Genomic DNA, 271,263 nt, shown 5'->3' on the forward strand with positions numbered 1-271,263 from the left:
AGAGGACAGGGGGCAGGGCGGGCGCCACAGCAGGACACTGAAGCTGTGGGCAGTGGGCTCTGGGGCTTGCTCACCAGGTGGCCTGGTGCCCTTACCGGGCCCCTCGGTGCCTCAGTCTACCCACTTTAAAATGGGAATGATGGCAGCTGTCTGCTACTCGGGCCTCAGGCACACTTGGCCCGTGGAGGTGCAGAGCCCGGCATGAAATGCAACTCAGGACAGGGTGGTGGTGTGGCTCAGGGGTGGCCTGCTCACCTGGCACGTGGAGGACCCTGAGTTCCATTCCTTGCACTGAAGGAGGAAAAACCTCAAGACGAGAGAAAAACAGGGATGGTGGGATTGCCATGGGCCCTGAGGAGCTGCCTGTTGGCACTGGCCTAAATGCCACCTTCCCTGACTGACCCCCGGTCCTCTCCACACCTGCCCACCCGCCAGCAAACAGCAGGGCCTCTCCTTTTTAAAAAAGTTTTCACTTTTTTTTAAAAAAAACAAAGGAGCCAAGCCCCATGTCCAGTGCCCTCCCATCCCTTTCTCTTTCTTCTGCAGCGCGCTCTCTAGTGACCGCGCTGGCCTTGGAGCACCAGGCACAACGGAGGTGGCGGGGTGTTCCAGAGGCACTCCCTTGGGTTGTGCCCTCCACAGTGACTTCACTGAGTACCCACCATGTGTCGGGATTGCTCGTGGCCTCTGCGCCTGCTCCAGGGTTTTGACGGAACTTTCCCCAGTGAACACAGAGTCCCCTGTGGACGGCCAGCCCTCCGTGACCACAGCCACCACCCAAGACTGTTGACTTACAAGGAGAAATTTTGGAGGATGGCCCTATTTCCTCAGGACAATAGTGAGGCAGCACGTGACGTTGGGGGCACGTGGCAGACCAAAGTCACTGCCCTTATCACAAGGAGGCAAAAAAGAGAGAAAGAGATCAGGATCCCCTGATCCTCCTTGGGGCCACACCCTCATGGACACAAGACATCCAGTGTCACCTCTTAAAGCTTCACCATCTTCACATGGGGCTGCCCCAGAGACGGGCCTCTGACCCTGGATCTTTGGAGGACATTTACCAAGCCATGGCCACGTGGTCTGGGCATCTTTGATGCCAGGTGCTGGGTGGCTTGTTTGAAGCCTCAGGCTCCATGAGTCATCCACGGGGCCTCATTTGGGGGCTCAATTCCATGAAATAAGCGTCCCATTTGGGAGAATTTTAGACTGGGGAGGGCACAAGCAAGACAGGAATCCCTCTATGTCACACACAAAGACATTTGAGTATAGTTCCCTTTTCACATCTTTCCCCTCCCTAAAGATAAGGTGCTGGCTGAGCCCACGTGGGCCCCTGTGCCTGCTGCGATGGGGGGTGCCGAGCGCGAATGCACGGATGTCCCACAAAACCACAGCTGCCACAGTAACAGAGCAGCAGGTCCAGCCAGGTCATGCCCACTGTCCTGGAGCCTAAAAGAAAGGAAAAAGCAAGAAGGAGACTCTGTGTTGAAAAAATTTGATATTCTGCTTACCACGTTTTTTTTTTCATGAACCTGGGTTTCTTAAAACGTGATTTATCATGGTTACTCAGTGCTTCGGTGTCCCCTTAAGTTTTGCACCCAAGGTGGTGCCTCCCGGGTTAGCCTTCGCCCTGCCCAGGCTCTGTGCACATGGAGTCCACACCGGGGAGCTAGTTTCCCAGCACAATGTCCCCAGAAGGTCTTACTGATCCGACCACGTTCACAGTTGAGTACACTGAGATAAAAAGAGGCTCAACTGTGCCACCCCAAAGAGAAAACTCTGCCTTCCCCACCCCCTGGAGTGCTGGATGGGGCCCAGAGCCTCCCCTGGCACCCTTGGGACAAGCACCAGGCCACTGAGTCGCAACCCAGCCCAGAAACCCTGGATCTGTCCCTCTGGTCTGCTTGCTGCCTCGGTGGCTGCCCAGCAGAGCTCCACAGCGCTAGGCTTTGCCTTGAGTTCTGAGACAAAGAGCAGAGATGGGTTCCAGGCCCCGCTCGGCCTCGGCTCCTCTGAGCCGCATCCTGCAGACCGCGGGTTCCCCACGCGGAACTGGACTGCAGTATTCTCAACGGCTCCAGTTTGCGCCCACATAGTTTACCAGTTGGCTCTTTCCTGATCCAGCAATGGCACACCTGGGAGGTCACTGAGCCCCTGGAAGCTCAGAGACACGGGTGGGGGTTGAACTGAGTGTGGGAACGCCGCACGGCACAAGGCACGCTCCTTCCCGATCCAGGAAAGAAAAAAAAAAAAAAAAAAAAAACAGTTTTGGGCAGATGCCAGACTTTTATTCTGAAGCCGAGGCCGCAACCTATGAGGTAATCCTTGGAGCTTCATTCGAGGCGGAGACCCATTGGTTAGCCGCCGAAGCCCCCGCCCAGGGTCCCCGAGGCCCCTCCTCCCCCCAAGCGCTTAAAAGCGCGCGTCCCCCCGCCTCGGCAGCAGCCGGACAGCCACATCTGCCAGCGAGACTGGAAGCAGGTGAGGCTCGCGGGGACTGCGGGGGAGGGATCCCGGGGACCTGGCTGGTTTGCAGGTCAGCGGGACGGGCTGCTTCGGCCAGCACGTGCACCTCCTGGACCTCTTCCCGGAGACGGCGGACGTGGAGGGCTGGCACCTGGGAGGTGAGTGCAGCAGGTAGGAGTCCTCCCGAGCCTCCCCTTGCCCCCCGGAAACTCCCCGAGGAGAGGGCTGGTGGGGGGAGCATGGAGGGGTCCCTAAGAGCCAGAGGAACGCACCCAAGCGGGTGGGGTCGGCGGGGGAGCAAGACACGTTCCTCCGGCCTCGCCGAGGTATCCATGGCTTCAGCACCGGGCTGCGGACAGCGCCTCGCGGTTTCAGCACCGGGCTCCGGACAGCTCCCAGCGGGGCCCGAGCTGATGGCCCCCGAGGGGACAGCCCTGTCGCCTGGTGTGGGGGAGGGGTGCGGGGGGGAAAGGGCGTTCCCAGATGACTGACGTTTCTGTAGACTTTAAAAAACGGATCCCCCCCCCCAGATAAGCAGGTGACAGAGAAGCAGACACAGAAGCCGCAATTCCCAACAGGTGAGACGGCCACCTGCGGAAACCAGCGCCTGCCTAGTGGACCCGAGCCTTTTCCAGACGTCCGTGGGGAGCACCGTGTCACACACTGCACTTACACCACATCATGCCATTTCCAGCCCTAGAACACGGGTGTCATTACACCCAGGTTACACTTGAAGGAAAGGCAGTCCCAAAGGGGCAGGAAAATCGCCCCAGGGCTCTCCCAAGCTGCAAATGACCCCACACCCATCCACCTCCAAGCCCCTGGCTCTGGTGTGCCCGGGCTGAGTGCGAAGAGCGTGGTCTGGTGCTGTGTGGAAGACTAGTGATTTTGTTGTTCTATGTACTATGACAACAAGTCACAGCCGGCCTCACAGCGCAGACTCCTGTCGGCCTTCGCCAGAAACGGAGAAGCACACGGAGCCGGGGAGGGCCAGAAGGGTCGCTGCCACCCCAGGAGGGCACTCCATGGGCGGGTGGGAGCTGGACACTGGCACACACTTCTGAGCACACAGCTCTGAGCCCCACACCGTGTCCCCCGCCACCGACAAAAACTCCTGCCTTCACACCCAGGGCCCTCGGCCACGTCCCGACACATTCCAGGGGAATCGGGGCCGGAGGGCGTGGCCTCCCGCGGGCTTTCCAGCCCAAGTCGCAGCAAGCATTCTCCTCCTCCATGCCCCGCCCATCAGTGTCGCCCCGCCCATCAGTGTCACGGACCAATCACAGGACGAGCCTAAACCGAAGCCTGGGCGAGTCCCCAGGGCCCGCCCCACCCTCTGCGACAACCCAATCACGTCACTGACACCACAGTCTGCAAGCCTACGCTTTGCTGCCCCCTCCGCTTGGAATGCACTGTCCCCCTCCAACAGAGCTCCCCTGAGGACGCGCCCTGTCCAAGCTTCGTGTCCTCCAGGGAGACGCCCTGTGGCCCCGGCACCGGCGCCAGGTCTACCTAGACCTGGGACAGGGGGCCTCTGGCGCGCGCACGGTAGTCCAGTTCACAGCGGTTACCCTGCTCCCTCCCAGGCACCAGCCCAAGGCTGGGCATGCAGCAGGCACTCAATAAATGTTTCTTGAATCAATAAAGGCATCGAAGAACAAACCAATACACCAATCAATAAATGATTCGATGGCTCTGCGACACACATGAAGACCCCCCACGGGGAGAGTGCGGGGTGATGGTGGTGGCAGGTGTTTATTGAGGGACTGTAATTAAATTTGTGGACACTCAGGGGCCGGCGGGACCACTAATAGCCCCAGGAGAGGACCAGGCTCGTTTAATTAGCAATTAGGAGGCATTGATTCTTCATTAGCTCGGGCAACCCCCCAGTTCCCTTCTCAGCCCCAGAAAAATGAAATCTCTCTCTCTCCCAGGAGGGCTGCCTCAGTGGGTCCATTAACAAGCGGGAAGAAATGGGATTACAGGACACTAAATGCCGGCGGTGACCGGGACGGGCGAGCGGGCGGGCTAGTGCGGGGGAGCCTCACCGCGAGGCGTCCCGGCGGGTCTGGAAGCGTCCGCTGGCGGGGGGGGGGGGAAGGGGTCCCGCGGGAGGGGAGAGGCCGCGCGGTGAGGGGCCATCACCCCAAATCAGTCACCGCCCACCCCCAGCCTTCCCGCCGGCCTCCGTCCTCCACTGCCCTCCGCACTCGCTGCGGGTCCACCGCACCCGCCCGCCCTCGGCCGCCCGCGCCCCCTCCCCAGGCTCCCGCCCCGCGGTTCCTTCTAGAACACCAGCCCCGCCCTTTCCTTAAGGCTCCGGAGACCCCCGCTGACTGCGGTGGAATTCAAATACCCCCAAGCCCCCGCCCCCGCCAGTCCCCGCCCCCCAGACGCCTGCGGCTGCCTCCCGCTGCCCGCGCAGCCTCCCGCCCGCACCTGTGGCTGGCTCCCCTCCTCCCTGCGGGACGGTTCCCGCCCAGAGGCCAGGACCCTCGGGCTCCCGCGGAAGGAGCCGGGTGACCCCGACGCCGCGTTTTGCAAATGCTGGATTCTGTTAAAGCGCCGCTGGGGCAGGGGGCTCAGCTCGCCCCATCTCGAACCTCCATGTTGGCTTAGTGTGGCATCCAGTGGACATTCCCTAGGGACATGAAAGCACCCTCCTCAGACAGTCGTGCAGGTCACACACACCCGTGCAGACCTGCCCACCCCTCAGGCCGGCCAGCCTGCCGCCCCCCTGGCCACCCCCAAGAGCCCCCTGGCAGCTGCAGGGGCGGCGGTAACTGATGCGACTTCCCCGTGCCCTCCTGGCTTTGCTGCTATGGCTCCTGGGGAACTAGTTACACCGTTTCCTGCGGACATGTTGGGAAGGAGCAGAGCAGTCCCCTCCTGCCCACCCACAGTGCCCAAGAGTCAGCCCGGAGTCAGTGTGCATCCCCACAGGCCAAAGGCACGGCCTGCAACAGCCTGCCCTCGCTTCAAACCCACTGGCAAGTTCTGGGGTCCTCAGGCCACCCAACTTCTGGTCAACTGGCCATAAATTCAAGGGTTCCCACAGCTTCCTCAGGCTTGATAACCTCCTAGGAATGATGCTAAGGACTCAGGAAACTGCTGTACTTACAATCAGTTTTATTATAAGATACAAATCAGGACGAGTCAACTGAAGGGATGTACAAGACAACATTTAGGAGGGTATTAAATGTAAACTACCTCTGTCCTCGCCCCGTGGAGTTGGGGCACACCTATTAGTTTATTCTGTTACTATAACAAAGTAACTGAGGTTGGATAACTTCATTAAGACAAGAGGTTTATTTTGGTTCATGGTTCTGGAGGGTCAAGGTTGAGGGCCTCAATGGTGGACTTCTGGCTGGCAGAGTCCTATGGCATGCATGAGTGTATGTGTTAGTTCCCTGTTGCTGTGACAGAGTACCTGAGAAAATCACCTATGAGGAGGAAAGATCCATTTTATTCCATGGTTTCAGAGGTTTTTAGTCCGTGGACACTGTGGGCCTGTGGTGAGGAGGGAGATCATGGCTGGACCCCATGGCAGAGGACAGCTGCTCACTTCCTATAGCCCATTAAATTAGGAGTCCATCAGTGGACGCGTCCCTGGTGAGGTCAAAGCCTTGTGACCCTTCCCTTCCCCAGGCATGTGACAAGTCCAGGGCCAGCGTGGCCAGTGTGAGGGACCTTGGGCGGTGTCCCCATCACCCTGTCAACCATGCTGGCTGAAGGGGGGTCTAGTGGTGAGAGGGACGGGGGAGCAGCCACTGGACACCGACTCGCACAGAGACCCTCGGGAGCTGTCCCCAGCTGGACATTTCAAAATGACGATGTGAGGTCCCAAAGAGTGGGGAGAGTAGATGGAGGCAGGTGGAGGGGAGCTGCCCTCGCAGGGACGTGGACCTGGTCCCCTGGTTCCCCTCTCTTGCCTGGCTGTGACATGAGCAGTGTGCCCCACCCTGAGCCAGAAGAACCTTTTGTCTTCACAAGCTGACTGGCTCCGAGGTCTGTTACAGTAATGGAAAGCTGACTCACACGACCAGTGTCCTTGGGCTGCTTTAAGGTCCTAGAGAGAGTGACAAGGACAAAGGAAATGGAGGCTGGAAGGAAGATGCTGGTCACACTATGGGGTGCCACGGGGACTCACCCAGAGTGGAGATCCCGTTCCTAAGAACCAGGTGGGGCGGAAGTTAAAACTGGCCAGGCTGGTGCCCGGCTGCAAGCTGCTGAGGTAACCAGAGCCAGAGACTGGGGTGCCCCCTGCCAGAGCCGCAGAGAAAGCAGGGAGACAGGAGGCACTGAAGACCATCACCATCATCCTGATGTGTTCTGGACCTGCCCTGAAGCCAGGATCATCACCCACGTCTTACGATGGGGACACGGGGTTGATAGCCCTTCCCACGGGCACATGGGGCCCAAGAGTGAGGACGGGCTGGCTCCAGAGTCATGCAGACAGTGCCCGGTGGACGCGGCAGCTGCAGCCCTGTGACGTCTCCTGTGTCCACCAGACCACGGGCGGGAGAGGAAACTCCTGCCTTAGCGGCACCACTGTGCCGGGAATCCTGGCAGGGACAGCTGGACTCCCAAGTCCCCTGCTTCCTCCCAGAAGAGGGGAGGCAAATAATTCTTGAAAGAATGTAAGGAATTGAGAGCAGGTGCTGGGCACAGTGGTGCACGCCCTGATCCTAGCAGCTCAGGAGGCTGACGCAGGAGGATCATGATTTCAAAGCCAGCCTCAGCAATTTAGTCTCCAAATAAAATATTTAAAAATGGGGGCTGGGAATGTAGCTCAGTGGTTAGGTGCCCTGGGTTCAATCCCTGGTATCAAAAGAGAGAGAGAGAGAGAGAGAGAGAGAGAGAGAGAGAAAGAAAGAGAAAGCTGGGAATACAACACTTTGCTAATGTCTGTTGAACCCTTGCTCTCTGCCAGACCCTGGTTTTTATTGTTTGGTTTAACTTGTTTTTATTCTCTTATTGTGACAAAATTCAATGGTTCCACCTTGTCCACAGTTTGGTTCCTCTTTGGTTTCTGTTGCCTGTGGTCTAGCATGTTCTGAAAATGTTAAATGAAGTATCCAGAAATAAATAATTTATAAGTGTTGATTTGTGCTGTTTCCTCCTTCATCCTGCTCCAAACAGAAATCATTCCTTTGTCCAGGGGGTCCACGCTGTATGTGCTACCCTCCCATTAGTGACTCAGTTATCAGATTGACTGTTGATGCAGGAAATACTTATGTTCAGGTGATTCTTATTTTACTTTTAATGTCCCAAAGCGTAAGAGAGTGGTGCTGACAGTTCATATAAGCCAGAGAGAAGCTGTGAAGTGCTGACTTTAATTGAAAAGGTGGAAGTCTTCAACTAATGAGGGAAAAAAATTGTATGCTGAGGTTGCTAAAATCAGCAACTAAGATCTCGACTAAGGTACGGATGAGGTTGTGAAAAAGGAAAAAGAAATGTATGCTAGTTTTGCAGGTGTACCTTGCCCAGCAGGTGTGGGCACTGGGTCTGGTTCTCAGCACCATGTGAAAATAAATAAATACATACATAAATAAATTAAAGGTATTGCATCCATCTACAACTAAAAATAATAATAATAATAATTTAAAAACAGATGGCGGGGTACTGTACTACAGCCTGCAGTCTGGGACACACAGCAGGGGCCCTGGGGACTTCTGCAGGGGTGGGGGTTAGCAGGCTGTAATACAATCTTTGGGCTTTTTTTTTTTTTTTTTTTTTTTTGTACCAAGGATTGAGCTCAGGGGCCCTCGGCCACTGACACACACCCTATTTTGTGTTTTATTTAGAGACAGGGTCTCACTGAGTTGCTTAGCGCCTCGCCACTGCTGAGGCTGGCTTTGAACCTGCGATCCTGCTCTCTCAGCCTCTGGAACCACGGGCGCCGGCCGGGCTTATTCTTGAAGCTGCCGTGGTCCATGCTGGATCGGCAGGTGACTAGTTCCACACAGGGTCACCACCCCTGTGGGCTGTCGCTCTGACCCTGTGCACTCGCCCTGGTGACTCTGGGGTCAGCTCCCAGGCACTACAGACAGACCTTGTCCCCCGGGGGGCCGGACGCCACTCCAGGTAGGGGCTGGCGCTTGGGGATCGGCCCTGCACTGGGGCATTCTCCTGTGCCAGGCCCAGGACAGGGGGTTCCCCTCCCACCTCCCCAGAACGGCTCTTTTGTGTTCTCCAAACTCCTTAAATCCTCAAACTGTGCGGATCATAAAGCCGGCCATCCCAGGCGTCTGAAGGTGACTGAGCACATTCAGTGTTCTGCAGCCCTCCACGGGGTGTGTTTCTAGAATATTCCACCCCTCTAAAAAGAAGCCTGTCCCTCTGGGCAGGCCCCTTCCCTCCCAGCCCTGCACCTGCGGATCCATTCCCTGTCCCTCTGTGGCCTTTGTGTCTGGTTCTCCCCGGGCAGGGTGCCCTCCAGGCCCGTCCACGCTGCGCTAGGTGGAGGCCCACGCCTGCTCAAGGCTGCGGCACACAGATGCACCCTGTGTTCTCTACTCAGCGTCTTAAGACAAGCTATGTCCTCTGAGGTGGGTGCCACATAGACCCCTATTTACCGAAGAGGGAGCCGAGGCCCAGCAAGGGAAAGCAGGGAGCTCAAGGTGGCACCGCTGGTGGGTGGCAGAGCCAGGATTAGAAGCCGGCAGCGTGGGCCGGGGTCTGCACGTCACACCAGCTCTGCACCCTGCACCCCTCCACGGGTTTGGTGCTCCAGGGCCTCATGACATGACCCTGTGTCCCTCTGTTATTTTCCCAAGCGAAGACGTCAGGGCTGAGCCGTGGGCTGGCGGTCGTCACCCTGGGCCCCATCCCCAGCTGGGGCTGACCCCAGGGGGCAGTGAGGACAGCAGCAGGAGCCCCAGCCCCCAGCCTCAGGGCCCCCGTGAGGCCGCCTCCCCGCAGCCTCAGCGTGACTCAGACGGCCGTGTCTGGGCGGAGGCGGGGACGACGTGGTCCCTGCATCTCTCCAGGCTGCGCCCTCCTCCCCGCCTCCCACCAGGGAGGGCGGGGGTCGCCAGAGCCTTGATGATTTCCTGCCCCTCCGTGGGCCCTTCCTGAGAGAGTGGCCGGGCTTCCATGGCAACAGCAGCCGAGGCTCCTCCCACGCCCACACCTGGCTCGGGAGCCCCCCTCTGTCTGCAGATCCGGAACTGGGCGGCCACGTCCAGAGGCCCCTGGGGTGGAAGGGAGAAGTGGAGACCACAGAGGCCCACAGCAGGCACAAGGGATGGCTGCGAGGGTCCTGGGGCCGCCACCCCACCCCAAGCTCCCCCAGCCCCTCTACCCAGCCAAGGCGGGGGTGGGGGAGGTGCTGAGGCCAGCAGCCAAGCTGACCTGACCGGCTGGGGGCAGGGTCCCCTCCTGAGGCAGAGAAGGAGCGTGGACCTCCAGGGTGGGGCCAACCGGCTCAGAGGCAGAGCTTGGTGGTGGCCGACGGCGTCCAGGGTCAGGGGCTGCAGGGGTCACCAGCTGGACTGACCACTGAGCCAGACAGCAGGTCAGGGACAGTGCAGGTCAGGGACAGTGCGGCTCAGAGCTGAAGCTTCTGTAACCCATGCTCTTTGCTCTTGGTCCCGGGTCCAGGAGCCGAGCTCGGTACCCCATGGACTGGCCGCTGTCCTGCCACAGGGTCGAGTGCCAGTCACCAGGAACACCACCTCTACATGGCCACACAGTCATAGCCATCATGTTTTATATGAACTAATAGAACGACCTTCTGTGTGCTGCATCTATTTTTTTTTTTTTTGTACATGGGCTTGAACCCTGTTGCTTAACCACTGAGCCACATCCCAGCCCTTTTTTAAAGTTTATTTAGAGACAGAGTCTCTCACTGAGTTGCTGAGCACCTCGCTAAATTGCTGAGGCTGGCCTTGAACTTGCGGTCCTCCTGCCTCAGCCTCTGGAGCCGCTGGTGTGGCCACCGTGCCCGCCTGTGGGGTGCCTATTATTTGACACGTGAGACACGTGTCCTGTGGCCTTATGGACATGGTTGTATCTCAGCATAAGTCATGACATACAATGCGCTGTTACGTGGACATCCTGCCTGCTCTGTCTACGTACCTCTGTGCTCCACACAGGCACACAGGCGGGTGTGCTGCCCACGTGTGCACCGTGTGTACCGTGGGCATCTGTATTCCCTCTTTTCTTGTTTTCCTTTTGTGGTGCTGCGGACGGAGTCCAGGGCCTTGCCCTGGAAAGCGGGCGAGCGCCACCGAGCCATTGCACAGCCCTGTTATGGCTCAGGTGTCGCCAAAGGCTGGGGAAAGGCTTAGAGGTGAGGTAATGGGTCCAGAGAGCCTTAACCCAGTCGGTGCACTAACCCCTGATGGGATTAGCGGGTGGGCTGCAGGCGCTGGGTGTGGCTCAGGGGCGTCCCCTGGCCACGCCTCCAGGTGATATTTGGTGTCTCCGCATCCTGGTGTCCCGAGCCACTTATACCCTGACGTCTGCCTCACCTCCAGCCTCGAGGATGGAGCCTGCTGTCCGGGGACCGAGGCCTCTGAAACTGTGAGCCCTAAAATAAACATTTCTTTCCCTAAAATTGTTCTTGTCAGGTCTTTCAGTCCCTGCAGCAGACAAGCTGGGAACAACAGCCCCGTGTCCACCACTCGCACAGGCACAGGCACAGGCGCACACGCAGTCAAGACTGGGCACACCCAGCGGCTCCAGAATCTGAGCAGGGACAGGCAGGGATCCTTCTCCCCGTCTCTGGCAGCGTTTCTAGGAGCGTGAAATTCTGTTGGAGTGAAAAGGTTTTTAGAAAACTCCGTGCAAAGCCGGTTGAGTATTTGATAATCAATCAGCACAGTTCCTCGTGGTTCCATTCAGCGTGGTGGCCACGCCTGTCTTCCCAGCGAACTGGGAGGCCGAGGCAGGAGGATGGCAAGTTTGAGGCCAACGCGGGCAACTTAGCCAAGCCCTATCTCAAATTATAAAATCTAACGGGGGCTGGGGATGTGGCTCAGTGGTAAAAGTGCCGTGGATTCGTTTTCCAGTATCGGGGAAAAAAAGAGAGAGAAAAGAAAAAAAAAAAAAAGAAAGAAAGAAAAGACAGATCAGATCAGTACCGTCTCAGAAAACTGAAGGGCATCTTCTCCCCCCAGTACAGGGACCTGGAAAAGTGCGCTGATGACAGACAGCCCGGTTCGGGAGGCGGCCTTCGCTGTAGCGGGGGAGCGACCCGAGCGTCCATTCCCACCGTGAGTCCTCGCACAGAAAGAAGAAAAACCGCCACGGATTCCCGGGTGGCGTGGCGTCCATCTGAGAACCTCAGGAAGTCTGCAAAAGGTCACCAGAACTAACCCAGCTGCAGGATCCGGGATCAGCGCAGATGATATTTCCATACCAGCCACAAAGTGCCGGAAAACGAAATTAGAAAAATAACATTAAAAAGTGTGTGTGTGGGGGGGGGCGCTGGCGCGGGGGCTGGGGCTTAGTGGGTCCAGTGCTGGCCACGCACGCCCTAGCCCACGGGTCAGCCCCCACGCCGCCCAAAGAGAAAGTGTGTCGGGGGCTGGCCTGGGGCTCAGTGGCAGAGCCTCGCTTGGCACGTGTGAAGCGTGGACTCCGATCCTGAAAACAAATAAATGAAATAAAGGTACGTGTCCATCTACAAATAGATATAATTTTTAAAAAAGGTGTGAGGAGGGGCTGGGGATGTGGCTCAAGCGGTAGCGCGCTCGCCTGGCATGCGTGCGGCCCGGGTTCGATCCTCAGCACCACATACCAACAAGGATGTTGTGTCCGCCGAGAACTAAAAAATAAATATTAAAAATTCCCTCTCTCTCTCTCTAAAAAAAAAAAAAAAAAAAGGTGTGGGTGGGCCACACCTGTCATCCCAGCGGCTTGGAGGCTGAGGCAGGAGGAGCTCAAAGCCAGCCTCAGCCACAGCGAGGCACTGGGCAACTCAGTGAGACCCTGTCTCTAAATAAAATACTAAAATAGGGCTGGGGTGTGGCTCAGTGGTCGAGTGCCCCTGGGTTTAATCCGCAACCAAAAAATACAAATAAATAAATGTGTTTTGAAAGCTTAAGGAGAAACCCCACGAAAAATGCGCGAGATCCGCAAACTCTGCCCTGAGCAGCCCTGGGCTTTCCTTAGAGAAGTTAAAGAACCAAGTCAATGAAGGGGCCGTCCGTGGGCTGGCAGGCTCAGTCGGAGCGAGGTGTCGGTTCGCCCCCATCCGTCTGTCTCTCCGGGGTCCTTCCACCCTCACCAGCTGGTGCGGAAGCAGCGCCACGCAGAGCAGCCACGATCCGCTGGGAAAGAACAACGTGGGGAGCAGGAAGAGCGCGGCCCCAGGAGCCCGGGCACCCTGACAGGCCACCGGAAACCCCCGGAGCGCCCTGGAGGCCCACACGGGACACCGGCGGCCCAGCAAGGGTGGCCCATGGATCTGAACTGACACCCACCGGGGGACATCGCCCGCAAGCCGGCGGCACAACGGGGTGAAAATCCCCAACACCCAGGCACCAGATCCCGCGAGGTGTGGAGCCCAGGACCGCTGGTCGTTGCCGGCAGGAGGTGAGCGGGGGCCGCCCAGGAGGACAGGTGGGCACTGCCACAAAACCCAATGTGCCCTTGACGGTGGCCAGCAGCGGCCCTCCTTGGCGTGGCCTGTGGCGGCTGCACACAACCAGGACGCCTCCAGGGAGTGAGCCACGCCGCGCACTGTGGTCCACCAAGGCCATGGCACCCACAGGAAACCTAATGGAAGACGCTCACCGCGAAAGGCAGGACTCAGCTGCTCACCCCCTGAACGCGGAGCCACGGAGGCCACGGTGGGACCGGTCTTTCAGGGACTTTAGGACAGTGACATGCGCCTGCGACGCTGCGTGGTGGAGACGTGTCCCTGTACCTCTGTCCGACTGCCGTGGGCAGGTCGCGGACCCTGCGGGTGTGGCTGGCTGAAAGCGGGTGCAGGTTTCCACTGGGGACCGTCTGAGATGCTGCCTAGGTGAGCTGTGACGGCGCCCCAACACGGTGACTTTGGTGCCGTGTGAATTGCACTTCAGTCTCCAACACCAAAACACGCACGCAGCAGCGGGCGCAGTGGCCACGCCGGTCATCGCAGGGCTGAGGCAGGAGGAGGGCAGGTGCAGGGCCAGCCTCAGCCACTCAGCGAGGGCCTGAGCCACCGCGAGACTCGGACTCAAAATGAAATTCAGTCCGGGTCTGGGGTGTGGCTCTGTGGTCAGCACCCAGAGCTCAATCCCTGGTGCCCAAACAAACCAAAAAAAGAAAAAGAAAGAAAGAAATACAACAAAAAGCACATGCAAAGAAGTTCCCTCCCTCCAAGAGAGCCCTGGCCCTGTGGCGGGAGGAGGGTCCCCGTGAAGGGAGACAGAAAACATCGCCGGGGGCCACGGCTGCGGGAGCGTGTCAAGGCCGCCACGTCGCTCTGCCACGGAGACCCGTCCTGTTCCCTGAACATCGCTGCGTGGTCCGCACTGTCCACATCGGCCCACTGACTGCGGGCAGCCGAGGGGCCGGGGTCGTTTCCCCTTAGCTGTGCCTTGTCCTCGATCTCGCTGAAAGGTCCCCTCACAGCGCTGTGCGAGGGGCCATCCCGCCATGGATCTGGGACCTCCAAAGGGAAGGGAGTGTCCCCCGTTCTGATGGAGCAGTGGACACCATCTTACAGATGGGGGCGAGTCGGTGCGAGTCGGTGACCCGTGGAAGGACCATTCCTGCCAGCGTGTTTGTCCTGAGCATCTGTGGCCCTCCCACCCGGTGACGGTGACGGTGACAGCTCTGGAACCCGCCCTAAGCCCCTGTGCCCTGCCTTGAGAGCGGCCCACTCTCCCCCGGCCTCAGTTGGACCCAGCGGCTTCCCTCCAGCCTGCAGGAGGCCACGGCAGGGCAGGGCTGCCACCTGAGCTCCAGAGCTGCGTGCCAGGAGGCCACGTCGCTGCCCTCTGTCCCCCCAGGACCCGTGTCCGCCCCAGGAACCCCGAGCCTGCTGTGAGGACACCCTAGGACTCCCCTCAGGACAACTCCAGCCCCTGCTCCCTCAGACAGGAGCCACGCAGGGAGGACCGCCCAGCGGAGTCCACGCTCAGACCACGGCAGGTGACAGCAATGGCCACTGTCCACGTGGACGCGAGAGGAGCGCACCCCACACACAGCAACCTGGAGCACTCCCACCGCGCCCCCAAAAGCTCGGGCCTCGCCCCAGGGGCTGGGTGCACCTTCCTCCTCCCCCCACCCGGGGCCATTTCAGTCCTGAGCCTTGGCCATGACCATGGTCTCCCCGGGCTGCCCCCCCGCCCTCCAGCCCCGGTTCCGGGAAGCGCGTCCGCCCCGTGCTCAACAGCAGCCCGCACCACCCGGCTCGCTGCGGGCGCTGCGGGTACCAGGAACGTGGCCGGACAGATAATTAACAGAGATGCGGCCCCTCGTCCCCGGTCCCCTGGCCCCTCGGGCTGCGGACATCAGCTCCATCCGGCCCGGGGGAGGGGCGCCGTGTTCAGACGTTTCTTAGAAACTGAGCCGAGGCTTGTTTTCCAGCGAACAGGCAGTTCCCGGGAGAGGACGGGAGAGGACGGGAGAGGACGCGGTCAGTAAACAGAGCGGGGGCCGCGGGCGGCTTGGTGATGGGGGCACCTCGGACCAGCCTGCGCCGGCAGGGCCCCACCGCCACAGAGGCCCCGTGGCCCCGTGGGACAGACCGGCCACCCCTCCACGATGCCCTGGGCCAGGAAAGGGGGCCGAGCTCCCCGGGGCTTCTCCTGTTGGTGGACGGCCAGTCTGCAAGGTCCAGGGTGGCCTCTAGGTCTTCCGAAGCCCCAAGGGGACGCCAGCAAAAGAGGCCCGCCGTGGCCCCTCAGCTCGGTGGCTGGGTTGGCGGCGCAGCTCCTCCCACGGTGGCAGGTGTCCCTCGACAGGAGAATGTCCAGACCTCTGAGAGGTGGCGGTGCCTCCTGGCCGCCCGGCCTCGGCGCTGGTCCCTCTCCCTGCCTCCCCGCGAGTCTCCCGGCTCTGCCCAGCCACGCAGGCTCCTCGAGGCCTGCAGATGCCAGGCCCGTCCTGCCCCAGGGCCGTGGCAGGGACGGCGCCTCTTTCCCGTCACCACAGGATTCTCCCCTTTTTGTCAAGAGACTCCTCCGGGCTGGGGTGTGGCTGGGGCTGGCGCGCGCCGGGCCTGGGAAGGGCCAGCAAGGACTCGCCGTTCCCAGCTCCCTTTCCCAGGTAATGCCCTCCCCCCGGCACTTCCTGGGCCCGGGGACTTGACCCTTTCCCAGCTCGGTGACGGTGACGGCCTGAGCTCCCCTCCTCATGCAGTCGCTGTGCCCTCAACGGTGCCCCCACCTGCACCCGAGACCGCGACGGGCGCTGGGCCCCGGTGTCTGGGAGGCTCTGGCTCGGGATCCCTGCGGAGGCCAAGACCCTTGGTGCCCGCGTCCCCGTGCACAGTGGCCCGTGGTTGCAGACTGAACCCGCGTCCTCCGAACACTGAGGACCTCTCAACGACTCAGTGGCCCCCGGGACGCGAGTGTCCTGGGAACACCCGGCCTCGTTGGAGACGGCCACGAGGCGAAGGCCGCCCACGTCCAGCGCCCACGTCCAGCGCGCACGTCCAGCGCCGGCGCAGGTTCAACAGGTGGGCGTCCTCTGGGGTCGGCCCGGCTCTCCGTATCTGGCGAGGAGTCTTGCCCGCGGCAGTTCGGGCAGCACAGGCCACGTGGCCTGGGTCCCAGGGGACCGAGGTCTTCACCGGAAGAGCCAGAGCCAGGGACGCGTGTCCTCAGGAGAAGCCACGTGAGGACGTGGGTACAGGGAGGCGGCCACGTCCACGAGGAGGACGGAGGCCTCGGGAGAAGCCAGCAGGGCCTCGCCCTCATCCTCGCCCGCAGCCTCGGGTCTGCCAAAGCCCGCCCGCGGCCCCCCAGGCTGTGGGACATGTGAGGGACCCAGCGGCCAGGGCTCTGGGCTCCCGGCCTCCCTTGCAGCCCAGGGTCCAGCGTGGGCGTGGAGTCTGCGGCGTCTGCGGGGCTCCTGCCTCCTCCATCTAAGCTGAGGGCAGCGATCGCGGGACGTGACCACGGAGGGGCCGCTCCGTCCGTGGCGAGGCTGGGCCGGCCGGAGCCCCCTTTCCTCGTGCCCTCCACGGTGCCCCCACCTGCAGCCAAGACCGCGACGGGCGCTGGGCCCCGGGGGGCATCTTGGGCTCTATTCTAACCATTTCTCTATTCTTGGAAGATTTCAAATACTTTTTCATTTAAAAAAAACAAACATCATAGGGGGCGGGGACAGTGGCTCAGTGACGGACGCTCGCCCAGCACGACGGGCGGGAGGGGTTCCATCCTCAGCACCACACGAAAATGAAGGGATTGCGTGTGTCCACCTACACCCAAAGTTAAATAAATAGATAAAATAAAAACAAAACCAAAAAACCATCATAAGACCCGGTAGGACCTGGCATCTCCCCAGCTGTCCCTGTGGCCTCCCTGAGGCACGCCGATGGCCCTGGCACAGCTCTGCGTGGCTGCAGTGTTGAGGAGCACGGGAGGCTGGCTGTGCCTGTACTGGCGACACCCAAGGCTGGCGGTGGCTGGCGTGTGCCTGCGCAAGGCGGGTGAGCCTGGTGGGGGGACTTTCGTGGCCTGGGAGCCACAGAATAGCACCCAGGCGGCCGAGAGCCTGGGATGGGGACAGTCACCCGGCACAGCCCAAGGTCATGGCCAAATAGCGGCCCCCAACGTGTGTCCCCGCGGCTGCCTCCCCGGAGGCCTGGGGCTGCAGAAAGGAATCGGAATGAAGGAAGAGCCGGTGGAGAGACCCGGGGAGCTGGGGCCCTTCCATTAGAAAGTGTCCCCGGGGCAGGACGCGAGCGCAGACGCCTGTGAGCCCAGCAGCTCAGGAGGCTGAGGCAGGAGGATGAGGAATCCAAAGCCAGCCTCAGCACTGAGCAAGACCCTGCGGTGTGGCTCCGTGGGCAAGCACCTGGCTCCATCCCCAGGGCCAAAAGGAGAAAAAGAGAAAACCCGGGGTTGTGGTCACTCAGCGGGGGACAGTGGTCGCTCAGCGGGGGACTGTGCTCAGCCCTGGGAGGCTCTGGGCACAACCTGGACCCGGAGGAAGGGAGGGAGGACCAGCGGCCAGTTGGAACCGGTCCATCTGTGCCCCAGGGGCACAGACCCCACCTCTGCCCTCTTAGAGCTGCATGGTAGGGGGCCAGACAAGGACGTCCTACACAAGGCCCCAGCAGGTGTGGCTGGAGAGGGGCCCAAGCTGTGGGAAAATTGGGCGGGGTGCAGTGTGGACGGCGTGGCCGAGGCAGCGCGTGGCCACTGCCCTGGTGGACAGGTTCCTGCCAGGCACCACGCGCCTGCAGCCAGGAGCGGCCACGGGATTGGGAGGGAGGCAGGACCTTCCCCTACAGGCTGGGGGAACACAAAACACACCACCGTGGTCCCCAGAGACCAAAATGGAGCTGGAAGTCCCTCCTGACCTGGGTTTGTGCGGGGCCCTCGCTGTGTTCCCGTGTGGGGTACACAGCTCTCCTCCCTGGTACGGTCAGTCGCCCACGCGGGCAGGACAGGCAGGACTGTAGGTGCCTCAGGGTCCTGCCTGCAGCCCGGGCTCCGCGTCCATCCTGCCCAGGCAGTGCCAGAACTGGCTGCTGCTGCCCGGTTCAGATCTGAAACCCAGGTCTGGCTACAGGGGACAGCAGCGCCTGTCCCCAACTGGCACACGCAAGGGATATAAATAGTTTAATGGTGAGTCCTAGTAAAAATTCCCGCACGCCTGTCACCCCAGCAGCTCTGGAGGCTGAGGCAGGAGGGTCGCGAGTTCAAAGCCAACCTCAGCCATGGTGCGGCCCTCAGCAGCTCAGGGAGACCCTGTCTCTATACAAAGTATTTTAAAAGGGCTGGGGGTGGCTGGACCGCACACCCAGGCCGAGGTGACCCCTTCCTGCTCATGGCAGTTCTGCTGGGGACTGTGGCCCGGCTTCCAGTCCGGCCAAGATGAACGAGGTGGTGAGAGCCTGGAATTTTAAGAGGTGGCTGTTGTCCGCGGAAGCCGCTGGCTCCGCCGGGAGGGGACAATCTGAGGAAGGTCAGGCCCTCGGCAGGCGGCACGGAGACCAGGGGAACCGCAGCTGTCACCACGCAGGCGCGCGCTGCGGCAGCACTGCGGAGGGGACCGGCTGGCGGTCCCCAGACCGCCTCCCCCCGCCCTCCTGGCGGCTGTCTCCTCTGCAGGGTGTGGGAGTCCAGGGCCAGCCGGCCATTTTGCAGACCTGTGCAGACGCCCATCTGCCTGCCCAGTGACCGCCACCGCGGCAAGCCCAGCCCCCTCCCTCCCCGAGCCCCTCCCGGGTCGCAGCAGGAGCACCCAGGTCCGGAAGCCCTGGGGAGGCGAGGCCCGCACAGGGGGCAAAGACTCCACCAGGGAGGGGACCCAGGAGAGGGGCTGCTGGGCTGGGGACAGGATGACCCAGGACTGGGCAAGGTGGCTGCCGCTCTGTGAATAGATCAAAAGTCGCCAAACTGCGCTCTTTCCCCTGATTTACATGGTGACTGTTAATCTGACTTAAATCTAAAAGAAAAAAGATTAGAGCTGGGTGCGGTGACGCCTGCCTGTCATCCCAGCGGCTGGGGAGGCTGAGGCCGGAGGATCGTGAGTTCAAAGCCAGCCTCCGCAAAAGGCGAGGAGGTGCCGAGCAAACCAGTGAGACCCTGTCTCTAAATAAAACACAAACTAGTTTAGGGCTGGGGATGTGCTCAGTGGCCGAGTGCCCCTGGGTTCAATCCCCAAGACCCCCTCAAAAAATTTATAAAAATGAGAGGAGGCTGCGCTGGGGCTCAGCGGCAGAGCGCTTCTCTTGCCCACGTGGGGCCCTGGGATCCATCCTCAGCGCCACATAAATCAATAAAATGAAATAAAATGAAGATGTTGAGACTATCTACAACTATATATATTTAAAGGCAGCAGCTGACTTCACTGTGGTAAAGTTGACACTCATCCAAGACTCGTGACCTGCCCTCCCGGCCGCCCTGGACTACCCCACCCGTGGCCACGAATCTCCCGCTGTGCCCACGTGGCCACCGCGACCCTGCTGCCCCTGGCTGGGCGCTGGCTCGGCCCCTGGGGGCCACGGAACGGCTGCTCACTGCTTTGGAACCAGGGATGGAACCCAGGGGCGCTTAACTGCGAGCCCCGTCCCCAGCTATTTAGAACATTTAGCTGCTGAGGCTGGCTTTGAACTTGCGATCCTCCGGCCCCAATCTCTGGGGCTGCTGGAATTGCAGGCGTGGCCACCGCTGGGCGGCGGCTCACCTCTCATTGGCTGGGCTCTGTCAGGTCACCTCCAGCTGAGGCGGGAAGCTGAGAGTGGCCATTTTACTCTGAGCAGCCCCGCGACCCAGCCGATAGGAGGCAGGGAGATGGCGATGACAGGCAGCAGCACACGTGCCCCATCCCGACGTGGATCTGCCACCCCTGGCCCCCACGCCCCCACCCCTCCCTAGCCGAGGCCTCCACCGGGAGGCTGCCCCTCTGCCTCCCCTGAGGCCCCGCCCCTCCCTGCTCGGCCTCCGGCCGCTCTCTCGACCCCTGGACCAGCCCTGGTCTTCAGTCTCCATCCTCCACGCATGACCCTCGGGGCCCGTTGCGTCCTAGTGTCCAGCCTGTTTCTGAGTCTCCCCAGCAACCCCCTCAGGTGTCCAGCACATGTCCCCACCCTGGTCCTCAGGCCAAAGCCACTGCCACCAGAAACAGGGACACGTTTCCGGTTGAGCACGGAGTGAGACGGAGAGGACAGTTTGTTATTAAGACTTTGCTCCGTCCTCCTGGGGGCTGCCCGGTGTGCTCTGGGGAACGCATCACTGGGGGGCTTTGTGACCACGCGGGATGAACAGCGCACAGCGCCACACCGGGCAGCCCCAGGTGCCTGACCGCTGTGCCGCGCTCCTACCTATGGTGAGGGATATAGGATCATGGTGGTGATGGCGGCGCTGAGGGGGTGGTGATGATAATGATGGTGGCGACGTGGTGGGATGTGGGTGGTGTTGTGCTGGCTCAGACTGCACCAGGTGGTCACCAGGAGGAACAGGTCTCCTTCCAGATCCTTGGCTGAGGCCCTACCTCCCCCTGTGCATGTGTGGCAGGCTTAGATGGTCACCTGCCAGCCAAGGAGAGGGCCCAGGAGAAACCAAGCCCGCCCACATCCTGACCTTGGGCCAGTTAATCTCCGTGGTGGTGGAAGTGGCCCCTGCAGGTGATGGGGCGCTGGTGGAGAGGCCCAGGGCGCCAGGGGCCCCTCCCAGGCTCACCTACCTGCCCGACACCCTGCACACCTGCTCTACAGAGCCCTCCCAGACCCGGCTCCCCCCTCAAGCCACACAGATGAGAAAGCCAGGTTCACTGTGGTCAGCAGCTTGTGCAGACCACGCAGCTGCTTGGCCCCGGGAATGACCTCAAACCCTGGAATCTGGGGTCCAGAATTAATCTCTTGGCTCCGGCTACGTTGAGAAGCCAATGGTCAGTGAAGCACTGGAACTCTGAACAGACTTCCTCCATGCAGAATGCTACAGGAGGCACCAAGAAATGGCCTAGGGGTTGACCACTGGCCACCCGGCTGGAACCTACCATGTCCCCAGAAGTCTTTTGAGGCTCCACACTCAGCCTGGAAACTGCTGTCCTACCCAGGACCTACTCCACCTGCTACATTAATTAATTACAGACTAATTAGTGCTGCAGACTGAACCTAAGGGCACCTTGCCACTGAGCCACAGCCCAGCCCTTTCATTTTTAACTTTGAGACGGGGTCTCAGGACGTTGCCCAGGCTGGTCTTGAATTTGGGATTCTCCTGCCTCGGCCTCCGCAGTGGTGCTATTAGTGAATTAACTTTTAAAACAGATCCTGTAACTGCCTGGTTGAGGGCACAGTTCACTGCAGGGTGCTGCCATCTGCCGAGGGGCATTTAAAACTTAATGAAGCCTTTGTTTGGTAAACACCCATGGGACCTTCAAACCCCGGTTCAGGATTCTGTGTTAGAAGTTTCAGAGTCTTCATTTCACTGTGGAAATTTTCAGCTCCATCAAAAACAAAACAACAACAAAATGTTTCTATGCTTTCTGTGTGAAGAAAATCAATAACCTCGGGATGTATTTGTGATTTAAATGGTTAAACCTGTTAATGAGGAAGATTTAGAATATGCCACAAAATCCTACGTGGCAGCATCTCCCCAAGTTGTCATGTACAGGAAGCTAGGGACAAACACAAGCCACCAGGGGCTTGGGCCTTCTCAACTCCAGAGGGGTGGCCCAGCTTCCTAGACCAAGGGGCAGCAGGGAAATCCTGAGAAGTCTACAGCATCTCACCGGGCCAAGCGGCGAAGGCCTGGGAGGCTGAGGCCGGAGGACCGCGAGTTTAAGGCCAGCCTCAGCAACTCAGCGAGCCCAGCGCTGCAAGAAGGTCACGCAAGAGGCTGCCAGCAGCAGGCTTTCCTATTATATTATTCAAGAGGCAGAACTACAGGGACAGAACAGATCAGCTGTGGCTATGGCGAGAGGGGAGGTTTGACCAAAAAGAGATCTAAGAACTTTCTGGATTGTTCTGGTATTGGGTGAATGAATGGATGAATGAATGAATGAGAAGTACGCGAGTGATGAAGATTAACCCTGATCGCCACCCGTCCTCGGGCTACGCCAAGCTCCTCGCCCCCACTCAACTTTTCACAGCCTCTCCCGCGCGCCCCCTGCCGGTTAGCGGCTCCGGCACATTAAGACTAACTCGGACCCGCCTGGCCAGCTAAGCCTTCTGGGGAATGTAGTCTTTGGGAGGCTTAGCCTGCCTGCCCTTCCGGTCGACCCGGCCAAAGTGACAGCAAAAGGAAAAACGTCACTGAGTTTTCCCGGCGTCGCACCAGACAAAGTATGTCGCATGGCATGCCGGGAGTCGAGGTCCTTCGATCGCTTTTTTTTGCCCGGCAATCCGCTGATGGGAACGGCAATTCCCATCATGCACCGTACTGACAGGTTTCAGAGGCTGCCCCGCGGCCTTCTGGGAAATGTAGTCTTGAGCCTTCAACGTCCCTCAGCGTCTTACGGAGCTGTCCCGCGCAGAAGACTGCATTTCCCGGCATGCCCCCAAAGGCCGAAGGCGCAAGGTCGCCGCAGCCATTTTGTTCCGCCCGCCGAGGCCCTGAGATGGCGGCGGGGGAGACGGTGAAGGTTGCCGCCTGCCCATCAGGGCTGTAGCCGCCGTCTCCCTGTCCCCCGCGGCCGTCCCATGGGCTGACGGAGGCCGAGACCATGGACCTCCACACCGCCGTGTACAATGCCGCCCACGACGGCAAGCTGCAGCTACTGCAGAAGCTGCTCAGCGGCCGGAGCCGGGAGGAGCTGGATGAGCTGATGGGCGAGGTGGCCTGCGGAGGGACGCCGCTGCTCATCGCCGCCCGCTACGGCCACCTGGACGTGGTGGAGTACCTGGTGGACCGGTGCGGCGCCAGCGTGGAGGCCGGCGGCTCGGTGCACTTCGACGGCGAGACCATCGAGGGCGCGCCGCCGCTGTGGGCCGCCTCGGCCGCCGGGCACCTGGACGTGGTGCGCAGCCTGCTGCGCCGCGGCGCCTCGGTGAACCGCACCACGCGCACCAACTCCACGCCGCTGCGCGCCGCCTGCTTCGACGGCCACCTGGAGGTGGTGCGCTACCTGGTGGGCGAGCACCAGGCCGACCTGGAGGTGGCCAACCGGCACGGGCACACGTGCCTCATGATCTCCTGCTACAAGGGCCACCGCGAGATCGCGCGCTACCTGCTGGAGCAGGGCGCCCAGGTGAACCGGCGCAGCGCCAAAGGCAACACGGCGCTGCACGACTGCGCCGAGTCCGGCAGCCTGGAGATCCTGCAGCTGCTGCTGGGCTGCAACGCGCGCATGGAGCGCGACGGCTACGGCATGACCCCGCTGCTGGCGGCCAGCGTGACGGGCCACACCAACATCGTGGAGTACCTCATCCAGAAGCAGCCGGGCCAGCCGCAGGCGGCCGGCGCAGGGCCGCCCCAGGAGGGCTCCGCCCCAGAGGAGCCCCTCACCTACGAGAGCTGCTGCCCCACCAGCCGGGAAGCTGCCATAGAAGCCCTGGAGCTGCTGGGAGCCACGTATGTGGATAAGAAGCGAGATCTGCTGGGGGCCCTTAAGCACTGGAGACGCGCCATGGAGCTGCGGCACCAGGGAGGCGAGTATTTGCCCAAACCCGAGCCCCAGCAGCCGGTCTTGGCCTACGACTATTCCAGGGAGGTGAACAGCGCCCAGGAACTGGAAGCGCTGATCACGGACCCGGATGAGATGCGCATGCAGGCGCTGTTGATCCGGGAGCGCATCCTGGGCCCCTCACACCCCGACACCTCCTACTACATCCGGTACCGGGGCGCCGTGTACGCCGACTCAGGCAACTTCGAGCGCTGCATCCGCCTCTGGAAGTATGCCCTGGACATGCAGCAGAGCAACCTGGAGCCCCTGAGCCCCATGACGGCCAGCAGCTTCCTCTCCTTTGCCGAACTCTTCTCCTATGTGCTGCAGGACCGCGCCGCCAAGGGCAGCCTGGGCACGCAGATCGGCTTCACAGACCTCATGGGCGTGCTCAGCAAAGGCGTCCGGGAAGTGGAGCGGGCCCTGCAGCAGCCCAGGGAGCCCGGGGACTCAGCGCAGTTCACCAAGGCGCTGGCCATCATCCTGCACCTGCTCTACCTGATGGGCAAGGTGGAGACCAGCCCCAGCCAGGAGCACCTGAAGCACCAGACGGTCTACCGGCTGCTCCGGTGCGCTCCCCGCGGCAGGAACGGCTTCACGCCCCTGCACATGGCCGCCGACAAGGACACCACCAACGTGGGCCGCTACCGCGTGGGCACCTTCCCCTCCCTGCACGTGGTCAAAGTGCTGCTGGACTGTGGGGCCGACCCGGACAGCAGGGACTTTGACAACAACACCCCGCTGCACATCGCGGCCCAGAACAACTGCCCGGCCATCATGAACGCCCTGGTGGAAGCCGGGGCCCACATGGACGCCACCAACGCCTTCAAGAAAACCGCCTGCGAGCTGCTGGACGAGGGGCTGCTGGCCAAGAGCACCATGCAGCCCTTCAACTACGTGACCCTGCAGTGCCTCGCCGCCCGCGCCCTGGACAAGAACAAGATCCCCTACAAGGGCTTCATCCCCGAGGAGCTGGAGGCCTTCATCCAGCTGCACTGAGCCGGGGAGGCCACGGCCTCGCCAGCACCCAAGGGCCCTCTGCCTCCGGCCCCTCCCCTGGACCAGGGAGCAGTTAGTGCGCCTGCGCGCTGGCGGCTTGCAGGGTCACAAGCTGGGAGGGACTGGGGGCCTCCTGCACCCCGAGGTCCTGGTGCCCGGTCACCCACAGTGTTAGGAGCGGCTCCCAGTGGGGCGTTGGCGAGTGCAGAAGCAGGATTCCCGGCTACCCCGCGGCCCTGCGCAGCTGCGGGCTTGGTGGGTGTAGGGGTGGACCCAGCTGTGCCCAGGGTCTGACATTTTGCTGCAGTTCTTTATTTTATTTTATTTAGGCTTTTTGTTTGCTGGACCCCGCGAGCTGCCTCCAGGCGGTCAGGGGTTTGGTGCCTGTGGCCACCCATCCCAGTGAGCTGTGCTGGGGAGCGAGCCCCAGGCCCTGTGTCCGCCCCGAGGTGGCCCTAGGTGTGTATGGGACCCCTCTCGGCCTTGCACAGGCCTCCCAGCCTCCCATTCTCCTTAGAGAACCGTGTCCCCTGACTTTGACCGAAGATCAGGTCAAGCACCAAAGAAGCCACACGATTGCCTCCCAGGGCAGCGGGTGTGGGTCCGGCGCCACTGTTTACGGATTAAAAGGACAGGCAGACCACTTCAGCCTAGGGACGCCTGTGCGGCCTTCCCCGTCAGGGGCATGCCCACAGCAGCCCGGGCCTTGACCTGCTGCAGGACCTGAGTCCAGGCCTCCCCCGGGAGGGCCCAGCTCTGCAGTAACGCAGGTCTGCCCAGGTCTGCCATCTCCATGGAGCAGGTCGCCAGCACTTGCCCCGCCCCCTGGGCCCTGGGTCCCCGCACAGTTGCCAGCAGGTTAGCAGAAGGCATCCTTCTGCCCAGGTGACACTGCAGCCCTGCAGGAGCAGATCCCAGCTCCATCGCAGCGGGTAGCACCACCGCTGGCCGCCTGGCCCTTGAGGCGGGTTTGGGTTTGCAGTGTTAGGTAGGAAGTTTATTTATTTACAAGACAAGCTTTGACTTAACTCAGGAGGACAGTCCTGGCCCTCCCGAAGCACAGCAGGAGCAGGTGTTTCTGTTGCAGCCCGAGGGCATTAAAAAGCAGGTGTTTGAAGAGAATTGTGCTTCCTTGGGTGGCTGCATGGCATGACGGAGGGAGGGCCTGGCCGGGCTGGGGCAGGGCTGCTCGCTGGGCACCAAACACAGGCCCTGCTTCCACCTCTGCCCTCCGACAGAATCCGCTGAGTCCAGGGCCTGCTCTGGGGTTGGGCTGCCGCACAAAATGGGCACAGAAGAGGGAGGGCACGCCCCCCCCTGCCTCCCAGAGCAGGGAGGGGCTCTCCTGCCCACAGGCCTTGAACCTGCATTCGGGGGTGCCCAGTCCCAGCCCTCGGGGTGTCTGGATATAGAGGCCACGCTGTGGGGCTGCCCAGGGGTCCGTGGAGTGCCCTCCTCCCCACCTCCTGCTTCGCCGCAGCTGCCGCCCAGCCCGTTTCCTCTGGGGTGATGTCTGTCCAGCTCTGACCACGTCCCTGCTCTAGAAGGTCTGGGCACAGTGGCTGCCGCCCAGCAGCTGGGAGGCCAGGCAAGAGGGGCAAGTTCAAGGCCAGCCTCCGCAGTGTCCTGAAGAAAAGGCGGGATGTGGCTGGGGACAGTGCTCCTGGTGGGAGGGGCCCTCACAGCAGCCTCCTGAGGACAGGAGGTGGCCGCGTTGGCCTCTGTGTGCTGGCACTGCGGGTTGTGCGTAAGCGGGCCGACGGGACCAGGGCAGCTGTGGAGAAGCGCAGGGCCCACACCACGCAGCCTGGGCACCTGCAGGGCGTCCACCCCACAGTGCTCGGCCCTGGCCTCTCCTTGAGGGTCAGCGCCGCTGGCACCTGACCTGTGCTGGACTTGGTGGGGGAATGGTGACCAATGCTCCCAAAAACCTCAGGCTCCAGGTTGGGGGTTGAGCCCCGGTTTTGGTGCCCAAGCTCATCCCAAAGGCCAGGCAGGTTTCAGGTGGGGTGGACTGGGCAGACACAGACTGACCCTGTCCCCGGGCTGGATCCTGGCGTGGGACACACAGCAGCCCTCGCGGCAGGTCAGTGGCCCTCCAGAGCCCGCACAGCACCCAGGCTGGAGAGCGGAGGGCAGGGCTGGGGCAGCCCCTCCCCTGGTCCCAAGTTAAAGATAGCTCTGCGCAGAGCGACAGGGACTGCTGGCACCCGGGCACAGGACATCAGTTCCCGTCCAGGAGAAAGGCTGGGGGCAGGGCGGCACCCCAACAGGTGCTGCGGGCAGTGTCCTCGCTCCACAGTCCGCACTGCCGCCTCTGGCTGCAGGAATGGGCTTGAGCTTTGGCCCTGAGCTGGACACTTGAGATCCCCAGTGCCACCCACTCACCCTCCTCCTTCAAATGGACTGGATGAAGCGGCCTCCTCCAGGAGGCCCTCCAGGATCATCTACCACCCAGCCTCACCGGGTCATTTCTCCCTTGACCCTTGAACCCTGACCTTGAGTTTTTATTCTTTGTTCCTGTGTGTCTAGTCCTTTGTCCCTACCCCTGTGGCATCAGTGACAGGCTCAGGCACCTGAAGAGGACCTAGATTGCTCCCAGGGCTTCTGCCAAGGCGTCCCGCCTTAGCCAGCAAGAGGACTGGGCGCTGACCCCGTGCTGTGGCACAGGGAAGGGTGGGAGGAAAGAGGGACAGGGTGTGCAGATGGCCGGCCAGTGCTGGAGGGGGCCGCTGAGGGAGCCGGGCGGCGCCTGTGCTGGGCAGCGGCCGTGGTCAAGGTTGCTCCTGCCGCCTGCCTGCCTCTCCTGCCCTGCCAGAGCAGCACCCTCCGTTGGCCCTGAGCTCAGCTGGACCTGCTGTCCAGCTTCGCATGTCCTGGGCAGCCTGCCCTCTGCCAGCGTCCTGGGGCCGAGCACAGGCAGACCCTGGCTCCCCCGCCCCAAGATGAGGGACCGGCGCTGAGCCTCTTAGGGTGAGGGCCACTTCAGCCTGCCCACATTAGGGCCCTGTGGGGTCATGAGGCCGCACATGGTGAACGGCCCTCAGTTTTTGTTTTTTATTTTTAAAGAGAGAATTTTAATATTTATTTTTAGTTCTCGGCAGACACAACATCTTTGTTGGTATGTGGTGCTGAGGATCGAACCCGGGCCGCACGCATGCCAGGCGAGCGCGCTACCGCTTGAGCCACACCCCAGCCCGGCCCTCAGTTTTTAAAAGGGTTGATTTTTTAAACCTAAAGAAAAACATCCAGTGCCTCAAGTAGGAGGGATAAATGGAGCTTCCAAGAGCGCAGCCCAGGGAGAGGGCACGGGGGCCCAGCAAGGGGGCCCCAGGAGCCCGGGCAAGAGGGCAGCAGGGCTCCCTGGCAGCCCTCTGGGAGAGATGAGGACTTCAGCCTTGGCGGCCTCCCAGAGCTATAATAAGGCTGCGATGGCCACAGAAGAGGTTAAAAATAGGATCCCCCAGGGCCACCTGGGGTCAGCCTCTGAGCCAGGAAGCCCAGGTCTTGGGTCGGAGGTGACCTGGGCAGGGCTGGGAGGGCAAGCTCAGCCTCCGTGGGCGCTGCCCTGCCGTCTGGCCTGGCCACCTGCAAACCAATGCCCCCGCCCGCTTCGGTGTCCCCATCTGCAGTGTGGCAGGGAGCACTGGGGTGGCCTAAGGTGAGAACACCACCTGGCTGAGTGCATGGCTGCTTCCGCGCCCTGCTGTCATACGGCGCCATCTAGTGGCCCTGTCTGGCTCCCCAAGGTAAGCTGTGTCCCTAAGTCGTCCCTTTCCAGGCTGGACAGACAGTCCGTGCCCGGGTTCACATGGCCATGCTTCTCCCCCCCCACCAGAGGACCCTCCCTTCCTTCAGCACCCCTCCCGGATGGCCTGGCAGTGCCCTCTGTGTCCCCTTCACACCCAGGCACACTCTGTGCAGGTGCTCAGTCCCGGGAAGTGGAGGGAAGGACCAGGCTGTGGTGGAGAGGAGAAGCAGGGCCGGGTGTGTTCATCAAAGCCAAACACTTATTGAGCACCTGCTGTGTGCTGGGCCCTGGGGTCCAGCAGCGGAGTGGACAGAAGGCCCGTCCTGATGGAGAAGGCAGGTGGCCTGGATGAGCGCAGCCTGTTGGTTCAGAATCGCCCAGTGCGGGCGTGGCGCTGCCTGGGGATGGGGGGGGGGGCCCAGAGAAGCCCCTGAGGAGGGCCAGCGGGGAGCCAGGGCGAGATGGAGCAGCACCTGCCTGGCAGGTGGGAGGCAGAGGGTGAGGAGCGTGGAGGAGTGGCCACTGGACTTGGCAGGGCAAGGTCACTGACCCCAGGGGACATCCTGGATGCCTTCCCTAAATTCCATTTGGGGAAAACACTGCAGGGAACCCCACTTGCCCCTTGGCCGGCCCCGCCTCCAGACAGCCCAGGCAGGAGGCCTGGTCTCCACCTGACTTTCACTTCCCCAGGTGGGGCCAGCTGGAGGCTGGTCACACCAACCTCTGGCTCCAGGGTCAGGGTGACCCAGAACAGGCAGGGCCCTTTCCTCCTCCACCCAGCTGGGGGCAGCTCCGCCCTTGGCCAGCCCGGCGCTGCTGCAGCCCCCGCGTACGGCCAGGGCCGCCCAAGGAGCGTCATCAAGAAGGAAAGTGGGTGCCGCGGTCACAGCTCAGGGGCAGAGCCCTCGCCGAACTGCGCCAGGCCGGGTTCGCCCCAAAACAGAGGCAGGGAGTCGAACACGTCGCGCACGCGCACACTCGCCTTCCCGCTCCCGGCAGGGCCGGGCCGCCCCCGGGCAGCGCTAACACGTGCCTCCAGGAGAGGGAGCCAGCGGGACTTCCCGGCGCACGGGGTGGGCCCTGCAGAACCCGGGGCTGAGGCAGGACAGGAAGCCAGGTGCAGGCCCCGTGTGCCTCCGTAGGCAGGAAGTGTCCGGAACAGCCAGTCCCCAGACGGGACGTGGCTGCGGGGCGGGGATCCCGCGGAGCTCACTGCCAAGGGCTGCTGCCCCCTTCTCTCTCGTGCTGCTGGGCTTGGAGCCCGGGCCTCGCGGGTGCCACACGGAGCCCTGCCACCGAGCCGCACCCAGCCCTTTTAAACTTTTTATTTGAGACAGTCTCACTGGGTTGCCCATCGGACCTCAGGCTTGAATCCTCCTGTCGTTGCTGGGACGAGAAGTTTGGCCGCTGGTCCCAGCAAAAACGACGAGACACGCCTGTCCCTGTGAGCAGGGCCACACTGTCACATGTTCCAGTCACGAGACAACCGAGCCGTGAAGTGCCAAGCCCAGGCCACCAAGGGCTGTTTCCCAAAGGCCCTCTGGGAAACCCTAACAGGGCCAGGAGAGTTTCCCAAGCAGGGACACAGCTGCAGGCCACCCTGGGCATACTGACCTCAAAAAGAGTCACACAGGCTTTAAAGAAGGAGACTTTAAAGTTTGTTTCTTCCTCTTTTTGTTGTTTCTTCCTATTTTTCTTCAAGGCTGCGTGACTCACAGGGGACTTCCCCTGGAACAACCCAGCCTGAAGGCAGGCCCCAGCCTTGGGTGCAGGAGTGGACAGAGCCCTGGCTGGGGACTGTCCCATCTCCACTTAGTCAAGGCTCACCCTCTGCTCTCAGCCACTTCCTCCTTCCAGCAGCTCCCTTCGATCCCCCAGTGCCTGTCTCCTGTACACAGCAGGTGCTCAATAAATGTTGGCTGGATAAAGGGAACCATGACTCAATAGCTCCCCACTCACTGTCCAGTGAACTAGCCAAGACGGGTCAGCTCAGCATCCCCAGTGCCCAGAACAGGCCTGCACACAGCAAGTGCTCAATAATGGTTCGTCAAGTGAATTCACTTACTGAACACTGTGTGCCCTGTGTTCTGGAAAAAGCCTCCGCGATGGGCTGGGGATACAGCGCAGTTGCTGGGGAGCTTGCCTTGCATGCACAAGGCCCTGGGTTCAGTCCCCAGCACCACCACCAAAAAAAGCCTCCAGGACCAAGACAGGTCCATGACCCCGGTTCCGGAGGCTGAGGAAGGAGGACCGTGAGTTCAAGACCTCAGCAACTTAGCAAGACCCTATCCCAAAATAAAATATAAAAAAGTCTGGGGAAAAGAAACGGGGTGGGGGTGGGGGTGGGGTGTCCCACCCGCCCTGGGGCAGCCTGGGAGTCACTAGGATCAACCATCAAGGAGCAGACAGGAAGAGGCTGCGTAGGCTCATTGGGGGAGCGCGGGCCCAGGTGGCCTGGGCTACAGCCCTCCTGCAAAAATCAGAAAAGGGCGATGGATGCGTGGGAAAGCTGACGCAGGAGATGCACTGGCGGCTTGCGGTCTCTGGGCCTCTCTCTTGCCCAAGTGGCTGTGTGCTCTTGGACAAGTGACTTCACCTTTCTGGGCCTCCGTTTCCCACCTGTAAACCGGGCACAGTGATGCCGTCTCTGGGCAGGCCCTCAGGTCCTTGCCACGGGTCCTCCGTGTGCTGGGGTTCTGAGGGGACAGGCAGGAGCGAGCATCCTGAGGTCGCTGGGTCCATTTTATGGCCAGGGAAGAGGAAGCGCCCAAGCAGACCACGACTGCTGTGGATGCCACAGTACCTCGGAGGCGGAGTGGGGTCGGGAGCCATGGGCTGATCTGTGATGGTGACGCTGCCCAGGCAGGATTCTTGTCCAGCGGCCTTAGGAATGGGAAAGGGCTCCCCACTTCCTCTGCTGCCATCTGGACCACAGCAGGTCCCCAGCTCCTGCCCTGGACACCCCTAGCCTGTCCTCTCCGAAGCAGCCACCAGAGGGCGCCCGCGAGCACCAGGGTCGGACCCCGCCCTCCGCTCGTGGTTCCCGCCCCCTCGGGGTCCAGACCCGAGTCCTCCCGCAGCGCAGAGGCCCTGCCCAGCTGTCCCAGCCCTGACGACCCCTGCCCCAGCCGCTCCGGCTCTTCTCTGCCTTCAGCCTCCACCACGCCCTGCTGGGTCCTGCCCCAGGGCCTTTACTCGGCTGTGCCCTCTGCCAGGACCTCTGTTTTTCCCCCCCAGCTCTGGGCCCCACGCCACCTCCTGGGCCCCTTAAGGCCCTCCCTCTTGGACACCCGATGTCACCTCACCCTGCTTCCTCCTCCTCCAGTCCCTTCCGGTGTCTGACATTCTCCTGCTTATCGTTCCCTCCCAGGACCCCTTCTGTTCTCACCCCGCCACGCCCTGGGGCCTGCGCAGGAGGTCTCCCCCGTTGGCCATGCCCCAGCCGGTGGACAGAGCAGTTTCCAGGAGCCCCCTGCCCGGCTCCAGAATCGGCTCCTGGGTGTCACTCCAGGCCACCGTGGGGAGCCGGCTGTGACGAAGCCTGAGTCAGCAACGAAAATAGCAGGGGTGCGTGGCTGGGGGGTGACTCAGCCAGCCCCACCTGGCCTGGCCCCAACCCTGCCTCGGCCTACGCTGCTGGGGAGGGGGCCTCCGCTGTCCGGTCCCGGGACCTGGCTTCTGCCGTGGTGGCGACCTCTCCCTAACCGGGCCATGTTTGGGGCCACAGTTCGCTCCCTGGGCCTGTTTCCCCACCTGTTAAATGGGCCTTCAGAACCACTCCCGTCGGGGTCCCCTGGAGGTCCCTCAGTGTGCTGGCCACCCTGTAATCCCAGTTGATTGGGAGGCTGCGGCAGGAGGGTGGCAAGTTCCAAACCAGCCTCAGCACTTTAGTGAGACTCCAAGCAACTCAGTGAGACCCGGCCTCCAAAGGTCTGTCAGTGTGAAGACTTCAGCCGGGGTCTGGCCTTTCTTATTTTCCAGGGGTGGGGGTGGGGGGACTCCGGGGCACGCGTTAAAGAGCACTGTGAAGCCTGAAGTGGGTGGTCCCAGAAGTTCTCCCAAGTAACAGCGCAGTGTACCGAGGACCGAGCTCAGGACGCGGGACCACGGAGCCCCATCCCCAGCCCTGTTTGATATTTTATTCTTAGAGACAGGGTCTCACTGAGTTGCTAAGTGCCTCGCTGGTGCTGAGGCTGGCTTTGAACCCTCGATGCTCCTGCCTCAGGCTCACAGAGCTGGGATTACAGGCGCAGGCCACCAAGCCCGGCTTCCAACATCTTTTGTCTCCACCTTCTTTGCTATTAGAGCCCAGCCTTTCTGAAAGGCACGTGGCCGCCCCCCCAGGACTACACTTCCCAGGGTCCTTTGCAACCGTGACAGAAGTCATGTGACCCATCCATGACCAATGGGGGGAGAGCAGGTGACGCAACGTCCTGCTCTACCCTCGGAGACGCCCGCGTGGTCGCGGCTTCCGCCTCCCGTCGTTGGGGCGCGTGGCCGCGTGCTCTCAGCGGGTCGCCGGGCAGACGGCGGCTCCGAGGAACCTTCAATAAATATTTATTACCGTCAAACGCCCCATCTCCCGTGTCCCTCCTCGACCCCAGGCCCACGAAGCCCTCTGCCCGCGTGGGGACGGCTCCTGGGCAGCGACCCGAAGGGAGCGCGCCGGTGGGGTCCACGGGCCCTGCCCGGCCGAGCTGGGGTCCTGGGCGGCCCCGTGGCCCGGCTGGTCACCGCCCTTCTTCCTGCGTCTTGTCCTCGGGCGCCTGGGCCCCTCTCTGGTTCCACATGTGGTTGCTGAGCCCCAGCTGCACCATCTGCGCGTGGTGGATGATGAGGGGCTGCAACCCCGGGGCCGGCGCGGCCACGGGCGGCGGCGGGAAGGCGGGTGCGGGGCTGCCCGCTGGCCACGGCGGCGGCTGGGGGTATCCCGGCCAGGTGGGGAGGGGGGACGGCCCCCCCCAGGGCACCTGGCCCCCCAGGGGCACCTGAGACGGGTGAGGCACCTGAGTCCCGAAGGACAAGTGGCTGCCGAAGGCTGCCTGGAGCCTGTCCACCTGCGACTGCCAGGCCTGGTAGCTCTGCAGGCTGTCCCAGTACGCGGCGCCCATGGCGGCCGCCTGCCTCCGCTCGCCCTCCAGGCGCTGGCTGTGCTCCCGCAGGGCGCGGACGTCCTGCTCCTTCCTCCAGTGGGCCTTGCGCGCCCGCAGCTTCTGCGGCTTGAAGGTGTTGGCCACCTTCCTGGTGAAGACCTTGGAGTTCTCGTCCAGCCACACGAGGCCCGTGAGCAGGCTGGCCGTGTCGGGGCCAAGCTGCTCCAGGGAGCTCTCCAGGGGCAGGAAGGGCACGACGCAGTCCTCCCTCCCGTGCTGCGTGAAGCTGCTCATGAGGGCCTGGCTGACCTGATGCAGGCTCAGGCGGCAGTTGAAGTTGGAGGTGAGCAGCAGGATGGTGAAGCCCGAATGGTCAATGGCGTCCTGCAAGCAGCGCAGCTCCCCGCGCCCCGGCACCTGGAAGTCCTCGCAGAAGGTGGCCCCATCTGGCACCCCCAGGGCCTCCAGCTTCTCCCGCACTCGCAGGGCCACCTGCTCGTCAGCCCTGGCGTGGAGGACCACAAAGTTATAGAACTTCTGCTCTGATGACACTGACTCAAAGGAGGAGGGACAGGGGGACACAGAGGCTGGGGTCGGAGGCAGGGGAGAAGACAGGGAGGCCGTGGGGGCCGGGGCTGAGGCCGTGGGTGGGCTTGGCTTGCTCTTCTGGGGTGCGGTCTCTTCCCCCGAGAGTTGGGGTGGTGTCCTCTCCTTGACGAGGCCAGGACTCTCAGTGGCCTCCACAGTAGGCAGGGGCAGAGGTCCGGGGCCCGCAGACCCCTCTGTGCACTCCACTGGGCCTTGGCTGCTGGTCTCTGGAGCCTCCGGGGGCTCAGGGGGGTGGGCAGGGGCAGGGGCCGCCGCAGGAAGCCTGGGGACCGGGCCGTCTGTCAGCTCCAGGGAGCAGGCCGCGTCCACAGAGGGGGGCCAGCTCATCTCCTCTGGCTCTTGGCAGCCCGTGGGGACAGGCTCAGGCCCCGGGCTGGCCTGGGGCTCCTGGGAGAGCTTGCTGGGCCCCGGGGCGCTGCGCTGCGGGCTCGCGAGGGGCATGGTGGGGGACTGGCTGATGGCCAAGCTGCGGGCCAGGGAGACGGGGCTGCTGGTGGACCGCAGGGAGCGCCCCTGGCTCCAGTCCCGCTGGCTGTCAGTGGGGCGCGGGAGGCTCCTGGCCCCAGAGGGTGACGCCGAGGACGCTGGGAGGCCACCCAGATCGGAACAGAGGGGCTGGAAGCCACTCAGGTCCCGGACGACGTCCCACCCGCACCGGTCCCGGGCCTCGTCCTGCAGCTCGGCCAGCCGGCGGTCGCCCCGGGACCCGTGGGCGCGGAGGGCGGCCTGGTAGGCCGAGTCCCGCAGCGAGGCTGGGCACAGCTGCTCCTGGGCCAGCAGGTGGTAGACACGGGCCACGGCCCAGGACACGTCGGGGGGCTCCTCGAGGGCCTCGGCGCTGTCCACGCCGGCCCACTGGCGGGCCACCAGCCGGGCCACCGCGTCCTCCTTCTGGGCCTCCAGGGAGATCCTGGCCTCGGTTTCCTGGCCCAGCGTGAGGAGCACCATGGCGTGCAGCAGGCCGGCCCCCCGGCAGCCCGGGCGCAGTGTCTTGAGCTTGTGCTTCAGGTAGAGCAGCTTGTCCTGGCCAGCCGCGCCCAGGAGGTCGAAGGCGCCGGGCAGTGACGGGCCCGGGCAGGCCATGGGCACGGGTGGGTGCGGCTGCAGGCAGGAGAAGCTGGGGAGCGGGGAGGCATGTTCCGGATGCCGGCGAGCCTTCCCCGTGCCTCGGGCCAGGTTCCTGGAGGGCTGCTGGGGCGGAGCTGGGGGCGACGGGAGAGGGCCAGGGTCACCACCCGGGAGCAGCAGCTCAGGGAGGCCACCCGGTGCCTCACCTCCCTCCCCTGGGGTGCCACCATGCTGGGGCAGCCAACCTGGGTCACCTCCCTCTGACATCCACTTTCTCCTGTGCAAGACACAGCAGGTGAGTTACGTGGCGGCGCAGACGGACGTGGCTCTTGCCAAGGACAAGACGTGAAGCACAGAGAGGCCAAATTAGTTGCCCAAAGCCACACAGCTGGGGAGTGAACGCAGGCTTAGAACCGGGCCGCTGGGGGCTTGTTCCGGGAACCAGGTGGCCTTAACATATGGCAGGTTCTGACCACAGCCTGGACCAGCAGGTGTTTGGGTCGCCTGCCGCTGTGTCCGTGGGGCTGCCAGGCCTCCTGGGAGCCGTGCCCTGCGCTCCGATTGGCTGAGAGGCCAGCTGGGGTCCCGCCCAGCTCTGTGCACCGCGGGCTCGGCCTGGCGCCTGTTCTTTCCCTGTCACCTGCCGGGTCTCCTCACCCAGGTCTCAGCCTCCGCGGGGGCTCTGCAGCCACCGGGCCGTTCCCTCCCTGTCCCCCCTCCTGCGTGGACGGGGCCTGCAGGGAGCAGCTTGTGCCCCGACCCCCCTCCACACTGGCGGGCGTGGAGGCGCTCAGGCTGTGGGTGAGGAGAGCCAGGCCAGCGCCTGCCCCGGGCACACACCCTGGGGACGGCATCCCAAGCCCGGCACTAGGCCACCAGGTCCCCGTCCAGGCCTGGGGAACAGCCTTGGCGCCATCCCGGGCCTGGGAACACTTCCCCTGGGCCGCGAGGGACCTCCTGCCACCCTCGTGGGAGGCGCAGCTGACCCCCGCAGCCCGGAGCCTGCCTCTCAACCCAGGCTGCCCGGGGCCAGGCTGGTGGCTGGACGCCCACACCAGAGAGTGACCGGCCCCGGCCCACAGTGCCCGGGGGCCTGGCGTCCATCAGCTTCCGCTCCGGTGGCCCAGTGGAGCCCAGGTCATGATGCAGGGTTTCAGAAAGGTCACCCTGAGCAGGTCCACGGGCCCCGGGGCAGGAGTCCAGGAAGGACCGAGGGAAGCCGAGGGGGCGGAGAATGGCTCCGGGGGGGACCCGGGAAGAATGGGAGCTGACTGCCCAGTGGGGCCCAAACAGATGGCCCCCTTCCCAGAGCCTGCCGGGGAGCAGGGCAGACAGTGCCCGGCGTGGAGCTGGGGCTCGAGTCGCACAGTGTGGCCCAGGGTGGCCTCGAAGGGAGCAGGAGCCTAACGAGACGTGACACGGGGTCCCTGGGCGGCGGGCACAGCAGTGCAAAGGCCCTGGGGCAGGAGGAGCCTGGCCCGTGGAGGCACCCAGAAGCAGCCAGGGGACGGGGAGAGGAGACTGCGGCAGGGAGGACAGGGCCTGGGGGTCACAGGGAGGATGGGGACTTTGACCCCAAGGGAGGTGGGAGTCAGGGGGGGCTGTGGGGGGCAGAGGAGAAAGGGACTTGAAAACGGGGAGCCACTTAGACCTCAGGTCGGTCAGTGGCTGCGACTCACCTCAGGCCAGTTCACCAAGAGGACGCTGCCCGGCACATCTGTGAGTTCCCAGGAGCCAGAGCCGTCCCTGTCCTTTGTGTGTGGCCATAAGGAGCGCGGCCCGCTGGGTCGTGAGGAGCAGAGCGAGTGTTCTGGGAGGTCTGAGGTCCCGGACTGTGGCCCCTGGGACAGGGCCTTCTTCCTGTGGCGGAAGGTTGAGGGCAAAAGGAGCCGGGGTCACACCTCGGGCCCCCTATTCAGGGGACGGAACCCGGGGCCCCGCGGGAGCTGCAGCACCGAGCCACCCCAGCCAGCCCTTCTTGACTTAGTCTGAGATGGGCTCTTGCTAAGTTGATGAGGCTGGCCTCACCCTGGCCATCCTCCTGCCTCGGCCTCCACCGCCCCTGGGATGGCAGGCGTGGGCAGCGGCGCCCGGTTTGAATCTCTGCTTGGAGCTCAGCTGCCCCAGGCCTCCCCACGACACGGCCCCGCCCTCCTCCAGGCCACCTGATCACATCGCATTGATGGGCAACGCAGTCCCCAGTGTGTCCTGTCGATGGAGCCACGCTCCCGCCCACACGTGGCCAAGGCTGCCTCCTCACTGCACTGCAGCAGGCGCCATCTGGCCCTGGACAGAGGACGCTTGCCACACTGGGGTGGGGGCCGGCAGGCCGTGTCTTTCCACGGCAGGCAGCCACCCGGTGCCCATGTCTGTGACCACAGGCCGAGCGCCTCTGTCTGCCACGCGTCATCATTGCCATGAGGTCGCACCGTGTCGTCCCCAAGTCGTGTGCTAAAGGCCGGGCCCTCGGCACCTTACAGGGGACCTCACTGAGGTCAGCCTTATGGGGCAGTTGAGTGGAAGTGGGGCCTTCGGGGACCCTGACCCACAGGACAGGTCCTCCTGAGAAGCACCCGACACAGCGGCCACACTGTTGTCCCAGGAGGATGGAGGCTGTGGCGGGAGGATGGCAAGTTTGAGGCCACCCTGGGCTGCTTAGCGAGACCTGATTCAAAATACAAAACACAGAGGGCTGGGGTGCGGCCCCCCGAGAGAAGTGGAGGGTGGAAGATGTTTCTCCCCAGGAACCGCAGAGTGCCGAGGAGGCAGGACCCGCGCTCCCCCTCCCTGACCTCAACTCAGCACTCAGGAGAGAAACGACAAGGATCTTATACTCAGGTGGGACCACAAGCTAGTCTAAAGTTTCTGAAATGACCCAGATGACGACTTAAGCCAGGGACGGATATGTCCCTCCAGAGCTTGGTCCTCAGGTCAAGGGTTCCTGCCACTCCCTGAAGGCTCCCGGAAAGACGGTGCCATAATCAAGACAAACACTGGTGCCACACCCGCCCCAGCAACTCAGGAGGCTGAGGCAGGAGGATGACAAGGTCAAGGCCAGCCTCGGGCAACTTAGTGAGACCCGGTCTCAACATAAAAGTGGCTGGGTCTGGGGTTGTGGCTCAGGGGTGGAGCACCCTGGGTCAACCTCCAGGACAGAAACAAACACCGTGGTGGCCGACTGGCTGACGGTGGTGTGCGGTGCCTGGTGTCCCCACAGCCTCCGCGGGGGAACCCGGGTGACCTCCATGAAATGTGAAAATGTGGAAACAGGTCGGAGCTTCCTGCGGCCGCCCTCGGGCCGCCGGGAAGCAGGTTGGTGACCAAGGCGGTTTGTGTGGAGGCTGGCTCTGGGTCCCGCGGAAGCCCGTCGGCTGACCCGCCCTGGGCGGCCATTCCCGTGGGACGCAGGCGCCAAGGTCCCCAGGGCTGAGGGCTTCCGTTCACCAGGCGCCACCTGAGGAGTCGCCTGAGCGCTGAGCAGAGGGCACAGCAGGCTTGGGGCTGAGCCCCTGGACAGCGCAGTGGCCCACGCGGTCACGGCAGCACTGGGTGGAGGAGGGAGGACGGCGAGTCCAGCCGCCTAACCCACGCGAGGCCCTGTCCGCGGTGCACACGCAGGAGCCTCCGTGCAGCCGGGCGGGTGGCGCCGGCCTGTGATCCGGGGACTTGGAGGCTGAGGCAGGAGGACGGCAAGTTCAGGGCCAGCCTCAGCCACTCAGTGAGGCCCTGACGCTGACAAGGTATCCTAAAAAGGGCTGCAGGTGGCTCAGGGGTTGAGGCCCTGGGTTCAATCCCCGGTCCCCCCAAAAGCCTCAGCCTTCCTGTCTGTGGAAAGGGTCCACAGTCCCGCTGTCCCTGCGGGGGACAGCGCAGGGGCCCCAGGCCGCGGTGGGAGTCAGCACAGCTGCTCCTGAGGCACCGGACCTGGGGACCCCTGACCCCAGAGGCCCGGAGCCCACAAGCTCAGCTGCAGTCCCTGGAGCTGACCCCGTGTCCTGCCCGCTGAGCGCGGGTCATCTGCTGAACCTCCCACGGCCTGGGGACAGAGTCCACCCCCCCAGGGTGGGCACAGACCTCGGGGCGTCTCGGCCTCAGTCCCCGCGACTGGGACCTCACGTCACAGTGGCCCTCAGGGAGGGTGCAGCTTGCAGAGCGCCCCATGCAGGGTCCCTGGGTCCACCCCGCAGGGGACGCTGGCCTGGCCATGCGGCACCGGGGCCAGCGTCACCCTCGGCGCTGGAGGATCTGTTCCCTGTGTCTAGGACGCACTTCCTGGTCCCTGGGTCCCCCGCGTGCCCCACGTGTCCTCCACAGAAGGAGCATTTGCTGAGCACCTACTGTGCGCACGCGGCTCAGTGCTCTGCAGGCAGGGACGGGCACCTCCTCCGCCCCGTGTGGCACACTTCACTCCAGGGAGACCAACAGGAAATGAGAAAAGAGCCAGATCATCTCAGAATGGAAAGCGCCTGCAGGAAGCCAGCGGGTGCCGCGCAGAGTGGGGGCGGGGGGCGGGAGGGGGCCTGAAGGAAGGGGGGGGCGAGTCAGATGGAGACCAGGCCCAGGGGCTCAGGCAGAGGCACCGCTGTGCACAGGCCCTGGGGCAGGTTGGGCCTGGCCTGTGGGGGCCGCGGCTGAAGCAGAGGAGGGGGCAGGGGGCCGTCGGGTGGCGCAGGGATTGGGCTCTGACCAGGAGGCAGGTGGGAGCGGCGGAGGGCCGTGGGCACTGGGAGGAGGGATCCGCTCACAGCACTCTCTGGCCACTGCAGGGCCGACAGGCTGTGGGGCACGGGCAGAAGCTGGGACCAGGTGCAGGCTGGTGGCAGTGGGGGTCATTGCCCACAGGACAAGCGGATGGACGGGATGGAGGGTGTGAGGAGCTGGCTTGGGGCCGGAAGGAGACTCGGGCAGTTGGGTTAGGCACGACTGCTCCTCCGAGACAACCCCGCGTCTTCCCTGAGGACAAGCGTCTCCTGCTCCTTGCTCTCTGTTCTGGTGCACTGTCCCAGGCTTGGCTCTGCCTCAGGACCTTTGCACAGGCCATGCCTCAGCACTTTCCCTAGTACCCACTTGACCAGCACCACCCCACCCCTCCCTGCCTCATTTTCCTCATGTCCACTTCTCACCAGGGGACACTACAGACTTCGCTTATTTACGCTGGGGAGAGCCTTTCCTACTGGAGACAGCCTCCCCAGGCAGCCTCCAGGCACAGGCTAGGGATGTTGCTGGGCCTTGTTCCTGCTGTATCCAGAGTGCTGTATTGGCGCTCAGTAGATGCTGGCCAGATAATCAGTGGAAGAACCACACAGTGCCTGGTACACAGTAGGTGCTTACTAAACGCTGAGTGAATGAATCAATACTGACGGAGTACTCAATGATCCAATCAGCTGACTGGGCAGAGGGCGTCCGGTATACAGTAAGCACTCCATGCGTGCTTCCTGCCTCTGGATCCTCTCTCCCTAACAAGATGGTGAGTCTCACCTGCTCCCTCAGGACTGGCCCACAGTGGTGCCGTCCCTCCTGGCTAATAAAACAATGTCCAGGAGGCCAGGTGTGTGGGCAGGGCCCGCCCCTGGGGGGGGGCGGAGACAGGAGCTTCTTGAGCCCAGGTTCCTGGCAGCCTGGGTGACACAGTGAGACCCCATCTCAGAAATTTAAAAATAAATACAAGTGTCGCTGAAAAACTCTGTTATGAGGAGCCGGGCTGAAGGACAAGGCCCGGTCACTGGGCTGCGTCGACGGCTGCGTCTGTCCAACAGGAGTTCACTGAGCACCTACTACACGCCAGGCCCTGTGCCAGCAAGCGACACTGGAGCTGGGCTCTTTGAATGGCCCCTTACGGAGGGGAACGGAGGACGAGGGGCGAAGCCGGTGGCCAGCCTCTGCCAGGAGCAAGGTGGCTGGGCGGCTGCTCCAGGGCCTGCATTTCTTGCCTGTGCCAAGCTTGGGTGTCCCCCGTGCTGCGTCCAGGCCTCCTCAGGCCCGGCCCGCGGGGAGGCTGGGGACACCCACCCCTCAGAGGTGGCCTGGACACCTTCGCTGTCTTAACCATGGTCCCCTGCGGGCACATGACCGTCCCTACGGTGTGTGGTGTGCCCAGTGTCCCCGCTGGCGTCGCGGCTCCTCCTCCAGGTGGGGCAGGGACAGGTCCCCGCTCCCCCTGGGCTCCCACCGCGGTGGCCTCCTCAAGTCCCGCTTTAGCCACCACCAGGAAAAGCCATGACGCGGCCTCTGCTGGGCTGGGCGCCTAGAGCCACCGTGCTGGGGCAGGCGCTGCAGGTGGGCGGGTCCTCGGGGTCCTGGGGGAAGTGGCAGCCGGGCGCGGTGCAGGCGGCCACCAGACCTGTGTCCCAGGAGGGGTCAAGAGGGACACAGGTGGCGCCCAGGGACAGGAGGAGTCACTCCCAGCCGCGCGCCCACCCGTCCCGTCCCCACCTACCCGGGCCGCGGCGCTGGCGCTGGTCCTTGGTCCACGGGGTGGCGACGGTGGTGGCCCTAGGTCCTGGGGGTGGCCGCGGTGGCCTCTCGGGAGAGGCGCCGCCCCTTCTGCGTCTGGGCAGGGTGCGCTCCGCCTCCGCGCCCTCGGGGGAAAGTCCCCGGCGCGCACCGCCACGTGGTCCCGCCCCGCGGGGGACGGAGGGCAGGGGACGAGGACAGGAGGACAGGGGGCCGAGGAGACCTGCTCCCCCTGCGACCCTGGACCCAGGGCCGCCCCGCGGGCACCGACCTCCCCGGCGCCCGGCCGGGAGCCACCCCAGGTCCCCGCCGCGGCCTCCAGGGAGGAAGCAGCAGGGCCGCCAGGGCGGGGCGGGGCGGGGCTCCTGGGTTTCGTTTGGGCGGGAACAGTTCTGGAGGTGGCCGGCGGGACGGGACGCTGCGCAGAGGCGCTGGGGCGTCGCTCAGTGGCGGGACCCCAGAAGTTAGGGGGGTGGTGTCCCAGCCGCCAGGGCAAAGGGAGCGCGGTCACCCTAACCCCCGCTGGGCCACCGCCTCTTGGTCTGGGTGTCTTCTTGCCGTCCTGGGGGTGGCGCCCGGGCCTGCGTGCCTGCCCTGGTCACCAGGCCACCCGGCCAGCCCCAACACAGCGTGACACAGTTGAACCTAAGATGCCTCGGGTGTACTTTGCATCTACCCCGTGAAATGACCAGCTCCCGCAGCCACTCGACCTGCATAATGAGGAGTGACGCGTATGTGCCTTGGCCTGTGGTGACGAGGTCTGTGGCAAGACACTGGACGATCCTTGGGGACTGTGCCAGATCTCAGCCACCTCGTTGGTGGCTGAGGGGGTGGCGGGTCAGCTGGAGTGACCACACCCCGACTCCATCAGGATCCCTGGGGGCCCTGGGGCAGGTGTGGGGAAGCAGGGCCGCTCTCCAGGGGGAGAGACCGACCTGGGCACCTACTGTGTGCCGGGCGCTCTGGCCTCCCAGGCGGTGGGTGGGAGACAGATGTCCTCCTGCCACTGTGAGCAGGCGCAGGTCCACCCCAGGACGGAGACGCGGAGCCCTGATCCGGCTCTGGAGAGGGGGCTCATCGTGGAGGGACGTGGGGTGCCATCAGCCACCGCCCGAGCAGAGCAGGAGGCAGAGGCCAGAGCTCGGCCTGGGGACCCTTTGCCAGAGAAGTGACACCCTGCAGGTGTGGGAGAGGGGCGTGGGCCTTGGGGTCCTGCCACACCAGTGCCCCCAAGGCACCTGCTCCACCCCAGGGGGACGGGGAGCTGACCCCAGCTGACCCCAGTGTGTGGGGCGGGCGGCCACCCTGGCCTGCTCAGCCGCCAGAGACACGGCGGACAGCACCAGGGAGCAGGGCCAGTGTCGGGACCCACCACCCCACGGAGAGGCCCAAGGGGCAGCGGTTCCAGGAAGCCCTGAGGTCAGGGGGCCTCTTCTCATGGCCAGGACCTTACTGCAGCTGGACCCAGCAAGAGGACTCAGCAGGAGCCTCCCGCGGGCCACCCCAGCACTCGGGAGGCTGAGGAGGCAGGTGGCTAGTTCAAGGCCAGCCTCGGCGACTCGCAAGGCCTCAAGCCACAGAGGGGACCCCGATCTCAAACGAAAGCCAAAAAGGGCTGGGGACGTGGCTGGGGTGGGGCACCCGGGTTCAATCCCTGGAGCCAAAAACGAAACAGACCGACCCCAAACCAGCAGGAAGGCCTCCCCAGGAGACCGGCCTCCAGGAGCAGGAGCGGGCCCAGCCGGGGCGGGAGTGGAGGCTCAGCGGGCAGCGCTCGCCTGGCACGTGTGGGTGCCCCTCACCAACGTGAAACAGATAAAGGCGCGTGTCCCCCGAGGACGGAGGGCAGACCAAAGGGCTGGGGACAGCTCGGGCAGAGCAGCTGCCCAGCACGGGCCCCGGGCTCCATCCCAGCTGCGCAGAGATGACAGACAGACAGCAGAGGAGCAGGGAAGGCACGTGGCCCCAGGCCTTCGCGGGGCAGAGGAACACGCGTTTATTAAGGCCACGGCGCAGCTGCCTCAGCCCCTCCTGGCCCACAGCAGGCGGGGGCCGGGGGCCAGCTCTCAGACCAAGCCCAAGGCCACTTAGGAGCGCCCGGGACGGGGCCTCGGTGGAGGAAAGGACGACCCGTGACAGCTAAGGTGACGATCGATTCTTACTGAAGGAAAAAGAAATTTTTTGGAAATTTCTAGAAATTTTTTTGGCTGGAAACGTCACCTGTGGCGTGAGGCCTGAGCAGGCCTCAGTGGCCAGGGGCCGGCTCCTCGCTGCGGGGCCCCTCGGGTGGGGGGGCAGCGCCAGCCTCGCTCCCTCCCGGGCCGCCCTCCGGGGCCTTCTCCGTGATCCCGGGGGCGAAGGGCCCCACCAGCCACGTGACGGGGGTGCTCCGGGCCACGAACTCCACCGTGCGGTCCAGGGCCTCTCGGGCCTTCGCCACCTGCTCACGGCTCTGCATCAGGATGCTGCTGGACAGGTCCTGGAAGGAGTGGATGCTGGCAAAGGTGGACTGGAGGTCCTCCACCTGGCGGCGGGCCTGCTGCACCTGGTCCTTCACCTGGGAGGGCAGCCCCTGGATGCTGGACGCCAGGGAGGCACAGGTGGTCTGCAACTGCTGGGTGATGCCCCGGAGCATGGTGAGCGCCTGCAACTCCACCTGCTGCGGGGACAGCGAGGACCATCAGGAACGTTCGCTGGCTGGGTACGGTGGCACACACCTGATCCCAGAAACTGGGGAGGCTGGGACAGGAGGATCTTAGGGTGGAGGCCAGCCTCAGCAAGACCTTATCTCAAAATAAAACATTAAAAGTGGGGGGAGGGCTGGAGACGGGTGCCTCGGTGGTTAAGCAGACCTGGGCTTGACTCTTGGTACCAATAAATAAATAAGTAAATAAAAAGGGCTGAGCGTGCAGAGTGCAGGATCACGGCTGGACCCGCCCCAGTGCCAACACAGCACTGGTGCTCTGGGAAGGTGGGCGGCGCTGGGAGCAGAGGACAAGGGCGCTGAGTGGCCGGGCTCGTGGGGGCTGCCAGCGAACCCCAGCCCTGGCCAGCGGAGGTGCTGCATTTCCTGGGGCCACAGCCAGCCTCGAGGGGGCACCCCACCCACAAGAGGTGGGGGCAGGGCCGGAGGGGCCCTCCTGCGGCAGCACTGGCCTGCCACACGCAAGGCCCTGGTCCACCCCAGCCCAAAATAAAAACAGAAAAGAAAAAGGTGACCCAGGAGTCGCCCAGGACGGGCAGCCCGCCTGCACACGCTCGGATGGTACCCGTGAGTTCCACGGCTGCGCATCCGGCCACCTGCAGGACACAACAGCGTCCCAACAGATTTCCTGCACGTGGACAGGCTGTTTACTCTTGTTATCTCCCCCAAATGACACCGTGGTGGCAATCCCTTGTCCAGCAATGACACTGGCCCATCTACCATGAGCCACCTAAAGCCGCCGTGAGCGCGAGGTGGTGGGTGTCTTCTACCAAACACCGCGCCATCCCAGAAGTGCCAGGACCAGCCCCTGGAGACTGAGGGATGACCGTGAGTGACCAGGGAAGTGCCAGAGGGCATCCACACAAGGACACCGCCCACCGCCCACCTCCCACCAGCTGCGGGAGTGGTGGGCACACTTGGCCCCCGCACACCTGGAGCGTCCTCGGCCATGAGCAGGGGCCAGGTGACAGCTCAGTGTGGGGGACGCGAGGACCTGGTGCTCAGCGAGAGCCAGACCAGCAGGCCACAGGGTGGGACTTGTGACTCCACTGGTCGGAGAGTCCAGAGACAGGATGTGGGCTCAGGGGTACAGGGCTGGGCAGGAGGGTCACTGCTCACGGGGACAGGGCTACCTTATGGGGGGATGGAATGTGTAAGAGCAGACAGTGACGGTGGCTGCGGGCTGGGTCACCCGGCAGACACGCGTGCGCTCTGGACGCACATTCAGTGCGCGGCTCAGCCTCAGGCTGCTCGTTACAGACGCCGGGCAGAGTCCTGGGAGGACCTCTGGGCAGGAGCCACCAGGAGAGTCAACCAGGTCACTGAGAACCCATCCAGCAGGGGATAAGAGTGGCCAGGGGGACTGTGCCTGTGGCCTCGGCAGCTAGGGCTCTGGGCCTGGACCTGGGGACGGTGTGACCTTGGGACGGTGTGACCTTGGGACGGTGTGACCTGGGGACAGTGTGACCTGGGAGACAAGATCTGCTTTGCTCGTCGGAGAAACTGTTTTCTGGTTGCCGCGTCCGGCACTGGGGCATGGGGACTGTCCTAGGCAGTCCAGGTCTGGGGCATGGGGACAGTCCTGGGCAGTCCAGGTCTGGGGCATGGGGACAGTCCTGGGCAGTCCAGGTCTGGGGCATGGGGACAGTCCTGGGCGGTCCAGGCCTGCATGACGTGTGCTCTGATCACAAAGCTCGTGGCATCTCAACATGTTCAGTCTTCTCTTTGGTGTCTAAGGACGTCCACCACGTCTCTCCGTCAGGGGGCCACACGCTGCCCTTTAGTCTGTTTGCATGAGGCGCGACCACGGCCTCTAATTCCAGAATATTCTACCTCTCCAAAAGGAAGGCCGTCCCCATGACAGCCCTGTCCCTGCCGGGGTGCTGCCTCTGCACTCTCCTGTCACTGCGGTCACTCTGTGTGGCCTTGTGTATCTCATCCTGAGCACCAGGTCCTCAGGTCCAACCACACTGCAGCATGTCACCTGGCTCCTGCTGGTGGCCGAGGGACAGCTGACAGTGTGGATGGGGCATGTCCCATGGATCTGCCCACGGGCACGGGGCCGGCTCTGCTCCTTGGCACTGTGAGCTGGGCAGGTGTGACCACGCACGCCCGAGCTCAAGCCCGCGACCTGGTCCTACGGAAGGCCCCACGTGCTGGGCCCTGGCACCCAGGCCGCCCGGGTACCTCTGGCTTGGCTGGGTCCCTCTCGGTGCCCTGTGGTCCCTGCTCCTTCTGGCTCCAGCTGAGCCACATCTGGTGCAGCCTCTCCTGGCCCTCCACGAGCTTCTGGTCCACACCCTGCTTCACGGTCTCCATCTGCAGGAGAGAGCCGGTGAGGGGAGGACCTCCGCGCCCCCGCACCGCCCAGCATGGGGGACAAGAGGGTGCCCGGGACCCTCTGCTCCCATCTGACCTATGAGATGGTCTGGAGGCCACAGGGCCTCTGGGGACTTCAAAAACATCAAGCCCCTTGTGTCCCGTGTGGCCAGGGGCAGCAGAGAAAGTGGCCTCACGTGCTCAGTGGTGACTCCAACCCATCTACTCTGTCCCTTGCAGCCAGACATGGCCTTGGCCGCGGACTGGCTTTGGTGGCTGGGGGTGACAGCACGGGAAGCACTGCGTGCAATGCTACTCCGTCGGGAGAAGGGACAGAATGACAGCTGGCCCGAGGTAGAGGGATCTGGAGGACATGATGCTAAAACTACCCACAAAAGGACACACGGGGTCCACCCCCAGGAGGTCCCTGCAGTCCAGAGCCAGAAGCCGCGTGGTGACAGCTGGGCTGGGAGGGACAGGAGCTTTACTGGGGACTGAGAGCCGGGCACCCAGTGGATGGCCAGGCTGCTGGACTGTGCGCCCTGACATGGGGACGGTGGGCTGGGCTGCGGCTCAGGGGTGGCGCTTAGCGTGTGTGTGGCCTCCCATGATTTTGTCCCTCTGTGCTGGGGGTGGCCCCAGGACCGCCCACGTGCTGGGGAAGTGGGGCCCAGCTGGGCTCCACCTGCCGTCGGCCTGACAGCACCTAAAGGCCAGGTCCACTGCGCGTTGCGTCTGGGACCCCAGGCTGGTGCCATGGAAAGCACCTGGGCCACGGGCTGGAGGAGGGTGCGCTGAGGCCCAGAGCCAGCCACCCGGTCAGGCTGCACTGTCCCCCCAAATTCACACGTTGAAGCCCAGAGCCCCAGAACCCACGAAGGGGCTGGGCTTGGAGGTGGGTCTTTACAGAGGGGGTGACGGGAGACAGACATCTGGCGGCCTGGACGCAACAGAACCTCCTAAGAGGGGACTGGGACAGATGCCCACGGAGGGGCAATGAGAGAGGACAGAGAAGATGGCCCTGCCAGCCCTGCGCACCCAGCCCCGCCCGGCCCCGCCCGCAGCCCCGCGCGCTCACCAGGCTGAGCGCCTGCGCCAGCTGCTGCAGCCCGTCCTGAGCCCGCTGCCGGGTGCTGCGCAGCTTGCCCAGGGAGTGCTCGTAGGCGCGTTGCCGCAGCCGCTCCGACAGCGAGCCCAGGCGCACGAAGTAGCTCTGCTCCTGCCGCTGCTGCTGCACCGAGGCCACGTCGAAGCCCTCCAGGGACGTGGCGATGCGCGCTGCGGGCAGAGGGGCCTTGGTGAGGCGGAGGACAACCACCCAGTGCCACAGACCCAGCGCCGGCGCTGGCCAGGCCCTGGGATGCAGGCCTCCGCCTCCACTGCCCCACCGCGCAGGGGAGGAAGGGGCCCCCACACCCGGCCCTCGGGCAGGTCTGCCCGCCTCTGGCTTCATGGACTCGCTAACGCGCGGAGGAGTTCGCCGAAGTACACGGGTCCCCAGGACCCCGGGTATCCAATCCCCGGATGCTCCAGTCCCCTCCTAGTGTGGCGCAGCGTCTGCACAGCCATCTGCACAGCCTCCGCAGAGGTACTCAGGCCGCCTCCGTGGTGCCGACAGGCCGTGTCGTTGGGGCAACAAGGACAAGAATACCTATGCCTGTTGGGCACAGACACAAAGGTGCGCTGCGGTTGGTTCAGTGCACGCACAGGAAAGGAGGGCTGCAGCCGTGCCCTGCGGCTGACACTAGAACGTCCCCCACGCAGCGGCCTCTCCAGCACAGAGGGGACCGGGCTGCAGGAGGGTCATGGCGGCCGCCCCCAGGAGCGGCCAGGGCTTTGCCCCTGACATTTTAACAACCCGGATGGGCTGGAGCCCTCGCTTAGCACGTGAGAGGCCCTGGGGTCGATCCTCAGCACCACATAAAAACACATAAATAAAGGTATTACGTCCACCTACAACTAAAAAATTAATATTTAAAAAACTCAAGGCAGGCCGTCCAACTATTCAAAAAGGGTGGGGGACTTGGGTGCAGCTTGGGGGTACAGGGCCCCTGGGTTTGATCCCGAGTTCTGGAAAAAGAAAGCAATACACCCCCCACATATATGTGGACCTGTGTGGGTATGAAAAACTGAAAACAAGTATGAAACAGAAACAAAGGCGACCAGCACGTGGGCCACCCTGTGTCCCGAGGGAGGGCGGCCCCACCGTGCCACCAAGGCAGGCTGCACACACAAACTCCCCAGTTGTGGCCGGGAGCCCCGCCAGGAGCTGTGCCCTCTGGTGAAAGCAGCTTTGTTTCCTGGGCCTGTGTGCCAGGGAAAGGCAGTGGCCCTGGCACCAGGAGGTGCCCTGGGCTGGGGGGAGGAGATGCAGCTCTCACTGCCACAGCTCAGGCCTTCCCGAGCCATGAGATGGCCTCTGAGCCCCTGAGCAGGACTCAGGAGCCCCCAGGAGAAGAGCCACCCCCTGCTGATTCAGGGGTGGACCTTCCTCCCTCCTGCCCAGGCCACCAGGCAGGGCCTCTGAGCCCCTGCGCTCGCCCCACCCGGCACCCAGGCAGCCGCTCCCTCCTGCCCCCAGGGGCAACCGAGGCCCCTCCCCGCCAGGCCTCTGCTCTGAGCTGACCCCCACTGCGCCCAGCTCCTCCACACCCTGTCCCTCCTCTGCTGCAGAGGTGGGCACTGCATGTCCCCAAGCCCAGATGGGGCCTGGCTCCAGGTGCGGAGACCCGTGAATGAAATCACCCACAGAAGGTGCAGCCCAGGTGGAGGCCTGCCCAAGCCCTGGCCTCCAGCCCCAGCTCCACAGAGAAACAGATCCTGAGAACGTCCCTCCTGTGGCCACACCTGTCCTCCCCGCAGCTCAGGAGGCCGAGGATCCCAAGTCTGAGGCCAGCCTGGGCAATTAATGAGGCTCTCAGCAAGTTAGCGAGACCCTGTCTCAAAAGAGTGCAGAGGGCTGGGATGTGGCTCCTGTGAGCCCCCTGGGCTCAGTCCCTGGTTCCAAACCCCAGACAAACACAACCCCGCTCCGTGGCACTCTGCCCCTCCCGCAGGCGTCCATCCAGGGCTGGGGAGGCCCTGGCTCCGTCCTCAGCACCACGACTGGACCCCAGGCTCTGGGCACCCAGCAGTGTATACAGCAGTGGTCAGAATTCTGCCCGCCCAGAGGGCACGGTCTGGGTCAAAGTTGAAGAGGAAAGATGGGGCGGGGCCGGGCAGGCACACCGGGGGTGGACTTCAGCTGGGGCCAGAGGGACGCAGGGAGCGGCCTGTCAGGGCCACAGAAGCAGGGAACAGCCTGGAGCCAGGCAGGGAGCTCCTGTGGCTGCAGCAGATGGGGCAGGGGCCAGGGAGGGGATGGGAGGCGTCATGCAGGTGCCACAGGGAGGACTTGAGCTTTGACCCCAAGGGAAGTGGGAGCCACAGAGGGCTGTGGGCAGGGGGAGGGCCTGACTCAGGTGCTCACGCTGCCCTCTGGTGGCTGCTTCAGGGAAGGCAGAGGTGAGCCCAGGTGGCAGCAGGTGACAGACTCCAGGAGACGGAGAGGCAGTGCTGAGGGGCCCGGCCACACTCACCCAGCTCCTCATCCGTCATGGGCAGGTGGTTGTCCATCCACTCTTCCGACCTGCAGAGCACCGTGTCCACCCCACTCATTACCATCTGTCCCACGCGGGAGCCCATGACCGAGTGGACACCACTGGTCACCATGGACTTGGTCATGTCCACACCACTCTGCACAGCCCCACGGGTCACGTCCACTGCCCCCGACACTCGGGTGGCCACAGCATCCTTGGCGCTGGACACGGTGTCAGACACCATTTCCCGGGCCCCAGACACCCTGGATTGCACGAGCTCCTTGGTTTCCGCCAGGACCTAGGAGACAGGCCAACATCAGCGTCCCTCCGCCCACACGGCGGTCAAGCGTCTCCACTCCCCGGAGGGCGGGGGACAGGGCACCCAGGGCTCGGAACCCTGTGCTAAGACCCAGCGCCCACAGGAGCCAGGCCACCCAGCCAAGCGGACAGCACAAGGTGCAGGTGGCCCTCCTGCAGGAGCAGAGGCCAGGAGTGGCCAGGCTGCCTGTGCCCAGGGCAGAACTTGGCTGGACCCTGGCGGGGCTCGATAGGCTCAAGGGACAGTAAGGTCAGCCACTCTCCACAGAGGGCTCAGATGGTGCTGCAGGGCCAGGGGTGGCTCTGTCCCCCGGGCAGAGAAAGCAGCTATGGGTGAGTGATGGCTGTGGCCACGTGCCAATAAAACTTTATTGTCCACAGCAGGCCAAGGGCCATGTGGCGCCCAGGGCTCACCTCTGACTAGACACGGGGATGGGGGGACTGCTTCTCAGGGCCTGTTATCACCCTGGGTGCTGGGCGGAACCCAGGGCTGCCACCTGCTAGGCACGTGCTCCACCATGGAGCTGCACGCGGCCCCGTGCCCGCCTCTGGTCACTGCCCCTCACCTGGCCTCCTGGCCTCTGAGAGTCAGGCATTCAGCAGGGACGGCGGATGGAGAGGCCCAGCCTCGGCCGTGCTAACTGAACGCACAGTTCTCAGGGGAGTTCTGTGCCCAGTTCACATGCCAGCACTGGCCACACGCCTGCCCAGGGACCTGGGGAAAGTGACCGCTCCCCAGAGGAAAATCCATCTCAGGGGGCCCACAGCAGGGAGAGGGCCGTCCTCTGGGAGCGGGAGCAGCTGCTCTGTTGAGTGACCTTGGAGAACATGACCCTGTGCTCGTCCCTTCTATAAACAGAAGGAGCACTGTCCCTGAGGAATGGCCAGAGGAATGCTGCTATCAGTGGGAGGGACAGTGCCAGCATCCGCCTGGGACAGGCCCCCAGGCCTGCCACGGTGCTGGGCCTTGGCAGCTCCCACGCTCCCCAAGCCAGGCCTCGCAGGGGCATAAGGTCTGTATACAGCAGGTGCTCAGCAGGGAGCGGACAGATACACTGCATGTATCCACAGGTAGTCACAGTGGAGGGTCTCAGGAAGCTGGGTGGAGGGCTGGCCCCAGGGAGGACGCAGGCCAGGCACGCCAAGGGTGCAAGGGACGGGGACGAGGGCAGCGCCAGGTTTCACGCCATACGAAGTGTTTGGAGTTTTTTTGGCACCGGGTTGAACCCAGAGGCGCCGAACCACTGAGCCACGACCCCAGGGCCTCACCGGGTTGCTTAGCGCCTCGCCCTTGCTGAGGCTGGCCTCGAACTCACGATCCTCCTGCCTCAGCCTCCTGAGCTGCTGGGATTATGAATGTGACTGTACCAAATGTTCACGTGTGTCTAAGAGCCAAGAGGTGACACCCAGGGCTGTCCACAGAAGGATGGCGTCAGCCACAAAGGACACGCTGTCTGACGATGCGGCACTGTGTCCAGTGGGGGGGTCAAGTGGCCTCATCTAGTTGCATCTCAGAAAAGCGGCTGAGCATGAAAAGTCCACAGTGTCGCTGATTGAACCGGGCCACCCTGGGGCCACCAGTAGCCACACGTCACGGAACAGGCAGTTAAAATCAGGAACTGGGGCTGGGGCGGTGGCTCCGTGGCCGAGCGCTTGCCCGGCATGTGTGAGGCCCTGGCTGAGCCTCAGCACCACACGATAAGTCAGGCACTGTGTCCGCCTGCAACTAAACCCGTGACTTAAAAATCAGGAAAGTCACATTCTCAGGGCTCAATGGGCGTGCGGCTGGCGGTTTCCGCGATGGACGGCAGCGGCAGAATGGACGCACCAAGTCTGCTGGCCGCTGGTGACGGGGAGGAGCTCCTCTAAGTGGAAGAGAAGGCCTCTGGGGACCTGAGGCTTGGAAATGTGCCCAGGGGAGCCGGGCGCAGCGGCCGCACCTGTCATCCCTGCAGCTCAGGAGGCTGAGGCAGCAGGATCGCGAGTGGAAGGCCAGCCTCAGCAGAACGCCCCAGGTTCAGTCCTGGTACCCCTCACCACGCAAAAGAAAGAAGACGTGCAAAGATCCCGGGGTAGGGCGCGGGCGGGCGAGTTCGTTCTCTCTGCCTCCCCCATCAAGCTCCCCTCCCCGAGGCCAAGGCTCCGTTTCCATCACTGCGTCCCCCAGTCTCAACTGTGCCCTGTTCCCCCAGGTGTGACAGTCCCGAAGAAGGACAGAGGCCGACGTGGCCGGGGCAAAGCCAGTGACCTGGGTGGCTTTTGCTCTGGGCAAAGTGGGGGCCGTGGGGTCTTGACTCCCGTCTCTGCGAGTGAGGCTGGACCCCGAGGCAGGCCCAGGGCGCGCGCCGCACACACAGCCTCACCTTCTCCGTGGGCTGCTGCAGGACGGGCAGACTGTCCTCCAGCCTGTCCAGGCCCCTGTGTGCGTACTCGCTGGCCGACGCAACTGGAGAAGGACAAAACAGAGTGGGACTGTCACTGCTGCTGGGGGCCTGGTGGTTTGGGGGGACAGGGCCCAGCATGGACAGGAGTGGACATTCTCGGGTGTCACTCACTCTGGGGCTCCAGCTTGGACAGGATGGGCTGGGCCCCGCTGACCGCGGCCGCGGTGAGGGTCTTGATGCCTTTTTCTGCCGCGTCACAGACGGTCTTGACGTGGGGGTGGCTCTCCTTGGTGGAGGCGTAGGCGGCGGACACCAAGTCACAGGTGGAGCTGATGAGGGGCATGCTGGCCACCCGGCCCACCACGCTGGGCTGTGGGGTGAGGGGCCGCTCAGGGCTTGGCGGAGGGAGGCAGGGACAGGACCCAGGACCAGAAGCTGGCCCCGCCCTCCTGCACCCAGCACCCCTCAGCCAGGACCCGGGAGCTTCCGCCAGCTCCTCCTGTGGATTCCTTTAGCGTGACTTCGCCCCCAGCCATGCCCAGGAAGTGACAAGGCAGGAGACCCACTGTCCCTGTCCTGGAGTGGATGCCAACCAGGTGTTCACCCCTGGCGGCCCACCCGTCTCTGTCCCTGAACTTGCTCCTGGGGTGGCTGAAGGCCGAGCACTAAGACGGGTGGCCTTCGTGCGTCGCCCTAGGTGGCCTTACTTGTGGTACAGAGACTGAACGCAGGGCGCCCGCGCGAGGGCCCCGGCCCTTTGGGGTTTTTATTTCGAGACCCAGGCTGGTCCTGCCAGAGCCCCCCAAGAGCTGGGATACAGACGTGGGCCGCTGGGCCCGGCTATTCGTCCTGTCAAGTGCCCAGTCCAGGGACAATAAGCATGGTTACCGTGTGTGCAGCTGTCCCCACTGTCCACCTCCAGGACCTCTGTCTCCCCAAGCGGAGGGTCTGCCCACTCAAGCGGCCTCCCCACTCCCAGCGCGCGCCCCATCCCGCAGCTTCCTATTTCTGGATCTGAGAGTCTGGGGAGCCCTGGGTGGGTGCCGCAGCATGTCCTCGTGTCTGGGGCATGTCCCTGCACCCCGTCCTCAGCCCCATCGAGCAGCACGTGCAGAGCTTCAGGCCCTGAGAGCCCAGTGGCGCCCGGCGGCCTGGCTTCATGGAGTCTCCTTGGCCCACCACCGTGCCGCCCCACCCCAAGGCGCTGCGCTGCGCTGCTCTGGCTACCAGAACAGGGGACCGTGGGGACAATCGCCCAACTCACAGAGCTGTGTTTACTACCTGTCCCTCGACAGAGGGCAGCTGACCTCGGACCAAGCCCTCTTGGGGTGGGCAGGCGACCCGCAGGGGCTTCCTGGGAAGGGGACCTTTAGGCTAGGGCCTGAGCAAGGAAGGTGTCGGGGAAGAATGTCCCACAGCTGCGCTCCAGCAGGGCGGCCACTTGCCACCTGGCTCTGAAACAATCAGGGCCGGGGACAGTGCTTGCTGGCACCTGCGGGGGACCCCATCCTAGAGGGGTGGCGGCAGATCAGGGATCCACTCTCAAGGGAACCCTCCAGGAGGGGGCAGTGTGGCTGGGGGAGGGGCAGAGAGCCTCAAATGGTGCCCCCGGGGTCCCCCCCCCCCCGCCCCGAGTCCCAGGTTCCCTACGGCCCAGGACCCGGGACAGCCCAGCACCCAGAGAGGCAGCACTGACCTCAGGAGCCTGCCCTCGGGGCCCTGCTCACCTGTGGTTCCGGTCCTTCTGCAGGCACCTGGGTGTCAGAGTCCGCCTCTGTCCCCGAGCCCTGGGTAGACATGCTGTCTGCAGCAGGCCCTGTGGTCAGAGCAGACGGTCAGGGACAGCCCCAGCCTCGCCTGCGCCCAGTCCTCATCACTCAGAGCAGGAGGTGGCCTGTGGGCCTCGGTCAGCAGCAGCGGGTCCAAGGTGCCCACCTGACCCTGAATCCCTTTTTTTACTGGGGTGAACCCAGGGCCTCCACATGGGGCAAATGCTGACCACTGAGCCGCACCCCTGACACGTCTGGCAGCTTCCAGGGCCACCTTGAAAAGCAGCCCCTTTGAGGATTGCTGTGTCACCTGTTGTCCAGGGGGGTGGGTCTGGTCCAGAGCCCGTGGCGAGGGCAAACTGCCCGCAGCTGCCAGTCTCCCCTGGACCCAGAAAGCTCACTTGAGGGACGGTCCCGCCCCTGCTCTGCCACTCGGCCGGAGCGTGTGTGCCTGTGCACCTACCCCAGGCAGAGGCTCACGGGTACTGTTAATAGGCTTTGAATAGTGCAAAATGCCCTGCTTGCTTCACAGACGCTAGAGACAGGAAAATCAACCGTGGCTACTTTTCAGGGAAGAGGGAGGATCAGGTGGCTGGGCCGGGTGGAGGTGCCTTCTGATTTGGGGGCCAGACAAATAGTAGCACCTCCAATTAAGGGCTGGGGATGCAGCCCACGGTAGACACTTCGTCCATGCTCAAAGCCCTGGGCTCCATCCCCAGCACCCCCCAAAAAAAACAGATAAGTTTTTTAAAAGTGAAAGGCCATTCCTGGCCCTACTGCAGACCAATCAGGTTGGGGCAGGAGAGGACAGGGTCCCCAGGTGGGTCCAAGCTCACTGTACGGGTGGCACCTGAGCCACAAGTGTCCTTGGTTTTTATGGCCCAGAACCAACCAGATGGCCTCCCCCGGGTGGGCAGGCTCTCAGAGGGCCAGCAAGTAACACCCCGAGGAGACTGGAGACGGCGGGCGGGGGATGTCACAACCTGAATCCCCTGTTCTCCCTCCAAGTCCTGCTGAGGCCTGGGCTGCTTCCTCGCCCCTCTTCCTTCCAGCCCTCCGGGAACTAGTTCCGGCAAGGGTGGCCACCACCCACCGTCCTTGGGGGTCAGTGTCCTGCCCGCCCGGGAGAGAGAGCTGGCTAGAGCTGTTGCAACCCTCAACTCCAAACCCCACTTCCTCATCTTGGAAACTGCCTGAGGTCCACGGCAGAGGAGCTCCTGACCCAGACACAGGGCCGCTGCCTGGGCAGGCTCAAGAGTGGACTAACGAAATTCCAAAGGACCGCGGTGGTCCCAGCCCAGCAGGGTCGCAGCCCCGGGCAGACAAGGCCTGCAGCACCCCGGGACCTCGGCCCGCTCCAGGGGGTCCGGCCGCAGGGGGCAGCACCCTTTGCAAAGCAGGGGTCCTCGCGAGGCCGGGGATGGCCTCCCGGTGCCCGGGCGTCCTGAAGACCCGGGAGGAGGGCGGCGCCCCGCGGTGCCCGCGGCCCGGGCGACTCCGAGACTGGCCCGCACTCCGCGTGGCAAAGTCCGTCCTTCGGAGTCTGAGGGACGGGGGCGGGCGCGGCCTGGCCCCCGCGGCCCCGGGAGCTCTTTCGCCCTCGGGGGTCCGGCGGGGAGAAGCGCTGGGGTCTCAGCCCCGGAGCGAGCGGGTGCTGCCCCCGGCCGCAGCCCCCTCCCGGCCCCGGCAGCTGCTCACCTCGTCCGCGGGGCGTCGGCGCGGCGGCCAGCACTCACTCGGCGGCTCCCTGCTGGACGGCGGGCGGGGCGCGGCTCCACCCACCCGCGGGCGGGCCCCGGGGCCGCGGGGGCCAATCAGGGCGAGGCAGCCGCCCCGCCCCTGTCCCCGCCCCGCCCCCGCGGGGCTCGGCGGCGGCCACTCGTGAGGTCCCCCAGGACCCCGCGCTGCTCCTGGGGCGGGGTGGTGCGCTGGTGCCACGCCGGACCCCGAAAAGGGGCACCCCCCCTCGCCTGGGTCTCGACGAACTCAGCCCAGGAAGGTGCGTGCGACCCACGGCGCCCGCTGGGGTCCCGAGTCCCCAATTTCCCCGGAGGTCCCCAGCGATGGTTTTGTGAGGTCCTCAGCTCGTTGGTGGCCACGCCCTCCTCCTGGGCGCCAGGGTGATGGCCGAGCGCAACTCGGCCGCTGAGCAACTTGAACTTCCGCGGTGAAGAGGCGCCGAGTTTCCTGCCTGCTCAGCCCCAGTGGAGCCTCCCAGTTCTCCCAACGCTGTGTCCTCCCCTCGTCATCCCCGTTTTACAGATAAGGGAGGACCGGAGGCTGTCAGCCGCGGGCAGTGCAGGTCCAGGCCCCAGCCTCTCTGGCTCCTGGATCAACCACTTCCTGAAGCTGTGTCACTTGGATTCCCCCTCCCCCAGCTATTCCCTATCCTCACAGCTAGGCCCCGTGGTGCTCCGCTGAGGCTGGAGCATCTCCCGCCCCCTCCCCCTCCCCCTTCCCCCCCCCCAGCTTCAGCAACCTCACCAGACACTCCACAACTTAGTGACATCCTGTCACAAAATGAAAATTTTTAAAAAGATCTGGGGACGTAGCTCAGTGGCAAAGCAGCTTCACTGGGTCCAGTCCCCTTTACTCTGAACCAAGTCTGTGAACCAGGGCCGGTGGGGGGTCAGCACCCCTGCTGAGGGGAAGGCCCCTGGGGGGTCCGAAGGTCTCTGGGATTTGAGAATGGAGAGGGTCCTGCTCCCTAGAGAAGGACGTGGCGGTGCCAGCTCCTCGTCCAGGCCCTCAGCTGGCCACTCTGCTGCTTTGTGTGGGTCACACGGGGCTTCTGGAGCGTCCAGAAAGAGCAGGGGAAGTGGGGGTGGGAGGCCGAGTGCCTTGTCGGACGGGTCTGTGCAGCATTGTGCAACAGAACGTTCTGGGATGTTGGGTGGAACCTGCTAGGGCTCTGCACCTTGTGACTGCTGCGTTTTCCTGCTTGCTCTGCAGTGCTGGGATGGCACGGCACCCTGGCCTTGAGCACCCCGGGCCAGGGCCACCCCTGAGCCGCACCCAGCCTAGAACCAGAACTTTTCAGTGTAAGTGACCGCCTGCAGCTAGTCCAGGCCAGAGCCTGCGCGCGCGCAGGCCCAGATCCCGGCTCCTTCATTCCTCCAGCCACATTCCTGGGTCGGGGGCACAGTGGGGAAAACAGATTAAGAGCCCAGCCCTGGTGACACTCAGCGCCTCGTGGGAGACAGGACAATAAACCAGATAAGCCTGTGACCTAATCAGGAGTCAGGTGATAGTGAGTCCTATCTGGAAGGCAGGTGCAGGCGTGGGACGGCAGGGGTGGTCAGGGGTGGTCAGGGGTGGTCAGGGGTGGTCAGGGGTGGTCAGGGGAGGCCTTTCCAGTCAAGGAAGTGAGGGGGAACCCTGGAGAGACCCCGGGGAAGAAAGGTGTGCCTGGGAGAGGGCAGTGCAAAGGCCCTGGGGCAGGTGGGGAGCTGAGGGGCAGGAGGAGGGGAGGCAGGGAGGGCTTGTAGAGGTGGAATGGCACCTTGTAGGTCTGGAGGCTCAAAGGTCACTGAGAGGCAGGCCTGGTAGCCTGGGGCTTTCCAGGGACTGAAGACCTCTGGTCTAGGGGACTGTGACCCGTGAAGACTTGGAAAATACAGCCTGGCGATCTTACCCCATCTTAGGATAGCGGCTGGGCCTCGCATGATGGGAAAGGGGTGCAGCAGTGAGCCCCGCGTGGGGCCGATGGTGCAGGGCCAAGGGTGGGCTGGCCCTGGCCAGCAGCCTGGCCCACCTCCTGGTGCTCACACCCCAGCCTCCCCACCAGCTCCTGCCCCCAGGGACTGGTCCAGGGCACCTGCCCCTGGCTTGTTCCAGAGTGGGGAGGGCAGGTCCCTGTCCCCCTCCTGACCCGAGGCCCTGTAGCCCTGCTGCACCTGGGGGCGCGGGAGGCCCACTGCCTCTGAATTCCAGGCGGAGATCAGCGTATTCCGAGGCCTGAGTGTATCCCACAAAATATCGGGGATCTACTGACACTCATTTTCCATCTGAAATTCAGATGTCGCTGGTCACTGTTGTCACGTCTTTTGTTTTTCTTAGTGCCACGTGCGACAGTCCCCCCCCCGTCCTTTCCTCTGCTCAGGCCTACTCTTCTAGGAGGCTCCCTAAGGACACCTCCCATCCTGGAGGCTCCGGCCTCTGCAGTCCCGGTAAGAAACGACCGCTGCGACTTGACGGCACTGTTCTGCAGCTTGATCCTCTAGGATTTTTTGAAGGAGGAAACAGGATCAGAGAGGCAGGTCACTTATGCAGCATCACACAGCGGAGCTCCACAGCCTAGGACTGAACCCGAGTTGTCTGACGGCGAGGTTCTGAGGTCCTCTCCTCTTGTCTCCTCCCCCACCCAACCCATTTCCAAAAGGCGGGCTTTAAGCCCCTCCCAGCTCTCCCCTGGGACTGAGAAGGGACAGGCAGGGGACGCTGTGCCACAAGGTGGCGCCTCTGTCCTGGAGGGTCCCTCCCAGGCCCAGGTGTCCTGTCTGCCCTCTGACCCTGCCATCTGTCCTTCCCAGCACTTCAGGCCCATCCTGAGACCTGCAGGGCAGGCTGTGACTTGCTGGCCAGTCCCTCGCAGTCCTCGGCTCCCAGGAGCCATGACCACACCTGCAGCTCTGGTGGGCCGCTCCGCAGAGGTGCCCGGGTGAAGCTGCCTTCACCAGGACGCGAATCAAATCCATTCTTCCTTCCGAGTTTCCGAGAGGTGGGGAGGCACGCTGTGTGCGGTGGATTGGCCCTGGTGACCAGGGGATCACACAGGGCACCAGACAGGAGGCCCAGGGAGGGCCGGGCAGTGCAGGGCTGGATCCAGAGGCTTCCAGGAGGGGCCACGGCTAGGCTGCGCCTAGGAAGGAGCAGGGCTGGGGCGAGGAGGGGCCCACAGCTCCTGTGAAGGCCCTGAGGCAGGGCTGAGCCTGTGTGGGGAGCAGAGGGGGAGGGGGAGGCCTGCAGGGCCTGGGGCATAAGGAGGACTTGACCTTGGCCTCCAGGGAGGTGGGAGCCCTGGGGAGCTCTGGGCAGAGGAGACCTGACTTGCCTTCAGGTCACTGCGGGCAGGGCCGGGCAGGGAACCTGGAGTCCCTGGGAGTAGTGGGCAGAGCACAGAGGGGCCTCCAGGTTTGGGGCCAGGAGGGGCAGCGGGAGGTGACACCAGGCCTGGTCTGCAGGGGAGGGCCCTTGCAGGGAGCGTGGACAGGCAGGCCGGGGCAGGCAGCAGGGCCGCCCGGGCAGTGACCCCACAGCAGAGCGCGTGTGGAGAGCCAGGTCTGAGCCTGCTTCCTGGGGACGCACTGGGTGACCCGGTGCCGTACCCCTGAGCCACACCCGGCCCGTTTTATTTTGAATGTTGAGACTTAGTCTCCATAGGTCGCAGAGGCCGCCTTGAACCCCTGATCCCCCTGCCTCGGCCTCTGGGGAGCTGGGGTACAGGTGGCCAGGCCTGGCGCACAGTGAGGGCTTTTTACACCAGTAGGTCCTGAGGACTCTGGAACCGCTGTCCTCCTGTCTGGCTGCTTCATCCGGCCGCCCGGCTGGCCCTGGCCCGGACTCTCCACCAGGTGGCTGCAGCTGCAGGGGGCACTTGCCCACTGTGGCCACCTCCGGGCTCCCTGCAGGAAGCCGGGGTCTTTTAACATGCAGGCCCTGGCCCCGCCCGCCTCCGGGCCTCTTGGCGCCAGCTGCCCGCTGCCCTCTGAGAGGCCTCTGTTGGCGGCTTGGGGGATGGGAGCAGCTCTGGGGCTTACTGGCCCCTGCTCCGCCTCTTCCAGGGCAAGAGGGTCGCACTGGCCGGTCTCTGGGCAGCGCTCAGGTCACCCCAGGCTCGGGGAGAGGCCTGGGCAGCAGGAGGGCCTCCCCTGGCCGCTGCCTCCCTCTCCCAGCTCTGAGAGCGTCGCAGGCTCCTGGCCCTCTCTGGTGGCCTGGCCCTCTAGCAGTGGGCACACTTCCTTGAGAGAAGGCGCTGGAAGCTCAGAGGCAGTGACCGGGAAGGAAGCCCCTAGGGCCGCGGCCACCCCCAGCACCCTGGCACCGAGGAGCCTCGTCCACGGTGGCCTGGCCAGCGGCTCGGGGCAGGGCCCTCTAAGTGCCAGCGGCCAGTATGTGCCTGTCACGTTGGCGGGGAGGGAACAGGCCGTTCTTGGCTCACCAGCTGCCCCTTTGTCCCCAGGTGGAGGTGGGGACTGTTGACCGGCAGCCGGCCTCTCCCCGTTATTGAGGTGGAGATGGGGAGATCAGGGGCACCTTGGCCCAGGGGTCTGGCCCCCTCTTGGCAGCCTCCTGGCCTCCTGGGAAGGGCTATTTCTGGACTGTGGGGAGGCGGTCACCCCTTGGGACTGGAATGCCGGAGGTGGCTGTGGCGGGTGGGGGGGACATTCCCAGGGGGCGGGTCCTGTGGTGGCAGCTGCTGGCCCCTGCCTGTCCTGGTCCCTGGGGAGCGGAGGTGCAGCTGCTGCGGGTGGTGTGTGCCCCCAGGGAGGTTATCCTGGGGCGGGGCCAGGGGCCAGCGGCCCTCCTGGGGCAGGAAGTGGGGTGCCCAGCTGCGCTCTCCGTTGGCCCACCTGGTGTGGCGGCCCCCTGCTGCCGCACAGGAAGTGTCCCCAACGCCTAACCCTGCCTGCCCTCCTGGGCCACCGAGTCTCAGGCCTGGAGAGGTGGCCGCGTGGGAAGGGGCAGGGCCTGCTGCTGGGCTGCAGAGCTGGTCAGGACCTTCCAGAAGCCTCTGCCTGGGGCAGCAGCCATTTGTGTGCCTCGGCCATTTCTAGTCAGAGGCTTCCGGAGGCGGCCACTGCTGCCTGGCCTCAGGGACAGGAACTGGCCCAGTCGCCCGGCAGAACCAGGTCCCCTCAGACGCAGGAGCCCCACCAAGGCCTCCGAGCTGGGCCACCCTGCCCCCACCCCCCGGGGACACCTGGCCAGGCCTGGGGACCTCAGGACAGGTGGGAGCCCCTGCCTGGAGTGGGTGGAGGCCAGGAATAGGACCCCAGAGAAGGACCCGCGGGGGTCCAGCCTGAGCCTTGCTCAGGCCAAGACAGTCACTGTCAAACACAGATGGGCGGTGCCAGCCGGGTCCAGCCTCGGCCCAGCAGGCGTCAGCACCCTGTTCCCACTGAGAGCCAGGGACTGTGACTGATGCTCCGCACCATCGCCGTGAGCGTAAGAAGCAAATCTAAAAAGTAAAAATAGAGAGAGATAGAGAGAGAGAGAGAGATGGAATGAGATAATGAGATAAAGGTGCTGTGTCCGTCCACAACCCAAAACAAACAAAAGCCTTGCGTGGCCACCAGGCAGCCTCAGCAACTTTAGTGAGACCCCGTCTTAAAATAGAACAAAGGACCAGGGATGTGGCTCAGTGACAGGGCACCCGGGCTCCAGCCCAGTAGCGTCTTTTTAGACAGTGACCGCATTCGGTGGGACACTGGGTGGGGACGCCCAGGCTGTCTTAGGGTCAGTCTGCGTTGCCCCTCTGCTTGGTACCGTGGTTTATTCACCTGGTGGAGCCGGGGCAGGGCCGGCCTGCTAGGCTGGTGCCCACCACCGGGTGACCCAGCCCCGTGTCATTGTGGGGGGTCGAGCGACCGCCATCTCCCTCTCCTGCCAGCAGCAGGATCAGCTGAGGGGCCGCGGCTGGTCACCACCCATCACGCCAGTGGGGGTGGCTTGCACAGGGGCATGGTGACTGGGCTCTGTGATATTCATGCGGTGACACCTCTCAGGGACACATCCCTCTTGTGCAGGGACATGCCACCACCCTAGTATCATGCCTGGTTTACCTGTGGGCACAGGAGTCAGAGACCCCCAGTGTGGCCCTGGGATTCCTGGGTCCTGTGGCCCTTGGTGGCCTTCCCAGCCGCCCGGTGAGCCCCCAGCAGGGGAAGCGTGGCCCAGGGAGGTGGAAACAGGCTCCCCCACCCCCTGGCTGGCCCCTGAGGGCCTCACCCTAGGAAGGCCACAGCCTGGAGCTGCCGGGTCACCCGCACCCTCAGGCCATGGGAAGGGTTAGGTAAATATTTGGGGGGGCTGGGGCTCAGTGGCAGTGCTCTCCTAGCGCCTCATTAAAAAAGGAAGCAGATAAGATACAGGGCACTGCGTGCTGTCCACCTGCTGTCCACCTGCTGACCAAACGAACCCCAGACAGCGAAAAAGTAAACAAAAGCATTTAGAAACCAACCCAGAGGCCAGGAGGGCGCAGCCTGCGCTGTGGGGAGGGGGACGGCCGGGGGCGCGGGGCAGGGCTGGCAGAGGCTCCCTGAGTGCTGTCCCTGTAGTGACCAGGCCTTCATGAAGGAAGCTACCTACAGGCTCAGGGTGGACGGGTGGCTCTCCGGGAGGCAGTTCTGCCAGCCAGGGGACACGTGGCACTGTCGGGGGACATTCCTGGTGGTCACTGCTGCTGCGTCTAGTGGCTACACACCAGGGGGCTGCTCAACACCCTCCCGTGCCCAGCACTGGCCCCCACCAAGGAGGTGCCCGCTGCTCAAAGGAGGCCGTCCACAGCTGCCTCAGAGCCGGCCCGGGAGGAGGCCCTGGAGTCCTGCTGGAGGACCTCAAAGGTCAATAGTGCTGGGCTGGGGACGCCCTGGGTGGACTGAGGGCCCCAGGAGGGGGTCCCAGGAAGCAGTCCCCTGCCACTGGCTTTGTCATTCATGGAGCTGCATTTGTTTGTGTCTGGGACAGTCCAGTGCAGGCCGGAGTGTGGCCCTAGTGGCTCTCCTCCAAACAGTGACTCAGGGATTGTCTGTCCCCCCTCCCCTCCCCCCTCCCCCTCCTCCCCCTCCCCCTCCTCTGTCTCTCTTTTTTTTTTTTTGGTGCTGAACCCAGGGGCACTTTACCCCTAAACTATATCCCCAGCCATTTTTACTTTTTATTCTGGGACAGGGTCTTCCTAAATCGCCCGGCTGACCTCACACTTCAGATCCTCCTGCCTTGGCCTCCCAATCACTGGCATTCCAGGTGTGTACGGCTGAGGCGGGCCACGCTGACCTCTGGAGTCCTCTCAGAGGCCGGTTTTAATGGACAGGGCAGGGCTGGGCACTGGGGCGCACGCCTGTCATCCCAGCAGCACAGGAGGCCGAGGCAGGAGGATCACAAAGCCAGCCTCAGCAACTCGGAGAGACCCTGTCTCAAAGTAGCAAGAGCCGGCCCAGTGCTTAGCGTCCCTGGGGTCAACCCCCGGTTCCAAAAAAAGAAAGAAACTGCAAACATTTCCACGAACCCTCGGGTCACGTCCAACACGCCTGGCCCCGGTCAAAAGTGGGCAGTGGGCTCTGGGTGTCTGGGAAGTGACCCTGAGGATCGTCCCCAGTTCAGCCCCCACAGCTGGAGGGATTCCCAGAGGGGGACCTTGGCCTTAAGAAAGCACAAGCCCAGATCCAGCACAGGCCGGAGCCTCGGCCGGACCGTGAAGGGAGCAGCCTCCAGGGAGGCCAAGCGCCAGCCTGGGCCGGGCGGGGGGCATCGGAAGCTGGAAGGGGTGGAGGGGTGGGTCCTCCTCCCGCAGGACCCAGAGGGTGGCCCCCACCGAGGGAGTGCTGCATGGGGTTCCGCGAGAAGCGTCTGTGGCTGACACCAAGAGTGGCGATGAGGCGGGCCCCACCTGCCATCCCAGGGAGGCAGGAGGACCCCAAGTTCAAGGCCAGCCGCAGCCACTTGGCCAGAACCTGTGTCAAAATGATCAAAGGCCTGGGTCCTAGCTGGGCGTCCCTGGGTGTGGTCCCCACGGTCCCCCCTTCCCCACAGAAAGAATGACCGTCTGCTGATGACTCCCGATGCCCAGCACCCAGAAACGAGGAGGAAGAGGGGTGCGTGCGGGGAGAAGGGGACAGGCCCAGCCCTCTCCTCCCTCCATCCCTGCGGTACCTGGCCCTCGCAGGCCCAGGCGGCTGTGGGGACCCGCTGGAGACTCTGAGGGCAGGAATGAGGTGGCCGGGCTCGCGCTCTAGGAGGACACTCCAGGTGCCCGGTGAAATCTGGACTTCAAGTTTTAAAGACTCTGCTTTTTCCCCTTTTCTTTTCACTGCTGGGGAAGAAGGCGGAGCCCGCGCTCCCTGGGCTGGGGCCTGAGGATCTTCCTGTTTTCTTTGCGGTGCTGGGGTTGGACCCAGGGTGCCCGTGTGGCCTGCGAGCACGTCACCACCGTCACCACCGAGCACGCCAGCCCTGAGCCAGCCCTGAGCGGCTTCCTTCACTCGTTCTGTTTAGTTATAGGGGACAGCGGGGTGCGTGTGGACAGGTCCCGACAGCGGGGTGCGTCTGGTCCCGACAGCGGGGTGCGTCTGGACAGATCCCGACAGCGGGGTGCGTCTGGTCCCAGGGGCGGGTGCCTCTGGACCACCCTACAGACAGGAGCTTGCGGTTGTACATGGTGTGGAATCTCACTGGTCCTGTGTTCATATAAGAACCCTGGAAAGTGACCTCGTCCCCTGCACGTCTCTGTCAGTGTTATTCCCACCCCAGAACTTCCCCCTCCCCTCCCAGGCTTGCTTCAGCATCTGCATATCAGGGACTACATCCGGCCTTCCCTTCCCGGCCTCCCTTCCCAGCCTCCATAGCCTCAGGCCACTCCTTTACCTGGGAAGTCCTAAACTCATTCTGTTTTTTATGTTTATTTACTTGCTTTTCTAGGTGGTGCTGAGAATCAAACCCACTGCCTCCCGCAGTGCTCCCTATTCCTCCACCCGTTGAAGGTCACCTGGTTCCCTAGGCTCAGCTGCTGTGAGTTGAGCGGCTGTAGAGGCTGACGTGGCCTCACTGTAGAGGCTGAGTTGAAGACCTCGGGGTAGAAGCCCAGCAGTGGGAGAGCTGGTCCGGTGGAGGCTCCGCCCCTGGTTCTGAGGAATCCCCGCCCTGCTTTCCACAGCGGTGGCACCTTGGCAGTCCCACCAGCGGTGTATGAATGTGACCTTGGGGCTGGGGCGGTGGCCCAGGGGTAGAGCCCTTGCCTAGCATGCGCGGGGCCCTGCGTTGGAATCTCAGCACCACGTGAAGATTGTGTCCCTTTACAACTAAAAAATTGTTTTTAAAAAGTGGACCTTTCCCGCACGTCTCGCCACCATTCAATTCACCGTTCCTTGTGTTCTCGATAACTGCCATTCTCACTGGGCCCAGGTGGAATCTGGAGGTGGTTTTAATTTGCATTTTTAATTGCTACAGACGTTCCCAGGATCTTTCTTGAGAGGTGCACGTTCAAACTGCAGGAAGGCAGGCCAAAGGTCGCGTCCCGCCAGGACCCATCAAGGAGTCACCCTGCAGGACAAAGGGCTACTGGTGGCGGCTGGGTGGCCACACCTGTCCTCCCAGGGGCCCGGAGGCTGAGGCTGGAGGATCACGAGTTCAAAGCCAGCCTCAGCAATTCAGTGAGACCTGTTTCTAAATAAAATATGTAAGAAAGGAGGGACTATGGCGCAGAGGTGAGGTGACCCTGGGCTCCGTCCCCAGTACGAAGACAAGGCCAAGGCCTGGTCGAGTCAGAGAAGCTTTAATATCTAGAAGTCTGGGCACCTAATCCGGCGGATCCCGGCTCTCCGCCGAGCGAGAGCTGGCAGCTGGAGGACTTGGCGGGCATGCTGGTGATGACGATGGGCACCTTGGCCTTGACGCTGGCCAGAGACCAGGGCAGGTGCACGGTGACCACCAGCTCGTAGCTGGTCCGCATGATCTGGTCGTCTAGCAGGGCGCTGCTCACGGACAGCACGAGGGGCAGGCTGAAGGTGCTGACCACCGTGGTGCTGCTGAAGGCGGCGATCTGGGTGTTGGCCTCCTGCCGCAGCAGCTCGTGGCTGTCCCCGCGCCACCGCCGCTCGGCCATGGGCGTGAAGCCCTCGTACTGCATGTGGGCGTAGAGGGCCAAGACCACCGTCCGGAGGCACTTGCTGGTCTGGTTGTGGATCTCCGAGGTGAACACCACCTTCTCCCCCGGCATGAAGGTGTTCCTGTCCATGCGAACCTGCAGGCACACCCTGCCCCGCCGGCAGCAGTGGTAGGACACCTTCTTCTCGGCCTGCACAAACAGGGGGTCCTGCAGGGGGAGGGGAACGACAGTGAGGGGCTGTGGCTGGGAGACCCACGGCCTGACCCACATCCGTCCCAAGAGCTCCTTGGTACTTCGGGGCTTTTGCACCCCCAACCCTGCAGTTGTCTCCCAGCTTCCTGACTGATCTGAATATCAATGGCCTTATCTGCAAAACAGTCTTAGGAAATCCACAGAATCCCCCTCCCATGATTCTCTGGCTGTGCGACCTTGGATAAGTGGCTTGACTTCTCTGAGCATTGTTTTTTTTTTTTGGAAGACCGTGTAATAGCTTACAGTCTAAGAGCAAGACCCTGGGCTTAGGCAAATATTTCAATGATATGCATTCACTAGGAACTCCATTTTGAATTTTAAATACGGATCCCGCCCGCCCCCCACCCAAGCAAACATATTTTCTTGTGAGTGAGCTGCAGCTCCCAGGTGAACCCCACAGTTGTGAAGGGGAGCAGCCAACGTTGTGCAGCGTGCCGTGTTGCTAACACGAGGTGCCTGGGTCAGCTGCATCATATGCATTTTACAGTTAAGGATATTTTCACCTGATGACCGGTTTATGGGGACAGGACCCTATCGCAAATGGAAGAACCAAGAACCGTCCATCTTGTCCATTTCCACGACAGCAACTGAGAACCCTGCAAAATGACCTGTCCCTCCATCCCCGACCCCCCTGCATCCCACAGGAGGGCTGTGTGGGCCCCTGCGGGCGCTCGCTGGCTCTGTGGCAGGGGCTGCTGGGAACCTCGCGGGCGCCGCACAGCGCACGCACACGCATGCAGGGTTCACTGTTCATCTTTTCCTTTTCTTTGCTGGGATGGACCTGGTCCTCACTGTCCTGGGCCAGCACTCCGCCGCGGCGCGCACCTGCTGTCTGTGACAGGTCCAAGGGCCTCCCGGGAAAAGCCTGGGACCAGACCTGGCTCCCGTCTGGGAGTGGGGGGATATTTGTATTGAATTTACTTATTGAGTGTCTCTGATCTGAAATGCTCCAAACATCCAAGACTTTTCGAGCACAGACACGGCCTTCTGTTCCGGGTGTTCCAATTCCATTCATCTGCAAAACGTTGGTGGCCATTCTCTGAACTCATTTTCCTGTTATTTTCTATTCTACTTATTCGATGCTATCATTCATTTTCTTTGATTTTTTGGTACCAGGGATTGAACTCAGGGGCGCTTGACCACTGAGCGTCACACCCCAGACCCTTTTATTTTTTTATTTTGAGACAGGGGTCTCCCTAAGTTGCCGAGGCTGGCTCTGAACTCACGACCCTCCTGTCTCAATCGAACCCAGTGCCTCATCCTGTAGGCCAGGGCTCCACCACTGACCCACAGCCCAGCCCTGGATTTCTTAATCATGTTGGTCGCAACCCACCACATTTATATATTCTGACATTTTATTTTATTTTTTATTTTTCAGTTTTCGGCGGACACAACATCTTTGTTGGTATGTGGTGCTGAGGATCGAACCCGGGCCGCACGCATGCCAGGCGAGTGCGCTACCGCCTGAGCCACATCCCCAGCCCATATTCTGACATTTTCTATTATTTTCTTTCATTAGAAAACAGTTAGGGGCTGGGGCTGGGGCTCATGGCAGAGCACTTGTGAGGCCCTGGGTTTGATCCTCAGCACCACATAAAAATAAACAAATAAAAGAAAGGCATGTTGTCCATCCATCCATCCATCCAACAACCACCCACCCATGGGTGGCAGGACTCTGGGTGACTCCCTGGGAGAGCGCCTGCCCAGGCTGCCCAGGCCCCGGCTTCCTGGGGGCTGAGATTCTGGGGGAGATCCATTGCAACACACCAGACTGATTTTTTTTTTTTGTACTGGGGATTGACCTCGGGGCCCTGGGCCACTGAGCCTCACCCCAGCCCTAGTCTCAGTTTTTATTTAGGGACAGGTCTCACGGAGCGCCTCACCCTAGCTGAGGCTGGCTTGGAACTCGCCATCCTCCTGCCTCAGACTCCTGACCCTGGATGACAGGCGTGTGCTACGCGCCCGGGCCTGCCTCAGCCTCTCAAGGACCTGGGAGGACAGGCGTGTGCCACCACCACACTGTCGTGTTCTTTTATTTTATAAAACATGGAGTTGGGGACCCACCCAGTCTCTCTCTGATCTGTCCTGAGTCCAGGCCCAGGTGCCTGCGTGTCACTACAGTGAGACGGCAAAGCGCAACCTCCCGGGGTCCTTCCACGGTTTGAAAAGTGCCGCTCTGGGTCCACTGCTGACCCCTGACCCCTCTGACCTCCCTTCCACCCGGGCCTCAGACCCCTGCCCTGGCCTCCTAAACCCCAGTCTCAGGGAGAGTTTGCGCATGTGCATGCGCCAGGCCCCTGCAGAGCTTAGGAACCCAGGCCCCAGGGGGAGCCTGCAGTACTGACCAGGGCCTGCAGGGGCCTCCTTTCAGTGCCCAGCACCAGAAAAATACAAAATAAAAAACAAAAAAGAAGAAAAAGTAGGAAGGAAGGCCCCGAGGGGAGGAGGGGAGGAGCAGTGCTCAGAGGGGGGCAGCGCAGCGGCCTCCTGCCCCCAGCCCTCCCTGGGTGATGACTTAGCTCTTGGTCTGCTGGCCTCCTCCTGGGCCTGACCCCAAGCCTGCTGCCAGGAGTCCCCGTGGTGGAGGGGGGTGTTTCCGTGGAACTGGGCACTTCCAGCTCCTGGGCGTGCTGTTGCCCTGGGCCTTGTGGCTAATGGAGGGTCCACTGGTCGTGAGGCCCAACTTGTGTCCTCTTAGTTCCCACGGGCACCCAGAGAGGGGGCAAGGCCTGCAGAAGGTCACCCAGGAGCAGGGGCCACACCTGAGCCCAGGCTGCTGGCCCCAGGGCCCTTCCACACCCCTAACACTGGCCCTCCTGGAGGCCCGCCTCCCTGTGGGCTGCTCAGAGGTCGCTTTGTCACTGAGATAATCACACCATCAGGAGGTCCAGTCATCGCCCTTGGATGACCTTGGAGGCAGCAGGGCCAGCCTGTTTTACCCGGAGTGCCCGCAGGGCCGGGCAGCAGGAGGGGCCTGCCACCCACCCCCTCAGAGAATCTCCAGGGCCCAATGCCCTTGATGCTCTGATGACAGGGAAGTCCCTGCGGAGGTACGTGACCTTCACCAATGTCATTCCACTGCCCCAGCTTCCCCTCTGGACCAGGCCTCAAAATGGGATTTGGGACAGCCTGGCGCTCAGGTGACCACAGCTGCACTGTCCTTCCTTGTCCGGGGACTGAAGCGCCTGCATTTGCCTTTTAGGGACACCAGCTCTGTGTCTGAGGACTCAGATGACGGGGGCCACTGAGGGTCCGGCCTCTCTCCCACCCAGAGGGGCTCTGGGGCTTCTGCTTGGTTGAGTCCCCGAGGGTCCCAGCCGCTGTGGCTCTCTCTGGGTGGTGTCCTGGGCACTGCAGGAGGCTGGGCAGCGCCCCTGGCCTCCCCGGGCTCCGTGCTGGGACTCCCCTCACGACACCCACCAGTGGCCCCCAAAGCCCACTGTCCCCTGGCCGGCCACACTGCCCTCTCTCCTCCTTTCCCTTTTTGTAGACGGACGCAACACCTTTATAGGTTTTTACGTGGTGCTGAGGGTCGAACCCAGGGCCTCGCACGTGCCAGGCCAGCACACCACCACTGAGCCACCACGTCCCCGTGAGCCACCACGCCACATGCCACTGCTGAGCCACCACGCCACCGTGAGCCACCACGCCCCCGTGAGCCACCACGCCACACGCCACTGCTGAGCCACCATGCCACCACTGAGCCACCATGCCACATGCCACCGCTGAGCCACCACGCCACCGCTGAGCCACCACGCCACTGCTGAGCCACCACGCCACATGCCACCGCTGAGCCACCTCACCACCGCGAGCCGCCACGCCACTGCTGAGCCACCATGCCACCACTGAGCCACCATGCCACATGCCACCGCTGAGCCACCATGCCAGCCCCTCCTCTCTTCCTTTAAAGGCCACTGTTGACTTCTGGGGTTCGGGGGCCATCCCTGGCCTCTTGTCCCCTGTACTGCCGTGACAGCCCAGTGTGTCTCCGACACCCTCAGTGTCCCGGGGAGGAGAATCACCCTGGCTTAGTCCCTGGCCTGGTTGGTGGCCACCTTTAGTGAGTCCTCTGGGCCGGGCAGCTGCTGGCACCCTGGCAGCCCCCGTGGGCCTGGCTCCCCGCCCCAACGCCCCCTGGGCACCTGGAAGGACTGCTCCGGGTGGAAGTCCGAGGTCCCTTGAATCAACAGGTAGGTCCTCTTCTGGGCCAGCACGCGCTCGCGGCCCAGGCAGGAGGCTTGGATGAAGTAGGAGACGTGGCCGGTTTTGCTGGAGAAGGTGGAGGGGAGCCTGGGAGGTAAGTTGAAATGGAAGTCAAAGGTGTGGCTGCCTGCACTTAACCAATTATCTGAAAGCAAAACACACCGAGGCCATCAGAAGGTTCTAGAATCTTTTTCTTCTCCTTTTCTTCATGTTTCCCCCATTATTTATAGTGTTTGGACAGGGAGGTGCAGGTTCTGGGGCTGGCTCCTCTGTCCTCTCTCTATACCTTCAAGGACCTCCTCTGTGGGCCCGTAAACCGTCGTCCCTGACTGGACTGGAGAGGGACATGGCTGGCATGGTCACCCCAAAGTATTGATGTGGACTTGCGCACCCCAGCTCTGGGCTCCAGAGAGCGGAGGCTGGGCCTGGACGTGGTGCTGAGTGCCTGACATCCCAGCAACTCGGGAGGCTGAGGCAGGAGGACACAAGGGAGGCCGGCCTTAGCAATTTAGGAAGGACTTGTCTCAGAAATAAAAAGAGCTGGGGGTGTAGCTCGGTGGGAGAGGGCTTGGCTAGGTAGGACCCTGGATTCCATCGATACCGAAAAAAAAAGAAAGTAAGTGAAGTTCGGACCCTCAGGATTCAGCCAGGACGAGCTGAGCACCTACTGTGTGCCAGAGACGGTTTTAGGCAGTGTGTGTATGGCAGGGGGCAGGACAGATAAAACTCCTGTGAGCTTCACCTGCAGTGCCTGGTATACAGTAGGAGCTTGAAGTTTGATTTTGTGTTCTGGAGCTGAGAGTGGAACCCAGGCCTCATGTGGCCACGCACATGGTCTGAGCACCAAGCTCTGCCCTGCGCCCCTGGTCTGCTGATGAGGCCCTCTCCTCCGTTTCTGGGAACTTCCTGCTTCTTCCTCCCCCGTCTCTCCCCAGCCTGCTTTTCATGGCCGGTCCCCACAGCAGACACAGAGGCCTGAAGTTCCCAGAGACCTATCTGCTGCATCCGATGCAGGCTCCCTGCTCTGGTGCTTGGCACAGATGGGCTTCAGGTCGGTGCTCGGAGGGGCGTCCAGGGGCTTGGAAACGTGGAGAGGTGGCGCGGGACGCTGGGGTCTTCCAGAAGCGCTTCTGTCCTGACTGAACACAGTCCCGTTCTGTACGCCTGGCACTTTTTATTTTTTAATTGATGACTGAGCCCAGGGAGCTCTCCTGCCGAGCTACACCTCCAGCCCTTTTTATTTTGAGACAGGGGTCTCATTCGGTTGCCCGGCCTCTAATTTGCAATCCTTCTGCCTCAGCCTCTGAGTCGCTGGGCTAGGTGTCCCCACTGCTCCTGGCCTGGTGGTGTCTCTTGTGCCCGGCTGGCTCCTAGGGTGGAAACTGCTTGTCCCCAGTCCCGCTAGGGGTGGTTGGTGTTGACCTTCAGCCCCGGGTCCCACAGGGCTCTGGGCTCGCAGCATCTCCTTACCCTGCACCGGGAACGTCTTGGTCTTGTGCACGTAGTCGGCCTTATTGTTGCAGATGACCTCCCTGCTGTAGTCACGGGAGGCCCCGACCTCCTCGTTCCACTCGACGTAGCCCCTCCCCACTAGCTCCACCTTCACCACGGGGTCCACCAGGGTGCTGTTCAGGGTGAGGGTCACCTGCCCCTTTAGGCTGGAGCCAGCCAGGTACACTGCATCCTTGGGCAGCACTAACTCGATGGACCTCACCATGGACATGGGGGTTGGGGTGGCGGCGAAACAGCTTTCCCCTCCCCCAGGCCACCAAGGTTCCGGGTTCCTTGGCTATAGTGACATCGTTGGTCTATGACATCCCTGGGCTCCCAGCTCCAGGGAGGGAGAGCCAGAGGCCAGGAGGGAAGGCCGGGCTGTGCGTCCCGGGTGAGCAGCGGCTCGGGAACTGGGTGACCCTCGTGGGTAGCCCCACCGTTTTCCCTCCGGAATAACCAAGACCCAAACCCTCAAAGTCAAGAGGCCACCGTCCCTGCTGCATAGAGAGTGCCTGTCGTCCACCCGGAAGTCGGGGCTCGTGGGGAGGGATCCTCCCCGCCGCCCTGGGGCGGAAGACGTCCTGGGCTGCCTTCACAGGAGACGGAGAGGCCCAGAGAGGCCTGAAGCATCTGCCGTCCTACCAGGTGCCCCAGGTTCGGTGCCACGTTTGATCATTTTCCTGTTGAAGGCCCTTCATTATCTGGTCTGTATTGGAAAAAACGTTGTAGATGGGGACAGGACACGGCGTCTGATGGGTCTGATGGGTCCCCTGGACTCACCCTGGACACCCAGACGACCTGGAACCGTCCTCTTGCAGACTGACATTTCTCCTTAAACCTGCTCACCCGCCCTGGGTAAGTCCCTTCAGAGGGAGATGTGTCAGGGAGGTTCGTGCCCACCAACGTGTGCCCGACCCAGACCAGCAAGGCTAATGGTGGTGTCAATAAAAGTTTGTTGAGTGACCCAATAGCCTCCGAGAGTCTGTTTGCACGTGGGCTGGTGCCTCAGCAGGGAGGGGCGTTGAAGCAGAATGCTAGCCTGTACCCACTGTCCAGACCGACAGGCCTCGCTCTCTTTGCTATAGTTTGCTTTATTTTATGTGACAGCTTTTGGGGACACTGACACCTGCCTATTAGTTTGTGATTTTTTTTTTTTTTTTGGTACCAGGGATTGAACTCAGGGGCACTAGACCACGGAGCCACATCCCCAGCCTTATTTTGAATTTTATTAGGGACAGGGTCTCACTGAGTTGCTCAGTGCCACGCTTTTGCTGAGGCTGGCTTTGAACTTGTGATACTCATGTCTCAGCCTCTTGAGCCACTGGGATTACAGACAGGTGTGTGCCACCGCACACCGCCTGGTTTGTGAACTTCTTTTTGAGATGCCTGGAGTAGTTGTTTGGTGTTTCTGAGTTATTAAACTCAGCAGTGATGCACTTGAGCTAATATGATGGATTTTGACATTCTCAAAATGATTATGGAATTCGAGTCCTGTGTGACCATGCAGAGAAAGCTGGATGCCTGGCCCATCCCCTGCACCGAGTGTCCATCAGGAATACTGCCCCTTCCAGGTGTTTCTGCAAGGGCAGGTACACTTGGAGGCCAGGTCTCATGGGATAGACCAGGATCTTTTGGAAGATCCCTTGTGCCTCACAAACCACATCTGTGGTGTGATCAACATATGGTTGATGGCCAAGGATCCAAAATTGGGTTCAGTGGCAGTGAGCGAGTCTCGAAGTTAGAGACAGTGAACAGCAACCTCTGGACTATACATATTAGATTGTATGAGTTTCCTATAGCTGCTGTAACAAAAGGTCAATAATGCAGTGGCTTGAAACCACATAGTTTATTTTCTAACAGTTCTGGAGGTCAGAGGTCCAAAATGAGTCTTAGTCTAGAATCCAGGTATTGCTGGGGCTGTGTTCTAGCAAAGAACTCTTGCCCTTTGCAGCTTCTGAAACACCCCGTGCCTGGCCTCTAGTCCTCCTGATTCTCACCTGCTTCTAGTATTCTATCTTCTCTGACTTGGGCTTTGCGGCCTCCCTCTCCCATACATTAGGACCCTTACGATGGTATGGCATTCAGCTGGATCATCCCAGGTAACCTCCCCATCTCAAAATCCTTATGTGGCTAGGACCCTTTTGCTGCCGGAGGCACCACATTCACAGATTCTCAGGGGAGGATGTGGACCTCTTCGGGGCCACGGCTCTGTCTAACAGTGGAAGTAGCTCTGGCAGAATGGAAGTTCTGCACTGCTACAAAAATCGTATACAAATGGAAGATGAAACTCCACTTCTTTCTGCTCCTCTGCGGTAAAAGAAAGACTGAATGCCTCCAGGGGCCTTGGAGGTCTTCCCTGCCACTCCTCTGACCTCATCCAGGATCCCCTCCCTGCCGCAGCCTGTTGGGTGCTCCTAGAGGGCCTCCTTCCTGCTCCCCAAACCACTGTGGTGGTTCCATCTGCCCTTGGATCTCACCCGCTCAGAGACCACAGCCTTTACCCTGAACCCAGGTCCTTCTCCCTGGCCCCCTCGTGGCTGCTGGTGGCTCCCATCTTCCATGGACTCTCCTCGCTTCACGGCCCTTGGTGCAAACCCAGATTCACTACTTTATGCAGGTCTTGCAGGAATGTTCTGCCCCCCAGACCTGAGACCACCAACCTGGGAGTATGCCTTGCCCAGCATGGAGCACCCTGTCCAGTTCCTGGGTGGGTGCCCAGCACAGGTCACTTCTGTGTCTGCTATCAGTGGCCAGAATGGAGCAGGCCAGGCGGAGGGGGCAGGGCAGCCCTGCCCGCCTGGACAGCCAAGAGAAGGCGGGAAAACCAAGCGGGAAGAACCAGTGAACAAGCCCTGCGGGTGGTTAGGGTGGGGAGCGGCGGCAGGTCCTGACGCCAGGCAGTGGGGCTGTCATGGGGTGCAGCCATGGGGTACAGGCTGTCTCCTGGGGATCCAAACATTCTTCTGCAGTGTAGATATTGATTCCGGCCTTCTTAGCTCTACTGCAAAGTGTGTCCAGGGGAAGGGGGCTATGGCAAGGCAGTGGGCTTAGTAGATCAGCGGGTCTCTATCCCTGAGAGGGATATCCTGAGAGGGAGACCCCCTAGGGCTCCTGCCGACAGGACACACGTGGCGGGGAAGCCTGGGTCCCGCCACAGGGCCCCCCTGGCGCACTGGGCGCGCCCTTAAGAGAGCGAAGGGCAGGGCGGGGCCGTGGCCAGCTGGGCGGAGTTAAGGAGGGCGGATCAAGGCAAAGGGGGGCGCCCCCCACCCCCTTTCTTGCTTCCCGCCACTGTGGCGGCCAATCAGGAGGCAGGCACCCGCCCCCCAGCACAGCCTCCGGCAACTCCCAAACGCCAGTTTTCGCGGGAAAAAAATCAGAGCAGCTGGCAGCGCGGCGGGCAGCATTGGCCGAGTGGGCACTCCGGGTACCACGTAGGTCCGCGCGGGACCCCAGCCACGCACGCAGCTCCATCGCCATCCCCAGCCGGGTCAAGCGCGCAGGCGGGAGAGTGGATCACGGCAGCCAGAGAGGTGAGCTGCAGGGCGGATCCGGGTGCCAGCCCGGGCCAGGCGCACTGGGTGCTCCGGGCTCGGGGACTTTGCAGAACTTTCCTGCGTGGACCGGGACGCGCGGCCAGCATGGGCGCACTCATGCCCGCACAGGGGCTGCCCTGCACCCGGTCCCGCGATCCAAACGCTTTACCCACGCCTCACCCGGTACACTGGCTTGGGCGGGGGCGAGCAGTAAGTCGCGGAGCTGGGCGGGGGTCGCGCGGGCAGGGTGGGGGAGGGCCCGGTGAGCCGCCCGGGAGGATGTCAGTCTCCGCGCCTGCGCGCGGGGCGCCCCGCGATTCAATTGTCGCGCCCGAGCCTGATTTCGCGCGCCCTGAGTTCCCCGGGTGCGTTAGGACCAATAGGGAGCGAGCGGGGCGGGGCGACCGGGTGCGGCGGAGCCAATAAGAGGCAGCTCAAGTGAAGGGGGGAGGGACTTGGCGAGAGGGGCCCCTCGGTCCGTCCGGGCGGCGGGGGTGGGCGTGGGTTTGCTGGCGCGACCCGCGCGGCGCGGGCAGAGTGCCAGAGGGTCGCTGAGGCAGCGCTTCGGGAGTCCGGGGGGCGCAGGCCGCCGCGGGGCCAAGGTGAGTCGCCCCGCGCGCGCGGGGGCGGCCGGGACGGGGCGGCCGGTTGCCATGGCCACGGCGGGGCTGGCCGCGCACGCGCGCGGGGGGCACCCAGGGGTCCCGGGACTCGGGGGTCGCGGGTGGGGTCCTGCCTCCTCGGTCCCACTGAGTGGAGTTGTCCCGGGACTTCACAACTTGCGACCCACTCCGGACTTTGGGAAGTCCCTCTTGTGTAGACACGAATCCCGGGAATGAATGAACGAGGCGGCGCAGCCACTCGGGGTGGCTGCGCGCCCTAGGCCCGGGCCCCCCCAGCCCCGGACCTGGTTTTGCTGTGAACGGATGGTGGGCTGCGCTGGGTGGCCCGAGATCTCGTTTCCCTCCCTGCTCAATCCTCAACACTTGCTGGTCATTAAGACATTAAGTCCTTAATTTACTTTGCCTGGCCCTGGTTGAGACTTGGCAGTCCCCCGGGACCAGGAGGTCTGGAGGACATTCTGGGAGTTTCATACTGTCCACCAACTGGACAGAAGTAACCATGATCCCAGTATAGCCAGAGATGGCCTGGTGGCACGACTGACCCCCGTCCTGCTTTCTTTTCCTCCATCAGCGCTGACACCATGTGGGTCCAGGTGCGCACCATGGACGGGAAGGAGACCCACACCGTGAACTCGTTGTCCAGGCTGACCAAGGTGGAGGAGCTGAGGCGGAAGATTCAAGAGGTGTTTCACGTGGAGCCAGGCCTGCAGAGGCTGTTTTACAGGGGCAAGCAGGTAAGCCAGCGGGCAGGCTGCCTGCTGGCCCACCTTTGTTCTTGCTGGTCTAGGCACCCAGGCTCTGCCGCCACCAGCAGATACAGTCCCCCCCCCCTGGTCCCGCTTCACGGCCCCCGGAAGAAGTCTTACAGAAACCTCAGATGCCTGTGAGGGGAAGGAACAAAGGCTGGACTCGCACGTTGACACACTAGGCAGGCAGCTGGCACTTGAATTTATAGCATCTGGGCTTTCAAACTCTTCTTTTTTTTTTTTTTAAGGCTCCCTTCAAGATATTTTCTAGAGCAAGAAGTTGGAGGTGACCCACAGCTTTGGAATTTTGAAGAAGGGCCTAGATGCAGGAGGCAGTTAGGACAAAAGGGACCAGGTTTTTCTTCTAAAACATCCTGATGGCCCACAGCTTGCGCCCGGGTCATTAATTGGCAGACCCCGAGACTGTTTTCTAGAAATCTGGATGAGCTTATTCAAAGTCCAGAGATGGTGCTTTCTAATCAGGAATTTCCACCCCTCAGGCTGACCGGGTGGTCTCTGCGGGGGTCTCCTTGCCTCATTTCCGGGGGCTCTCTTCCCAGTCCCTTGGAGCATTTAAAGTGGCCATCGTCCTGCAAGCAGCGGCCCTCATCTGGGAAGGCTTTCTGTGGCACCTGGGGGTTTCTGCTTTGATTGGTGTCTTGGGGCACAACGGGCAGGCCACGAGTGAGGTGGCAGGTGGGATGCAAAGGTATGCTAGGAGGTACAGGTCTATCTGCTGGGCTGCCTGCAGTTGCTGGACTGAGGGGACGAGGCTGCGAGGCCACTGAAGTGGGTGGGAGCCAGTGGGCGCTGTGGGCCCTGCGTGTGGGAGTTTGGCTGGAGGCTGCTGCCATCTGCTGTCTAGATTGGAAACTCGCTGTGGCAGGCCAGGCGCCCCGGGCCCAGGAGGGAGGCGTGCTTATGGGATGTGGTGATGTTCCTGGGCTTTTGGCGCCCTAGGAGGCCCAGGTTGGCCTCCTTCCTGCTGGAGGCTGGGTGGAGACGTGAGTGTTCTAGGAGTCATGTTAACAGTCCCACCCAGGGAGGAGTGCAGACCCCGAGGACTCTGGTTGACGGCTGCCATGTGCGCGGGAGGCCATGTGCGCGGAGGTCCCTTCCCAGGCGAGCCCCTGGCTCTCCCTCTGCCCCTTCTCTTCCCGGTGGCTGCTTTTGGTGGCAGGACTGTGTGGTTTGAGCACGAGGTCTCTGATTTCACAAGACTCTCTGGAGACCTGTGCGTGCCTCCGCGTGTGGCAGCTGGACCGTGAGTGTGGGGCGCGGAGGCAGAGGGAGAGCGCCTGCTCTTTGTCAGGCTCCAAGCTCAGAGGAGATGGAGGAGCCGGGACTCCAAGAACCGCCACGTGGGCTTCCCTGTGGCAGTCCCTCCATCCCTCGGCTCTCTGGGTCCCTGCCTCCTGGCTCAGCTTGTTGTTGGGACCTATTTCAAAGTCACTTGCAGCCTCCTGCCCGTCACCGCAACTTCACACCGGCAGCCACTAGAGTCCAGTGTTTGTGCTGTTGTCCTCTCCTTTCCCTGTTGGGCTGCATTTGTCGGCAGCGGGATCCGGTGCAGCCAGACGGTTGACATCCCAAACCCGCCAGGCAGAGCCATCTCCCTCCATTTGAAATGTGAAACCTGATCCGCGCCGCTGTGGCGCTGTGTGGTCACACACCCCTGGCTGCTCCCAGGACGCCTGGCCCAGCAGCCTGGCCGTGGCCACCCCAGCCTGGTGGGGGCCGGACCCTCCTGGAACCTCGAGGTTGTGGCCTGGGCTGCTTCTCAGGGCCGCTCTGCTGGTTGGGGAAGGTCCCTGTGCCTGTGCAGCCCCAGCAGCCACTCCTGTCCCTGCCGGGGCTCGTCCCCTACGGTGGTGGCTTTGTTTTCGCAGCAGGGAGGTCAAGCCTCAGCAGTGACGCAGTTTCCCAGGTCACGCAGCTAGGAAGTGGCCAGGCGCAGGGCGGGTGCCCGGGGCACGAGGTGGGACAGAGGTCCAGGGAAGAAGTGAGCGAGGCCGGCCCTTCTCGCAGTTGCAGGCGGCTTCTCGGCCTCACACCCTTCCTTTGGGGCTGAGGCCAGGGCCTGGCACATGCCAGCTCCACGCTGCCAGGCTACGCCCCGCCCTTTTCCACTTTCTCCTTTTTTTTTTCTTAAAGAGACATGGCATGGCAGCAGGAGGCCCGCTGTGAGGGTGAGGGACTGGAGCAGAGCCCACCAGCAGCGGGGATGGCCTGGTGGTCCCCTCTGGGCCGGAGGGCAGTCGTAAGGTCGCTTCATTGGCAAAAACCTAGGACCCGCTGCCCGCTGTCTCTCGGGGACTTTGGGGGAGGCCAGCTTGGGCCTGGGAGAGGCATCTGGCCATGTGGGTTTTTTTTTTCAGTGTCCATAAAAATAACCATAGCGGTCACCAGTGGCGCTCAGGCCTGCTCGGGTAGCGCCTGCGTTCCACCTCATCTTCTCAGGCCCCGGCCACTCCTCACTTTCCATGTTCCCTTTTACAACGTGGCTGCGGTGGCCCTCCGCGTGGCCGCCTGTGGACATTCCATGTGGTGGCCGCTTGACCGAGCCTGGCTCGCGGGAGTAGCCCTGAGAGCCTTTAGCTCGGGCTCCACCGCACAAGGACATCGGAGCATTTCCGGCGGCTTGGGCACAATGTCGCTCTCTGGGGGGCGGCTTGGGCACTGCAGGTGCTGAGCCTGTCCCGGCCTCCACTGCTCCAGGGCTGGGAACGCCCCCAATTGTGACGGCCACACTCCTCTCCAGTGTCATCCCAGGGCTCCGGGGGCAGAATGGCCCAGCTGAAAACTGCTGATTTAGTACATGATCTGCTTTAGGGAAAGAGCCATTTCTGTCACCAGGCAGCCTTCAAGGCCACATGGAGTCAATGTGACAGGTCACTCAAGATGGTGTGGGGAGGTGTGCAGGGGACAGGAGGTGGGGACAGAGGTCCGTGGCAGTGACCCAGCGGAACCCTAGTGAGAAGCCAGCCCTCCTGGCCGGGGTGGAGCGCCAGCATGTGCCGGGCCCTGGCTCTGGCACTCGGAAGGCGGACTTGAGGGACTGTCACAGTGCTGCTGCAGCCGGCCTGGGAAGGCTCAGGTGGCAAATGAGACAGGCCCGTCCCTGAGGCTGAGCCTCTCTGGGGCTTGTCCCCTCAGCCAGGCCAGCGGGGCCTGTGGAGTGTGGGAGTGTAAGTGGGGTGACCTGTGGGCGGCCTCTGCTGACCCTGCACCGCATGCAGAAGCTGCCCTGGACCGTCCGCCATGAGAGGGCACGGGTGCGTCCAGCCCCGAGCAGCCCACTGCCCCGCGCCCGCCGCCCGTGGTGGAGGCGAGAGGGCTGCGGGAGCCTAGCAGTTCAAGGCCAGTCTGGGCAGCACGGTGAGACCCTGTCCCCAAAACCCAAGGACCAGCTTCATTCACAGTGTGTCCAGATGGGCCCTGCGGGCCTCCCGGCACCGCCCCCAGGCCTCTGCGCTGTGGCCCCCGGGAGGAGCCGGCCGGAGCGGGGTCCCAGGCGTGCTGTGCGGAGGAGCTTGCCAGGTCGGGGCTCTTGGGCACCTGGCCTGGTCCCCTGAGGCTCCCGGCTGACCGAGGGGCCCCAAGTGTGTCTGCGGGTTCTGTCGGTGCCGAGGAATGCCAGGGCTGGACGCACACGGGCGTGTCCTCGCACTGTCCCTCATGCCTCCTGACGAGCTGGACGTTCCTTGGTCCTTAGGAGGCCATCCCATGCGTGGCAGTCACTGGCATCTGGACACCTCTGTGCTAGTCCTCTGGCCTCGTCCCCGCGGTGACCTCCAGGGCATGGCCTCTGCATGCCTGCCTCATGAGGGGCTGAGTTCCTTGTCATCAGGGGCCATCCTTGTGTCCAGCATGTGCCTGTCCCTGAGGTGTGTGCTGTCCCCTCTGCCCTGCAGGACCTTCCTGTTGGCGTCTCCTGCCTCCCGTCCAGCTGTCTGTCCGTGGCTCAGGCTGCTACAGCACCTGCAGCCCCTCCTGGCCAGGCTGGTGGGACACTGGGGGCCAGAGCAGCCCCTGCTGGTTCTTACCCCTAAGGTCCAGCCTCTTGGCCCTTTCAGATGCTTCTTTCTCAGATGCAAGGTCCCCCTTGGCCCAAAACTCATGGTTTCTGTCCCCTCTACTCCTCCCCGAATCCCCGTGTCTGGGCCCCTGGAGGATGGCCACTTAGTCTATTCCTGGCCTGTAGGGCAGCATCTGCAGTCGCAGGTGGGAGTGGGCAGCAGCACACAGGCCTTTGACCCTGCTTCTTCTCTTTAGTTACAACTTTAAAGTCACCTCTGCTGACACAGATGAACCCGGGGACCGCGCCTTAGGGTCGCCAGGTGGTGCGTGTGCATGGGCGTTGGCATCGGGTGGACGTGTTTGCCTCCTCCACGTGACTTCTTCATGGAGGTGACTCCCTTCTCCTAAGGAGCCGGCAGCCGTGGACAGTCTTGTGCTGGTGACGAGTCCTCTGACAACAGGTCCCTGAGGTAGCGCAGTGGGGTCTGCCGTGGCACGCATCTGTCTCAGTCCTGGAGCACACAAGTGTCCTTCACGGTCACAGGGCCCAGGGAGCAGACGCTGTCTGGGACCATGACCCCCGGCTGTGCCTGGCCCTCCTGGAGCTGTGGGGCGTCTGCAGGGAGGCCGCCTGGTGGCACCTGGTCACCGATTCTCCTGTCCGCTGGTCTGCATGTGCACCAGCCCTGCCCTGGTGGCCTCGTGGGTGTACCATGCGTTTCTTACTCTATGTGACGCTCCTGGGCTTCTTGATTGTTCCATTCCTTTCTTTTTTTGGTCCCTAAGTGCAGGGTTGCCCTGGCTGCACCGGGCAGGTGTGATACCTGACTGAGCAGAGTGGCAGGCTGAGGGCCTTAGGACAAAAGTCAGGGCACAGCTGCTTTTTATTTTTATTTTTTAAAGTTTTCGGTGCTAGGGGTTAAGCCCAGGGTCACTCCACCACTGAGCTCCATCCCCAGCTCCCTTTTAAAACAGTTTTTATTTTGAGACAGGGTCTCAGTAAGTTGCAGAGGCTGGCCTTGACCTTGCAGTCCTCCTGCCTCAGCCTCCTGAGCCACAGGATGACAAGCGTGGTGAGGGCACCCACATTTAACTTTGCTGCACTTGATGATGAGGGATTAGGAAGGTTACCTTTATGGAAACTCGCCTCATGGGTCACAAACTGAGAATAAAGCCTGTGCCAGGGTGGCCCTGTGCCCGGTCCCCTGCCACAGTGCTTAGTGGTGAGGTAGAGTTTCCCTCCCGCTCTGGTTATCTCGGGGACCGTGCAAACAGCGGAACCATCACAGATGCAACTAAGGGGGTTTGAGCCTATTTCCCAGGGGATCATAGGTCAGGCAGCCAGGACTTGGGGGACATAGAAGTTCTGGATGACACAGGACTTCCTCCTGTGGCCCCGTCGGAACCTGAAGCTAACAGCAGAGAAAGCAGAGTCCCCTTGGGCTTCCAGAGTGCAGACCACAGGAAGGCCAGGTGCAACACGAGGTGCTGACCCTGCCCAGCCCCAAGGGACAGCAGTGCCCAGCCCGCCTACAGAGCCCAAGGGAACCATAGCCAGAGGCCACCAAGCCCCTTATGTGTTTGGAAATGACAATCCGGGAGCCTAAATAACCTAATGAGTTGGGGAAATGTGACCAACTGAGAAAACACAGGGTCTACAGGGGCAGCTGAGGGCGCTCTGAGAGGGGCTCTCTGGTCCCAGGGTTGGACCCAGCGTTGCTCTACCACTGAGCCACCGCTCCAGCCCATTTTGTGTTCTGAGACAGGGTCTTGCTACGTTGCTAAGGCCGACTTGCCATCCTCTGGCCTCAGCCTCCTGGGCTTGCAGGTGTGGGCCATGGCACCCAGCTCTGAGAGAAGCTTCTAGCATCATCGAGTTTGTATTTGAAAAGAAGAAAAGCTTAGAATTGATGCGATATCTGAAGAAGTGAGAGAAGACCAGAAAAGTAATTGCAAAGCATTTAAGAGAGAGAGGAAGTAAAGATGAGAACAGACACTAATGCAATAAGAACAGAGTGAGCTTGGCGAAGGTCGAGGCCGGCTTCTTGGAAAGATTAGCGGATGGGTGCTGGCGGGCCTGGTGGCCGTCCTGCAGTCCCTGCTGAGGCAGGAGGGTCGCAGGTTGGTGGCTAGCCTGGGCAACTAGAGGGAGACCATGCCTCCAGATGGCTAGGGGTGTGGCTCAATGGTGGAGCCCCTGGGTTCAGTGCCCAGTATTGCAGTCAAGACCCAAGACGGGCCCCTGGTGGGAGTTAGGATGTGGGTCAGGAGGACAGGAGGGAGGCTCAGAGGGTGGGGTGCAGCACATCCTGAGCTCAGTTGGTCTCCGTGACCCCACAGCAGCAGCGCCGTCTCAGACGGCAGGGGCATCGGTTCCAACCGATCTGTCCACTGAACGTGGAAAAATTGTGCTAGTAGTTAAAAACCAACTTGCGCTGTCCACTGTGTGTCGCCCGCGTGATGGACGCAGCAGGACGGTTTCCCCTCAGGCCCAGCGTGCTGCCGAAGCTGTGGCCGGGGCTCCCTGTGGGTTCATTCGGGCCGCGGAAGGTCACTGTGGAAGGTCGCAGGATCTGTGGTGCTGGGGGTGGAACCCGGCCTGGCGCAGGGGACAGGCCCCCGGTGAGCCACACCATTGGCCTCGCTTAATTTTAACATTGGGAGTGACTGACGCGAGGTGGGCCTTTCCTGGGCTCGGCTTTTATAGCTTCTGTTGATGTCATTGGCCTTGAGTTGGAATTTCAGGCTCCCCATTGCCACCCAGGCTGGGGCGCCCTGTAGGCTGGGGTGCCCTGTCTGTCACCCCGCAGCCGGAGGAGCCAGGGCCTGGGGTCGCCGCCGGCTTCTCTGCCACAAGCTGTGGTGGGGGCTGGGCACGCGCTGGCCGCTCTGCGGCTTCTCCAGGGGCGTGAGTCTGAGTGGCGGTGGCCTGTCTCCCCCACCTGCTCTTTGTGCCCAGAGAGCGCCCTCGAGGCCATGACCGAGCCGTGAAGGGCAGGGGCTCTGCAGGGTGTCCCTAACAACTTGAAGAAGAGGGACAGGGTGGGGACTGGGGTGCAGGCTGGATCCTCAGCTGGTCTCCTGGTCCGCCCTGCCCTGCGTCGGGATCCCCTGGTACTCCCAGCATGGTGTCCCCATCGGAGCGGCTCCTCTCCCTGGTCTCTCTCCTCTTATGCCATCTGTGTGAATGGGACAAAGGGGGAGTGTGCCTGTGGCTGCTCCTGGCTGCATTCCGAGCTCTCCTGCCATCTTGTCCACTTGGCTGGGTTGGCACGGTGCCTCCATCTGGGCCTCCACCCTGCTGGCTCCAGTGGGCAGTGGTTTCAGTGCCCCCTGTGGTCCTGTTGCCCTGGGTGCGGGAGCCGGTGTCTCTGGGCATAGCTGCTGGCCTCGGCATGTGTGGGTGCAGAAGCCCCAGCTGTCCTGCTGCTGCTCTGGTGGACAGCGAGCATCGTGGACATGTGAGGGCCTGTGTTCTCCTGGGGACGGCAGGCGATGCGGGGACATTGTGGTCATGACTGGAGGGCAGCTCCTGTCTCAGAGTGGGCGGAGGCCAGGAACATTGCTCTGCCCAGGACGTCCACCCAGAAAATGGCCCTCTCGATGTGGCAGCAGTGAGGGACCAGTGCCTGCCTGGCCGTGGGGTGTGGCCCTGGGGTGCACTGTCTGGCCTCCTCTCCAGGCTCGCCCTCTGTTGGTTGGGAGTGGAACTTCTCGGCCCCACCTGCGCAGCAGCCCAGCTGTGGCCTGCCTGGAGGCCTCTTCCCTGGAGGCCAGTCCTCCTCTGGGCTCACCTGGGTGTGGGACATTGTGTGGGTTGGACAGGGGCAGTGACATGTGTCTCCCATGACAGTGTCACATCATTAGCCCTGATGCTCTTGTGCTCACGGCGGGGGGCTGGGTTGCTGAGTGGTCAGCACTGCTGGTTCTGTTGGGGGCAGGGCAGGGGCTCCCCTCCAGGAGCTGTACCCATTGCTGCCCCAACATCTGGCCTCTGCCCTCCTGGACACCGCCCGCCCGCTGGAGTTGTACGCTGCCAGACATTTCTGTCTGGCTCTCGCTGAGCACCAGGTCCTCAGGTCATTCCAGGGTGCAGTGTGTCACCTGCTTGTGGCTGAGGATGCTCCAGGTGTGGATGGTCTTGTGTGTGTCCCTCCCATCTCTGGTGTTGCTGGCCGTGTGGACCATGCTGCGTGACTTTCTGTTGACCCATCCCCTCCATCTGTGCCAGCTGCTCCTGTGTCCAGGGCTGGTGTGTGCCTTGCGTGGACAGGTGGGACAGGGGTGTGGGCCACAAGGCCCTCCTGCTGTGGGCCCCTGTCCTCGGGTTCTCCCTACCTTGTGTCTCCCGCAGGACCAGGCCTTCCCTGGCCCCAGTGTGCTCCCCCTTCAGGAGCCACCAGCTGCTATGTGCAGAGGAGGGAGGCTGGCTCCTCCCCCCTCCCCTCCCTCCTCCCCCTCCCCCTCCCCTCCCCCACCTCCTCCCCCTCCCCTCCCTCCTCCCTCCTCCCTCCTTCCTTCTTCCCTCTCCCTCCTCCTGTCCTCCCCTCTTTCCCTCCCCCCTTTCTCTCTCCTCTCCTCCCTCCTCCCTCCCCTCCTCCCTCCTCCCAGGGCTCTGGCTCTGAACCCAGGCGATCTGCAAGCAGGGCCACAAGCCCTGTCTGGGGGCATCGGTGGTGGTTGTGATGGGGCGCCCCTGGCATGGAGTAGGTGCGGGCTCAGCACTCTCAGTGCCCTGGACGCCACTGACCCGACAGCAGCCACAGGGAGCCATCAGGTTTGGGCGGGGTGTCTGGGTGGTCCTGTGGCCCGCAGGGTGGCGCTGTGGCAAGCTCCAGCTGTCCCCAGAACGGCTCCCAGGGACCTGCAGAAGAAGGTCCAGGGGTGTTCAGGGGGATGTGTCGTGGATTCCTAGGCTGCATCGTGGCCCTGCAGGATGCTGGGCAGCAGCCCTAGCCTCCATCACTGTGGTCAGCGTACCCAGACGCCACGTGTCCCTGGTTGTGGCCAGGTGTGTCCTGGGAGTCCCGTGTGAGCTGTGGCAGAGGGGACCGTGTTCTCTGTGAAGTGCTAGGTGTCCAGCGGCCACTGTGCTGTGTCCCAGGCACCAGGAGTGCGCCCTAGAGGAGGACGGCCCCACCCCACCCCAGGGGCCTTCTCTGCTGCCTCTGGTGTGGACCTGTCCTGGGCCCGTGGTGGACGCCTGTCCTGGTGTGTCTGCAGATGGAGGATGGCCACACGCTCTTCGACTATGACGTGCGCTTGAATGACACCATCCAGCTGCTGGTCCGCCAGAGCCTTGCGCCGCCGCCCGGCCTCAGGGAGAAGGACGCGGAGCTCTCAGACACCGACTCCGGCTGCGGCCTGGGCCAGAGCGAGTCGGACAAGTCCTCCACCCACGGGGAGGCGGCCACCGAGGCGGAAGGCAATGCCGAGCAGCAGGAGGAGAGCACGTGGGAGGAGACGGAGCTGGGGCTGTACAAGGTGAGGCTGCGGGGCCCCTAGGGGGCCAGCCCTGCCCTCCCCGCGCCCCCCTCCCCCGCTGCCCTCTCTGCTGGTCACTTCGCTCCTGCCCTAGAAGTGGCCAGGGCAGTCCTCGTGCTCCTGCAGGTGACCATGGTCCTCTGGGATTCCTTGGTGGCCCTCTAAGGGTGGAGCCTAGCATTGGGGCAGTAGATGTCCCCTGGGGCCAGTGTGGTGGCTGTGCCGTTTCTGGATTTGCTGCCCTCGTGGGTCAGGAAGTGCCTCCCAGGAAGACCTTACTCTAGAGCTTCCTGACAAGCAGGTGGCTCTGCTCCAGGCCACCGGCAGCCAGGCCTGGAACCAGGAGGTGACCGTCTGCTGCTGTGGCTCCAGGAGCTGGGACCCTGGGCAGTGTCTGGATACTCGTGGGTGTCCTGACGTGGGGCGGAAGAGGCCAGGCTCCCTGCCCCCAGGGCAGCCCAGCCCCAGTGTCCCTCCCACGTGGCTGTGGCAAGTCAGTGTCCTTGTCCCCAGGTCAACGACTACGTGGACGCCCGCGACACCGGCATGGGCGCGTGGTTCGAGGCTCAGGTGGTCAGGGTGTTGAAGAGACCGCCATCTGGGGACGAGCCCAGCAGCTCCACCGCCGGCTCGAGTCCCGAAGAGGACATCGTTTACCGTGTGAAGTACGACGAGTGAGTCTCCGGCTGGCCCTCGCGCCCTAGGCTGCCCGCGCCTCTGGGTCTAGCCACGCTCCACGCCGTGGGGGACGCCGACTGGCATCTCGTCTCTTCCCCCAGCGGAAGTCTGTGCCGTGTGGTCTTTCTCTGAGCGCCTGCTGTGTACCCGGGTCTGAGCAGGTGCAGGTGTGGTCCCTGCGTGGGCGCTAGGCCGTCTGGGCCACCTAACGGGACACTGTCTTTCTGGAGGCTTAACTTCCGGATCTCCCCCGTCCCAGGCCTGGAGCCTGGAGTCCAGGGCAGGGAGCAAGGCGGGTCTGTGGCCCGGCACCTGCGGACAGTCTTCTCACCTGGACCACACATGGCCCTGCCCCTCCCTTGAGGTGCCCCCGGCCACTGGGTGAGGGCCTTGCCTTCCTGGGAGTGAGCTGACCTGCACCGTGGCGCCAAGGCTCCTCCTGCCGGTGGCACCGTGGCCCGTCCTTTCCGGGACAGCGTCTGGCCTCCTGAGCTCAGGTCTGTAGTTAGGGGAGAAGGAATCGAGGCGCGCCTGCCGGACCAGAGCCATGTCCTCTTGTTGGGGTCTATAAACTGACCGAGGGCCGACTCTGGCCACCTTCTGTTTTTTGAGCGAAGCTTTGAGACGCATTGGCACCCGTGGCTCACGCATTGGCACCCGTGGCTCACGGGTGGTGGCCGGGAGAGAGCCCTGCTATGGGCTCGGCAGGAGCAGGCTGCTGGGCGTGGTGTGGCCCTGGGCTGCCTGGGGCCCAGTCTCTGCCGCCACAGGCTTCCTTGAGCTGCGCTGTCGGGTGCTTTCCACGTGGCTAGGGAGGTAGCCCTTAGGGAGTGGAGGCTCCCTGTGACATGCAGAGCCAAGGCGCCAAGGTCCCCGTGTGGGAGAGGCTGGGCCCCGCCCCGGGATTCCTCTGTATTGGCCTCTCCTGGCCACAGTGATGGTGGCACCACCTGCTGCACGGCAGTGACGGCCTCTGGAGGTGGGAGTGAGGTCAAGGTGTGGGCAAGGCGGGCCCCTGAAGGGTCTGGAGGAAACCCTGCCCCCGCCTGTCCCCGTGCCCAGCAGCCCTTGTCCTAGGCTGTCACCTCCTCGCGTGTCCCCGTCTCCTGCTCCAGTGTGACCTCACCTTGGTGTGATGCCATCTGCGCACTATTTCCAGAACAGGCCCAGAGACCTGTCAGGGTCCGGCCTCCGGGAGGACCGCCGCCTGCCCAGTGCGCCCGCATCTCCAGCGTGGCCCTCGCGGCCAGCTGGTGATGCAGTGCAGCCTGTTCTGCACCAGCCTTGGTGGCGGCCGAGGGCCCAGCCTGACACCCTGTGGCTCCGGGTCCCACAGGATGTCAGGCTTGCGCTCTTCTCGCAGCTACCCCGAGAACGGCGTGGTCACCATGAGGCCCAGGGACGTCCGCGCGCGCGCCCGCACCATCCTCAAGTGGCAGGAGCTGGAGGTGGGCCAGGTGGTCATGCTCAACTACAACCCCGACTACCCCAAGGAGCGCGGCTTCTGGTATGACGCCGAGATCACCAGGAAGCGGGAGACGCGCACCGCGCGGGAGCTGTACGCCAACGTCAAGATCGGGTGAGCCACCGCCCCGGGCCAGCTCGGGCCTCAGCGGGGATTCCAGGCTCCCCTGACCGTCCTCCGAGGGCAGGGTGAGGCCCAGGGCCTGGCCGAGGCAGGTCCCTGACCGCCAGCCCTGAGGGGGCTGCTGGGGGGGAGCCTGAGCCCCCGCCTGGGCTGGCCCCCTGTTCCTGCGGGTAGGGACGAGGTCTCATCCCTCCCTCGGGCCGCTCAGACTCCCAGGCCTGAGGTCCTCCTGCCTCTGCGTTGCTGGGACCACAGGGCCTGTGTGGCACCTGGCCTGTCACCCTCTCGTGGCCCCCCAGCCAGCAGCAGTGTCCTCTGGGTGCCAGGAACGTCCCGTCGGTGGGGGGTGTGGTGGCAGGTGGTCTCTGCGGTCAGCTTCCCCTTCTGCATGACTTCCTGGGGACACATGCTCCTGTTGCTTATATCAGCTGCTGACCAGCGTCCCCTGGCAGGAGGACCACTGTCCCAGCCGTCCACTCGGCTGGGGCACGTGGGTGTCTTGAGGTTTGTTTTCTGTGGTGCTGGGCCGGAGCCAGGGCCCCATGCCCGTCTCCCAGCTGGCAGGTTCACGAGGAGCAGGGGTCAGTGTGCGAGCCTGGTGTGGCTGTCGCTGGTCTGCTCAGCACTGGCCTCAGGACATGAGCAGGAAGCGCTCGCTCCCCTGCTCCTGCTAAAGCTGGGCAGCTCGATGCCCATCCTCTTTAGGCTCTGGGGTGACCGTGGGGGTCTGGATACTTTTGAGGAGATTGTGTTTATGAATCCGGTTTCTTGAATGGTCCAGAGGCTGTCCGGCCTGGGCTGCTGCGGTCCAGTCGGGGTGCCTGGAGCTTTGAAGGAGTTGCCCCTTTCCTGTGAGCAGAAGGGCCGCGCTCCTCCTTCGGCCCTCTCGGGCCACCCTCCCCGTCTGTGGGACCGGCTGTCGTGTCCCGTGGTTCTGTCTGTCTCTCCTGGGTCTTCTGGGCAGCCTGCTCTGGCCTGTTGCGGGCGGCCCTGCTCTCTAGGGCTGGACATAGGACTGTAGACCATGGCGTTGATCAGTGCTTTCCTTTATTTTATTTTTTATTTTTGCGTGGTGCTGGGGATCCAACCGAGGGCCTCACGCGTGCTAGGCAAGCACCCTACCACTGAGCCACGACCCCGCCCACAACTGGTTTTCTTAATTGCATTTTAAATTTTTTGAGACTTTCTCTGACTTGCGGCTGATTTTGAAGATTGTTGCTTAGAGGTTTTCCCATTGTCTTTTTTTTTTTTTTTTCTTTTTGGTGCCTGGGATTGAAGCCAGGGGCACCTAACCACAGAGCCACATCCCAGCCCTGTTTTGGTTTTTATTTTGAGGCAGGGTCTTAGAGTCTTGATAAGTTGCTGAGGCTGGCTTTGAACTCGTGATCCGGCCTCAGCCTCCCGAGCCTCCGGGGTTACCTGCTTGGCTTCCCATTGTCTTTTGATTAGTGATTCTTGTTTGACTTCCTTACGGTCAAAGAACGTCTTCTGTGTGGTTTTAAGTCTTGAAGTATGTTTTTTGGCCCAGGATGTGACCTCTCTTGACGCCCTCCTCTTGCAGGCTGGCTCTCTTGGCGGGTGCTCGGGTCGTGTTCTCGCTGTGCCTTCTATCGGGGGCAGGGGAGGGGAGTGCTTGGCTGTGGGGGGTCTTCCTGCTCTCCTGGCACCTCCCGCCGAGGCTGGCTGTTCAGTGTGTCCGCGTTACGATCAGACGTCTTCCTGGCAGCTGGTCACCTGTCCTGCTGCATCTGTCTCCAAGGGTGGGTGTGCGCGCTGGGTGCCTGGGCGGAAGCAGAGCACTGGGCCCCGGGGCTGCTCGGCCCGTCCCCTGCCCTCGCTCCCTGGCCCGTCCTCTGTCCTCACTCCGTGCTGGGGACGTGTGTGTGGGACGTGCACTTCTGCCTGCGTTTCCTTCTAAACATGGACTCTGGAAACGTCAGCCTCACACGTTGTCCCCCCTGGGTGTGGCTGATGGCTGTGTCGATCCTGCGTCGTTTACTGGACACAAGGGGCTCTTGGGTCAGACTCTGTGGTGGCTCTGGTGGAGAGCCCAAGTCGGGCTCGAGCTCCCGCAGTGCTCACCACCTGCCAGGTGCGTCAGAGGACGACACTGGCTTGCCATGTCCTCGTGCAGTTCAGTAGGGATTGGAGGGCCAGGAGGTGCGCCAGGCCCTGGGCACCTCCTGGCCCTCGTAGCGGCAGCCGTGAGCCGGCGGTGACGGAACCTGGTGGAATGTTCTCATGTTCCCCTGTCATCCCCCAGAGGTGACGCTCTCCACAACTGTCGGATCGCCTTTGTGGACGAAGTCTTCAAGATCGAGTGCCCTGGCCGCGGAAGCCCTGTGGCCGACAACCTCACGAGACGTGAGTCTGGGCCTGGGCGCGCGCAGCCTGGGGGCTCGGGCCGTGGGCCGGCCGCCCCCGCGCCCTGACCCCGCCTCACTGTGCAGGGAAGAGCGGCCCCTCCTGTAAGCACTGCAAGGACGACCCCAACAAGCTGTGCCGCATCTGCGCCTGCCACCGCTGCGGGGGGCGCGAGCACCCCGACAGGCAGCTCATCTGTGACGAGTGTGACATGGCCTTCCACCTGGACTGCCTCAACCCGCCCCTCAGCAGCGTGCCCATCGAACCCGAGTGGTGAGTGGGCCGCAGCCCGAGGTGTGGCTGGTGGCCGCGGGGGCTCTCTGCAGCCCCCCGTGGGTCTGGGACTCGGCAGGGACACAGGGCTCACTGCTCTGGTGTGTGCCAAAGCAGCCTCTTGGCCATGGTGTTCCGGGGGGCAGGCGGCCATCCTGCTGGGCCATGGGCCCCCTTTCCTGCCCGCAGGGGCCCTGCTGTCCTGCCCCCACTCAGTGGGGTGGGGAAACCCGCCCTGGGGGACAGAGGCACTTGCTGGGTCTTGCCTCGTCCCATCTGGCTTCTGATTCACTGTCCCTGTGGGGAGGGACCCTCAGCAGCAGGGGCCAGAGCCTGCTGTGGACAGGACTTCTTCCCCTGGGGGGGTCCATCCTGTTGCATGTGGCTGTTGAGATCCCCGAGGTGACCCAGAGTGGGGTCCTGGGCTGCATGTCCCCATTTGGGGCGGCGCAGAAGGATGGGGGCGGGAGGGCAGCGTCTGCTCCCACAGTCATCCGCCAGCTGACACCCAGGTGGTCACAGGTACTGCCCCGGCTGTCGGAATGACGCCAGCGAGGTGGTGCTGGCCGGCGAGAAGCTGAAGGAGAGCAAGAAGAAGGCCAAGATGGCCTCGGCCACGTCGTCCTCACAGCGGGATTGGGGCAAGGTAGGCCGCTGCCGCCCCGCGCTCGCCGCCCCGCGGCCCCGCGCCCCTCCAGCGGGCGCTCACACGCAGTTCCCTTGTTTCCCTGCCGGACAGGGCATGGCGTGTGTGGGACGCACAAAGGAGTGCACCATCGTCCCCTCCAACCACTACGGACCCATCCCTGGCGTCCCTGTGGGCACCATGTGGCGGTTCCGAGTCCAGGTACCCGAGGTCCCCGCGCGGGCTCCCCCCACGTGCTGGCCTCCAAGCCCCTCAGGGCTGCCGGGCCCATCTGCAGGTCGGGCAGTTCTCGTGGCAGTGACAGGCGGAGCTGGGCCAGGCCCCGAGGGCACCTTGGCTGGCGGGCGGGCGGGGTGGGGGTGGGGGGGCGGCTCCTGCGCTGCCGTGGCCAGGGGCGGCTTGAGTGTGTGTCGGGGCCTGCTCTGGACCAGGCCACAGTCTGTGGTGACAGCACTGCACCTGGTTGACTGGACAGCTAGGATCTGTCCCCCTCAGACGTGTGCCAGGTGGAGGGACAGCTGCTTTGGCACCGCTGACCAGGGCTGGGGGGTCTGGGCTGTGGTCTTGGCCTCCACCCACTCTGTGTCCTCCCCGGTTTCCTGGCATGGAATTGGCCAGGATGAGCCCCACTCAAGTGGCAGAGGGAGGTGTCCCTGGGGCCAGGAGCGCAGGGCAGTGTCCCCCGCCCCCGCAGCCAGCCAGGCCTGACAGTGAGTGGCTGCCTGAACCCCGAGTCTGCCCAGCAGAGGTGGCCGTTGGCCAGTGTCCTCCGAGGCGCAGCCTCTCCTATGTGCCCACTGCCGGGCTGGAGGGGTGCCCTCTGGGGCTGGGCTAGGCCGGGCCGGGAGCTGCTGCAGGTGGTGGGGTCCAGGGGCCTCGGGGTCTCTCCCGCAGTTGGGGCCAGAGGCGCCTTTTTTTAAAGACAGTTTTTCAATGTTTATCTGTTAGTTTTTGTTTGTTTATTTGTATGTGGTGCTGAGGACCGAACCCAGCGCCCCGCCCCGCGCATGCCAGGCGAGCGCGTGACCGCCGGAGCCACATCCCCAGCCCCCATTTGTTTGTTGCTGGGTTTGCAGGTCAGCGAGTCGGGTGTCCATAGGCCTCATGTGGCGGGCATCCACGGCCGGAGCAATGACGGGGCCTACTCGCTGGTGCTGGCCGGGGGCTACGAGGACGACGTGGTGAGTGGGGTGTTCTGGTGAAGCCGGGCAGCCCTCCCTGGAGCACACTCCAGCCCTTCCCCTTTTGAGAAAGGGCCCTGCTGTGTGGCTGAGGCTGGCCTCAATCTTTGAAGATCCTCCTGCTTCAGCCTCCCGAGCCGCAGGATGGCGTGCACACGGCTCGGCCTGCTGTTTCCCTTTCTCCTTTCCCTTTGTGGTGCTGGGGGCGAAGGCAGGCAGGGCCTGGGCTTGTGAGTGGCCACTCTACCCACTGAGCTGTGCCCCAGCCCTTGCTTTAAGTTGTGAATACATAGTCTCAGCTGGTGTGCCCGTCCCAGTGGGCTCCCCCACCCGTGGCCTTGGTCACCTGGGGTCCACTGTGGTCCAGAAACATCACGTTGAGTCTCAGAGCCCCGGGTCCATTGTACTTTCTGATATTTTTTGTTGTTGAGGGGCCTTGACTTTCTCATTTGTTTGTTTGTGGTGCTGATAGTCAGACCCAGGGCCTCCCGCGGGCGGGCGTCCCCCCACTGGACCCCCCCAGCCCCCAGACTCACGGTGAACAGTGCACACTGGGAGGCAGGAGGGCCAGTGCCTTGCCGTGGCCGTCCCCTGTCCAGGCTTTGCGTGGACGTGCTTCCTCCTGCCACCCCCCGGTGGCTGTCTGTGGTCCCCTGACCATCCCAGACGGGAGGCTTGTGCTGGGGTCGCCCTCTCCCGCCCTCTCAGGCCCTCAAGTGCCCGGGGCCTCGTGCCCTGAGCAGAGGAGATGTCGCCCTCAGGTGGCTGTGAGCTGGGGCATTGGGAGGCTGGGACAGTTGTGGTCGCATCTTAGCTGTAGAAGTCCCGGCCAGGGAGGGACTGGACCAGCGCGAGGAGACGCCTCGGGCAGTGTTTGGCCCCGTCTGAGGCTCTGCGTGGCCACTGGAGGTCTTGGGACATGTCTCGGTCAGGTTTTGTGTCCCTCTGACCTAAATACCTGACAAGAACAACTTGGAGGATTTGGGCTTTCGGGGTCAGAGGTCATAGTCCACAGGGAGCCAAGTCCACTGCTCTGGGCCCAAGGGGAGGCAGCCATCATGGTGGAAGGGCCCCATGGAGAACCTCTCAGCCCGAGGCGGCCAGGGAGCAAGAGAGGGAGCAGGGCCGTGGGGCGGAGTCGCCCTGCCAGAGCCTGCCCCGCCCCGCCCCTGCCCACCTGCTCGCCCTGCAGTTGTCCCTCAGGTGGGCAGGGACTGTGGAGGCCACAGCTCCCCCAGCCCAGGCACCTGGCCTCGGGATGTTCCTGGACGCAGGAGCTCTCGGGACCCTCCTACCCAGACTGTCACAAGATCTCAGCCTGAGCACACACATGGCCGTGCCATGGCCGTCCCCTCCCGCGGGCTCCATTGCTCTCCTTCCTGCCTTTGAGGCTGAGCCCTCGGGGCTCCTGGGAGTGGGTTCTGCGGTGTGGCCGGTTGGCTCTGCCGCTGGCCGGGGCCTCTGGAGGGAGTGCTTCCCTGCTCCTGGTTCCTGACCAGCCGTGGCGCCGCTGGGTCCCCTGGGTCCCCTGGGCACTGTTCAGATCAGCCCGGCTGTTTGGCACTTTGGTGGTCCTAGGACCTGAACCCAGGGCTGCTGCCCCGCTGAGCCACACCCATCCTTCTGCTAGCTGTGAGATGGGTCTTGCCTGGAGCTCGGGACCCCTGCCTCAGCCTCCGAAGGCTGGTCTGCTCACAGCCACGCGCCCCAGCAGGGTTCCAGGTTCCGGCCTCCACACCCCGGCTCCTCTCCTCTCTGGGCCGGGCCGGGCTGGGCATGTGGCTGGGCTGCAGGCCACCTGCCCTGTGCAGGGGCTCACCGCCCTTCCCGTCTGTTGCAGGACCATGGGAATTTTTTCACGTACACAGGTAGCGGTGGCCGCGACCTCTCTGGCAATAAGCGGACTGCAGAGCAGTCCTGTGACCAGAAGCTCACCAACACCAACAGGTGCGTGCCAGGGGCCTGTCTTGTCTCCCCTTTTCTTGATTCTGGTCTGGGCCTGGCGGCAGGTGCAGGAGGCCTGCGGGGCGTGTGGGGGGGCCAGGAGCCCCCGCCAGTGTTGGCTGGGACGTGGGGGTCGATCAGAGGGACGGAGTGGCCACTCTCCACGAAGGCCAGATGGCCATCGTCTCCAGGTGCCAGATGGCCATCGTCTCCAGGTGCTGACCACAGGACAGCGGGGCTTTTCGGCATGAAGCTTAAAGGAAAGATAGAGAGATCTTATGACCTAAACCGCGTAGAGTGCCTCGGTAGCACCTGTACACAGGGCTGATGACCGTTGAGGAAAGTTGGGCACCTTCTTTATGAGGATTGTTTTTTCTATGTAAAGGGCCTTTAAAATTTCTTTTAAATGTATATTTTCATATATATATTTTTATTCTCCCGTGGACCTTTATTTTATCTATATGCAGCACTGAGAATCACACCCAGGGCCTCCGTGTGCTAGGCACGCGCTCGTCCCCTGAGCCCGGCCTCTTGTCATTTCTTATGGAACAGGCTCGCCTAGCCTGTGTTCGATCCTCAGCACCGCATAAAAATAAACGAAATAAAGGTGTTGTGTCCATTTACAACCGAGAAAATATTTTAAGAAATCCAAAAACCTGAAAGAAGCTGGGCGCGGGGGCCGCGTGCGTAATCCCAGTGGCTCAGGAGGAGGATCTCGAGTTCAAAGCCAGCCTCAGCAACTTAGTGAGGCGCTAAGCAACTCAGACTCTGTCTGTAGGTAAAATACAAGACGGGCCTGGGGCTCCGAGGTGGCGGGCCCTGGGCTCAACCCCTGGTGCCCTCCACCAAGGAAAACCACCACTGGGAAGAAACCCAGGTCAGGGATGGTGGCTGTCACCTCTAACCCCAAGTCCTCAGGAGGCTGAGGCAGGAGGATTGCAAGTTTGAGACGCCTGGGTGACTTATGTGACCCTGATTCAAAACAAAATCAAAGGACTTGGAAATAACTCAAAAAAGAAATGCCCAGTGCCCACGAAGAACTGTGCCCAGCAGCGGCCAGAGCCTTGTGGGTGGAAGCAGGGCGGGACCCCAGGCACTTCCCTGTGAAATCGGCCTCCAAGTCAAACGCTCTCAAAGCTCACAGTATTGAGAAGTGCTGAGGCAGGGACTGGAATTCCGTTTTTGTAGAAATACAAATTGGTACCAAATGTCTGAAAAGCTCTCTGTACGAAGAGCCTTGTAAATGTCCCTCTGACCTTCTGGTGCTACTCTAAGAGACTGAAGAGTGAAGGGGGACGTGGTCTCCCCAAGCAGCCAGTGCCGGTTACCGAGTAGCCAAAGGGGGGGGGTGCTCTGACCCCAGGGACGGTTAAACATGTTTTCAGAAACCAAGGGAGCAGCGCAGACACCGCACGTGGGGTGACATCTGGGCACAAGCCTCTTGAGTCCTGTCTCTAGAGACTGGTGGCTTTTTTCTCTCCAACCTCATGAGGTGGCCTCCTGGCAGTGCCCAGCCCCACCCTGTGTCACCAGGAAGCCTCCTGTGTCTGCACCTCCTGGCCACATGGTGTGTTGGGCTCCCGCGGCTGCAGGAGCTGTCCACTGGAGGCCAGAGGCGGGAGGCCCAGGTGGACAGGGCCACGCTTGCTCTGTGGGATCCAAGGCGGATCTCTGTGGAGACCTGTCTAGATCCATTCCGATATGTGGTGGCGGCGGCATGTCGCTCTGCCCGCTGTCGCCGTAGCAGAGGCCTCGGGATGGGTGCTGGCCCGGGTTCTGGGGGTGCCTGTCCCTGGTTGGGTGGGCCTGTTGTTTGGGACTCTGGGGGGGGCAGTGGGAGGTGGGACAGAACCGTTTCCCTCATGGCAGGAGGGAATGGGCTGCCTGCACCTTGAGCCTTCAAGGCCTGGGCCTCTGGGGACCCGACAGGTCCAAGCTGTGCAGCTGCGGTCCCTGGTGTACTTGGTCTCTGCGCCCATCTTCCTCTGGAGCCGAGCCCAGGGCCTCGCTGTGCTGGGCAAGCTGTCAACCGCGGAGCCTCGCCCTGGCCCTCCGTATTTTGTGACGGCCTCCAGGTTGCCCAGGCTGGCCTTGAACTTGAGACCCTCCTGCGGTCTCCCAGCTGCGCTGGCTGTGATCACGAAGGCCCCCAGGTTCAGCAGGCTCAGCCCAGTAGTCCCACCTGCAGGGACGGGTTTGCAGCACCAGTCCCGGCTCGGGCTCCTGCCCCTCCTGGGGTGCGCTCCAGTCTCCATGTGGCCCCACTGTCCCCGCAGGGCGCTGGCTCTCAACTGCAGTGCCCCCATCAACGACCGAGTCGGGGCCGAGGCCAAGGACTGGCGGTCGGGGAAGCCGGTCAGAGTGGTGCGGAACATGAAGGGCGGCAAGCACAGCAAGTACGCGCCCGCCGAGGGCAACCGCTACGACGGCATCTACAAGGTGAGCCACCGTGGGCGGCCAGCCAACGCGCCCAGGCCCCGAGGGCCTCCCACGTCCTGGCCTGGCCCAGCCTGATGGCTGCCCTCCGCAGGTCGTGAAGTACTGGCCTGAGAAGGGCAAGTCGGGCTTCCTGGTGTGGCGCTACCTCCTGCGGAGGGACGACGACGAGCCTGGGCCCTGGACCAAGGAGGGGAAGGACCGCATCAAGAGACTGGGGCTCACCATGCAGGTGCGTCCTGGCTGGGCCACTGAGGGCTGGCGCTGTGCAGGCCTGCCTGCCGCTTGGTGCAGTGGGGACCTGGCTGGGGACCCTTGTGGCTGAGACTCGCACCTCGACCCCCGAGGTCCTGCCTTGAGTCTGTCTTGGGGCTCTCTGTGGCCTGGGGGGCCCAGCTCTGGGCCTGAGCTCGTGCTGCATGTAGGCCCCCTGCGGCCCACGGGGCTCCCGGCCGGGCTTCCCTGCCGGCCGCGGCCCTCAGTGCTCTGAGCACTGGTGTCAAAGGTGCAGGTGACACTTGGGTGCTCATGCGTGAGTCCTGGGGCAGCGCAGACTGGCTGTGCTGTGGGGAGGGCAGCCCTGGGAGCTCCCTGCCCCGCCGCTGTGAGGGGGTCCTGCTCCTCCCCTCGGCTGCCGCTGAAGGCCGAGGACTATCTAAGGGATCTTCATTGCCAGTGGGAATCTGATAGCACCTACGCCTGGGGGTCACAAGGGGTGGCATTTGGACATGTCTGTGCAGCAGGGGAATTTCAGAAGCCCCGGCGCTAGGAATGGCAGATGCAGGGAGGGGGACTTCAGCTCCTGCTCCTCAGCTCCTGCAGGAGCAGGAGCCTTGTGACTGGTCTTGCTGCGCCTCGAGCACGTCAGAGAGGCTGCAGCTGCTGTGCTTGTCCAGACAGGTGTCCTGCACCTCCTGGGCTCCAGCCCTGTGTCCCTGCGTTGAAGTGTTCCCAGGACTGAAAACTGGGGACTTCAGGGTCAGAGTCTAGGGTTTCTTGATAAACAACACTGGAGAGTGGGACGGGAGTGGGTGGCCTTGGAACCAGGGTGACAACCAATCCGTGAGGTCGGAGTGAGGAGCCCACTCCACCCGGCGCCAGCTGGTGGGCTGCGGTGCGTGGGCCAGGCTTCTGTGGCACCAGGTCACGGGAGGGCCAGGGCCGAGTGGGGCCTGGAGTGAGGTGCCTGCCTGGGCTGGGGCGCAGGTGAGTGGTCCTACCTTGCGGGGCAGTCCCGGGTGGGGCCAGGTGCCTAGGCAGCGGGCGCTCCTCCACGTCCTGCTGCAGTCTTCCAGGGGTGGCACTGGGCTGGGCGGAGCCGTCCCCGTCCCCCCGAGTTGCTCCGGGGGTGGCATCCGGTGCCTGTGGAGGCAGGGCCGGGGTGCACTGAGCGGCGCACGTGGGCCCGTCTCTGGTTGGCCGGTGACCACTCTGAAACCGCGCCCTGCCCTTCCCCCTCCAGTACCCCGAGGGCTACCTGCAAGCCCTGGCCAACAGGGAGAGGGAGAAGGAGAACCGCAAGAGGGCAGCCGCGGGCTGCGCGTCCACCCCGCAGGGCAAGGGCAAGTGGAAGCGGAAGTCCACAGGTGGGTACCGCCGAGCTCCGCGGCCCTGCAGGGGTGCCTGCCGCTCCTGACCCCTCTCTCCCCCAGGCCAAGGGGGTCCCGCGACCCGCGCCGCCAAGAAGACGAGGCTGGAGCCCTACAGCCTGACGGCCCAGCAGCGCAGCCTCATCGGCGAGGACAAGGCCAACGCCAAGCTGTGGGGTGAGGTCCTCCGCTCCCTCAAGGACGGCCCGGTGAGTAGGAGGTGTCACCCACAGCTGTCACCTAGCGTGTGTGAGCACAGAGTTCAGAGACATTGGGGTGGGACGTGGCCCCCCACCTCCCCCCGGAACCTTGCCCCCACCATCAGGCTGGCTCTGGCTGAGACTCTGGACGTCCTAGGGGTGACCTGCAGTACGTCCTGCCGTGTCTGGCACACCGGCTGCAGTGTCCCTGTGTTGTGGCCCGTGCGGTGTGCCCTTCCCTGTGGGGAGCAGCAGGCGCCCTGGCTGGGCCCCGCCGGGCGCTTTCCCTCCGGCACACACCTGGGCGTCCCTTCCCTGCGGCGTGGCTGTGTCCCCACAGGCAGGCCGCGAGCTGCAGGTCCAGCTCAGCTCCCTTAGGGCCGTCCTGGGGACTCTGTGGTGGTGGCTGGTTCTTCCTTTGGCTTCCTGAGGAGCCACCCAGACAAGGACATCCCTTTTGCTCCCTCTGCCCTCAGCGGGGCTAGTGACCTTGAGGGTCACTGTGAGTGACCGTCAGGGCATCTTTGGCCTCTGCCCTGTCCTGGCGGGAGCTGGCTGTCCTCGGGTCACCTTCAGCATCACCCCAAGCGTGAGACCTGCCCTGGGGGTGCCCTGGGGGTGCCTGCGGGAGTCCGCCCTCGTCCTCCGGGCTCGGCTCTGCCGGGGGCTGCTGTGAGTGGCCCAGGGGCCTGAAGGCGGGGCCTCTGCTGCCAGGTACCAAGGCCCAGAGGCCACCGAGGCCACGGGGCCAAGGTCAAGGTGCCAGGACTGGTTCTTTTTTATCCCGATGGATGCGACTCCTTTATTTTTATTTATTTATTTTTTAAGTGGTGCCGAGGCTCGAACCCAGGTCGAGCCCGGGGTCACAGTGCCAGGCCAGTGCCCTGCAGCGGAGCCCCGCCCCCGAGGACTGGTTCTTTTGGTGGTTCTGGGGAGAACCCCGAGCCCCTCTTTCCGTTCTTGAAGGTGCCTGTGTGGTCACAGGGCCTCTGCCCTCCTGGGGCACCTTGGGCTGCAGCCTGTCTGGCCCCCTTCCCAGCACCGCGAGGCACCCTGTGGGGTGGGTGTCTCCTGGACCCATCTGCACCCTCCCTTGGGCCTTGTAAGGCGACATATTTGCAGACCCCAGGGCAGGGCTGGGGACCCTGGAGGTCCCCCTGTCTTCCCACTTGCTCTGGCCCCGTGGACCGCGGAGCTGGCCTGCTCTGTGGACCTCCCCGTGGCCTCCCTGAGCCTGGCCCGGCTCCACGGTGCCTGCTGTGCTGTGCTGGTGGCCCAGCTGGCCGGCCCTGCCACCCTGGTGCAGGGACCCGGGTGAGGCTTCCTCTCTGGGCCTGTCCTCCGAATGACGGAGGTCTGGCCTCGGCCCCTGGGCAGCGTGGTGCCTCTGGTTCCCGAGAGCCGCGGAGGGTGGCTGCCGGCCAGGCCTGCGGCTCACACCCCCTGGTTTCAGGTGTTCCTGAGCAAGGTGGAGGAGACTTTCCAGTGCATCTGCTGCCAGGAGCTGGTGTTCCGGCCCGTCACCACCGTGTGCCAGCACAACGTGTGCAAGGTGAGGGCGGGAGGAGCCACCCCTGCCCACAGCTTGTCTGCCCAGTGTCCCTTTCCAGGTCCTGCTTTTGGCTCTGGCCTCGCTGGGTCCTCCCGTCCTGGTGCTCCCCTGCTCTGTGCCCCGTAGTGCTCTGCTGGAGCACAGCTCCCAGGCTCTGGCTGTCCCAGCCTCACCGCCAGCCTCTGGAGCTGCCTTTCTCCTCCATTGGCCTTTTACTGGCTGGGGGCCCAGGGCAGGGCAAGGTGGCTGCAGCTGCCTGAGGTCTGGGGAGGGAGTGCTGAGGGCAGAAGGAGGCCTTTCTGGAGGAGGTGGCTTTAGCCTGACGGGAAGTGGCTGTGGTGGGGAGCAGCGTCCCAGGTCCTTAGAGCAGTGAGGCTGAGGGGCAGGGAGGTCAGGAGGCTGGAGTGGGCCCTCAGAGGGCCTCAGCAGGCCTCTCCTCCCCTGGTGTGTGCTGCAGCACCGCTGAGGGCCAGGACTGTGTGTGTGTTGAGGGTTCGTGGGTCGCTGCCCTGGTCCCCAGGCTCCTCTGCCTGTTCCACATGAGCGCAGCCTGGGCAGGATGGCTGCAGGGGAGGCAGGTGTGCTGTGAGGGCAGACTGGGCAGCTGGTAGGTCTGGCCCGGTGGGGCATCTGGGAAGGCCTCAGAGGCAGTGATAAGCCTGGCAGGTGGTATGACCACAGTGCCAAGGCTTGTCCACACCCTGGGACACTGGGCTGGGGTGGGTAGCAGATGCTGAAGAGCAAGCCTGGGGTCAGGGGGGACCTCTGCCTCGGGAGAAGGCGGCTACTGCTATTGGCCGTGGGGAGATACTCCCTCCAGCCAGGGGAGCGGGACACACAGAGCTTCTCCCTGCTGTGTGTCTTGCAGGACTGCCTGGACAGGTCCTTCCGCGCCCAGGTGTTCAGCTGCCCGGCCTGCCGCTACGACCTGGGCCGGGGCTATGCCATGCAGGTGAACCAGCCGCTGCAGACCGTCCTGCACCAGCTCTTCCCCGGCTACGGCAACGGCCGGTGATGCCCAAGCACTTCCTGGTGGCCCCTCCCTGTGGGGCTCTCCCCCCGGTTCTGTTTTAGTGGCTTAACTTAACGTGTAGTCTCCCTAAAAGGCTTGTCTTCTTTTTTTTTTTTTTTTTTCTTTAAACAAACCATGCATTTTCAGGAATTTCATGTTCTGGCTGGAAGTTGGATTTCTCAGTGTTGGGTTCAGCTTTTGATATATAAAGCCTGCAATGTATCTGCAAAACGGGAAAAAAACAACCCCAATGTTTGAGGATGGACTTGGCAACCACGTGGCCTGGGAGCTGCGTCGGTTACTGCTGTGAAGTCCTCCGAGGTTCCCGCCACCGACCAGCAAGGTCCCAGCTGCCTAGAACAATCTCTGCAAGGTTCATGGCTCTGGCCCCCAGTCAAAGCCAGCGCCTCTTCCTGCGGCCAGCAAGGTGGTCTTAGCGGTGGTGGCTCTGGCCCTGGGCTCGGTGGCCCAGCTGACTGCCAAGAAGTCCTAAAAGAGGACGGCCTGCGGGCCACGGGCACACCCTCAGCGTTCCCCTGGTGCCTGCGACCCGCCTTTGGAGCCCCTGTCCCGGGAGCTACCTCAGCTGGACTCGCTCCCCGGAGCTGGGGAGGCCGCCCCCAGCCGCGTCCAAGTGCCTTGGCTCCCGCTTTCCAGAGACGGGGCTCTTTGCCTTCAGCACTGAACTGTTGGAAAGTGAACCGGGTTCTGCACACTGGCCGTCCAGTTCTTCCCAGCGCTGGGTGGGTATCGGATGGTCTGGGTCTAGCCATCCTTTAAATTCAGTTTGTGATGGAGAGTTAGGGAGGGATTTTCTTTTTCTTTTTTTTTTTTTTTAAAGAACACATTTTTAAATGAATTTTTTTGTAGTTACTGTATATGTACCAAGAAAGATATAATTTAGGGTTGGTTTGTGTTGGCTTTTTGTTTTATTTTGTATTTTTTTTTTTGAATGGTTTGTTAATTTTTCTAACTTTACCAAAGTTTGCAGCTAATACCTCAATGGAACTGGGATGTTTTCAATCAGAACTGCAGACAGACTGGAGCAGGAGGGTTTTTAAAAGGGCTTTTTTTCCTTGCTAGATTGTTGACGAGTTAGGGAAGAAGCACCGAGACCTGTGTAGGCTTTTTCTGAAGTTCAATGTTCTTTGTCCAGACTGTAGATTCTCAGAATAAACCTTCTCCACAGATGGATCTGACCGTGCGTCCTCTTTGCCACTTGGCACCAATGATCTCATTTCTCTCTTCACAAACCCCAGGAGAGAAAGCCAGGCAGGAGCGTCACCCGCACTGTGCAGGTGACAGCAGACCTGGGAGGCGGCCTCTGCGCGGGTCCCGGCTGCAGCTCAGGGTGTCAGGGTGCCGGGCTGTCCGCCCACCGTTCTCAGTGGAGCTGGCTGCAGGGTTTTTTGGGATATTTTTTAGTTGTTGACGGGCTTATTTATCTGTGTGTGGTGCTGAGGATCGAGGCCAGTGCCTCACATGCCAGGCAAGCGCTCTGCCACCGAGCCCAGCCCCTATAGATAAAGTGACCCGAGCACACCCAGTGAGGCCCGCCTGTGGCATGTGGCGATGTCCATGCTGCAACCAGAATCCATGGGGTCCACAAGCCAAGTGTCTACTCCTGGACCCTCCCAGGCAGCTTGCCGGGCTCAGTCCTAGAATGTTCTAGTCCAGTCGGACATTCTGCAGTGTGAGGGCCGCCCGGAGGAGCCACACCCCGACTTCCTCTACTGGGCCAGAGACGATCAGTGCAGACTCTCCAGTCAAGCCTGGTCACGCCAGGGCCCAGGACTGCCCTCCGCCACTCTGCCCCTGGGCCCCAGGCCTGCCTGACTCCACGCTGGGCAGGAGGTCCCACTGGAAGGGGTGTGGTCTCCCAGAAAGCTGTGGGGGCCCTGCTCCTTCCTGCAGCAGCCCCGTCCTCACCTAGGTTTCTGCGGACAGAACAGGATGCGAGGGGACAGCTCTGCCTGAAGTAGGTGTCACCAGATCCGTCGACTAGGGAATCAGCCTGGCAGGGGCTTCTCCCACTGGACTCCCAGAAATGCATTTGTGATTTTATTTTCTGGCACCACACTGGGGAGCTGGGGGTTTAACCCTAGGGGTTCTCTCTCACTGGGCTGTTTCCTCAGACCTGTCTTGTGACAGGGTATCTTGCTGAGGCTGGCCTTGAACTTGGGATTCTCATCCGGCAGCCTCTTGAGTAGCTGGGATTATAGGCATATAGCACCATGCTCTCCTTGGTATGTATATATATATATATATTTTTTTTTTTTTTTTTTTAAAGAGTGAGAGAATTTTAATATTTATTGTTTATCGGCAGACACAACATCTTTGTTTGTATGTGGTGCTGAGAATCGAACCTGGGCCGCACGCATGCCAGGCGAGCGCGCTACTGCTTGAGCCACATCCTCAGCCCTCCTTGGTATATATTTTTAAAAATATTTATTTCTTAGTTGTAGTTGGACACAATAACTTTTATTTATTTTTATGTGGTGCTGAAGATCAAATCCAGGGCCTCACATGCTAGGTTAGGGTTCTCCTGCTGAGCCGCAACCCTAGGCCTCCTCAGTATATTTTTAAAATTTATATTTTATTTTATTTTATTTTCTAAAGACAGAGAGGGAGAGAGAGAGAGAGGGAGAGAGAATTTTTAATATTTTTTAGTTCTCGGCAGACACAACATCTTTGTTGGTATGTGGTGCTGAGGATCGAACCCGGGCCGCACGCATGCCAGACAAGCGTGCTACCACTTGAGCCACATCCCCAGCCCCATAAAATTTATATTTTAGATGTGGGATCCAAATGTCCTTTTTGTGTGTGTGTGTGGGGTGGTGGGTACCAGGGATTGAACAGGACACTGAGCCGCATCCCCAGCCCTATTTTGTATTCTATTTAGAGGCAGGGTCTCGCTGAGTTGCTTAGTGCCTTGCTCTTGCTGAGGCTGGCTTTGAACTCATGATCCTCCTGCCTCAGCCTCCTGAGCCACCGGGATTATAGGCATGTGCCACTGCATCTGGCCATGCTTTTTTTTTTTTTTTCCATAGGGGCCATTTCTTGGCTCTGCACCTCAGGAAATGAAGGATGGAGACAATTGGAACTTGAGCACTAGTTCTGCTGACTATGATATCTCAGGACCAGGGCCAAGAGGGTCTCATGCCATTTTTGGGGAGAGATCCCCAAGCATGATGCCCGGCCCCAGGCTGCCATGAGATCTGCAAAGAATGGAAAACAGACAAATCTTATCCTAACATGAAAACTTTTTTTAAAATCTTTGTTTTATTTATTTTCATCTGGTGCTGAAGATCGTACCCAGTGCCTCACCTTTGCCAGGCAAGCGCTCTGCCTCTGAGCCACAACCCCAGCCCGCTAACGTGAAAACTTTCTAACAAAAAAATTGAATTACTTAGTAATCCCTCAAATGTACCCAATCTCTAGATTCAACAGTTGTTAATGCTAGCTTTTTTTCACATAAGAGATGCTATTTAAAAGTTAAGCAATCTACTAAGTTCTAAGAAATAAAAATTTCAGTCTGAATTCCAAAACATTTAGAGGGTACACCTGGAATTAGGAGAAGGGCTGCCTGGGATGCCGTCCCATCCCACACCTGTGTTTCCCACTGGTTTGGGAGCTTCTTGAAGGCATTTACTATTTGCTATTTTTAAAATTAAATTTAAATTCCACAAGGACTACATGAATGTGGTCCCATAGGAATTTTAAACACCCAGAACAGACTCAAATCTCCTTTTGACTTTACTAAGCATGAAACTGTCTTCTCCTTCCCCAAAGATTTAGCCTTCTCAGCTTGGGGGTGCATTTTCTGGGCACCTGACACTATGGTGCCCAGAAACTCCATGGTCCTGGTTCCCAGGTTTCCATGATGTCTTGTTGAACACAGAGCCATTCTACAGCTGCTCAGCAACAGTGCGGGAGATGGGCCAGGACAATGCTGTGAGACGCAGATCTGCCCCATCCCCATCCCCCACCCTCCAGCTGCTACACAGTACCCCAGAGTACCAGGTGCCCCAAGTTACTTACCCAATCCCCTACAGATGGATATTTAGAGCACAATATTAGCAGCTGTAGTGTGCAAATAGTTCAGAGTGGCACCACTTTCAGGGAGAACTGCTTGCTGTGTTTTAGAAAAAGTCAATGGGCTGGGGTTGCAGTTCAGTAGTAGAGTGCTTGCCTCAAGCCAGAGGTACTGCGTTCAATCAGCACCACGTTAAAAAAAAATAAGAGATAATGTGTCCATCTACAACTGGAAAAAGTCAAATTGCCCCATTTACACCCCTGTCCTTACCAGCAAAATGGGAGCATGCCCACACCCCTGCCTGCTCCAGAACGCAATGATGATGATGATGTCAAGCCTCTATTAAATGCTGGCTATATAAGAAGCCAACAAAATCACACTCTGGCCCAGAATGCGCAGGGAGGGCGATTCTAGGCTTATCGCTGGAATTGGGTACTGAGTTTCCAAACTGCAGGGCTAAGCTTGACAGAAACCAAGGCAACTCATTTTGCAAAGGAGGACAACTGAGAACATGAGAAATGCGTGCCTCGCTCCACTTAATTCCTACAACATCCCCAGAAGGGGAGCCGGCAGTATGTGGATGATGTCAAGTCCATTTCACAGGGGAAACCGAGGCTCAGCGAGCTGACTTCGCTGGAGGCCACCCCAGGGAGGTGTGGGGTCCGGCTAAGCTTCCACCCAAATAAAGAAGGACCAAACTCGTCTCCTTCCCTACACCTTAGGAAACTTGTTGTTTCGGAAGGCCTGGCCCTTTTTTGCAAAGGTTTGCTGACCTGCTTTGGGGGTGTGAATGCTTGTTGGTGGACCCTATATTTTGCCAGTCCTCAGTCCTTCTCTTTTGCAAAATACGTTGCTTTTGGTGCTCTGTTTCCGCGTTGGGCACGTCTCAGGTTTATGGAACTCGGCGCCCAAATTCCGGCGCCGGTTCTCGAACCCCCTCTGAAGAGCTCGGGGCCCGGTGCTGATGTTGTGCTGGTTCTCACGTACTCAGCCGCCGCCTGATAACCAGGGCGGGATCCGGAGCCATCGGCCAGTGATTGGCACCCACCCCAGCCAGTCGGCGCCTGGGGCCGATCCTGCAAGCCAATACTTGCTTCCCTCCGTGAGGGTCGTGGGGCGGTCCCTGAGGCGCCCTTGTCAATCCGAGGCACAGTCACCATTCGGTTGGTCTCGGCCGCTTTGGCTGGCGTGCGTTGTATCCAATGAAAGCGGAGCCGGTCAGTGGGCACGTGAGTGGGCGCCGGCGTGTCCCTGCAGTACGGCCAATGAGGAGGCAAGGCTGGTGCCTGCTCCTTCCCAATCGCAGCGCGCGGTGGGCGGGCCGTGCGGTGTTGATGGGCCCGGTTGAGGGGAGGGGCGGAGCTGTCAGCCGCAGCCAATGGGCGCGCGGGCGTGGGCTCTGCGGCCAATGGCAGCCGGGGCGGAGCTGGCGCGCCGCCTCATAAGCCCCCCCCGGGGCGCTCGCGGAGGGCTCGGCCGCCAGCGACCGAGCGGGGCTCGGCCCGAGCGGGGCCTGGGGGTGCGACGCCGAGGGCGGGGGAGCGCGCGCCGCTGCTCCGGACCGGGCCGCGCGCGCCACCTCAGGTGAGCCCGCGGGGAGGCCGGCAGCCGGCCGCGTACGAGCGCGGGCCCCGCCGCCGCCATGCCGCCCCCGCGCCGCGGCTCGGAGCTGCGGGCGCGCCGGGGACTCGAGGCCCAGGCCTCGGGCGCGGCCTGCTCGGCCGGGCCGCCGCGCTTTGTCCCGGCCGGCGAGGCAGTTGGGGGCGTTAACCGCCCGGTCCTGGGCGCCCGCGGGGCTGCGGCCGGGGCGGCGGGCCGGACAAAGGCGGGGCGCGCCTAGGGCGGAGGCGGGGGCGCCCCTTCCCGGGCCCGGGGCGCGCGGGGCCGAGCCCAGGCGGCCGGGCCGGGCGGCACAAAAGGTGACAGCGTGGGTGGCCCGGCCGCGGGCCCTCCTTCTCTATTATTCGAAGTGATCCTAATGATAATTACCGTAGGAAAAAGAGAGGGAGGGAGCGGGAGAGAGGAAGGCAGGAAGGAAGGAAGGGAAAGGGGGAAAAGACCCCGGGCCCTCGGCTGCGCCCCCGGCGTTTCCGGCCCCGGGGCTCCCGAGAGGCTGAGGGGAAGCGCCCGGCGCGGACACTCGGCGGCCCCTGGTGCCCGTCACCGCTCCCACCCCCTCCGCGAGTCAACCTGCTGTGCCGTCGCGGCTTCCAAACACGCCCCCCCTGCGCCCCGCATCCCCCCAATAAGCGTGCAATCTGGGCTCTTTTTTTTTTTTTTTTGGATTAAAAAAAGGAATCTACTTGTTATGCGCTCGCAGCTCGAGACGCGTGCCCCCGTCCCTCCCCCTGCAGCCCGATCGCCATCTCGAGGAAGCCCCTTCTCTAGAGATAATCGTGCTGTTGCTCCCGCAGCCACCCTAGTGTGGTCCCTTGTGGACATCCCTCTGGCAGCTGGGGACGGATTCGTTCTGAAATGTGCCCGTCCTGGGGTTTGCCAGGGCCTGGGTCTGCTCAGTGGGTGCGGTGACATCGGGCCAAGTGGGGGTCTGTGTCCACTTAGGCACCGGGAAAAGGTGGTTCAGTTCAGCGGAGCTCAGCGATCTTGCAATATGGAAAGAGTATCTTTTCCCATGTGACTGTGTCAGCGGCAATTATTGAGCGTGCCCCTTTGGGTCCTCTCGCGTGCCAGCGCTGTTTAGGGTCTGAGGATGGTGGGATGCAAAGGGCTTGGTGTCCTACCCCACCCCTTTGTCCCAACAGCCAGGTATCCCTGTCTCCAGGTTGGCGAATATAAAACAGCACCTGCTCTAAAGTGGGCTCATTAGATGACTCCTGTGGGCTTTTATCAGAGCTTTGCCAGGGCTAATGACTCCCCTAATTCTCAAATAATAGCTGCCTCCTGAGCCTCCAGGATGGCCCCACAGCCTCTCCCTGCCCTCTACAAAAGCTCTAGGCAGCCCTTCTGCCTTTTATTTTTTGAAATCCTCGAAGGACGGAGTATAAACTGGTAGAGTCAACTTTTGATGCTCCTTGTTGAGCAAGGATTTCTAAAACTTGCCGGCCCTCTTTCCGCGTCTCTGATTGGACACTGTGCAAGTCTTGCTGCTGCTTCCCCCCACCAGGTGCGGGGGACACTGGGAGGGTCAGACCGTCCTGGCCTGATGGAGGTCACCGTGGGGGAGGGAAGGAAGTGGTGGAGGTTCCATTGCACAAAGGCTGCAGGGTGCTTGGTGTTATGTGTGGAAATGTGTGCTGTGTCAGGCCCCGTGTGAGTGCGTGCACAGGTGCGTGATCACTGAGAGTTGACACTGAGAGTCTTGATTGTCTGTGTCTCCTAATCCTTTTCTCTACGGGGAGTGGGCTGCTAAGCTGACCTTAAGTCCTAGAGCTTAAGGTGTGGCAGGCGTCCTCCTTTGTCATACTTTACTGTCTCTTCTTAGCAAAGACCTGTCCTCAGTCCCTGTGGCTTCCTGCAGGAGCCCAGACTCTGTGGACCCCTTGTGCCCACCCTGCCTCCCTGCAGGTGCTCAGCCCCCGCCCCTTCCCCTGGAAGGCAGGGAGTCTCAGCGCTGGGGGACCATCTATCCTTGGCTCCTACCAAGGAGGAGGGCTCATTTGGCCCTGGGAGGTTGGGTGTGGAGCCCCGAAGATTGGGAGGAGGGACCTTAACCCATGGGGACCTGAGTTTTAGTGGGGGGAATGCATTGAAGGTCATCCACTTTAGAGTGTAGTGGGCTAGGAGGTGAGCTGCCCTAGGCTCAGCCCTGGGACTGAGGAGTGGACAAGAGAACATTTCTGACTGGGTGCAGTGGCATGTGCCTGTGATTCTAGGGACTCTAGAGGCTGAGGCAGGAGGATGGCAAGTTTGGGGCCAGTCTCAGCAATTTAGCAAGATCCTGTCTTAAAATAAAAAATAAAATGGGCTGGACCTGGGTGTAGTGATGCATGCCTATAATCCCAGTAATCCCAGTGGCTCAGGAGGCTGAGGCAGGGAGAGTTGCAAGTTCAAAGCCAGCCTCAGCAAAAGCGAGGCGCTAAGCAACTCAGTGAGACCCTGTCTCTAAATAAATACAAAATAGGGCTGGGCATGTGCTCAATGGTTAGTGGTTCAATCCTGGCACATCCATAGCCCCCACCCCAATAGGAAAAGAACGTTTCTGGGTGGCTCTTCCTGGGAGATCTGAATGTGTGGTTACAAACTCAAAGCTGTGTGACCTTGGGCCAGTCACTGCTCAGAGGCCAAAGTGAGGAGCATCAAACCCTTCCCAAGGCCCCTGGGAAGAGAGCAGTGGACAGCTGGAGAACTGTGGAGAGGATGCCTGTGCTGGGCAGCCTGACAGATGGCCAGCCCTCACCCCCCCACCTCCACAGACCTGCCACATGGCTGCCTGATGGGGCCCTCAGACCTGTCCTTCCCCAGAGGCTCTGCTTCTGTCAGTGTCGTAGGACACTGGACAGTGGAGGAGGGACTGCATGTGGTCGGTTGGCCCTGGCAGCGGAGTTTCTGGCTCTGTTCTATGCCCTGCAGTCTGTGGGATCTGAGACCTGGGTGCAGCTGCCTCCTCTGGGCAGGTCACTTCACCTGTCTGAGCACTGGAGGCACAAGGCGCACCGCACTGCTACGCTGGGGGGGGGGGACTCGCTCGGGAAGGGGGTGCTCCCCGGGGCTCCGGCTGCCTGCCCTGCCTGCCAGGCCTCTCACCTGCCCTGCCTGCAGGCTGGCCCGGTGTCCTGGGCATGGCAGGGTGGTGAGCAGTGTTCCTGGCTTCCAGCCACTCTGTCAGGAGCATCTCCAGTTGTGACAGTTGCACATGTCCAGACCTTGCCCAGTGTTCCCTGGGGTTATCGTTGCCCCATATTAGGACTCGAGGACCCCATCTGCCTGGGTCCCCAGTTCCCTCTGCTCCCACCCCCACCCTCTGACAGCAGTGGCTGTGGATTCTAAACTGCGTCCTGTCCACACCCTGTTTCCACCCCAGGGAGGAGACACGCCCACCCCTTGCTGCAGCCCAGGAAGAGCTCTGGGCGGCTCTGGGCTCCTACAGGTCTTGTGGAGGTGGACTGCCTAGCCCTTCTACTCTGTCCCCCTCCTGTCAGCTTGATTAGAGCTGTTCTTTAAGTCACTTTAGGCTGACTCACTCCTTTCTTGTTGGCCTAGTCCTGATCCCTGAGGCTCTGGAGTTGTGGGAGGCCATGTGCCTGTTGCTGTGCTTTTATTAACATGCTCAGATGCACTGGCCGTGTTGAGGGTTGGTGTCTGGGAGACACTTGCCCAGCACTGGGGGGCCCTGTGGAGACACTTGTCCAGCACGTGGGGGGACCTGGGTTCCCTCCCCAGCACCACCGCCAAAAAAAAAAAAAAAAAAAAAGATTGTCACTTTGTTGAATTGAGTTTTAATTTTGGGTGAATTGGGTTTTGGGTTTGTGCTACTTGGCTTGTGCTGGCACCTCTTCTTGGCTAGGAAAGGGGTCTCAGCTGGCTTCCAGTTTTCCCTCCTGCTCCCCCAAGGGGCTCTTAAAAACACCCTTCCCCGTGGGGTGGGGAATATGTGGAAGTCTCTTCCTTCTGCTCAGTTTTGCTGGAACCTAAAATTGCTTAAAAAATAGTCTATTTTTAAAAAATAAGAGAAACAAAAACAAAAATGATCTTACCCTGGTCAGGACCTTCCAGTAGTTTCCTGTTGCCCTTGGAAAAATTCTGGGCCCCTCCTGCGGCCTCCTTGCTGTGCTGGCTGCCTGGTGGTGGGGAAGACCCCGCTGGCCTGCCCTGCCCTCCTGGCTGCCCTCTTCAGGTGTGGCCACCTGCCTGCCTCTGCCCCTTTGCACCTGCTGCTTCTCTGCAGCGAGCCTTTCCCTCCTGCCACCTGCAGGGGCTCCTCGCAGTCAGGCCTGGCCAGCGGGGTCTTCCCCACCACCTGTCTGAAGCCGCCCCCCCCCCCAGTGCCCTGTGTGCCCCTCCTCCGCCTTTTTCTGCTGGAGCCCACAGGCCAGCAGTGCGTATTAATCTCTTCTTGTGCTGTGTCTGTCTGCTCCACTCCGGCAGGGGCACTTTCAGTAAAAGACCAGAAAGTAAATATTTTCATGTTTGTAAGCCAGACAGTCTGTCCTGGCCGCCCCACTCTGCCATCATGGCCAGAAAGCCACTGTGGACTGCATCCCAGCAAGCGAGTCTCCGGCGACCCAGTAAAACTTCATGCACGCGCAGGCCTGGCCGTGGCGGACACTTGGCAGGTCATGGAGTCCTTCTCTTCTTTGCGCCACCACCACCATTAAAGTGTCCAGACCATTCACTCTTAGTCTGCGGGCTGCACAAAGACCCTGAGCTGGAGTTGGCAGACGCCTGGGCCATGGTGAGGGCCACACAGTAGATGCACGACATCCGAGTGTGTAGCACAGCAGGGCAGCCCCTGGTGCCACGTGGGTCTCTCCCTCCTGCTGGCTTCAGTCAGTCACACTAGACTTTCAGAAGTGGGTCCCAGACTGTTTAGAGGAACTCAAACTTCGGAGATGTAAGGACGGGTCTTGAGGACCCCGCAGGAAGCGCGGGGGAGCACAGGCAGAGACAGAAGAGGGCCTCCCTCGGGCTGGGTGGCCAGACCGGGACCTGTCCTCACCTGGGATTCTCACCAGCCCCAGCTCAGAAGAGCCGAGTGCGAGGTCCCCAGGGAGCTGTGTGTGACCCTGCAGGTCCTGGGAGTTAAAGGAAAGAGCGCCTGGCCCTCCTCTCACCCCCAGCAGAGCCATCAGAGAGTGCTGTGGGCCCGGGAGGGGCCTTTTCTGCAGGAGAGGTGGCTTTCATGGGTATGAAACAGCTTTGTGGGCACCGGTGACCAGCTCCCTCAGGAGGTCGGGTGGTGGCGGGGGGTGGTGCCCAGCACATCCCGTGTCTTGTTCCTCCAGGTTTATGGCATGAGTTTCCTGAGCAGGTGTGGGTGGGGCACAGGGATGCTCCGACTTGTCAAGAAGGGTCCTCAGGGCTGTGCTGGCTCTGGGAACGCTCACTCTCCAGGAGGCTGCCTGAGCCCCTCCACCTTTGCCCGTGCGTTCCGCTGTCTCTGTCCCTTCCCTCCCCACTCCGGCCACCTTGGCAGGCACCAGGAGACTGGTGAGGAGGTGCCCAGCTCCACCCTCTGTGTTTGCATTTGGACCCAAGCTGGGCAGCTCCTGGGGGGGGTGGGCCCCTTTTGTTTTCGTGGCTGCCTTGTCTCCCGGGAGAGGGAGAGGTGGTGGAGAGAGATGACTCCCGAGCTGGCAGAAGATGGAGCTGGGCTCGTGTGAGAAGAAGTGTGGAAATGGGTCCCAGCTCCCCTCTGACCGCAGAGCCAGCTGAAGTGGCCAGTGGGGGCAGTGACGTGTCAAGGACCCTCTGACCACAGTGGGGTGCACACCTAAGCAGCAGAGCAAGCGCCTGCACCTTGCCCTCCAGACAGTGCTGTCACCACATCAGGGAAGCAGTGACAGCACTGAGACGCCCAAGCCAGAATTGGGGGCCGGGGTTGGAGGCTGGGGGCTGTGGCTTCAAAGCCCACCTGGCTGTCGGGCTCACCCTGCCCACTCTCCTGCAGCTGTCTTCCCTGGGGGACCTTAAGGTGTGTAACTGGGAGTGTCCGGTGACCCGGGGTGTCCCAAGGGTGCCCTGGAGCTGCCATCTGCACTAGGGAAGAGGGCTAGGTGTGCTCATGAGCACTAGTTCGGGTCAGGCCGGGGCGGGGTCCTCCTCCACTCTGTAGACCCAAGGCCCCAGTGGAGCATGAGACCATAAATCCCTTGAGAGCGAACTTGGAAACGGGAAGATCAGTGCAAGCGCTTGTGTGGAGTGAAGTGTCTAGGAGTCACATTAGAAGGTAAAAGCCATAGGTGAGCGGGGCACTGTGGTCACCCCTGTAATCCCCCTCGCTTGGGAGGCTGAGGCAGGAGGATCGTGAGTTCAAATCGAGCCTCAGCAACTTAGTGAGAGCCTGTCTCAAAAAGGGCTGGGGATGGGGCTCAGAGGCTAAGTGCCCCTGGTTCAGTCCCCAGTATCTGCCCCCTAAAAAAGGTGGATGAAGTCAACTAAAAATATTTTTTAGTTGTAGATGGACACGTGGACCCTTATTCTATTTTTATGTGGTGCCGAGTATCGAACCCAGTGCCTCACAGTGCTAGGCAGGACTCTACCTCAGAGCTGTAACTGCAGCCCAGGTGAAAGTAATTTTAATAAGATTTTTTTCTTCCACATTTCTTATTGGTGCCTTAGAGTTGTACGTGACGATGGAATTTGTTGTTACTTGCCCGAAATATAACAATATAATTTGGCCAGTGTCACTCCCCAGTCTTCCCACCTCAGTCCCCTGGTGCAGTTCCTCAACAGATCTCCCTTTGATTTTCATGAGATTTGTCCCTACCTTTCTTTTCCTTTCTCCTCTCTAGCTTCCACATATGGAAAAAAAAAAAAAGACCCTTGACCTTCTGAGTTTTTCCTACCAATGCCAGGATTTTATTATTCTTCCTGGCTGCATAAAACTCCACTGTGTCCACGCCACGTTCTCTTCACCCGTTCATCCGTCGACGGACACCTTGGCTGTTCCACGGTTTGGCTGCTGTAAACATGGGTGTGCGTGTCACCGTCATGTGAGGACTTAGGTTCTTCAGGGTCAATGCCACGGAGAGGCACACTGGGTCCCAGGGTGGTTCTGGCCTCGTCTTTTGACAACCTCCATGCTGATTTCCACAGAGGTGGCACTAAGTGACAGTCCCACCGAGAGCGTCCAGGTTCCTTGGTGCCCGCATCCTCCCCAGCGTTTCTTAATCTCTGTGTTCTCGATGGCGGCCATCTGACTGAGACGGAATCAGGGCACTTTGGGTCTGCGTGTCCCCGATTGGTCAGGGGGACATTTCTTTCCGGTATTTGTTGGCCATTTGTATTTCTTATCTTGGGAAGTGGCTGTTTATTAATTTGCCCCTTTACTAGTTGGTTATCTGAGTTCTGGTTGGAGTTTTTGAGTTAGTTCTTCATATGTTCTAGACACCCATCCTCCGGCAGAAGAGCAGCAGAGACGCAGACGCGTCTCCCACCCTCAGCTTCTCTCTGCCGCTCCTCGCGTCTCCTTGCTGACTGCTGGCAGAGCTTTCGGATGGGGTCCCCTCATCAGCTCTTGGCATTACTTCCCGAGCGTGAGCAGGTCTGTGCCGGGCTGTGCGCTGGGGGTGGGCCGTGAGTCTCCCCCTAGGAGTCGCAGTTCTGGTCTGATCCACCTGGAGCTGACTTTTGTGCAGGGTGATCGATAAGGTCTAGTCTCATTCTTCTAGAGACGAGTACCAGTTGTCCCAGCACCATCTGTTAGAAAGGCTGCCTTTTCCTGGGGTATGTTTCTAGCACCTTGGTTGAGGATCTGATGACTGTATCTGTGTGGGCTTGTTTCTGTGTCTTCTGGTCTGTACATTGGTCTGTGTTATCTGTTTTTATGCCAGCACCATGCAGTTTTTGTTACTGTAGCTCTGCAGGATAATTTGAAGTCAGGTATTGTGAGGCCTTCAGCATTGCGTTTTTGACTTAGAATTGCCCTGCTTTCAAATGAATTTTAGCACTGTTTTTTTTTTTTTTTCCTGTGAAGAATGTCATTGGTATTGCATTGAGTCTGCGTGTTGCTTTTCGTAGTATGGCCTTTTTAATAAAATTAATTCTACCTATCCATGACATGGGGGGGTCTTTCCCTTTTCTGAGGCCTTTGATTTCTTTTTTCAATATTATCTAGTTTAGTTTGTAGAGGTCTTTCATCTCTTTGGTTAGATTCATTCCTAAATATTTTATTTTTCTGAGGCTATTGTGAATGGAATTGTTTTCCTGATTTCTTTCTCAGAAGATTCATTATAGGAAAGCAATTGATTTGATTTTTTAAATTTTTTTATTTTTATTTTTATTTTTTAGAGAGAGAGAGAATTGAGAGACAGAGTGAGAATTTTTTAATATTTATTTTTTAGTTCTCGGCGGACACAACATCTTTGTTGGTATGTGGTGCTGAGGATCGAACCTGGGCCGCACGCATGCCAGGTGAGCGCGCTACCACTTGAGACACATCCCCAGCCCCTGATTTTTTTTTAAATGTTGACTTTGTAAACTGCTACTATGCTAAATTTTTTTATTAGCTCTTTTTTTTTTTTTTTTTTTGGTACCAGGGATTGAACTCAGGGGCTCTCAACTACTGAGACACGCCCCAGCCCTGTTTTGTATTTTATTTAGAGACAGGGTCTCACTGAGTTGCTTAGCGCCTCACCTTTGCTGAGGCTGGCTTTGAACTTGCGATCCTCCTGCCTCAGCCTCCCGAGCCACTGGGATTACAGGTATATGGCACCACGCCTGGCTTCTTGTAGTCTTTTGGTGGAGTTTTTAAATCTTCTAGGTATAGGTAATTTTATTTTTTTATTTTTAAAATTTTTAAAAAATATCTATTTTTTAGCTTTAGGTGGACACAATATCTTTATTTTATATTTATATGGTGCTGAGGATCGAACCCAGTGCCTCAGCATGCCAAGCGAGCCCGCTACTACTTGAGCCATATCCCCAGCCCCGCTATAGGTAATTTTAAGAGGATTTTTATTTGTTGACTTGGTGCTGGGGTTGGAAACCAGGGTTCATGTGTGCTGGGTAAGTGCTCTGCACTGAGCTGTAGCCCAGCCCACTAATAAGGTCTTTTTATTGAACGCGTACGCCCAAGTTTTCTTGTCCCATATGTCATTGTTGGGAGAACCCAGGAGATGTTTTACACCCTTCTTTCTTGGCACTCCGTCTTGGACAGTTGATGTGTGTCTCACGGTGCCAGCTGTCCCTCTGTGGCCGACCATGTGGCTCTCTAGGTGAACTGAGCATGAGGGTCCAGGTCGTAATGGATGAGGTGCTCCTGAGGGGCTCAGTGGATCTGGGTCCATAGCCCCTTCCTCCCACCTTCCCAGTCCTGCCCCTTCCCCCCAGACACCACTCCTGGCTCTGGTGGCCTCTAGCTGGGGAGATGACATGAACCTGACTCAAACCAACTCTGGGGAGGTGGAGTCCAGCTGGGAGAGCCCCAGGGGCCGAGGCGTGCCCAGTCCTGAGCTGTGGGAGGGGCCCCGTTTCGCAGTCCTTCACGGGAGCACTAGGCCCGTGTCAGCCCTTGGTCAGTGCCAGTCCTGACTTTTCTCTGGGCTTCTGACTTTCCTTGACTGTGAGTGCAGTGATGTGGGAGAAGTTGCTGGACTCGGCCTCCCTCCTAGGGCAGCCAGCAGCCTTTAAGCTGCCCTTCCGCATTTGTGCCCAGGGCAGGAAAGAAGATGCAGGGCCGGGGCATGGTGCAGGGTGCCTGGGAAGAGGCTTGTCCCTCCGCCTCTGGAGCAGGTTTCAGGGGGCAGGTAGAGGTGGACTGGGCCAGGGTGGGCTTTTGGGGGAGGGGCGTGGACTGGCAAGAGGCAGCACTGGCCCGTGGTCAGGCCTGAGTCTTGCTCCTGTTCCCTGTGCTGCCCGGCGTCCTGCCCTGCCCCTCCATCAACTGTGGTGGTGAGGTGAGGGCTCAGCGTGAGGCAGGGGCTCCTGTGGACTGTCCCCTTGGGAAGATGATTTGGTTAGGGGTGCTGGCAGTCGGACCAGGGCTGGCACCTGCTGGGTGTACATTGTGCCACTGCCCCACACGCAGCCCTGTCTCTAGAGACGTCTTTTTTTTCTTTGGGGGCACTGGGGATTGAACTCAGGGGCCCTTGGCCACTGAGCCCACCCCCACCCTGTGTTGTATTTTATTAGAGACAGGGTTTCACTGAGTTGCTTAGCACCTTGCTAAATTGCTGAGGCTGGCTTTGAACTCCATCCTCCTGTCTCAGCCTCCCGAGCCGCTGGGACCACGGGCGTGTGTCGCCATGCCTGGCCTCTGGAGACTTGTTGGGGTTAAAGTCTGCCCTGGGCAGTGCTGGGGCAGCCCTCCAGCTTTCTCCTGGCTGCTGTAGGAGCGCCTGCTTTCCATTCTTTATCTCAGCCTGATTCTGTCTGAGTCTGGAGAAGGGTCTCTGTGGGTTTGCTGTCGTTCTGCAGGTCAGTGCCGTGGGGCCGTCTCTGCTGCTGTGGTCTTCCTCTTCCTCCTTTGCCCGCCACTGTTTTTATTTGCACTCCGTGGATATCTTCTAATTATCGCTTTAATTCCTTTAATGATTTTTTTATACATGGGCACAATGTCTTTATTTTGTTTATTTATTTTTATGAGGATCGAACATGTGAGAGGCGAGTGCTCTACTGCTGAGCCACGACCCCAGCCCCCTTTAATGATTTTTTCATGATATTTTTGGAGGGATTTCTAAGTGGTGGCTCTGGGCCTTATACACATCTCAGAGTCCCCATTTTCTTTGGAGCACCCCTATGCCGATGCCCTTTGAACAGGGCTCAGTCTGGATTTCACTGTGCCTGGATTCCTGGGGCGGCCTCCCTTGCTGGTCCTCCTCACAGGTGGCGGAGAGCGTGTGGAAGCCCTCTCAGGATCCGTGCTCATCAGAACTATTTGGGAGGCTCCAGATTAGGGAATGGGGGTGCCACCCCCTCCCTGTTCCTGGTTCGTGGTCCTAATCCTGGTGCGTGTGCCAGGAGCACTCAGAAGAAAGCCCCCGACGGGTCTAGAGGTCAGCTCTCGAAGGCACCGGGGCAGTGGGGTTTTGGCAGTGGCATCGGGATTTGCTTGGTGATGGTCACACTCTTGGTGAGAGCCGAGGACCGAGATCTGAATGTGGAGGTCAGCAGGCCAAGGACCCTGCGGCCGTGGTTGCCTGGACACTTTTTCCCCTGCAGTATGGGATGGAACCGAGGGGAGCTCTACCACTGACCACACACAGCCCCTTTTATTTTTCGAGACAGGGTCTGCTCTGGCCTTGACCATGCCGTCCTCCTGCGTTGGCCTCCAAGGTACAAGGAACCTGGATAGCTTCAGTAGACGCTGTCGAGCAGGAGTGCAGCGGTGATCAGAACGTGCACCCGACAGTGATTTCCTGGCCTGAGTTTGTTTTTACATAATGGCTTGGTTAGTACAGCTTTCTTGCCATTCATAATCCACTCTTTAAAAGTGAACAGCGTCGTGGTTATGTGCAGCTGCCGTCACGGAGATTCACTCCAGAATATTCTCCTCATCCCCCAAAATGCCTTCCGCTTCCGCCTCCTCAGTAGTGATGACAGGTGTCACTGCTGTGCCTGCAGGCTTTACGGACACAGTCACAGGAGCGCACCATGGCCCATGGCCGTAGGTGGTCCCTTGAGGTGGTCAAGAGCTGCGCTGGCCCACGTCTGCGTTTTTTGGCTGGTGTGAAGGTGGCGCCGTGACGGTGCTGGCCCAGGTTGTGTGCCGCTTGTGTTTGTGTCATGGGCAAGTATCTAGGAGCAGAGTGGCTACAGTAGCTCCATGTTGAACGCTTCAGGAGACCACCACATCCTTTGGGAAGAGTGGCTGCACTGTTTACAGTTCCATTCACCACTTGCCAGCATTCCCATGAGGTTTGGCACTTTTAATCTAAATTATGCGGAGGGCTGGGGGCGTGGCTTAGTGGTGGAGCACCCGCATGGCCAGGCCTGTCCAGGCCTGCCCGAGGCCCTGGGTTACATCCCCCGCACCACCACCACCACAGCCCGCTTTTGATGGCGTGGCAAAAGTCCCCTGGTCATCTGGCTGTTGCCTGATGTCTGTTCTAGGTCTTTACATCTCTCTTTTTTTTTTTTTTTTGAATTTTTAATATTTGTTTTTTAGTTCTCGGCAGACAACATCTTTGTTGGTATGTGGTGCTGAGGATCGAACCCGGGCCGCACGCATGCCAGGCGAGCGCGCTACCGCTTGAGCCACATCCTCAGCCCTTTATATCTCTTTTCCTATTTAGAATTCTTTTTGGTTGTAGGTGGACATACCTTGATTTTACTTGTCTATTTTTATGTGGTGCCGAGGATTGAACCCAGCGCCTCGCGCACAGGCTAGGCGAGTGCTCTACCCCTGAGCCCAAGTCCCAGTCCCCCAACCCTTTTTTAAAATCAAAAAGAAAAAGTTTGGGACAGAGTCTCGCTAAGTTGCTGAGCCGGTCTCAACTTGGGACCCCCGCCTCGGCCCTGAGCAGGTGGAAGGTGTGCGCCGCGCGCCTGGTCTCGGCACCTTCCTGTCTGGAAGCACACTGCTCGCCGCCTGGGGGAGGTGGTCTGCGCTGACACCCTCCTGGGTTGTGCGTCTTCACTGAACCGGCATCAGCCACAGTTTCTGTTCCATTTTTTTTTTTTTTTTTTGGTACTGAGAATTGAACCTGGGGGCGTTCCACCATTGCGCCCCATCCCAGCCTTTGTTATTTTTTTATTTTGAGACAGGGCCTCACTATGCAGCCAAGACTGGCCTTGAACTGGTGATCCTCCTGCCTCAGCCTGCCCCTCCTTTGTACCTGTCCTTTCCTACTTCTGTATTGAATTTCTGGCCCATAGCCTCCCCACTTGTTGAATGGGGGGTTCATGGTTTTTCTGACTTAAAACAGCGTGTCTCCCCTTTGGTAATGCGGACATTTGGGGCCAGGTCCTCCTTTGCCTAGGGTGTCCAGGGCACTACAGGGTGCTGAGCAGCATCCGTGGCCTCCACCCACTCCAGGCCATTAGCTCGCCTGTCCCTACAAACACTACAGATGCCTCAGACATTGCCAGGCGCCCCTAGGGCAGACTCACCCTGAGAACCACTGATTTATAATAACCTCTATGTCGGGTTATTGTGGTTTTTTTCCTCAGTTCCTTGTATATCTTCAGTTTTATTTTTGATATGTTGTTACGTCGAAGGTTTTAAGATTTATTGCCAAATTTGTCCTTTCCTGCAAGGCTTCAGGTTTCTGACCTGTTTAGAGAGGTGCTTCCTCCCCAAGATTCTGGAAACACTGGCTGCTTCCTCCTCTTTGGACTTCAGTGGGTTTTATGAGGAGTTCTTTCTAGAAGCAGTGACATGCCTTTGTGTGCTCCGCCTCCTCCCTGCTGGCGTGGCTGTGGGCCTTCCTGTGCGTGGACCTCTGTCCCGTGGGTTCCTGGGCAGGTCGCTGCACTGCCCGGTGCCTTGCTTTCCCATCTGGGAAATGGTATGATCATAGCAGTTTCCCGGGCCGTTGGGCTGGCCGGGCACACCAGTCCCCTGCGGCTGGCCTGTGCGAGGGTCAGCTGTGTCCGGTGGAAGCGCTCTTTGGATTTGGAGGAGTGTTGAAGGAATTGGGGACCTTGTCTGGTCTCAGGGGTCTAAAGGGAGATCCTTCCCTCTGTGCCCTTGGCCTGCCAGACTTCCAAGCTCTCACCCGAATTCCAAGGCAAATTTGCAGATTAAATGGAAAGATTAGCTTGTTAATGACTGTGGTTTCACGTAGTTGATTTTGGACCCGTCTCTGTAGAGCTGGGCTGCGTGGTGCCCCTGGCTGTGGAGCTTCCTTACCTCACCACCCCAGCCTGCTGCCCTACTTAGACAGGTGGCCTCCAGCCTGTTGAAGATGCAGGCAGCTGGCAGGCCCCGACCCCCACCCTGGCTTGGGTGTGAGGTTCCAGAAGTGAGTGCTGGCGGCCAGGCCCATGCCCCTTGGGTACCCTGGCTCTCTGCCCAAGAACTCCCTTTTTATTTTATTTTTTCGTCGTGCTAGGGGTAGGACCTGTGCCTCATGTGCTAGATACGTGTCCTACCATTGAGTTAAATCCCCCACCCGGCACTTATTTTTTATTTTATTTTAGTTTGGACACAGTTGAGCAGAAAGTTATCAGAACAGTGGGAACTGCCTGGCACCTTGGGTCCAGGCCTCCCAGGTGGCAGCAGTGCGCTGTGCTGGCTTTGTTCTTACTCTTTCTGTCTGTTCTTCCTGAGCCTCGTGGGTCAGGCACAGGCAGAGGCCCCTTCACCACTAATACGGGGGTGGGGGTGGGGGTGGGGTGGCAGGTGAAGAATCCTCTTATTGAGTGTCAAATCAGGACGTGGATGTGGGTGCAGCGCCACCATGTGACCTGTGACCTGTGATCCTGTTCTAGCTCTGCAGCAGCCTCCTCGTTGGAAAAGATCCAGGCTCCAGCTGCCTCAAGCTGCCATTACTGTCCCTCTGTTTCGTCTGGATCGTGCCTGAGCTGTCCTTGATTCTGTGGCTGACTTCTTGAGGAATACAATCCCGCATTGGGGCGGCTCGACTCCTCCTGAGCAGGTTTGGCAGGAAATCCCAGAGCCCATGCTCACCTCTCTGCCTGGGGCCAGCAGGGGCCGCGGTGGCAGGGGGCCGCATTCTGTGACAGGCACCCGGAGTCCTCGTGGTGCCTGAGCTTGTGTGCCGGGCCGTGCAGTTTTGCCATTGCTGCCCACCCAGTGTCCTGTGGGCACGTGCAGGCTCCCGGCTCCTCGGCCACTGCTCGCCCTTCCTTCCCCGTTCCTCCTCCTTCCTGTGGAGTCGCCCGGTGGCCCCACCTGAGCTGCAGCCCCCGTGTTTTTCTTCCCCTTTTAGTTCTGCGGCAGGGTCTTGCCCCGTGGCCCAGGCCGGCCTTGAATCGCGGCCTACTTGGCCTGGGCTTGCGGGCCTGCCCTGGGCGTCCTGCTCGGACGATGTTCACCTCCCTGTGCCATGGCTTTATTTGTTGGGCTCTCCTGCTAGGAGTGTGCCCCCCTTGGCGTGGACTCGTGGACTCTGTTGAGCAGGTTGTCATCCACTGGTGTCATTAATCTGCTGCTGATTTGGCCCCAGATTTGTCCAGAGGGAGCCCCTGTGGCTGGATTGGGTGCCATGGCTAGCACCCGCCCATCTCAGCACCTCTTGACCCCGCACGGAGCCCGCTCTTCCTGCAGTCCCCCTCCTGGGGCTGGCCTTTCCCCGCAGGGGGCGGGTTCTGTTGAGAGCCTGAGATGTGGTGCGGCCTGCGCTTCGTGGCTGGCTCCTGTCTTTCCCTCCAGGCTTGGGCTCGGAGGTGGTGTGTGTGTGCTCCCGGACCCAGTGTCCATTCGGCACCCTCCTGTCGCACGTAGATCTCTGTCCATTTGTACTTCAGCTGTCTGTCCACCCACCTGCCCCCGGCCAGCTGCCCCCAAGTGCCCATGAGTTAGTGCTTCGGACCTCATGGCCACAGCCAGGCGCCTGCTGCCCTTCGCACCAGAGCAGCCTGCAGAGTGGAGCAGCGTTTCTCTTTTCCATTCTTGAAGACAGTGGCTCTAACATGGCATGAGGAGTGATCTGGGTGGCACTGCCCACTCTCCCCTGCTGTGGCTGCGCTGTCCCTTGGACTCAGGTTGGGTCACTCGATCCGTTTGTATTTGGCACTCGCACTGCCCCCGTTGATTCACTGGGAACACAGAACGTTCATGTCCTGGAGGGTAGGGAGAGTTCAGAGGGCCTGTGTGCACAAGTGTCGCCAGCCCCCGTGTCCCTCGGTGCTGGCTCCCGTCGGGCTCCCAGGGCCACGGGACTTGCAGCTCCTGCCACGCTGTGTTCGCCAGCCTTGCTCCTCTGGGGCGTGAAGTTTGTGTCAGGGGTTTTGCAGCTGCAGACTGCGGCCGCCTATGGCCTGCTGCCCTGGGTTCTCAGGGCCTGGGGGAGTCTGCGGGGCAGAGTTCTGCAGATGGGCGAGGGCCAGGGCTGCGGAGCCCCGTCCCCACCTCACCAGCAGGGTGTGCTGTTCCCATGTAGAGTGCCTGCTGCCCGGGTGCCAGCCGGGAAGCAGGCCCTGGGGTCTCACCAGCACTGCTGTAATTATGCGAGGGATTGAGCCCTGCCGTGGGAGGAAGGTCGTCCTCACTCTTAGCTTTGAATTGCCTCTTTTTTGCTGTCTGCCCATTTTTCTGTGGGATTTTTGACCCCCCCCCACTGAAGCTCTACCATATCTTGGGGAGATGCACCCTGCGCCGCATGCACTCTCTCTTGGTCTCTGTTATCACGGCGCTTTTAACTGCCTACAGAGAGGTTTCTTTCCGTCCCCCTTTCTTCCCTCCTTCCTGATCTATGCACGTTTATGACTGTTGTCTCTCCTTGTCTCTGGGATTGAGTCATAGTGCCTTAGTTCACAGCATGTTGCCGTAACAAAATACCTGAGACCTGGTAATTTATGAAGAATAGAGGTTCATTTGGATTTTGGTTCCAGAGACTCCAAGTCTCACAGTGTAATGCGCGCCCTGCGCGTCTCTGGTTGCCTTGCAGCGTGGTGGAGGAGTCACAGGGTGAGACAGCACAGCTGGTGGCAGGGCCTCTCTTCCTCTTTCTTCCTAGGAAGCCACTGATGCCATCATGGCTCCTTGAACTTTCCTCATTAGACTTCACCTGGTCCTGGTCACCTCCCAAAGGGTCCGCCCCAGTGCTACCAGTGCAGGACCTGGCGGTTACATTTCCAGCAGTGAGGAGCTGGGTTGGGCTGAAGCACAGCAGCTGGGAACGTTGAGCGGTGTTCTCCCGACGCCTGTGTGGTCTCCTGGGTGGCCCAGATCCCTGATCTTCCGCATGGTGTGAGGTGGGGACCTAGTTGTCCACATGGCCACCCAGGTGTCCTAGCACCAAGGACCTGTTCTTACCCTGGTGCTTCGAGATGCCCCCTGGGTCACCCACCGAAGCTCTGAATGTGTTCTAGACTTGGTTTCTCTCCTGGCGCCTGCTTCTCGGCTCTGCGGCTGCTGCTCCCCACCTCCTCGGGCGCCCGCTCCGGGGCCTGTTTGGGTCCCGTGTGCTTCTAAAGATGAGGAATCCAGCAGGGCTCAGGTGACAGACCGCTGTGTCCTGGAGGGCAGCCATGCTGGCAGAGACCTGGGGACTTGGTTGTGAATTCTTCCAGATCCTTTTCTGTGGTGACAGTGGAGAGACTCTCGGGGCCTCCTCCAGTGCCGGGCCTTGGTCTTTCAACAAACCCGTGGTCTGGCCCTTCCTGCCATCTATGGCTGCCCCGTGGCTCCCACAGCCGCCTGCCTGCCTAACACAGGGCCTCAGGATTGTGGCCCAGGGAGCCTGTCCTGGTTGCCTGCCCATCATCTCCTGCCCGTCGCGGCCTCTGTTCCTGCCCGCTGCCTCTGCACACCCGGCCTGCAGTGTCAGGCCCCAGGTGCTGCAGCTGGCCCCCTCAGCCTCCTGAGCAGGGCGTGGCCGTAGCTGAGGTGGGCTGGGTCATCATGACCCAGGCACCTGGGACTTCAGGCGCCTGCTCTAGACCCAAGTTATCCAGGGGAGGATGGGTCACATTCTCAGAGTGAAGGACAGTGCAGGGATTGGGTGACCAGCAGGGTCCAGGACAGCCTGGTGGCGTCGGCCTGGTCCTCTCTCCTGTGTGCTGCTACCCTGGGCTAGGCCACCCCCTCCTGCGGCCTCCCCTTGCCCCTCGGTCCTGCCAACCTTGGTCCTCCTGAGGCATACAGTCCAGCCTGCTCGTCCCCCTGCTCTGACACGTCTCTGCAGTGCCGTAGTCAGCGGCTCCCCTCAGAGCAGACTCGCTGTCCCCAGAGGAGCGCAAGCCTAGCTGCCCACGTCTCCTGCTGCCCACACTTCCTGGCCTTGCTCCTGCTTGGGCAGCGGTAGGGTAGCAGTGCCCTGCAGGGGCGCCAAGAACGTGAACCAGTGACCCATGTAAAGCAGTGAGGGACAGCAAGGCAGAGTGGGCCTGCCCAGCTTCCACCAGAGCAGTCACGGGCTCTGGAAGAGGTGGGACTAGGACCTGGGCCGGGCAGGGTTGGCGTGGGAGTGGAACCTTCTGGAAGAAACTTGGACGGGGATTCTGTGCCCTCCCCCATGAGCAGCCTCCACTGACCACTGGCTTCTAGCCAAGACTCCGTCAGGGAGGACCTCTGTTCCCACTTGACCTGTCCCCCTGGTCACCTCACTGTCCTGAGGTAGGGATCCTAAAAGATGCAGGTGCCGCGAGAGGGGCTGTGTGTGCCGGCCACACTGAGTGCCCCAGGGGATGCTTGAGCCCCTCAGGCCAGGCCTGAGTGAGCTTGCAGCTGGCAGCCCCATGGTCAGCCCTGAGCCTATGGCCCTGCAGCCTGCAGTCCAGCTCAGTCTACCCAGAGGCACCGGGGAGGGGGGGTGTCCTGGGCACTGGGGACTCCTCCCTGGTCCTAGACCTGATGTCCTGGCTCGCTGGCCTCTGGGAGGGCTGCTTGTCCACTTGCTTGCCCCGTCTCTGGTGATGTGGGAGCTCTGGGGAGGGTGTGGCGCTGTGGGCAGGTGGGGTCAGGCAGCTGTTGGTGGCGGCTCTGGCTTCCAGGTGGCTCCACGGTCTTGTGGACTTGGCTGTCCCGGAGCCTGCTCGAGGCCTCTCCCCAGGGAAGGGAGGCTCAGAGGCCTCCTTGGCTTCCTTGCCGTGTGCTCTGCTCCCCCCGGGGGCAGCGGCCTGTTCTGAGGTTGGTGTGCGCCCCACTTCTCCTGACACTCCAGACTGATGTGGGGGGGCTCTGCGCTCCGGGGAGGCGTCCGGGAGGCCCGAGGCGCCCTCCGTGTGGCTCTGGCTCCTTCTGCTCCTCGGCTCCAGTGCCGTGGTGTTAGTGCTGTTTCTGTTTTTGGAACTGGGAATCGCTTCAGTGCCCAGCGACATCCCCAGGCCTGTTGTTTATTTATTTATTTTATATGGAGACAGGGCCTCACTAGTTGGCTGAGGCTGGCTTTGAACTTGGATCCTCCTGCCTCAGCCTCCAGGCCGCCGGGAACATAGGTGTGCGTCAGCGTGCCCAGCTTGGTTTTCACATCTGCTGTGAGCAGGGCTCTGGGCTCTCCTGTGTGGCCCCCGCTTGTCCCCGGGCCTTCTGCTGGAAAGGCTGTTCTCTTCCCCCTGAGTGGCCCTGGCCCCCGCTGGAGGCCAGCTGACCTCAGCGTCGTCCGGGTGTGTGTCTGGACTCGGTTCTCACCCATTGGTCTCTGTCCTCTGCCAACGCCACACCCTTTATCACTCAGGTTTGTCCCCTGAGTTAGCTTATATCTCGTCTTGGCGGGACGCTGAGGAAGAATGGTGTGATGTTTGCCTTTTTTGCACTGGCATGCGAGCCGGCTGCTGGGGCGGGTCTTTCTGCTGAGCCCCGCAGCTCCCTCAGGTGGGCTTTGGGGTCTCGGTGTGAAAGATGTGGCCAAATAAATAAGAGGCTCCTCCCCAGCACGCAGACGTGGATGAGAAGTGTGGGGTTTGGGCCTTGCCTGTGGGGGCTGCGGCCCCGCAGGGCACGTGGGCACGTGGCGGGCCGTGCGTGTCACCCTCTCCACGTCTGGGCACTCACAGCAGCCCCTCTCCCGCTGGGTCCTGCCCTTTCTGGGCTTCAGACAGTGGACCGAGCGGCATTTATTCTTTTAAGTTCTTATTTTGAAGTAATTTTAGACTTAAAGAAATGACACACAGACAGTGCAGAGAGTTCCCCTGCGCTCTCATTCCGTGCCCCCTGTCAGCACCTGACGTAAGCACAGAGACGTCTCCAAACCAGCCAGTTCCAGGATGACACCAGGGTTCAACCGTTGCCTCCCGCCGTCCCTTTCCTGGTCCAGGTCCCACGTGGGCCTTGGGCCGCCCTGTCTCCTTAGGGTCCTGGGATGGGCCAGCGCCTTCCCTTTCTTTCATGACCTTGACACTTTGCTTTTGGTGCTGGGGATGGGGCTCAGGGTCTCGTGCTCTGCAACTGGCCATGCGCTGGCCCCCGCCTTGGCATTCTGGAAGGGCACTGGTCAGAGCTTCGATGGACCACCTGTCCTGGCCGAGGTGCATTCCCCTGACCAGCTTGCGCTAGGGACGTGGGGGAGGAAGGCAGAGGTGACGTGCAGATGTCAGGAGGCACATGGTGCCCATGCTGCTTGTCACTGGGCATGTTGGCCTTGACCCTTGGCTTAGGGGGCATCCCCTGGGTTTCCCAGTGGACAGTTGCTCTTTGTGCGTTGAAAGCCGTGCAGATACCCGACTCCTGAGGTGTCGACCCTGACTTCCTGCATTCCGTGTCACGTGCCCTTGCTGATTTCACGTCCCCTCCCTCCTGGCACCGGGTAGCAGGGGTCTTTGGGAGGAGAGCTGCCCTTCCCTCGTCGTTGAGTCTCTGAGTGTCTTGTAAGTAAAGACGTGTGTGTCTACTCTGTCGTCTGAGTCCACGCTGCCACTCTTGGTTGTGCAGTGGTCCCACGGGACCTGCTTCTCGTCCCTTCTGCATGCCCGCCGTCCTGCGCACATCCCTCCTCTCTGGCTGCACAGACGCCCCGGACTCACCTTGCCTCTTCCCAGGGCTCCGGGTGAGCCTCGGAGACCATGACCTGGGGCTGGGTGTCACTGCTCAGGCCGTGTCAGCGAGCGGAGTTTGGACTAGGGACGCGGCCTGCACAGTGGCACTGACTCACCTGTGGTCTGGGCGTGAGCTCCTGTAACAGAGTGCAGAGCCTGGGCGCCATCAGGCCCTTCTGAAGCCCCACCTGGCTGGCACCCTGAGCGGGTCCACAGAGTACCCTGCAGAAGGGTCACCTTCCTGCTGGGTGGAGGCAGGAAATGGCTCATCCTTTTTGAGGGTGTCTTTAGGCTGGTGGCCCTGGAGGGAGTGGGCTGGGTTGGGCGCTGAGCATCCTGGTCAGGTGGCTGAGGCTACAGATGAGGGCCGTCTCTGGCCCAAGGTGCCCAGTTAGCTCTCTGCCTCTCAGGACTGCACGAGGTCTGGCGCGAGAGGCGGACGTTTGGTCTGATGTGGACGCAGTCACACACACAGGGTCAGCCCTGGGCCGCTGGGATGAGTGGCAGTCGGATAGCTGAGACCACCTCTGCTTGGATTGGGCGTGGGTCCTTGGGGTCCCCAGGGATGGCCTCTGTGGTGGCAGGCCCCAGCATGGTGGTGCTACTGGCTCTTTACCTGTTTCCTGCTGCATGTTTCTCGCTGGCCACCAGCTGGCCCTGCAGAGGGCCAGAGGAGCGAGACAGGAGCCAGCACGGGCCTTGCCTGCCCAGGGCCTGTCCTGGCGGCACGTGCGGATAGCCCGGCTATGCAGTGGTGGGTCTCGCCCTGCTGGGGCGTCGGCTCCTGGGCCTGGCTCCCTGCAGGCTCTGCAGCGCTGCGGCGGCTCCCCTTTCCAGTTCTATTCTTAGTGCCCCAGATTTGCCCAGAACTCACAGTGAGGTCAGCAGGCCCGCGGGCAGCAGGATGCAGCAGCCGACCTGGGCCTTTCTGTGGTAGCAGGCTTGACTTCTGGAACGGGGACACTGGGCAGAGAGCCCCGGGTTCCTGTCCCCGCCTCCCCGCTGTCCATCAGGCTTCGTGCGCCACGTGTGTCTGGTGGTCAGTGAAGCGAGGCTGCGCCCGGTTCCGGTTCCTGCTGGTTCCTGCTTGTTCCTGTGTCCTCTTCCTGTCCCACACCCACCCAGGGTCCCACGGCATCAGCTGTCCCGTCTCCGCAGACTGGGCTGTCGCATCTCCAGGCTCTACTCCTGGCCATCTGCGGAGGGCTGTGATGGGTGGCGGGGAGCCCTTGCTGGGCTCTGTCTGAAGTTTTCCTCGTGGCCGGGTCGGGGAGGAGAGGCAGAGGTGAAGGGCCTCTGTGTAACGGGCTGTCCAGGCCATGTGCCACCCCATGGCGGGTGCTGACCCTCATTACTTGGCTGAAGTGGTCCTGGTCAGAGTCTGCACTGTGAGGCAGCTTCTCCCTGTGTCCCATGAAGGGGCACCTGTGCACAGCCCACGTTAGGGAGTGGGTGCTGTGTGGGCCACCTGGCCCCCGCCTTGACCTTGTCTGAGCAGAGCCCGGGGCGGAGTTTGGGGCCAAGCCTCAGTACCCCAGAGTGGCCACTGACCAGCTGTGGGGACCTGACTTCTGCTCCCTGAGGGGGCCATGGGGGTTGCTGGCCTGGCCCTTCACCCACTGTGGACAGGAACGATGGACAGTGCCTAGGCTTGGGCTAGGCCCTGAGAACTGGGCTTCCCCCCAGCCCTGGAGCCACCAGCCCCCCACTTTGGAGTTGGCATTGTTGCCCCCAGAGAGCAAGAGCGGGGCTGCTGTGCTCTTGGCAGCGGGCCCTCTGTGCCCGCTCGGATGCTCGGATGCTCTGTCCTGGTGGCCTCTGTCTTTCAGAACACGTGCTGGTGGCTGGTGTTGTCAGGGTATTTGTCAGACTTCGTCATTTGAAATTCCTGGTGAATCACAGAATCCAGGCCCCCGGGACGAGCGTCGCTGCCTGAAGCTCAGGCCCACTGAGGGGACCCTGGAGTTGCATGTTGGGCAGGAGTTGGCACTGGTGAGGCAACAGGAAGAGAAGGACACTGGAGCCTGGGCCACCTGTGTGCTGCAGGGGCCTGCGCTTCGGCCACTCTGTGAGGCGCTGGGTGTCACAGCAAGGCTGAAGGTCCTGTCCTGCTTGCAGTTGGCCCATGGGCGGGGCTTGAGCTCTGCGGGGAGCTGGGGCCCGTGGTGGAGTCCCCTGCTACCCTGCCCTGCCCTTCCTGTGCTCTGCTGGGAAGGAGGTGGCGGGTGGCTTTCCCTCTGACTTGGCCCGGCAGAGCGACAGCGGAGCCTCATGGAGGCTGTCTGGCTCGAGGCTCTCGGAAGCTCCTGGCTTTCGCTGGAGTGGCGCAGGCCGCTCTCCCGGGCTTAGGAGCTGAGCTCTGTGGGGTCAGGGGCTGTGCGCACGCGTCTCGTGTTCTTGACCGTCCGCTGGTCCAGCTGAGCCCCAGCAAGGCCGCCTGCACCTGACCCACCCGGGAGCGGAAGGCCAGCCCCGCGGGTCAGGTGGTCCTGGTGTTTGTGCCTTCTAGGAGCTGCGGCTCACTCCAGCTGCCCGACAGGAAGAGGTTCTGCCGGTTCCTGGAGCTCCTGTCACCCCGCAGCCTGCGCCCCCTGGAGCTCGCCAGGAAGCTGGAGTGGGTAAGTGGGCCTGGCTGCCTCCTGGCTGTACGAGGCCGACACCATGCCTGCTCTGGACACCATGCCTGCTCTGGGCGGTGGCTCTGGGCTGCACCCTGGAAGGGGCCTGTGACGTCTGGGGTCAAGTCATCCTAGACATGGGAGGCTCCACCTTGGGGCAGAGGTGGCTCTTGGATATTTCTTTGGTTAGTCCACGGTGTGTCCTCCTCCTGGGCACGCTGCCTCTGGTGCTGTGGTGGGGGGAGCGCTCAGGATGTGCTGGCTTATCTTGTGTTGTGGACACAGAGTGGGGACCAGCAGTGAGGGGCTACAGCAGGGGTTCATTGAGACACACTGCATAGCACTCAGCGTCGCCCAGGGTCCAGTGCCACGCAGGCACCTATCCATGGCACGTAGGTGGCCACTCCTAAATGGGCTAGGCCTGGGCCTTTGTGTCCACGTGGAGGCCTGCTCTGTCCAGACACATTTGGGAACTGAATCCATGTGGGGAGCCACCCAGCTGTGGCCCATGAGCCAAGCCTGGCTCATTCTCTGATTTTGTAAATAAAGCTTTATTGGCACAGCTGCGCTTGTTCCTTTACGTAAATAATGGTGATGGTGGCAGGATGAGGTCATTGTGCCGGAACTCTGGCTCTGCAGATCTGAAACTATTTCCCGCGAGGTCCTGTAGAGAAAGCCCGTGGACCCCTCCTGGTGGGCACCGTGCTGGCTGCCCAGGGACCGCTGACTCCAGGCAGCCGCCTCTCAGCCGCCTGGTCCCCTCCACTCTGGCCCTTAGTAGAGCCCCGAGATTGCTCCGTGGCACCCGTTTCTTCCCCTAAACAGGTCCGTGTTTTCTGGGTCTCAGGGCTTTCTCCTGCACGGCCGAAAATCACACCTCGAGCTCCAGCTTTGCGCCCACGAGCCTGGGCAGAGTCGCGGCTCTGTGTGGTGCCATGCTGCAGCTGGGGGCGCTTCTGCGACTTCGTGGGCTGTGGGCACTTCCTGTAGGTCAGGACAGGCCTGCACTTGTTAAAAAATCAAAGCCAGTGCCCAGGACAGGCTGGAGCACCTGCTGCCGTCGGGGGCAGGGCCGTCGGTCTCGCCTGCCTCCTCGGTTTTCAGCAAGGGCCAAGCAGTGGTCACATGGTGGATTTCTCTTCTGTAGTTTGGGGTGCTTGGGTAGGAAGATGGGGTGTGAGCAAGGCCAGCCCCTCATTGGGTAGAGACCAGAGTCCCCGAGAACGCTCCAGCCAGCTCTCCGCCATGCTCCTCCTCCCATGGGGGGCTGGTTCCTCGGGCCAGGCCTGGGAGTCTTGGACACCTTCTAGGGGGTGGCCCTAGAGGTCCTGGGGCCACACTCCTGGGGACTAGCGACAGGCCGGCCAGGGAGCGCCAAGCCCTGCCTGCTCTCTCCCACGCTGTGCTCTCGCCTGTCGTCAGCGCAGCCGTGCTCCTGATGCCTTGGCCTCACCCCCGGGGGCGGGGGGAACCCAGGGCCTGGCCTCTAGGGATGCCACCAGCATGAAGATGCAGGCCAGGACGCACGTGGAGCAGACGGGGACCAGCGTCCCTCTGCTGCACTTTGAGGCCACTGTCCCTGTACGTTCACCCTGTGGCCACGACAATTTGGAGGGTGGGCTTGCGGTCACCTCGTGCCCTGTCTCTTGCAGAGGCTGTTTGTGCCTGAGCGTCTTTCCTGGAGGCCCAGGCGGAGCAGGCTCCCGTCAGGGAGGTGAGGGTACCGAGTGGCCATCTGCAGGGTCTGTGTGTTCTTTGGGAACTGTGCTAGTCCGGTGGTGACTGTGACAGACTGAACGGTATTCCCAAGCGACACCCTGATCCCTGGAGCCTGTGGCTGTGTCACCTCACGTGACTCTTCAGATGGGATCAGTAAAGGGCCCTGAGCTGGGGTCACCCTGGTCATTGGGGCCCAGGGTCACCACAGGGTCCTCGTGGGAGGAGGCAGGAGGGCCAGAGTCGGGGAGAAGCTGGACGACACTGCGCTGCTGGCCCAGGAGCTGGACGGGGGCTGGAGCCCAGGGCTGTGGGGAAACGCAAGGAGAGCCCCGAAGGATCAGGCCCAGGAGAGGTGCTCCTGGCCTCTGGCCTCAGACTGCGAGAGGAGGCAGTCGTGGGGTTACAGTGGCCAGGCGCTCGTGCCTAGGCATGTGGGCGGCCCTTCCTGCCTTCTGGGCCTTGCTCTTCCATGTCACCATGTCCCAGTCAGCCAGGGCCCAGGCCGCAGCCCAGCCCGTACTCGTGCTCTGAGTCCCTGTCGCTGGCGCACCTCCCAGACCTCTGGAGCCGCGGTTCTCCTAGCTGTGCCCTGGGCCGCCTGTATTCCTGTTTGTTCCTCTGGCCTCTGCAACTCTGACCATCCGGCCAGTCCTGCAGCGTCCAGTGTGTGGCCTCTGAGCCATCCTGTCCGGCACCCCCTGGGCTTCCTCTGGCCACCTCTGCTCAGCGCTCATCCTTGTATCTCTGAGCTGCTGTTCCTGCTGCCGGCCCTGCCTCTGGGACAGGCTGAGAGGAGCGCAGGAGCTGGCACAGTGGGCAGGGCGGGGACACGGGGGCCAGGCCGTGATGGTTGGGCAGCAGGCAGGAGTATCTGGCCCGTGGAGGAGCTGGCCCACCGCGTGCTCAGTGGGTGGGGTGAGCAATGGTGTTCTGGCACCTGACCTGTCTCCTCCCTGCACGGGGCTCCCCACGCAGATGGGACCACAGATGAGGGCTCCCCTGGCTCTTATTAGGGCAGCTTTGGGGGCTGCTGGTGGCCACCTGCAAGAGTTGTGCCTGGAGGTGCTCCTGCGTCCTGGCTGCCGGTGGGAGGTGCTTCAGTGGGGAGCCTCTACACGGTGGGGGCCCCGTGGGCCTGCGCTGGCTGGGGTGCACTGGGTGTTGGGGTCTCACTCCCGGGACAGGGACCTGTGGGAGCAGGTGGAGGGGAGAGCCTGGGGAGAGATGGCCCTTGGGTCCCCAGGGCGCTCTGACCCTCCATGCTCAGACAGCCCCTCCCACTTTCCAAGGACCCGTCCTTGGTTTCTGGGCTTCCGAGGAGGATGCGGGCCGAGCGCCGTTCTGGTCCCAGCCCGAGGCTGCTGCCTCTGCCGGGTCTGAGCACCTGCCCGATCAGACCGTCCCCGGCACCAGCCGCAGTGCGCGCTGACTGAGGGCTGGGGCAGCGTCCCGGGCTTCTCAGTGCTCACTGGACACAGAGTGGGGCCACCACAGGGTGGCCCTGACTCTTCTCAGCCTGCCTCCTGGTGGCCCATCCTGCTGCTGGGCACTTTGTCCCAGGGCCGGCATCCAGAGGGAGAACTGTGTGGTCGTGGGCCCCTGTGGGGTGGGTGAGGTGGACAGGACGCTGCCTGGCCACGACAGTTCTGCTGTAGGTGGGGTGGGGGCCTCACGCGCTCAGTGGTCTGTCCCTGCCTGTGGCTCGTGGGGTCAGCCCATGGGTGAGGAGCTGTATGGGGCAGGATCTTGGAAGGGTGCCCCCGGCTGCTGTGGCTGTGACCAAGAGAGTTTTTGCCTGCCACAGGTGGCTCTCAGCCTGGCTGATGTGTCCCTTCTTGTCACACTTCTCTGGCCGTCCCTGCTGGTTCCTCTCCCAGGTTGTGGAGGGGCTGGCTGGGCAGCCTGGGACAGCGCTTGTAAGAGGTGGTCGTGTGTGGCAGGACAGCAGGCTGCTGGGGCCTCGGGAGCCAGGCCCTGAGGCGTGTGGGGTCCCGAGCAGATGGCTGTGTGTGCGCGCGCGCGCGTGCTTAACAGGAGCTGTATTATAGAGACCCGGCACACGCACACACCACCCCCGCCTTGGCATGTGAGGGCCAGTGGCCTGCAGTCCACAGGGCGCTGCTCTCAGCCCTCCGGGGGCAGGGGAGGGTGGCGTTCCCACGGGACGGTGCGGGTGCTCCTGCGGCACACGGGAGCCAGGAGCCCTCTAAGTGCTTGGTTAATCCTGTCTTCAGAGTCCCTTTTTCCCTGTGAGGTGACATCCCACAGATTCCAGGGCTGAGGACATGGCCATTTTGGGGGACCATCATCCTGCCCAGCCAGCTGGCAGCAGAACAGGAGCTGGCGTCCCCTGTGGGTGTGTCTGTGTGTCTGTGGGGTGTGTGTCTGTGGGGTGTGTCTGTGGGGTAGGTGTGTGTGTCTGTGGGGTGTGTCTGTGGGGTGGGTGTGTGTGTCTGTGGGGTGTGTCTGTGGGGTGTGTCTGTGGGGTGGGTGGGTGTGTCTGTGGGGTGTGTGTCTGTGGGATGTGTGTCTGTGGGGTGTGTGTGTCTGTGGGATGTGTGTCTGTGGGATGTGTGTCTGTGGGATGTGTGTGCCTGTGGGGTGTGTGTGTCTGTGGGGTGGGTGGGTGTGTCTGTGGGGTGTGTGTGTGTGTGCCTGTGGGGTGTGTGTGTGTCTGTGGGGTGGGTGGGTGTGTCTGTGGGGTGTGTGTGTGTGTGTGTCTGTGGGGTGTGTGTGTGTCTGTGGGGTGGGTGGGTGTGTCTGTGGGGGGTGTGTGTGTGTGTGTCTGTGGGGTGTGTGTGTGTCTGTGGGGTGGGTGGGTGTGTCTGTGGGGTGTGTGTGTGTGTCTGTGGGGTGTGTGTGTGTGTGTCTGTGGGGTGTGTGTGTGTGTCTGTGGGGTGTGTGTGTCTGTGGGGTGGGTGGGTGTGTCTGTGGGGTGGGTGGGTGTGTCTGTGGGGTGTGTGTGTGTGTCTGTGGGGTGTGTGTGTCTGTGGGGTGTGTGTCTGTGGGGTGTGTGTCTGTGGGGTGGGTGTGTGTGTCTGTGGGGTGTGTGTGTGTGTGGGGTGTGTGTGTGTGTCTGTGGGGTGTGTGTGTGTGTCTGTGGGGTGTGTGTGTCTGTGGGGTGGGTGGGTGTGTCTGTGGGGTGGGTGGGTGTGTCTGTGGGGTGTGTGTGTGTGTCTGTGGGGTGTGTGTCTATGGGGTGTGCCTATGGGGTGTGTCTGTGGGGTGTGTCTGTGGGGTGTGTCTGTGGGGGGGTGGCCATCCCCCACGTAGAAGGAGCTTTCTGTCGTCCCTTGGGCCCGTCTTCTTCCAGCCCCTCAGCTTCCCGTCCAAACCCCCCAGGGACACAGGCTGCCTATCCTGGCCACCCAGCTTGCCCAGCTGGCCTCCCCTGGCCACTCCGCCTTGCTCACCTCAGCTTTGCCCTGCATCACCAATGTCCCCCGATGTCTGGACTATTTCTCCCTGGATCTATCTGTGACTTGTGCCCCACGTGCTGGGTGCTCACGCCCAGTCCCTGTCCCTGCCTGATGGCCTCTCTTGCCCTGGACCTGCTTTGGCTTGGGCTTCTCCCTCTCTGAGGGTTTGCTGGTTGCTCTCTGGATTGGGCCTGCCTGGCTGTGCCCCACAGAGGAGGTCCGCCCACAGAGACTGTCACCTTGGGACAGCCCTGCGCCCGGTCCAGGGTGGGGCGGGCCTGGGGCAGCACTGGGCCGCACAGGGCGTCGTGGTTCACAGTGGAGCTGCTCCCTGCAGGGAGACCGCAGGCGCTGGTGGAAAGCCACCCTCCCCCGTGGGCCTGCCTTGCGGCCCGCCTCCCTGCCAAGAGGAGGTGACCGCCGTTCTCCTCCTCTTCCTTCTGGAGCATTTACCTCCTCCTGGAGTTCTCTGCAAGGGGCAGCACGGGGCAGCACGGGGCAGCACGGGGCAGTGGGCCTCGGACCCCAGGCCGTGGGGCCTACTTTAGCCTGGCGCTGCCTGGTGGCCTGCAGGTGCCTGGGCCTCGGTGGAGCTGAAGCCCACCACCTCCTCTGGCCCAGCAGGAGCCAGAGGAAGGGCCCTTGATGAGGGATGCCCCTGTGGTCGTAGGGCAGACTGCCCATCGGCAGGTGGCCAGAGGTTGGCGTCCCCTGCGGGCCCTCGTGTCAGAGCTGTGCAAAGTGCGTCGCCCCTGGAAGCAGCCCGGTGCTGAGGAGGTTTCTGCCTAACCTGGCAGCGGACCCGCCTTCCGCAGGCCTCCACAGCAGCTCTGGGCTCTGGGCGGGCGGGCGGGGCCTTCACGCTCCGGGCTCAGGCCTCCTGTCTGTCCCCTCGCAGCCCCTTCCCTTTGCTGGTGCAGGGGAGCTCGGCCCCCCGGTGCGACGCAGCAGCTCACTCGCCAAGATGCACGACTCAGGCCTCACGTAGGGCTTCCGCTGGCCGGGCCTCCACCGCCACTGTCCCTTCCGGACATTTTCATCTCTTTGCCCAGGGAGAAGATGCGTGGCTTTGGGGTCTGCTTCTTGCTGAGCACTGTGTCACGCAGGCCCCTCAGTGTCCGTGCCCGGAGCTGCCGTGCTCTGTGAGGCCGAGCAGCACCTTGTGTGGCTGGCCATGGTGCTGGCTCCCTGGCCGCTGTGGGTTGCGCTGTGGTGGACACGTCGCGTGTTCTCACTGCCCTTGGGCACTCGTCAGCTAAGTTCTGCCCAGCTCCGCCCCTCCTGTGGTGCGAGGGCCTGGCTTCCCTCTTCCTCACCAGCACCTGTCTCCTCCTGACCCTGGCACCTGGAGGATGCAGAGCACCTCCTGTGGTCCCGACTTGCATGTCCCACTGCCAGGGATGCGGAGCACCTGGACGTGCCGGCCCCTCGGGGTCTGTGCTGGAGAGTGCTGCTCAGGACCCCGGCCTGGCTTTTGATCAGCCTTCCTGGGGCTCGACCCTCGGGTTGGTGTGGTGCGCTGCAACGGAGCACGCTGCTGTCCTGGACGGTGTGTGGTCTTCCCAGGGACTCTCCGAGGCCCTCTGCCCTGGCCTGGTAAACTGGAGGGCGGGGCCCAGGGATAGACTCCAGCCAAGGTATTTGTCTCAAAACTAGGGAGCCATCCATCCCACACGCGGCAGGCACGGCCACTCCCACGAGCTGCACCCCAGCCCTTTTGAAATTTCGTTTTGAGACTTGAGTCTTGCTAAGTTGCTCAGGCTGACCTGGAACTTGGCCTCCTGTTTGAGCCTCCTGACGTGCGCCAGCCTTGCTCACTGGTTATTGTGTGTGCACACACTTGGCTTGTAATTTCTTTCACAAAACAGGGCCAGTGCTGTGGATTGTGGACATTGTGAAGCACTTAGATTTTCTTCTTTATGCTTTAGCTACAGAAAAAGCCACTTGAAAGGGCACACACAGGCAGGGAGAGGCGCGTGCGGAGACTGCCTGGCACCCTGGCCTGCTCTCCCTTCCTGTGGCGAGCCTGTCCCGGAGCGAGAGTTTCCAGGTGAGAGCATGTGTTCGCCAGCCTTGTGGCGCAGTGGCCAGGACGCCAGGCTGGCACAGCTGAGAGGAGGAAGAGCATGTTTTGGTGCTGGTGGCAGAGGGACAGTCCACGGGAGGCTGAGCCCGAGCTGCAGCCCAGGGAAGCAGAGCGCCATGGTGGAGAGTGTGCAGAGGAGAGCGGCTCAGCCTGTGGCAGCCAGGGAGGAGAGCCAGGAGCCAGGGACAAGGCATGTGGTCCTGCCCGTCATGGAGGACACGCCTGTCATCCCAGCAGCTCAGGAGGCTGAGGCAGGAGGACCACATGTTCAAAGCCAGCCTCAGCAACTTAGTGAGGTCCTAAGCAACTTAGCAAGACCCTGACTCGGAATAAATAAAAAGGGCTGGGGTGCGGCTCAGTGGTTAGGCGCCCTTGAATTCAGTCCCTGGTACCACCAACAACAGTGTGATGTCAGTGGCCCGCTGCCTCCAGCCCTCCCCACTGGCCTGCAGTCACTACCCTGTGAGTCCATTGTATGGGGAGTCCGCTGGAGAGGTCACAGCTCTCAGGCCTGGGATCTGGTCTCCTGGGCTACCAAGGCAGTGTCTGGGTCCCTCACGTCACACCAGAGCAGTGCTCCTGACAGTATGGTGTCATCGGCGTGGGCTGTGTGCACCCTCAGGGGTTCGCCCCTGGACCTGTGCGGCATGGGGCTCCCTGTTTCCCAGAGCATGAACCTGGCACCTCTCTAGACCCTGGCAGCTGCTGTCCAGGGTCTTCCATTCTGGCCCTGGGCACACTGCTCTGGACATGCTGGCCTGGGGCAGGAGGCAAGCATGTGGCAGGCCTGGACACTGGGTGACTTGCCCGAAGGCCTGGAGGGGGAGGCAGCCCCTCCTGCAGGAGCCCCAGGGGCTGGAGACCCCTCTACTGTGGCCACCTGGGGGCAGAAGAGGCAGCCCAAAGGAAAGGGGGAGGGGACGGGAGCTGGTGGGTGCCACTGGGTCCTGGCACATCCCACAAGGGTGGGAGACTCGGATGGCAGCAGAACCTGGCTGGGCACCTGGCTCCATGGCCTGCCCACCTCGGTGGCCCCTGTGGTCACCTGTGGGAGAGGGCGCTGCCGTGCAGTCCTGCAGGCACTGCAGGAAACACCCAGGGCAGGCTGACACCTAGGAGGCCTGGATGTGCTGGCCACAGCCACTGCCCATGCACCTGAGTCTCGGGACAGGTGAGACCAGGGGTTTTCACGCTGGGCCTGCCCCTCACCTCCCTGCCTGTTGCACTGCCTGCCGGGCAGGCGGCCTGCCGCGCCCTCTCGTGGGTGCTCCCTGGCCATTTAGCCATCACTGTGCTGGTCAAGGTTTCTGCTACCCTCAGCGGCTGGCTTCCCGAGGACAAGCCCAGAAGTCCCCAGTGGCATATGGGCATCTGGGTGGAAGGGCAGGAAGGACCAGGGGGTCCAGGAGGCTGTGGGGCTAGTGAGCCGCAGGGGAGGGTTCAGGTACAGGGCCCTGGGGTAGGTCAGCCTGGCTGGCAGAGTGTGGTGGCCTGGGCCCCTCGGACTCCAGGGCTGGGTCAGAGCTCCAGCAGGGGCGGCCTTCTGGGTGGGCAGCCTCTGTGGCCTGCGACATTGGCACCTGTTCTCTGGCGGGTTGGTTGTGATGGTCCCTTTCCTTCCTAAGCACTTGGGCAGTACTGCCCACTGTGTGGCCACCAGCCACGTCTGCAGTGCTGTGGCCTCCTGGCTGGCTCAGGAGGAGCCTGAGGACTCTGCAGAGCGCAAGGCTGTGGGAGGGGGCTCTGGGCAGGGCTCATCCCCTCAGGGCCTCACCAGTGCCGCGGGAGTGAGGTGGGGGGGTCCCTCAGAGCTGGTTCTGGCCCCCTGCACCCCAGATGGCAGTGCAGTGGTTGAGGAGGGCACATGGTGGACAGGGCAGGTGGTGAGGAGGCCAGTGGCCGCTTGGCCCTACTTCCGTCCGATGGAGGTGGGAGCTGGCTGGGCTTCCGGTCCGGCCCTGCGCAGGGTTTCTGGGTGCCTGCTGCCCTCTAGTGTCCACTACAGGGAGTGCGTCTGGGGAGCTGGTGGGCTGCATCTTGGTGACCTGGAGCCCTTTCTAGGAGGGAATTCTCTTGCCCTTTTGTCACTTCCTGGGTCACTCTGGGCTCTCGGAATAGGCAGGTGAACTTTTGAAACTTCTCCTTAGCTCTCAGTGTGCGCACTTGGCTTCCTGCCTCTTCTAACTCTAGGCGGACGCTGGTTTCTCCTTGTTTTGGAGAATTTAATCTGCAAGGAAGACCCTTGCCCGAGGCCGACTGAAACCTGTTCCTGGTGGTGGGCTGCCAGTCACCCCCTTGGTCCCCTTAGCTCCCGCAGCAGGTGGGAGCTGCCCAGCCTGTGGCCTCCTTGGTGAGAGGGCAGCCCAGTGTCCAATAGTTGCAGCGCCAGCGGCCCGTGGTGTGGTGAGCACCTCTGCTCTCCCGACCAGGACTCCTGCTTGGGTCCTGGCTCTGCTGACGGCAGCCAGCCAGGCCAGTACCAGAGTGCCCAGCGGAGTCCTGGCAGTGGGCTGCCCCGAGCTGCCGGGCTCCCTGATGGCAGTGTGTGGGAGGACGCCCTCACACTCCCGTTCTTACCTCTGGAAGCCGCAGCCCTGCTGTCCCTCGCACACGTCTGGCTGAGGAGCAGCTGTCTTGATTTGAAGCTGACCCAGAGAGCGTGCCGAGGGGCTGATCCGGGCAGCTTTCTTTCCTAGGGTTCTGCTTAAAACGAGTGCTGGCCCCAGGCTCGCCTGACGTTAAACAGGGCGCACTGTTTCTACCAGCTGCCGTCATGGTGGCTCTCGTGCTCAGCCCGCACGGTGAGCCGGCCCCAGCCCGCTTGCACCCCAGCTCCGTGCGAGGGCCCCGCTGCCCTGCCCGTGGTGGCCCTGGTGTTTTCAGTGATGGAGGGAGAGGAGGGGGGGCGGCGGCGGCGCTGACTTGCTCACCTCTGCTTCCCCACAGGTGCTGCCACCATGGGCTCTGAGGACCACGGGGCCCAGAACCCCAGCTGCAAAATCATGACGTTCCGCCCGACCATGGAGGAGTTTAAGGACTTCAACAAATACGTGGCCTACATAGAATCGCAGGGAGCCCACCGGGCAGGCCTGGCCAAGGTGGGTGATGACCTGATCCTGGCGCAGCCGCCTCAGCCTGCACTGCCCTGCTGTCCTTCCCACACCCCGGCTTGTCCTGGGCCCTCTGCAGTGGCCATCGGCCAGCTCGTGGTGCTCCCAGGGCCTGCGGGCGCCAGCAGGCGGTGAGACGGGCCCGCTGCCGTGGTCCCAGAGCCTTCTGGGCCCGGTGCTAGGAGGCCTCACTTTTTTCCTCCCTATTCCTGGTTGAACAATTTGCTTTTTGAGACAAGGTCTCGCTGTGCTGCATAGGCTGGTCTTGAACCAGCGAGTGCCGCTGTCCTCCTGGCCTGGGCGCCTGGTCGCCTGGACTGCAGGGCGGCACTGTGCCCAGCTGGAGCAGCTTCCCGTCTGGGCCCGTGGTACGCAGGTGGCTGAGCCCCGCCCACAGCCCCCTCCCTGGAGATGGCACTGGTGGGGTTTCTTGAGTGTTTCCCTGCACCCTGTGGGGGGGTCACGAGGTCAAGGCTCGGGGACAGGACGTAAAGAGGATGAAAAGGGAAGGAACGGGGAGGTGGCACAAGGGGCCCGCGGCCTGGTGCTGTGAGTGCTGGCTGGCTCAGCCGGCCGCGTGGGTTATGCTCGCTGCTGCGTGGCCGAGGCTTCCCCTGGCAGGCGGTTCTCTGCCACTTCCCTCTGCCACTCAGCCCAGGCGCGCAGTCTCTGCACAGCGCCAGACAGTGAGGGCGTCAGCCCAGGAGCCAGGACGGCGTGCAACTGCGGCAAGGTGCGTGCCAGTAGAACTGTCCCTGTGGACGCCGGAACGTGAACCTCAGGTCCTTCTCATTTGCCAGACACCGTCTTGTTTTTTCTTGCAACCATTTTGGAGAAAAGACTCTTATCTCAAAAGCTGGAGGAGTGGCAGTGGGTGGCTCTGACCAGGCCTCAGTCGCTAGCCCAGAGGCTATGTCTGTCCCCTGCAGCAAGTGGGCTAGCCCGCTCCTGCCTGCCTGGTTCTTCCTGGTGCTCTTGCTGGCTTTCGCGTCCCTCCTGGGGGTCCTCACATGACACTCCCACCCTCGCAGCCTTGGGGGCGGTGGATCTGCATGCTGGCAGTGACCCCGTGCCTCTGCCCTTGGCTTGTGTTCGTCACACACCCTGGTGAGGCAGGGTGGCAATTCCGCCACCTCTGGCTCCAGCCCCTGCCCGCTACGTGGCTCTGGCCTCCGGCCTCCTCCACGAGCCTCCCCAGCCGCTGTGTGGCTAGGGACTGCCATCTCAGGAAGGCTCCCGAGCCCATGGCGCTCTGCTGGCCGACCCCAGGGAGGGTGGTCGGTTCCCGTCCTGGGGCCTGCCTTCCCCTCGCGCCTGTGGCAGCTGGGCAGGTGGCTGTGACCTTTCTCCCGGCCCCACCAGCCTTGGCTCCTGGGGCTGGCCCACTCGTGTCTTGCTAGGGCACAGCAGCCCTTCCTGATCTGGGACCCAGGCCACCCTTTCTGTCAGCACAGTGGCGGTTTAGCCTCTGGCTGTCCTGGTCTCTCCTCGGAGAGTCCTTTAAATGTCACCTGGCACTTCCTGCTCCTGTCATTTCACTCCAGCCTGTTTCCAGAGCTCTGTCCCAGGCTGCATCTATTCTGTCCCCCTTCCACCTCCCCCTCTTCCTTTCCTCTTCACCCCTGTCACGTCCTGTCCCTGGAGCCTTGACCCCTCTGCCTTAAACTTGCCATTCCAGTGGGCCGGCGTCCACGGCTGGCTGAGCTGAGGGCAGCCATCAGGTGGGCGCCCCTCCCTGCGCCCTGGCTCTGCAGCCCTTCTCCCTCTTATGAGGGCTTCAGGCACTGCCTTCTCTGACCGCGGGTCGCTGTTGCTTGTGGAGGGCAGGCCCCAGGCCCTGGCGCACGTGCACGGGTGCCTGGGGAGCGGGGCGGGAGGCGGATGCCGCACGCATGCTCAGCTCTTGGCAGTTGCAGTCACATTGGTACCCACGTGTGGCACACCACACACACGTGTCCCTCCTCCCCCCACTCTGTGGGGACAGATGGGCTCAGGGAAGCATCTGCTCTGGCCACGGGCACCTCCGCTTCTTCCAGATGGGACCCTTGGCTCTTAGGACTGCCAGACTCTTGGGAGAAGGATCACAGTGTGCTGCTGGCTCTGTTTGAGCCATGGGGACGTGTGTGTCCCCCTCACCTGGGTCTCTTTGGCCTTGACCACCCTTTGTGTGTGAGTGCTGGGGTTCCTGCTTTCACTAGAACTGCACGGGTTACCCTGCTCCCCAAGATCTGCAGGGCCTGGGAGCAGGGAGCAGGCTTCCTAGGTCCAGACTAAGCCAGGGCTAGGGACGCCTAGCGGGAGCCCCCAGGGCACGGAGCCTGGCACTTCCTCGACCTCCGATAACTAAGTACAGGCAGGGCCTGATCAGGCTTTCCAGAGCCAGGCGGCTCCCTCAGCCCTCCTGGGAAGCGCCGGGCAGGAAGCGCCCCAGGAGCCTGGCTTGTGGCTCCACTCTGGGCCGAGGTTGGCGAGAGGTGGGCACCAGCGGGTCTTTCTGAGACTCCTCCTCAGCCTTTTTGTGTCAACTGAGGCCTCGATGCCCGGGCACCTGGGAATGGTGTCTGGTGCAGGTTGTGTACCACCTGGTGGGCTGCTTCTGCTGCTGCTGCCTCCTCAGGGTGGCTGTGGGCTACAGTGCCTGGACCACCCACGTCCACCTCCCTGCGTGTGGACATGTGGCTGCCCAGTCCTCCTGGCCTCAGCTAAGCCACACAGAAGGGCCAGTGCAGGGCCGCGCCACCTGGAAGGTGGCGAGGGGGGCCCTAGGAGGCATGTTCTCCAGGACACTTTCTTAACCCTTTCTTCACCTGGGACCTCCAGGGGTCCTCCTGTCTTGGCAGGACTCGGAGGGTGTCGCACGGGGTGTGGCTTCCACCCACAGCCATGGCTTTGCGAGGAGTCTTGCTCCTGCAGCTCAGCACCTGCTCGGGGTGTGTTGGGCACGGCCAGGGGTCACCTGGTGTGTCCTTCCTGTTTTCCCATGTGTGTGCTGCAGCTGTGCCCTTAGTGGAGGGGACAGTGAACGAAGCCGCCCGGTGTTCCTGGTGGGTGGCCTCCACATGTGTAAGCTCACCGGCGGCTGTGGGCTGGCCTGGCCCTGGCTGGTGGCTCCCTGCAGTGGAAGACACCTGCTCTGTATAGAGGGGGTGTCACCTGCCTGAATCCAAGGCAGCATGGGGTCATAGGCCCGCCGTTTGCGGCGGCCATAGCAAAGCTTGCTGGGCTGGCCGCATCCTGGTCCCTGTCTGCTTTTCCTGCCTCAAGTGTCGTTACCCTCTTCAAGCCCTGGAGGGTCACACAGCAGCAGGGGGTGCCCCGTGGGGTGTGTTAGAGGAGGCCTCGGGAGCCCCCTGCTCAGGCCCTTGCCCTCTCCAGCTCCAGTCCCTCCCGCACTGTGCCCTGGGGCTGGCTCCTGCTCCAGGGGCATCCTGGAGGTGGCCGGGGCTGGGCAGCGTCCCTGACTTCCACTCACTCCAGGCCAAGACGTCTCTAGTCTTGGTGGCCACAGACGTCCCCGCGGTCGGGCTCGCTCCCTGGGTGCCAGCCCTCACTGCCGTGGTGGCGTGTGGTGGCGTGTGGTGGCTGAGCCGTGCTGCTGCTCGCCACTCTAGGTGCCTGCTGCCATCAGGTGTTGGCATGGCTCAGTGGGCCTGGGCTTTTGCCAGGTGACAGCAGTGTCCTGGGGGACGGTCAGTGGCTTTGGCGACTGGGAGCTGTTACCCGACAGCAGTGCATGGCTCTCCATTGACGGCCCCAGGGCTCTCAGCTGAGGGTGGGAACAGGTGGCTTAGTTCTTGCCCCCAGAGCCGAGGGACCTGGAAGCTGGCTGGGGCCTGCTCATGTCCGCCTGGGAGAGGGCACTGTGGGCTGCGGGCGGCAGCAGCGCCAGCTCAGGCGCTCATTGCCCCAGCTCAGGCCCGCAGCTCCTCAGGCCAGTCCCCGTGGCCTCGCGGCCCTCACCTCTCAGATGGGGAGGCAGGGGGCCGGGTGAGTCCCTGTCCCTGCGCCATTCAGGACCTCCTTCTCTGGCTGTCATCTCCCAGTGTCTGGCCTCCTGCTGGCCTGGGCCGCTCCTGAGGCTGTCATGCTGGCCGTGAGTCCAGGCATTCTGGTCCACCTCTTGCTCTGTCCCCTGGTGGGTACCCTTGTCGGATTGCGGGCCTCCCTCTGCCTGTCCCTGTGTGTGAGGAGCAGTGCTGTACCTCCCCCATGGGTGTCGCAGGGGACAGCAGACGCAGCCCTGTACCTGGCTGGGAGCTCCTGTCCTGCCTGTCCCCTCCTCTAGGAATCACCACTGGTCCCAGTGGGTTGGGGACTTTGTCTCCCAGTGTCTTCTGCCCCCAGAACTAAGCTGGCCTCCTCGCAGGTGGTGGTGGGGAGACCAAGCAGCCCCTCGGTGGTGCTGCAGGTCCTGTGCTCAGCCTGGCTCTGGAGTGGCAAGTGGAAGGTCTCAAAATGCAGCCTCCATATGTGGAGGCACCAGGACACCCGCTGCTCAGCTGTCACCATGCAAGCCCCTGGTGGGTGGGCCTGGCGCTCTGGGGCACTCCTGGCTTCCCTTGTGCCAAGCTCAGCAGGAGCGCCAGGGCCCCGGTTCTGCAGGGCCCCCGTCAGTCAGCACCAAGGTCTGGGGTGGAGGAAGCACAGCGGCAGACGGGGCGCCAGTGACCACTCCTTGGCCTTGCAGATCATCCCCCCGAAGGAGTGGAAGCCCAGGCAGACCTACGATGACATCGACGACGTGGTGATCCCCGCCCCCATCCAGCAGGTGGTGACCGGGCAGTCGGGCCTCTTCACGCAGTACAACATCCAGAAGAAGGCCATGACCGTGGGGGAGTACCGCCGCCTGGCCAACAGCGACAAGTGCGTGCAGGCGCCGGCCCAGGCTAGGTCCAGGCACACGCTCAGCCACACAGCCCAGCCCAGCCCACAGCAAGGCTGCCAGGGGCACCCGCCACGGTCAGGCACACCTGATCCCCTGCCCTCAAGTGTCCATTGATGGCCCTTCCGAGAAGGTCCCCAACACCTCCCCATGTGCCACTCCCCTGTCCCACATGGGTGTGAGCTGCATGCCCCAGGCATCGTGGGTTCTCTCACCTGCCCCTGCTGCTGGGCCACCCAGCTCTCTGCCCCGCCTCCTGTCCCCACGCCTCTGTTTCCAGCCTGGGTCCTGGGTTCTGGGTCTCGTAGGTGTCCTGTGAGGGCAGAGCCTTGTCCCTACTGCCCCAGCCTTAGAGACAGGAGCCACCTGGGCTCTGACCTCCAGCTCCAGCCCCCCTGGGGTGTGTCCTGACTTAGGTTCCAGCCCAGGGCCTGAGGGGACCCACCCTGAATGGTCACATTGTGTGCCCGCCAGGCATCTGGACTCCCTGGGTCCCTCAGTGGCCGGGGCTGGGCGGTGTGGCCAGCCCCCCTCTCAGCCCCTGTGGGTGCTGTTTCCCAGGTACTGCACTCCGCGGCACCAGGACTTCGACGACCTGGAGCGCAAGTACTGGAAGAACCTCACCTTCGTCTCTCCCATCTACGGGGCGGACATCAGTGGCTCTTTGTACGATGACGTGAGTGCCAGGCCTGGAGACCCCTCTGCTCAGGGTGAGGGCCTCTGGGGCAGGAGCAGAGCTGGGTTGCTGGAAGGGGGCCGGGGAGCCCGGCCGCTGGTTGCCAGTCGTTCCCAGCAGGCCCTGGGGCCCCGTGGAGCCAGCCCCTCGTCCCACAGCACAGCGAGGGCTCGTGGCCGCGTAGGGCCTGCCCTGCACTCTGGGGACTCCACACTGGTTGCCCCATCTGCCCACCCACCTGGTGCCCTGAGTTCTCAGCCATGAGGCCGCTTGCGATTCTCTGTGAGCTGGTCCTTGCTTCTGGCCAGGAGGCCTGCCCCTGCCCTGTCTTCAACACAGGTGCCCCTGCCAGGACTCCTCCTCCGCCCTGCACCTGACTTCTGCTCCTGGGTGGGGCTGGGGAGGGAGAGAAGCCTTGCAGAGAAGGCTCACGACCCCGCTAGCTGCCCTGGGCATGAGCATGTGCAGGTGTCCCTCAGAGGGCCTTGAGCAGTTGGGCCTCCCAAGCCCTTGGCCAGTGCCATGGCTGAGCAGCCCACACTCCTGCCTGCGTGGCCCACAGCCCGCAGTCCTTGGGCTACGGGGCCGCCACCTGCAGCCCAGGTGTGTCTCTCCTGAGCACTGTGCCACAGGAAGAGGGGCCCAGGCTGGAGGTGAGCTCACCTAGAGACACCAAGAGAGACCCATGGGAGATGCCCTCCTCCGAGCACAGGGAGGGCCAGGAGAGCCGTGCAGCCTGACCCACCACTGCCTTCCGGGGCCTCGGTTTCCCCACTGATCACGCAGCACAGTGTGCCTGGGCCTTGAGCTCCTGTGCGCTCCCAGCCCCGAGCAGGCGGCAAGCTCGCAGAGGCCACGCAGCAGGCTCCCGGCTCTCCGCCTGCGGGACCGCACGGCTCCCTGTGAGGCCCAGCTCTGGCACGTGCTGCAACCTTGGCACACACCACAGAGCCGGTGACAGTGTACTGCATGGGAAGTCCAGAGACTGGGCTCCTTGTGCCACCACCCACCCCTCCTCCAGGCTCAGCCCGTCCCTCGCCCCCTGCCCTACTCCTGGTGCCACGCAGGGTCAGGGTGGCCTGTGTCAGCAGCTCCCTCCCAGCCAGACTGTGTTCCTGGAGCTTCCTGAGGACTGTGGGGGTGGGGGGGTAGCAGGGCATCTTTGTGCTGCCCTGCTTCTTCTCTGCGGGCCCAGTGAGAGTGTCCACCTCCCCAAGCCCCCATCTCCCGCCTCAGATAGCCGCAGCCCTCCTGGTCAGGGCGGGCCCCTCTCCCCCGGCTCCTCCCGGCAGCTGCTCAGGCAGGACAGTGGTGTCTTTCTGGGTCAGGGTGGCTGCCTTTGCCTCTCGATTCCTGCCTGCACTCTCCTGTCCCGGATGCTCCTGTCACTGGGTCGTGCCCTGTGGCCCTGTGTGTCTGGTTCTCCTGCGCACGGGGTCCTCAGGTTTCTCCACGCTGTAGCTGTGGCACGCGTGACGCTCCAGGTGTGCATGGGACATGATCTATGTGGCCATCTGTCCACCCAGGGGGTCGTTGGTTGCCCCTGCTTCTCGGCTGTGGCCAGCTGCTGCTGTGAACATCTGGGTGCGTGTCTGCCTGGGAGTGCTTTATTGCTCGGGGGCCAATGGATGAGGGGGGCCCTGCTGGGCCACGTGGTGACTCCCTGTTAACTTGCTAAGGAGCCTCAGTGGGTCTGTTCTGTGGCAGCTGCAGCCTGTCGCATCCCACTGCAGGCCCGGGGCTCTGGCTTGGAGGACTGCCTAGCGCCTGCTGTTGCGTCTGTTCGCGTCTGGCCTCCCTGGGTGTGGAGTGGCCAGGTGGCTCAAGGTGCCGAGCGTCTTTCTGTGTGTTACTGGCCATTCCTGTGTTTTCTTTGGAGAAAGACTTATTTTTTTCTCTTATTGCTTATGCTTTGGTGACTTTTCTAAGACACTATTGCCAATTCCAGAGTCATGACCGCGTGCTCCTGTTTCTTCCAAGAGGGTCATGGTTTGGTGCTGTGTCTGTGACGTGTCTTGAGTTCTTTGCCTTTTGTGCGTGTGGGGGGTACCGGGGTTTGACCCCAGGGGTGCTCTACCTCTGAGCCACACCCCAGCCCTTTTTATTTTTAACTTTGAGGTGGGACCTTGCTAACTTGCCAGGCTGGCCCTAAACTTGCCTTCCTCCTGCCTGAGCCTCCTGAGTCGCTGCGACGATGACAGGCATGGTTGAGCTCATTTTGTACAGTGTGACGCAGGGGTCCAGATGCTCTTTCCTGCATGTGGCGGCCCCGTTGTCCCTGCACAATTTGCTGAAAAGACCCTTCTTTCCCCTTGAATGGTGTTGGTGCCAGGTGAGATCCCACATTCTTATTTACTTTTATTTAAAAAATAAACTTAGAATAGTTTTAGTTTCACAGAAAAAGTCAGAAAGTACCAAGAGCTCCCACAGAGTCTGGCTCCGGCCCTGCCCGGCCTCGCCCAGGCTGCACACCCACCAGAGCGGGGCTTTCGTGACCATGGACAACACTGTGTTGGTGCACCCTGTCACCAAAATGTCACAGCCCCTTGAGGAATGGCTGTGGATGTTCTGGGCGCCGTGTGTTTGGGCAGATGTGGGTGACATCTCTGCCATGGCGGTGCCACACAGTGAGTGCACTGCCCCGGAGGCCTGTGCCCATGTGTGCGCCCACTGCTGACCCTGTGGAGGCTGGCTCGTCCCGTGCCTCCTCCTGCCTTTCGCAGAACCTGTGGTCGGCGACAGTGGCTGCTTTCTAGGCTGTCTTCTGAGGGGACGATGGCAGGGCTCCTCGCCTTCTCCCTGCCTCCTGGTGCCCGGCACTGGCCACTGTCGGCTGGCTGCAGTCTTGACCATCCTGGTGGAAGGACACCGCCATCGTTCCAGGGCTGGGCGGTCGGGCAGAGGCCTGGCGTCTCTCTGCGGGTGGCATGTGAACATGAGCAGCTCTTGCGGGGGACGCTGCGAGCGGCTGGCTCAGGCGGCATCACGGCTTAGCTGCTGCGGAGCTGCCCTCCTGTGCCTGGGCTGGCCGTGCCTTCAGCGTCCCAGTGGAGATGGCTTCCTGCTGCTGCAAGTCCCCAGCCCCGGGCCGTGGGTGCCTGCATTCTGGCCACTCGGAGGGAGTGTGGGCGTCTCTTGCTGGTTGGGATCTGCGTTTCTGGTGCCAGCTAAGGGGTGTCTTGGTTGCTGCTGGCCGTCTGTGGGCCTCCTTCCGCGATGTGTGGGTTGGGTCTTTGGTTGAGGTTGTTGTGTCCTTCCTGTGGAGGTGTAGGGTCCTTCCTGTGCTTGGGCGGCAGCAGCCTGGGTCAGGTGTCTTTGCAAACACCTCTTTCAGCCTGTGGCTGGTCTCCTCGTTCTCTTACGGATGGTCCATTATTGTTTTTAAATAAAAAATGAAAAGTGGAGCCTCGTCAGTCCCACGAGCGCCTCCACCTCCAGCCAGCCTGCCGCCCTGTCCCCGGGAGGGCTCACACCCACGCATCCATGTGCAGGCTACGGCGCCCCGAGCCCGGGGTCGGGAGCTGCAGGACCAGGTGGGACGTCAGCCCCTTGCGCCTCCTCGTGGCCGCAGGGCAGCGCCTTGCTCCTCCAGGGATGTTCGTGCCTGGCTCAGGCCGGCCCCAGGAGTCTTCTGGCCGACAGCATGGCCTGCCACATCGTGGAAGGGGTATGTGGTGCAGGGTCAAGGCTGCTGGGGGACCTGGTTCTCATGCCCTCACCCTGACCTGGGCAGCTCCTGCCTCTGAAGACCTTGGGTTTCCTACCCTCACTCCAAGAGGTCTGCTGCTGTCCCCTTGTTGTGTCCTGGGCCCCTGCCAGGGCTTGCTTTGCAAGTGTCTGATCTGCTGTGTCCCAGGGCCTGTGGTGCTGCGGTGGGTTTGGGACGTGAGGGAACATCCCTGAGTAGTTGGTGAACCACGTTTCACGCGCTGTATGGCAAGAGGTTCATCTGCCTGTGGAACTGGGAACCGAGGGTCTGGCAGTCAGGGCTCTAGCCGCGGTGAGGGCTCTGGACGCTGTCTCCGTCTCCTCTGTAGCAAGGGACTGGGAGGACCATTGCTGGGCGTGGGCCCGGGCCCTGGCCCTGGCCCTGGACTGGCCCGCTTGGAGGTCTCCTCCTCCCCTGTCACTGATCCAGAGGCACGTTGATCGTCCACCACCAGCTGCCGTCTTGCAACCCAGGTCGGCTCCCAGCGCCACATGCAGTCCGCTCTGTGGAGCAGTCCAGGCCGTGTGTGCCAGGCGCTGAGCCGGCAGGTGGCCTCAGTGGAGGGGCAGGTAGGGTGCCACCAGCCAGTGGGCCTTCAGCTCTTTCTGGGCATGGACTAATGGCAGAGCTGGTCCAGGTCCTCTGCAGAGTCAGCTCACATTCTGGACCTGGACGTGATGAGATGTGGCCTTCCCGCTCTTCCCGGAGCACTGGGGCAGCCGGGGCCACACACACACCTTGGATCACGGCCATGCTGACTGGCCGCTCTGCTGCCCCTGCAGGACGTGGCGCAGTGGAACATCGGGAGCCTCAGGACCATCCTGGACATGGTGGAGCGCGAGTGCGGCACCATCATCGAGGGCGTGAACACGCCCTACCTGTACTTCGGCATGTGGAAGACCACCTTCGCCTGGCACACGGAGGACATGGACCTGTACAGCATCAACTACCTGCACTTCGGGGAGCCCAAGTCCTGGTGAGTGGCGGCCACTGCAGCCTGGCCTCCCAGGGCGTCTGGCGGGGTCAGCTGGGCCTGGGCTGCCTTCAGGGCTTAGGGGCTGTGCTGGTGAGGCGGTGAAGGTGGGTGCTGGGGGCCCCAAGTCGCCAGGGACAGCCTGGTTTCCCCTCAGTGTCAGGAGGGGAGAATGGGGTCTCCAGGTCCTGAGCCTGTGGTGTGCAGGCCAGGGTGGGACTGACCGGTTATGGTGTCCCTGTGCCACACAGCAGCCTCCGCCTGTCATGTAGTGGCGGTCCATGTGGGCGTTGTCCTATGGACCATGGGCCTTGACCCTGAATGGCTCTGGCCTTGCTCTTGGCCTCCAGGCCCCAGGGTGGTCAGCAGTGGCCTGCGGCTTGCAGGGCTTCTCGCTGGTGTACAGGGGCTGGGCAGGTGAGCTTGTAGCCGGAAGGCCACACCATAGAGACGGGGTGGCTGCATCTCAAGTGATGGCCCTGAGGGCTGTCCCAAACTGCCACCCCGTGTCCTCTCCAGCATCTGGAGAGTGATGCTGGGTGCAGTGCTCCCTTCCGCCAGCCTCTCTGGTGGCACCGCCATGGGCCGTCTTCATCTCCGGCAGCCTCCGTTCCCCCTCGCTGTCCAGCAGTGCCTCTGACTTGCCCCCACCCCTGCTGGTTTTCAGAGGGGTGGGAGGAGGCCACACGAGCTGGCCCAGCTGAGGGGCCTGAGGAGTCACGGTGCCGAGTGTCCGGGTGTCTTGGTGTCGTGTGCGTCTGCCAGGAAAGGGGACCCCAGCACCGGGACTCCAGGGACGGAGCACAGGCGGAGCGGAGGCCTCTCTCCCTGCTCCCCACAGGCACTGGGCTCCACCCCACGGGCCCTCAAGCTGCGACGGGCCTGGGACCTGGACCCCTGGGGCGTGCCCTCTCCCCGCTCCAGGGCCCCTGTGGGCTGCACACACCAGACGAGCTTCGAAGCCATTAGGTGCTCCATTCCAGGGCGTCCCCTCGGCTCCCGAGCTCAGGGAAGCGTGTCGGCCTCCACTCGCGGCTGCCCAGGCCAGGGTGCTGAGGGAGCTGGGTCGGGGTCCTCTATCTGCGGGGCCACAGCCGTGGAGGTCCCTCCATGCCTAGCCACGTCGCGAATGATGCTCTAATGCTGCTCCTTGGTGACACCGTGTGCTCAAGCAGAGTGACCCTGGTCCCTCACTGTTCCAGGTCACCCCAAGTCCCAGCCCCACGACCCCTGGGGGTGGAGGAATGCACGGTTCTCCAGGCTCCAAGCCACTCAGCACCCAGATGTTCTAGAGAGAGGAGCCTGAGCCCCTCCGTGAGGACCCAGTGTCCCCCGCTGGCTTCTCTGGACCCCGAATACGAAAGCGTCCAGGGCTCGTGTCGCCTCTGCCTTCCTTCAGGTCAGGGCCGGGCTCCTGCCTGGGGGTGGCCTGTGGCGAGCCGAGGCGCTGGCAGAGGCGTCCAGTGCTGTGTGGACGCTGGGCTGCAGGGCGAGGAGTCAGGCTGCTGTCCCCGGGAGGGGTGCCCAGCTCAGTGGGGTCCAAGCCAGGAGGGGCGTCTGTGCGTCCTCCCCCACCCCCACGAGCCGGGGCTGTCCTGGTGCCTGTCTGCTGAGCCTCTCTGGCCCACGCCTCCTGGCTGAGCTGCTTTTGCTGGATTAACCTGAATTTCCAGGGTCCTGAGTCTGCGTCTGGTTGGAGGCTGAGGAGGCTGAGATGGGAGGCCGCTCGCTCCCCTGGCTTCTGGGGGATGGCTGCTGCCACCACCCTGACAGATCACACTTCTTGCAGTTAGAGCAGCACAGGTTTAAAGCCCCGAAGTCAGTCTGTTGGGCCAGACCCAGAGGCGCCAGGCTGCCCCCAGCCCAGGGAGAGTCCGGGCCCCTCCCCGCTCCAGAGCCAGTAGTGCAGCGTCCTCAGGCCCCGACTCGGGCCCCCCTGCCTCTCTCCTAAGGACCCCTGTGACCCTGCGTGACCCCAGCTCAGGGCCCTGCACTGACCCTACCTCAGAGCCCCTCTGTCCTGGGCAGTGCCGTCCACGGGTCCCTGGGAGGAGGAGGGCGCGTGCTGCCCATGGTGCTCTGGACTCGCGGGGTGCCTGTGTGCTGTGGAGCCCCTGCCTCCCAGGGGGTCCTGTCGTCAGCCCTGTGCCTCCGCCTGGGGCCTTCTCAAGAGAGAAGCCTGGCCCAGGCCTGCTGAGTCCCCACGGGCACCTGGTAACAGGTGGCGCTCACAGGACGGGGCAGACTGGGGCTCGGGGACATGGGGACGTGGGAACTCTAGGTCGGGTGTCCACATTTCTAGAATCATTTGAAGGGGTGTCGACAGCTCTGCCTCCCCAGCAGCCCAGGGCCTGCGTTTGGGGAAATGAAGTGCCACATTCCAGGGTGTCCTGAGCCCTGCTCAGGTGGCATTTCCTGAACGGTGGCCCTAAGCAGTCCTGGGTGGAAAGGGCCCAGCCAGCGATCCCCGCAGCCCCTCCCACAGCCCTCCTCCCTGAGAACAAGCTGGGACCTGCCCCAGGCAGTGGCAGCAGGGTGGCTGCGGCTCTGGCCCGAGTCCCCCCACGTGGGTGAGGTGCCTGGCCACCACGGCTCAGTCTGCCAGCTGCCAGCAGACTGGGTGTCCCTGACAGGCGGGTGGCGTGTGGCTGTGCGGACGGTGGCCTGCTGGCTGCCTGCTGGCTCCTCACACCTCCAGCGGAGGCCGTGGTGTGAGTGGGTGTGCTGGGTCCTAGCCTGCCGGTGTGCACACACTCTGACCCTGGTACTGGCTGCCGTGGGATCTGAGGCTGAGGAAGGTCCAGGAGGCCGGCCCTACCCCTGAGGACCACTAGGTGGCGCTCCTGCCCTTCTGCTCTGGGCTGTGCCACCATGGAGTCCCCTTGGCTTCCACCTGCGCATCCTGCTGGGAGAGGCACTGGGGGAGGGCAGAGACCGCCGGAGGGGCGGGGCAGGGGGCACGCTCACCCCCAGGTGACTTGTGGTCTCCGGGTCTGGCGGGGAGAGCACCCACCTTCTCCCCAGAGCACAGAGGAGGGAGCACGTCGCAGGTGCAGGGAGTGGGGGAGCCCTGGGGCCTGAGCTCCTTCAGGTGGCCGCAGGAGTCCCCAGGAGAGGACCTGTGCCTTCAGACCCCTGCCACCATGGGGATGGTGGGGCCCGTGAGGGTGGCCCTGAGGCGCTCCCTCCTGGCCAGTCATGGAGGGCTGGGGGCCCTGCTGGTGGGCGGCGGTGGCTGAGGTTGGGGTGCTCGAGGCCAGAGTGACGTCGGCAGCAGGGACTCCGGTGTCAGGTGCAGGCTGTGTCCGGTGTGCAGAGTCCTCACTGCCCAGCGAGAGGGCGGTGCTCCTGAGAAGCATGGCAGGTGGGCAGGGGCCCGGAGCCTGCGGCCTCTCTGTGGCCTGCTCTTCTGTGCACGTGTCCCCGGGCCCCAGGAGGTTGCGCCCTCTGCCTGCCCGCTGCCCTCACCTGCCCTGGTTTGCTTGGGTGGCGCCTGGTGCTCAGCAGGCTGGGCGCACTGCCCGCTGCCCACCTTCCCGTGGCCCTTGTCAGGAGGCCTCGGGCAGCAGCCAGTGGGCCAGCCTCAATCCCGCCAGTCCTCCTGGAGGGGGAGTGCCCGCAGGGGCCCCATGTGGCCTCACGGGCTTCCTGCAGGGGAGGGTTGTCGTGTCGTCCCCCCTGCTGTATGATGCTGCCCTGAGCTCCCCATGCAAGGAAGGCACAGGCCAGGCTGGCGGCACCGCCTCCCCTCAGCAGGCCCTGGCCTTTAGGGCAGGGCCCTGGTGGCTCCTGAGCCTCTAGGATCCCTGTGTGCCTCGCCCTGAGGCCACCTTCCCTCCTGGGAGGTACCGCCTGGGCAGCTGTCCCTGGGCTGGGGCTTCAGGAGGCTGCGCAGGCCCTAGCAGTGTGACGCTTGCTGCCACTCGCCTCGCCAGCCCTGAGCCGGAGGGGCTCCTGGCAGGTGCCGCAGGTGTTGCCGCAGGTGAGGCTGCGGGCGGCCGAGCCTGGTGTCTGTCTCCTAATGACACTGCTCTTCTTAGGTCTCTGGTAGCTTAATTGTGACTACTCGGTATTTTGGTGGCATCTTGGGGAGTGTTGACGTGTGCGGGGTGGCGAGTTTCATCAAGCCTCTCTGGGTCTGCTGCCACTTTGGTAGTGGGATGTGGGATCTGTGTGTTGGAGTGACGTGAGCAGCCTGGTGTCAATAAAAGCATAGAGGGGGGCTGGGAAGGGCAGTGTCATGAGCCGTTGCCCGCAGCCAAGCCGAGGATGTCGCAAGCAGTGGAGTACCTCCAAGTCCCTCCTGAGGCGGGAATGGAGAACACTTGGCACCTCGGCCTGCTGCCTGGCCCTGAGGGCAGGTGGGAATGGGCATGGGCACCGGGGACGCTGGGCAGTTTCCCCTGAGCCCTGTGGGTCTTCTGTGAGGAGTGCTGGCCCGGGCAGCCCAGGCTCATGACTGTAGGGTGTGGTAAGCCGGCGACAATGCCCTCTAGCAGGGGCCACTGTGGGTGCACTTGTCTAGTGCCCAGGGCCACAGGCGGTGTGCCGCTAGGGCAGGTGAGGCGCACTGTGGCGTGCACTCGCATGAGGCCTCCGGGCGGCCAGCTCTCAGTACCGTGGCAGGACACCTTGGGGCCCCTCATGGCGGGCAGAGCTTCATGGGCTCACAGTTTGGAGGTTTCAGTCCACGTGGTGGGATCCGCACATCCTGTAGGGACAGGTGAAGGCCACCCCCTCCCTGTGGCCTGGACGCTGAGGACGGTAGCCCCAGGGTCCCACGGCCTCTGGAGGGGCACACCCCCGCCTGGCCCCACTCCAGTTGGCTCTCCCAGCTCTCAGGCTGGAACTAGGCCTTTGGGGACACTCCAGATCCAAACTACAGCAGCCTGTGTCCTCGCTGCATGTCCCTGGAGTGGGGGAGGGAGCCCCATTGGGGACAGGGGTACAGCAGGCCCGGGTCAGCCCTGTGAGCCTTAGTGCTGGGCAGTTCCGTGCAGGGTGCCCAGCACCTTCCTCAAGTCGGAGGCCAGGGGCCCTCTTGGGCTGTGGGACTCGAATAGGTTCCGGCTGCCTCTGTGTGCCCACGTGCCGGGCCAGGGCTGGCAAAGCCTTGGGTGCCCATCTCCCCCACCCATCAGGCAGGTTTGGGTGACAGCCTGAGGGCTGGCTGGGTGCTGGGTGGCAGGGGGGCTGTGGGCCCCAGGAGGCGCAGAGCCTGGGCCTCCCTAGCAGCCAGCAGCCGCCAGGTGCCGCCGTCCCCGCTCCCACTCTCCAGGCTGAGGCCCACCGGCTCCTGCTCCAGCTGGGCGCCTTCCCTGCTGGGAGGGCTCCCATTCCCTGGCCTCTGTCCCTCTGTCGGGTGGGGCCTCCTGTCTCCTGCTAGACCCCGACAAGCAGAGGTGGCGCTCCCACTGTCAGCAGGCGTGACCTGCCCGTGACCCCGGGGCGCTGGGCATTCCGAGACCCTCACCGCAGGCTCGCCTCCACCATGGCTCTGGTCCCTCTCCTGGCCCTTCTGCTTCCGTCTGTCTCCCAGGCCCCGCGGGGGGTGCAGGCTGCGGTGACTGGGAGGCCGGGAGCCCCGTCACCTGTGGACAGGAGCAGGCGCTCCGGGGCAGTCTTCTGCTCCCGGCCGGGCGGCTAGGACTGAAGAGCTCCCTTGACCTCTGCGAGACGGCGGCGGCCCTGGCGCAGCCCTGAGCGTCCTTGGCACTTCATGGGGGTCTCACGGGTGCGGGATTGGCCAGCTCTTCCTGCTGCCAGGGAAGCCAGTCCTGCAGCTCAGTGCCCCTGAGGTGGGCGCAAGTGCTCGTGGGGTGAGTGGCCCGTGTGGGCCTCCGAGGCTGTGTTCCCCGTGAGGGGAGCGAGGGTGCCTGCTGCGTGGCCCAGGCGGCGTGTTGGTGTCCCCGACTGCTGGTCGGATGCCCTGCGAGGCTGAGCAAGGCCCTTCTTTGGGCAGGGAGCCTGCTGGCTGCTCCCTGGCCCCTGCCACCCCTGCCTGGCATGCTCCCCGCGCCCAGAGTCACCTGTAGGCCCTGGTGGGTCAGGCAGTCTCTGGGATAGACGCCTCCCTCCCACGTCCTCTGCCAGCTCCTAGAGCCTGGCCTCTGGCAGCACTGATGGGCCTCGGGGGACCAGAGGTGAGGGTGGAGGCCTGGGGCTCACGGGAGGCCCGCGGCCTGGCTGGGTCTGTGCTGGCCTCAGGGGCTCCCGAGTGTGAAGCTCAGCGCCCGAGTCTCCACCAGCAGCAGGGACCTGGGGCCACATTCTCTGACCCTAAGTGCTACCCCCTCCCGCAAATTGAGTGATCCTTCCCAGGCACCCCTGACCCCGCCCCAGCTGGCTGCAGAGGTCCCCAGATGAGGTCTGGAGCAGGGACCTGAACCTCTGCAGAGGTGGCAGGCCAGCCCCCTGCGGGCCGCAGTGAGGACGGGCCGCAGCCCTGCAGCTTCCCTGTGCTGTCCCTGGCACCAGGTGAGAGCACCAGACAGAATGGGCCCCCGCTCCTGCCCACATGCTTGTCCTGACCTGGCCTGCCTCAGTGGCCATGGTGGCAGATGTCCCCAGGGAGTGCAGAATCCCCAAGATGCTCGAGGCCAGTCGCCATGGACCGTGGGCTGCGGGAAGCCACCCGGTTCTTTCCTCAGCCACAGACACCAAGCAAGGTGCCAGGGGGCCAAGACAGTGTTGGTGAAGAAGGTCCGACGAGAGCAGAGTGCCACAAGGGGGAGGTGCAGGGGCCCTGCTCCTGAGGAAGCGGAGACTGAGGTGGCAGGGCCTGAGAGCGGGGTGTCTTGACCCTGCGCTTTCTCCCCAAGCACCTGGGTCTGTGTGCAGGGGCCCAGGGCTGCCATGGCCACTGTCCCTGGGCTGCTGTCTTGCCGGTGTTGGGCTGTCTGGGACATTCTTGACAACCTTCCCACAGAGGACAGTTGTCCCACCGGCCACACCTGCCCAGGGGCCCTGGCCCGCAGGCAGGCAGCTCTCCCGGGGGCATGCTGAGGGCTGCAGGAGCCCGGCGCCCGCTGCTGGCTCTGGGCGATACATGGCACTGGTGCCCCTGTGCTGGGCATGGCTGGGGCAGGAAGGGCCCTGCCTGGGCTCTTGTGCTGGGGACGGTGCACAGCGGTGGGCGGCCCACTCCTTGCCCACCGTCCTGACCGTCACCTACTGGCACCTCGTGAGGCGTGAGTGTGCACGGCAGCTTGGCGTCTCCAAGGCGTCCTGGTCTCCACGGGCCTGGCCCCCTGCCGCGCTGGGTTGCCCTGAGTGTGCTGCCTGGGAGTCAGCACGTGGGCTCCGCGCACCCACAGGCTGCGGAACCGGGGGCTGGGATCCCATGAGCTGGCAGAGGCCGCCACCCCCACCCCGATGCCCGGAGGGGGCCGTCCTCCAGCTGGGCCTCGCCGCTCTCCGGATCTTGGCACCGCCGAGCCTTGGCCGGGGGCTCACGGCCGCAGCCTGGAGGGCTGGGCGTGCCGGGCGTATGGAGGGACAGCTGTGTTATCCCTGGCCCAGGTCCCCTCCCAGCCCTCCTTACCGAGTCCTTGGCTCCATTCTTGTCACAAGCACTCTGTCACGCCTGATGCCCCTGGCCCAGGCCTTCTGCTGGTCGAGAGTGGGCAGTCGTTCTGAAGACAAAAGCAGCTTGGGTCATCAGAGCGGTGACTTCTGTCACTGGAGAGACATGGGCCGCACATGGCACCAGATGCTGCTGCCGTGAGGACAGGTTGCCGCCAGCCACTGCGTGTCGGGGTGCGTGTTGGAGTGGCCGGGGCACAGTGTGGTGGCGTCAGCCTGCAGAGCTGCTTGCCAGCCCACCTGCCCCACGGCTATGCTGGGACCGTCCCCAGGACCAGCGGCACCCAGGGCCCTTGCCAGCACCCCCACAGCCCCTCACTCTCTCCACAAGCTGCTGGGGACACCCCACAGGCTTTGTTCAGATGCCACAGAACAATTTTAGGGTCCAGTTTTGCACCAGAGAGCAAACATCCCCACACGGTCTCCCGAAGCCAGCGGCACTGAGTCGGGGACACGCTGGTGTCCTGGAATGTCCCATCACCTGCTGCAGGACCACGGTTCCAGCAGGGTTGGGGAGGTGGCTTGTGGTGGGCAGGGTGGTGGCGTGGCCATGAGCCCTGTCTGTCATCGTGCCCACTCCTGTGGGTGGCACGTCCCACCTTCCTTTCCTTCTCTGTTCCTAGCTGTCGGGGACACGATGCCTTTATTGACTTATGTGCGGTGCTGGGAGCCAACCCCGGGTCTCACATGTGCCAGGCCAGCCGCCTGTTTCGAAGTGTCGTGTGACAGAATCCCGCAGGTTCACTGACCTCTGGGAGAAAGCAGTGTTCCCACATGCAGTGTCCCCTCTCGGTGGCCCATGTGTTCAGTCAGGGCCCGTCTGTGGCAGTGCATTGACTGAAGACTGAGCTCTGCTCAGATTCCCGTGTCCCCTCACATCCCCCTTCAGCCCAGACCCCTCGTGATGGTGACCGCCTGCCCACCTCTGGGCCGCCACTGCTTGCCAGGGACCTGTCCTTGGGAGGAGCTGGCCAGCTCCTGCAGAGGGAGCCGCCTGGTCGCTCCTCTTGGGCAGGGTGAAGACGCTGGGCTGGGGAACCCCGTGGCCCTTGCTGCTGAGGCTGACCTGCACCTGGCCCCGGTGTGTAGGTGACCTCTGTTTGTCCTTTTCTGTACTGTACTTGTTGAAATAAAATGTGACCCCCAGATTTTTTGGGGGGGTTCTGGGGATTGAACTCAGGGCACTCGACCACTGAGCCCCATCCCCAGCCTTTTTTTGTGTCTTATTTGGAGACAGGTGTCACTGAGGTCCTTAGCGCCTCCCCGTTGCTGAGGCTGGCTTTGAACTCACGATCCTCCTGCTGCAGCCTCCTGAGCCGCTGGGATGACAGTGTGGCCACTGTGCCTGTCCCCCTCCTCTTAAATGAAGTATTTTAATTACTAGAAAAAAGAAGCTCGTGCAGAGCAGCCTGGTGCCCGGGTCTCTGGGTGGACGGACACGGACGGGCTGTGTGCTGCCCTGTATTTCCCATCTCTCCCCACTTCCCCCTCACGTCAGGTTGGCGTTGGTGCCTGCCACCGAGTGGCCCTGGAGGAGCAGCTCCTGCTTTGGCGGCTCCAGAGTCGAAGCCCAGGTAGCTGGCCCCAGCCCAGGGCTGACACCAGGGCTGACACCAGGGCGCAGGGCTGGGGCACGGGGCAGGCTCCCCTTCCAGGTTCCTCGGGTTGGTGGCACAGTTGAGTTCCTGAGGTCAACTGAGGTCCTTGTTTCCTTGTTGATGCCAGTAGGGGGCCACCGTACCCATTCTGAGGCTGTCCCCTCTGCCGCCCAGCACAGGTGTCCCAGTCAGGAGGGCCCAGGAGGGTCCCTGATGGGCCTGGCCCCCTGGGGAGTCGCCCCCTCAAGTCTGCTCCCCAAGTTTTCAACAGCTCTGCCACCCGCCCCCGGGCAGCCAGGAGGTACTGAGCCCTGGAGCTGGGCCAAGGCCGGCCCACCTAGGATTCCGCCTGTCCCCACTGTCACTGTGCTGCTCTTCTCTGGCCTTTCTCCTCCTGAATGGCGAAGTGGGGCAGGAAGGCCCCAGCACCCGAGGGCTGGGGAGGTGGCCGCACGGGAGGCTGAGGTCTCCCCAGGCAGGTCCTGCCCAGTCCCCAGGCGGCCCGGGACTTCCATCCTCCGCCTCGGCCTCCTGAGCCGCTGGGATAGCAGGCGCGGTCCCCAGGCCATTGGCCGCGTGGGCACCCACACCAAGGACAGATTTTCCTGCCTGTCTGCCCCGCGGTCGACCCGCGTGGCACCCGCTTACTCGTGCTCCTGGCTGTGACTCTGCCATCATGCCGTCCTTCCGTCTGTCGGTGAGCACACGGTTGTCCCCATGAGGCACTGGCAGGAGACCTCACCAGCCTCGCTGTTGGCCACTGGCAGAGCCACGCTCGTTTCTCGCAGTGTCTCGCTTGCTGTGACCCTGGGCTGTGGCCGTGGCCCAGGTCCTCACTGCCCGGTGAGGCACAGGCCGGCCAGGCCCCTGCCGAGGCCGGGAGTGTGCACAGGTGCCGAAGTCGGCCCTCCCGACCGCTGTCGCGTCCACCCCTGACACAGGGTCCTAGAGGTCATGAGGGTGGCCGGGCCACGGGGCACAGCCCAGGTGATGAGGTGGCCAGGATGTGGGGGCGAGAGAGGAGGGCCCCGAGAGCTGCGCGAGCCGCACCGGCCACTGTTGCTGCCGCGGCTGCCTGTGGGGACGGGGGCGGCGCCACACACAGGCTAGGCCTCGGGATGCCGCCTCCTTTGGGGTGTGGCGGCTGCGGCTGCCTTCAGTGTTGGTGTGCTCAGGCGCAGGGGCTCCGGAGGTGCTTCTGCCCACACCCACCCTGGCCAGCACCCAGGCACCGGGCAGTGCCCTGTAGCAAGGGAGGCTGGGAATGGTCTGCGAGCGGGTCCAGGAGGAGAAGGAGGGGCAGAGAGCCACAGCTCACCTCTGCTGCTGCACAGGCCAGGTGCCTGCCAGGCTGAGCACAGTGGCCTCCGAGTTTAGGGGGAGATGGGCAGCCTGTCAGAGTGCCCACTCGGGCATAGCACAAGCCATGCCAGGCACAGACGCCATCTGGAGGGGGATCGTCACGTTCCTCACGACTAAAACACTCAGGGTCCCTCCAGGGGAACTGGGCACGAAACAACCCACAGAGACCTTTTTCTTTGGGTCCTGTGAGGACTCCTCTGACCTTAAAGGTCCCCGGAAAAAGCGAGCCAGTGCTGACCCTTTTATTGAGGAGAAGCCATTCAAATGAGGCCGGGGTCAGGATTCAGGGGGCTGAGTCTGGCCTCGTGATGTCTGCTGTCAGCAGGTTGACTGACATCTAGGAAGGCCACACCCAAGGGCAGAGCAAGAGAAGGGGACACCCAGAGTGTTTCCATGGAACATTCTGTCCCAAACAGGGCAAGGGGCAACATCACCAAGGAACAGGTGGGCGTAGCTCTGTCCATGGGGAACACACCAACGTCTGAACACATTTCTGCTACTTTGAGGATCGGGGCAATGACCAGGTCACTATGAAAATGACCAACAGAGCCTCGGATGGTGGGAAGCAGAGTGCCAGTCATTCAGCAAGACCCCCACCCACAGGGGCTCTTGGGGTGGCCTTGCAGCCAGACCCGGGCCCCCCAAGGTGGAGATGGGAACTGTGGCTCTGCTGGCAGAGGTGGGACCGGGCAGCCTGCGGGGTTGTCACCCAGGCAGGAACCAGGAGCCAGATCTGGGCCCAGCCCTTGTTCCTGGAGGTTCCAGCCCTTGGCCTGCAGGGCCTGGGGGCCCTGGGTGCTGCAGGAGCCTCGTGCTGTCTGTCCAGGCGCCCCACCACACGGCTGTAGTTGTGTTGTCTGTCATTTGTGGCTGTGGGCAGCGCTGGCCCGCTGCCCAGCCCCTGGCGTGGTCTGCAGGAGCAGATGGCCTGTGCTGGCGAGTCTCTTGTTCCTGGCAGGCACTTCAGTGGGACGCCAGTACATGCCGCTTGCTCACGGTGCCCGGGAGGTGGGGGTCTGTGCCTTGGGAGGCAGGTGACCTGTGCCCAGGCGGCCAGTCCTGCCTTGCGCTCTCTGAGACGCCATCAGTTCTGTGTGGAGTGTTGGGCCGTCATCAGCCAGCCTCGCCAGGCAGCTTGGAGAGGGTGTCAGGCCGCCCTGGGGCCCTCGGGGACCTCCCACTGTAGAAGACCACCCGCCCTGCTGCAGCCGCGTCCTAGCCAGCCGAGCTCAGGGGCAGGTCTGGTCTCATGGAAAACATCTCTCCTGTCGGGGCGACTTCTGGTGGCTGCGCTGGTGCCAGAAGGTGAGGGCGGTGGCCTAGCAGTGGAGGGCCCTTGCTGTCTGGGTGCGAGTCGAGTGCTGAGAGCGAGAGCCCTGTCTCCTGGGCGTCGCCCAGCAGCGGGCACGGACCCCTGGGAGCCTAATGAAGCAGGCAGTGCAGGACTGGCCAGGTGACAGTGGTGCGCTGGCCCCGGTGTGCAGCCTTCCTGCGGAGTCCCGGCCGCCTACCCCTGGGACCTGACTGCGAGTGCACACAGCCACAGCCTCGTCTGCAGGAGCAGGTGGAGCGCGGGCTCCAGCTGGTGCTGGCATTAAGAAGGCAAGTTGGGGCCCTAGGACCACCTCGGGGCAGTGGGTCCCACTGTCACTAGAACTCCCTGTCACCAGCGCCTTGGCTGTCAGGGCTGACGAGGCCCCAGTGTGGGTGTGTGAAGGGGAGGCAGAGGCCATTCCACAGGCCCGGGTGACTGCCGGCCCGCTCCGTCGCACACCCTGTCTGCCCCGCGCGGCTCCAGAGCAGCGTCTGCCCTCCTCTCTGGCGGCTCCAACCCTGCTGCGGCCCCGGCTTGGCCAGCCACTGCCTCCTTTCCCCCGGCCCTCGTTCTGGGTCTGCAGAAGGGCAGAGGACAGCTGTCCTGCAGCTGTGGCACTGCTCTCGGTGGACCTGCCCTCGTCCCTTGCTTGGTCCTCCTTTGTGTTTGGACAGGAGCCAGTCTGGTGGCTGCGCAGGCACCACTGGGCTCCTGGAGGAAGGGCAGGGTGGGCGCCACTGTGCAGGCCGTGGGCTCACAGGAGGCCGCCTCCTGCTCACTCTGTGAGCCGGGATTCGGGCCACTCCAGCCAGGGACTCGAGGCTGCCCTGAACGGTGGCAGGGAGTGTTGGGTGGTGCTGGTCCCAGCACGTGGGTCCCCTCCGTGCTGGCCGCAGGAGGCCCTCCTCCGGCTCCGACTGCAGTGCCATCACTCACTGCTTGCCTGCCTTTTGGACCCTCCCTGAAGGGCGCACCGGGTGGCAGGGAGGACGCACTGACATGGGCACATGCTGGACTTCCTGGTTTTTGGTTTAACTTGTGGCCTAAGGTAAACTGGGCACCAGCCTCCTTTAGTTCAGTGTTTAATGGAGGCCACCCCCACCCTGGCCTCTCGTGGCCTGATCCTTAGCAGGGAGGGCAGGGCAGGGTGCAGCCAGCGCTGGCGCCTCAGGGCCTCGGGGAGGACGGCCAGTTCCTGGACCGCGCCCAGCCCTGCCCATAGTCCAGGTGACGCTCGGGGCGCCATGCTCTAGCGCTCTTGATCTCGTGTGTGTCTCAGTACTAATGTCATTCTTTGAAGCCATCGCTACTGCTGTGTGACACCGGATCCCGTAGTCTCTTGTCCTAGAGAGCCATCCTCTCAGATCAGGCCCTGTGGCTCAGGAAGGCCTTTCCCTGCAAGCAGGCCCCCAGGTCCTGCAGATGTCTGTCTTGGGGTCTCGTGCTAGGGACAAGGGGACCAGCTCCCAGCAGGGAGGTGGGGCCTTGGGGCAGAAGCAGTGAGGGTGTTGTTCTGTGTCGGCCCTAAGGGGCCTGTGCTGCCTGGGCCAGCTATGCACATGGCTCTGGCCCTGCGAAGGCCAGGTGCCCACGCCCACCTGCGGGGCCGCGTCTTCGCCCTCCTGCTCCCGCAGTGGCCGCTCTCCCTGCTCCCTCCCAGCTGGGCCCTAGCTCCCGGGTGCTCTGACAGTTCCAGGGCTGTCTGATGGTCCTGCCCTTGGGCTGCCACCCGCCTACGCGTCTCCCTGAGATCTTTGTGTTCCACTCTCACCTGGGTGGCCCCTCGAGGTCTCCATCTTCCGGGCAAGACTGTCGGCAGCACTCCGTAGGACTAGGCGTGGTGATAGGCCGCTGTGGTTGTGCCTTCCAATGACCGCTGTGTCCTTTCGCTGTTACAGGGAGGCTGTGGATCGTCCTGACTGCAGGCCGGGGGCGTGTGAACCTGCTTCCTCCACATAGCAGTGGCCCCACGGCTGTGCAGGTGCCCAGAGCAGAGCAGGGCGAGCGCAGCTGCAGGCGCCCCGCTGTCCACCACCTGGCCTTGTCCGTGGCGAGGGGCTGGCCTGAGCAGCCTGTGGTCTGAGGGAGCCTTTCCGGCTGGAGGGCCCTTCCCTGGGCTGGGGCTGGGCCCCCAGTGCCGCAGACTGACGTTTGCTCCCTTAGAATCACGGACCCAGGGGCTCTTCCCCCAGGTGTGAGTGGCGTCCTTGGTGTGGAGCTGGTGGCTGGCCATGGTGGGCAGTGGCCTTCCTCCCAGTCCTGGCGGGGTGAGGGCCTGGAGTGCAGTGGGTGGTGTTTGTGGGGCCTGCCTGTGGCTCTGGGGTCTGGGGGTGTGTACTTGCTGGGGATGGAGCCCGGGGCCCTAATCTGAGCCTCCCCCAGCCCTGTGGGGTATTTCACTTAGGATGGACGCCTGTGTGCGACTGGCCTGCCACTGCTGTGTCCTGTCTATGGGGACAGTTTCCTGTTTACTTCTCCCTCGGTTCGTCCACCCACAAAGCGTGCCAGGTTCCTGCAGCGTGCTCCGTGGTGTCCCTCTCTGCAGGCAGCTGGCTTCAGCAGGAAGCAGGGAGTGCCAGAGGCCCTGGGGCGTGTACCTTTCCCCGGAAGCCGGTGATCTGCACTCCCTCGTGTTCTGGCTCCCCTGGTGAGGCCTGTGGAGGAGGCCACCTGTGGCCACAGTGCCTGGCCAGCTGCTAGGGCAGCACTGCAGCCCACCAGCCGTGTCCTTGGTGCCAGCCAGTTGTTGGAACAGCTCTCCTGAGGCCAGTGTCCATGTCTTGCTAAAGTCGCCTGTTCCAGGGCATCTAGGTGACACGCCGTCTCTGTGGTCAGCGTGACTGTGTGGTCAGCCCTGGTTCCACTGTACATGCAAAAGGCAGGAGCAGGGGCTGCCGGCCTGGCTGGGAAAGGGGGTCTCGCAGCGGGGCTCGCAGGGGTTGCCCAGGGCTTCCGGGCGGGACTAGGTGGTGCTCCTGCTTGGTCTGTGCTGGAACCGTCCACTGGGGCAGGGCCCAGGGCCCTGGTGGGACCTCATTATGCCCATCATGGGGGGCTGCTGGCCCTTGGTCACAGTGGCCTCCTGGGCTGCAGGGGGTGGCATCCTCCTGCAGGACCCGCGCTTCGGTGCCTCAGCCTCGTGTGATGGCGGCCGCGGGGAGGCGAGGGCTCTCTGTCTGGAGTGGTGCCGACACTGAGACCAGCTTCCTGCCCCGCACCGCTGAGCTGACCTTCCAGACGGCTCCTGCCTGAACCATTCTGACCCTCGCCCTTGGCGGGGGGACAAGGCTCTGCCTGTTACCACTGTCACCTGGTGGCCAGGGCCTCCTGATGCTGGAGGCTTCCAGGCTGATGTTGTCACTGGCACGTCACACAGGTCTGAGGAACAGCCGATATGGTGACTCCTGTCCCTGGGCTCCAGGCCAGCTCAGCTACGGGGACCAGGGGGTGGCACAGGCGACATCTATTGTAAGGGGCCAAGGCCTCAGTTCATGGGCCTCTTCCTCAGGCCTCGTTCTAAGCCTCTCCCAGGGTCGTGGGCTCCTGGCTGACCTGCAAGGCAGCAGCTCCTCCGGCCCTGCCTGTCCATGGCCTGGGAGAGAGAGGAGGGGCAGAGGCCAGAGGGGTAGAGGCCAGAGGGGTAGAGGCCACGGGGCCGGCCTGGCTCCCGTAGACCCCACCCCCACCCCCCCTGGGTCTCCCTGATTTCCGAGGTCAGATGTCACTGCCAGAGCAGTGACAGACCCTTGGGGGTGCTATAGTGCCTGTGTTCGGCACTGTCATCTTGCCACACCATGTCCCTGCCCGGAACTCCAGCCTAGCCTTCCCTGGGGCCTCAGGTCCCCCACCCAGGAGGTGAGCCCAGCAGCCACCTCGGCAGAGCAGTGCCGGGGGCTGTGGCCGCAGCCCGTGTGCTGGCTGTGCGTGCTGACGGATGGCCCGGGCGCAGGCCCTTGTCCCCGAGACAGTCTGCGTTCCTCTTCCTGACACACTCATTTAATTTTTAACTCACAAGGCATTTGCTTATTTATTTTCATTGTTCTTGATAATAATTCTAAGCCATTAGAGGGGAAAATTATATTCAAAAATGCTGTTTCACACTTTATTTGTTTGATGATTTAGAGCGATAGAAAATAGCACATTTGCTGGCTTTTATAGTCTGATAATTATTCACATCCATCAAGCCATTCCAGGGGGGTAAACAAAACACCAAGAAAATTACACTATTAATAGCCGCCACCTCGCGCGGGAAGCCTCTTCCCGGCTGGCCGGCACCGAGGCGGTTCCGAGGCGGTGGCCGCCCAGCTCGGCCAGGGCAGTACGGCCTTGGAGACGCAGGGGGCCTCTCCTTCCCTGGCCTGGGCTCACTCACTGAGCTGCTCAGCCACCGGCCAAAGAGCTACCGCTGAGCCCCAGCCTCCGACGCTGTGAACCCTGGGCTCCCCCATCAGCTCCGGGGACTCCTCAGGGGCCACATGGGCAGAAGCTTCTGCACTGCCAAGGCCATGTGCGTGGTGTCTGAGGTGGCTTTGCGGCCAGCCCGGCCTTGGCCTGCTCTCACATGGCCCTAGAGCCTGCCGTGGTCCCTGGCCTCACAGAGCCACCTCGCCCGTCGTCCTCCCTGGGACATGGCTCGTGCTCTCCAGCCGGGGTCCCTGCGTTGCCTCCTTAGGGTGGCCGTCGCTGGGGGGACACTGTTGACCCCCCACAGTAGTCACTGAGGTGGGGGAGAGGCCAGGAAAGGCTGCCAGCCAGTGACCACCCACCTTCCTCGGGCATCCATCTTGGATCTTCCAGGCTCAGGAAGTTGCTTCCTTCTGGAACCTTCCTTCTAGAACTAATCCTTTTGCCGCTACCAGTGTGTTTCCCTGTGGCCTTTGGAACTGTTAACCTGCCAGGCCATGTTTGTCCCCACTGTTCTGAGGGTTCCCAGTTGGAGAGCAGCCACTTCTGGGCCCGTCTCTTCCTACATGCCTCACGCCTGACACCACTCCAAGAAGGTTTCCGAAGAGGCACGAGCCATGCCGTCCCTGGGGTGCCTCCGGGGCCATGCCACACCACCTAGTGCTATGGAGCTTGCTGCGTCTTCCAGGCCACCGCAGGTCACCTGGGGTGGTTGCCAGAGACGGCTCGCGGTGCAGAGTGGCTGGAGAGGCAGAGCTGATGGCTCGCAGGTCTCACTGGCACCCTCCAAGAGTGCTCCGCATGGGGACTGAGTCGGTGGGGGAGGGACAGCCGCCAGGGGGGATGACTCCAGAGACAGTCCCCCACAGCCCAGGACAGCCCACTCCGGCCTTGCTGAGCCCGGCTTGCCGGAGACTCCATCACACCCGGGGCTCGGGCCCAGGGATAGGCCCCAGAAGGTGCCTGGAGGGAGGAGCACGTGGGCCCGTGGGGTCCAGAAGGTTGTGGCCTCCTGGGCTCTGGAGGTGAGAGGAGGCCAGCCCTGGAGGGGGCAGAGGAGCCAGGGGACACAGGATGCATGGGGCTGAGGTGCTGCTGGTGGAGAGGGAGGGAGAGGGGCCGGGCTCTGCCGGACGGACACGGGGAGAGGCCGCAGCAACTGCGCGGACAGGAAGGAGGACAGGAAGCAGGCTGCAGGCGCGAGCAGCTCCTGTCCAGGGCCGAGCTGGCAGGTCCCTAGGAGGTGTGGAGGGATCTGGAGGCCACCTGCCCCAGAAAATGTGCAGGAGCCCTGTGCTGCACAGCTGGGCTGCTGCATGCAGAGGAGCTACCAGGGGTCACTGGCAGGCAGAGAGGTCGGTTTAGGTCATGGAGTTTGACCTTGTGATGGGGACTGAGCTCCCAGGGAGCGAGGCAAACTGCCTCCCTGCCTCGGTGACCAATGAAAACAGCTTTGTCTCACAGCCGGGAAATGGCTTGCTAATACCAGACAGACGCTGCTTCTGCCTCGAGGGTTAGCCAACAAACATTTTCAACCCAAATACGCACTTTTCCTGTTTCTCCTCCTCCAGAGCCAGATCTGAGTCTAGGGATGCCCCAGCGTGGTGCCAGGCATGGGCTGTGGTGACAGTGGCAGTGCTGTGCTCTCGGGGGAGGGGCCTGCCAAGGTTCTGCACTAGAGTCCCCAAAGGGTCCCTGGGGCCTTCCCCTGCACACTGACGAGACTAGCTCTGGCTGCCCTTCCTCGCCACCCTCACTCTCCTCCCTCCTGTGTGATCTGCCCTGGCCACCTGGGCCCTTGTCACCCTGGGCTCCCAGGGCAACAGGCAGCTACCTGGAGCTGCCCCCGATTCTGAAGGCAAGTGGCACTTGGGACACTGGGCCTCCCATGTCTGCGGAGCCTTCTCGGCCAGGCGGTGCTCGGTGCATGTGTCCCTGAGGACCCAAGCCCTTGGCCCCGGCTGCTGCCAGGCCCTGGGAGGTGGTGGGAGTGCGCGGGCTCCGGGCCTGACAGCACAGGCCTGGCCTCAAGCTTCCCGCCCAGGAGCTGCGCGTCTCCAGGGGCTGCTTTCCCAGCACTGGCCAGCGTCCCACAGTCTGGGCTTCCTGATAACAGAGGAGCCCCGTGCCCATGTATTAAACTTTTAACATCCTCCAGATTCAATTAATCTTATCTTTACAACTCCCAATTACAGGCGGTAATTAAGTGAAAGCTGCATTGTGGCTGGGGTACTGCATTCATCATCCCGCCTCGAAGCCATAAATTAGTTCCTTCCCGTCCTCGTCCTCGCTCTTCCCAGAAGGCGCAGGGCACGTCCTTTCCTGGGTGGGGGTGGAGGCACCAGTCCCAAAAAAGTGCTTTGGGTTGGGATTAACTTATCATCTCCACCTACCTGATAAAGGGCCCTTTAGGAAGGAATGACCTCGAGGATGTCCAGACAGTGATAATTTCTGAACAATGGAGTGTAGGTGCCTGGGTTGCCTCAGGCAGGGGCCCTGGAATGTGCCCAGGAATTAATTTTCATATCCCATTTAGATTAGAGAGACTGTTCCCTCCTCTCCTGCCCCCACCCCTTTTAATCTTATTAGGAAAGAACTTCTCGATTGGTTGGAATGGCCTCGGCTGCTGGGGCTCTGGGGCCAGAGGCCAAGGCCTGCTGCTCCCCCTCCTGCCCGGCTCCCCGGAGATGCTTGCAGCCTTACTCTAGAGGGGTCTCTAAGCCTGGCGCCATCCTTGGGGTGGCGTCCCGGGTGCTGCAGCGTCCTGGCCTCCACCCACTCCATGCCAGGACAGAGATGTCCCAAGGCACCCCCAGTGGTGGGCAGTGGTCTGCGAGGCCGTGGCGTGGGCTGGGCCGGGCCGGCTGTGCAGCTCGCCCCTGCCATGCTGAGGCTGCCGCACCGTCCCTGGCGGCCTCACCAGCTCGCACACATGGCGTCGGTGGCACGGGGCACATGGCATCTGTCGGCAAACTTTCTCTTACATCTTTCTTACTGATGATGGCGCCTCAGTCCTCTCTCAGACGTGAGTGTGTGAAGGAAAGCGTGCGAGGTGGTGAGAGTGAGGCCTTCCTTCTGGAAGCTTCTTCCCTGTTGGTCCCCGGCCCGGGAACCGTAGAGACCAGCAGAGGCGCTTCCTGCTGAGCTCTGAGCACAGCACACCCACTGCAGCCCCAGTCCAGCTCTGTCTTTGCTACTCTGTCCTCAGCAGGGTGTAGTGTCACTTAGCTGGGGATGTCCCCTCCTGGCCCTTGCCTCTGCTGTCGCAGCCTGGGCCTGGGGTTCTGCCTTTGCTCCCTCCTCCGGCTGCTCCTCGCCCCGCCCTGTGGGGTCCCCCCCCACCTCCATGTGCCCACCGTCTGCCACGTCTCTGCTGGCCTCTGACCTGCCTCCCTTCTCTCGTAGGTATGCCATCCCGCCGGAGCACGGCAAGCGCCTGGAGCGGCTGGCCATCGGTAGGTGTCTGCGCCCGCAGGGTGCAGGGTGGACTGGGCCGACAGGTGGGCCGGGGAGTGGCGGCTGTGGGTTCTGGTTGGGGACAACCATGTGCTTCAGGACACTGCTGTCCTGTTCCCCGATCCGCATCCCACTGTGTGGTCCCCGTGTCTGTTGTACCTGAGGTCCCGGCCTGGCCGCGCTCCTGCGTGCGGGCTGGGAGGGCGGCATGTTCTGTGGCCTCACGGAGCCTGCGCCTCGCCTGCTCTCTAGTTGCGAGTCTGGTTGGGTGGCCGCCCCTGGCCTGTGCAGTGCCGCCAGGCCGTGCGCCATGTCGTCCTGGGGCCAGCAGTGCTGGGCTCCCTCTGCGGATGTCCTTATCGCCCCCCCCCCCCCCCCGCACTCATACCCTCTCAGGGGACTCGGAGCCAGAGCACTTGTCTGAGGGGTTCCTGGCTCGGGGTGCCAGGCTGGCTCAGCACCAAGGCCCGCGGCCCTGCCGCCCAGGAGCCTGGTCCCCCAGGAGCTCCTGCCGCGGGCCCCTCTCCTGCCCAACGGCAGCCCAAGCTGTCTGCTGTGGCGTGGCTCCTCAGAGCCTGGACCGCCAGTCTTACCCCTGCCTGCTGGGCCACGGAGCTGGCACCCCCCATGTGTCTGCAAGTGGCAGGTTCTGGAGGCCGGGATGTCAAGGTCAGGGCCCCAGCAGAGCTGGCGCCTGGTGAGGGCTGCCCCTCGCAGGCGGTCCCTGTGTGTGTCCTCTGTGGCAGGGGCTCCCTCCCTTCCATGAGACCTGAGCACCACCCTTTGTGCTGCCCACTCGGGTGGGAGTTCCGGCCCCAGGTGCAGCGAGCCCAGCTGCTGCAGCCACCTCTCTCGGGTCCTGCCCTGTTGAGCACCCACCTCAGCACAGCCGCCAACTCTGTGCTGGCCCAGCAGGTGGCCTTGGGGCCATGTGGGAGCAACCTGGGGCATAGGAGAGTGAGGGACAGTGAGAACCCTCCGCTCTGGGAGCTGCCTGGACACCACGAGGGCCCTCAGCGCCTCAGCTCCCTGACCCCCGCTGCTGCCCTCTGTCCCCTCTCTCCTTTGGCACAAAGACACCCTGCACCTGCCGTCTCCTGCTCCCACTGGCTTTGGGCGTCAGAGGAGCAGCCGGTCTTCCCCAGTAGCGGGCGCCCTGTCCTGGAGGTGGCACGCATGGCACGCGGCGTTTGTTGACCTTGGGAGATGCACTTGAGAGGCAGGGGCTTGCTGGGGCAGGTGGGCCAGGTGCCCTCCCCGGAGCGGCTGCCTGGCGTCCTGTAGGCACCTGGACCTCCCTGGGGATGGCCACACCTGGTCCCAGCAGCGTGTACCTCTCGCTGGCCTCTGCAGTGACGCCCAGCCACAGCAGAGGGCCAGCCACTGGGCATTCCAGGGCTGTGACAGAGGACAAAGAAGATGATCTTGCCGTTGCATTTTTAGCAAGATGTCATTCAGGGCATCCGGTGTGTCCCCGTGGCGTGGGTCTCCTCTTGTGCTGCTGCTCGCTGGCCTCAAAGAGCTCAGCTCCCAGCTCTGGAGGTTGTAGCCTTTGGTCCAGGGGAGGCAGGCTGGGCCTCCTGAGGCCCCGGGGACAGTCCAAGGCCCCCTCCTCCAGCTCCAGAGCCGGCACGCGGCATGAGGACCCCGGGGTCTCCCTGTGGGCTCACAGAGGGAAGGACCCAAGTGGCGAGCTCAGGCACTGTGGTGACCAGGTCTCCTCGCCCCTGGCCCTGCCCACAGCTTCTCTCCTCTGCGTCTGGATCACATCTAGACCAGTCGCGGTGCCCCAGCTCCTCTCTGGCTGCCTTTTGTGTTAGAGAGCTGCAGGCCGACCGGGCAAGCGGGGACAAGAGGGTCCCATGGCGTGGGCAGTCTTGGTAGGCACACGCCCTTCCCACTCTCCGCAGCCAAGCCGCGACCTGGGGCAGGCTGTGTGTCCTGTACAGGGCTGGGCAGGGCCTGTGGGGAGCCAAGGCCGCTCCGTGGGGGCTCCCTAGATGGCCCTTGAAGAGGGGAGGCTCAGCTGCCCGGAACTCGGAGCAGGCCTGGCCAGGGAGGGTCGGAGACAAGGAGCACAGGCCTGTCAGATGCCAGCGTCTCCTGGCTGCCTGGCTTGGGACTCTGCCAGGGTCCTGGGCTGTGTCACGGGCTCGGTGGTGGAGGGGGTGAGGTGGGTGTGCGAGTAATCTGGAGAACGAGGGCCTGGCTCTGCGGGGAGGGCCGGGGGAGCGCTGGGGGGCCGGAGAGAGCATTAATGCTCGGCGCATTACTGGTGCTAATCACTTAAAATGTGCGCCTTTATTAGAGCTTTAATGAGCGCCACTTAAAGCGCACATTAAAAAGAGGAACGGCGGGCGGCCACAGCAGTGGCAGGCAGCAGTGGCAAGGCAGTCGTAATTCTCATTAAAATGCTCCTGGCGAGGAGGAGGGGCTGGTCCAGGGAGCTCACACCTTCCAGAACTGCCATTGTGTCAGTGCAGGTGTGGTGACGAGCCTCTGCCAGCACCAGGGTCTCCTCTGACCATCTACCCCGGGTGTGTGCTGGCCAAGAGACCAGGGTCCCAGGTCCAGGCCGGGATGGCTGCAGGTCCATCCTGGAGGCAGTGGACACCCGTGGGCTGTGCCTGCCACCGCCATGACCTCCTCCCTTCCTGCCCTTTGATCTGAATGGCGCCTGGTCTCCCCTCGTGGGGACAGTGGCTGGGATGGACCGACCCCTGGGATGAGGGACTGGCTTTGGCCTCCCTCCCTGCCCCCCCACTCTGCCCACCTCCTTGGCCTCTTCATCCTCCGTTTGTCAGGAGCAGAGCAGGAAGTGCCTGAGCACAGAGAGGCCTGTCCCCCGTGCTGCCCACCCTGGCTCGGGGCTGCGTGCCGGCTCTAGGAAGTGTGCCGAGCCCACGAGAGAGCTGGCCTTCCTTGGTGCTGTCCCTCCTGCAGCGGGGACTGTGTGCTCCACCTGAGGCGTGGGGCCAGCTGGGCCATGGCCAGGACCTGCTGTCTGGAGGCCCGGGACTCCCTTTCCCTGAGCCACAGTGCAGGTGTGGTGACGAGCCTCGGCCAGAGGGGACCTGGAGTCTCTGGGAAGTGGTCGGGAGCGTCTGGTGCCCGTGGGGCCATGCTGGGTCCTGACTGAACGTGGCCTTGGTCAGCTAGGGGTCTGCTGGGGCAGGACGCCTCCGAGCGGGAGCTAGATCGCCCCCTTTCTGTGGCGGGAGAGTGAGGCGGGTGGCTGTGAGCTCCCCTCTCCCTGGGTCTGGGGGCTGAGGGTGGCTCTGTCTGGTTCCCTCGCCTGCTCGGCAGGGAGCTGTAGGCCGGGCCAGGGCACTCAGGACCCCGTGTGCCCCAGGGTCTCCGGGGGCCGGATCGGGCTGGTTGCTGGAGGAAGCCTGTGAGCGCTGCTCCGTCACCCGGGCCTCGCCTGGCTCTGCAGTACTTGGGGGGGGACATACCCGTTTTGCCCTCTGGCTGCACTCACAGGTGACAATGGCTCAGCAGATTGCATCCAGGAAGAGCCCCACGTGTGGGACCCAGTGTGTGCCGGGCCACACCTGTCACATGAGTGCCTCTGTCCTGCCCTCTGGGCTGTCCCTGTGGGTCTGCTGCCCACAGGGCCCCTGCATCCCCTCAGCAGAGCCCCGGGCCTCGTGTGGGTCCTGCAGCTGTGGCCCTGGGCCCTGTGGCCTGACCGTGGCCTCTCAGCTCAGCACGCTCCCCCGGCCCCGCTCACCCTGGTCTCTCCCGCCCAGGATTCTTCCCCGGGAGCTCTCAGGGCTGCGACGCCTTCCTGCGGCACAAGATGACGCTCATCTCGCCCATCATCCTGAAGAAGTACGGCATCCCCTTCAGCCGGGTGCGTATGGGCTGGCAGGCGCCCGCGGGGGGAGTGGCCAGGGCCCAGATCCAGTGGCCACAAATGGCCAAGGAGACAGGATCTTGACCCAGAGAAGGTGGAGGGGAGGCAAGTTGTCCTTGAGGTTGACCTCCAAGCCCTGCTGGTGGTGAGGTGGGGGGGTTGTGAACCAAGTGAGGTCCCCAGTGTGGCCCCCTGGCCCCTTAGCAGGGCTACAGGGGGTCAGGTGCAAAAAGGGAAAGGTGGGACCTGCTACAGAGGACCCGGGGCAGACCCCTCCCAGCCTCAGGTGCCTTTTCTCAGGCTGCACCTTGTCTGGGCCCCATAGAGTGGCCGCCTCAGCCCACCTTGGAGAGGATGCACACAGGCTTAGAGATGAAAGGGCTGGCTCCCTGCAGCCTGTGCTCTGAGGCTGTCACATCCTCGCAGAGGGCTGAGGGACGAGGTGTCAGGCAGACTGTGGTCTGCAGGAGGTAGTGGGTGATGAGAGAGCAGCTCTCTAGGCACCCAGACGACAGACCCCTCAGTCAGGCCTGGGAGCCCTGTGTCCCCAGGGGAGCATGCATTGCACCTGGCCTGAAGGTCCAGCTAATGGGCATTCAGGACCGGCCTCTGTGGGCAGGAAAGTCCCCAGGTCATCCAGGTGGGAGGCTGGAGCCTTCCAAGCCCGGAGGGCGGGGGGGGGGGCGGAGAAGAGCCTCCGGGGCCTGGTTCTGAAGGGCTCCATGAAGAGCCTTGAACAGAGCTCAGCACATGGGGGTGGGGTGGCCCCTGAAGCCCGGTCGCTGCCTGCAGCATCAGCTGTGACCGCGTGTGCTGCGTGGGCATGACCCAGGGACTGTGCCCCGGCTGGGGCGTGCAGGATGGGGGCAGCGTCCTGAGGACGCAGGCTCCTGTTCCTGCTTCTCCTTTCTGTCGTGGCCTCACCTGAGTCACTACGGAAACCAGTCGAGGGCGCTGTGCTCAGGGAAGGGAGAGGTGCAGGTTTGTGACCTGCCCAACACCAAGCCGCTCCCTTGCTCCCGGCTCGGTGGCCTGGATGTGGCCTGTGGGGCCGGGTGTTTGTGCCCGTCCAGCTGGCAGGAGCAGCCCCTCCCAAGTGACCCCTGAGCCACGAGCACCCTTTTCTGAGAGCAGCGTGCCATGGTCCCCCATCAGAATTCCTGGCACTCTTCAAGCGAGTCACTCCCGCACTCCCCTTATAAATCTTTGTAATGGTATTTACTTGTAGAAGGAAAAGCAGATCGATGGTAGAGGCTTTTAATGATTAAAAGTGTGTGTTTCTGTAACCTGCCTCCGACTGCCTCGTTCATCCTGCAAGAGCCCCCGAGACCTGGCCCAGGCTCCCGTAGGACCAGCAGCCGGGCCGGCGCCCCTCCCCAGCACCCCTGCTGCTCGGCCTGCCCATCACCAGAAGGCCCTGACCCATTGTCAGGAGATGGTGACGGCAGCGACGTGCAGGACAGGCGCCCAGGCTGGGTGCACCCCAGGGACGTGGAGGTTTTGACAGGATCGGGGCCTTCTCGTCATTCCAGCAGCGCGTCCCATCCCGGGCCTCGGTCAGGCGAGGGCTTGTCAGGGCAGATGAGGCCCGGTGTCCACCTGAGCCTGGCCTCTCACGTCCAGGCTTGACACTTGGTGTCACAGGGTCCCAGCTGTGCCCCAGAAGGCCTGAGTCCGTAGCTCCCGGTGTGGCTGCATGGTGGACCTGCAGGCCTGGTTGTCCCCCACGCCAGGGCAGCCTCTGGAGAGCAGAGTGTCCCGCCTGGGGTCAGAGGGAGAGACAGCAGGGGCTTTCCCGGTCAGCTCCAACGGGCTGGGAAATCAGTACTAGGGATTGGACCCAGGGCCTTTAACCACGGGGCCCCATCCCCAGCCCGTTTTTACGTTTTATTTAGAGACAGGCTCTCACTGAAGTGCTGAGGCTGGCTTTGAACTCATGACCCTCCTGCCTCAGCCTCCAGTGCTGCTGGGATTAAGGTGTGGCCCCCTGCTTGGCCATTAATTTCATTTTTTAAAAAATTTTCCAAGCCTTATTTCGCCTGCTCCTGTTACATGAAGCTCCAAGTGAGGTGCCAGAGGCAGTCCTGGAGATCTTGGCTACGTGGGTGCTTGTGGGCCTTGGGGACGCAGGCATGTCCCCCTCCCTGATTCCTGCCGACACTCCACCCTGCTGCGTGAGGCTGTCACTTGGACAGAAATTTTAAAATATGGCTTAGTGCTCACTGACTCCCTTGATTGGTGTAATTAATTATTTGAAAAGAAAAATGTTGCAGTTCTCCAGGACGGGCGCTTCCCAGGCCGCAGGGTCTTGATTGATGTTTGACGCGGCGGCTGCTCCTGGCGGGGGAGCCCTCTCCACCGCCCGAGCCCCGGGCCTTGGACTCCTTGCTGGTTACGCGTGCAGCCCTTTCTGCTCCTCTCGGGGGACAAGTGAGGTGAACGGCCTGAGAACACCCACAAGCCCATCGCGAGGGCGAGAGGACAAGCCCCCTGTGCAAACAGGGCCAGCCAGGGCTGGAGGGACCCGCGAGGACCTGCGGATGGACCTGCGTGGCCACAGTGGCCACGGGTGCTGGAGAGCCCTGGGCGGCCCTCTCCAGGAAGTGCAGACCTGGGCCCACAATGCCCCCCATGCCCACTTCTGCAGAGAGGACCCACGTCTCGGGGAGCCTCACACAGGGCCTTCCTGGTGGCTTCCTCACAGGAGCCTGAAGCTGGAAATGGCCCACACGGCCATCGGCAGGGAAAGGCTGGACAGCAGCGACGCGTCCTCATGACCGGCTCCACTCGGGAGGGAAGGCTCTCCTGGCACCCAGGAGCCAGCACGACCCTGCCTGGCACCTCGACCCTGCCTGGCATCCTGGCTTGGGGCGTGCGCCTTGAGAGCCAGCGGGCCCGAGTGGCAAGAGCACGCGTGGGTGGGCCTGCCTGCAGGGTGCTGGGCACCCGTCCTGCCCTGGCTGCCGGAAGGGTGTGGGTGTGTACCGCCCTCTGCTCATGCCACGTGGCGAACTGCGTGCACATAGACTCGGGGTCCGCCGATGGACCCCTCAGTCGCCTCCACTCCCGAGCCTCTGAGGTGCACCCGGCAGCCCTCCCCGGCAGCGGGAGCTGTCTCCACCGTTGCCTGCTGCCGTCTTCCTGAGCACCGCCTTCCCGAGCGCTTCAGCAGCAGCAGATGGGTCGGTGGTGGTCTGCCGTCCCCGTCCTGGGAGGGGAAGGTGGCCTGGTGTGGGGCTGACCCCCTGTCTGGCAGCCCCCTCCTCCAGGCCTCAGGAGGCTGTTCTGGAAGCCCGGGGTCTGGGTCACTGTGGCCCCCGCCCGCCCCACTCATGCCAGCCCTTTAGCCGGGTCTCTCTTAAATGGCCCTTCTGTCCAGGCCCTGCACGCTGGGCCATGTGAGGCATGACGGGAGATTCTGTGGCCAACAGTGGCCTTCTGCAGGCCATCTCCTGGCAGGTGGGCTGCAGACCTGGCCACTCCTCGTACAGGGACCGGACACTGCCCTGCAGGTGCCCTGTCCCTTTTCAGCACCCTGCTAGTCCACCAGCACTTTCTGTCCGCTTGAGCCTGACCCCGTGGGGATACGGGTGGGGCTGTGCCGCAGCCTCCTCCGAGGCCAGCCCTGCCTCCCCAGCTTCAGCTGAGGGCCCTGTCGTGGAGCCCAGTGGCGTCCCGGAAGGTGCTGCAGAGCAGGGCTGGCCGGCCACGCGAGCGACAGTGCTGGCAGCAGAGCAGTGGCCCTGCCCTCAGGGAGCTGGGCAGGCGCCTCGGGCTTCAGGGCTCCCCAACTCTGAGGAGCCCCACTAGCTCCTGGGGTGCCTCTGAGCCCTGTCTCCTGCTGTGCTCGGCGTGGTGGCTCCTGGTGGCCTTGGTTCCTCCCCCTTGGCCTGCCCCTTCTCCCCCTCTAACCTGTCCACTTTGTCCCGCAGATCACGCAGGAGGCCGGCGAGTTCATGATCACGTTCCCCTACGGCTACCACGCGGGCTTCAACCACGGCTTCAACTGCGCAGAGTCCACCAACTTTGCCACCCTGCGGTGGATTGATTACGGCAAAGTTGCCACTCAGGTAGGTCCTGCAGATGCCGTGCACGGGCCTCGCGGGGTAGGAAGTGGCCCGCCTTGCCTCTGCCACGGGGCCCGGGGCCCCTGGGGCAGCTGCTCACCCAGGCCCAGTGTCTGGGGTCCTGAGCAAGCTCATGCCTCGCTCCTGGTGGACGGGGGCGGGTGTGGAGGGGGCCTGCAGTGGCCCGGGGCTAGGTTCCAGCATGTCCTCTCTGGCTGCCTGGTCTGGTGGCCCTGGTGGGGCTGTCCCCTGTTGTCCTGCTGGTCTGGGGTGCAAATGGGGAGTTTTTTTCTGGCAGTGAGTGGTTTTCTGGAGGGCTAGGGGCTGAGGAGTGTCCACTTAGGCCTCTGCCTTCCTGTCCCTGGTGGGCCCTCCAGGGGCTGCTCTGGGCAGTGGTCAGGATCAGGCCCGCCCCTCTTGCTGGCTTGGTGAAGAACAAGTTCAGTGGTTGCTCGTGGTCACCTGCCCTCATGTCCAGCACTGACATTGGCCAGCAGGTGGGACGTCTGAACCAAGTGCTTATCCCCAGAGCCTCCTCGACTTTGGCTACTGTCACACCTGGTCTCCCTCAGCCCCGTGTGCACTGTTGGTATGGCACTTACAGGCTAGAGGGCGTGCGGGCCAGCCTGGGACGCCCCCAGGGCTGTGCTGGGGGCTGGGCCTCGGGGTCCAGATGCCGTTGGGCTGAAAGGAGCTTGTGAGCACCAGGTCTCAGACTGACGGGAGCCATGGGAGGGAGAGCAGGGGATGTTGGTTTGGCCCCTCCCAGGACACCCCTGTGGGCCCCCGGTGCCTATCCCAGCGGCACCAGGAAGCCGTGCCTCCTTCCAGGCCTGGCCCAGGCGTTGGGCCGGGGCGCTGGTGCCCCTCTCCTCCTGGGCCCCGCACTGCAGCGTCAGCGTGGCCACTCTGCCCAGGCAGGAGCCGAGGGCAGGCCTGCCCCCTGCAGCCTCCAAGTGCAGGGCCCAGAGGAGCCAGAACTGGGGCAAACTGGATTCCCCCCAGATCTAGATGGGGGGCCGTGAGGAGAGGTCAGAGGCAAGACCCAGATGCCACGCCATTCCCGAGACCTCAGGTCTTTGCCAGTGAGGCTCTGGCACTGCGCTGACCAGTGTGCCTGCCGCAGGTTCTGGGACTAGGATGACAGCCACGCCTGTCATCAAGAGCTGCTTCGGAGGCTGAGGTAGGAGGACCACAAGTTCAAGGCCAGCCTCAGCAACTCAGTGAGACCTGCAGCAAAATAAAAAGTAAAAAGGGCTGAGGGTATAGCTCAGTGGTTGAGCACCCTGGGTTCAGCCCCAGATCCCCAACGGTACACAGCTCCTAAAGCCTGCACACGCTCCTCCCGCTGCACGTCGCCCGCCTGGTGTGTCCCTGGAGGAAGCCACCCTTTCTTGGCTCTCAGCATGTAGTAGAGACAGCAGTGCTGCTCTGCACGGAGGGGCCTCTCTTTATCTTTCTCGCGTGTTTTGTTGCTGTAGTTTGGGGTTTTCTGTTTTTATTTTATTTTTTTTTATTTTTTGGCACTGCTGGAGATGAAACCCAGGGCCTCGCACATGCTGGGTAGGTGCTCCACCCGAGTGGCCCCCACTGGGGTGCGGGTCCTAAAGGAGAGGGGCTGTAGTAGGAGGCCTGCCGCAGGCTCCCGGGCGGGCTCAGGCTAGTCTTTGTGAGGGAGACCAGGAGGCAGGATTCCTCTTTTGCTCCAAAGGAGCAAACACGTCAGGGCTGTGGTTCTGTGGACGGGGAGTTTAGCCGTGCGCGTGGTTGCGGGGGCACCTTGGTGGCCAGGACCGTCTGAGCTGTGGCTGGCCTAAGACAGATTGAGTTGTGCGCCGGGCTCGTGCTATCTGGAGGTGCCGTCAGAGCCCCGATATTAAAAGCAATTTTGGATTCAGCCATGTGTTCACAAACAAGTGACATTTGGGAAGTACGGCCTGCGACGGGGCCTCCACACTTACATTGTCGGGCGGCATAGCGTGAAATTACTGAGCGTGTGGAGTGCAGTGCTCCGAGCAAGCCACGGACTGGGGGTGCGTCCAGGTGCTGTGCCCCTCCCAGCCCAGCTGTGCCCACCCCTGCCTGGCCACCCCTGGTAGGGCCAGGCCCATAGAGGAGGGGAGGTGCCCATGGCCTGGAACGCTGGCCCTCGGCCTTCTACTGGGGACTGGGCTCCTTGCTGCCTTGGCCTGCTGGGTGGGAGGCGGCGGGGGCTGCTGCAGAAGCAGGGGTGAGAGGCAGGGAGCCCTGTGGGGCTGTGGCGGGCCCGGGGCTGCCGCCCTGCTGCAGGGCCGGAGGCCTGGCCTCACCTCTTGCATCTCCTGTGGCCAGGGACCCTGCGCCAGCTCGTCCCCTGGGCCAGCTGTCCTCCTTGTTGGTTGGCCCCTCTCCAGCCTCCAGGCCCTGCACATCCTTCCTTCTCCACTGTCCTGAGCTGATGGCTTCTGTCCACTGAGGCATTTGGTCAGGGCTTGTGGCCAGAGCCCAGGCCAGGCCCAGCCGGCCGGCTTCCTCCAGGGTGGAGTGGACTGAGTCCTTCTGCTTATGGATTGGGAGGGGCATCCGAAGACCACGGCCGTGAAGTTACACAGGGCTCAGGTCTTCCGTCACCAGGGGAGCGTCCAGGACAGCTCGCTGCCCGTCCTGTGGTCCATGCCGTGGACATACCTGCTGGTCCTCCAGCTCCAGGGCAGCGATTCCCACAGAGACCGCCCGGCCGCGAGCTCATAGCGCACGTGCTCCGGCCCTCACAGAGGGAGTCTGCAGCCCTGACCTGGAGGCCCCTGGGCCGGGCCCTGACCCCGCCTGCCAGTCCTGGCTCTTCGTGCTCCCAGCCCCAGGCCTTGTGCCTAGAGGTGCTGACCCTGACTCCTCCGCAGGTACCCAAGCTGACCCTGCTGCCTGAGGAGGTCTCAGATGGGCCTGGGACTTGGTGTGGGTGCCCGGCAGGCAACCTGGATGTGGTGCGTGCTGCCACTGCCCGCTCACACCCCAGACTGGCCGACAGTGGTGGGGGTTGACCCGTGCCAGTGGGACCCCAGGGGTCCTCCTGGCCAGAAAGCTCCAGAGAAGGGCACCCCCTGGGGGCGGTGAGCCTCAGCCCTGCCAGAGCCCTGGCTGGCTCGTCTGGCTGGCCGTGTGGACGGCAGCTGCAGCCCTTCCTGCTCTGGCTGAGGCAGGGCTGGAGAGCCAGGAGGGCCAGGCCGGCGCAGGAGGCACAGACGTGGATCAGCTGCTCACCGTGCAGGGTGCTGAGCCACACTCAGGGTCAGGGCCCTCGCTGGGCGCTCTCCCTGTCCTAGCAGCCGTGCGGGTCTGAGCCCTCCCTGCCTGGGCCGGGAGCCCAGCTCTATCCCCGGTTGCTCACAAGGGAGGGAGCCAGGTCCTTGTGCTGGGACGGCCCCATAGTCTCAGCAGGCCACTCCCCAGGATCCAGGGGCTGGGTAGCACCCGCCTAAGGGCCCACTGCGGCCGGGTGAGAGCCACAGAGCAGGAGGCAGCAGTCCGGCCTCCAGAGAGGCGGCTCCAGCCGGTGCACTCCTGTCAGCGCCCAGCAGCTCCTGGGAAGCCCACCCTAAGGTGACAGTGCCTTCCGGCCCTGTAGCAGGACACTGCCTGGCCTCCATCCACAGCAGAGATCAGTAGCAGGAAAGTGCCACACCCCTGACCCCAGGCGGAGCATGCAGTGGGACCTCACAGTCCTGAGGGGACTCAGGCTGCAGGAGGCGAGGTGTGGCCCCTGAAGGGGGCTGGGACAGGAGGATGGCAGGAGGTTTTCATGTCCTTGAGATGAGGGTGGGGACTCTGCTGCAGCCTTGCCCACCAGCTAGTGGGAGACTGAACAGGCACATGGGAGACACAGTCACACCAGCTCTGCCTCCCACTTGGCCCGAGCAGGAGCCAGGTGACAGTTGCAGCGTGGAGGGACCTGAGGACCTCGTGCTCAGCGAGAGCCGGACACACGGCCACAGCGTGTGACTCAGCGACAGGAGACCTCCCGGACAGGAGAGCCCAGAGGTGGGACCTGCAGGTGCAGGACTCGTGGGGCCGAGCTCCTGTGGGTGGTGGGAGTGGGTACAGGTGCTGGTGTGGGGCTGCGCGGGTCACTGGCTCGTACACGCAACGCAGGACACTTCCATCGTCTGTGAATTAATTATCTCAGTAAACCTTGGAAAATCCCACCATTGTATTTTTAAAAATATGATTTAAGAAATCTTAAGTCCTGGTGAGCTCTCGCTAGGCCGAGAATGTCCACCTGGTAGGAGACAGGCGCAGGCTGTCCAGAGGGGCCGCTTCCTGGGGTGTGGGGGGCCCAGCCAGGAGGCTGCGCTGCCCCACAGAGAGCAGCAGGCGCCTGGGCACTGCCATGAGGGTGGCCATCCCCGCCTCAGCGTGGCTTCACCCACGGGGCTGGGGAAGGGTCAGGAAGTCCAGGCCCAGAGCCCTGGAGTCCTGGTGCGGGGTCTGCTGCGACCCTCCGGCAGGCTTCCCAGAAGGCCTCTGCCATCAGCCACGTGGACCACAGCCATCCCTTGATCTCGGCTCTTTCTCTGGGACAGGGACACGCCTGCCTTGCTAGTCACAGTCTTGGAAAATGTACGTGTGTGGCCCGGATCTGGATCAGGGGGCCACAGAAGGGTCGCCCCCAGAGGTTTCCTGTCATTCTGTGTGTGGAGAGCTGGGCGGGGCACCTGAGGCTGCGGATGTGAACATCTGTGATCTCCTTACAGCCAAGGCAGGGCTGCCGGGGAGAGTGGCCCCGGCGCTGGCACTCTGTCACTGAGTGCCTCAGTGAGTCCCCAGCCATCCCGGGAGGCTCCTGCTGTTGCGCCTGGTGGGAGTGTTTTACGGTGGAGTTAAGACCCCCACCCATCCAGATCCACCCCAGCCTGCCCTCCCTCCAGGGGGGCTGCCCGCCCCCCCTGCCCAGCGCTGCTGGCACCTGCCGTGTGCAAGGGGCCTGGACTGAGCTCTGGGCTGGCTCCCGGGCTGGCCGTGCCCACTGAGGACTTAGCCCCAACCAAGCCACTCGTGCTGCCCTGTGCAGCTCTGGCTGGGGCCCCAGAGCTCTGCCTATTTGCCTGGTGACATTGTCCCCAGGGGCAAGATGACCTCTCTCGGACTCAGTGATGCTAGTCCCTGGGAGAGGTCTTTGCAGGGACAGAGGAGAGGAGAGGAGTCCTGCTGGGTCACATCCATGGGCCTGCTGCTCCCTGGTCGCCCCACCTGGCTCAGTGGGCGGCCACGGCCCACTGTGTGCCGCCCTGATTCCCAGAGCAGTGTTCCCTGGCACATGCGAATGGGCAAACGGCGGGCTTTGTAGTGGGGTTCTAATGTGGCATCAAAAGGGTGTTGCTGCTCATTCAAGGACAGTGTGCACGCCCGGCCGACCCCCCTGAGCGTGAGCCAGTCCTGCAAAACCACACGCCGCCTTAGCCTGGCTCTGCTGGGCCAGGGCTGCTGCTGCCAGTGGCACTGAGAAGACGAGGGTCTGGTCAGGAGCTGGGGTCTTGTCCACCCGCTAGGTGGAGAGTGAGTGGGGTAGGGCCTGACCGGCGCGGCCAGGGACCCCTGCACTTGGCTGCTCTTCTGCAGCATCGAGGTCACTGCCTGCTGGGCCCGCAGCCCCGCAGCCTCCACGGCCAGCAGGGAGGACCTCAGCTGAGTTTGAGATGAGGAACGGGACTCAGATCCTGGGAGGTGGCCCCTCAGCACCCTACACCCAGGCTGGAGGCAGCTGGCACCTGGGTGGGGCGCCAGCAGGAGCTGGGCGGGGAGCGGGCTCCGCAGCTGGGGTGCCCTGAGCTCAATTACTGTGAAGCGGGAGCAGATTGCTTGCACTCTGAGGACTGCGGTTCCTCTGCTCGGTAATGAGGCCGCCTGCTCTGGGTGATCAACCGCAGCCAGGAGGGCAGCAGAGGCGGGGTGGGGGGGGGGCAGAGCAGGCCTGGGCGGGGCTGCAGATCCCCTGATTGACGGCCTTGCGGGCCCGTGTGCCAGGTGTGCTATGTGCTCTCCTGCCCGGACCTTCTTGTCACACTCCCTGGCCACCAGGCCCCCGAGGGTGGGCGCCTGGCCAGAGGTGCGCAAGAGCGGGGGGGCTCTGAGCCAGACCTCCACAGCGGGGCCTCCCCTGGGTCAGGCCTGGGCCCTGCAGGGTGCTGGGCAACGTCCCTGCTTCGCCACACCTGACCCTGCCTCTGTGTCCCCTAGGGGGCAATGACCCCAGTTGAGGCCCTGTGTAGGGAGGCTTCTCAGAGGGCAGTGGGCATGCTGTGGAGGGCCAGGGTCTTTTCTGGTGGGGCTGGAGGGACCGTGGGGACAGAGCCCTTTCCAGGCCCTTGTGCTGTCCACGTGGACAGCTGGGTTCTGCCGGTAGCGAGTGCTGTGTGGCGTGGGGCAGGGGCTGGGCATGGCTCAGCTGTCTGGAGGTCGGAGGTCGCAGGCGGAAGGCTGGTCTGCAGCAGGGTCGAGACCAGGGAGCAGCCGGCAGGACAGCTGGGGCGGGGCTTCGCCTTCAGGGCTGCTGCCCTCACTCGGGTGCCCTCTGGACCCAGGGCTTGTGGCTGTGTCTGCCTACCCCCCCCATGGTCCCTTGGCCTCACCCCACGCGCTATGACTGCCTGTGAGGTCAGGGCGCGGTGCCCGCTGCATGCTGGGGTCTGGCTGAGTGCTTCAGTCGGGCCAAGCAGTGCTCCACGCCTCGGTCCCCCTGTTGGTAACATGGGGCTCCCAGGGAAGGCACCCCCGGTTGACTGCCACGTGTGTACCTTTCTGCACCGACTCCGGGACAGCCACAGGTCGGTGGTGACACCAGGCCGTGCAGACTGGGACCCGAGCTCCCCGGCAGATGTGGTGGCGCTGCTGTGACACGGCATGTTTGGGTGGGAGCCAGGGTGGGGGGGTGACGGCAAGTGAGCTGGAGGGGGGCTGGAAGGGGCAGGACCAGACCCCCGGGACCTGGTGTGGCACTGTTCCTAATGTTTTTAGTCGTAGGTGGACGTGATCGAACTCAGTGCCTTCCACATGCTCAGGGCAGCTGCTTCTGAGGGACGCCCCGTCCCGTCCACAGCAGGGCGCACCAGCCACACTTTTGTCCCAGCAGTTGGTGGCCTCCCTGCTCACCCGCTCCGCTGCGGCAGCGCCCTCCATGTTCCGCTCTGGTTCCCGCCTCATCTGTCGGCGGGAATCGGCCTGCAGATGCGGCGGCGGCTGCTGGGGCTGGTGGTGGCTGAGCTGCATCAGGGCCTTCCCTCGAGGCCCGGCTCCGCTCTCCCACTTTGCTCTTTTACTTGAGCAAATTCTACTCTTTCTTCAGTCTTTGGAAACGTGGTGGCCTCTGATTAGAGCTCCGCTGTGTGACGCGGGCTCAGGTCTGTCGCCTGTCTGCCCTCAGCAGGCTCGCCACTTGCCCCGAAGCCACAGGAACAGACACCCCTGAGTCCACAGAGCCAGGGCTCGGCCAGCAGGCCGTGCGCCCACCATCGGAGCACCAGGGACAGTGCCCCCCCACTGGAAGGGGCAGGACCAGAACCCCGGGACCTGATGTGACACTTTTTTTAATGTTTTTAGTTGTAGATGGACATGATTCCTTTATTTTATTTACCTTTAAGTGTTTACTTTTTATTCATAGGTGGACACAGGTCTTTATTTTTTCTTTATGTGGTGCTGAGGGTGGAACCCAGTGCCTTCCACATGCAAGGCAAGTGCCGGGGCGAGGGTGGTCAGCGGCTCCTGTCTGGTCCGGGAGGAGGCTGCCCTGAGACCCTCCGCACAGCGTGGCCCCTTCGCGGAGCAGGACCCAGGCCCTCAGCCACCCACCCGACCCGGTGGCCATCCCGATTCCTGTTTCCACAGCTTCAGAAGGAAGAAGCGTGCTTGTCTCTGCCTTGGCCCCTGCTCTATGTGTCCCTGGGAACTTGGCGGTGGGTCCTGCAAGACATGGATATGGGGCTGTTTGATGTGTCAATCTTCCCAGGCTGGGTGACAGCCATGCGCCCCTAGCTCTTTGGCTTGGTGTCTAGGTACCAAGTGACAGAGTGACAGGGGGAATGAGAAGCAGAGGCACTTAGATTAGATCCGGGCCCCTGAGTGCAGTGGTCGTGAATCTCCTGCTTGTCACTTATAGATGGCAGCTGAGCCTCTCGCCTGGTGATCTCCTGACCCTGGGTCTTTCCTAAGGGTCCATCCACCGAGGCTCACGTATCCATGTTGGGGCCTGTATGGCCCAAGTGACAAGGGGATCCCTGGTGGCTGGGGCTCTCCCATGCAAGTGTCCCCTCCTGCGCCCTGGCCCCTTCCTGTCCTGTTGTGAGAGGCCATGCAGAGTCTCCAGGCGTGGCTGCTTTCACACCGGGTCGTCAGGGACCTTGCTGAGTTCCCAAGGCTGGTCCCCTGGGGTGGCCGAGAGGAGAGGGGCAGAAGGCGCTCCCTGTCCTTCCTTCCTGTCTGACCCTGCCTGCCCTTGTGGCCTGAGAAGCAGAGAGCCCCTCTGGCCAGGGGAGGCGGGCCGCGTGGAGGCCAGGCAGCAGGGAGAGGCCCCCGTGGCGCTGCAGGCTGCTTTGGGCAGGGCCTACGTGGCAGGGGGACCCTTGGCCCAGACTTCTTGCACAGAACAGGTGGCACCTGAGCATGGAGTCTGAGACCTCTGTGCTCGGGTCTTACGGCCACAAGTAGCGAGTCTCGTCGGAAACTGGCGTCTTTTTTTTTGGTCATCCAAGACCTTGGGGACCAAAGGCCCTTATAGTCGTGCTTTCAGCACTGGGAGAAGGTCCCGGAGCCTCTGGGGAGCCTCTCCCGACGCGACGCAGCACGGGGTCTCCTGGAGCTTGGCTCGTCTCAGGCACAGCCTTACCTGCCCCCCACCCGCCTCCAGCACAGGCCCCTCCCCCCTCAGGCCCTGGCCTGGCTCTGCCCAGGTGACAGGCGAGCTCCTGCCCAGTGCCTCCCTGGGTTGTCCTTGCAGGCACGTGGGTTGCTGAGTCCTTCTGTCTGTCCATGTGGGTCCAGTTTCAGGAGAAGAGTAAAACTAAAGCCCACTGAGGCAGCTGCAGCCAGAGGGGACCCAGAGCCTGGGTGGGGAGTGGCCCTCTGCTGGGAGGGGATCGTGGGGTGCATCCCATCTGGGCATCTGGGGTGGAGGGCCTGGGCCCATGCAGGTGACAGGCAGTGGCCAACATGCCCTGGTGTCCCCATGGGTTCTGGGGGTGGCGCTTGGCGGCCCCCAGCCTGCATCCCACCACTGCGCCACGGCGTCCCGTGCCTTATGTCGCGCCTGGCCAGCTGGTTCTGAATGGCCTGCTCATGAATCCTGTGACTTCATGGTGTCGCTTGAGTGTGAGCCCTGCTGCTGGAGCACAGGCTTGGCCAGCAGACTGAGCAGGTGGGCAGGGCCGGGTGCTGTGGCGCTTTGCTTGCACGGTGGGTCAGACCTGGCCTGGGCCTGTTCCAGGAGAGGCAGGGCGCGAGTCACACAGAGGCTGCTAGTGTGAGTCAGAGGCTCCAGGCACTGGAGGTGGGCTTCTGAGGGACCAGCGTGTCCCCTCGAGAGCTTGTTCCTCCCTGACCCTGCTGCCTGGGGGCTGCACGCTCGGCCCCTCTGCAGAGAGCAGGTGCAGGGAAGGCGTCTCTGCCCCAGGACTGCCCCCTGGCCTCACGCTGGCCATCCTGCACCCTGCCCCTCGCTGGGGCTGCCCGTGGAGGCTGGACTGTGGCTGGGCTTCTTTGGGGCAGGTGGGGGGCTATGGCCTCGCTGGCCCTCCGCCTCCTGGGGTGTCAGGGGCAGGCTGCTGTTCCTCTGCTGTCAGGCTCCCGTGGCCGCGCTCTTCCTCAGCATGTGGCTGCAGGTGGCTCTGGCCAGTGGCGCTGCCGAGGGCTCTGGGAGACGTGCTTGGCGGGCTGTCAGGCCTTTCTCCATGCCAGGAGCCCTCCGAGAGCCTACTGGGGCAGGGACAAGGGCCTGCAGAGGACAGTGGCCCACACGCGGAGGCAAGGCCAAGGCAGGACCATCTTGGGGACAGAGATCCAGGTCACACATATTGGGCTCCCAGCCCAAGTCTCACTTTGCTGCTTTATTGTCCCCAGTGGGTGCTTTGGTCCTCGTGGGGCCAGCAGTGTCCCATCTACAGCTGTACTAGATGGACAGCTGTCACTACCCGGGGTTGCACTGGGTCACACTGGACTGGCCCAGACTCCACGGCTGTCCCTGGGCGCCGTGGCCACCTGCCGAGGTAGCTGAGTGTCTACTGCACAGGTACAAGCGCAGGGCCCTGGGTGCGCAGGCCTGCAGGGGGCCGCAGACTGCCCAGCCCCATCTGGGACCGATTTCTCCACCGGAAGCCAATGCCGCGGCCACACTCCCCAAGAGTGACTCCACTGCCGTCCCACACGCTGGTGGGGACTGCACAGGACTGTTGGCCTCAGTGACTGCAGCAGGTCCCGATGAGCACACGCGTCCCAGAGGGTCGGCAGCCTGACGGGGCTTGGGGGGTCCTGGATGAAAACAGTGTGACGGCCCATGGGCTTGTCTCACCGGGCACCTGCCGAGGCCGCCCTGAGGATTCAGGCTGAGGCCCCTGAAGGCCACCCCTGCTGCTCCTGAAGGCTTGGCCCTCGCCTGGGCTCTCTGCGTCCCCAGGCCAGCCTGGAGGTGGTGCGCAGCCGTCAGCAGGCTCTGCGTGTGGCCGCGCTGCCTCCTGAGGAGGGCGCCATCTTTGTGCTTGCCGAAGGGCCTTGCTTTCTAGAACCTTCAGACCAAAGCCAGGCCACAGGTCTGTGGCCCTCACCCTGTTGCTCAGCTTCTTGGCACTGGACAGTGAATGCCACATGCCTGCACCCACAGGCTGTACCCCTCCCTGGGGCCACCAGGCCCTGCCTCCTCCCGCTGTTTCCTTCCCGGGTACCCAGGTCCCCACTCTACAGAACCCACGGGGACACGTTTGTGTGGGAGCTCCCAGCGGCCACCACCCTGTAAGGCAGCTCCCAGGACTGCTGCAGAGAGGCTCGCACCAGCAGCTCCTCCAGGGGGCGCAGCCGTGGGCAGAGGGCGAGCCAGAAACTGGGCCAGCCTTGGCCGGTGAGGGGCTGGCCGCTGCAGGCCGGGATGCACTGGCGGAGCGTGCCGGCGCACACTCGGGTGCACAGGTGCTTTTTCTAATTACTAAAGGAAAAGCAATTGCAGAGCTGCTCCGTACAAATCCCTTAAGCCGCTGCTGATGGTGGCGCCGGCAAGGCCGCGGTCCAGCCAGGAATCCGAAACCCAGGCGCCATCTGCGCTCCCGCCACTGCAGCCAAGTCGCAGCCAGCTCTCCGCGGGCTTCATGAAATGAATTGAGTTTTCTGGGAATCACTTGGCCGTAAATACTCCCTCCTGTCGGCATGGTTGGGTCCCTTTCTGTTCCCAAAGCCCTGTGCCAGGTCCAGCCTGAGGCACTGTGGCTGCCCCTGGGGGGTGGGCAGAGCTGTGGGGGTTCCAGGCGGCGGTACCCCCAGAAGCATCCCATCTGGAGCCATGGACCCCGTCTGTGGGGAAAGCAGGGGGTCTGGGAGGCTCCTTGGAGGGGCACGGCTGCTCCTGCTCGGTTCCACCCTCCCTCTCTGTGCCTGTCCCTCCACTGCGTACGGTGTAGTGACAGCCAGGGGTCTGGAAAGCAGGAGAGCGCTGAGGCTGCCCCTGGGAACCTGGCCTGTTGTCTGACCGGGAGGCTGCAGGTTCCATGTGGGCTTTCAGGGAGGGGCCAGAGGCCATTGGGCTGCTTGTACCCACATCCCTGGGCATCTGCCTCCCCAGAGCTGGGGGAGCCTGGCAGCAGCACCCCCTCCCCAGCCCTGAGCACCTACACAGCCCTCAGCCTCAGGGGAGACATCCAGGGCTGCTCTAGCCGCCTGCGCTGGACCAGGAGTCAGCAGGTCACTGCCGTACCCTGCGGCCCACTGCCTGGTCTTTGTAAATAAAGTTTTATTAGCACACAGCCTTGCCGAGTCTTTTGCCTGTGCACATTGTCCTGATGCTTTTGAACTCCAGTGGCAGACAGAGGTCAAGAGCTGAAGGTCAAGGCCAGCAGTGTCCCACCTGCAACTTGCCCTCATGGACACAACTTGCCAGTCCTTGCCCTAGAGCGTGGTCACCTCCCTCCGCCTCCCTCCCTCTCACAGTTGCCCCCCCCTCCACCGTCTCCAGGTCAGTAACTGGGAGACCAGGGCCCTGGCTGCCTTCCCTGTTCTGGTGCTCGTGGTCCTGGGCAGGACTTTGCAGAGAGCCAGGAAGCAGCTGCAGTAGCCTCCTCGGTCACTCGGGCCTGGCTTCTCTGGCCCCAAGTGCCCTGAGGCTGAGTGTTGCCTGATCAGTGCTGCTGTGGAGGCCACCGCCTGAGGACAGTGGGTGGGAGGCGCAGCTCTCCATGGTGCAGGGATTGCTGGCAGCACCGAAGCGCGGCCTCCTGTGGTCTGCAGCTTGCCAGGGCCCACCCTGTCCTGGGCGGAGTTTGCCGGTGTCCAGCAGGCAGCCCGCCGTGCCTGCCCTGTGTGTGGCAGGGCATGGCCGACCTTAGTGGGGCCCCGCGCCCCAGCTCCCTCTCTGGCAGCCCCTCCCTCAAGCCCCATGAGCAGCGGCTCCCCGGTGAGGGTGACCCTTGGTGAGGCCCAGGGGAGGTGGCCGCCCCTGGGAACGTACCCTGGGCTTGGCCCTCACCACTCCTGTTCGCTGGGGCTGCCGACTCCCACCCTCTCCCTCCGGCTTGGAGAATGCTCCCTGGTCTCGGTCTGCCTGGGGCGCAGATGAAGGAGGGAGATTTCTGTTTGGACCCGAGAGGCAGAGCTGGCCTCAGCTGGTCGCCTCGGGCTCCTCCGCTGCCTGGGGTGCCCAGCTCTGACGCCCTCCGCCAGCCTGGGCCTGCGCTCAGCCCCTCGGACGGTTGCCGACAGCCGCGGTTCGTGCAGCCTGAGGAGGGGTGGGTCACGCTTCTCCCTGGGACAGAGGCTGCCACCTTCCACTGACAGGGCCGGGTGGAGGACGGCCCTGGGCCTCTGCCAGGCGGGCGAGGCCCGTGCTGCCCGTGCTGCCCGTGCCTCAGGCGTCTGTCTCCCCACAGTGCACCTGCCGCAAGGACATGGTGAAGATCTCCATGGACGTGTTCGTGCGCATCCTGCAGCCCGAGCGCTACGAGCTCTGGAAGCAGGGCAAGGACCTGCCGGTGCTGGACCACACGCGGCCCACGGCCCTGAGCAGCCCCGAGCTCAGCTCCTGGAGCGCCTCCCGCGCCTCGCTCAAGGCCAAGCTCCTCCGCAGGTGGGTCCAGGAGCTGCCCGTCACCCATCACTGGTGGGGACAGGGAGTGCTCCCGACCACTTCCCACCGGCTGCGGCTCGGTCCGTCCTTCCTTCTCCTGCCTCCGAGTGGAGCAGGTTCCGCCACCTGCCCGGCTCCTGGGTGGGCGCTGCTCGGCCACTCGTCTCCCCTGGAGCGCCCACGCTGTGTCCCCCGCTCTTCCTGCCTTAGCCTGTGGTGTGGGAGCACTTAGGACCCTGGCTGGGTCGAGAGTTGGCAGGTCCCGGGCAGCATTCCCAGTGCCCAGGGGTCAGAGTCCCACCCCTCTGTCTCTGAGACCGCGCGCTGTGGGTGAAGGTGCCTCTCCCCATGAGGTTCTGGAGGTGACTGCTGAGGCGCAGTCCATGGGGATGGCCGTGGGGACTCCAGCTCCATCTCTCAGCAACCCTGGGGTCCCCACTCCCCTCAACAGCATGGTCCCGCCCAGCGTGGTGGGCCCCGCACCTCTCCTGGCCAGGGCTAGGTGTGGATCCGAGCTGTCCAGGCAGCATCTAGGCCTCCAGGGCTCTGAGCTGCTTACAGACACGTCCGTCCCCAGTGTCCCTTCATCTTGGGCCCCCAGGAAGAGTCAGCAGCCACCAAGTGAGAGCTGGAGCCTGGGGACAGCATAGGGCCCAGGCCAGGCGTTCAGGACCTGGCCCCCGGCCGTCTCTGGCCCATCTCCTCGCTCCCCAAGTGGCCCAGAGCCTGCTTGGATGGCAGACCTTCAGTGAAGGCACGCAAATGGCTTGTCCTGCGCCTGTGCCCACGCTCGCTGTGGCTGGCCCGCGCCATCCTCGCTTGCCGTGGGACATGGTGGATTTCTTTTTCTTGAACCACTTATAACCATAAGCCTGTCTTGAGGGTGGCCGCTCCCAAGCGGGCAGTGCTCTGGCCTCTGGACCTGGCTTGGAGGCCACCTCCCTGCCCATGGGTCACTGGCTGCTCCATCAGCAGCTGCTGGTCACTTGTGGCTTGACCCAGCTGGGGCCCAGCCACCGAGCAGGGTGGGGCCCCTCGGCCTCCCCGCCGTGGAGCCAGCCTCAGAAGCGGCATCTGGAATTAGTGGTGCGGGCCAGAGCGCCCCCCGCTGGCCACCCTCGTTCTCAGCACATCCCGTCTGTGTCTGTCCACCTGAGTCTGCAGTTTCGGCCTCTGGTGGCGAGTGTTGAGTCTGTTCTGGAATGTTCTCCGGCTCCTCCTAACAGCCTCCTGGCCTGCAGGTGGGCCATCCTTTCTGGGTTCCTTTGGTGTCTGTCCTTTTGATTTCCTGACCTCAGCCTTCTCCAGAAAAAGCCACTTGGTACTGAGGCTGCCAGGTTCTGTCGGCTCCCACCCGGCGGGCAGCGGGCAGCAGCTCTCGCCCTGGACGGGCTATTTGCATAATGGTTAATTGATTGTGGCTCAGGCTAATTGGTCAACAGAGCGGATTGCCAATACACAGGCGCCGCATTCCAGGAGCAGGATGGGATTAGAGGCTGTCCAAGAGCCTGCCCAGAGGAGGCCAGGCCCACTCCAACCCGCCACAGAGGAAGCGCCAGGCGCAACGGCACCCGCGCCCTTCTGCCTGCCGCGGCCCCTTCCTGGAGCAGCCTTCCTGGGCCTTCCTCCCCTCCTCCCTCGTCCCAGCACCCGGGAGAGCTGTAAGGAGAGGATGGGCTGGTGACAAGTCATGTCCCCGGGTGTGACTCCTCTGCGCCTTCAGTCTGCAACAGGCCGGTTCCTCCTCCGCTTCGGAAGCCAGGGCTTTTGCGGGAGGCTGATTGGCGAGTCCAGTTTGAGAGCCCAGGCGCGACCCACCTGCCCTCAGCCTTGGGACCCTCCCTGTGACCGTCCTCTGCCCCCGTGCCTCGTGTCCTGGCGGCCCCTGAGCTTCTGCAGGTGTATTTGGGCTGGCAGCCCAGCAGCCGTCCTCAGCTGACGTCACCGTGGACTGACGGGTCCCTCAGGCGGGGCCTGAGCGCACTGGGCCGGTGGGGGGGGTTCTCAGTGGCCTCCCGGCCTCCGCCTCGCCCTCCCTGTGGGCACCAGCAGGGTCCCCGGCTGGAGCCGCTGTGTGGGCGCCCCCCCACGAGAGGCCTCCCCTGGCCGCAGCCAGCCGGTCTGTGCTGGGAAGGCCAGTGGCCCCTGCCCGGTCGCCTGCCACAGGTTTGTCTTCCACAAGAGATCTTGTCAGCTGAGTTGACCCCCGTCAGGGCCACTTGTGTATTTTTCTGTGACAAATAGGACACATGGAACTGCACAGGCAGCTTCCTGTGGCCAGGCTCGCGCTCTGGTGCTGCTCCAAGCTCCTCCCGAGCTGCCCGCCTGCCTTCGGCTCCAGCAGACCCCTGGGTGAGCCACCAGGCAGGAAGGTGGGGACCATGTGTCCCCACCCAGAGCCCAGATGGAGCAGTCTCCATCACCAGCCAAGTGTGGCCCTGATGTCCCCGCCCCTGGCTCCTACCCCGCCATGCCTGGACACCTCCAGACGCCCTCAGTCTGGAAGGTGAAGAGCCACTGTGAGCCCGGGGGTGGCCACCTGCTGCCTGGCTTGTCCTCATCCCCAAACCACTGGGGACACCACCACACCGTCAGACCCCTGCCAAGCCCGTTCCCACAGACGACACACCCCTGCCAGTCTCGAGAGGACCCATAGCCCCCTGATGCCGTCCCACGGGCGTCCACTTCCTCCTGCCAGCTGAGGTCCAAGGGGTGCGCCTCCGTCTTGCAGTGTCGGGACCACAGTTGGACTGAGCCCAGGGCTCAGTTAGGGCAGCCAGCTGGGCCTGGGAGGCCATGCCCGCCAGGCAGTGGGAGCAGGGACGGGAGCTGCTGCGGGGTCCGACTTCAAGGACAGAGGGTGGCGGCAGTGCCAGGAGAGGCGGGCGGCCTGCCATGGGCGGGCAGGAGGGGCTGGCCAGTGTGGGGGCTATGGGACCGCCCCCTCGGCCCCTGCAGCCCATGGCTCCCATGTCTGCGCCACCTGGTCCCCGTGGAGGACGGGCAGCTCTGGACAGGAGGGAGGAGGCCAGGAGGCGAGGGTCCCGTGGAGGGCAGGGCGCTGCCCTCCCGCCATCCGGCAGTCTTCAGAACGCGCTCAGCCCCGAGCGCGGTGCAGGCCCTGGCTCAGGAGGGCCACCAGCCGCCTCTAGCCTGCCTGGGGAAGCCTGGGCCCGCGAGGGTCGGGACAGGGACGCGGGGGACATGGGCGCAGCAAGACGCAAAGCCCTCCTCCACCCGGAGCAGGACGGGGAGCTGGAGGCAGGCCCGCCTGGGCGCCGCCCTGCTGGGGGTTCAGGAAGGGCAAGAAGGGCCCAGCCCCACTTCACATCGCTGCCTCGGGGGCTGCTGGCAGGGGCAAGGGGGTGACGCTGCGCAGTCCTGGAGCAGCCCACAAAGACAGGGCCTCCACACCAGAGGAGGACCCCCTCCCAGAGAGCCACCGGCCGTGCCTCGCCTCAGGGGGCTCTGTGGGGTCAGTGGACCCACGCACCTGGGCCACTCAGAGAAGGGGTCCCCAGCCCCTGGAGCAGCGTGGTAGGGTCTGAGGAGGCCCACGGGGCCTCAGGTCTCGCCCTGTCCAGGAAGGTGAGGGGCCCTGAGGGGGAACGGCCACCGGAGGAGAGGCGGGACAGGCCGCCTGTGGCTCGAGGGCCTACGGGGCCCTGGGTCCTCCAGGGTGGGGACGGGGACTGCCCTGGAGGCCGGGGCAAGGAGCCCAGGGCGGGTGAGGAGGGAGGAGGCCGCCTGTGAGTCTGCCTGGGTCGCAGGGGACCGCACTTGAAGCCCAGCCCTGCAGCTGGACACAGTCAGACCCAGGACAAGCCCCAGACTGCATCCCTGAGCTGCGTCCCCAGCCCCAGGCTGCCTGGAGGTGGTGCTGCCCTGCTGGAGAGGCCTGTCCTCACTCCTCCCTGTCGGTGTCCCTGCTTCCCCCCACCTGCCTGTGCTCCCTGTGGCACCCGTGTGCCCCACGTGTGTGACACCCCCCTGTGACGCTTCTCCCTGTGTCCCATCTGGAATGCTCCACCTGCTTCTGCTGCTGGTCATCTCGTGGGGTTCATGCTGCGAACATCGGGTGGCCTCTCTGGGCTCAGGGACAAGCAAGAACAGGCCTGGGGCTGGCAGGGGGCAGTGGTTCTGATTAGGAAGAGGAGGGTCAGCAGGGCTCAGTGACCTACGGATGGGGACTGCTGGCAAGGGGGCCAGCTGTCTTAGGACCCTAGGATGGCCGTGGCCCTGTCCAGATGCAAGTGGGGTTTCAGCCAGTGACTCTCAACCGTGGGGAGGGGCAGGCAGGAAGTCCAGTGGGGCCCAGGGAAGCCACATGGCCACGTACGGAGCCCTGGGGGACAGGACCGCAGGTGTCTCCACCTGCTAGAGAGCACTAGTGACCTCCCCCAGGCCTTGGCTTCTGCCCCAGCTCCTGGTGAGGGGACAGTTTGGGAAGCCACGCCCCTCATCAGTCTAAGGCAGCTCTGTCCCCAGCCTGGAAAGGCCTCAGCCTCTAACAGGCGGCCTCCTCCCCTGCCACTGCGCCTGTCCTCCTGTTGACCCCGCTCCCCCGGGACAGCCTGCTGGCCTTAGCTTGAGCTCCTCGCCAGGGACATCCCCATGTGCCCCAGGTCCTTGGCGTGTCCCTTTTCCAGGGCTGGGCATGGGGCTGGGAAGGAGCCTTGCATGGGCGAGCTGGGAGACCCTGTGTGTCCGTGGGACTGTAGAGAGGGGACCTGGAGAGTGGGGGCATGCTCAAGGTGAGGCCCCCGGCAGAGCATCCTGGGGAGCCCCGCAGAAGCACTAGAGAAAAACGCCCTGAAATTTACCTTCTAGACAAATTAGTGTGAAGGAAAACAGACCCTGGAGAAAGACTGAGGAGGAGAGGAGGCCGAGTCTAGAGAGGAGGAAAGAGCAGACCAGGAAGCCGGGGCCGGCGTAAGTGCACCCCTGTCCCCGGCCGTCCAGCGTCTCACGCGGCCGCTGTCTCCATGAGTCTGCACCCTGTGTCTCCCGCCCCACGCGCTCGCTCCGCCCATTCCATCGTCCCTCTGGGTGCTGGGCAGCATCCCACCTCCAGCCGCCAGCCGCCCTCCCTCCTCAGCCCAGCAGGCCAGGTGGGTGGGCGGCCTTCTGCCTGTGTCCGCCCCTCCTGCCTGACGCGCCTCCTTCTCCAGGTCGCACCGGAAGCGGACTCAGCCCAAGAAGCCCAAGGCTGAAGACCCCAAATCTCCAGAGGAGGGAGCTGCGGCAGCCCTTCTGGAGGAGGCTGGAGGCTGCGTGAAGGAGGAGGCCACACAGGAGGCTGACCCGGAGGAGGAGGAAGAAGAGCTGCAGCCGCCCCAGGGCCTTCTGCAGGATGCCGAGGGCACCGAAGGTTAGTGTAGCCGTCACCCTGGCATTGGGGCAGGCCACCCCGCCCCGCTCCCTGTGTCCTGGAAGGAGCTGGCACTCCCTCTACCAGGCGCCTGGTCCCAGGGGCCGGCCCACAGCATCTTACTGGGCACATTTTATGAAAATGCCCTTCCCCCCAGGGGACACGTGGGCTGTGGAATCTCCATCCACGAGCATTTTAAAGGCCCCTTCTAATGTGCGGCTCGCCCTCCCGCCCCGTCGCTGGGTTCCTGCTCCCAGCTCACGCCTGTGTTGGCGCCTGTGCACGTGGCGCTTGCCCCTGGGAAGGAAGGGGAGGGCAGCCCTCCCTCCTTGACCTTCCCTGTGCACAGGTCCCGGCGGGGCTGCTTGTCAGTGGGTCCCAGGGCAGAGGGTGGCATGGGCAGAGTGGTCCTGGCATTGCTTCCTGGGGCAGCGGGACAGGAGGGTCAGCCGCCCGAGACAAGACCAGCAAGGGAAAGGACAAGTGTGCAGCAGCAGAGGGTCCCGGGGGGCGTCCACCTGAGCAAGGAAGCCATGGAACTACAGACTCGCCAGGCAGCGACCCCAGTCCAGCAGAAGCTGCTGGCCAGCCCGGCAGCCCGGGGGCGAGTCTCGGCCCTGAGCCATGCAGAGGGCACGTGGCTTAGAGAGAGGCCACTTGTAACATCCGAAAGCAGCGGCCAGGAGTACTCCACCAGTCGAGAAGGTGACGTGGAGAAGGCGACTGGGAGAGTGGAGTGCTGGACAGTCAGGCAGAGTGGCTGCCCACGAGGACGCCTGATGTGCCAGCTGCTCCCCAGGCAGCTGGGCCTCTGTGGCCCCAGCCAGGCCCTCCAGGCCTGCAGCGGCCACTTCCTGCCTGCAGCGGCCACGTCCTACCTGCAGCGGCCACGTCCTGCCTGTGGGCCTGTGGTGTAGACACCGGTGGGTGAGGCCAAGAGCAGAGCTGCAGAGGCCGCAGCCCTCCAGACACGGGGACTGGCCGTCGGCTGGCCTCGCAGGACCTGAGAAGGGCGCACAAATTGAGGGTCCAGGAGTGGGGTCCCTGGAGCAGGGGCTCCTGGAAGGTGAGCAGGAGGCTCGTCCCTCCCACTGCCCATCCTGTGGCCAGGTCAAGCTCCCTGTGGCCACTGTGCCCAACGATCGCAAGCCTGGGGCCTAAAACCACGCTTGTTGACCTTCTCACAGTCCCAGGTCCCAGTCTGACACGGACCTCCATGGGCGAGACCCAGGTGCAGCAGCTGGCCCTCCTGAGGCCCCAGGGACAGTCTGCGTCCCCCTCCTCCGCTCCAGAGCCCTCAGTGCAGCGTCTTCCAGGTCCTCTGACGCTGGCCCTCCTGCCTCCTCCCATGAGGACTCTTGGTGACCCTGGGTGACCCCAGTTCAGCCCCCTTCACTGATCCTGTCTGAGGGCCCGTTCAACCACGTGAAGTCCTGTCAGGCCAGGTCAGGCTGTGGCCTCATGAAGGGCCATCGTCTGCCACTGGCTCAGCCTTGTGTTGGGAAGACGGACCAGAGGTGGAAGATGAATCTTCGGGATTTTAGGCTAATTTTTTGTTACAAAGCACAAACCAGCAAGATCACGGTCCACTGCACGGGGGCTGGGCTGGCGGCAGAGCTCCCTCGCCCTCCGAGCCCGGGCTCCGTCCTCAGCACCACGTGTAAGCAGATGGACAGTCAGCCGTCAGCGGAACAAAGATCCACAGCGTCAAACACTCCACGAGCAAGACCTGAAGCTGAGAGAGGAGTCCCGAGGAGGCCTGTGACAAGGACCAGGCCAGGAAGGGAGGCCGAGGCGGACAGGCCTGCACACCCACGGCCCAGAGGGGAGAAGCCGGCAGCTTGCTTTGGTGGAGACGCAGGGCCTGCGGCCACCACTGCCAACCAGGGAGCAGCCACCACCTGGGAGCGCTGAGGACCGTCACAGCTGGAGGGCCCTGGGTGCAGCAGCAGAGGAGGCCCCTGGCCGGGAAGGGACAAGGCTAAGAAAGGAGGGACAGTTTTCCATGCCCTGCGGTGACCCTCGTGTGTGGCGACTCACGTGGCCTGGGGGACCTGGAGTCTGGGTCCACTGGTCTCCAGTTTGGAAGGTGCCACCACCGCACCCGGGTGACCTGAGTCTTCCTGCAGCAGACCCCGCCGTGAGGGGCTGATCCCGCGCCGTGCCCAAGTGTGCCGGCTGGGGCGAAGGAGGTCGCGGGTCTGCAGGCTGCATGTCCAGCTTCCGGCGTGGGCAGAGGCTTCCTTGCCCAGCTCTGCCCACACCGCGTCCTCCTGGGCGCCCTCCCTGGCCCCGCGAGGTTGCCCTTTGCCAAGGCTCTGCCGTGCGGAACCGCCCAGGGCCCACCCTGGCCTCTGCAGCGGCCCCAGCTCACACTCTCAGCCCAAGGTTGGGCCGGACGGAGGCTTCCCCGTGGGGAAGGGGGGCCCGGCCGTTCCCCGAGGACCCCTGGGCCCTGCTCGACGCACACTCCATTGGGTCAGGGGCCCTCGTGAGCTGTCGGGGTGGGCTCCGCAGGGCCCTTCTCACCTCGGCTCAACTGCTTCCCACAGGCAGCCCCACGGGGTGAGCGTGAGGCTGAGCGGGGACTTGGGGCTCTGGCAAGGGACAGGGAGAGATGGCTGCAGCGGGCATGTGCTGCTCCCTGCGTGGCTGGCCCGGGGCTGCAGGCCCTGCTGGGCGTGGGCCAGCTTGTGGAGCCCCTTATGAGCGGCGCCTGGCCTCAAGCGAGGGGTCCGCTGAGGGAAGGACAGTCAGTGGAGGAGAGCAGGGGTCAGGCCCAGGCCCACCCGCCCCGTCCCCCCATCTGGGAGGACGTTCCAGCCTGTGGGGACCCAGTGGGTGTGGGGTGTGGGGTGGGATGGCCCCGTGGGGTGACGTGAAGTGCTGGCAGCTGGAGGGAGGGCACTCGGGAGTCGGGAAGGCGCGGGTCCACCCCTCTCCACAGACTGGGGCCTGGCTGGACGAGGGCTGGACGAGGGCCTTTGCTGGCCGGTGTACCTCGGTGCCCCCTGCTGTCACCAGGGGAACGCGTCCCTTCACAAGTAGAGCCCAGCTGTTCAGGCCACGTTGCCGCAGCCCTTGCCCAGAGACACCCTGGCCTCCTCGCCAGTGTCCCCACTCCAAGCACGCGGCTGTCCGGATGGCAGGGAGCCCCTGGCTGGGGTGGACGCGCATTGCAGTCCAGCTGCGTGGCCAGACCTGGGGGCACCCGGCCTGGCTGCTCTGCCCCTGTCGGGGACCGTGGGACTTGAGGCCTGAGGGCTCCGTGAGGTGGTGGCAGTGCTGTGGCTGCGGGGGCTACTGAGAGGAGTGAGCTTGGGATGGGCAGGGCCGGTGGGCGTGGGGCAGGGCTATTGGCACTCATGCCAGGAGCTGCTCCAACTCCCTGCCCAGGGCTGGCGCCCGCCTGGTCCTCAGCCCTGAGCCCCCCAGAGCCCCCTTCCTGAGGGGAGGCTTGGGGAGGTGGAGGCTCCCACAGGACGCGGCCCTCCTGCAGGCAGCACCACGTGCCGTGGGGGGAGCGCAAGGTCCTGTGGAGCACCCCCAGCCCCACTGCTCAGGATCCCCTCGGGGTGTTTGCTCTGGGCCCCGGTTTGGGGCCTAGACGCGAGGATGTCGGAGCCTGTCGCTCCTGAGGTGGGCAGGGGCAGCGCCTGCAGGCACAGGCCCTCGGCTGGCTGCCTGTGTCCCTGCCCACTCCCACTGCCCTAGGTCCTGGAAGAGCAGCTGCCTGCAGGGACCGCTGGAGGCCGGGGGAGGCCTGTGCCAGGGCCCTGCCTTGCTGGACAGCAGCCACTTGGCTACAGCTGCTCGGCCCTCTGGCTGCCCCGGCTGTGCACCCCAGGTGACCTCACCTCTGGCCGGCAGAGCGAGGCTGCCAAGGAGACCCCGGCCACACCCTGCCTCCCCACTGTGGAGCGTGTTTGAGGGTGGCCCCACGCTGGGGATGGCCAGGCCAGACTGGCCACTGCGCAGGGTGGGCGAGGCGGCCGCCGGGAGGGCCTGCGCAGGTGTGCCGGCCTCGGGCGCGCAGGCTGGCTGCCTCGGGGCAGGCACAGAGCTCATTTCCTGGGAAAGGCCGTGGCTTCTGCCCTCTGCAGCACTGCCTTGGGCCTGCCTGGGCCTGGGACCCTGGGCCTAGCCCTGGACGCTGTTGGAAGCCCAAACCCAAAAGGCTGAGACCCATGGAGAGGCCTCCTGGCCATGTCCTTCCTCCTCCCAGAAAGGTCGACGGGGCCTCTGCCCGTCCACCCTCAGAGGCCTCTCTGTCCTGGGGAGGGGCTCTCTGGATCCTTCAGCCCCTTGGGCAGCTGTGGTGCTGGCCAGGGTCCCGTGTGTCCTTGCTGCCTGGTCCCTCCTGGAGGCCAGAGGCACTGAGCCAGAGCCCCGCTGCGGTGTGCGGTGGCCTGGGAGGGGCTCGGCTCCTTCCCCCACTTCCTCCTTTGGGTGCTGAGTCCCTGAGGGCCAGGTGCTCGGGCCACATTCTGGACCCCCCTGTGTCCTAAGGCCATGCCCTGCCCTGGAAACCCTCAGGCCAAGTCCTGTGCTGCCCCAGAGGCCGGAGAAGTAGGATGGCCAGCGGGGCTTCAGGGCTGCGCCTGTGCCCTGCCGCGGAGGCTGCTGTGGGGGCAGTGGGACTTGTGTCCCCATTCTCACGTGGGGCCGGCGAGCCCCGGGCGGCAGCATGGAGGGTTGTAGGCTGGTCTCCTGGAGGGCAGGGTCTGGGCTGCCCACTCCACACCCTAAGCCAGAGCCCGGGCGGCACCTGCGAGAGCACCCTGTGGTCGCAGTGGTGAATGTCCAGCACAGGGGCCCAGAGCAGTGCAAATATGGCATCTCTCAGTTTGGGAGGTCAGGGCAGACCCAGGGCCGCAGGCTGGCCTCTGGGGGCCCCGGGAAGAGTCCACAGCCTCCTCCTCCAGCTCCTGAGACCCCAGGGAGTATCCTTGTCCCCCTCCTTCAGCTCCAGGGCCAACAGCGCTGTGTGCTCAGGCCCTCTGACTCTGGCCCTGCTGCCTCCTCTCAGGGGGACCCTGTGTGACCTTAGCTCAGGGCCCTTCACTTCGTGCCATATACAGAGTCCCTTTTGTCACAGTTCTGAGGATCAGGGTGTGGCCATCTTTGAGGGCCTCGACTCTGCTACCCACACCCCCGTCTCACTGCCTGCTTGTTCTGGCACCAGATAAAATGCCACTAAAGACCACCTCCCCTGACCCCTCCCACCCCCTGCAGCAGGCTCCCCCCATGCTGGGGGCTTCGGGCAGGGCCGTCCCAGACCCCTGGCCACCTGTCGCTCTGCCCTGCTCCATCATTACTTAGTCCCCAGGCAGCAGCCCAGGCCACAGGGGTGCGTCTTGCCCCCCACCCCGACCCGTGCTGGGCCCTCATCCAGAAGCACTTGAAGGTCGCCAGCCTGGTCCTCCAGGACTTCAGGGTCGGAGCTGCTTTGAGGCCAGTTTTCCAATCCCAGCAGTGACCCCTGCTGACTTGGCGCTGCCCACTGGGCCAGAGGGGACCTTGCACCCCAGCAGCCCCTGCTTGGCCAGGGTGTTCCTGGAGAGCCCCAGGCAGAGCAGGCGGGGCCCTGGGCCTGGTGGCCCCGGCCGGGTGCAAGCGCTCTCCTCTCCCCACAGAGGACGGGCGGGGCAAGCTGCGGCCAGGCAAGGCCAAGAGCGACCGCAAGAAGAAGAGCCACGGCCCCCTCTCGCCCCAGCTGCCGCCACCCCCCGCAGCCCCACTCCCCGCCGAGGACGCCCTGCGGCTGCCGCCCGCGCTGGAGCCCCCGGTGCTGCTCCCAGGCTCTGCGGCCTCGGAGGAGAGCCCGCCGCCCGCACCCCTCAACGTGGTGCTCCCCGAGGCGCCCGGCGAGGAGCACGAGGCCCGGCCGCGGCCCATCATCCCCATGCTCTACGTGGTGCCCCGGGCCAGCACGGCCGGGCCTGACAAGGACCTCGCGCCCGGCCCGCAGGCCGCCCCCATGGAGCTGACGGGCCCCGAGGAGGACACCAGGGGCCACGCCGGGGCGGTGCAGGTAGGTGTCGGACGGGGTCCTCGGCGCCTGAGGCTCTTCCACGGCACGTGGCAGGTGGCAGGCGGGGATCTGGAAGAGAGTCACGCCCATCATCCCTTGCTGGCGCCCAGCTGCAGCCTGCTCCGGGGCCAGGGAGCCATGCCTCATGGGGACGGTGTGTTCTGCTTCAGGTACCAGCGTCCTTTCCCAAATTAAAGATGGAGATCAAGAAGAGCCGGCGCCACCCCCTGGGCAGACCACCCACCCGGTCCCCGCTGTCTGTGGTCAAGCAGGAGGCCTCAAGTGACGAGGGTGAGCCGGGGCCCCTCCCGGGTGGCCCTTGCCCTGGGCTGGAGCCCCCAGTGCAGCCAGGGCCCCGGGCCATCTGCCCCCTGGAGCTGCACTCCTCCCTGGTCCCCCTCACTGGCAGGTCACCTGGGAAGCAGCGCCCCTACCTGGCCTTCTCTGCCCACACCATCACCCGCTGTGCCAGGCTGTCTGGCGCCTGGCCTCCCTGGCACACTGCCACCCGCGGGCCCCAGGGGAGCCCACAGCCCCAGTGCTCCACCTGTGGCTCCTACACTGTCCCAGGCCCGCGCACAGGTCCCTGTTTCCCACCCTGGGTGCCTGGCCTTGCTGGACCCAGGGCAGAAGCATCCATGGCTAGTGCAGGGCAGGCCCAGACCTGGGCCCCTCAGTGTCGTCACTTGTGCAAGGGGACTCCTGGTCCCTGAGGGGTCCCACCAGGAAGATGAGGGGGTGCTGCCTGTGAATCACATGGCCTGGTGCCAGGCGCTCAGTGGCTGCGCCAGGTGGCAGGCTGCGGTGACTGCTGTGGCCTCGTTGCCTCCGGCCCTGGTGGCACCCTCCAGCTGTGCTGATGCTGCTTTTCCAGCAGCTCCTGCCCCAGGCCCGGGCTGCGTCCACCAGCGCCCACGCACTGAGCACTCGGCCCTGCCCGGCCCCCAGCCCAGCCTCCCATCCCAGCCTCCCGCAGCCTCAGGATCTGTTAAGATGCTGCACGTGGTGCAGTGTGGGTGTGGGCAGTGCCCTGGCCCTCCTCGCAGATGAGGTTTTGGATGTGGTCGCGGAGCGCCTGGGCAGCGGGAGCTCTCAGCTGTGGCCAGTGGGCGTCCCCTTCTCATCTCCCTGCCTCGACCCTGTCCGTCCATAGAAACAGCCGGAGTAGAGGTCTGTCCTCGAGTGACAGACGGGAGCCAGCAGAGGGAGACCTCCTGGCCAGCCGTCATCGGGCCAGCCACAGGCTGCCGCAGCCCGCCACCACCCAGGGACTGAGCCAGTGTCCTGCCTCCCCTCAGGCTTTGGCTAAGATGCATGTGGAGTCAAAATCGCGAGTGGACTTCTCTCGGTCTGATCTGAAGCTCAGGAGGGTTTGGTGGCAGGAGCCTGCCACTTCCTCTCACCCTGGCTCCTTAGGCCCCTTGGGGCCTTCCCTGCCACATGCTGGGGGGACCACTGCCGGGGTCCAGGAGAGCAGTCTCAGCCTGAGGTCCTTTGCCCTGCCCCAGGGGTGCTGGGCCTATGTGTCAGGGGCCTGGGATGGCGTCCCCCCTGGGTAAGCTCGCACTGGCACGCAGCCGGCCAAGCCGGACTCCAGGAGGCCCACTGGGCTGCAGGCTGGGCCTCGAAGGAGCACCCTGCTTCTTGGGGACAGCACTCCATGACCACGGGAAAATCAGGAAAGACCGTGGGCAACCAGATGGTCATGGGACCACGTGCTCCAGCTGAGGACAGGCAGCAGGCTGCGGGGCAAGGGGACTGCAGCCCCTTGAGCAGGCATGTCCCCTGGAGTCTGAGATGCCCGTGACCTGCCTTCACCTGAGTCACAGTCCCAGCCTGCCTCTCTGTGGACGTGAGCCTGCTGGCCACATGGCCTGAGCGCAGAGAAATGGGCGGGGCTGGAGCGATGGCAGGAGGCCCAGCCTCCCCCAGGCACCTCTCCCACCAGACAGGCCTGGGAGGGCCTAGGGGGCAGGGCAGGGCAGGGCACCGAGTCTTTGGGGGCCCTTGGCTGGCTGAGGTCACCATTCTTGAGGACCCTGGGCCTTAAGCACTGGGGAAACTCTGAGGAACAAGTCAAATGTGTCCCCACCTTGTTACGGGACACAGGCCAGGAAGTGCCGGGTCAGTGGTGGCGAGTGATGGGCCTGGGACCCCTGCCGGGGCAGCTGGGCCTGCAGAAGTGTCCCGTCACATGGGACGGGCCACCCTCCCTGAGGTGGTGTGAGAGCAGGTGGGTCCCTGGTCAGCGTCGGGCACTCAGTTCTGCCCCCGCTCCCCTGCTGTGTGCTAGAATCCCTGCCTTTCTCCGGGGAGGAGGACATGAGTGACCCCGAGGCCTTGAGGTCCCTGCTGTCCCTGCAGTGGAAGAACAAGGCAGCCAGCTTCCAGGCCGAGCGCAAGTTCAATGCCGCAGCCGCCCGGACTGAGCCCTACTGCGCCATCTGCACCCTCTTCTACCCCTACAGCCAGGTGAGCCGCGTGCCAGGGCCCAGGCCGGCCTCTCCCCTACCGCTGCCATGACTGGCCTAGGGGGATCCCACGTCCATGGCAGTTCCTCCCAAGAGCCAGTGGGATTAGCTGGCCGCAGGCCTCCCTGTCTCCCCAGAGAGGGCACTAGCCCCTTCCCCCACCCCAGGGGCAGCGGGTGGAAGGGGCACGGAGGCGTGCAGGGACCAGCAGGCAGGCGCTGGCAGGGGCTGAGGGTGGTATGTGTGGGCTGGAGCCTGTCTGGCAGGGGGCCACCACCTCCAGGAGCCCTGGCCCGGTGCCGTTTCCCCGGTGCATCTACCTCATGCCTGAGGTCCAGCTCCTCCCGACCCCTGCCAAGGGTCTCGCCGAGTTGCAGGCTGGCCTTAGACTTGGGGGCCTTCTGCCTCGGCCTCCTGAGCAGCTGGGACGGCAGGTGTGCACCGTGCCTGCCTCGCCTGCCGATCCCCTTGGCTCTGCCCCCCTGGGTCTGCACACCCCGACACAGGATGGTGCACCCCTCTCCCAGGCCTTGCCACGCTGCCCTGGGAGGGTCTGAGCCTAGGGCTGTGCTTAGGGTCCTGGAGGGGCAGCAGGCCAGGGGCACATGTCCCTCCAAGGTGGCCAGTCTGTGACCAGGTCCCGCCCCCTGAGCTGCTGACACCTGCACTCTGGCCGTTGAGACACACAAGTTGTCATTTCTAGAAGTCTCCAAACATGTTCTCTCCCCAGTTCTCTGTGGCCAGAGGCTGCTGGGAGTCAAAGTGCCAGGAATCCCCTTGCTGAGCTGAGCAGCGGGAGCAATCTAGTCACGTCCCCCTCCGCAGGCCACCACCCTGGGGCTGCACTGGCCAGCGTGGTGCTGAGCCTGGGTGTGACCCTGAGCAGGCCAGACAGGCTGCAGCCGGGTTTGGGACCCTCCAGGACCCTCAGCAGGGCCTGGTGAGAGGCGGGGTGGGTGGAGGTGGGGTGGCCACGCCTGGCCTGCGACAGCAGGACTCGGGTGCCCGTGTCCTGAGCCAGGTCTCTGCTCCCCCTTCCTGTAGTCCCTGCAGATGGAGAAGGAGGCCCCGCCAGCCTCTGTTGGGGAGGGCCCCTCCGCCTCGCCACCTTCCAAAAGCGGCCAGAAGACTCGGCCTCTGATCCCAGAGATGTGCTTCACCTCCAGTGGGGGCAACACTGAGCCGCTGCCCGCCAGCTCCTGTGTGGACGACGAGGGGACCAGCCCGCTGATCGCCTGTGCCAAGTGCTGCCTGCAGGTCCATGCCAGTGAGTGCCAGTGAGTGCCCCCAGGTGCAGCGGGTGGGGGTCTGTGGCAGGCAGCCTCCCCGTGCAGCAGTCCTGCGGTTCCCTTGCCCGCCCTTCCCATCTCAGGCCGGGGGTGCTGGAGGCCCGCTGTCTGGTGTGGGGCAGGGCTGCCCGTATGCTGGCCAGCTGCTGGCCAAGGGGGAGCGACAGCAGACCTGGGACCAGAAGGGCCCTGTCTCGCCAGGCCAGCCAGGGAGGGGTGACCCCATGGCCCGCAGTGCCCAGGAGGTGAGGTATGGCCCAGGGGTCTGTTGGTTCCTTCCAGTCTCTCCCTGCTGGGTGGCCTTGGGCAGTGTCCTTGCACTTCATCTGGCCACAGGGCTGCTGGCCAGTTCCTGTGAGTCCTCCACAATGAGGTGCCATCAGGCACCCGTGACCCCTGTGGGGAGGTGATGCCCACCCAGCCGGGCTGACCCGGCTGTGCCACCTGCCCTGCTCAGAGGCGAGCCCAGGCACAGCAGTAAGATGGGTACGTCCCTTCCTCGGGGGCAGGGGCGGCGTGGCTCTAAGATGGCAGAGCGCTGAGCACCTTCGTTCCTGTGCTTGCTGGGTAGGTCTCCTGTGACCCCTCCCGTGGTGCTCCTGCTGGGCTGCGAGCTCTGTGGGGGCTGGCCCCGGGAGCCTGCTGCAGGGTTCAGGCCTGCCCCAGCCAGATGGGTGGTCGCCACCGGCAGAGAGCCCCCTCCCCAGGCTACACAGAGCCCGAGGCAGGCAGTGCCTACCCTTGCTCTGGGCCTGACTCAGCCCCCCCACGCCCCTGCCACCCTCTCCCCTTTTCCAGACCCAGGGCCACATTGCAAAGTGGGTGTGTCCGCCTGCCTCCCACTGTGCTGGCATAAGTCCCGCCTGAGGCCGGGTCTTGACTCTGGTGGGGGGGCTGCTTCCTGCAGAGCGGAGGGGACCCTCCTCGCGCCTTCAGGTGCTGGAGTTGGCCAGGACAGGAGGGCAGCCAGGCCGGGGCCGCACGTCACATCCCCACCAGCTCTGCAGCCGCCCACTCAGTGCAGTGGCCTGGGCTGGGGCTGAGGGGGTCAGAGCCATTGCCTGAGTGCCACCCTGGCCCTGAGACCTGGCCCCACATGCAGCCCTGGTGACAGGTTATCTCCCTGGTCTCAGCCGCCTCTGCTGCCTTCCAGGTTGCTATGGCGTCCGCCCCGAGCTGGTCAAGGACGGCTGGACGTGCTCCCGGTGCACAGAGCATGCCTGGACTGCGGTAACTCTGCGCCCCGCCCTCTCCAGGGGTTGGCCTTGGGGCCTGTGGCCTGGTCTCCTCCTCTGTGCTGAGCGTGGAACCCGACAACCTCCTGCCTGTCCCTTTGGTGGCCTCTGGGTGGATAAGGACAGGGTGGGAGGTGGCCTCACCCCAGCCTCGCTGTCTGCCCACAGGAGTGCTGCCTGTGTAACCTCCGGGGGGGAGCACTGCAGACCACCACCGACAGCAGGTGGGTGCCCCCAGCCTCCTGTCCCCAGCGCCGAGCGCCAGCCGTCACCTCCCAGCTCCCTGTGCTGGACAGGGTGACTCCGGGAGAGGGTGAACAGTGCCCCTTCGAGGTCCCTTATTCCCAACCAAGCTGACAGCCACTTTCCGGGTGGAGCCTGTCTCCCTGGCCCCGCCCTCCCCTCCCACTCACTGTTGGCCCCTGCCCAGTCTGGCCCAGCAACCCCCGTGACAGTCCCCGACCATCAGGTGCGACCCGGTGACCCCTGACCCTGCTCTCCCAGGTGGATCCATGTCATCTGTGCCATCGCCGTGCCCGAGGTGCGGTTCTTGAATGTGGCCGAGCGCCAGCCTGTCGACGTGGGGGGCATTCCCGAGCAGCGGTGGAAGCTGGTAGGTGCCCCGCCCAGGCCTGCCCACCAGCCCTCTGGGTCACCTGGGTCCACGGACATGCCCAGTGCAAGAGCCAGCAGGCTAGGGCCTGGTGACAGGCCCAGCCCAGCCCCCGCCCCCACGAGGCCCGCTCAGGCCCCTGTGCAGAGAGCCCCAGCCCCCCAGCCCCGCTGGCCTTGCTGCTGCTGTGCTTTCTGCGCTGTCACCACCGCCATGACGTCCCGCGGGCCTCCCCACCTGCCCCCAGTGCTCCCCTGCTCTGGGGTCGCCCAGGTTAGGGCCCTCGCCACAGAGGAGCCGGGCGGCCTGTGCCCTGGGACCTGCTGCTGCCCTCAGGTCGGGTGTCGCCGAGGTGGGTCTGAGCCTGCTGGTCATTTCCTCTCGTGGCGAGCGTCCTGCGTGGGGACGGACCGGCTTCTGTCCGGGCCGTTGTTGCTGGAGCCCAGGCCCCCTGTCTGGCAGTTGGCTGCGGGATGCTGAGACGCCTTTCTAGGGTTGCCTTCGGTGGCTGCGGGACATCCACACAGTCTGGACCCCGTCCCCAGGAGCGTGTCCCCCTAAGTGCTGGCGGCTGCTCTGCAGGCTGGGCCTCAGCTCTGCTTGGCGCCTCCCTGGTGGGGAGGGGTCCTGTCCTCCCTGGTCCCCTTGCTCTGCAGGTGTCTGTTGGAGAAATGGCTGTCGGGGCCTCTGCTCTCCGCGGACTGGCCGTGTCCTCCTGCCCGTGCTGATACCAGTCACCCCGGGGGAAGCAGGAGGAGCAGGCGGTGGGCAGGGGTCAGGACCTGGGCAGGTTGCTGGTCCTCCCTGGGCCTGCGCCCTTCCCGCAGCAGGGGCAGCGCATAGCAGGGCCATCCCCCTTCGGGGCACCCTCCCTGCAGCCCCTGGAGCCCTGTTCAGCTCAGGGTCCTGCGCCTGGCTCACGTGGCAGCAGTGGCCTCTGTCTGCAGAGCGGGTGACCACCCACCGCCAGCCTCCGCCCTGAGGGGCGTCTGGCACCCCCGCCCTGCTCCTCCCTGCTTCCCTACTGCGTGCTCCTGTGCCCTGACCTGGGAGCGCGGCCACAGCGCCTGAGGAGCAGTCTCGGCACTGCCCGCACTTGGGCTGCTGCAGCCTCACACCACAGGGGCGGAGGGCACATGCAGCTCCCCTGACCCGTGCACGGCTATCGAGGGGCTACCCCTCTGCCAGGGACATGGACAGTGACCTGGTTGTTGGTTGTGCCTGGGACAGTTCTAGATGTTGACGCCCCAGGCTGCTGAGTGGTATAGCGGGCAGTGGGTCTGCTAGAGTCCTGGGGGGACAGGACTGACCCTTCCACAGATCCTGGGCTCCCTGAGCAGGTGGCATCAGGAGCCCACAGGCCCCAGGGCCAGGACCACATGCCCAGAGCCCCACAGGTGCAGGGCCACCTGGGCAGGCTGAGTAGGTGACAGCAGGGCAGGTTTAGAAGTCTGTGGCTGCCAGCCCTGCTGGGCACCGACGGGCGATGGGGAGGCCTGTGGCTGCAGGTGGCTCCTCTTCAGCGGCGCTGAGTCGGGCACAGACGCGGGTAAAAGCTTCATTATTCAGGTGGAGCGGTGGTGCGGGCACAGTACAGTGATAAACCCTCCCTGGCGGGCGCTTTATGGACCATCTGACATTTCCAGCAGGCAGCCTCTTCGCTGCGAGCACTTGTGACGGTGAATTAAAAACCCTCTCCCACGGGGCCTCGCAGGGAAGGCCGTGAGCGCCTGCTGCCCAGCGCCCCCTGCAGGCCTCCGGCGGCCACACCGCAGAGCCCGCACCTTGGTGCCCACTCTGGGCGTCCTCCCGGGGCCTGGGTTTTGGAAGCATGAGCTCATCTGCCTCGCCAGGCCGGGATGCACCCAGAAGCTTCCTGGAGGAACCAGAGACTCGAGGAGGAGTTGGCTCTGGGGTCGCTGGTGTGGGGCAAGTGGGGAGCCAGCTCCCCTGCTCTCCACGGCCGGCTGCACATTTGCCAAAGCAGGGTGTCACAGCTAGGCACCCCAGGACCTTGGGGGGCAGCCTGGGCAGTCATGGATCCCTGCAGACATCAGGGTGTCTGGGGTGGAGGCTGTGCCCTGCTCCGGCTCTGCCTTGGCTCCTCCAGGAGGCCCCGTACCACAGGGTTAGGGCCAGGCCGGTGCAGGGTTAGGGCCAGGCCGGTGCAGGGTCAGGGCCAGGCCGGTGCAGGGTTAGGGCCAGGCCGGTGCTGGGTTAGGGCCAGGCCGGTGCAGGGTTAGGGCCAGGCCGGTGCAGGGTTAGGGCCAGGCCGGTGCAGGGTTAGGGCCAGGCCGGTGCTGGGCTGGCCCTACTGGCGGGGCAGCAGGTATCGGCAGCTTCATAATGAGAGCTCATCGCCATGATCCGCAGTCGATGGGCACTGCTGCGGGCCCTTTGCCCCGGAGCTCATCTGGCCTTTGGACGTGGTTTATAGAGCGATAAAGGCCTGCTTATTAAACGCTCATGGTGACAGCGTGGGGTGGCCCGGCCTGGGCGAGGCAGCTACCCAGGGCTTGGCCTCCGATGCTTCTTCAGGGCCAGGACAGGCCAGATGCCTACAGTAGTGACCCGACAAGGGTCCTTTATTACAAAGGAGGCTGCCCTGCAGCTTGTGTTAGGGACGAGGCTCCCTTCTGTTTTCTAGACTTGGTGCTGGGGACTCTACCCTGAGCCGGACCCCGCCCTGGTTCACTTCTTAAAGTGACGATCCACTGGCGTTCAGTGGAGTGTCTTTAGATTGCGCGACCGTCACTGTTAGGTCCAGAGCATTCCATCGTCCCTAAGGGAAGCCCTGTCAGCCCATCCCCTCCCACAGCCCACGGCAACCTCAAATCCACCTCCTGTCCTGGACTCGCCACGGGTGGCCTGTGTGGTGCCTTCCCCGCTTCCCGCGTGTTCTCCAGGGCCCCCGGGCTCACCCGTGACGCGGCTCCTCTTGGCTGAGGAGCGCTGCGGTGGGCCCTTCTGCACAGGCCTGGTGGAGGGGGCGGCCACACTCCTGTGCTTCCTGCCGCTCACAGGGCTGCAGGCCGAGGGGGCACCCTGGAGGGCTCCGAGTGGGCAGCTGAAGAAGCCCCCCAACAGGGCAGGGCCTCCCCAGGATGTCACCACCAAACTTGGGTGAGGGTGGGGGTTCCATCTTCTAACCTGGGCCTCAGGGTCATTCCTGGGTAATGTCCTGGGGCCTGGCAGAGGGGGCTGCCCCCTGGGAAGCGGGAGATCCCAGCCAGAGCCTCATTTTCTACCCGTGACCCCCAGAAATGTGTGTACTGCCGCAAGAGGATGAAGAAGGTGTCGGGGGCCTGCATCCAGTGCTCCTACGAGCACTGCTCCACGTCCTTCCACGTGACCTGTGCCCACGCCGCCGGGGTCCTCATGGAGCCGGACGACTGGCCCTATGTGGTGTCCATCACCTGCCTCAAGCACAAGTCTGGGGGACACGCTGTAAGGGCCCTGCCTGTCCTGCCCCGGCCCACCGCCCTTCATCCCCTCCCCGCTGACAGCCCGCCCCCCGCCCTCCCAGGTCCAGCTCCTGAGGGCCGTGTCCTTAGGCCAGGTGGTCATCACCAAGAACCGCAACGGGCTCTACTACCGCTGCCGCGTCATCGGCAGCACCACGCAGACCTTCTACGAAGTGAACTTCGATGACGGCTCCTACAGTGACAACCTGTACCCCGAGAGCATCACTGTGAGCCGGGGGCCGGGAGGGTGAAGACCCCCGGTCAGGGAGCCCCTCCCGCCCTCAGCCTCGCAGGGAAAGCTCTGTTTCCACCCAAACTGCAGAAAGCACTTGCCCACATGAGCCCGGGGGAGGGTGCACTCCAGCTGGGCACCCACCTGGGGTCCGCTGTCCCTGCAGTCACCCCCACCCCACACCCCACACCCCGCCCCCTTTTGGGCCAAGGGACAGAGGAACCTGAAGCCACACACAGAGCTGGGTGCACAGAGGGCCTCACTGGACTTGGGCTCTGTCTGCAGAGTAGAGACTGCTTGCGGCTGGGGCCCCCTCCCGAGGGCGAGTTGGTGGAGCTCCGGTGGACGGACGGCAACCTCTACAAGGCCAAGTTCATCTCCTCCATTACCAGTCACATCTATCAGGTGAGCAGGACTCCTGTGGCCTGCAAAGCTTCAGGCCCTTCCCCAGCAGCGTGCCAGGCTTGCTGGTGTCCCCCTCCAGCCGCCTGATGGAAGCGCAGGGCCGGTTGGTCTTGTTTTTCTCTTAAGTTGTCCATGGACCTTTGTGCACTTACAGGAGGGGCTAAGAGGCGCGCCAGTGCCTTGCACGCTAAGCTCCACCACGGAGCCTCGCCCCCAGCCCGCGGAGCCACGGCTCCAGCCCCACTGTCTGGTGGTTGCTCTGCGCTGGGCAGAGTCGCCCGCAGCTCCCCTCTGCCCTTGGCCTGCCTCCCCGGGGCTGGGGGCTCCGGATGATGACGGAAGGAAACTCTTTAAAAGTGTGATTTTAGGATGAGCCCCCTGTTCTGCAGCACAGCTGTCTGCCGCTGGGCTCCTGGGTCTGCTTTTCCCTGCCCCCGCCCCCCCACCAGGGCGCTGCATCAGTGCTGCCCTGGGGTCACGTGGGTCACGCAGCCAGGCAGGGCTTCCTGACCCCCTTGTCTCTCAGCCAGACTCTCCGCTGGCCTTTGAGTTTGGGCCTCTAAGAGGGTGGCAGCCTGTCAAAACAGCCACCAGGGCCACTTAGAAAAAGTTAAAAACCTGGGGGTGCAGCTTGGTGCAGTCCCTGGGTCCGTCCCCAGTACAAAAAGCAGAGAAATGGAGGAAGAAAGTGCAGCCCCACAGATGGCCCCGAGATGTCACTGCATTTGGAACTAGAACTAGAGTCCCCGTGTGCCCAAGGGCCTGGGACCTGTGCCTCGCCCTGGCCCTGGCCCTGTTCAGGTCTGGCCCGGCCAGGCACCACACTCAGCCTCACTGGGTTTTCCTTTCTGGCCTCTCGCAGCGATATGGCCACACCCCGTGCCTGGCGCTCAAAGCAGGTGCTTTCCAGCCACAGGGGCACAGTGGTCCCTCCTAGGCCTGCATCAGCCACCAGAGGCCTGGGAGAGTCCCAGCCCAGATCTGCAAAGCCGCCTCGGGTCTGCCAGCCGCCCGCTGGGCATCCCGATTGGCTTGAGTAGACACAGGGCCAGTGGGGTTGGGGCAACCTGAGCCCGTCCATGCCAATGCAGGCAGAGGAATCTCGACAGTGCCCCAGCCCCAGCCCCCTACCTGGTGGCTCTTTCTGGCTGCGGGAAGTCAAGCCTGGCCACGCCTGTGGGTGCCAGAGAGGGGAGTCCAGCCCACGCCTGTGGGTGCCAGAGAGGGGAGTCCAGCCCACGCCTGTGGGTGCCGGAGAGGGGAGTCCAGCGTGGGGCTGGGCCTCGCGTCCTGCCTGGAGTGGGGCCTGACAGGGTCAGGACCAGCCCTGGGCCTCCTCACCAGGAGCAGGCAGTGTCCTGCCCAGGGCCTGGGGCATGCCACTCACACTTCCCGCAGCACTGGGCACTGTGCTGGGGTGGACATTCCATGCAGAGCCTGTCCAGCAAGGAGCAGGGGGCGCCCAGGGTTCCCACAGCCACCCTCACCTCACCTCCAGGGCGCGGCGCTCCAGCTCTTGGTGACGCGGGCTGAGGTTGGGATCTGGGCCCAGGCTCTTCTTGTTGGGAGTGTCTGCAGACTGCCACAGGCTGCTGGTCCCCACACGGGAGGGGACCCCTGGACTCGCGCCTTTCTGGGTGGCTCTGCAGGGGACTACTGCTCCACGTGTGGGTGGGACGCGAGCCCCGCAGGGCTCCCCTGGGGGAGAGCAGGCTGGCGCAGCTCGGGGCACGGCCTGGTCTGCAGGGCAGCCGCTGCAGGAGAGGGCGACGAGCGCACAGCAGGCACGGCTCCCCGCCTCGGCCATCCCCGTGTCCCCAACACTGCCGCCCGAACCCCAGCCCTCGGAGAGTGGCGCTGAGTTGGGGGTCCTGCAGGCTCCAGGGGGTCTCCTGCAGCCCAGCCAGTGCTGCGTCCCCGCACTCCAGAGCGAGGTGGTCACCGGGTGTCTCCTGGGAGCCCTGGACGGGGCAGAGGCGTGTGTGCCCTGCAGGGTGTCGTCCCCTGCCCACGGGGCAGCTCTGCCACCCCTGACCTGGAAGCCCCAGCGTCTCCCCACCCAGAGCTCAGCCCTTGTGCCCGGAGCCGCCTGTGGGCTGTGATTGGTCGCCAAGGTCGGGGCGGGCCCCCTCCCCAGTCCCCCCTGCGGAGGGAAGGGCAGGGAGGGGCGGCTTGGTCCCTCTTTCCACCTGAGCCGGAAGAGGCTCTGGGCCTCCACACAGACCCGAGGGCCTCGCTGCCCTCCCAGGACCCGGGCAAGACCAGGGCCCAGGCAGCTCTGCCTCCCCGCCCCTTGGCACCAGCCTGGCAGCCGTCGGTGCCCCAGGTCCCGAGTGACAGGCTCCCGAGTGACAGGCACTGAGAGTGTGAGGGCTCTGCAGCCAGAGCCTTCTGCCCCCGGGGGGGCGGCTGCTGGGCTGGACCCTGAGTGGGCGCCCTTCCCCGAGCCCCAGCACCCGCCTCTGTGGTCACCACTGGGCACCCACCCCTGAAGCAAGGAGCCCTGGGCAGGGGTTGGGCCGCCGCCGTCCTGAGCTAAGGAAGCCCCGCACGAGTCCCGCCCGCCTCCTGGCCCCGGAAACCAGTCTGGGTCCACCCAGCGGTCACCCTGCCCACAGCCAAGTCTGCAGGGAGCCAGTCTTTGCCATCTGTCACCCTCTGTGGAGCCTGAGGTGAGGGGGACGCAGCCTCGGTCCCCCCCACGGAGCCTGCGCCAGCCCCTGCTGCCCTCAGCTGCTGCTGCCCCTCCCGCAGGACCCAGAGGACAGCCCTGGGCCACTCCCTGCGGCTCCCAGCGGGCGCGGTGGGCGGGGCTCTGCCTTGGCTGGCCTCCTGTGGCCTCAAGGTGGCTGGCTGCTGGGGTCAGCGCCCTGAGGCCTGTGTGACCCCCAGGTGGAGTTTGAGGACGGCTCCCAGCTGACCGTGAAGCGTGCGGACCTCTTCACCCTGGAGGAGGAGCTCCCCAAGAGGGTGCGCTCGCGGCTGGTGAGTGGGGCCAGGCGGGGTGCCATCCTGGGGCAGAGGTGACCCTTGGCCCGCCTGGCTGTTCCCCAGCAGGAGGGCAGCTGGGTCCGGGCTCCGGGGCACAAGCCTGTTGAGGGGAAGGGGGCGTCGCTGGCCGCCCTTACTGCCAGGGCTGGGCAGGGGTCGGGCTGGGAGGCCGCAGCCTGGAGTGCCGTCCCCGGGGCCTGGGAGCAGAGCCTGGGAGCCCGCTTGGCAGCTTCAGGAAATGCTGTCCAGAGCTGGCTCCTCCTGAGCAGGGCACTGGTCCTGCAGGTGACAGGGACAGCAGCTGGCACTCACCGGCTTGCTGGGGTCTTCTTTCTTTTCTAGCACAAGGCCCAGGGGCCCAGGGGAGGCCGGGTGTGGGGTGGCCCTCCCTCCGCACAGCTGGACAGAACTGCCCGGCAGGTGGACTGTCAGGGCCACTGGCTGGGGTGGGGGTGGGGCTGCTCACTCGAGGTCCAGGGTTCCTGCAGGTGGCCGCTGGCCGAGGAGGGCGGCTCCCAGGCCTGGCCCTGCACACGCTCACGGTGGTGCGCTCTGGCCTCCGCAGTCGCTCAGCACCGGGGCGCCGCAGGGACCTGCCTTCTCGGCCGAGGAGGTGAAGGCCGCCAAACGCCCGCGGGTGGGCACCCCGCTCACCGCCACCGAGGACCCCAGGCGCAGCCCAGACTACCTGGCCTTCGTGGAGAGCCTGCTGCAGGCGCGGGGCCGGCCCGGGGCCCCCTTCTAGGACAGCGGCCGCCGAGCCCCCCTCAGCCCAGCGCGGCGGACATGGTGGGCCTGGGCGTCTGCTCGCTGTGGGTTCCTGTCCTCGCCTCCCGGCCGAGAGGCCACCTCCGCGCCACAGGTGCCCCTCCAGGGCGACAGGAGCGAGCAGGACGCCAATGCGGCCTGGACTCAGGGAGCAGGGCCAGCGGGCTGGGGAGGCCGTGGCTGGCGCCGCCTACGGGACGCCTGGGGCTCGCCGCGAGCCCCGTTCTCCAAGGTGCTACGCACTGCTGCTGAGCAGCCACGCGACTGAACAGAGCCGCCCGCGGGCCCGCGACACCCGGTACAGGGCCAGAGAGGGACGGCCGCCGGCCCCGCCTCTCAGGTCTGTGGCTCCACCAACAGGACGGACGAGACAGACACATTCTTTTTCGCAAAACCGACGGCGCTGAGAGCCAGAAGCCACCTTGGCACCATTGTTTGTTTGTGTTGTTTTGAGATGTCACCTGTCCACTGCGCAGGAGGGAGGGCACCCGGAAGGGCAGGACGCGGTGACAGCCGGGACCCACTGGCTGGGGCTCCCTGACGGGTGGCCAGGCCTCCCCCTCTGCACCTGGAGCCGCAGGCCCAGCCCGTCCTGCGCAGACCTCTGGGAAGGTCGCTGCCCGGCAAGGAGCATGTCGGAGCGCCCCCAGGCTGGCCGTCCCCAGGCCGGCGTGAGGCTCCTTCCCGTGAGCATGGCTGGGCTGCCCGCTCCTGGCAAGCGTGGCTGCCCCGGGTTTGGCAGCGAGGCCCCTAGTGGACGTGGGGGTGCAGGGCGAGTCCAGCGCTGCAGGGGCCAGCCCGACTGCCTGCCCTGTGTGTAGCGGACCCCGGGACCCTCCCCTTCCACTGTCCCATGTCCTCGGAGAGGGACCTGTGGGTCTGTGTGGCCAAGGAAGAGCAGGTGCGTCCTGCCTGGGCTTGCAGAGACCGTGGGAGCCGCCGGGTGGGCTGAGGAGCTGCCCGGCCTGACCTGTGTCCGCCCCGCACCCCCGGCCTTCTCCATCCTGGCCGCCCCCTGTCCCCGGGAGGGGCTGAGGGCTGGTCAGCTTGTATAAAGAAGAGTTTTCCAAGTGTCCTGTGTGGCCAGGCAGAGGGAGTCTGAGGGAGGTGGCCGCCAGGCCTGGGTGGCCCGGGCGACCCGAGGCGGCAGGGCGTGGGGTGGCCCAGGGGCACCCTCTGCATGCAGCAGCCGCCCATGTCCCCATGTCCCTGTGTCCCCGTGTGGGTCAAGATGCTATTTATATTGTATGGAGTGGGCGGGGCCAGGGCCTGGGCACAGCTCCGGCCTCCCTGGGGGACTGCGGGGACTGCGGCAGGCAGGTCGCACAGCTCCTGGGCACACGGGACCCAGGGCCCCGCCGAGACGTCGGACGCGCTGTACTTTCGCCTAACTTCCTGCTCTAGGTTCACATGGATTAAAGGCTCACTCCAACGCCCGCCGTCCGCGTCTTCCTTTCTGGCTGGCGGTCACCTGGAGGGTGGGCTGCAGTGTCCCTAACAGACTGTCCCTGCCCCGCCACAGGGAGGCTGCGTGGCTGGGGGACCAAAGCAGCGCGTCCTCTGAAAGACCAGCGGCCTCCCCACAGGACCCAGAGGCCCCTTCAGCCTGGGGCCACCGTGGGGGTGGGTGTCTCGGGGACGGGGCTCTCAGCCCTGGCCAGGCATGGACCCCGCCACTCTCTGAGTCGGTCCCCCCTGGCACCCGTCCACGTGGTGTGACAGAGGCTCAGGCCGTGGGGGCCCTGTCCTCCCAGAGCCAGGCCGCCCCTGCGCTGCCCCCCCACGCGCTCTGCATGTGGCGGCTGCACCCGGGGCCCACCCGCTGCAGGACACGGCCCGTCCCAGAGCGAGGGAGCAGGAGGGACAGGCTCCCCCGTGACACTGTCCCCGGGAAAGCCGCCCCTCAGGGACCACACCCTCCTGGTGTCTCCAGGCCCCAGCTGTGGCCAGGTGCTCTCCACCCATCTGTCTGTCCATCTGTCCGCTGGAGGCGTCCCCACCCTCAGGCCTGAGAGGGTCAATGTCCTGCCCTGGCAGCTGTCCCTGCACGCCTGGCCTCCCCTGCTGGCCGCTGCTGGCCCGGGCAGGGGAGGACAGTGGACTTGGCCCCCACTGCGATTTGTGCCCCTCGCCCTACATGGTGCTGAGTCTTGAGGTCCCCTGTCCCTCTGCGTCCTGGCCGTCCTGCCTGAAGGTGTCCTTCCCACCCGCCCCAGGCTGCTCTGGGGACCTGGAGTCACAGCCCTAAACCAGGAGGCAGACAATGTCCCAAAGGCGCCCGCTTTGGCCTGGGACGCGCCTCAGGGCCGGCGAGGGCAGGGCTCCTGAGCACTGGCCTGTTGGAGAAGGGTCACCTCTGCCACCGCAGCCTGAGGGTGACAGGGAGGGGTGGGGAAGAGTGGGCACAGCTGCCCCTGAGGGGCGCGCCTCCCAGGGCCCGGTCCCACCGGGGAACCCAGGCCCACCGCTGGCCACCCCACCGCTGGCCACCCCACCCCGGCTCCAAAGGCCACAGCCTGAGACCAAGGCTCCGGGGGCCTCCTGCCTCTCCTTGGCCGTGGCCACGCCATCCAGCGGTCACCGCCCTGCCACTCTGAGCGTCCCACGTACGGGCAGTGGTACTGGGTCAGGTCCACCCAGGCAACCCAGCTTGGCCTCATCTCAGAGACCTCTGTCCAGTGACGTTACCCTGCAGACGTGGACGGGGCCTTGGGGGACCACCAGTGACGTCACTGGTAGACCCGGTGGCCCTGTGCCCTGCCTGGTCCCCAGCTGCCCCTCCACTGAGTCCCAGCGGGGTGAAGGTGGGACCCATGTGCAGTGGGGCCAGCCTCTTGAGGTGGGACGCGGTGGGGGAGCCATCGGGAGGACCTGCAGGTCACCCGTGGGTGGCTCGGGCTGGGGTGGGCATGGGTGCCTCACGTCCAAGCCACAACCCCGCGGCGGTGGCCGAGCGGTGGCCGAGCGGTGGCCCTAGGTACCCACAGAGCCCTCGCCTAGGGGACAGGACAGACACCACATCATGCCACCAGGCGCTCCGGACACGGGAGGAGGCGGGCAGCGGCAGAGCGCCGTCAGAGTCGCAGGACTCCGCGCCCAGGCTTCATGGGCAGAGCACCGTCGTCCACCACGACTCGGAGCTGGGCACCACTGGCGCCTGTCACCAGGTGGACGGACAGAGGGCGGTACAGCCGCGAGTCGGAGGCCAGTGCTCCCTGCCGGGGAGGGGCGAGACCGCGCTGGCCTCCAGCTGACACCGCTGGCCACGCGGCGCCAGAGCCCTGCAGGAGCAGAGCGGGCAGGCTGCCGGGCTGGGCACCGTGGGGTCACCTCCAGGGAACCCGTCACATGACCCTGTCACCTGCTCCCAATAGGGGGAGGAGGAAGGAGAGGCAGGGAGGGGACGAGGGACTGAGAGGACAGGGACGGCCTGCAGGAGGGTGGGGGTGGGTGTGTCTGACTCTCACCCGAGGGGAACCCGGAGCTGGCGCTGAGCCGGCCCCAGTCCCTTCGCACGTCTTATTTACGGCCTGGGCCTCCCGCCTTGTGAGGGCCTCCTGGGTTGCCCAGGCTGGCCTCAACCTGGCAATCCTCCTGCCTCAGCCTCCCAAGCCACTGGGATGACAGGCGTGGCCACCGCGCCCAGCTGGATCATGGTCCCATTTCACGTGTCCCCAAAGATAACTCATTGAAATCAACCCAGGGTGCTCGTGTCACCCTGGGAAGCCAGCAGGAAATGGGACCCCCCCCCCGATCTACCCACAGTGCAGACCACCCCGGGCGGCCGGGATCAGGCCAGGCGCTGTCCATACCTGGGGGGGAGGCCAGACTCAGGGCTCTGGACAGGTCAGACCACAGCGAGGACAGAGGACTGGGGTCAGAGCCTCTGCCGCTCGGAGGCCCTCAGGGGTGGCCGTCTGCGCGCTCCAGGTGGACTTGGCAGAGTCCCCAGGTGAGGCCGGGCGTGGCCAGGCAGGGTCTCTGCCAGAGGAAGAGCCCCAAGGTCCCGGGGTTCAGAGGGGGACAGGGGTGTCAGGCTCCGGTCCCGTGGGCCAGCCGTGGCACCTGGGCCCTGAGGGTCACCTGGGCTGCCAAGCCATCACCGGCAGTCGCGACTGTCCCCAAGGCTGGAGGCGCAGGGTGCGTCCTCGGGAGGGTGTCTGGGAGGTAGGACACCTGCGGTCACTGGGCGCTGTCCCTGGAGAGGCCTGGGGGACCCCAGCCCACCCTCTGCCTCCCTCCTTCCGGACGCCCCTCTTGCTCCCGCTGGACAGCTGTGGGTGGGCCCCTGGTCGGCCAGCCCAGCCGCGTCTCAGGTGCCTGTCACAGTGGTGGACACAGCCTGGGCACAGCAGGGTCCATCTGTGCTTCTGGAGAGTCCACAGCAGAGGGCTCCCGGGGGCGGGTCAGGGCTGGCAGGGCGCCTCCTGCCCCTGCCGCGCCCCACACCCTCGCGGGCCGAGTCCCCGGCACAGGCTCTGGACAGTCAGGCCACAGCGAGGGCAGAGGACTGGGGTCCAGGCCTGGGGAGCGCTGACCCCGGCCGTGGCTGCCCTGGGGAGGCCGGGGATGGGGCAGCAGGAAGGAGCAGCTGCCCGTCACCAGGCCACGAGGCTGTGACCCACCAGGCAAGGCAGCAAGAGGGACTGGGGACAGGCAGGACCTCACACCGGAGGTCCCGGGACGTGGCTCTGAGCACTGAGACAGGTGGCCGGTGATTCAGGGAAGGTTTTTATTTCCTTATGAAAGCAACAATCAGCACACACCACCGCTTCTCCACCCCTCTTCCTCCTTTCTCCTCTGGAATGTGGATACTGTGGCTGGAGGCACAGCAGCCACTATACCATCACGAGAGAGGCCAAGAGAACTGCAGGGCATTGTTCTTGGGGTGCAGTTTGGGGCCTCAGCCTGACGCCCCTGGACAGAGAATCGGGCACACACACGGGAGCCCTCAGAGCGGCGAGGGCGAGTCGCGGCAGGGCTGTCAGCGGGCGGCGTCTGACCTGTGTGATGGGACCTTCAGGACGAGGGTTTCTCCTCCAGGTGTAGAGGACCCTGAGAACTGGGCAGGTGCGCGTGGGGCTTGGGGCCAGCCGCACAGCCCGGGAGGCCCAGTGGCCGCTGCCCAGGGCCCGAGGCCGCCCACCACCGTCCTGCTCCTGAGTGGAGCTGCCGGCCAGGCCTCCCTCTGCCCCAGTCCAGAGAGTGAGGGAGGGCCCCGGCTCTGGACTGTGTGCTGTCCCCAGAGGTTGGGGACGTCGGCTGACCGCTCCGCTCGGCCTGCCTGCGTCTGTGTCCAGCAGCTAGGGACAGCTGGAGCGCACCGTGCTCGCGGTCTTGGTGGACGCTTCCCGGTCCCTCTGCTGTTTCACCACCGTCATTCTCTGAGCCCGGTCCTCCTGGGGGGCTACACGTGGTGGCTGCCATCAGGGTGACTGTCCCTGTACCCAGTTGTAGAGCAGAGGGGACATGAGGCTGTGGGAGGGGTCAGCAGGGACATCCACGGCAGCCGGCAGCCGTGTGGCCGCACAGCACAGCGAGGGCCCCGGTGGCTCAGGAGTGAGAGGAGCAGGCGGGTGAGGCTGGTGAAGGGCGCGGGTGGCCCTGAGCCTGCCCGCTGCTGGAAGCTGCGTGTGGACGGTGAGGCCACCGCGTCTGATGACAGGACCTGTCGGGACAGCTGCTGGTGACAAGCGTGATAAAGTTACTAACGAGGCCATGATCGCTCCCTAATCAGAAGCTGATAACAGAGTTAATTGCCTCTGGGAGCCGGGCCACAGCCTGCCCGGGCGGAGTGGGGACCCCTGACCGGACCGAGTCTCACGGAAAACGCATCCTCTCCCCAGGTCCGGCTGCAGGGGTAAAGGGGTTTCTGCGTCCGCGGCGTGGGGAGCGGCGACATGGGGGGCCGGCGACATGGGGAGCCAGGGACGGGGGACTCGGGGTCGGGGGGAGCTGGGGACGGGGGAGCCGGGGTTGGGGGGAGCCGGGGACAGAGGGAGCAGCCGGCCCCTGGCTCCTCCTCCCCTGCGGTGGCCCAGGTGGCCCTGGGGACCCTAGTCAGGCTGCTCCAAGGCAGCTCCGTGGATCAGATGGCCTCCACCACTGTCTGACCGCAGCCCTTCTTTCCCGCCCTCACCGCCCTGGGGGACAGCAGTCGGGGCCACCAGGAGGCTGTCTGGGGCGGCCAGCTTCCCATGGCACCGTGGCCGGGCCCCGTCCAGCTCCAGCCCCCGGGCTGTGGGGCTCAGGGTGGTGACGGCTGCCATCAGGACGCACAGCGAGGCCCCCTCCTGCCCACCTGAGGACACCCCTGCTGGACGCTCCTTAGGAACCTGAGGTCCTGGCTGTCCCCTCCGCCCACAGGGCCCCAGGTTGGGCGCAACGGACCAGATGCCCTCAGCCCGTGCAGCCAGTGGGGGAGCCCCGGGAGGACCCCTGGGCCCTGGATGGCTGCCCAGCTGGGCAGGGGGAGGAGGGGCGGCCACAGCTGGGCACCGCTCAGCCCTCCGCGTCCCGCCAGCCCCAGGGCGAAGCTGTGGGCTCTGAGGAGGGCAGCAGGGCCAGCGCCGTCCTGAGGGTCCTGTCTGCCTCCCGGGCAGGGCCCAGGGGCTCCAGGCTCCCCCTCAGCCTCCACCACTGCCCCTCCGCCCGGGAGCCAGGCCTGGCCCTCCCGCCCCCCTCCAGCAAGCTGCTTGGGGGTCTCCTCGGGGAGGCCTTCCCTGCCCACTCCCCAGGACCTTGGGACTGCCTGTGTGTGCAAGTGTGCAAGTGTGAGTGTGCGAGTGTGAGTGTGCAAGTGTGAGTGTGCGAGTGTGAGTGTGCGAGTGTGAGTGTGACTGTGTGAGTGCAAGTGCGACTGTGAGTGTGCGAGTGTGTGTGAGTGTGCGAGTATGAGTGTGAGTGTGTGAGTGCGAGTGTGTGAGTGTGCGAGTGTGAGTGTGAGTGCAAGTGTGAGTGTGCGAGTATGAGTGTAAGTGTGTGAGTGCAAGTGTGAGTGTGCGAGTGTGAGAGTGCGGGTGTGAGTGTGCGAGTGTGAGTGCAAGTGTGAGTGTGCGAGTGTGTGTGAGTGTGCGAGTATGAGTGTGAGTGTGTGAGTGCAAGTGTGAGTGTGCGAGTGTGAGAGTGTGAGTGTGAGTGTGCGAGTATGAGTGTGTGTGAGTGCAAGTGCAAGTGTGAGTGTGCGAGTGTGAGTATGATTACGAGTGTGAGTATGACTGTAGGTGACCAAGAGCATTGTCATGACCAGGAGACCCCCGCAGGTGCCTACACCTAGAGCTGGGGACCGTGTCATGGGCCAGAGCCTGGTGCCCCAGCAGGGCCCATGGCTGCCCACCCACGCTGCCCAGGGCTGCCCAGGGCCACCCTCTTCCCCGCTCTGCAGTTTTGCTCCTTCAACAACGTCCTGGGGCCGGCGACTGGCCGTGCCTGCCCTCCTGGCCACTGGCAGCTGCGGCAGGAGGATGTCCAGCTGGAGGCCAGCGTCGCCAGGCTGCGCTCAGAGCGAGAAGCAAGGAGGCAACTGTCCCTCCCTTGGCGCCCTCCTGGCAGGGAAGGGCTGCCCCTGCAGAACCATTCACCTGTGGGGGTGCAGGTGGCCTCTACTGGCCCATGGGGAGGGGAGCGGCAGGGGACACTGTGAGTGGGACTTCAGTGGACACACATTTCTGTCCCTGGGGGGGGATGGCCGGGTGGCGTTCCTGGATCGCAGGGTCTTCCCGCCGGCCGTCGTGCTGTGCTCCCTCTGCGGAGCGCCCTCGGCCGAGGGTCCTGGCCCCAGGTGGCCGCAGACTTCACAGGGGTGTCCTGCCGGGCGGCTGGGTGTCCTGCCCCGGGACTTGCCTGGCCTCCCCCTGGAGCTGGGGTCCTCCTGGCCGGGGGTTCATGGGCCCAGGAGCCGGCCGCGCCCAGCCAGTGCAGGGGAGGGCGGGAGGCTGGGGTGCGAAGCGTCCCCTCCGGACCCTCGGTTGCTGCCCTCGTGGCACGGGGTCGGCCGGCTCGCCTCGCCTCGCGACACACGTGGGTTCCTGGCTTTGCTGAGCGACGGTCCAGCAGGTCACCTGGCCGCTCGCCCTGCAGGACGCCGGGCGCTGCGCTCTGGCCGCTTCCAGAACCGAGGCTTCGCGGGCAGTGGACCTGCCAGGCGGATCCCGGGCCCAGGTTCTGCTGGGCTGCGCGGCGGGGCCGGCGCCCTCCACGGCGACCCCCGATCTCTGCTTTGGTGGCCTGCTTTGTCTTGAGGAGGGCGGCTGACCGTCCGCGTCCGGGATCATCTACACCCGCCCTGACCACGGGAACAGGCCCGAGGCCCGGGAGCCTGCTGTGTCCCTCTCAGCTGACCTCGCTCCTGGCGCAGGAAGGTGACCGCCGCCCTGGAGCCTGTGGGCAGGGAAGACCCAGGCGAAGGGGACTGAGGTCGCGGTCGGGGCGGTCAGCAGTCATTTAGGCTCGAAGCTGAGAGTCTCAGGTCATCTGGGCACAACACTCAGAGTCGCCTCGATTCCCAGGGGCCGGGGGACGGGAGAGGCCCCCCCAGCCCCTCTGGCTTGAAGACGGGGGAGGGGCGGAGGGCCGGGGAGCAGGGGGACCAGCCCTGCCCAGCTGCTTCAGCTCCCTGAGAACCAGGGAGAACTTCCAAGGAGGCCCGTGGTGGCTGCCCACCAGCAGCAGGGGACACGGAGGCCAGGCGCGGAGTGGTCTGTTCTGTCCTTGTACAGACGCCGCCGTCCGGTGTTTCTAGCTTTTCTTTGTTTTGTTTGGTGCTGGCCATGGAGGCCAGGGTCCCCTGCACGCTGGGCAAATGCTCTGTGCCCGAGCCACACTCCCACTTCGCTGATTCTAATGCTGAAATAGGGTCTTGATAAGTTGCTGAGGCTGGCCTTGAACTTGGGATCCTGCCGCCTCAGCCTCGCGAGACACTGAAATCACAGCCCACGGCGCCTCCTTAAAAGGAAGCTGAAGCAGGTCAAAGCTGCATCGTTTTTTTTCTTTCTTCCTGTCTCCTGTCTGCTGCCTGGAATTCAGGCATCATGGCTGGAACTGTGGCAGCCGTCTTGAGGGATGCAGGCCACATTCTTTGGGTGGTGGACAAAGAAGAGGAAGAGCCCTTGCTGGCCATGAAGAGCCAACCAGCCCAGGATGGCTGCCTGCAGATTCTGTTCACCTGGTTGGAGCCGTCATTTCTGCGGGATTTTACGGTTGACGTTGGCTCGGGCTCCACCAAAGAGGACCCTCAGACAAGGACTTGGAGACAGGGACTTGACTTGGGAGGGTTCCAGGACACGCTGAGAAGGAGCGGGTGGGGTTGAGCCGCACGCCCCGCCCCACCAGGAGCCGGGCAGCCTGTGATTGGCAGTCTTGGCCTCAGAGCGCCGGGGGCGTGGCCGGGGCGTGGCCGGGGCGTGGCCGGGGCGTGGCCGGGGCGTGGCCGGGGCGTGGCCGGGGCGTGGCCGGGGCGTGGCCGGGGCGTGGCCGGGGCGTCTTCCAGGCCTCTCCCTGGACTTGCCCTCACCCACGTGGCCCGCAGCGCCGGGTCTATTAGTCACGTGCTGAGGCCCCCTGGGGGCCAGCGACCATGTCGGCGGCCCACCCGCCGAGGCTCAGGGCCTGGGTTCTCCGCCCCTGACCCCTCCGAGGCGCTGTCCCGATGGGCGGCCTCGCCCCTGCTGCGCCCCCACCCCGTCAGGCTCCCCCCCACGAAGCCCTCCCGAGGGCCGCGGGTCTGGCCTCCCCGCCCAGCTTCCCCGCGCCGTCTCTGCTTTGCGGTGGCGGCCGGTTCCCGCGGTGGCGCTGAAGGAACCCGCAGGAGCAGACTCCACCGGCGGCGCCCAGCGCCCAGGGCCACAGCTCTGGGGCTTGGGGGGGTCAGGCCGCCCCTGTGCACCCCACACCTTGCTGGTCCTGGGGCGCCCGCTGACCGCTGCATGCAGCAGGCGCTGGGCACCTACAGGGACCCGCGGGAGGGCATCGCTGCTCACGGGCCAGCGCCGCGAGGACCAGCTGGCCTCGCAGGCCCCATCGTGCTGCCGCCGGCAGGGTCCCCCCCCCACACCCCCGGGGCCGAGCCGTACCCAGGACTCCTGCCATGGAAGCCAGTGTCCCCGGCCGGCTGAGCGCGAGGTGCTCCTCTGCTCCCCACAGAGGGGACCGTCCATTCATGAGCCGCGTCTGGAGCAGCCCCTCCCTGACCGGTAGAGATCCCCGTATGGAAAACAAACCCTGGTGTCCTCAGATCCCAGGCACCTCAAGCACTGGCCCGCTGTCCCTCCCGGCGGAATATTAACGCCACGGTGGACAAACAGCGTGGGAGGGCAGGAGGAGCTGGGTTGGCCCTGTGGCCCCTGGACGGCGCCTGCTGGTCCAGCTCAGGGAGGCCACGGCCACCTTCAGGCCCCCGGCGGCCCTCCCCAGCCCCACTGCTGCCATGTCCTGCCCGGGCCGGGCTCTGCTCCAGGATCTCGAGGGGTGTTCTGGTGGCAGTTGACAGAGGACAGCCCAGTTGCCTTGGAGGGGAGGAGGGCAGGAGAAGAGGTGAACTGGGGGAAGCCGTGCTGAGCCACCATGCAGGGGAGGCTGGGTGTCTGGACTCTCCCTGTCTGTCCCCTCAGGAGAGTGGCCCCTCCTCCGGGTGGGAGGCAGGGAAAGCCAGGGTCCACAGACAGCGGGCCACAGTGGGGATGTGGCGGCTGGAGGAGGGCTCCTGTGGAGGGATCAGTTGTGCCAAGGCCCCGAGGCCAGGTGGCAGGGGTCTGGGGACTTGACCTTGGGGGCTTCGGTCCTGCAGGGTGCTCGGCCGCTGCCCCCAATCCAGCCTTGTTGACTGGTTTATTTGTTCTAGGGCTGGAACCCAGGGGCAGAGCCGTTGACCACAGGGGCCTCCGGTCCATCCGCCCCCCGCTCCTGCTGCTGGCTGAGGGTCCTCCAGGTGTGTGGCCCTGCTGCCGGCCGGCTGGCTCCCCTGTGGCCGATGTGGACTGAGCTGTCACAAACGCTGCTCCCTGTCCACAGCTCTCCTGGCCATGGAGCTGCTGGTCCCTGTGGCCACCCACCGCTGTCCTCGGACCCCACAGCCTCCCCGTGCCGGGCGGACGTGCCACCTCTGAGCCGCACGGCAGCCCTTTTTATTCTGAGACGGGGTCTTGCCAGGTCACAGGCCGGCGTCCACCTGTGGTCCTCCTGCCTTAGCCTCCTGAGTGGCTATGATGATGGCCCTCCTGTGTGTCCCACCGCCACCCGCGACTGTGTGATGCTAACAGCCTGGGGACTGGGCTCCAGCTGGCTGTCCCTCAGGGAAGGGGAACTAGAGGGGAGCTGGGGAGTCATTGCCTGCCTTTTTTGTTGCTGTGTACTATTTCATGGATACTCCTAAGTCTCTGATGAGGTCAGTTGAAAATGTAAAGTTGAGGGTGAGTGGATCACAACTCACCCGCTGGATGCCCTCGCCCAGCCAGCCTTGGAGGTGCCAGGTCATGTGCCTTGGCCCACAGGGGCAGAGTCACCGCACAGGGTCTCCTCTGTGGTAGTGTAAGCTGATCCTGTAACTACTGCCAGTTAGTGGAAGGCGGGTGACTGGATATGCTCTTGACCCAGTAGAAAAGTCAAAGTGGCGTTAACGGAACTATAGCAAGTCTGGGGCAGCGTCCACAGGTGTGGTGACTTCACCTCTCCTTGCAGCGAAGACAGGAGGCTGACACAGGAGGATCACAAGTTTGAGGCTGGCCTGGCCAACTGAGCGAGACCCCGATTACATAAAGGGGCTGGGCGTGTGGGGCCGTGGTCAGCGTCTGCGCTCAGGGTTGAACGCAGGTCCTCTGGCCTCAGCCTCCCGAGGCACCGGGATCACGGGCGTGGGCCACGTGTTTGAAATCAGCCGAGTTCTGAGCTCACCGCTGGTGAGGCCCGTGCGCTGGTCCCACTGCTAAATGACATTCCACCGCGTGACTCCGTAATAGTCGTGTGCACCCCCTGCTGGGAGGCCCTCAAGGTGGCTCCCTGTGGGGACCTCAACGTCCCCTGGGACAGTCTGCAGGGCCTCCGTCAGGTGTGAGCTGGGCGTGCGGTGTGATTCTAGGGTCCCAGTTTGTCCTCGGTCGGATTCCTGGCCTCCTCGCGTCCCCCGCTCCGTCCCTTTGCGTCACACGTCCTGTTTCGCGATGGCCCTCCTGCGTGTCCTGCGCCACCCGTGGCCGTGGGCTGGGGGGAGTGGTGACCCCCCAATAAAAGCCCCTGGGAAGGGACCTTGCGGGGGACCCTGCCGAATCCCGCTGTCTTCTGAGGCCATTCACGTGGTGTGACTCGAGGGACCTGTGCTGTGGGTTCGGCACTTCCTCCTGCGTCCACTGAGTTCACACGGGTGCCCTGGCGTCCCCGTCCGCCCATGTCTGGTGTTAGGGTCGCTGTCCCTTGACCTTCCTGGCTCCTCTCGTTCCCGTCAGCGCTGGAGGAGACCTGCACCAGTCACGTCCAGTCCCTCCCTGGGGACGGCTTGTCAGAGCCGGCTTCATTCCCTCCCCACATGGATCCACTCGGGATTCTGGATTCATCTCTAGTCCTTGGGGACATCTCGTGGTCTGATTGGCAGTCTCCTGGCCCAGCTGGGGGAACTCGGGGTTCCTGGTCGCTCTCGCTGGGGGTGGGCCGTGCGTCTCCCCCAGGAGTCGCAGTTCTGGTCCGATCCACCTGAGCTGGCTTTTGTGCAGGGTGAGGAGCGGGGCCGTCCCCTCCCGTGGAGAGGCCGATGGTGTCTGGCCCTTCCTTGAGGATCTGGTGACTGGGAATGTGTAGGTTCTACTGTGACATTGCTCTCTGCGTCTCTTTTTTTTGGGGTGGGCACTGGGGATTGGACTCGGGGGCCCTCGACCACTGTGCCCACCCCCAGCCCTGCTTTGTATTCTGTTCAGGGTCAGGGTCTCCCAGGTGCTGAGGCTGGCTCTGAACTCACAGTCCTCCTGCTGCAGCCTCCAATCCCCTGGGGTGACAGGGTGGCCACTGGCCCGGCCTCTGGCTCTCTGGACCTGTGTCCACTGTCCTTGGGTCAGTTTGGTCAGGGCTTATCAATCTTGTTTATCTTTTCAAAGAACCAACTTTGCATTACATGGATTCTTTGAGTTTTTTAAATTCTCAATTTCATTGATTCTCTTTCTGATCCTGATTTTCTTCCTTCTGCTGCTGCTCTGGGGATTGTGTGTGCGTGTGCGTGTGCGTGTGCGCGTGTGTTGGTACTGGGGTTTGAACTTCTGAGCTCCGGGCCTCGCCTTTGCTGGGGCTGCCTGGGAACTCGAGGCCCTGGGCCTCCGCTCTTGCTCGCTGCTTTCTCCTGCTGAGAGGGTCTGGCCCGTTGGTTCGCGCTTCTTGTCTAAGAACTTTTAAAAGGCTCTCACCTGAGTTCTCGACCGTCCTCGCCACTCACCGGCGCACTGTTGGGTCCCGTGGGTCCCCGTGGCCTCTGTGAGCTTGGTCAAGTTGACTCCTGTTTCATCCCAGCGTGATCCGATGAGATGCGAGAAGTCCTGTCATCCGCTCTGGTCATCTGTAAGGCGCTTTGTGGTCTGGAGTCGGGTCCACCCTGAAGCAGTTCCATGATCCACCGAGAAGAGACTGTGTCCAGCTTCTGTTGAGCGACAGATTCCCCAGCTGCCTGTCGAGTGTCCCTGATTCTGACGTTTTCTCAGGCCCAGGGTCCGCCTGCGCTCATGTCTGGTGACGTCTCGTGTTGGCGGAGGTCTTGAATCACCTGTGCCACTGTCCTGGGGCCTGTCTGAGGCCTCAATTTCAGGAGTGTCTCCTTTGTGGCATTCGGTGGGCCACCATTCGGGGCGTGAACACCGTGGTGCCTCTTCCTGCTGCAGTTCCTTCCCCCCACGGTAGGACGCGGCTCGGTGTCTCTGCTGGGGGCAGCGTTGCTGTCCCCGCTAGTCCCCAGGCTCCGTTCCCATGGTGGTCCCATTTGCACCCTTCATTTTGAGCCTGTGGCTCTCTGCCCCTCGGGCTCCTCCTTGTGAACAGGCATAACGGGGTCTTGTTGGTTTATCGCCTTCTTCAGCCTCGCAGGGCCGAGACCACGAGGTCCACTGTCATGGACACGTCCTGGGCTCCTACGTCCGGGTTCACGCTCCTGTTTCTCATTTGCTCCCCTCCAGGTGAGGTTCACGGAGGCCCTGGGTCGGCCGCCATTTCTTCCTTAGATCCGGACTCTGCTCAGGAGCCACGGATCCCGGAGTTCCGTTGGCTGTTTCCTCTGATCTTGAAGCGCCTTGGCTGGACACAGATCCCGGCTGACAGTTATGTTCTTCCAGGATTGGAACAACCACTCCAGGTCCTGCCGAGTCCGCTTTGTGCTAAGAAATCTCCCTGAACATTCCCACCCGGAGATGGGAGAGCTGGTGGCACGGCCCTAAGAGCCCAACCTACCTGGCTGTGGGTGAAGCCGAGGTGGAGCCCACCTGTGGCCCTCTGTGTGGCCAGCCTTTGTGACAGGCGCCCGTGTCCTTTGGTCCGGACCGTGAGTGTACCTATTGGGTCGTCTTTAGGATTCTGTCTGCTTGGCCTCTTACTTTCTGAAAGGGTCCCCAGTCCCCCGTGGGGGTGTCCTTAAGTGTTCACAGGCGCACTGTGGTGGGGGGGCAGTGTGTGTGTGTGTGTGTGTGTGTGTGTGTGTAGCTGGGCACTTGCTGGCTGTGTGAGGCCCTGGGTTTGACCCTCAGCACCACCTACGGCCTGGGGCACATTGTTGGCATGTGGCTGGTTCTTGTTCCCGACTTCAGGTCTCCCAGTCTGGCTTCCCAGTGGGGCCAGTGCTGGCTGTGGGTGGCCAGAGCTCACGGGTGCCCTGAACTCCCTCAGCCACCAAGGCTGAAGAAGGCAGAAGGGACTGGTCCCAAGTGCAGGGTCCACGACTTACCATCTGGATGTTCTTGGACAAGAGCTGGTCTCTTTGAGCCTACTCTGTCCAATGGTGGGCTGCTTTAAGGACTCGATGAGCGCAGCATATAATACGTGCTCAACAAACAAGGGTGGGTTTTACGTACCTGAGGGGTGGCCAGGGTAACTGGCGAGGTCACGTCTGGGGGGTGACACAGTTCTTCAGGGGACCCTTCTCCCAAGATCCCATCAACCATCACCTGCCCCCACCAGAGCCCTGAGCATCTCCAAATCACATCTGCACCCACCCACGGTCATGGTGACTCCCGCTGTTGCAGAGAGGTCAGAGCAGGCCTATTTACCACTTCAGCCCCAGGGGCTTGGAGTTTGCTAGAAAGATGGGCCCGAGAATCGGGAACCAGAGAAGGGGCTTCCGTGTGGCCTCCGGTGGGGCCGCAGCTCCTCAGGCAGAGCTCCCGTGGCAGGAGGTCTGGGCAGTCCAGGCAGGACAGGCGTGGCCGGGGCTGTATTTCCGCCATCCAGTCTCCTCCCCTCTCCTTTTCCCACTCAGATCCCCGAGGCTGCAGCATCCCGCGTGGTCCCTCCCCCTCGTTTTCCCCTGGGTCCAGCAGGAGACGGGGGACTTCTCCCCCAGTGCACATGTCACACAAGAAGACAAGCCACCTCCAGTTAACGTGCCTCTCCCCACACTTTTTGGTGATGTTTATTTGCATCATTCTTGATTGTAAGATTCATTTCGTTAGGGCTCAAAACCCACCTCAAAAATGCCCAGCTAGTGCCACTTTCATCTGTCCTATTGGAATTTATTCTCTTCTTTTGTATCTCTTTAAAAACTGAACCAGGGCTGGGGCTCAGCGGTAGTGCACTTGCCTGGCCTGTGTGAGGCCCTGGGTTGACCCTCAGCACCACATACGAATAAAATAAAGGTCTATCAACAACTAAGAAAATATGTGTATATTAAAAAAAAAAAGTGAACCAAACTTCAGTTGAATTTTTACTTTTTGTGGTGCCAGGGATCAGGGCTAGAGCCGTGTGCATGCTACACAAGGCTGTACCAACGAGACCAGTCCCATAAGTTCATGTCTTTTCAAACATTTTCTCATAGTGTATTCAAGACTATGATTTGTCCTCTGTATATCATTTTGGCTGCACCTCAGGTTTCAACACATAATGTACATTTTAAAAGTTTTTTTGTAGCTATAGATGGACAGGATGCCTTTATTTTGTTTATTTTTATGTGGTGCTGAGGGTCGAACCCAGGGCCTCACCAGCACTCTGCCACTGAGCCCCAGCCCCACCCCTACATAATGTACATTTTGAACGATTGCTCAGTTTTTAAGAATTTGAAACTTTTCCGTTGATTCCTTCTCCAACTCCTGGCTTTTTAAGAAATGTTTTAAGTTTCCCAATGCAGTCCTTTTCAGGAGAAGCTGAATTTATGGCAGAATCTGTCCCTCTGAGCTAAGATCAAGGAATCCGATACAGATGCTCGCCAATTTATGAGGGGATTGTGCCCTAAAAAATCCATCGTGAACTGAAAATATAGTAAGTCAAAAATATACCTGATACATTGGCGCTACTGACCACATAGCCCAGCCCCACAGAATGCTGTAAGCACCTTCCTTTCCTCTTCCAGTGGCCCCAGGGCTGCCCAGGAGCGCGGGCTCAGGGGCGCTGCCCAGCATCACCACTGAGCAGGCCGCTGGGTCTCACTAGCCCCGGGGGAAGACCAAGATGCAGCGTGTGGTCTCCGTGGGACACGTGTTGCTTTTACACCACGCAAAGTTGAAGACCTTTTCAAGCTGAGGGGTTTGTTTCTGTGTTTCTGGGGGCCCTAGGAAGGTGTTCGCTAGTGACACCACTGCTCCCTCTGTTAGGGGACACCGGCCCCCAAGCGGCAAACCCCACTTCCCAGGCACAGCCCTACCCCCGCCTGGAGATGCAGGCCAGAGGGGAGGGTCCAGGCACAGAGTAGCTCACGCTCCAGGTCCCTCCTTGGGTGGCCTTGGACATGGGGGAAGCAGCCCCCACCATCCCTTCCATGGGCGGGGCTGGCCGGGGCATGGATTCCAGCCTGATGGATGGACGCACTGGCTTTGGCTTGGTGCCTAATCCTGCCATCATGTGTGACAACACCCTTCCACCCTGAGAGGCGGAGGCAGATTCTCAGTCATGGTCACTCAGAGGGGACCTGGGTTCAAGTCCTGACCCATCGGGGCGGTGGCGGAGTGGAGGACCAGCCAGACCATTCCCTCCAGCAGCGCGGACCACGGGCTCTCCCGCCTGCTCCCACCCCAGGGGCGCGCTGCGGGAGATGGTGGATGCAGAAGAGACCGCACGGTGGGCCTCAGGGCCGGGTCGGACGATCTTCCTTTAATACAAAGTCGGTTTATCTACATACACAGGTGGGAAGGCCACCAGCTGCTTCCGTTTGACAAACAGTGTTGAAAGCAACGGCAGCCGCTCTCGTACAAAGAGAAAAAACTCACTTGCTCGGGGTGGGGCGTCCGGTCCTTCAGTTTGTCCCCAACCTGCCCCATAGTCCCAGGCAAAGGGTCCCTGATGGCGGGGCACACGTGGCACCTGCGAGGCTGGAAAGCGCTCGGGCTGTGGCTCCCCAACCCCGCGGGTCTGACCCGCCACTGGGGCCGAGCCCCCGCTGCCCACCCCAGGGCCACTTGATATGTCTGAAAATTTAAAAAAACAAAGTCGAGACAAAAAAGCAAAACAGGAAGGAGAGAAACGAGGGGGCGAGGGCGGCCCCCAGGAGCGAGGCACAGGGCTGCCGGTCGGCGGGACACTCTGGACGCTGGCTCCGTGGAGAACCAGGTGGGGACAGAGGAACAAGCTGAGCGGCTCGTTTTAAAGTCGCTGACCGGCAAGTCTTTCGTTTCTTATTAAAAAAAGAAAAAAAGGAAAAAGAAAAAAAATACACTAAAAAGAAGAGAAAGAAAGCGTCACGGACACAGCCACAGTCTGAGGGACAGCTGGCCTCGCCCGGCCGGCGCCCCGCTGGTTCAGGGCCACCCCGAGTGTCACCGCCCCCCACCCACCCCGGAGTCTCAATTTGGAATCGGAAGGAAACAAGGAATGTGCGAGTATCCTATCGAGGTGGCGCCGGGCGGGAGGTCGCAGGCGGCCTGGCTCGGGGCTCGAGGGCCGCGCAGAAGCACCGCCACCGCGTTCTGCCCTCCCGGGCCGCCCGGGCGGGTCCGAGCGCAGGCAGAGGTCGGCCGTGGCGTCGGGGCCCATGGCTTTAGGTTGCATAGTGGTCGAAGCTCCCCAGGTACTCCAGCGCCGCCTGGTAGCAGAACTGGTACTCGTCCTGGGGGAGAGGCCACCGTCAGTGCCCGCCCGCCCCGGGGCGTGTCCTCAGCCGGGAGCCCGCTCGCAGAGGTCCCCAAGCCCAAAGCCCTCGCCAGGGGCCCCGCAAGGCAGGTGCTGGGCCTCCCCGGCCCCCGCCGGCCTGTCCAGGCAGCTGGTCCACAGGGAGGCAGGAGGCCGCCCCGCTGTGCCCTGGACATTCAATGTGCCCGGTGTGAATGTGATCTCAGGAAGTCCCCTCCTGCTCTGGGCCTCAGTTTCCCCACCCGTGTGTCTGAATCTTATGATTTGTGACTAGGGCAGGGTCTCTGGACGAACACGACCTCGCTGGGACGTTTGGGGCGTCTCTGTCCACTCCGAGAGACACTGTTTAATGTACTGGGCCTTGATGTCCTCTTCCCACCCAAGGCGGTGGCTGTCTGAGATCCCTCCACCCAGAGATCAGGGTGGCCGAGCCCCTCTCGCCAAGCGTGCGTGAGGCCCTCCCGCCGCCTGTACCTCCGTCTGCACCATGGCCGGCCGCTGCGTCCGCAGCATCTTCACCGTCTGGAAGATGTCCACCACGCCTTCGTACCGCATTCGCTCCAGCACAATGCTGAGCGTGATGAACACGCCGGTCCTGCCCACGCCGGCACTGCAGGCCAGGAAACGCGGTCACGGCTGGGGACAACACTCCCCAACCCCAAGTTGCCTCCCCAGCCACGAGGCTCCGCCCCCAGCCACGAGGCCCCGCCCCCAGCCACGAGGCCCCGCCCCCAGCCACGAGGCCCTGCCTCCCCAGCCACGAGGCCCGCCTCCCCAGCCACGAGGCCCCGCCCCCCAGCCACGAGGCTCTGCCTCCCCAGCCACGAGGCTCCGCCTCCCCAGCCCGGCTGGGGGCTCACCTGCAGTGGACGGAAATGGGGCCGTCCTGGCCGAACTGCTCCTTGGTCTTATGCACTTGGCCGATGAAGTCGATGAAACCCTCCCCCGATTTTGGCACACCCTGTTCTGGCCAGTCCGTGAACTGGAACTGCCGCACCGTCCGGGACTGGCCGTCCTGGAATGGCCAGAGGACGCCCGCTGCTGGTACCTGGCGCTCACGGCGGCTTCCTGGGCACCGACCTCAGGCCCGATCGGCACATCACCCGCCACTCCTTGCCCTGGTGCCCTCCTCTGCCACTCCTCACCACCCAAGGTGCCAGCGCCAGCCTCTGCCTTCACCCAGTGACACCACCTCAGACGTCATCGTGTCAACCAGGATGGCAGAGCCCGGGCTCCCTCCCAACGCCCCCTCGTCCACTGCAGGAACGCTCATCACACCCGAGCAGGGTCGCCCTCACCACTGACCCCACTCCCCTCTCCAGGGCCCCCCTCCTGCGGCCTCACCACCCAAGGCTCCCTGCTGCCACCCTGTCTTCCACCGAGGTCTCTCCTCCTGCCACCTACTTTCTCCAACCCCACGCGGGCCAGAACGGCGACACACTGCGCGCCCACCTCCTCTGCTGGTCTGTCCCCCACTCAGCGGCTCTGTCCATTGGTCTCCTACCACGGACTGTCCACTCATCTTTCTAGTCCCCGTGGCCAACGTCTGCCCTTCTCTGGTGCCACAGCTGATGGGCATCACGCTTGCTGACCCACTGCATGTGCCCCGTGGCTTGCCCACGAGTCGTCTGTCCACATTCTTCTCTGCAAGCCTCCCCCGCACACGTCACCAGCCTGTCCACCTCCCTCCACCGATCCCTGGTGCCATCTCATCCCACTGTCTGCATCGTCTGGACCAGGGTACCCCATTGTCCCACCCAGCCTTCCCCCGGTCCCTGGGGGCCACCTTCCATTGTCACTCTTCACAGTGGCCCTTCTCCCAACACAGGCCACCACTGTTGTCCTATTGACGGGTCCCCGTCATCCCTGGCCACTCCGCAGGGCCCTGGCACCAGCTCTCGCTGCCCTCGCAGCCCTCTAACTCTCCCCCCAGGGAAGGGCCTCCTCCTTTCCTGATCTTCTTGGGCCTTCCGCAGGCTCAGCACAGGACCATGACCCTCCTCCCACCCACTTGGTGGGGGAAGGCGCGCCCACCCATCACCTCCACTGACCCCCTGCTCTCTGCCCCAGGGCCTTGGCTCTGCCCCACTCACCCCCTCCCTAAGGGAAGGTGGCGCTGGCCCTGCCCCTCCTGGCAGCTCACCCTGGCGTCCGTGACCTTGAATTCTCGAAGGATGTACTGAGGCATGTTGTACTCCGCCATGGGGTCCACCACAAAGTACTGGTAGCGGGCAGAGCGCTCAGCTGGCCAGTACTGGTGACACTTCTCCTGTTGAAGACAGGGCTGGGTCAGCCCCTGGTCCGGGCCTGGCTGCTCACCCGGCCGCCCTCCGTGGCTCCCGCTCACCCGGCCCATCTCGCGCAGCTTGGTGAGCATCACCACGATGGTGGAGTTGTTCTCCCAGAGCATGCGCCAGAAGTCCTCCGTGGTCTCTGCCAGTGGCCCCTGTGTCGCGATGTAGGCCTTCTGCTGCCTGCAGGACAAGCGGTGTGAGTGACCCCTCCCTCCAAGTCCTCTCATGACACTCAAAAATATCCCCAGATGTTGCCAAGTATCCCCCAACAATCAGATGGGGTCCACTGGAAGAGCCCCGCTGTGGCAGTGGCCATCACTAAAGGCAGAGCCGAAGACTCTCCTGCCCAGCCCCAGCTCCTGTCTCCCACCAGACTGGAGACTGCGAAGGCAGGGCCCCGGTCCTCCCAGGCCCGCACCCTGTGCGCCCGGGAGGTACCTGTAGCCGTCGATGAAGCTGGCGTTGATGTAGTCGGACCCCTCCACGCCCCGGATGGGCTGCAGGCAGACGCGCGTGCTCTCGTAGGGCATGATGTTCACCAGGCGGTTCTTGAACTTGTTACAGGGCAGGTTGGCACTGATGAAGCGGGACGTGTGGGCCTTGGAGTTGGCCAGCCGCTGCAGGGAGGGGCCGCCAGGGCGGCTGTCAGGGCGTGGAGGGCACCTTGGATCCAAAGGACCCGCGCTCCTCTGGCCGCCAGCCCGCCCTCCCAGGGCGGCCTCCCACCGTCACCTTGAACTCCAGCTCCATGCCGGTGACGTGCTCGCCAGGCTCCACCTGCGCCAGCTTCTGGATGTAGGAGTAGAGGCTCCGCGCGGGCACCTCCGTGTTGCCGCAGCCCACGGCCTCCAGCAGCGCCTCGTGGATGAAGCTGTACTGGTCCTCGGTCTGCACCATGTAGTTGCGCTGGGAGCGCATGAGCGTCACGTGCCCGTACACGTCCACCGTCTTCTCGGGCTTGATGCGCTCCAGCATGGCGTCGATGACGATGAAGCAGCCCGTGCGGCCCACGCCGGCGCTGCGGGACAGGGGCGGGCATGCAGGGCGGCTGCGGGCAGCGCGGGGCGGGGCAGTGGGCGGGGCAGGACAGTGGGCAGGGCAGCGCGGGGCGGGCAGTGCGGGGCGGGCAATGGGCGGGGCAGGACAGTGGGCAGGGCAGTGCGGGGCGGGCAGCACGGGGCGGGGCAGTGGGCGGGGCAGGACAGTGGGCAGGGCAGCGCGGGGCGGGCAGCACGGGGCGGGGCAGTGGGCGGGGCAGGACAGTGGGCGGGGCAGGACAGTGCGGGGCGGGGCAGTGGGCGGGGCAGGACAGTGCGGGGCGGGGCAGTGGGCGGGGCAGGGCAGTGGGCAGGGCAGCGCGGGGCGGGCAGCACGGGGCGGGGCAGTGGGCGGGGCAGGACAGTGGGCAGGGCAGCGCGGGGCGGGCAGTGCGGGGCGGGCAGTGGGCAGGGCAGTGGGCGGGGCGCACCTGCAGTGCACCACGATGGGGCCTGCGTCAGGCGGGTTGCAGGTCTTGACCCTGCGCAGGAAGGCCAGGAAGGGCGTCGGGTACTCGGGCACGCCGTGGTCGGGCCACGCGGTGAACTGGAACTGGCGGACCTCGCGCTTCTCACTGGAGCCGTTCTGTGGACCACAGGGCGTGGCCGGTGACTGCACCTCCCCCAGGTGCCCGGACAGCACTGCCTCCAGACCACCTGGTCCTGGCCTCCCCGGCACCTGGCTGCGAGCCTCCCACTTCCCCCTCGCGGTGGCCACCTAGGTCCAGACCTATCACTGCCCCCTGGACCACCACACTTGCCTCCGCCAGGGGGTTCCTCCCCCCCCCCCCCCCCCCCCCGCCTGCCTTCCCCGCGGCAGCGCGAGGGCCCCTGTGAGCACGGAGGCAGGCCCTCTCTGCCCACAGCCCTCCATGGCTCCACCTCCCTCAGGGTTAAAGCCCAGTCCTCCCTGTGGCCCACAAGACCCTTCCTCTCCCCAGCATTCCCTCTGCTCCACCCATGTGCCAGGCCTGTCCTGCCTCAGGGCCTTTGCATGGACAGTACCCTCTGGAGGTCTCCACGTGGCTCCCTTCCCGCCTCCTCCAGGTTTCTCTGCTCACACCTTATTCTACAGTGAGAGCAGTCACCTCCCGCGTGCTATCTGTATCTTGTCCATTACAGGAGGACATTGATCTCTGTCTCTGGGGTGTTCTGGTGCCCAGGTGGGGATGTGGCGCACAGTCCAGGCTTTACACGTAGGAATGAGCTGAGAATTCTTAACTCCCTTTTTTCACCTGCTCAGTGTTGTGCCACTCGGGCCAGGCTGGGGCTTGATGTCAAGGGCCTAGCCAGGTGTCTGGGACACAAGTGGCGCCAGTAGCACTTCTATTGTGATAATACCCTGGGTGGCAGAACCGTACCAGTTCAGAACCACCAATGCAGAAGAACAGGTACCATACTAGTATGGACAGCAGCCATCAGTTAAATACGTATCTAAAGGATCTCTGCACCCAGCCCTGACGCCATGGGGCTGGCAGTATTACCCAGCTCCATCTGGTAGCCCCTCGAAGGCAGGATCAGAACTCTGCTACGGCCCCATCACACGCCCAAATTAAGGGGGGGGCCAGAGGCTAAGTAGGCCAGGAGGCCTGGGCTGCATGCTCAGCTAGGCCCGAGGCTGGCTGTGTCCGGCTGGGGCAGGCCCTCTCAGCCGCCTCGTGGGAGTGTGGTCAGCCCAGGGCCATGCCCGGGCAGCTGCGTCCTGGAGGGGCGCTCTGAGCAGGAGCCAGGGCCTGGGTCTTCCCCCGCCAGCCTGGGCCCTACCTTGTGCAAGGAGAAAGTCCGCACGCAGAACGTGGCCAGCTCGATGGTGTCCAGCAGCGTCACCTGGATGAAGCCGTAGGTCTCGGTGCCTCGGTTGGGCCAGTACTGGTCACACTTGATCTGTGCCAGGCAAGAGCGGGGTAAGCACGGGGAAGCTGGCGCAGGGCTCGCGGGCCGAGGGGCCGGGCCTCACCCGCGACTTTTCCTCCAGCCGTGTCATCATGACGATGGTGGCTGACCGCTGCTCCCACACCATGCGCCAAAAGTCCCCGAAGGTCTCTGGCAGGGGCCCCTGCGTGGCGATGTAGGCGTTCTGCCGCCGGTAGCCGTCCACGTAGTTGGCGTTGATGTAATCGCTGCCCACGATGCCTACAGCAACGGTGGCGGGCACCGTGCCTCAGTGGGCTCACTCGGGCCCACCACCTCCTGGTGCTGCCCCACGTACTTCCTGTCACCCCCGTCACACCTGGCTGCTAGGCACTGCTACGGGGTATAAAGGCCACACATTCTGTATGGGATACCACAGCCACTGGGGTCAGGTGGCCTCCACGATGGCGCTGCCCTGCGCACTCCAGGGCACTGAGCGTATCCTTGGGCTCCCCCCACTTGATGCTGTAGCACTCCCATCACCCAAACTGTGACAACCAAACACGTCCCCAGACATTGCCAAATGCTCCTAGGCAGCAGAACTCCCTGATTGCATCTACGTAGGAGGACAGATGGAGCTACGTATCAACAGCAGCCATCAGTTAAATACTTATCTAAAGATGCTCAACAAACTCCAGTGGACCAGGTCAGGTATCAACCAGAACGGGGCTCGGTGGCAGGACAGGGCAGTGTGGGGTCTGAGCTTTGTGGGCCAGAACACCGCAGCGGAGCCTGGGACCCGGGCTGTACCTTCGATGGGCTGGAGGATGACCCGGGAGTGGTCGTAGGCGATGACGTTGGCGTAGCGGTTCTTGGGTTTGTTCACCTCCAGGTTGGAGTGTTCCCACGTGAACTGCTGTCCGGGGTCAATGGACTGTGGAGAGGGCAGGAGGTGGGCATTCCGGCGGGCATCTGGGCCCCGGGAGGGTCGGGTGGGGCGCGGCTCACCTCGTACTCCTGGGAGAGCTTCAGGCTGTCGTTGGCTTTGAGGCGCTCGGTGTGCTCCGCCATGTCCCCGATGGGGACGGGCGGGTGGCTGAGCATGCCTACGGGAGAGCAGACCGGCCGGCGTCGGTCAGGGGGGCCGGCCCTGGGGCAGGCGGGGTGCTGGACAGTGTGAGTCGGCCATGGACAAGCTGAGGTTAGGGGCGGCAGGGTGGCTCACGAGGGGACTGCTGTTCCAGTGCTGGCCGGTCCTGGTCCCCCCACCCAACCGGGCGCGGGGCCAGAGGAAGGTCCCCAACGCCTGGAGCTCAGTGCTTCGTGGCAAGAAGCAGGCGGTGGCTGGAGTGGGGGCGGGTGCAGCCTCGGGCAGTGCCGTCCCCAGGAGGGGCTCAGGCGCGACGAGGCGGCCGCCGTGGGGCCGAGCGAGTGTGCTGTGGGCTCCTGTCCCTGCGCTGGCTCGGGCAGGCAGGGGCAGCAAGGCCCTGTCAGACCCCTGCCCGCTCCCGGCCCGTGAAACGGGTCGCACACTGAGACCCGCAGGTGGCCTGGACACTGCTGTGCAGACCCCCAGCCACTTCCCAAGATGCCGCGTCCAGGGGCCTCGGGAGCCTGCCTGCCCCTGGACGCCTCCCGGGCGGCCCACGGCTCACACCCGGCCGTCACCCCCGGCCACCCAGGGCCCAACGGAGCAGACCCTGCCCTCCCCAAGGTGCCAGGGTGGGACAGGGGGCAGAGGCCGGCCAGGAGTGGACGCGCGGACAGACAGGAGGCAGGATGGAAAACCCAGGATGAAAACAAACGGGGAGGAAGCGAGAACAGACACGGGACTAACTTTCCGCGGGAGACCCCGGCTCCCTGAGGGGGCTGCTGAGGCCTGAATCTGCAGAGACAGCAAACAAGCGATCAATGAGGACTCGGGCCGCCCGCCCCGCTGGCCAGGGCACACGGGCACACGGCCGCCCGGCCCAGCCTGCAGCCTCAGAACTGCAAGCTTGCATTCTGCTGGCCGGCCAGGGGCCAGTGTTGACCCAAGGCCCCAAAGATTTAGGATCCTCTTTCTACATGTCCCCAACCCCAGCGCATCCTGGCCTTGGGTCCCCTGTTGAGGCCAGCAGAGGGGATATGGGGGAAGTGGATGAGGATGGTGAGGGAGAAATTAGGAGGCAGGAGAAGGACATTGGGCTCATGCCATGAGCTTAGGGAGGTCAGCAGCCACCAGTTAAACACACATTTACAACCCCCATTAGATGGAAGGAAACAGGACGATGTGAGACAGCCCAGAGCCAGGGAAGTAGGGGAGCAATGAGGGGTGACGTGTGAGGTGCTACAGGACCCCTTGAAAATAATGCAGCCATCAGTTAAACACCCACACTAAACCTAGATGACAACTGAAGTGACATGAGCCAATCCCGAGATGACAAAGAGAAGAGCACACACTAGGGGTGATAGAAGACACTGCACGCTCCCTTCAGGAGCCCTGCAGCCATCAGTTAAATACAAATGGTCAAAATCCCCAACTGGATGAAACTGAAGTGACATGAGCCAGTCCAGAGACAGAAAGAGAAAACAGTACAGTACGGTGACAAATGAGGCAGACTCATTCAGGATAACTGTAGCCATCAGTTACATAAAGTTAGAATCATCTGGATGAATCATGAGCCAGTCCAAACACAGAAAACACATTAGGGAGAGCATGTGAGGTCAGGCCTGATCCCTTCAGGCCTGCAGTCACCAGTTAAATACAAATGTTTAACATCCCCGTTTGATTGGAAGCAGAGTTGACATAAACCAGTTGAGGGACAGATGCAACCATGCTGTGAACCCATAAGGAGAAGAGCAGTCCTCGGTTAAATTAAAAGTCCCTTATTAGTTAGAAGCAGCTGGCATGAGCCCATTAGAGGGGGAGAGAGGGGGACGTTTGTGATTCACTGTCCGTGATCAGGGACGAGGGCCTGATCAAGTTCTCCTCCAGGTAAGAACGCCATCGCTCTGCAGTGACTGAGGGGCCCGGAGGGCAGGGGGCAGGGTGGGCAATGGTGCTGTGTCTGTGCCTTGCTAGGGGCACATCCCTAGGCCAGTGCAGAATGGCCGAGGACCACCCACGCTCCCACTCCACGGGTGCTAGGGCTGGAGAGTGGGGAGCACTGCTCCTCCTGACCACGCAGTGCCCTTTCTAGTTTGAGATGTTCTTTAGGTTCCGGAAGACAGCGACCCTCAGTTAAATGTATCTTAACCAGCCTTGCCGGCCGTGTGCAGAGCCACCGGGAGTTCAGCCCAGATCCACTCAGGGAGGGTGGTGTTTGGGAGTCGGGTTTGGCTGCCCCCTGGGCTGGCCTGGGCCGGCCTGGGCTGTCCGGCCGCATGTCCTCTCCCCAGCTCCCTCCCTGGGGTGGGGTCCCTCACGGGCGGCACGTACCGGGGGTCTGGAAGTTGATGCGCCGCATTTCCACGGGGTCCTTGGGGTGGTGGGGGGCGAGGTCCGCGTTGTTCAGCAGGCATTTGGTGCGCGGCTCCGAGTCCTTGCGCTTACTGTGCGGGGCAAGCGGGCCGCGGGTGAGCGCCAGGCGCCCAAGCCGCCGCGTCAGGAAGGGCACGTCCGGCCTGGCGGCACCCTGACCGCCCTGGCAGGCCTCCCTGGGCACCCGCCCCGGCCCAGGGGAAGGGCTGGTCCTCACCCGTCAGGCTTACTGCTCCGGCACCAGGCGCAGGCGGCGGGGGGCGGGGAGAGGAGAGGTGAGGCTTGGAACCCTCTCAGCTTGGGTCTCCTCCCTGGGAGAGGGGCTCGTCCCTCCTGCGAGGACCCCACTCCACACAGACCTGCTCGGCCCCCCTCGGTAAGGAGCTCACAGCAGGAGGTTCTCGGCAGGAGCCAACCACTGGTCTGTTCTGAGTCTTGCCCCTGCCATCTCCCCAGGCTGTGTGACCTTGACCAAGTGGCTTAACCTCTCTGAGCGTCAGTTCCCCATCCGACCCACAGAAGCCTCTGGCTGCCAGCCCAGCTGACCCTCCCCAGGAGGCCACCCTGCTCGGGGAGCACCGGGCTCACTTCTTGTACAGCAGAATGGCAATGACGATGCAGATGATGAACACCACGGCCAGCACAGGCCCGATCACCCAGATGAGCCCCTCCTCGCCGTCCACGATGGGCTGGGGGTCCGGGTTGTCCAGCTGGAAGGGGTCTGAGAAGGGGCTGGCTGCGAACGTCTGTGGGGGGGTGGGCACCGTCAGGTCCGCCTTGGGGAGCCCAGCAGAGGCCCCCCGCCCCCCCAGGTCCCCGCGCCCGGCTGGACGCGGCACTCACGGGCTCGCTCTTCTGCAGGGCGGCCAGCACAAACAGGACATAGCGGTGGCCGGGCTCCAGGCCCCGGTTGTCAAAGCCGCCGTACTGCTTCTGGTCGCCAGGGCGGAAGACGGGCGGCAGGACGGAGAAGCGGGCGGCGACGTAGGGCCGAGGCGCCTCTAGCTGGCGGGAGTGCCGCAGGCTGCGCCGCTGCAGCCGGGCCACGTCCTGGACCAGCTGTGGGTGCGGGCGGGCGTCAGAGCCACCGGACGCAGAGCCCCAGGGACGCCCGGCCCCCGCGCGGCCACCAGGCCTCACCTCCTCCAGGTCCATGTCCTCCGGGCTGCCCAGTGGGGTCAGGAACTGGCCTCCGCGGGACTTACGCAGGGGCACCATCACGATGAAGTAGCTCCTGGGGGGGAAGCAGAGGGTCCTGGCTCCCGCGCCCGCCTCACCTCTGGGCACCTCCGTCCCCCAGGCCAGCGCCACCGGCTCTAAGCCCAGAACTCCTGCCCCCCCTCGAGGCCCGGCCTCCATGCTCCCGTGTTCTTGGGGCCTTTACTTCTCCTCTCCTCTGGGCCTCCCGCCATCTCCACCCGCCTAGAACCTGAGCCCAGACTTCCCAGCGCCCTAAGGTTGCCCAGCGAAGGGTCAGGCAGAGGGCCAGGGACGGGAGGAGCAGGTCTCGGCAGGACGGGGACCACAGCCTGTGAGTGGGGCAAGAGGTCAGGGGCCTGGCCTGGCACACAGCGGGCTGGGGTGGACGGGTGGCGTACTGCACAGGCACGGGGCTCTGGCCGTCGGGCAGGTACACCACGATGAAGCCCTCGGGGTCGGGCTTGGGGGCGACGCTGGGCTTGCTGCTGAGAAGGTTGAAGGCTGTCCAGGCGGTGACCGTCTGCTGGAGGCCACCGAGGCTGCTGCCACGGTTGGTCAGCACAAAGTTGTAGAAGGTGTGGGGCCTGAGGTGCGTGATGAGCTTCTTGGTGGTCCTACCGTCCACGTCCAGCGTGAGCCCATTGTACTGGATCTGTGGGCCGGAACCAGCTCAGGGGCGGCCAGCTCAGAGCCCCTGCCGCGTCCCCCTTCTGCTGGACCCTGTGCTGAGTATCAAGTGAGCCCCGAGTCCTGAGTGTCCTGAGCCCCAACGCTGAGTGTCCATCACAGCCCTCATTCCTGCTGATCTGCAGCCCCAGCCTGGGCTCCCAGCCCCGCCCGAACCTCCGTCCAGCTGAGCCCAACCCTGACCCAGTCCTCGTCCCTGGCTGCACATCCATCCAGAGCTGACGGGGATCCCAGGCCTTGCCACCTCAGGGTCCCAGTCCCGAATGAGCCCGGATCCCAGGCTGAGCCCCCTCTAGGTCCCGGTCCCGACTGAGCCCGGATCCCAGGCTGAGCCCCCTCTAGGTCCAGGTGCCGACTGAGCCGGATCCCAGGCTGAGCCCCCCTCTAGGTCCCGGTCCCGACTGAGCCCGGATCCCAGGCTGAGCCCCCCTCTAGGTCCAGGTCCCGACTGAGCCCGGATCCCAGGCTGAGCCACCTCAGGGTCCCAGTCCCGACTGAGCCCGGATCCCAGGCTGAGCCCCCCTCTAGGTCCAGGTGCCGACTGAGCCCGGATCCCAGGCTGAGCCCCCCTCTAGGTCCAGGTCCCGACTGAGCCCGGATCCCAGGCTGAGCCCCCTCTAGGTCCCAGTCCCGACTGAGCCCGGATCCCAGGCTGAGCTCCCCTCTAGGTCCCGGTCCCGACTGAGCCCGGATCCCAGGCTGAGCCCCCTCTAGGTCCCGGTCCCGACTGAGCCCGGATCCCAGGCTGAGCCCCCTCTAGGTCCCGGTCCCGACTGAGCCCGGATCCCAGGCTGAGCCCCCCTCTAGGTCCCGGTCCCGACTGAGCCCGGATCCCAGGCTGAGCCCCCCTCTAGGTCCAGGTCCCGACTGAGCCCGGATCCCAGGCTGAGCCACCTCAGGGTCCCAGTCCCGACTGAGCCCGGATCCCAGGCTGAGCCCCCCTCTAGGTCCAGGTGCCGACTGAGCCCGGATCCCAGGCTGAGCCCCCCTCTAGGTCCCAGTCCCGACTGAGCCCGGATCCCAGGCTGAGCCCCCTCTAGGTCCCAGTCCCGACTGAGCCCGGATCCCAGGCTGAGCCCCCCTCTAGGTCCCGGTCCCGACTGAGCCCGGATCCCAGGCTGAGCCCCCCTCTAGGTCCAGGTCCCGACTGAGCCCGGATCCCAGGCTGAGCCCCCCTCTAGGTCCCGGTCCCGACTGAGCCCGGATCCCAGGCTGAGCCCCCCTCTAGGTCCAGGTCCCGACTGAGCCCGGATCCCAGGCTGAGCCACCTCAGGGTCCCAGTCCCGACTGAGCCCGGATCCCAGGCTGAGCCCCCCTCTAGGTCCAGGTGCCGACTGAGCCGGGATCCCAGGCTGAGCCCCCCTCTAGGTCCCAGTCCCGACTGAGCCCGGATCCCAGGCTGAGCCCCCTCTAGGTCCAGGTCCCGACTGAGCCCGGATCCCAGGCTGAGCCCCCTCTAGGTCCAGGTCCCGACTGAGCCCGGATCCCAGGCTGAGCCACCTCAGGGTCCAGGTCCCGACTGAGCCCGGATCCCAGGCTGAGCCCCTCTCTAGGTCCCAGTCCCGACTGAGCCCGGATCCCAGGCTGAGCCCCCCTCTAGGTCCCGGTCCCGACTGAGCCCGGATCCCAGGCTGAGCCCCCTCTAGGTCCAGGTGCCGACTGAGCCCGGATCCCAGGCTGAGCCCCCCTCTAGGTCCAGGTCCCGACTGAGCCCGGATCCCAGGCTGAGCCCCCTCTAGGTCCCGGTCCCGACTGAGCCCGGATCCCAGGCTGAGCCCCCCTCTAGGTCCCGGTCCCGACTGAGCCCGGATCCCAGGCTGAGCCCCCTCTAGGTCCCGGTCCCGACTGAGCCCGGATCCCAGGCTGAGCCCCCCTCTAGGCCCCGGTCCCGACTGAGCCCCCCTCGGGGTCCCAGCGGAGCCTGATGAGTGCCCGCCCGCCTGCCCGCCGGCAGCCGGCTGCGCACCTTGCAGGGCGTGGGCGAGTGGTAGTTGTCGGGGAACTCCCAGCTCAGCAGCACCGAGGTCTTGGTGACCATCTTCACCTTGAAGTTCTTGGGGGAGACTGCGCCGGCAGCAGGGAGAGAGCAGAGGAGAGGCAGGTGAGGGGCTGCGCGGGGCAGCGGGGCGGCCCAGGCTCCCTGTCGTGGCTGTGCCTGTGCCCACGGCCTTCCTGCCTGCCCTGCCTGCCCTGCCTGCCCTGGCCCAGGCCCTGCGCGGAGACGCGGCTGCAGAGAGAAGGTGGGCGGCGGTGCCGGAGGCCATCCCACCTTTGCCTTCGCCAGCTCGGTCCGACTCGCCTCGACGTCCAGGAGGAAGCAGAGAAGCGGCCACTTACCTGGGGGGGAGGGGGTGGGGGGCGCGAGGCCCAGTCCGGCTCTGTGCGGTGCCGTGCGCCTACCTTGGTCCCGCAGGAACGTGCGGTAGCGGACTGGGGGGCTGTAGGGGCCGGGGCCCCTGCGCGTGTGCGCTCGCACTTGGAGGTCGTAGGCCGTGTCGGGCTTGAGGCCCCGCAGCGTGAGCATGTTCTCGGCCCCCGGCTCGGCCGCCGCCGGCAGCTCCGTCTCTCGGGCGGGGCCCAGGGCGCCGGCCTCTCGCACGGCCACCGTGTACTTGACGATAGCGCCATTGCGCTCGGCGGGCACAGGCGGCAGCCAGCGCAGCAGGACGGTGCCCGCAGAGGCATTGCCGGCCGCCTCCAGGATCTGCGGGTGGCCGTGGGGCGCGTCCTCGGGGATGCTCAGGACCTCGGCCGCCTCCTCGCCCAGGCCGCCGCGACTCCGGGCGGCCAGTCTGAACACGTACGTGGCCCCCTTGTGCACGCCCGCCGCCGTGTAGCGGTCCTCAGAGGGCGCGAACTCCAGCGTGGCCAGGGGTGGCGCGTCCTGGCGGCCGAACTGCAGGCGGTAGCCCAGCACCTGGTCCTCCGCGGCGGCAGGGGGCTCCCAGCGGGCCAGCAGGCTGCCCTCGGGGGTCTGCTGCACCGACAGGGTGGGGCGGCCCAGCACTGTGGGGACATCGGGGCCACGTGTCACCCTGGCCTGGAGCACAGAGATGGCGCCTCCGCCTGGTCTCTCCTCAGAGCCGCTCAGGGTGACCTGGGCGCCGGCCTGGCTCACGACCCACCTCACCACCCACCTTGGCCTCCCGAGCAGGGACACGGGCGCGTGCTCACAGCCTGGTCGTCATAGCGACCCGGGGGCGCCAGGCCTAGGTGGGGAGGGGGCACCGACCCCGCCGGGAGCCTCGAGGGCCTGGGGGGATGCTGCGGATTTGGGCAGGTGGCAGTGGGGACACTGCTCAGCCCTGGCCGTCCCTGGGAGGGGGCGAGGGGAGGCCCAGGGGAGGCCCAGGGAGCTGCGGGCACTGCGTGGCGGGAGGGCGGGACGGGGCCAAGGGTCAGAGTGGCAGCCAGTCCCTGAGGTCGTGGAGCAGCAGGGCACAGCGCCCCCTGCTGCCCACGCACACAGCCAGCCCCTGCCCGTCCAGGGGGCCTTTCTCCTGACTCCTCAGTCCTGGGCGAGAGCCGACCCTGGGCTGATGGGAGGGCCCTGGAGGTGGCAGGGAGCCGGGCGAGGCCTCCAGGCGGGAGGGGCCGGGCACCCCACAGGGTGCGGGGCAGCGGGCCCGGGTGCTGCAGGAGGCCGCCCTCCGGGGCCTGGCCTGCGGGCTGCGCACCTGCTCCCTTGGTCACCACCACTCTGGGTTTGCTGCGAGCACCGTCGCCCTTCATGGTGTAGGCGGCTACGGTGATGGAGTAAGCGGTCTCAGGCTGCAGGTCTGTGATGACCATTTCCTGTGGGCAGCGCAGGGGTCAGGACACACCCCTGGGGAGAGCCTGCCCACACCTTCCCGCAACAAGTCAAGCCGAGGAGGCAGCACGCGGGCCACAGCAGAGACGTGCACACAAGCCATGCAGGGACCTGTTCACGCCTGTCCCCCTCAAGGCACATGCGGCCTGCAGCGCCTACTTGTCTCTGCGCTGGTGCCGGCCACCCTTGCCCAGCCTGTCCTCCCCACAGCAGCCAGAGGGTGCCTGTGAGCCCGAGTCAGGCCCCTCCTCTGCCCACAGCTCTCCATGGCTCCCTCCAGGGGTCAAAGCCCAAGCCCTGCCTGCTGCCCACGGGCCCTGCACAACCGGCCCTGTCCTCTCCCTGATTCCTGCCTCCTCCCTCCCAGCCACAGGTCCTCACTGTGCCCCCAGCTCACCAGGCGGGGTCCTACCCCAGGGCCTTTGCATGTGCTATTCTATGCCTCTGCACCCTGAGTCTGTCGGCCCCACGGAGCTGGGGGGAACCGGCAGCTTTTCAGGAACTCTGTCCCCAGTCTGAAACGGCTCTCAGGGCCAGAGAGCTCACCCCTCCCTTCTCATCCACCCGCCCTGCCCCAGGGATCCTGTCTGTACGGAGCAGATTGAGACCGTGGGCGGCTGTGCGGCCCTGGGGAGTGTGACGTGGGCGCGGCGGCAGCATCTGCACCTTGGCCATGGGCACTGATGCCCAGCACACTGCCCAGAGAGCCAGCGTCATGTCCCCGTCCCCACGGCAGCTGTGACCGACATGCATCTGGGTCTTGCTGATTCGCACCCAGCTCCCCGACAGGACTGCGGCCCGGGGAGGGCGGGCCTGGCCCCGCGCGCTCCAGCTGCGGCTGGTGCTCAGAGGCTGCCGTCCATCTGAGGAGCCCTCCCCCCGGGTCCCCCTGCCACATGCACACACACAAGCACGGCCGGGCGCACTGGGAGCCAGGGGCACCCAGGTCAGGAGCTCGGGCAGAGGGTCTCCGGCCCCAGCCCACTGTCCTCTCCAGGGGCCTGGTGGGAGGGGCTGAGCAGGGGCCCAGCTGGGACTCCCCTAGACTCAGGAGGGGGGTGACACAGGCTGTGGGGTGTCTGGGGTCAGTGCCAATTTAACGTTAGACAGAGGAGCCAGATCCGGTGGTGCACACCTGTCATCAATCCCAGCGGCTCAGGAGGCTGAGGCAGGAGGATCGAAAGTTCAAAGCCAGCCTCAGCAACTTAGTGAGGCCCTAAGCAACTCAACGAGACCCTGTCTCTAAATAAAAAATAAAAAGGGCTGGGATGTGGCTCAGTGGTTAAGTGTCCCTGGGTTCAAACCCCAGCACCAAAAAAAAAAAAAAAAAAAAAACCAAAAACGAAAGAACCCAGAGTTTTGGGGCTCTTGGAAGAGCCACCGTTTGGGCAGAAAGACAGCCCAGAGAGGGGCAGTGACTTGCCCCAAGCCACACAGTGATCCTGCTCTGCTTTCCGAGCCTCCAAGGAAGCGCTGGGTGGCACAGTGGCTCTGCAGGCTGTCCCCAGCACTGGCTCTTCTCCTGGCGGTGGGCCACATTAAGGACAGCTCGGCCCCAGGGAAACTCCCAGGCCAAGGGCAGAGCTGGGCCCTGAGTCAGGCTGGTGCAGACCCCAGAAGCGGGAGCCCCAGGTGAGGTGTGCTGTGACCACGGGTCCTGCGCTGCCGGCCCAGGCGCCAGAGCACACAGGGTCAGAGCTGGGCATCCGCCAGGCATAAGCCCAGGTGGCAACGGGCGGGGGAGGAGACCCTCGGGCCCAGCGCGCAGGAGGCAGGCTACTCACGTATTCGGCGGTGTCGTCCATCTCCCACTGCGCGGGAGTGCGGCAGGGGAGAGAGCAGGGAGGTGAGCGGAGGCCAGAGGCAGAGAAGCAGAGGACAGTGCCCCCCCCCAGCCCCGGCCCCGCCCACCTGGGCATCGGCCAGCATGACGTCTTTGATGCGCGGTGGCCCGCGGGCCTCGGCGCCCTCCATGCGCACGTAGTGGACCTGGTAGCCGCGGATCTGGCCATGCTGCCGGCCGGGCGCGGGCGAGCGCCACAGCACGCGGATGGCCGTGGCGTTGAGCGCCTCCGCCTCCACCTTCCGCGGCGGCGCGCTGGGCACTGGCGGGCGGGAGGGGAGGGGAGGGGCGAGCGGGGCCGTTACCGGGGGGCCGGCCCTGCCCCGGGCGGCGACACTGCCCGATGCCAGGATGCTGAGGGTCACCATGCGCTGAGCGCTCGCCACTGGCCAGGAGGGCAAGGCCCCCTACAGCCCTCCCACGCCCCGAGGGGCCCTGATGGCACGCCCCATTCACCGATGGCCACCCAAGGCCCCTAGGGCTAACTTTCCAGTGGGGACACCGGGGAGGCTCAGGGCTTTCCTCCGGCTGGACGGGGACTCAGTCTCTCCACAGATGGGACAGAGGCTGGGAGAGCTGACTTGACCAGCAACGGTCATGGCCAGGGCTTGAACTGGGCGGCCCAGCTGCACACTCCTGAACATCCAGCAGGTCCACTTGCACTGGGGATCGTTTCGGTGTCCAGCACCTCAGAGCCTCACCCACCCGCTGGCCTCTTGGGCCCGTGAGCTCAGCCTCGTCTCTGCACCCAGGCCATCCCCGGACTTTGCTTCTTAGAACCTCGCAGCCTGTCACTGGCCACGTGGACTTTACACCACAGAAACCGGCCACGGCTACAGCTCAGCGTCCAGCCAGGCTCCCGGCACCTCGGGCGCTGCGTCCAGGCAGCCGACTCCCAGGGAGCCGCGGGCCGGGCTGGTGCCAAGGTCTAGGGCTCGGGCCCCGGAGGCAACCCTGATTTGCTGGGGGCTGTGCGCAGACCGCGGGCCTTCTATCACTAGTGCCCAGGGCGAGGGGCTGCCAGCTGGGCCAGCACCCCTCAATAAGGCCGCCCAGGCCTGGGGCCCCCAAATCCACGCTCGGGGAGCCGGCTGCTTGGCGGCTCCCACCTTCTGACCACCAGCCCAGCTTTCTGAGATGGCGGCTCCGAGGCAGGGTGGGCTGGGCCTGGGGGGTCGGTCCGGGCCGGCCGGTGCTTACCGTCCTCGTCGGTGCGGATGACCACGGGCGAGCTCTCGGGCCCTGGTCCCACCTCTGTGTGAGCGACAGTTGTGATACGGTACTCGGTCCACTTCTCCAACGCCTCCAGCAGGATCTGGGTGGTGGTCGGGGGGATGCCGTTCACCTCCTTGGGTTCCGGGTCCTCCGAGCCCAGCGGTCGGTAGCGGACGCTGTAGCCCACCAGGGCCCCGTTGTGTGTGTCCGGCGGCGGCGGGCGCCAACTTACCAGAATGGCCGTGGAGCGCATGCTGGTGCACTTAACATCTTGAGGGGGGGCTGACGGTTCTATTGGGGGAGAGCGTGGGGGGGGGTGGGATGGGTGGGGAGGGGCGGGGAAACAAAAGATGGGAAGAGAAAATAAAAAAGAAGATGATAACAACAAAACAGAACCAAACAGAAGTCGAACCCAGAAGAAGCGGGTGTCAACCAAGGGTGAGATGGGCGGGTGGACGGGCGGCGGGAGGGCGGGGGGCTGGCCAAGAACACTGCGCTCACGCTCGGGGCTGCGAATGCCTGGCGCACAGTAGGTCTCAGCACAGGCAGTGGAGGTACCCGTGCACCGTAACAAGGGGACAGCCGGTAGGAGCCCCGTCCACAGGGCACCCACCCACAAACTCCAGGCTCTGGTCAGGGCTTCAGAGAGCAGGAGAAACGGCTGTTTGACTTCATCCTGCAGCCATGGGGACAAGGCCAGCACGGTGCCCGACCACGCCCAGGTCCTCTGCTACCGTTCAGTTATGAGATATGTCTTGGTAACTGTCCAGGCTGCCCTGAACTTGTGCTCCTGCCTCAGCCTTCAGTCACTGGGATGACTAAAAACATCTATATATGGAACACCTACTATGTGCAGGGCACCAAGCCAGGGGAATACAATAAGGCCCCATCTACTGGCACCTACTATGTGCTGGGCACCTACTGTGTGCCAGAAACCAAGCCAGGGGACTCTCAATAAGGCCTCATTTACTGGGCGCCTACTATGTGCTGGGCACCAAGCCAGGGGAATTGCAAGAAGGCCCCCTCTACAGGGTGCCTACTATGTGCCAGGTACCTACTGGGTGCCAGAAACCAAGCCAGGGGACTCTCAATAAGGCCCCATCTACTGGCGCCTACTATGTGCTGGGCACCAAGCCAGGGGAATCGCAAGAAGGCCTCATCTACAGGGTGCCTACTATGTGCCAGGCACCTACTGGGTGCCAGACACCAAGCCAGGGGACTCCCAATAAGGACCCATCTACTGGGCGCCTAGTATGTGCTGGGCACCAAGCCAGGGGAATCGCAATAAGGCACCATCTACTGGCACTTACTATGTGCTGTGTACCTACTGTGAGCCAGACACCAAGCCAGGGGACTCCCAATAAGGACCCATCTACTGGGCGCCTAGTATGTGCTGGGCACCAAGCCAGGGGAATCGCAATAAGGCGCCATCTACTGGCACTTACTATGTGCTGTGTACCTACTGTGAGCCAGACACCAAGCCAGGGGACTCTCAATAAGGACCTATCTACTGGGCATCTACTATGGGCTAGGGCACCAAGCCAGGGGAATCGCAATAAGGCCCATCTACTGGGCACCTACTATGTGCTAGGCACTAAGTTAGGAGAATCTCAATAGGGCTCCATCTATTGGGTGCCCACTATGTGCCAGACACCAAGCCAGAGGACTCTCAATAAGGATCCAACTACCGAGCACCTACTATGTGCCAAGCACCAAGCAGGGGGACCTGCAAAAGGCCCCATCTACTGGGCACCACTATGTGCCAGGCACCAAGCCAGGGGAATCACAATAAGGCTCATCTACTGGACACCTACTATGTGCCAGACACTAACCGGAATCTCAATAAGGCTCCATCTACTGGGTGCCTACTATGTGCCAGCCACCTACTGTGTGCCAGACACCAAACCAGGGGACTCTCAATAAGGATCCATCTACTGAGCACCTATTATGTGCCAGGAACCAAGCAGAGGGAATTGCAATAAGGCCCCATCTACTGGGCACCTACTATGTGCCAGGCACCAAGCCAGGGGACTCTCAATAAGGCTCCATTTACTGGACACCTACTGTGTGCCAGGTACCAAGCCAGGGAAACTCAATAAGGCCCCATCTACTGGGTGCCTACTATGTGCTGGGCATTAAGTTAGGAGAATCTCAATAAGGCTCCATCTACTGGGTGCCTAATATGTGCCATCCACCTACTGTGTGCCAGACACCAAGTCAGAAGACTCTCAATAAGGATCCATCTATTGAGCACCTACTATGTGCAGGGCACAAAGCCAGGGGAATTGCAATAAGGCCCATTTCCTGGGCACCTACTATGTGCCAGGCACTAAGCTAGGGGAATCTCAATAAGGCCCCATCTACTGGGTGCCTACTATGTGCCAGCCACCTACTGTGTGTCAGACACCAAGCCAGGGGAAGTGTAATAAGGCCCCATCTACGGGGTGCCTACTATGTGCTGGGCACCAAGCCAGGGGAATCTCAATAAGGCACCATTTACTGGGCACCTACTATGCGCCAGACACCAAACCAGGGGACTCTCAATAAAGGACCCATCTACTGGGTACCTATTATGTGCCAGGCACCAAGCCAGGGAAACTCAATAAGGACCCATCTATTGGGCACCTAGTATGTGCCAGGCCCCTGACAAGGGCTTCACGGATAGTACCTATTCTTATTTACTGAACCTACTGTATGCAAGGCATGGTGCCAAGGGCTTCACATGTTTTATGGTAAAAATACGGTGGAGGGGTTTCTTATGGCCAAGCAAGTGCTCACTGAACACGTGGCCACACGGGACCAAGTGCTCACTCCTCTCAGGGCCCCCCTTGGCCTTACTCAGAGAAAAATCAATGCCCATGTCTATAGCACCTACTGTGTGCCAGTTAGCATGCTGAGCACTTTGGAGAGTGATGTTGAAAGGGCCACTTCACTGGACACTGACTGTCAGGGAGCAGAGCTGGCTCCATGGGCCAGGTCCACATCACACTGTCCTGTTCTGAGGCCCTACTGTGCGCCAGCCCTGGGCAGAGCCACCGCGGACCAACAGCAGCTCTTGCCTACTGAGCACCTGCCATGGACTGGGCGTGGCTACGGTCCTCCGAAGACACCGATAGCAATTAACATTTGTGCAGCACCCACTGGGCCAGGCACGGTGCTGAGGACTTTATCACCCACAGCAATAGTCCCAACACATTAAGCACCTACTGTGTGCCAGGTGCCATGCTAGGAGAGTGGAAAACAAGCAGCTCCAACACACTAAAGCACCTGCTGTGCGCTAGGCACTAAGAAGAGCACTGCTGGTCAACACCAACAGCTCATACCCGTTAAGCACCTACTGTGTGCCAGGTTTTGTGCTAAGGACCTTACATAAAAACACTAATAGTTGTAACTTATTAAGCCCCTGCTATTAGGGGAATTGCAATAAGGCCCCATCTACTGGGCACCTACTATGTGCCTGGCAACTACTGTTTGCCAGACACCAAGCCAGGGGACTCTCAATAAGGCCCCATCTACTGGGCACCTACTATGTGTCGGGCACCTACTGTGTGCCAGACACCAAGCCAGGGGACTCTCAATAAGGCCCCATCTACTGGGCACCTACTATGTGTCGGGCACCTACTGTGTGCCAGACACCAAGCCAGGGGACTCTCAATAAGGCCCCATCTACTGGGCACCTACTATGTGCCTGGCAACTACTGTTTGCCAGACACCAAGCCAGGGGACTCTCAATAAGGCCCCATCTACTGGGCACCTACTATGTGTCGGGCACCTACTGTGTGCCAGACACCAAGCCAGGGGACTCTCAATAAGGCCCCATTTACTGGGTGCCTACTATGTGCCAAGGACTTGGCAGATAATAACTGCGGGTTTTGAGCACTCACCATGTCAGTGTTTCAGACTGACACAAGTACTAACTTGAGGGGTGGGGAGGTGGCTCAGTGGTACCGCGCTCGCCTGGCATACGCGGGGCGCTGGGTTCGAGCCTCAGCACCACATAAAATAAAGATGTGTGTTCACTGACAACTGAAAGATAATTATTTAAAAATTCTCTCTCCTCTCTCTGTGTCTTTAAAAAAAAAGAACTAATTTGAGCACCTACTGCGTACCTCACCAGGCTAACTTATTTATAGCAAGTGCCACATATTAAGCACTCACTGTATACCAAGCATACGACAAGAAATTTGAACAGCAATAGCTGCAGCCCATGATTTGGGTGCCTGGCACCAGGTTTAGCTTGTCACACACCACTGACAGCATCCGCTGATGAGTGCCAACTATCTGTCCCACCCCATGCTGTTCCATATTTACATTCCAAACAGCATTTATGGAGCACCTACTGTGTGCCAGCCAACGTTAAGGGTTTTGTTGAACAACAGAGATTGTTCCCATGACCTAAGCACCTACTGTGTGTACGGAGCGTAATATCTCCATATACCAAGTCGCTGTGGGGGTGACGGGCACCACCCCCCACGTTCTCACCTCCACAGACTCCACAGGCCCTGTGGCTGACCCTGCAAGGTGCTGTCCCTGGCCTGCCCTGCCAGCTCTCACAGCCATGCAGAAGTCACAGCTGTCCCTGCACCCACCCCACACTCCAGGGGGCAGGAAGCCGGTTTCAGAGCCCACGAGGGGCTCATCACCATCACTGGCCGCGCACCTACTGGCTGCAGGCTGTGCGCTTCCCCTCGCCTCACTGAGCCTTCTGCCCAGGTGAGGGAGCGGCAGAGCAGGACCAAGGCCTGGCCTCACCGTCCTCAGTGGCCACCGGGCTTACGGTGGAGGAGGCTCAGGGAGGCCACCATCCTGCCAGCCTTCACGCCCACCTCGTCTGTGCTCGGATCTCATACGTATTATTTGCCACGTGAACATCCTTGTGCTGCGACCCAGAGAGGAGCAGAGCTCCCATCTGCAAAGGCCTCGCAGAGCCCTGAGCCACCACGGCTCACTTCCACTAGAATGACCTGCCTCCCAGTGAACACTGGAACCCTCCTCTGAAACTAGACCTGAGGGGCCTCTCCCCACTTCTTGACCAGCCACCCCAACCCAAAGTGCCCAGGGAAGGCAGGCAGGAGCAGAAAACCAACTGGGGAATGTGCCAGAAGGAATGGATTTGCTGAGAAAGGGGGAGGAAAATAAAACCAAAACCATAATAAAATAAGAAACAACGGTGATGGTGGTGATGATGAGAAAAACCATAATAAAAGAAAGAAAGACGCCTTCCAGAAAACTCCCAGTCTGGTTACCTACCTTCCACTCTTCACCTGCTAACTTATAGGACTTTCTTACGAGGGAGGGACGCGGAGTGCTGAGCTACAAGGCCAGACCCGGCTCGCGGTGGGTCTCTGGACGCAGTGGGCCCCGGACGCAGTGGGCCCGACGCCGACGAGGCGGGAAGGTAGGACAGTGTCTTGGGAGACCCACGGCCGAGTGGTCTGGCCTCCACCTACCCTTGTGTTCAGACTAAGGAGCCCGCAGCCCTGGGGATACGCCTGGCCCTGAGTCTCTGCTGCTGCTCCTCTCGGGCCCCACCCGTCTTGGGGCAAGAAGTGGGGAGTCCCTTCCCCCGACTCCCTGTCCTGGGCCGCCCCGGAGCTTCGCGTGCCTGGGCCGAAGCCGCTTCCTAGGCGACCCTGGGGTCGCGTCCATCACAATCCAGCCCAACCTGCGTGATGTCTTGGAAAGGGCCGGGCAGGCGTGTGCAGAAGCCAGACACGCTGCGGGCGGCGCGGGCACGGGCGTCAGGAGTGGGTCCTGTGGGACACAGGGCTCTGGGCCATCTGGGTAGCCCAGACCTGCTGGGTGAGGGGGGCACGCAGGGTGGGCTGTGTTTGTGTACTTGCTCGAGACCAGCTGGTACTCACCTTACGACACCTCTGCCGGCCTCTCAGGTGGCCGCCCAAGCCACAGGCCACCCTCACTGACCTCCACCTGCCACACGCGCCCTGACGGCTGGGCGCTGCTCAGTGGGCAGCAGGAAGGAGGAAAGGGGCCTGGGTGGCGGGCTGTGTCCACGGCCCCTGATCTCTCGCACCCAGCCCGAGCTGATGGCACCCTCGACTGACCCAAGATGCCCCCCGAGAGCACGCAGCAGGGGGTTTGAAGGTCTGAAGGCCGCAGCTGCTTCCAGAACAAAGGCAGGGTGGCTACACGTGACCAGGGGCTGCAGGTAGGCCACGGGGGCCAGGCTGACACGAGGGCCCAGAGGGCAAAGCGAAGGGGCTCCGCAGGCCCAAGCACAGGGCAGGCAGGGAGGGCCATGGTGAAGGTGGTGGCAGGGGCCACAGCGTGGCCCACACCCAGCTGCTGGGTGGAGGGGACTGGTGACAGGAGGCCAGGCGGACAAGCACAGAAGTGCAGACATTCAAGAGCCGGGTAGCGGCGGCCCCTCCCCAGAGCCTGGCGTCAGATCTGAGGGCACCGACAGGGGGGGGGGGGGGCACGTCTGGGGCCTAAGGGCCACTGCTCCCCGCCGGGAGGAAGGCCATCAGGGAGGGTGCAGCTGTGTCCTCTGCTCTGGCAACCACAGGTGCCAGCTGTGCAGAGGCCAGGAAGTGGCCCCAGGATAGGACAGGAGGAGGGAGGTGTGCCTGGTGGCCTCTCAGCAGGGCAAAGCCTGCCGCTCTCCTGGCCCCTGTCCTCAATGCAGGTCAAGAGGCGGAGGACACAGGACCCCGTGGCGAGACCCTCACTGCACTGGTGGGAAACCGAGGCACGGCTCGGGCACATGTGTCCGAGGTCCAGGGGCGAAAGGAATCCGGCGAGGTGCCCCCCACCCCCTGCGGCGGGATCTGCCCCTCAGGCCCCGCGAGGCCGGCCGGCTGCGCCAGGCCGCGGTCCCCCCCGCAGAGAAGGGCGGTGGCCGAGACACGTACTGGACTGCAGCGTGCGCTGCCGCACCACCGAGGTGAAGGCGCCCAGGCCCTGCGGCGAGCGGGCCGCCAGGCGGAAGGCGTACTCGGTGTTGGGCTTGAGGTCGTCCACCACGAAGGCCGTCGTGGGGTCGAAGGTCCTCCCCACCTGGGGTCCAGGAGAGACAGGGAGAGACAGAGACGGGGAGATGGATACAGAGAACCAGAGACAGATTTAGAAAGAGGGAGAGAGAGACGGGGCCAGAGATGGAGACAGGAGAGAAAGAGAAAGCCATGAGACAGGCGCACAGAGCCACACACGCAGGAGAAGAGAGGGGACCGGAGGGGACAGCGAGAGAGGGACAGAGACACGGAGGGATGAGAAACAGCAGAGCCAGAAAGCGGAAAACCAGCAATAAAGGGACAGAACAGGTGACATGGAGGCGGAGCAGGGACAGGGAGTCCGGTGAGCCCCTCCCTGGCCCCTCCCCAGCCCCTCCCACCCGCTGGCCCCTCCCACCCCGCCGGCCCCTCCCACCCCGCCAGCCCCGCCCCTTCCCGGAGAGCCCCGCTCCCCCAGCCCGAAGGGTACCTCGCGGCCACGGTCGCCCTCCCGGAAGAGCAGCTCATACTTGATGATGCTCTCCTGCCGCGGGGGGCTCCAGGAGAGCCCGATGCTGGTCTCGGACTTGGCCTCGGCCCGCAAGTTCATGGGCTGGCCAGGGACTGGGGAAAGGGCAACGAGCGGAGATGGGCGCGGCAGCGTGGGGGCGCTGCACACCGCCTCCCCGCCGCGGCGGGTGCCCTTCTCCCAGGCAGAGGCGCCCAGGACTCTCTGCAACCCCACCTCCCCTCGGCTGTCCACTTCCACCCGGTCCCTCTCCTGGCCTCTTCCTGATCCCGACAAATTAAGTGAGAGGTTGGAAGGCGGCAAGTGTGCACTGGAGACTGCGTTCCCATCATGCCGCAGGCGCCCGAGTTTCCTGGATTTTTGGTTTCAAAAGCCTGAACCCCAAGAGAAGGGTCGGCGACCCACGAGACCTGGGCCCACGACTAAGCAGCTGCGAGTCCTCCCACCGCAGCGGGTGGGAGGCCCATCTGAGCCTGGGGTTGAGGCCCCTTCATTTATTAACTGGAAACACACATCATCAGTCCCTACAATAACAGTGGCAGAGGGGGTCCCCAAACTCAGCCGCTGACGCGTCCCTGGGAGTTAATGACAGCCGGAGGCCATGGCATCACCGCCCGGATCTCAGCCCTGGGAGCCGCCTGGGGGTCCAGCTGGAGCCCTGTGGGCTGGCCGGTCAGAGTTTCCAAGGAAAGCCAGAAATTTTTGATTTTCTGGACGGCCCCAAATATCTCAAAGCACCGAGCAGGACCCACAGGCCGGCTGTGGCAATCAGCCATGGGGCCACCGTGCCTGGCCCCCCTCCAGGCCCCAGCCAGGACGCCCCGCGGCTCACCTCCCTGCTGCGTCTTGACCTGGATGGGGTCCGAGAGGGGCCCATCCCCTACGGAGGTGAAGGCTAGCACGCGCACGGTGTAGGTCTCGTCCTCCAGCAGGCTGCCCACGGTGGTCAGCAGGCTGTCGTCCACGTTATGCTTCTGCCAGTTGCCCACCGGGTGCTCCGGCTCCATGGTGTAGTAGACGCGGTAGCCGCGGATCAGCCCGTTGGGCTCCACCGGCTCCTCCCACTGCACGATCATGGTGGTGGCGCTCAGCATGCGGGCCTGCACGTTGCGCGGCGCACTGGCCGGGGCCTGCTCGCCCGTGCGGGTGACCACAGACTCGCTGGGTGGGCCCTGGCCGATGGAGTTGACGGCAGACACCCAGATCTCATACTCCGAGTTCGGGCTCAGGCCGCCGATGCTGTAGCGCGTGGTGGTGATGTCCTCCTTAATCTGATATGGCCCGTCCTGGCTCTTGGACTTGTACTCGATGACATAATAGGACACAGGGTCTGGGTTGCCCGAGTCCCAGGTGATGGTGATGCTGGTGGCCGTGTTCTCCGTCACCACTGGAGTCCCAGGGGCTTTGGGGAGAGCTGCGAGAGGGGGGCAGGTGACAGATTGGGCACACTGCTGAAGGGCCCCAGAGCCACGCAGCCTCTGAGCACACAACTGCCTTCCTCCCAATTTGGTTTCCTGGGAGGAAACCTCCGTCTCATCCCCTCTACAGCAAGAGCCAGCCAGCGTGGCTACGGTGGCACCAGGCTTCTAAATAAAGTCCTATCGGGACCCAGTCCTGCTGACGTTGCTCTACGATGGCCCAGCTGACGGGTGCAGCCCCGTCCAGCCCAGAGCTGAAACTCTCCTTTTTCAACAGTTGCAGCTGGCCCAGGGGCACACACTGGTCGCCCAGTGACTCAGGAGGCCGGGGCAGGAGGAGGGCGAGTTCAAGGCCAGCCTGGGCAACCTAGCCAGGCCCTGTCTCAAAACAGAGGGCCGGGATGCGGCTTGGGTGGAGGCCTGCCCACCCTGAGGCCCTGGGCTCCATCCCAGCTCTGCCAAGGAACAGAACTGGACTGGCTGGGTAGGACACATGTCCACCCTGCCTGCGGCGCCCGTGGCCGCTGCTCGCTTCAGCCGGGTCACTCGGCTTTGCCCCACGGGGCTGGTCCACTTCACCCCTGCTGTACCTGGCCACTTTCTGGAATGCTCATCCCGTGCCCCTCCTCCGCCTGGCAGGAGGCACGGTGCCCGCTTCACATCGCGGTTCTCCCGCTTTTCGCCTCTGTCCCAGTAGCGGGGCCTGGGTGTCACCCGCAGCTGACTCTCTCCCACTTGTCCCTAGACATCAGCCCACAGGCCCAGCGGCAGCCGACCCTCAGGTGACACCAAAGCCTTCCTGCAGCCCGGGTCAGGCAGGGCCTGGGGCCTTCCCGACGCTGCTCTGCAGCTGTCACCCAAAGGCTGCCAGACGAGCTGCCAGTGAGTGTGACCACGTGCCCATAAAACTTTACTCACAACGAGCGGAGGCCGACTCGTCCCCAGGCTGCAGCCGGCTGGTCCCCGAGGGACAGGCTGGAAACTGCACAGCCACAAGCCCGTTTCCTCCCAGACCTCCTGTGTCTGCACGGGCTGCACCAGCGTCCCCAAACCCCGTCCCTTGTCCTGCTCACGCCTCCTCAGTTTCCAGTCTTTCCACCGAGACATGCTCCTCCCTCACGTCCCGGGGATGAGTCCACGAGGAGGTCTGAAGGGCACTGTGGACCTGTGACCGTCCTGATGACCCTAGGTCACTGCTGCCTGGCTCTGTGGGCTCGGAATGAGCCACAGCCATGGACACGAGGGGCGACCCCGTAGCCACGGCCACCTGTCCCCGCCTGCCTCTGCTTCCACAAGCAAACCCCTGCTCCGCGCCTCAGCGTGTGGCAGGGTGCGGTGGCAGCCTGCGGCACCAGAGCTGTGGACGAGCAGCTGCCGTGGCTCCCTGCTCACCACGTGGCACTTCCTGCCCCCACAGCACCTCGCGGGAGGACCTGTGCAGTCCCCCGCCTCCAGAGGCAGCCTCCTGCGTCACATGTCTATGGTGGCCGTTTTTTCCTTTTGTGGCACTTGGGATGGGACCCAGGGCCTGTGCACGATTGGTGAGCGCCCTGCCCCTGAGCCATGCCTGGCCCTATCCATCTCACTTGGAGACAGTGGGGCCAAGTGGCCCGAGCTGGCCTGGAACCTGCCGTCCTCCCACCTCAGCCTCCTGGTGGCCAGGACGATGCAGCCCTGGGTCCACCAGGCCTCCTGCTGGCCTTGGAGGCCGGGTCCAGTGATCAGTGTAAGCCGTCTATGTCAGTCCCCACATGGAGGACAGTGGCCAACGCTGCACGGTCCCGGTCATTAAGTGACGCGTGACGGTTTGGTCAATACACATCAGCTCGGAGAGCTGTCCTTCCAGGTCCCCAGCGAGGAGACTGAGGCACGGCCCAGAGGCCCCCCCCCACGCCCGGCTTACACTTCACTGTGATCTGGGCCACCGCCTCGATGACGCCCAGGCTGGACATGGCCACACACGTGTAGTTGGCCGAGTCCTTGACGTCCGTGAGCTCCAGCACGTTCCGGCCCACAGGCATGTCGTCCTCGGGCGTCAGGTCCTCGGCCCCCTGCATCCACTTGACGTAGGGCATGGGCGAGCCCACGGCCACGCAGGTGATGTTCACGTTGCCACCCGGCATGATCTCGTGGCTGGTGGGCAAGATGGAGAAGCGGGGGGCCACGCGGCGGACTGGGGGGTGGCGGCAGCCGAGATGCCGGGGAGGGGAGGCGGCAGAGGAGAGAGAGAAGCAGGAAGGAGGAAGAAAGAGAGAAAGGGAGGAGAGATGGGAAAGAGCGGAAGCCATTAAATACGGACAGGCTCTTGTCCCCAGGAACCCCCCAAACGAAAAGGAAACAAAGGCCAAAATCAAAAACCAAATCCAACACAAAAAACCAAAACGCCAAAGGAGGGAACTTCACAAACGAGATCGGAACGGAGTGGAGACGCGAAGCTGGACTTCAGAGCACAAGGTTCCAGACCAGAGTGGCTGTCACAGCACAGAGATGGACACAAAAATTTATCAGCCGTTTCTCATCTTTGCTGACAGCGTGGCTCCGGAGACCGGCCCTGCGTCCTGAGTGGGCGGTCACTCTGCAGAGCCTGCAGGGCTCCGGCGGGACACCCTGGGCCGGGGCGCTCGGGCCGACCTGACTCGCCACCCCCTGGTTCCCAGGGCACGGGGAAGGCCCTGCAGGAGAGGAGCCGGAGGCAGAGGGGGCCTGGCAGCTCAGGCCCCACGCTCGACCCCTTCTGGTGACACAGGGACCCCACCCCCTTCCCCAAAGGAAAGATGAGAAACTCTAATGAAATTTTTGTGGTTTTGGGTTAGAAACCCTCTAAAAGCTTCTGTCGGTCTGACAAGTTTCCATCGATAGATGCGGCTCTCAAAGTCACAAACATCATGCAGAGTAGGTTGAGAGTGGGGGGGGGCGAGGAAGGAAGGGGGAGCAGAGGGGTCAGGAGAGGCTCAGGAGGCCGGAGCGTGGACAGATGAGTGGAGAGAGGCGGGGACAGAGGGTGGGCAGAGAGAGCGGGGAGGGGCCCACTTCAGTGCTGCGGATTAATCTAGCAGATGTGACCCAATGTGACAGGTCACATTGTCACATCACGGCCCTGGTAGAGTCATAAACAGGGAAATATAATGATCATCATCATCGACAACCAGGGGCGAGCTGGGCTGGGCTGGGCCCCGGGCGTGTTGGGTGCCACCTTCCCTGCGGACCTCGCGGAGGGCGAAGGCGGCAGGATGCATTTCGGGGGCTCCATTTTCGGAAGTTGGGGGATTCTGGGGCAGGAAAGGGGCGGCCTCCCGGCCCCTGAACTTGAAAGGCTTGGCTACAGAAGGACCCGTGCTGGGCCGTGGGAGGGGACGTGGCCCGCTGGGTGAGTCCCCAGCCCGGGTGGGAAGGGTCTCTGTAGTGGTGCCAAAGGGGGCCACCAGGAGGACCCGGGACCCCCACCGTGGCCCCGCCCTGGCTGAAGGCTCCTGGGGCTGTAGGCTCAGGTCTCGCCTGCTCTACTGAGGAGGGTCTCGCAGGGTGAAGGGAAGCAGCCCTAGCTGTCCCCCAGCCCCGGCCTCCCGGAACCCCAGCCTGCTCCCGAACCCAGGCGGGAGGCACGGGAAAGGGCCCCGCGGGGCGTGGCGGGGTCTGTGGAAGCTGGCAGCCCTTCGGAAAACGAAGCCCCACGAAAAGTCCAGAGTCACACTGGAGACAGGATGGGGTGCCGCTGGGGCGGGGCGGGCGGGCACAGAGGGCATGCAGACAGACGGAGGAGAGTGAGGGCCGGGGAGGGAAGGGGCCGGCCGCCCGTGGACCAGGCCAGCCGCCGGCACCCACAGCGAGGCTGGGGTGGGTGGGAGATGCCGAGGCTGTGTTGTCATGGAAACGGAACACGATGGGGATGAGCGTGGGGAGCCAATAATCCAGGACAGGAAACGGCATCACGTCCAGAACGGAATCGGGGGCAAATGATAAGAGCGAAAGCGAAAAGAAAAGGAAAAAGAAAAAAGAGAAAATCCAACAAATGAGAGCAGCCCTCGGAGACAGACAGCACCCGAAGCCAGAAGGGCAGGGATGGAATGGGGGCTGAAAATCGGGGTCTGAAAGGAGGAGGGCTGTGGCTTCCCAGGAGGCCCCCGCCCCCGGCAGAACACAGGATCTGGCCGCCCCCGGCACCCAGGGGCCTGGGCCCGGGGTCCAAGGCGGCCACGGTGGGATCCTCGTGCAGAAAGGAGCAAACCAACCCGGCCCGAGGGCCTCTCCCTGCAGCGCCCAGACCCTGTCACGCCCAGCCCCAGGCTGCAGCCAAGTCCACGGCTTCAAGGAGGCCCACTCCCTGGCTAAGGAGCCCGTCCCCAGCCTCAATTTCCTCATCTGTAAAAGGGGGAAAGGGGGGCCATCAGGCGGCCCCCAGGACGATCCAGCACACAGCAGGCGCTCGGCCAGGCCTGCGGCAGAAGGAAGACACAGGTGCTCTGTGCCAGCAAGTTGGGGGCTGGTTTTAAAATGGAAACCCTGAGGGTGCCCTTGTCCTTGCTCTGTCCTTCCTGATGACGTCCAGAGGCAAGTGTCCTTATGCCCTATTTGCAGATGAGGAAACGGCTCCGGGGGTGACAGACCCAGCAAGGGAACCCTGTGCCAGCACTCAGTCGTGCTGCCTGGTCCCTTTCCCTCACAGGGTGAGCCTGACTCACCACAGTGAGCAGCCAGAGGGACAGCCAGGTGTCCCTCTTGGCACCTCAGCGTCTTTGAACTTATGTCCTTACCCACTGGGAACACCAAAGAGGGCAGAGGACCCGTCACCTAGACACAACACCTCGGTATCCTGCAGCCTTCACGTAAAGGTGCAGGGGCCATCAGTGAAAGGCTCCCCCACGGGGACTGTGAGGACAAGGACAGGAGATCTAGCTTTAGCATCTAAAGGCTGAACGTCAAGCTGCCACCTCGTCCAAAAGACCCTGGCCACACTCTGGTCTCTTAACTCCCCGGCAGGGCTGTCACGCTCACTTGGAGTGGACAAGGCGTCACACCTCGAGCCTGTGGAAGACCTGCCCCAGAGGGTCCGTGACCACAGGCCGTCCGAGGCGGTCTGTCAGCAGCAGGGCTCGGTGCCCACGCTCCCCGACACGGCCAGCGGCCACCCGCTGGGCGGTCTGCCAAGAGCTGCGGAGGCCTCTCGGGCACCCCAGAGCTGCCCGCCTGCTTGCCCGCCCACCCACCTCATCTGTTTCTGAGGGTGGGCTCTAGGAAGAGGCTGGTTTGCCACGACTTTGCGGAGGATCTCGTGCCCACTGGCACCAGGCGACCCGGACCTCCCTGGGGCTCTGAAAAGCCGGCGGGCACCCTCTGGGCCAGCAGGAGGACGGCCGACGCTGTGTTCTGCGCGGTTGGTGCTCACCCACCCACACCGTCTCTCCGCCCCTGGCTGCAAGCTTGAGGTGCAGGTTAGAGAACAGTGGGCACGGGGCCCACGGGACAGAGAGGCCCGCGGGACCCCCGCCCCAATTACCGACCTGAATGGAGGGTCCAGGCGGGTTATAAAGGACCACACCAGCCTTGGTCCTCAGCACGCTCCAGCGGGCTCTGGTCCCAGCTCTTCTCGTCACCGAGTAGCCAGGGGGTCCCAGCAGGGGGACCCGCGTGGGCGAGGGGTCAGGAGGGTGGGCAGCGGGGGTGGGGTGGGGTGGTGGCAGGTTGGGGGGTGGTCGCTTCAAACCCCGATTCACATGGAAAAACAACTCAAAACCCGTCAAAGCAACCAGGAGACGACCCTCCCCCAGGCAGGAAGAGGCAGAAACTCAAAAACAAAAGTGGGTTCGGGGGGCAGAGGAGGGGAGGAAGGAAACTCAAAAGTGAGGTGATGGGTTGAAGCACTGGGAGGGACCCCACAGTGTCAGCCACGTCAGGGTTCAGCGAGCCCAGCGCCGGGGCCTGCTGCGCGTTTTGGGGTGAGAGAAACTTGTGCTGTTTCTGCAGACCCCAAAACGGGTAGCGGGTGGGAGGGGGGGACGCCCAGAGGTGCCCAGGGACGGCAGCCTCCAGGGTCGCTGGGGCCTAGATTACACCTGTCGGGGTCGGAGGCCTGTGGCCGGCCTGGGCCCTCCCCGCCACCTGCTGGCACTGCCGCCCTCTGCCCTGAAGACAGCGGCTTGCAGGCCCCGAGGGTCCCGGACCCCAGCACAGCTGACAGCGGCCTTGCAAGCCGTGGGCGTGTGAGGAGGACGTCAGGCTGCTTCATGGACACGTATCTCTTTAATTGTCAGGGTTTTGGGGGGTGTCACCCTCTCTCTCCCGCCTTTGTGCCCCCCCTGCCAATCCACCGACTACCTCGCCCCCTCGCTGTGGCCGCAGACTCGGGCCTCCCAATGACAAGGTGTAATCTAACGTCCCCCACAGAGGAGACAGCGATGCACAGGGCGGGGTGCAGGCAGCAGGCGGGGTTCAGAGCACAGTGTTCCTGCAGGGCCCTCTGAGCCCAGGCCAGTGGGTGCCCCTCTCCCCCCGGGGAGGGTGCAGGAGGGGCCCGACTCTGCTCTCACAGCCCTGCCCGGGAGGAAGTCGGCCAGGGTGGGCCACGGCCAGCAGACACCCGAGGTCCTCCCGGTGTCACAGGAAGGACAGGTGTCCTGGGCCCTGCGTCTGTGTCCACCACTGTTTTGGGAACAGGAAGTAAGGGACATCTAGAGGTCACGTCCATCAATTCTAGGGCTTGGTGCCGGAACTTTAGTTCAAAACGTCACCTGACCCCTGAGGACAGGGGGACCACGGACGGCCACCTGGACTCCCCGACTTCGGTCAGACGGCCTGTCCCGGCCACCCGGGTCGGAACTCGAGACTCTGCGGGGATGATTCCAATCCCTTTGGCCTCCTCCAAAACACTGGAGGTGTCCTGAGTCCACTGTGGAGGAACGTCCTCCTGATGTCCACAGCTGGCACTGAGAGCCATTAAACAGGGTCCTGCTCCCCAGGATGCGGTGCAGCTGGGCCCCTGCACACGACTGATCTTAGGGCGTTGCTCCCAGGAGGCACAGGGCACGGCGGAGGGAGGGTGTCCTGCATCCGGCCACCCGCCCAGGGCCGCCAGGGGCACTGGGAAGTGGCCAGGGGTGTGGCCTTGGCCCTTTGGGTCCCAGAGGTCAACTTCAGAAAGAGAAGGGCGAGTCTGAACCCCTGTCCAGTGGAAGCCAGAGGCCAGAGGTCAGAAGCTCTGCTGGGCCCGGGACTCCTGGACAGTGGTGGCAACAGGGCAGGACACGTCCGGCGGCCTGAGCCAGGCGGGTGCCTCTGTGGGCACCTGGCTGCACCTTCCAGCCGCGCCTGGGGCTGGACTGGACTTCCGGAAAGTGGCTGGGGCCCTGGGGGAGCCACTGACCTCTGGGGGACAGGGCTGGAGCCACAGGAAACGAGACCAAGGGTGGACTTGGAAAGGCACCAGTGAGAAATGAGATCAGAGACCCCCGCCAGCTCCTGGCCCACGCGTTCCGAGCAGTTGCTACGGAGTGGACACTGAGGGGCCTCGCAGGGAAGGGAGCGGCTGGACAGGCTCTTCCCTTGAGCTCTCTGCTATATCATGGCGACAGTCCTCTGGTGTCCTTGGAGGCTGACCACATGGGACACCTGACAGGGTCAGCTCCATGGAGTCCCCCTACCCCTGGGAGCTGGGCACATTTAGGTCTTTATCATTCAGACGAAGACACATGGACTGCAAGGGTCAAAAGGCCAGCCGCGGTCTTGCAGCCGGGGAGGGGCAGAGAAAGGCTGACCTGAGGCAGCCAGAGTCCAGGCCAGAGCCTGTGCGGCACTGTCCCCAAATCCAAGTGGCTTCTGAGACCCTCAGCCCCTCAGCTGAAATCCACCCGGACGTAGCTTTGGTGCAGGGGGCAGGCCACTTCCCACCTGCGGGGCTTCCCTGAGGCCCTCTGCGGGGCCACAGCTGCTCAGTGAGGGGAAAGAAGTCCCTGCGGGCACTGGTGCCCTCCCGCCAGCTCGGCTGGGGTCTAGGAAGGGGGAGGCTGGAGAAAGCAGGTGAGGGGCAGGAGGTCAAGGAACGCAGGCCCGCAGGGCGGCCTCTGCCCTGGACTGCTGTCTACGGTGGGCAGCCGGCTGGGCTGGGCTGGGCAGAAACCCTAGTCTATGGCCGTGTGGAGCTGGTGTGAGGCTCAGGGCTTGTCTTCCCTTGGGGAGGGAGCAGGAGAGCCTGCAACTCTGAAGGTTTGGAAATGGGGCAGAGAGTGAGAGAGAGGGGAGGGGGAGGGGGGGAGGGGAGGGGGAGGGAGGGGAGGTGGGGAGGGGGAAAGGGGGAGGGGGAGGGAGGGAGAGAGACGGAGGGGGGTGGCGAGGAGAGGCCGTGTCAAGCCCTGGTTTCCCCAGATCCCACAGCTCTGATGCTCAGGGAACTCAGAAAGTGACCGTGCTGTGCGGCTAGACAAAGGCGCCTGACTGGGCGCAGAGCCTGGGGAGGAGAGGGGCCAACGTCTCCGTCTGCCCTGCCTTGCGTCTGGGCCTGTGCCAGCCAGGACGATGAAGTCGTCACACCGGCTGCCATCCTGCCATCTGGGCACCGCGTGCCAGGCATGCACTGCTCGCGCAGGCTGTGCCATTATTACTCCCCCTTTAAGGTGACCCTTCTCTTTATTTGGAAGTTTCGCTGTTTGGAGGAGGACTCTGATTCCCGCTGCCCTTCAGCGGGGACCTCCCAATTCGTTTTGTCTTTGGTGACGGGGGCAGTGGGGACAGCCCCGTGTGAGGCAGAAGAACAAGGAGACACCTGCCTGAGCTCCCTCCACCTGCTGCCCTGGTCGGGCTCTGGGCAGAGAGGGCTGTCGGCCCCCACGCCCGCCCCAGGCTCTGGCCGCCCGCTGTCCCTCTGCACACCCCCCCCCGCACCCTCTGCCAGGGCGGCCACTTTCTGCTCTGACATCTCGGCTGTGGGACCCCTGCCACCCTCCTGGGTGAGAGTCGGGACAGGAACACTGGCTTTTAAGTCACAATGCGTTCGGAGAGCAACCACGGAATAGCTCAGCCAGGGGCAGACACCAGACAGCACAGAGCAAGACAGGACAGACAGTCGCTCTGGGGGAGGGCGAGCAGGTAGAGGGGCGGCAGGGAAAAACCAACCGATCGACTTTTCCCCAAAAATGAAACAAAACTTTAAAAAAATTAGAAAAAAAAAAAGAAAGAAA

General features: G+C 63.4%; 7 protein-coding genes and 2 long non-coding RNA genes across 29 annotated transcripts in view; 5 read left to right on the plus strand and 4 right to left on the minus strand.

Moving 5' to 3' along the window:
* Positions 1 to 22,606: 22,606 nt before the first annotated feature.
* Positions 22,607 to 25,809, plus strand: Fem1a (fem-1 homolog A). The gene has a single exon (XM_005332055.5). The coding sequence runs from the start codon at positions 22,750 to 22,752 to the stop codon at positions 24,685 to 24,687; it is 1,938 nt and encodes a 645-aa protein (XP_005332112.1). The 5' UTR covers positions 22,607 to 22,749; the 3' UTR covers positions 24,688 to 25,809.
* Positions 25,810 to 32,979: 7,170 nt separating this feature from the next.
* Positions 32,980 to 43,472, minus strand: Ticam1 (TIR domain containing adaptor molecule 1). 3 transcript variants are annotated; one of them, XM_078034044.1, is made up of 4 exons: positions 41,645 to 43,472; positions 36,888 to 37,068; positions 35,454 to 35,485; positions 32,980 to 35,342 (listed from the first exon to the last, which is right to left on the minus strand). In XM_078034044.1, exons 3-4 carry the CDS (start codon positions 35,473 to 35,475, stop codon positions 33,169 to 33,171), a joined length of 2,196 nt encoding a protein of 731 aa, XP_077890170.1. In that variant the 5' UTR covers positions 35,476 to 35,485; positions 36,888 to 37,068; positions 41,645 to 43,472; the 3' UTR covers positions 32,980 to 33,168. The 3 variants fall into 3 exon arrangements, with proteins under 3 accessions (XP_077890170.1, XP_077890169.1, XP_077890171.1); XM_078034043.1 differs by having other exon boundaries at positions 35,454 to 35,596; XM_078034045.1 differs by lacking the exon at positions 35,454 to 35,485.
* Positions 43,473 to 43,605: 133 nt separating this feature from the next.
* Positions 43,606 to 56,571, minus strand: Plin3 (perilipin 3). 2 transcript variants are annotated; one of them, XM_005332057.4, is made up of 8 exons: positions 56,432 to 56,571; positions 54,692 to 54,780; positions 53,136 to 53,334; positions 52,944 to 53,026; positions 50,263 to 50,560; positions 47,763 to 47,962; positions 46,553 to 46,684; positions 43,606 to 44,320 (listed from the first exon to the last, which is right to left on the minus strand). In XM_005332057.4, the coding sequence occupies exons 2-8, from the start codon at positions 54,761 to 54,763 to the stop codon at positions 43,907 to 43,909; spliced, it is 1,398 nt and encodes a 465-aa protein (XP_005332114.1). In that variant the 5' UTR covers positions 54,764 to 54,780; positions 56,432 to 56,571; the 3' UTR covers positions 43,606 to 43,906. The 2 variants fall into 2 exon arrangements, with proteins under 2 accessions (XP_005332114.1, XP_040146585.1); XM_040290651.2 differs by lacking the exon at positions 56,432 to 56,571 and adding an exon at positions 56,120 to 56,425.
* A 12-nt stretch (positions 56,572 to 56,583) lies between these two features.
* On the plus strand, positions 56,584 to 65,772 carry LOC120891545 (uncharacterized). Its single transcript, XR_013431628.1, has 2 exons — positions 56,584 to 56,732; positions 65,369 to 65,772. It is a non-coding gene; the product is annotated as an uncharacterized LOC120891545 (long non-coding RNA).
* A 433-nt stretch (positions 65,773 to 66,205) lies between these two features.
* Positions 66,206 to 72,749, minus strand: Arrdc5 (arrestin domain containing 5). The gene is made up of 3 exons (XM_005332060.5): positions 72,480 to 72,749; positions 70,949 to 71,154; positions 66,206 to 66,761 (listed from the first exon to the last, which is right to left on the minus strand). Exons 1-3 carry the CDS (start codon positions 72,730 to 72,732, stop codon positions 66,222 to 66,224), a joined length of 999 nt encoding a protein of 332 aa, XP_005332117.1. The 5' UTR covers positions 72,733 to 72,749; the 3' UTR covers positions 66,206 to 66,221.
* A 3,127-nt stretch (positions 72,750 to 75,876) lies between these two features.
* Uhrf1 (ubiquitin like with PHD and ring finger domains 1) lies at positions 75,877 to 103,569 on the plus strand. Of its 4 annotated transcripts, none has more exons than XM_040290647.2 (17): positions 75,877 to 76,036; positions 77,234 to 77,396; positions 86,652 to 86,912; positions 87,426 to 87,586; positions 88,927 to 89,169; positions 91,442 to 91,542; positions 91,629 to 91,815; positions 92,338 to 92,461; positions 92,555 to 92,662; positions 93,538 to 93,642; positions 95,483 to 95,589; positions 97,863 to 98,025; positions 98,117 to 98,254; positions 99,485 to 99,608; positions 99,675 to 99,820; positions 101,265 to 101,363; positions 102,232 to 103,569. In XM_040290647.2, the coding sequence occupies exons 2-17, from the start codon at positions 77,244 to 77,246 to the stop codon at positions 102,376 to 102,378; spliced, it is 2,367 nt and encodes a 788-aa protein (XP_040146581.1). In that variant the 5' UTR covers positions 75,877 to 76,036; positions 77,234 to 77,243; the 3' UTR covers positions 102,379 to 103,569. The 4 variants fall into 4 exon arrangements, with proteins under 4 accessions (XP_040146581.1, XP_040146582.1, XP_040146584.1 ...); XM_040290648.2 differs by lacking the exon at positions 75,877 to 76,036 and adding an exon at positions 76,500 to 76,641; XM_040290650.2 differs by lacking the exon at positions 75,877 to 76,036 and adding an exon at positions 76,500 to 76,641 and having other exon boundaries at positions 88,954 to 89,169.
* Positions 103,570 to 107,879: 4,310 nt separating this feature from the next.
* Positions 107,880 to 218,999, plus strand: Kdm4b (lysine demethylase 4B). Its single transcript, XM_078034154.1, is given in 24 exon segments — positions 107,880 to 107,995; positions 131,082 to 131,190; positions 141,361 to 141,512; positions 146,212 to 146,387; positions 146,968 to 147,082; positions 151,574 to 151,767; positions 171,433 to 171,482; positions 175,236 to 175,339; positions 179,275 to 179,412; positions 192,498 to 192,694; positions 197,525 to 197,626; positions 197,866 to 198,065; positions 203,702 to 204,099; positions 204,270 to 204,390; positions 206,393 to 206,571; positions 207,615 to 207,837; positions 209,013 to 209,089; positions 209,263 to 209,318; positions 209,599 to 209,707; positions 212,969 to 213,162; positions 213,164 to 213,398; positions 213,689 to 213,808; positions 216,701 to 216,793; positions 217,365 to 218,999. Coding segments are annotated over 22 exon segments (3,402 nt in total). The 5' UTR covers positions 107,880 to 107,995; positions 131,082 to 131,190; positions 141,361 to 141,371; the 3' UTR covers positions 217,545 to 218,999.
* Positions 198,072 to 202,234, plus strand: LOC144371675 (uncharacterized). The gene is made up of 2 exons (XR_013431640.1): positions 198,072 to 199,131; positions 199,253 to 202,234. It is a non-coding gene; the product is annotated as an uncharacterized LOC144371675 (long non-coding RNA).
* Positions 219,000 to 234,799: 15,800 nt separating the features above from the next.
* The window catches only part of Ptprs (protein tyrosine phosphatase receptor type S), a 55,805-nt gene continuing 19,341 nt past the window's right edge, over positions 234,800 to 271,263 (minus strand). Inside the window, exons 7-36 of one of the 15 annotated variants that reach the window (XM_078034112.1) lie at positions 264,000 to 264,269; positions 261,511 to 262,092; positions 260,640 to 260,773; positions 260,072 to 260,216; positions 253,429 to 253,487; positions 253,182 to 253,296; positions 252,050 to 252,243; positions 251,923 to 251,949; positions 250,005 to 250,122; positions 248,728 to 249,333; positions 248,294 to 248,391; positions 246,039 to 246,292; positions 245,581 to 245,674; positions 245,284 to 245,499; positions 245,029 to 245,186; positions 244,658 to 244,669; positions 244,399 to 244,511; positions 242,815 to 242,862; positions 241,986 to 242,083; positions 241,788 to 241,911; positions 241,084 to 241,259; positions 240,891 to 241,010; positions 239,558 to 239,712; positions 238,822 to 239,107; positions 238,528 to 238,706; positions 238,143 to 238,269; positions 237,939 to 238,064; positions 236,656 to 236,810; positions 236,270 to 236,405; positions 234,800 to 235,772 (exon numbers count right to left, since the gene is read on the minus strand). In XM_078034112.1, coding sequence (XP_077890238.1) covers positions 235,704 to 235,772; positions 236,270 to 236,405; positions 236,656 to 236,810; positions 237,939 to 238,064; positions 238,143 to 238,269; positions 238,528 to 238,706; positions 238,822 to 239,107; positions 239,558 to 239,712; positions 240,891 to 241,010; positions 241,084 to 241,259; positions 241,788 to 241,911; positions 241,986 to 242,083; positions 242,815 to 242,862; positions 244,399 to 244,511; positions 244,658 to 244,669; positions 245,029 to 245,186; positions 245,284 to 245,499; positions 245,581 to 245,674; positions 246,039 to 246,292; positions 248,294 to 248,391; positions 248,728 to 249,333; positions 250,005 to 250,122; positions 251,923 to 251,949; positions 252,050 to 252,243; positions 253,182 to 253,296; positions 253,429 to 253,487; positions 260,072 to 260,216; positions 260,640 to 260,773; positions 261,511 to 262,092; positions 264,000 to 264,269 — 4,994 coding nt within the window. In that variant the 3' untranslated portion in view covers positions 234,800 to 235,703. Of the gene's footprint in view, positions 235,773 to 236,269; positions 236,406 to 236,655; positions 236,811 to 237,938; positions 238,065 to 238,142; positions 238,270 to 238,527; positions 238,707 to 238,821; positions 239,108 to 239,557; positions 239,713 to 240,890; positions 241,011 to 241,083; positions 241,260 to 241,787; positions 241,912 to 241,985; positions 242,084 to 242,814; positions 242,863 to 244,398; positions 244,512 to 244,657; positions 244,670 to 245,028; positions 245,187 to 245,283; positions 245,500 to 245,580; positions 245,675 to 246,038; positions 246,293 to 248,293; positions 248,392 to 248,727; positions 249,334 to 250,004; positions 250,123 to 251,922; positions 251,950 to 252,049; positions 252,244 to 253,181; positions 253,488 to 260,071; positions 260,217 to 260,639; positions 260,774 to 261,510; positions 262,093 to 263,999; positions 264,270 to 267,300; positions 267,570 to 271,263 lie in introns of those variants that run through there. The other 14 variants (XM_078034134.1, XM_078034091.1, XM_078034120.1 and 11 more) reach the window with 14 other exon arrangements.

Source organism: Ictidomys tridecemlineatus, chromosome 2 (assembly GCF_052094955.1).
Source record: "Ictidomys tridecemlineatus isolate mIctTri1 chromosome 2, mIctTri1.hap1, whole genome shotgun sequence".
In the NCBI taxonomy this organism is placed as follows: Eukaryota; Metazoa; Chordata; class Mammalia; order Rodentia; family Sciuridae; genus Ictidomys; species Ictidomys tridecemlineatus.

Excerpts from the sequence above, each read along its gene's own strand:
- Fem1a (XM_005332055.5), top strand. The coding sequence starts at position 22,750 with ATGGACCTCCACACCGCCGTGTACAATGCCGCCCACGACGGCAAGCTG.
- Ticam1 (XM_078034044.1), bottom strand. The coding sequence starts at position 35,475 with ATGTCAGAGGGAGGTGACCCAG. Across the intron at positions 35,343-35,453 it reads GTCAGAGGGAGGTGACCCAG|CTCCGCCCCAGCAGCCCTCC; the intron begins GTTGGCTGCCCC and ends CGTCGCCCCCAG.
- Plin3 (XM_005332057.4), bottom strand. The coding sequence starts at position 54,763 with ATGTCTACCCAGGGCTCGGGGACAGAGGCGGACTCTGACACCCAGGTG. Across the intron at positions 50,561-52,943 it reads TGCAGCAGCCCACGGAGAAG|GTCCTGGCGGAAACCAAGGA; the intron begins GTGAGGCTGTGT and ends CCTGTCTCCTAG. Across the intron at positions 46,685-47,762 it reads TGGCGCAGGCGCTCAGCCTG|ATGGAGACCGTGAAGCAGGG; the intron begins GTGAGCGCGCGG and ends TCTCTCCTGCAG.
- Arrdc5 (XM_005332060.5), bottom strand. The coding sequence starts at position 72,732 with ATGTCCATGGTGAGGTCCATCGAGTTAGTGCTGCCCAAGGATGCAGTG. Across the intron at positions 71,155-72,479 it reads CAAGACGTTCCCGGTGCAGG|ATAATTGGTTAAGTGCAGGC; the intron begins GTAAGGAGATGC and ends TTTTGCTTTCAG. Across the intron at positions 66,762-70,948 it reads ACCCGGAGCAGTCCTTCCAG|GACCCCCTGTTTGTGCAGGC; the intron begins GTGCCCAGGGGG and ends CTCCCCCTGCAG.
- Uhrf1 (XM_040290647.2), top strand. The coding sequence starts at position 77,244 with ATGTGGGTCCAGGTGCGCACCATGGACGGGAAGGAGACCCACACCGTG. Across the intron at positions 91,543-91,628 it reads GGCCGACAACCTCACGAGAC|GGAAGAGCGGCCCCTCCTGT; the intron begins GTGAGTCTGGGC and ends CTCACTGTGCAG. Across the intron at positions 98,255-99,484 it reads GACTGGGGCTCACCATGCAG|TACCCCGAGGGCTACCTGCA; the intron begins GTGCGTCCTGGC and ends TTCCCCCTCCAG.